The 288358-nt window shown below is 42.2% G+C and overlaps 1 protein-coding gene and 5 long non-coding RNA genes across 26 annotated transcripts; 2 read left to right on the plus strand and 4 right to left on the minus strand.

Moving 5' to 3' along the window:
* The first annotated feature begins 2602 nt into the window (after positions 1-2602).
* Positions 2603-69772, plus strand: SNX10 (sorting nexin 10). Of its 10 annotated transcripts, none has more exons than XM_086396349.1 (8): positions 2603-2858; positions 8971-9122; positions 39709-39755; positions 55102-55188; positions 58613-58713; positions 59277-59375; positions 67264-67473; positions 67927-69772. In XM_086396349.1, the coding sequence occupies exons 3-8, from the start codon at positions 39732-39734 to the stop codon at positions 68006-68008; spliced, it is 603 nt and encodes a 200-aa protein (XP_086252475.1). In that variant the 5' UTR covers positions 2603-2858; positions 8971-9122; positions 39709-39731; the 3' UTR covers positions 68009-69772. The 10 variants fall into 10 exon arrangements, with proteins under 10 accessions (XP_086252475.1, XP_086252476.1, XP_086252474.1 ...); XM_086396350.1 differs by having other exon boundaries at positions 2603-2812; XM_086396348.1 differs by lacking the exon at positions 8971-9122 and having other exon boundaries at positions 2603-2934.
* Positions 64785-67421, minus strand: LOC147374104 (uncharacterized). Its single transcript, XR_015162452.1, has 2 exons — positions 67071-67421; positions 64785-65068 (listed from the first exon to the last, which is right to left on the minus strand). It is a non-coding gene; the product is annotated as an uncharacterized LOC147374104 (long non-coding RNA).
* Positions 69773-70885: 1113 nt separating the features above from the next.
* Positions 70886-71661, minus strand: LOC147374105 (uncharacterized). The gene is made up of 2 exons (XR_015162448.1): positions 71530-71661; positions 70886-71308 (listed from the first exon to the last, which is right to left on the minus strand). It is a non-coding gene; the product is annotated as an uncharacterized LOC147374105 (long non-coding RNA).
* Positions 71662-87948: 16287 nt separating this feature from the next.
* Positions 87949-100806, minus strand: LOC147374106 (uncharacterized). The gene is made up of 2 exons (XR_015162450.1): positions 100544-100806; positions 87949-89674 (listed from the first exon to the last, which is right to left on the minus strand). It is a non-coding gene; the product is annotated as an uncharacterized LOC147374106 (long non-coding RNA).
* A 39-nt stretch (positions 100807-100845) lies between these two features.
* LOC147374107 (uncharacterized) lies at positions 100846-236142 on the plus strand. 12 transcript variants are annotated; one of them, XR_015162438.1, is made up of 8 exons: positions 100846-100979; positions 101509-101624; positions 110514-110592; positions 120839-120891; positions 122539-122617; positions 133808-133915; positions 145370-145672; positions 148753-149408. It is a non-coding gene; the product is annotated as an uncharacterized LOC147374107 (long non-coding RNA). The 12 variants fall into 12 exon arrangements; XR_015162439.1 differs by lacking the exons at positions 145370-145672; positions 148753-149408 and adding an exon at positions 235951-236142; XR_015162436.1 differs by lacking the exon at positions 145370-145672.
* Positions 147874-149164, minus strand: LOC147374108 (uncharacterized). Its single transcript, XR_015162449.1, has 2 exons — positions 148740-149164; positions 147874-148124 (listed from the first exon to the last, which is right to left on the minus strand). It is a non-coding gene; the product is annotated as an uncharacterized LOC147374108 (long non-coding RNA).
* Positions 236143-288358: the final 52216 nt, after the last annotated feature.

Below are 288358 nucleotides of genomic sequence, written 5' to 3' on the forward strand. Positions count from 1 at the left end.
TTCTCTGAGTTTCCTGAGAGGCTGTTCCCAGGTTATAATCCTTAATTTGGCACTAATAAAATTTTCCATTTCTTTCTTAGATTGACTGATTAATTTCCCATCAAAATAGTCAAGAGAAATTATTTTTATTCACATCAATCCGTATGTCTTCATATTATTGCAAAAAGATGATGTAAAATGAGAAATCAAAATCCAAATTATTTGTTTAAATTTTTTTGCTCACATCTCATTATTAGTTGTTTGATGAATGATAAGACCATCTTTTTGCAGAATGAATATGTACCATAACAGTGTTTCTCAAGAAGGCAGGACAATTCATGTAAATTTTGGATAGTATAGAATAACTGTATTGTATCAGTTAATTATAACTGCTGAAGATCAAGTCCAGGCAAATTCTATTTTTACTGTCTGTGCATTTTGCAATTTTCCCAGGAGACAGATGGACTCTATGTTCTTATTGATTCTTGAGTTAGAGGTAGGGAATACAGTTGGCTTTCCTTAATATGTCTAACTAAGGGTATTTGGAGATGAAAGAAATTAGAGAAAAGAATCATGTTGTAATAACAGTTATAATAATAAAAATTTATTGAGCACTTACAATGTTCTAGCATAGTTCAGGAGCTTTACCTGAAATGTTTCACTTAACCCCCACAACAACCCTATGAGGCTGGTGCTATTATTATCATCTCTCTTTTTTTTCAGATGGTAAAACGAGGCCCAGAGAGTGTCATTATCCCAGTATCACATAGTGAGAGGTGATAAAGTTGGGGTTTGAATCAGTTAACTTGACCCTAGAAGCCAGAGTTGAGGTAGGATTGGGACTGGCAAGAGGATTTCTTCTTAATAGCAATTTTTTGGTGATTTTATTAGCATCCTAGGATTTCTTAAGAACCAGAGAGTCCAGTCTTTTACCTGATAGTATAACAAAAAGTCACAGTCTAAAAATGTGGTGGTCACTTAGCACAGTCCCCTGGATTTAGGTTGTACATTACAATTCTTAAACTAGAAACACCACCTAGTAGCTACCCTGATAGAGTGGATTAAAATCCATTATTGCTTTATTCTATTCTGAATTTTTTTCATATTCTTCCTTTCTGTGGAAGTCAGATATCTAAATGACTTCTATATACTCTCCAAAGGTTTTTTATTTTATTTTTTAATGCTCTGCCCACATTGTAAAATCGTGCTCTTGTTGATAATATACTTAGAAAGATTTTAATTTTGCAGAATCTCTTAGGATCTTAGACACATACTGCATTTTGTTTTCTAGTCAATGCTTTGTGCAGCATAGGGAAAAGAATTTGAAAAAGACAATTTAACTTGATTCTCAGAAGAGATCATATTTACATTTACTTGTGTGTTATAGCTGGGTTGCAATTTTAGGAAATTAAATACAAGTGATCCAAGATTCAGCAATGAATTATTAGGATCCCAGATGTTAAGACACAACATTGTAGATTTAGAAGTTTTCTTAAGTTAAGCCAATTTGAGTGTGGAATATAGACTTGGATATTTTCAGGTAAGCCTGGAATGGCCTGAATGATCAATGGAGTTGGCTGTGTCTAGTGGGAAAATTCGTGTTTAAATTATGAAATGTTAGACTCCTATTAAAGAGAGAGAATAGGCCCAGAAAGGAGTCACTTACGGTGAGCACTTACACTGTGTACTAATTTGCTTCAGTCACGTCTGACTCTTTGGGACCCAATGGACTGTAGCCTGCCAGGCTCCTCTGCTCATGGGATTCTCCAGGCAAGAATACTGGAGTGGGTTGCCAGGCCCTCCTCCAGGGGACCTTTCCAACCCAGGGATCTAACCTGCTCTTTTATGTCTTCTGGATTGGCAGGTGGGTTCTTTACCATTATGGCCATCTGCTGAGACATCACAAAATGGGAACTTAATATCAACCTGTCAGCAGTGTGACTATCTCCCTGATAGACCCCTGTCTTCTCCTAGAAAAAAGAGATCTTGCCATGACCAATCCGATTTTTGCTAGGATAATTTCCTTGTCTCCCCGCCTTATGTCTGTAAGAGCCTTTTATTTTGTACAGCTCCTTAGCGCTTCTTCCTATCTGCTGAATTGGATGCTGACTAATCATGAATCATTGAATAAAACCAGTAAAATCTTTAGCATTTACTCAGTGGATTTTTTAAAACACTGCCTTTATTATTCTGTCATGGAGTCACCCATTAGCGGTCTAAGTGATTATTGCGGCTTTCCACGTGAACAAGTGGGTCAGATGCAACCCAAGATGCCACTTGGAAAACGGTTTACTGATTCAGCCACCTTGACAGACCTCATTTCTTTCCCCCCAGGATGGCTTGTGAAAAAATTCAAACATACAGAAAAGTTGAAAGAATTTTTCAGTAAACACCCATATGCCCACCACCTAGGTTCTACCATTGACACTGTACCATTATCTATCCATCACTCTTCCCATTCAACCATCCTCTCCGTAAGTAACTAAGGGGGCGGGACGGGGTTAGCAAGCTCCTGGTGGCTTTTAAGTGGCGCCCCCCAGCGGCCGCACAGCTCTCCCCAGCCCCGGGGGCCGAGGGCAGCTTCCAGGTCCGCAGCAGGGGCGGGGCAGGCCCCCGCGGGGCCGTACCTGGGTTGGGCGGTGCGGTGGCCACGATAGCGGGCGCGGAGCGCGGAGCGCGGGCGCGGGGCCGCTACGTGCACGGGGAGCGCGGGGCTGCGCTCGTGTGCGCTCCTCGGCGCTCGCCACCGCCGCCGCGCCTTTGAGTCAGCAAACTCCGCCACCCGCTGGCCCGCTGGCCCTGCTCTGCCCGGCTCTGCCTGGAGGTGCCGCCCGTAAGTGACAGGCGATCTGCCGGGAAGGCCTCCCTCGCGCCGCCGGGTGAGGACCGCTACCAGGGACTAGCCGGCCGCCCTTTCCTTCGCCGGAGGCTTGGGGCCCTTTCCTCTGCGCCCAGGTGCCTCTCCCTGCGGGCTGGGAAGATGCTTGGGTCTCCTGGGGTTGGAGCCGGGCGTTGCCTCCATTCCTGCCGGGGAAGAGGAATCGGTCGGCTGGTTTGCCAGGGGAGGGCACGGATCGGATCGATCCGGCTAAAAAGACACCCCAGGGAGAAGGTGGGGCAGAGGTGGAATCCCGGACTCCGGCGGAGGGGGGGCGGGGCGCGGGAAATGTGCTGAGACACCTTACACCAGGCCGGGTTTGGGTGGGTATTTTTAATCCACGAAAGGGTAGCTTTGAGTTTAGAAATTGGGAGGGGTAGGCAGGGGGTTTTCTTGGGATTGTGGGATTGAGGGAAAAGGCCCGAGAGAAAATCCACGTTTGACTGATTACTAGGTCTGGTACCACGGGAAAGCAACAGCCTGTTTTTCAGTTCTGATGTATCATACTTCGGTAAGATGGTCCGCGGGGGATTGAGGGGAATGGTCAGGGGGACGTAGAACCACAAGTCCTGCTTGCCAGTAAGGGCTTCTATTTCTGCAGGACACGTTTATGTATCAGAATAATGGGTTTAGAAATTTAGAGCAGGCAGGAGGCTTTCATGTGATCTCCTTCAAACCTCTCATTTTAAGGCTGGGAAACTAAGGCCCCAGGGAGCAGAGTCATCCAGCCAGTGAGAGCAGAAACAGGCCTAGATTGTGATGGGCTTCTGACTCCCTCAGTCCGCAGCCTTCTCCACACCTCTAGGGGCGTAGGGGTGGGGGTAAGCTGGGAATGCATAAAGTCCCTCTTCGCCCCTGGGAGTGGGCTGGGTGGCAGGGATGAGTGCAGCCACAGCGGGGAACTGGCTACTCCGTCTAATGGACCAAACTCCAAGGATGCACTTGAATGAGATGCTTCCGCTGTTTCTACCATCCCTTCCAATGATCAGTGATGCCTAGTGCTAAGCACCGTACCCCCCTTTTTAAAGGCATGGTAGATTTAAGATTGACTAATGGGACTGTTTTGAAAAAAGACAAAAAATACCATATACCCAGAAGTAAATATATAGAAGATGTGAAGAAAGGTGATTAGCACTGACCTGTATTTCAGTGGACCACCCTGTTTCTCCTGCTGGTCTATTTCATTCTCATTTCTGAGGTGACTATTTCACTAGGGAGGAAACTGGTGTTGGAGGAGTGGGGTGTGGCTCTCAGGTGACACTGCCCTTCACCAGGGGTCTCTTGACTGACTGACTGTCTGCTTCTCCTCCTGCAACAGTGGGCTGTGGTAGGAACTTCCTCTTATTTTACTTCCTCCAGGGAAGGCCTCCTGGAGCTTGGTATTGGAAACAGACATAAACACCTTCATTACTTCCCGCATAAAACTTTGATGTTTAAAGACTAATGTTGTGTTCTACTATGGCATTTCTATGTGATTTTGGAGCACTCTTAATATTACTTTTCTCAGCCTTAGGGTCTCTACTTGCTTTTTAGAGAACTCTGTTTGTTTGTTCAGCTATTATAGGAAATGGCTTCTTTTTCCTCTTTTGATGTGACGGCTGTGGTTTAACAACCACTTGCCAGGGGTTTGAAATCGATGAGACCATGGTCCAGCCTTTTCAGTCTTCCATTTCTAAGAGTAGCAAATGAGGGCTTTTGGCCAGTCATGACTGACCTCCCTGGAGAATAAATACCCTGCATTTTGGATAAAAGACTCTTATCACCAACAGTCTTTTTTTTTTTTTTTTTTCTCTCTCTCTCTCTCACTTAAAATTAGTAGGTATGAATCAGCTTTTCTGTTCTCTAAGCCCTGTTCTAATTAAGGGGTTGTGTGTAATAGTGGTTACAACTTCTGGTTTCAGATTCATTGGAGTTGAAATCTGGGGATAATCATTTACTAACTGAGGTACTGTTAGCAGAACACTTAACTTTCTGATTTATCCTTTCTTCAGAACTAAAAAAGGTACTGATAATCCTTGCCTCCCAGAATTGTTCATAACAATAGCTGACATTTACTGAGCACTGATGATGTGCTAGGGATTGTGAAAAGAGTTTTTAACATGGCAGGCTCATTAATCCTTAAAACAAACCTCTGAAGCAGATTCTGTTTACATCTGAGGGAAAATGAGTTATCAAGATATCTATGGCTTCCCTAAACTCTTCAGCTCAAGAGCTTAACCTCCCAGCAAATGTGTCCCGGATTTCTATAACGTGGAATTGTTATTTAGGGCTTAGTGTCTGCAAGGCTTGATTTCAAGTACCATATGTATATTAACAGTCCTTGAGATATGTATTGTTTTTATTCTGCCCTAGTTTTTTTTTTTTTTCCCTTCCCTTCTCCCCTTTTCAATAACAGAAGAAGAAACAGGCACAAAACCTAAGTCAATTAATAAATGATGGAGCCGAGATTTGAACGAGGCAGCCTGGCTCTGGAATGGGTACTGTCCCTCAGGCACTCCTCTGTGAATGTAGGTAAAGGGCTTAGCCAGACCTCAATCAAGGGCAGCCCTTAATTGGCATTTCCATTTATTTTACCCTAAGAAACCTCTTCCCTTTCTCAGTCTCTGAGGAGAAGAAGATGCTTTTAGTTCTGGAAATGATTCAACTTTGCTTAAGGTTTTGTGATTCTACATACATTTCTGTTGTCTTCTGTGTTATTTTTTAGAAGTTTGTGGTAGGTCTCAGTGATCTTGACCCTGGGAATACAGAGATAGGCTTTAGGGAGTCTGTGAACTCCCTGAAAACATATGATTTCATACTCTTGTACAAGAGTATATTATTCTAGAGGTGAGAATCCACAGCTTACTTTAGATTCTCTTTTTTGAAAATACTTTTTCATTTATTTATTCTCTTTTTGTCTGCATGGGATTCGGGATCCTAGTTCCCTGACCGGGGATCTAACCTGTGCCCCCTACAGTGGAAGTGCAGAGTCTTAACCACCGGGCCACCAGGGAGGTCCTTCCTTTAGATTCTTAAAGGGTCATTCATGGTAGAAAGAAAATTTGGTGATGACTATTCTGTTCCTATAATCTAATTTTACAAATAGCTTAATCTGAGCTATGAAGCTACTTAGAAATAGAAACGGGACTATAAAACTCAGGTTTCCTAACTTCCAGTCTCATACTCTTTCCATCACACCCCAATATTTCCCTTTGGAACGAGTGGTGCCAGGTGAATGAATTACAAAAAGCCAAAGACTCCCAGCTTTCCCACCCTCTTCCCCAGTGTGGGAGAGGCCAACAAAGTTTCTTGGAAGCACTATTAAAATACATCATCTTTTGGCATGTCATCTTGTTAGCTGAACCACTCTGCAGTGATTTAAGATGGGAATCTACAACACTGTGTGATAAGAGCCAGGAGGATAAAACTTGTTTTGAGAGAAAGCAAGGAAGGAGTCAGAACATATATTGGTTAAGGCACAAGGATGCTGTTCAGGCCTATTGGTCGAATTGTAGTGTTGGAAAGTTATTGCTAAGGGATTTGTAAATTCAAGTGAAATTCCACGAAGTCTGAGATTTCCATGTAGGGTGTGAATCACTGGGAAGTCAGGCCAAAGCTTGATGCTCCAGTGACTAAATAAGACTAATAGGTCATGAACCTGCTGTTAGTTTAGGCCAGCACTTTAAAGTCACTTAATTTTTACAAATTGATAGAAGTTTTCCTGGGAAAATATCAATGCATTATACTAATAGGCAATATATTTTGAAATGTATCGCTCAACTGGACGTCAAAATACGTTACTTCAGACCAGAAATAGCAAGTCCAGACCTAGTTCCCTTGTCAAGATAGAAATTCATCATGTGATTAAATTTACGGTAGTAAAGTTTATCGGGACTGTTATCGGTCCAATTAGGAAAAAATGAGATCCAGTTAGGAAAAAAATGAGATCCAAGCTTCACACCATTCACAAAAGTAAATGCCACTTAGACTAAAGATTGAATGTCAAAACCAAAATTATAGATATTAAAATATATATACACATATGTGAGATTTAAAAAAAAATTTGTTTGCACTGGGTTTTCATTGCAGCACATTGGATCTTCTAATTGTGACACATGGGAATCATTAGTTGTTCATTGGGAACTCTTAGTTGTGGCATGTGGGCTCTAGTCCCCTGACCAGGGATCGAACCCAGGGCTCCTGCTTTGGGAGCTCAGAGTCTTATCCACTGGACCACCAGAGAAGTCCAAGACCATTTCTCCATACCGATGGGGAAGTCTTTCACTGATTGAGAAATCTACCCCACCACGTGCTCTGCTGATTCAGAAGAGTTTACTAGATGAGTTGAGCAGTTACCTTGTGGGCCTCCTGATCTTCCATCATCTCCCGGGTCCTTCTCTTGGTCTCTCAGCCCTGCCCCTCACCCTCCTCCCTTACCCATGAGCTGCAGGGTCTTTTCTCTTTATCTTTATGACTATGGATGCTCTCCAGTTCATCTCAGACTTACAGACCCTAACAGTTCAAAGTGCAGAACAGAACAAGGGGCATTATATGTAGGGAACCACAACTCCTTAGAAATTATGAACACAAGACACAGGGAGGAGGTTTCTATTACTGATCGTTATCCTCCCCTGCCTCACTGACACATCAGCCCTGTTTATTGGAGAGTGGCATTTGGGACCACTGAGGAGGAGGCAGGTGTTCCCACAGCCCTAGATTCTAGATTCTAGTGTCTCAAAGCAGGGGATGTGGAGCCTTTTTGTCAGCTCTCTCTGGGTGATCAGACCCTGAGAATTGGGACTGCTTCTGCCCAGGTACACCTGAAAATTCCTACGCTGGGAGATCAGCTTCACCTTTTATGGGGGAGTGCAGACCTGATGCTGGCTTTTTGTAACTAGCACTTTTCCCTGATGGTTGGGAAACCTTGAAAAAAATGTGACCTCTGTTTGAGGTGAGACCTTTGCCAGACTGGATCTGTGGACAGATATGAGTCAGATGCTTTGGATTGCAGTCAGTGCTTTGGGCAGCTAGTGTAAGGAATATTGTGTTTGGCATTTTACCCACTATTAACAGTTATTAACACATAATAACTTTATGTGTTATCTCGTTCTTCTTGGGTCAAGGCCAATGCCAAGAAACTGTGGGTAAGTTTGTGCCACAGGGAAAGGCCAAGGTGTGCACTTCTTGTGTGGGCTGTTTCAGAGCATATAGACTTAAAATGTTCTGCTTCTGTAAATATTCCTGTCCCATCTGACAAATCAGATACTTGGAGGGGATATTTTTAAAAAGGCACAGTTGCTTTGTGATAATCAGGAAGAGACCTCAGCATTTTCTCCCTTAGGAGTCTTGGAAAACTCTAGAAAGTAATGATCAGTGACAGTAGCTGAGCTCCACATGTACTCATGTGATCTTTACAGCTGATCCATGAAACAGGCCATTATCCCCATTTTGCAGATGATGAAACTGAGGCACAGAGATGTGAAACAATCTCCCTGGGCAAGGGGCAGAATAAGGATTGGGAGTCAGGCTGTTTGGCATTCACGTTGTCCTTCCTACTCTTGTTAGGCAGTCATGCGTGCTAAGTTGCTTCAGTCATGTCCAATACTTTGTGTGACGATATGGACTGCAGCCCACCAGGCTCCTCTGTCCATGGGATTTCCCAGGCAAGAATACTGGAGTGGGTTGCCATTTCCTTCTCCAAGGGGTCTTCCCAACCCAGGGATCAAACCCAGGTCTCTTAGGTCTATCTGCATTGGCAGGTGGGTTCTTTACCACTGGTGCCACCTGGAAAACCTTGTTAGGGGAAACTGTTTGCTTAAAAGTGAAATCTCCCTCTTGCTGTCCCTCAGATAACTTGCCAGTTCTTCCTATCTGGACTGATGTCACTCTGGGCAGAGTTGAAAGTGACTAGTATATCGCAACCCCTGGTGCTGCTGTTTTCCTTTGTAAATAAACTTGCCTCCCCAGCAAGAGTTCTTTCGACAGAGTGGGAAGGCTATTTCCGGTGTGTTGCAATGATTTTCCTTTTTGAAAGACAATTTATCACTTTAAAAGAGGAACATGTAGTGCTTACTTTTGTTTCCAGTTTGCATACCTCTGCCCTTTTCTTATCTGAGCCCCAAACTGTTCTTCAGGTGCCTGAAGGCTGTTCTGTGTGGATGTCCACCATCATCCTGGCTTGTTCCCAGCTGAACTCATCTTTGTTCTCTCTCACCTCTAAAAACAGACCTCCTTTCCAGCTTCCCCATTCTGCCTGTGACCCCAGTCTTCTTCCAGTCTGCTGCTGGTGAGTCACTCTTGACGCCCTTCTTCCATCATGCTGTCTCCAAGTTATTCTTGTTATATACATCTTTTTTTTTTTTTTTATATACGTCTTTTAAAAAAAAAAATTATTTCACTGTGCTGTGTCTTTGTTGCAGCATGCAGAATCTTTAGTTCGGCATATGGAATCTAGTTCCCTGACTATGGATCGAATCTGGGCCCCCTGCTTTGGGAGCTCAGAGTCTTAGCCACTGGGCCACCAGGGAAGTCCCCATACATCTTTTTTAATAAACCTGATGTTTTTTGCGGGGGTTGGGGGGGGCGGGGCTGTGCAGCTTGTAGAGTGTTATTTCCCTGACTGGGAATTGAACTGGGACCCCCTAAAGTGGAAGCATGGAGTCCTAACTACTGAACTGCCAGGGAAGTCCTAATAGATTTGATTTTTAAGAGCAGTTTTAGGTTCACAGCAAAACTGATGGAAAGTACAGAGAGATCCTATGTATAACCTGCCTCCCCTCTCCTGTTATCAGCCTTGGCATCAGAGTGGTATGTATGTCATTATAGTCAATGAACCTGTATTGACACACTGTCACCCAAAGTCTGTACTTTCCATTGAGGTTCACTTAATTCCTAGTGTTGTACACTCCAGGTTTTGACAAATATATGATGTGTCCACCATTGTAGACACAAAATGTATCACACAAAACACCAAGACACCATTGTATCACAAAAAATGATTTCACCCCTCCCCACCAAATCCTCAGGGTTCTGCTTCTTGTTATTTTCAAATGTGTTTGGCCATCTCCCGCCCACCTTGAGTCCATGATCTCTTCTGTTGGTTGATGCATTCCAGCAGCTCTCTGATGAAGCTCACAGCCTATCAGTCCATCCTCCACCCCATCCCCAGATGAATCATCACCATCATGGCAGGCTTCTGAGTACTACATCCCTGCCTTCTGGGAGAAGTCAGCATTCCTCCTCTCATCATTCAAGACTTCCCCATCCTAGGATGCCCATTAGAGCTCTTCCCAGCTTACCTCCTCATGACATTCTGTCAACGCAGGCCCTCCACTGCTGGGGGGCTGAACACTTAGGTCTACTGAAAGTGATGCTGTTCCTTCTATTTTTTTTTGGCCACACATCACAGTTGGCAGGATTGTAGTTCCCCGACCAGGGATTGAACCTGTGCTCCCTGCAGTGGAAGCATGGAGTCCTAACTACTGGACCACCAGGGAATTCCCCAGTGGTGCTACTTCTTAATCAGCCCAGGCTGGTCCTGTTTTCCCTGCCTGATGCAAGCATCAAGGCCTCGTCAGGTCCTACTTTTCTTCATGAGGCTTCTCCCTTTGCACTCTCCTCCTTCCTGTAACCCTGTTACCAGTGCTATTTCTTCTGGCACATAGAGTGAAGTTTGCATTACAAGTAGGCTGTTTCATGTCTGTATCTGGAGATCTTTACATCTTGGAACTCAGGGCGTGTGCCTTAACCATTAAAAATAGCCCTTGTCAGGACCAAACTTAGAACTCTCACATAATGGGCTCTCAGTAATTGCTCATTGAATTGGATTGTTGTTGCCCTCTAGTTATTCTTAGGGGTCCTCCTTTATAGCTAATGACCCTGAAAGAGGTCTTTCAGAGGAAGACACTACATTTGTCTCAATATTACCTCCTTTCTGAGAATGAAAAAATCATTTCTGGAAGTATGGCTGTGAACTTTCCCAGTTCATGTACAGACAGAACTCTGCCTCCAATCTCCACATCCCTGAAACATTTGAGACTTAAATAATTCTGTTTATTGGTTAGTATTCTCCTCTCATTGCTCTCTTTTTAGCATTTATTTCTAAGCATGTGACTTGGATGCTGTGTTAGATGTGTGGGGAGGATGAGGGCTTGCCTGGGTCTGGCTAGCTGGGTTTGGGTCCTGGTTCCATCACTTAGTAGCTCTATGACCTTGCATACTTTTTCCTCATTTGTAAAACTGAGGTAGTGAGACTTGCCTGAGGGGCTCTCTTGAGGGTTAGATGAGATGATTCATGTTGCACTCTTCACACAGTGTCTGGCCCCATCATTAACATTCTGTAATTTTTAGTTGAGTTGCTGTTTTTGATGATGAATGTTATGACTTTAACATCATTCTCCAGTCTCATCCTCCACAGTCCAGTGGAATTAGACCAGAAGGAAAAAAGAGAAAACAATAGAGGAAGGCGCGTGGTCTTCAAGACATGCCACCCTGGACTGTTGCTGGCTAAATTGCTTTCTCTTTTCGCAAAATGATTGAGTAACCATGAGCAGAGATGGCCAACAGGAGGGGCCGGGCAAGTTGTCCAATGTCCATCCTCCCAGCCCATGTGGTTGGGGCTACTTAAAAACTTGATGGTGATGCAAAAATGGAGAGAATTAGCTAGGACTAATTCAATCAAGTGTAACTGACCCATTTTTTAATGGGCACTTATTATATGCCAGGAACGTTGCTCCGTTCTAGGGTTATAAAGTGTGAATGACATGAACAAGGTCCTTGCCCTCGTGGGATTTTTGAGAGGACAGACAATAAACAAGGAAGTAAATTAATAGATACAAATCATACAGACTGAGACATTCGAAGGAGAAAATAAAAGGATGGAGTGTTACTGGGGGGAATTTGCTTTAGTGGGTGGTCAGGAAAGGCTCCTGAAGAGGTGGCATTTAAACCAATACCTGCAGTGTTGGAAGGAGCCCTCTTGGTGGGTTGGGGAGGGAAGGGGGTGCTGGGGATGTCAGAGGAAGCAAAAGGCACAAAGGACCTGAGGGGGGAATTTCAGAACTGACCTGATTAGGGCAACTGGACACTATGGCAGAAGAGTCCAGGTAGGTGGGAGAACCAAGGCCGTGCGGTATACAGGAATTGTGCAGATACAGACTCTGGGCTCTGGTCAGTGGTTTTCCACCATCTGTACACTTGAGGGGACAAGTGATATGCTCCTGGGGGGACTCCCTTGGGGGGTGGGTGATGAGAAGGCTGGGATATAAGTCATTTGAAAAGAGCCCTCCATAGCTTAAATATAACTCACCACAAAATGAGAAGCGCTACTCTTGATGATCCACTCAGAAGCCTTGGGATCTGGGGACATTTGCATCTCTTAATTTTCATTAAATGTTGCAGGGTTATATAGGCACACTGTAGGAACACGGAATCCTGCCTGTTGTTGAGAACACTGGCACAGGCATTTGAAGATGAGTCACTGTTGAATTGGATCACTGTGTGGCCTATTTAAATAATACTGTGTGGTTTTTTTTTTTTTTTTTTAATCCTTGGCATGGCATTCAAGGCCTTTTTAAGAAATATATTTTATTTTTTGGCTGTGCGGGGTCCTCTTTGTTTTGTGTGGGCTTTCTCTAGTTGTGGCGAGCTGGGGCTCCTCTTTGTCGCAGTACACAGGCTTTAGGTGTGTGGGCTTCAGTACTTGCAGCACCTGGGCTCGGTAGTTGTAGCTCACGGGGTCCAGAGCACAGGCTCCATAGTTGTGGCTCATGAGCTTGGTTGCTCCTTGGCATGTCGAACCTGTATCCCTTGAGTTGGCAGACAGATTCTTACCCACTGTGCTGCTGGGGAAGTCCAGTACTGTCTTTTCAATAGAAAAGTTATTCACTTTCTTTTGAAGTTATTTAGAAATGCCTTTGGCGATGTCCTTTAAGATTTTAATGAGTATAAATGTCCTTTTGTGAAGAGAGGCAGTGGAGGGGAGAGGAGAGAAGAGCTTCCGGAGTCCTCAGTGTGAGTCTGGACCGTACTGTGTGGACGTGGATGGGAGATGAACCTCTCTAGGTGTTGGCTTGGGAAGCTGTCTTCTATAAAATAAGACAGATAAGTCTTGCACTGCCTGTCTCACTGACTGTCATGGGACAGTGCTTTATAAACAGCAGAGTATCAGAAAATAAAAGTTACTTTATAAAGTTAAAATTTGTTTGCATATGGTATGGTCAGAAACACATTATAGCCAGGATGTAAATCCATGACCATAGAAAAGAACTTTTCACTGCTCATAGGTGACTGATCTCTAGAATAATCCAAAGGAGAATATTTTTATAACTTTTCAGTAGGAATGGGCTTTCTAAGTGTGCTGCAAAACTTAGAAGCCATAAGGAAAAAATTGATACAATTCATTACTTAAAAACAGCATAGCAGAACCCCTGTAAGCAAAACTAAAGACAGATTACAAAATGGAAAAATATATGTGTTTCATGTTATACGTTTCGGGTTAATTTCCCTAATACATAAATAATTACAAATTAATAAGGAAAAGAACAGAACGGTGTAGGAAAATGTCAAAGGATATGAACAAAAAGTCCATATAAAGTAATTTAATGACTCCTAAACACATGAAGAATGCTTGAGCTCACACATAATTTTAAAAATACCAATTGAAGTGCATTGAAACATGTTACACTTCACCTACCTGGGGTTGGCAAAAGTAAAAAATTCTGATAACCATCCATGTTAGGGAGGATGTGGGAAAACAGAACTCATACGTACACACTTTGTGAATGTGTATTAGTCCCCTGCAGAGGGCATCTGCCAGAACCTGTCAGAGTTAATCATTCACATCGCCTTGCTTGATTCAGTCCACTTAGAGAAATTTATCCTTCAGACAAAGTCACACAAACTTGCTGAGCACCGTTTCTAACAGCTAAAGAGTATCCGTCAGTGTGGGGGGTGGTGAACTGAATTGTGCTCTGGCTGCACAGTGGAATAAGTACCCAAAAAGAGAACCAGGATGCTCTGTGGACAGCTGTGGAGTAGTCTGTGCTGTGAAGAGTGAGGCATGGGAAGGACTGTAAGTGATGTTAGCATTTACAGAAAAGGGAGTAGGGGGTAGGAAATAAATAGGAATATATCCTGCTTGCAGATGCATAAAATGTCCCTGGAAGGATACCAAAAAATGACTAAGAGGCAGAAAAGAGAGAAAGAGAATGTTTATTCTTGACCTTTTGGCATTATTTACATTTTGAAACAAGTGTTAAGCTTTAAAAAATGATAAAAGTAAAATACAGAGCAAAAAATAGAAAATAGTGATTGAGGTAGGGATTGATGAGCTGAATGCAGTAAAGTCCTTAGCAGTGTGTTTGCTCCCCAGATTATCAGACATCTTTATGTGTCCACCATATAGTATCACTATCTCTGTTTGGGGGTCCTCCTTCAAAGAATTCTTGGTGGATTTGGGAGGTACAGAACTAATGTCCACCTCAATCGGAGGCCATGGAAGGGCCATATAATCCAGCCTTTGGGGATTGGTGCAGCTCCTGAAGTTCAGTGTGGGCCATTGTGTTCGAGGTTTATGTACAAAGAGTGTGGTAGGTAGAATAACAGCTTCCACATTGGTCTACATTCTAACCCTTGGAGCCAGTGAACATTTTTCCTTGCATGCCAAAAGGGAGTTTGCAGGTATAATTAAGTTAAGGGCCTTGATCAATGAGGAGATTATCCTGGGTCATCCAAGTGAGCCTGATACAGTCACGTGGGTCCTTAAAAGCAGAGAACCTTTCCCTGCGGTGTTCAGAGGGAGAATGACTGCAGAAGAAGGGTCAGAGAGATGATATGTTGTGGGCTTTGAAGATGGAGGAAGGTGCCGTGAGCCAAGCCTTGGGAACTGGGAGAAGGGCAGGAAACAGATCCTCCCCTAAAGCTTCCAGGAGGAACACAGCCTGAGCCCTTGATTTTAACCTGAAGATATCTGTGTTGGACGTCTGACCTACAAAACTAAGGTCATAAATTTGTGTGGTTTTAAGCCACTAAGTCGATGGCAGTTTGTTTCAGTAGCAACAGGAAACTAATACAAAGATGATGTAGAAATACCCCAAGGCCTTAGTCAGGGCTTTTTAGTCTAAGAGGGGAGAGAAGACAAGAACCTAGCCAGTCCTCACTCCAGCCCATGTAGGTGGTCTGGAGATTTGCCAGGGGCTCTGCAGAGACCAGGGGAGACCTGGGGAGGAGGTGGCAGTTGTAGCTGTGTTGTAAAAGGCACTGCAGCTCCCTCCTTGGGAGCAGGGACTTGGCTGCTGCCTATGGGGCCTTGAGACAGTCACATCATCTCTGTGTGCCTCAGTTTTCTAATCTGTAAAGTGGGGATACTAACAATGCCTCCTGAAGGGGCTCTCGTGCTGAGGAAAGAAGTGGATGTGTATAAAGTGCTTGGAGTAGTTCCTGGCCTTTCCAAGGGCTGTGGGACTGTTTGCAGGTGATGTTTTGTCCTGATGAGGGGAGAGTAAGGCGGGGCCAGGCAGAGAGAGGTGGGGGAGCATCTGGGGACAGCAGGCCTCTTGCTGGGGAGACGAGGAGGGGGCTCTCACCTCAGTGGTGGGTGCACTAGTGAGGAGGGAGCAGAAAATGAGGTGTTGAGGAGGTGAAGCCGGAAGACAGTGGCCTTGGAAGCTGGGCTGAGGCGGCCACCTAGTGCTTCAGGGTTTCAGTAGGTAGGATGACAGTGGGTGCAGTTAGGGCGCTGGTCAAGTTTCTTTAAGAGGGGAGGCAGGCTTCGTTTCTGAGCCCTGACTTCAGAATCTTCTTCCCCCTCTCCCTCGTCGTCTCTGTCTCCTTACCCTGAGCAGCCTGACTTCTAACCTTGATGATCACACCTCATCCCCAACTCTAACCACTGGGAAACCCTGGAGGTATATCTGGATCAGGGGGCATTACCTAGTACCTGGGCTGGTGGTGGTGGTTAGGCACTCAGTCATGGTCAACTCTTGCAGCCCCATGGACTGGAGCCTGTCTGTGGGATTTCCCAGGCAAGAATACTGGAGTGGGTAGCCATTCCCTTCTCCAGGGCATCTTCCTGAACCAGGGATTGAATTCACATCTTGTGCACTACATACAGATTCTTTACCACTGAGCCACTGGGGAAGCCCTGGTACCTGGTACTAAATCCCAGGACTCAGTGTCTGGAGAGAGAACACTCTGGTGCCTAGAGTGGCTCTCCTGGGTCCCTGCAGAGAGAGGAGCAGAAGCTCCAACTGTGTGGCTTTGGCAGGTCCCCAGGGGCTGATGGCCCTGCCCTGTTGTCTTTCAGAAGCCGACTCCCTTCCGGCCTTGGCCATTTGGGGGCTGTGGCCTCGCAGTATGTAGAATGGCTTCTTGAGCAGAAGAGTCACAGGCTATCTTGTGGAGACAGATAGCAAACAGGAAATAAAAGCATATGTGATTTTGACTCACAGGTACACTCACAGGTAATGTCGGTGACAGGGCTGAGTTGTGATTTGAAATGGCGGTCTTTGGTTGACCAGGACCGAGGGCTCCCTGTGAAGCAGCAGCCTGGGCTGTGGTCTCCTTGGTCCTGGGTGGTGGTGAATGGGCAGCTGAGAGCCCTGTCTTTTCCTTTCCCTCAGCTGTTTCCCCATCGGGAGCACACGATGCACATGGTTTCTGCCTGAGTCATGTGTGTACTATGTGTGAAGTGCCTGGAATGGGTTGCCTAGTACTTGACAACTAGGAGACGGTCTATAAGGGTTCTCTTCCTCCGCCAGGGCTGATGGTGAGCCTGATGCCCAGGTGTGCTCCCTGGATGTGGGACTGCTTCCCAGGCAGAGGGGCTCAGCTTTGCAGCAAATAGCAGAGACTTTGGGCACTGTTGACTTCTTATTAGAGTCACCAGGAGGAGTAAGTGGAGATGTTGCTGTTGTTCAGCTGCTCAGTTGTGTCCGACTCTTTGAGACCCCCATAGACTATACAGTCCATGGAATTCTTCAGGTCAGAATACTGGAATGGATAGCCATTTCCTTCTCCAGGGAATCTTCCCAACCCAGGGATCAAACCCAGGTCTCCCACATTGCAGGCGGATTCTTTACCAGCTGAGCTACCAGGGAAGCCTAAGAATACTGAGGTGGGTAGCCTATCCCTTCTCCAGGGGACCTTCCCGACCCAGGATTCAACCTGGGGTCTCCTGCACTGGCGGGTGGTTTCTTTACCAGCTGAGCTCCCAGGGAAGCCCCATTCATCTAAGAGGTACGTGATCTTGTTAGATCCTGTAAATGAATTCTTTCCTCCCCAAGGCTATAGTGTCACTCACCTGAGGCACTTTTCTTGGTTGGGAGGTTGCTTAACTGGACTTTTCAAGATTGCTTGGCCTGTCTGGTGGGACCCGCTACATCTCTAAATCTCTGAAAAAAATGTGGAGAGGAATTACATGCTTACTGAAAAGGGGCAGATAGTTTAGGCCTTATGTGAATTTAGGCTCTGCCAAACCAATGTGGCTAAGTTCGTAGTTTTCCTTTTTTTCCTGAACATTCACATAGCAAAACTCCATCTCCTGCTTTTCTCCACTTTTTCTCACCTCTTAAAGTTTGTTGTTCACTCATGGCAAAAAAAATAAAAACATTGTGAAATCAAGCCTATCGTTAAGTGATAATCAAAATCCTGAAACCCTGAGAACCTCACTATTTGACAAGTAACAAATATAATTTTCTTTTTTTTTTTTAAATCTTTTTAGACTAAAATAGCTTGCCTGTGAATATTTTCCTTTCTCATAAAGAACTTAATGTTTCTACTGGTTTAGTATTTTTACATTGGGAGTGAGTGTAATCTGGGATGGTGCTGTATGACTTGCTTAAAGATACGATATTCTGAAACACTTGGGCTTTTCCTTGTGACAGTGACTTGTGGAGAAGTACAGAGATTTGGTAACTTTGTGTGTGTATGTGTGTATATATAGTTTCCTTTATTTCAGTTGTTTTCAGTTTCACAATTGAGTGTTAAGAACCTAACCTGTGAATGACGTGATTCTGCTTAAAGTATTTTAAGAAAAAAAATATTCAAGGAGGGGATTGGCAAGCTAATTAAACTAGCAGGAAAAATAAAACAGAAGCTGTATGTAGTAAAAAAATCAACCAGAAGAATCAGAAAAGCAGTTTATTATTAATAATGTATTAACCGGGTTGATGAAGAGTCCGTACCTCACACTGCCCTCCTTCAGCTGTGAGGATGCTGCCGTGTCCATCTCACCTCTGCGAGGCTTTGTACCTGAGATCCTCTTCAGTTCTGAAGAAGACCTTGGTCTCAAGTGTTACGATGCCCGTACGTCAATGAACACTGGACTGCCTGTGCTTCCTTAGTGCGGTGCCCGAGTAGCTGAGTGATTTCTGAGCACTGTTTTCTCCCATTTATTTGTTCAGTCAGTATAAATGTATGTAGAGAACCCGTTAAGCGCCTGGTCCCTTAAGGCAGAGATCTCCCTTTAGGCCAGAGATCCTAAATAAAAAACAGTGCGAGCTGTGTTGTCCCTGAGCCTACAGTTTGGTGGGGAGATAGACATTAACTCAATGCCTAAATAAATAAGGGTAAGAATCTCGCTGAGATCAGAACCATAGAGGAAGAGCTTGGTGCAGGGGAAGTATAACGAGGGGGATTTGACTCTGCTGGAGGGAGTTAGGGGAAGCTCCCCAGAGTTAGTAAGACGGGAACAGAGATCTGAAAAGGGAGTAGCAGTCATCTAGTGACAGATGGGTTTGAATTCCAGCATTGTCCCTGAGCAAGTGGGTGACCTTGTGGTGGTTACTTTGAGCAAGTTACTTCCTCTTTCTAAGGCTTAGCATCTTCATCTGTGAATTGGACGGTTGTGAGAATTAAATGAGACAGTGCACAGAATATACTCAGCATGCTGCCAGCATGCAGTTGACACTCATAATGATAGCTGTTTTATTTCTCTCTGTGCTTTCTGTTCATTTTCCTGGAAACTTTGAAAAGACACTTAAATCTTTCCTTGTTCTGGTTAGCAGGAGCTACTAAATACCTCCAGAATAGTTAACTTGGAAAAATGGAAGCTAAGGGAGATTTAATGATGGTTTTCAAATAGGCCAAGTGTCCTCAGCTTTGAAGATATGGGAAAGGCTTCTTATAGAGTCATTGGTGTGAAGTCACATTCAGGATGGGGCTACTTTGGAAACCGTTGAATATACTAGGATTTTAAGGTACATGAATTATTAGATCACATCTCTTTCATTTCTCGTGACAGTCAACCATGAATAGCTAGGCTAATGTATGTTTTCTGTTCTGATACTGTATTCTATTTGTCCGGTAATTTTTGCCATGGTGTTTGAGGTTATTTATGGGTATTTCTTATAGCTAAATGTGCAAGGGTCTGTCGAGAGAGGCAAGTCTTACTTTTTCTCTGATCTTTGGAGACCCACATGTATGTACATGTATCCAATCTAGCTTTTTACTCAAGTAATGCAATTTTTTGAACTTTCCATTGTTTTTACAAATATTTTGGAAAAAAAAAAAAAGGTACCAAGGATTTAGCCAGTGATCAAATTTAATTTTTATTGCACATTTTCTCAGTGCTTAAATTACTTAAATAGTTCTCCCAGTACCCTTATAAAATAGGCACTATTAAGAATGCTTTCCCCCTCTTCTATAAGAACATGTAGGCTCAAAGAGGTTGGGTAACTTGTCCAAGGTCACACAGGCATCAGTGGCATAGTTGGGATTTGAACCCAGATATGAGTGGCTCCAAACCTGAACTCTAAACACTTTGTTGCTGCCTTTCAAGCTAAATTTTTGGAGATGATCTAACTACTGTGTCAGCAAGGTAGGTGTGTATCAGACGATTTATTATACATTATATAGTTCTGAGGAAGACTTATGAAAAATGTTAATGGCCTCTGAAGAGCATTGAGGAAGCTTGCTGAATTTAGATGTATTCAGTGAATCAGAAGTGGATATTGTAGTAATGTCTTTCTCGGTTATTTTCATGATAGTTGTAAACTTTGCTTTTGCAGTACAGGCTTTAAGGAGCATTAGTGTATAGCAACCAAAAATTAAATATGCTTATGAGTGGTAGGACTTTATACTTCAAATAACATTTTCGTTTTCCCCTCATTCTTACCTCAGTTCCTTTGTTAATAACTTTACAATAATTAGATCAATTATTGTTTGCTGCCTTAAATCTATTGGAGAACTACTTCACATTCATTTGGAAGCAAAGGGAGGATGCATTATAAATAAAAAATATAGGGAATTCCCCAGCAGTCCAGTGATTAGGACACTGAGTTTACACTACCAAGGGCCTGGATTCAATTTCTGGTCAAGGAACTAAGATCCCACAAACTGCATGATGTGGGCGCCCCCCCCAAAAAAATTCAGAGATGGGTGTAGACTCTGTGGGTGGAGTCAGAAAGGCGTATCAAGGAGACATTCGGCCAAAAAGCTGCTGGCTGTCAGCGCCTGATACTGCCGCAGACTGGGCAGAGCTCACTTCTGAACCGATTTGGTCTGCATTTCTTATTTTGTTCTCTGCTAGTGCAAATCCTGCTTCAAAAAGTATGCGTTGTTCTTGATCAGAACTAAATAAAAATACAACCTGATGTGTCAGCTAAGGGAGGGAGAAATATCCAGCAGCTGGTGGAGAAGGGGAGCAAGCCCGAGCGGTCCCTTCCCCAGCTTTGCTTTCCGTCCTAGTGACTGGTTTTTCCTGACTGAGCAAGAGGAATAACGATGACTGCGGTGGGGGGCTCTTGTTTATTTTATATATGCTTTATGTCCTTACGGATTTATTTGATCTAGTTTCAAATCACAAAGGCAATATATTAAAAAAAAAAAGTTGTTAACAGTCCAGGAGCGTATAAAGTAAAAAATAAGAAAAATGGGTCCTTCTCCCCTGCCCCATATGCATGTGTATATATACATGAATACACTGTGGCGTGTATCCTTCTGGAATCCTTTTCTATGCATCCCCGTGCATATCAGTGTGCGTATACACATTTATGTCCATACTTAAACAGTGGAATCACCCTGCCTGCTGTTCTGCAGTTTCCCCTTTGTCGTTTCCCCTTAGTGTGTCATGGACACGCCCCCTCCCCTCAGTACTTCCAGGTTACCCTGTGTTTTGAACGACAAAATTTTTACGAATGGGGTTCACTTTGTTTAATCGCTCCCTTAGGAATGGGCATTCGGGTGGTCTCAACTTTTTTACCAATACACATGGCCATAGTGAGCAGACTCAGATGTGTGGCTTTGCGCCTGGGTGCTGGTCCTTCTTGAGGATCCCTTCCCAGATGTAGGGATGCCAGGTCGAAGGGTGTGTGAGCTCCAGGCTTTGGAGCCAGTAATCCTGTGTTCTGGTCCAGGTGGAGTGTGAGCTCTGGCCTGACTCAGATAGAATCCCGTCTTGGTTTCCACCAAGGCGGGCAAAGCAGCGGCACCCGGAGCCCCCGAGCTTGGACAGAGCTAGTTAATGAGCATGATGCTTCTCCCTGCTGTTTCACCCTTTCCAAACTTTATGCTGCTAACAGTTTTCAAATCTTGACTTCTGCCTTACTCCAGGATGCCCAGTCTGCCCCGAGAACAAGGCCAGTCATGGTTTTCTTTCCCACTCACCAGCTGCCTGCATTTGTTTTCCTTCTTAGTGTTTTGTTAACCTTTGGACTTCTAAAAATTGCTGACAAGATCACAAGATTAGCCTTCTTTGATTCCCACTGGCTTAGTTTAATTTGGTCAGTTCTGTGACGCCTTGTCTCAAGCTCTTTCCTGGCCAGACTACCTTGGTCATGAATTCACCACAGCCTATAAATGCATGGCTGCTGCACTGACAGCTTCCCGCGATTTTGGTCACATACCGGGAAGCAGCGAAGAAGGCTGGCTGACCACTGGGCATCCTTGTGACTTCATTGTCCTCACTTCTCTGGGTCAACAACGATTTCTGTTAAGGGGCTAGACAAGTCACTTAAATTTTTCACTAAAAATTTTCCAGGTAGTTTTTATATTGTTTGTTTGTTGTTTAGTCGCTTGTTGTTTAGTTAGTTTGTTGTGTCTGATGCTTTGCAACTCTTTTTACTGTAGCCCGCCAGGCTCCTCTGTCCATGGGATTTCCCAGGTAAGAATACTAGAATGGGTTGCCATTTCTTTCTCCAGGGGATTTTCCTGACCCAGGGATTGAACCCCCGTCTCCTGCATTGCAGGTGGGTTCTTTACCACTGGGCCACCAGGGAAGCCTGGTTTGAATATTAGGGAGGGGTTATTTTTCTGGCTGCATTTCGCATGCCAGTCTCCCTCAACTCCATCTCCCATCTCCTGCCCACCCTTCTCCCTACCATGATAGATGTCACTCACTGATTGAATGATTGATTGATTGATCCTGCCCTTTTACCGTAGAGCCAGGGGCCCCCGGTGCTGCAGAATTAGAGCCAGTACAGCTGTGGGCTTAGTAAAACCTCCAAGGGCCACAGTTGAGAAGGAGTACAGGGAATGCAGAGATGAATGATACCCAGTTCTGTGGAGTTCTTGGGTTTCTAAAATGATAGAAGAAAGTTAAGGCCTAGCACAGGATTGCCAACCTTTTGCTTTTTACATAAAGGGCACAAAAACCTCCTCAAAACATATAAGATACAGTTACTGTTTTCTTACAAAAGAGAGGCTTATTTTGATACCCCAGAAGTAGAAAAGACATAATCTAAAAATAAAGCAGAGTACTTTACATAGGTAGATTTTAGCTTTCTAGAAATTCAGTGCACTGTTTTCTTTTTCCCATTTTACTGTGGACCATTAAAAACTTGGTCATGGACCTAAATGCCATTTAGAGACCCCTGTTATTTATTTCAGACTGCTAGAGTCTGAAATTTTCTTTTTTTATGTTTTGGTGGAAAGTACTACAAAGCAAAAATTTAATTCCTTTAATCCAGGTAATATTGTATATTGGTGTTGATGTGTTCTAGGATGAACATTTTATTTCATTAATTTCATTATTTTTGCATGATAGTACTGGTTGATCATTTTGCAGAATAACACAAAGGGGTTAATCAGTTCAGTTCAGTTGCTCAGTCGTGTCCGACTCTTTGCCGCCCCATGAATCGCAGCACTCCAGGCCTCTCTGTCCATCACCAACTCCCAGAGTTCACTCAGACTCATGTCCATCGAGTCGGTGATGCCATCCAGCCATCTCATCCTCTGTCGTCCCCTTCTCCTCCTGCCCCCAATCCCTCCCAGTATTAGGGTCTTTTCCAATGAGTCAACTCTTCACATGAGGTGGCCAAAGTATTGGAGTCTCAGCCTCAGCATCAGTCCTTCCAATGAACACCTAGCACTGGTCTCCTTTAGGATGGACTGGTTGGATCTCCTTGCAGTCCAAGGGACTCTCAAGAGTCTTCTCCAACACCACAGTTCAAAAGCATCAATTCTTCAGCGCTCAGCTTTCTTCACAATCCAACTCTCACATCCATACATGACCACTGGAAAAACCATAGCCTTGAGTTGAGGACCTTTGTTGGCAAAGTAATATCTCTGCTTTTGAATATGCTATCTAGGTTGGTCATAACTTTCCTTCCAAGGAATAAGCGTCTTTTAATTTCATAGCTGCAATCACCATCTGCAGTGATTTTGGAGCCCAAAAAATAAAGTCTGACACTGTTTCCACTGTTTCTCCATCTATTTGCCATGAAGTGATGGGACCAGATGCCATGATCTTAGTTTTCTGAATGTTGAGCTTTAAGCCAACTTTTTCACTCTCCTCTTTCACTTTCATCAAGAGGCTTTTTAGTTCCTCTTCACTTTCTGTCATAAGGGTGGTGTCATCTGCATATCTGAGGTTATTGATATTTCTCCCGGCAATCTTGATTCCAGCTTTTGCTTCTTCCAGCCCAGCGTTTCTCATGATGTACTCTGCATAGAAGTTGAATAAGCAGGGTGACAATATACAGCCTTGATGTACTCCTTTTCCTATTTGGAACCAGTCTGTTGTTCCATGTCCAGTTCTAACTGTTGCTTCCTGACCTACATATAGGTTTCTCAAGAGGCCAGTCAGGTGGTCTAGTATTCCCATCTCTTTCAGAATTTTCGTACTTTGCAAATTGAATAGGTACCTGTTCTCATGGTGACTCCCTGTCTACTGTCATTCATTCTTTCTAGTTATATGCTATTCATCTGCTATTATGGGCTGGCTCTGGGGTGTAGCAGTGAACTAGCCAGAGTCTCTGCCCTCTTGGAGCCCACATCACAGGGACAGATACACCTATAAACAAATAACATAGATTCAGGTTGTGTTGAGTGCCATAAGGAAAATAAAGTAGTGTAAAGAAAGTAGTGTAAAGTAGTGTAAGAAAGTAGCGTAAGAAAGTAGTGTAAAGTAGTGTAAGAAAGTAGTGTAAAGAAAATAAAGTAGTGAAAAGAGAATGACTTTGGGAGGAAACTTTTAGTTAAGGTGTTGCAGCAAAGATGACTCTGGTGACATTTGAGCTGAGGACATAATCAGAAAAGATCTAGAGAAAAATGTTCTAGAAAGAGGGACTAGTAGGTATAGAAGTCCTGGGATGGAATGAAGTTGGTACATATAAGAGATGGAGAGAAGGGCAGAGAGTAAAGGAGAGAGTAGAAGCAGGTAAAGTAGGAATGTAGGCTGGGATCAGACCACGGGGTCTGTAAGTCGGTGGGGAGAGGGGAGGCTTGTAAGTCATGGTCAGAGATTTGGAGTTTATTCTCACTGCAGTGGCCAGTGTGGATGGACTTGAGGCAGAAGAGGCATTTGATCTAAATTTTGTATTGAGAGGTTCGTTCTGCATGTGTGGAGCATGGGTTGTGTGGGCACAAATGGAAAAGTCACACAGGCATGCTGGAATTGAATCTGGCAGCCCTTAATCAGGGGCGAATGAAGAAATTGCTTGGTCTAGAGGGAAATAGGGGACTCCCCTGTTCATAAAAATGGAGTTAGTGAAATTCCTCCTAATTACTATTTTTTTTTGACTCTTCCTCACTTAGGCTGAAATTTCTCTTGAGATTTATACATTGGTCTTCTAAGTACCCCACAAATTCATTTCCTTTAAAGCTATCTTGCAGCCACCTAAATGTTCAACAGTAGAAGAAAGGTAACATTTACTCAGTGGAATGCTTGACTTACTATCTAGGAGCATGCTGCTGCTTCTGCTAAGTCTCTTCAGTCGTGTCCAACTCTGTGCGACCCCATGGACGGCAGCCCACCAGGCTCCCCCATCCCTGGGATTCTCCAGGCAAGAACATTGGAGTGGGTTGCCATTTCCTTCTCCAATGCATGAAAGTGAAAAGTGAAAGTGAAGTTGCTCAGTCGTGTCCGACCCTCAGCAACCCCATGGACTGCAGCCTACCAGGCTCCTCCGTCCATGGGATTTTCCATGCAAGAGTACTGGAGTGGGGTGCCATTGCCTTCTCCGATCTAGGAACATAGAATGATATTTTTGTTGTAATGAAAATTGAAGAAAAGATGTAGGTTTGTGAAAACACTTGATTTTGATGATTAAAAAAGTGCCCGTAAGAAAAAGTCAGCAAAGAAATATACCAAAACTGTGATGATTCTTTCGAACAGTGGATTATGCTAGGGTGACCAGAAATAACTTACCATTTAAACCACAACGCTTTTGAGCACTCTTAAAATGTGTGTGTATGTGTGTGTGTGCTATTAATAATTAGAGTGACCCATATAAGCCAGTACTGATTTGACTAACCCAGGCCATATGGTCATCCTAAGTATGGATGGTAATTTTACTTCTCTGTTTTTCAAATTTCCTGAATTATACCACTTTAAATTTAATTTGAACTAAAAAATGAAAAATAGTTCTTTTGCTTTAGAATATTTACTTTCAGAGGTCAGAGAGCATTTCTTTGGTCTCTCTTACTTAGTCTGTCCTCCTGACCATGGGGAAGGACCATCTTGGTCTCTTTCAAGCTGGGAGGCTTTGATGCTGTGATCATTTTTCCCCCTGAGATTTTCAGAAAAGAAGGAACTATAATAGCACTTGCAGATTCCAAGATGACCTTTTCCTGTGATTGATGGATTATGACCCCAGTAGGCTCAAAAATGACCCAAGGACTTGTTTGGATTATTTGGCAGACCTGGTCTTCTTTTTTTTTTTTTTTTAATTTCCCCAAACAGTTTTCAAATTAGAAGTTAGTTTGGGGGATCTGCCTTTTAGTTTTTTCTACTAAAGTGTTCCTAATAGAAATTTGTATTTGACTGATTTGTGTATAACCTCATAGTAGTGAGGTGTAAGGGCTTCCCTGGTAGCTCAGCTGGTAAAGAATGTGTCTGCAATGCAGGAGACCCCGGTTCAATTCCTAGGTCAAGAAGATCCCCTGGAGGAGGGTATGGCAACTCACTCTGGTATTCTTGCCTGGAGAATCCCATGGACAGAGGAGCCTGGTGGGCTACAGTCCATGGGGTCGCAAATAATTGGACACAACTGAGTGACTAAGCACAGCACAGCACAATGTGGTAAAGGATGACAATGTATTGGACACTTACAGTACCAGGAAAAAAAATCAGAGAGGGATTTTTTTAAATAGGGTAATCTTTTCAAACTAAATATATATTAGAATCAGTGCCACAGCTTCCCTGGTGGCTCAGTGGTAAAGAATCTGCCTGCTAATGTAGGAAACATGGGTTTGATTCCTGATCCAGGAAGATTCCACATGCCATGGAACAGCTAAGCCTGTGCCCCACAGCTCTTGAGACTGTGCTCTAGAGCCTGGGAACTGCAGCTACTGAAGCCTGCATGCCCTGGAGCCCGTACTCCACAACAAGAAAAGCCACCACAGTGAGAAGCCCACACAGTTCAACTAGAGAGTAGCCCCTACTCTCTGCAACTAGAGAAAAGCCCATGCAGCAGTGAAGACTCAGCACAGCCAGAAATAAATAAATAAAATTATTTTAAATAATTAAAAAGAATCAATGCCAAGGGATCATGGCACTGATATGTATCTCCATGGAATATGGGGGAGGTTGTACTGTCTAGTTAACGGTAAAACCTTGAACGAATCAGTTATTCCTTTGCCTTTTCCACGTTCAGATACAAGAAAACAAAATACCTTGGTTAAGAAAATGGTGAATGTGCTCCTCCAACTGTTCACTATCTTGTGGAGGAGGGAAGAACTTGATCAGACAAGACAGGCCAACGCCCTGGACCAGGTGATAGGAAGCCGCCTGTCTGGTCCCACCTTTCCCTGGAGTCCCACTTTCTACCACCTCTTGATCCCAGCCACAGTGAGCCACTTCCTGTTCCTCAAAGTGATTTGTAACTTCTTGCTTCCCTGGGTAATCAGACCATTCCTCTCACCAGGAACCCGCCTCTGGCATCTCACCTCCATCATTAGGGCAACATGGACGTGGCAGCAAGACCCCCTGGGCTCAAATCTCAATTCTTTGGCTTAGTAGCTGTATGACCTTTGACAAATTACTTGCTACCTTCTTGGTACTTAGTTTTCTTAAGTCTAAAATGGCGCTAATATTCACATCTACCTCATAGAATTTTTTATGAGGATACATGTAAAGTGCTTAGTACAGTAACTGTTGGCAGAAGGACTCTCTGGGTGTTGATTATTATCATTATCTTTTGAAGTCTGGCCCTTCCTTTAAGCCTATGCCCATTAACCAACATGGGATTTAGGGACGCAGACCTAGGTTTGAGTCTGAGCCCTGCCCCTGTGTGTTGGATGGCCTTGGGTGATTATCTTTCAGTAACTTCTTTGAATGTCGATTTCCCCATCTGGAGCACAGTATGTCACATGGTTTCTGGGTGAGTCATGTGTGAAGCATGTACGAAGTGCCCGGTTTCATCCTTGACACCTGGAAGACAATCTATATTTTCCATCCCTCCCCCGCTATAGCACTATGTCACCTGATACCTTGTACCTGCTTGGTTGCATTTCTTCCACTAGATTATATCTTTTTAAGTTTTGTTTGTTTCTACACAGCATTAATTGATTCTTTTATTTGATTTCCTCACTCATCTGTTCACTCAGTCATTTTCTTTATTTATGCATTCTCTTTCATTTGTTCAAAAATCATTTATAAGCACTTGCTAAGGGTGACCGGCCCGGGAATCTACCATTGTTCCAGCTCGAGTCCAGGAGAGAAGTGTCGAGAGCCTGAATCAGGCTGGAGACATTGGAGGCTGCGAGCAGGGAATGGGCTTAGGTGGCATTTAGAGAGAGAGGATGGTCAGGGCTTGTTGACCAGCTGGATTTGTAAAGTAAGGGAAAGGAAGCAATCAAAGATGGTCTCTGGGATTCTTGCTTGAGTCAGTGTGTGGATACTGACACCATTAACTAAGCTGGATGGCATAGGAGGAGGGAGAACCGGCTGTATTCTGGGGGCGGGCAGGAAGAGGTGGCATGCGACAGCCAGCCTGGATGGGACGCGGTCAGTTTGAGGTGCCTGAAAGATGTCTGGATGGGGGTGTGCACAAGGAGGCTCTGACTGTGGCCTCCTTTGGGTGTGAGATGGGGGTGGTGGCTGAGACAGAGAACGAGTGTGGGGCAGCAGAGATGAGGCCGTGGTAACCCTTTGGGAATTGCGCTGATTAAAGCGGAAGGTGAGTGTGAGTCTGTGGCTTCTGCTGGGAAACCAAGCGTAGTGCCTCACCACGAAAATTGCTCAGATGCCTCACCAAGCACAGGCCATTCGCCATCTGCAAGTTAAGACCAGCCTCTGGTGTCAGTGTGGAGGTGGGGAGAAGAACACCCTCTTCCCCACCAGGACCTCACTCATCACCTGCTGGGCCTGAGCTACCATGAGTTTCTATCTTCTGCCCCTGCAGCATGTCTTACAGAACCCTTCTCTTTAAAAAAAAAAAACAAAACACCTTTATTTATTTTTTAAAATGCATTTATTTATTTTGGCTATATTCTGCAGCATGTGGGATCTTAATTCCTTGATTAGGGATTGAATATGTGCACCCTGCATTGGGAGCGCAGACCACCAAGAAGTCTTGAACCTTTCTTGAATAGATAGATGCTGTGGTCCTTTTCTCCTAGCAGCCGTGGGTCAATGCTTGCTCTCTTGTCCAGTTGGATATGCACAACGGAGGAAGCACACCAACAACCACTTCCTCTCATACCCCCTTCTGCTGCTGCTCTGTGCCTGGGCCACCTCCACCTGTGGGCTGTACCACGTCAGTAGCCTCCCAACAGACCTCCCTGCTTCTGCTCTGGCCCCTGATAGTCTGTAAGTCAGATTATGTCTCTCACCTGCTAGAAATGCCCGCAGGGTATCCAGATTCTTCACTAAGGTCCACAGGGCGCCTGCCTTCCTTTCTGAGCCCGTTTCTGTCTTCCACCAACTCCATCCCCATGGCTTCCTTGGCTCCAGGTAAGCCAGGCTTGTTCTGCCTTGGGACTTCGGCACAAGACGATTGCTGCTCCTGGAGTGTTTAAAAATTGAAGTACAGTTGATGTACAATATTATATGTTAAAAGTATACAATGTAGATTCACAATTTTTAAAAGTTATGCTCCATTTATAGTTATTATAAAACATTGATTATATTGCCTATGTTGTACAATATGTCCTTGTGGCTTATTTATTTTGTACCTAATAGTTTGTACCTCTGAATCCTCTACTCCTGTCCTGACCTTCTCCCTTTCCTCTCTCTAGTGGTAACCATTAATTTGTTCTCTATATCTTTGATTCTGTTTCTTTTTTGTTATTTTCACCATGCTGTGCTAAGTCACTTCAGTTGACTCTGACTCTGCGACTCTGTGGACCGTAGCCCGCCAGGCTCCTCTGTCCGTGGGATTCACTAGGCAAGAATACTGGAGTGAGTTGCCATTTCCTTCTCCAGGGGATCTTCCTGACCCACGGGTTGAACCCATGTCTTATGTCTTCTGCGTTGGCAGGCAGGTTCTTTGCCGCTAGCGCCACCTGGGAAGTCTGTTATATTCACTGGTTTTGTATTTTTTAGATTCTGTGTATAAGTGATATCATACAGTATTTGTCTTTCTCTGTCTAGCTTATTTCACTAACATAATATCCTCTGAATCCATCCATGTTTTGCAAATGGCAAACTTTCATTCTTTTTTATGGATGAGCTGTCCATTTATTGGATAACTCTCCTTCTTCTCCCACTCTGATGTAAGTGAACCCAGGACGTGGTCATTGTCCCATCTCTGATGACTACTGCAGTACCGGGTCTTTCCTAGATTGATGGACTAGCCAGGCCTTCCCCTCTACACTGGGGTGAGAGGAACCTGAGCTTGCTTATTGGGGAAGGAGAAGGGACTAGTGAAAAGAAAGAAGCTGGAGTTATTAAGGACATGGGATAATTGAGGGACTGACGTATTGAACAAGGTAGGGAAGATAAGATCATGAAGACAGGGAAGAGTTTTATGTTTTGTTTTTTTTTTTTGAGACTAAGGGAAGTGGGTGAATTTATGGGTAGATTTCAAGGTAGCAGAAGACCAAGATGAAGAGTATAAACCTGATGGTCTTACTGTTTGATGAAGTGGGAGGTACAGTTATCAGATGACAGAGAAGTAGACCAGGAGGAGGAGGAGGCTGCTGGATGAGATATAATGATCTGAAGCTGCTGGATGAGTGGAGGGACTCCTGAACCCTGGAGGATCCCACCTAGGCTGGAACTCAGAACCTGGAGATGAAGCCTGTCACAGAAATGACTGGATTTTTCTTCTATAGTGAACAGGACAAGAGAGAAGTGGAGGAGACAGAGGCTATGCTGATCCGTGTTTGGGGGACTGGCAGATAAAAGGGGCTGTGTGTCAATGGAACAGGAAAATAAGGATGCCGGAGGGGAGAAAACTTGAATGGTAAGAAAGTGAAGTCCAGAGCAGGAATAAGAGGGTAGGATCAAAACTTCTGGTGGCTTTCCATTCAAGTGGAAGAGCAAATTGTATGACAATGAGAAAGTGAGAAAAGGAAGGGTTGGCTGTGGTGATCAGAGAGACTTTTGGTGTTCTATTTCAAAGAACAGTTCCTGGTTGGGATGTGGCCACATGATTGACAAATTATTGATAAACAAAGGATTAGGTTACAGGAATGAAGAGGAACAGGCTAATAAGGTGAGACCAGGGCCCGTTAGGTCATACTTTGAATGAGGTCCTCCTTGGAGGCATCAGGAAACAGTGGCAGGGAACACACAGAGGAGGCCTCTAAAAATGTAGAAATGAGAAGCAGGAGTCTAGGGAGAAGGAAATGATGCTGGGAGGTGAGGAGAAGGGAGTTGGATCCCATGCCTAGGTTCTGGGTGCTTCTTGGCAGTTATTGTCTGGAGATGACAATGACCAGGGAAGTTTCGTTTCTCCTCATCTTGAGAAATGGGAGTGCTGAGGAAATGAGCAGCCTCAACCTGGGAGGGTTACAGGGAAGAGAGTGGAGAATCCAGGACTAAGCTAAGCTAAAGCTGCTGAGATAATGCAAGTGTGAGACATTTGCTGGCTTGAGACTGAGGGTTCCTGGGGCATGGTGGAAGACAGGGTTAGAGGAAGAGATGACAAAGGTGGGAGGGGGTCAGAACCAGGTAGGGATGGGGAAACCACAAGGGCTGGGAGAGATGATGCCTGGAGGGTCTTTCTCTTGGCAGATGTGGTTCGCAGGATGATTGACACTAGGGGTATGAATGAAGGGTTTTAGATAGTACTCTGCTTTTTTTTAATGGCTTTACTGTGATATCTGCATACTGTACAAGTTCCCAATTAAAATATACAATTCAGTGGTTTTAGTGTCTTCATAGATAGGTGCAGCCATCACTACAGTCAATTTTAGAATATTTTCATTACCTCATTTCATTGTCCTTTAGCTATCACCCTCTGTAACTCCAATCTCCCTTCTTTCACCCACTGTCCCCCGCCCCAAGCCTTAAGCAACCCCAAATCTCTTTTCTGTCTTTATAAAGTTCTCTATTCTGGATTTTCATGTGAAAGGAAGTTGCATAATATGTGGACTTTTGTGCCTGGCTTCTTTTCACTTACCATGATGTTTCCAAGGTTTATCTCTGTTGTAGCTTGTGTCAGTATTTCATTCTTTTTTATTGTCAGATAGTATTCCATTGTATAGATACACCACACTTTGTTTACCCGTTTGCCCATTACTGGACATTTGGGTTGTTTACCCTTCTTCGCTATTATGAATAATGCTGATATTTATATACCAGTTTCTCTGTGGACATTTGTGTCATTTTCTTAAGTATATACCTAAAATGCAATTGCTGGGTCAAATGGTAACTCTGTTTAATTGTGTGAGAAAATACGAGTGTTTTCCTAAGGAGCTGTACCACTTTATATTTCCACCAGCAATATATGACAGTTCCAATTTCTCCACATTCTTGCCAACATTTGTTATTATCTGACTTTTTTATTCTAGCCAGCCTAATGGAAATGAAGTGGTATCTCACTGTGGTTTTGATTTCCTTTCCCCAGTGATTAATGACATATAGCATCTTTTCATGTATTTGTTGTCCATTTGTATCTCTTCCTTGGAGGAATATCTATTCAGGATCCTTTGCCCATTTTTGAAGTAAGTCTTTTTAGTTTTTTTTTTACAGTTTTGTTGAGGTTGACAAATTTTTAAAATGTACAATATGGTGATATATGTATACATTGTGAAAGGACTTCCCCATTGAGTTAATTAACACACCCATCATCTCACTTATTTACCTTTTATTTTTTGGTGAGAACATATAAATTCTATTCTCTTAGAAAATTTCATTTATACAATGCCTGTTTTACTTTAGATCCTTAAGTCTTTTTATTACTGAGTTGTAAGAGTTCTTTATATATTCTGAATACAAGTTCCTTATCAGATAAATGATGTGCAGATATTTTTTCATTCTGTGCTTTGACTTTCACTTTCTTGATGGTATCCTTTGAAGCACAAAACTTTAATTTTCATGAAGTCTGTTTTTTTCTTTTGTTGCTCATACTTTTGGTATTATATCTAAGAATCCTTTGCTAAATCTGAGGCCATGAATATTTACCTGTTTTTTGTCCCAAGAGTTCATAGTTTTTGCTCTTGACATTTAGGTCTCTGGTCCATTTTGAGTTAGCTTTTATATATAGTATAATGTAGGGGTCCAACTCGGAGAAGGCAATGGCACCCCACTCCAGTACTCTTGCCTGGAAAATCTCATGGATGGAGGACCCTGGTGGGCTGCAGTCCATGGGGTCGCTAAGAGTTGGACACAACTGAGCGACTTCACTTTCACTTTTCACTTTCATGCATTGGAGAAGGAAATGGCAACCCACTCCAGTGTTCTTGCCTGGAGAATCCCAGGGACGGGGGAACCTGGTGGGCTGCCGTCTATGGGGTCACACAGAGTCAGACACGACTGAAGCGACTTAGCAGCAGCAGCAGGGGTCCAACTTGATTCTTGGCTAGCCTCTTGTTCCAGGAGTATTTATGAAAAAGGCTGTTTTTTCCCCATTGAATGATTTTGGCACCCTTGATGTAATCAGTTGATCATAGAGGTATGGGTTTATTTCTGGACTCTCAGCTCTATTCCCTAGATCTATTTGTTTATCCTTGTGCCAGTCCCACACTGTCTTGAGTACTATTACTTTGTAACAAGTTTTGAAATCAGGAAATAAGAGTCCTCCTACTTTTTTCTTCTTTTTCAGGGTTGTTTTGGCTGTTCTGGGTTCCTTGCAACTAGATAGGAATTTTAGAATTGCTTTGTCAGTTTTTAACCAAGAATTCATCTGGGATTCTGATATAGATTGTACTGAATTTGTCAAATAGTTTGGGGGAGAGTTGACATATTAATAATACAAAGTTTTCCAATCCATGAACATGGGATGTTTTTCCATTTATTTAGATCTTTAATTTCTTTGAATAGTGTGTTGAGTTTTCAGACTGTGTTTTGCACTTTTGATGCATTTAATCCTAGGCATTTTATTCTTTTTTAAAAAAACGTATTTATTTATTTATTTGCCTGTGCTAGGTCTTAGTTGCAGCACAAAGGATCCCAGGTCCTCTGCGTTGGGGAGTGCAGAGTCTTAGCCACTGGACTACCAGATATTTTTTCTTTTGATGCTCCCCATCAGGTAGTATTTTGATGGGAAGTCCTCATATCAAGTGAAGGGGTAGAGTGAGTGGAGAGTTGAAAAAATGCCTCTCCAATTGTTGACAGGAGAAAAGAGCAGGGCATTTTCTGTGGTTCTTCAGGAGGCTGTGTGCTTAGGTCTTTCGTGGTCTTGTGGCAGGGCGCTGAGGGATACATCAGCCTGGAAAGAACTCCATATAACCAAGAGCGCGTGGTTTTGTGCTGTGGGGGATGGGAATGAGTAGGTGAAGACTGATTGCTCTTGGTTACTAGAAATGCAATCCAATTGGACTAACTCACATTAAATATTTAAATCACTAATATCCCTCCCCCAACTTCTGAGATTTATCAGCTTTTTCTACAAGGGGAAAATGAATAGCCCAGATGAATCACTAATTAGGAGAAACTTAGTAGCATTAAAGAGGAAGGAGACTGTTCGGGAAGTGTGAAAAATATTTTCAGATTTGATCTCGAAAGTTAGGGTTGTTTTGAGGAGAGAGGATGTCACAGCACAAGTTTAGAAGTCCAGTCTTACCTACTTGTCTGCTCTAGTGGTCACCTCCTCTCTCCTTCATCTGCTTTTTACGACTTTCCCCCTTGAACTCTGTTTATCCTGATTGTATTTTGCTATCCCCCAGTGACTCTCCTTAGCATGTGTATGAAGGGAAGGAGAGGTCATGCACATGCTTGTGTTTGGAACATCCGTAAGTCGAAGGTAGCACTTACCCTAAAGGTCTGCAAAATAGTTGTGAGGCTAAAATGTTTTATGTATATATATTTTTTCTTGTTTCTGGATTTCAGACCATAAATTTGGCCTAGCGTCATACTTATGACCATAAATGGAACCCATTGTAGAGATTATGTCTTAGAGATTAGCAATTTAGTATTTCATTATTTTATGTATTACGAACCAGTAATTTTTTTAGACTGCTCATTCTCTTTAGACTCATTAGAAAAGACTCTGATGCTGGGAAAGATTGAGGGCAGAAGGAGAAGAGGGTGACAGAGGATGAGATGGTTGGATGGCATCACCAATTCAATGGGCATGAGTTTGAGTAAGCTCTGGGAGATGGTTAAGGACAGGGAAGCCTAGCGTGGTGCAGTTCATGGGGTTTCAAAGAGTTGGACATGACTTAGCGACTGAACGACAGCAACCGTCTTTAATATATTTGTGAGTATTTGCATGATAAATGCTGGGAAAATTTAATCGTAATTTTGTCTTTCCAGACAAAAAAAATGATAATTTTTGTCTTTAACTGAATTTCATATTTCATCTTATTTTTCCATTTGAGTTTTGCCTTTATAAAGCTCTAAGATCAGACTGAGCAAGAGCAATGTGCGTCTGGTTTACGGATGGTTCTGCACACCTTGCTGGCCCTCCTCAAAAGTGCATGGACGCCCCACTTCTGTCCATTCTCATGTTTTGGTGCAGCTCTTTTTTCTTTTTTGTTGAGCTCTTTTGGTTGCATGAATTGGTATCTCCCTCAAGCTCGAGCAAGAGGTTGTTTATAGTAAGGATGCTGTGCGTGGGAACCGGAGACCCTGGGCACTTAAGCCCCTGGGGAAGTAAGACCTCTGAGTTATGGTGCCGGCGCAGGCAGCCATGTGCACATCAGCAGCTGAAGTTGGCTTCTGCAACCCAGCTTTTCTGGTGACCAGTTTCTTTAATATCTCAAGAGATCTTTTATCTACATCATGACTTCTGTTTAAGTATAAGCTCTGGTCTGCAGAACTCCAGTTAAAGCACTGTTATCTCTCCATTTTCTCACCATCATTTCCTAGCTTCAGGACCCAGAGAGCTGCCAAGTCTTGGTGTTTCCTACTCCAGATGCTGAGAGGAAGCTGATGCCAGCCCTCTCTGCTTTCCACTCCAGGCCATGCCTCTGGCACCTGGCTAACCTAGGGATGGGCTTCTCCGGGGTCCGATGCCCATCCCTGATGCTGTTTTCTGTGTCTGAGGAGGGCCCCCCAGGTGATAGAAAACAGGGTACCTGTAGAGCCGCCCCCTACAGCAAGACCTTGGCCAAGAACTTCCCCCAGAGGAAGGGAGAACTGTGCCCTCCACCCTGCAGTCCCCACCACAGACCTGCAAAGGACATAGTTTCAACGAGAGTTGCTCTGGGAAAAACTGGCACTAAATTAAACCTTGAATTTTAAATAATCCCACTGATGGTATATCCTTAAATAGATGAAAATAAGAAGTTAGTGATTTTTTAAAAAAAATTTGAATAGAAAGCTTGTTGAACGTTGTAGGAGGAAATGAAACAAACACAGAAAGTGAAATTAACTGAGCTGCCCCACCCCAAAGGGGGAATAATAAAAGTCATTGAATACATTGTTTTATTTTCTTTTTAAAAGTATATAATGTCCTTTTATCCCCCCACTTTATTGATGTGAATTGTGTTATGAAGGTAGCATCTCTTCCTACATTTGAATCTGCTATTTATTTAACATGAAGTAAAAACTTCTATAGTTTGTGTTTGAGTCATCATTTCTTCTGTAGAATAACAAAAATGCAACCAAGTATTGATAGATTTTACAGATCTAATTTGCATGTTGAACGATTCATGAATCTGTCAGCATTCCATCTAGTAAGCAGAGAGAAGCTCCAGAGGCCTGCAGAGAGGGAGAGGTTTTCAAAGCAAGACAAAGAAGCCATAAACAAACAAAAGGATTATTTCTAGTTTAGGTAACCTCCCTGGGGGGACAGAAGGGGATTACCTCATCTTCCTTTGGGGGATCAAAAGAGTGACCTCATTGGGCTGACTAGAAAATTCCACACTGATTAGGATTGCAGTCTTGGGAAAGGTTGTAATGGCAGTGCATGCTGAGTCTCTTCAGTCGTGTCAGACTCTTTTCAACGCCATGGACTGTACCCCACCAGGCTCCTTTGTCCATGGGATTCTCCAGGCAAGAATACTGGAGTGAGTTGCCATTTACTCCTTCAGGGGATCTTCCCGACCCAGGGATCAAACCTGAGTCTTCTGTGTCTCCTGCATTGGCAGGCGGGTTTTTTACCACTAGCACCACCTGGGCAGCCTTGTAATGGCAGACTAGTTAGGAATTAAGTCTTGGTTTGAGCACAAGTAACTCCATGTTGGGCCTGTCATCTCTTTTTTTTAACACTTCTGATAAAATTATAGAATTTTTAAATGTTTGCATTAGCTACAAATTTAGAATCATTCTACAACTGCTCAGCAAGTTAGTTTTTAGAAATTTAAATCAAAATTCTGTAAGTAAAATAGCAATTAAAGATGTACTCTTGTACAAGAAAATAACAAAAGATGTTAACCTAAAACCAGAAATTAATCTTTTGATTTAGTATTACAAGTTTGTTTAATTCATAAAAAGGATTTATCTAGGATTCTTTCAAATAAAAATACATGCATTAAAAAAAGAATTATGGTGTTTATTTTTAAATGACTATTACTTCATAAAGTGTAAAATTATGGAAAAATTCAAACAATATGGAAGTGTATCAGTGGACAATAAAGCTCTTTGCCCCCTAACCCCACCCCTATCCCACTATCCAGGTTTAAAATATTAAAGCTTGACCATGTGTTCTCTGTGATGTTTTGGAGCAGGTTTAAACTTCTTACTACTACTACTACTACAAAGTCGCTTCAGTTGTGTCCGACTCTGTGTGACCCCATAGACGGCAGCCCACCAGGCTCCACCGTCCCTGGGATTCTCCAGGCAAGAACACTGGAGTGGGTTGCCATTTCCTTCTCCAATGCATGAAAGTGAAAAGTGAAAATGAAGTTGCTCAGTCATGTCCGACTCTTAGCGACCCCATGGACTGCAGCCTACAAGGCTCCTCTGTCCATGGGATTTTCCAGGCAAGAGTACTGGAGTGGGTTGCCATTGCCTTCCTATTTTTACAGTTTGACTTGGTCTTTAGCATCTCAGGGTAGCCAGTGCCCCATGGGAATTGCAGAGTCCCTCTGCCTTGGCTGGGAGAGGTTGGAAAACTCAAGCCCTTTGGAGAGAATTAAATTAAGACCCAAACCATTTGTCTACATCACACAGTTATGAAGGCAGTCTTGGGCAATGAGAAGACAAGGGTTGGGAAGTGGACTTGCCGTCTCTCCCTTCCTTTGTGACCTGGGGCAACTTAATCCCTCCTTCTGTTTTCTTAACCTGTGAAGTGTGTGCTTAGTCACTCATCCAAGTGCAACTCTGTGTGACCCCATGGACTGTAGCCCACCAGACTCCTCTGTCCATGGAATTCTCCAGGCAAGAATTTTGAAGTGGATTGCGATTTACCTCTCCAGGGGAATCTTCCCAACCCAGGTCTCCTTCATTGCAGGCAGATTCTTTACTGTCTGAGCCACCAGGGAAGCCCTGTAAAGTAAGGACATTTAAATCTCTTTCACAGGATGGTTGTGAAGTTTACACAAGGAAACACAGAATGCTTTGCTGGAGAAATTCAGCCAGTTGGGGATACAGAGAATATACAAAGGTTGTGATGCAAGTGAGGTTAATGCCAGCAGGGAATCGCGTAACTCACTGAGTAATGGGGGCCAAGAGCTGGGGCAAGAGCTGATAAGTGATTTCTGGGCAGCATCGTGGAAGAGGAGTGGGACTTGGCAGGAGGATCTGGAAGGGGTCAAGAACCCACCCAATCATTGTTTCAGCCAAATCCCCAGATGGATGCAACCCATGGCCTACTTCTCCAGTGATGCAGAGATTCCTTCAATAACCAGGACTCTTTGAGCTGCTCCTCCTTCCACCCTCTGCCCCTTTGCTCATCCCAGTCCCTCTGCCTAAAATGCCTTTTTCCTGTTGCCTTCTGGGCTAAATCATGCCACTGTTTAGGCCTCAGCTTAAGTACTTTCTCAGTAACACTTTCCCAGGTGACTTTCGCGCACCTCCCTATTTAGGTTTGCTCACCTCCTGCAGGACCTCTTTCCTCTGCCTGCTTTGGGTTCTCTCCTCCCCAACACCACTTGGGACTGGAGGCCAGAGCTGGTGTTCTTGCTTCCTCGTATTCCCTAGGGTTCCAGGGACGTTGTTAGAGATTCAGGAAATACTTGTGGATGATAATCACCTGGAAAAATGAGGTCAGATGTACTTTGTCCAAATAAAGGCAGATTCTGACCTTGCAGTCATAGCCACCTTTCCATGGTCAGGTGCATGTCTGTAGTCAGGGGATTTAATATTTTTTGGGGGTGCGGGAAGGGGCAGGGAGTAGGTGTTCACTCCAATGAGCTGTTGTAATAAATGAGGGTTTGAGGAACAATAGACAATCCTAGGGACATGCAGGGTCTGGAATCAGCCGATAGGCTGCCTGCATCGACTGTGGGTCGGAGTCAAGGTTCCAACCTTTGTCCTTCTTGAGGCCACACCATCTCTTATCTGAATTCTGGAGTAGTTTAGATGTCAAAGGAATGGGCTGGTGATAGTGATACTGGGTTGATAGTGAAACCATCAGGGCCGCTCTCAGTGGTGGATCTCTGGGTATCTTTTCATCCTCTCCGTCTCAGTGCTAACCAGCATGCCCTGCTGTGCCTCATGGCCCCTCTGCTCCCTGACATCTCCAGCGCCTTCTGATTTTCCCAAGATTTCGACTCTGGCCTGACTCTGCCTGATCTTCAGTTCGAAGGCCTGTCGTCATCCAGCTGCCTTGGTCTTGCCATGTCCCAAACGCCCAATCGTTTGGGTGGACCGAATGAAGGTGGACCGATCTTCATTCTGGTGTAGTCTGCAGGGGCTGGGGTCTGGGAGGAGCACAGGTACACTTTTCAGCGACCCAGAGGGCAGGTGCTCAGTGAGAGTTTGGGCGGGAGGCCCTGAGGGGCCTATCTACTTCTGTATGGAGGTTCCAAATCACCAAGTGTTGTATCTTATTTTTCAGATTGATCGTGTTCTGTGTTGAAGATGTTTCCAGAACAGCAGAAAGAGGTATGTCTTAAGAAATCAGAAAATAAAGACTTCATGTGCTTTGACTCACTGCAGGTTGGATCTTCGTTCTCTAACCATAAATCTGTAGAGGAAAGTCAAGATACCATAGGGCATCATAGAAGGGGGCTAATGAGAACAAAGCATTTGTCTTCCTGCATCCACACCCCCTCTCCCCAGCATCGCTGCAGCCATCTTGGCCCTTATTCTTTGGTTCCAGTGGCTGCACTTTCTCTCTGCTCACTCCCATCCACTGTTTCTGAAAGTATCGTTGTCCATGACTCAGAATTCTCCCAGGCTCTGCTCCCTGCTTTGCTTTGAACAGTCTCCCTTTGGCCTACTGTCTCGGGTTTTCTGCTCTGTTACTTAATTCTGAATTCCCCCACCTTTGGTAACAACCCGGGGTGACTGTCTGCCACTAGTTTCAGTTTTGTCCTGCTTGTTGCCTCTTAGATCTCTGGGATTGGTTTCACATAATCTGGGGAAGGCTGTCCCTTCCCCATCCCAGCCTGGCCTCCCAGGCTTCCGACCCCAGCTTCCTGAGTTGCTCTCTGGCTGAGAGATGGGTAGGATGACCAGCACACCAGCCCTGGGTTGAGTGGTCTCCTTCGGAAGAACCTGTTTGTCTGCCCTGCTGATTGTAGTACACATGTCATTACTAGGTGAGCTGAATGAAACTCAGTAGTTTCATTGGCCCTTTCCAGGTTCAATCACATGTGTACACACAACAGTTCCGTGTATACACACATGGTCGCAGACACAGTCAAACATGGCTGCATGGTCCTTATAGTTTGCTTTGCCCAAATGTAAAACCCTAAACAATCCATTTCAGAGAATCCTTCCAGAAAACTTCTTTGCTAGATCTCTCCTTCTTTCTTTCAGCCCCGTGTTTGAGTTTAGGGTCTCTTCAGTAGTCCAGCCCACTTCCACACTTGTAGTCCAGGCTGCCCCCTACCCCATTTTCAAAGTGTTTTTGTTTTTTAGCTTTTAAAAATTGGTATAACATGTGTAAATTGCAGTAAATGCATAAAATGCCCTTATCTTACGTATGCAGCTCAGTAGGCTTTCACTTATGTGTACAGCTGTGTAACCACCACTCAGATCAAGGTATGGATGCTTCCAGAACCCCAGAAGGTACCTTGTATCCCTTTCCAGTCAGTCTCCCTAACATCCTCACAGAGTGAGCTCCACACAATACCATGACCAGGGATGTTTTTTCCTTGTCCTCGTATTAAACAGTACTGGGACCAAGCTGCTTGCCTCAGGAAACACCTTCTCTGTAAAGCTGGCCAAACTGCAAGTCCTCACACTGCCATCACTTCCAGTAGTGATTTCAAGTTCAGGGGTTCCCCAGACCAGCTTCAGTTTTGATTATTCCACAAGAAAAACTCACAGAATTCACTGAGAGCAGTTACATTTGTGGTTATAGTTTATTACAGAGCAAGGATGCCAGTTAGGATCAGCTGAAGGGAGAGGTGCAGAGGGTCAGCCTGGGGAAGGGTCCAAATGCAGAGCTGCTGGGTGTGACAGTAGCTCTGCTCTGTATGGTAATGCCTAAGAGAAGCTCCCCGGAGCCTTTGGTGTCCAGAGATTTCTCTGAGGCTCATCCTGCCTGCTGGAGAAGACTCTCGAGAGTCCCTTGGACTGCAAGGAGATCAAACCAGGATATTCAGATATTGATCTCAATCCTAAAGGAGAGCAACCCTGAATATTCCTTGGAAGGACTGATGCTGAAGCTCCAATACTTTGGCCACCTGATTCGAAGAGCCAACTCATTGGAAAAGACCCTGATGCTGGGAAAGATTGAAGGCAGGAGAAGAAGAGGGCGGCAGAGGCTGAGATGGTTGGATAGTATCACTGACTTAATGGACATGAACTTGCACAAACTCTGGGAGATAGTGGAGGACAGGAAGGGCTGGTGTGCTACAGCCCATGGGGTCCCAGAGTCAGACACGACTTAGCGACTGAACAACAACAACACATCCTGCCTGCATGGCCAATCTTTAGTGTCCACTCCTCCTGGGATCAGGTCTTTAGTCTCCAGTTCCTCCAGAGGTCATAGCTCATACAGTGTGACCTTAAGCCTCCAACATATTCACATTGTTAGACTGTCCTGTGGTCAAAGCCCAGGCAAACAAAGATACTCTTGTCAGTCAGGACATTCTGGGGGCCTAGAGATCACCTCCCAGTATTCAGAGGCAGAGGCCAGACCTCCCTTCAGGTAAGCTGAATGCTTCATTACACACCTGTATTGGCCTGAGCTCTGGGCAGGCTATGCCAAGGGAGCAGGGCTGTGCTGACAGCCAGCATTATTCCAAAGGCACATTTTAAAAATTGTTTTCTTGGGGGGAAAAGCTACCCATGAAAGCAACAGAGACTTTTTTTCCAGTTAGAAGAAGCGTTTCTTTTTCTTTTTGACTTGGCTGGTTTGATGTTAATTTTTAGTTCATTTCAGTTCATAAAAACTAGACACAAATTTTAACCGACTACATAAAGAAAGCATTTTATTGACCTTGTGAAAGTCCTTTATTATAAATAATTATGAAATATTATGACATTTATAACCTTAATGTTATTATAACATTAATGTTTCTCTGGTGGCTCAGTCAGTAAAGAGACCACTTGTAATGCAGGAGATGTGGGTTCAATCCCTGGGTCGGGAAGATTCCCTGGAGAAGGAAATGCAACCCACTTCAGTATTCTTGCCTGGAGAATCCCATGGACGGAGAAGCCTGGTGAGCTACAGTCCATGGGGTTACAAAGGGTTGGACATGACTGAGCACATAGCACACACAGAGTGTTAATGCAGCTGCATAACGTTAGAGAATTTTAAACTGGAAAGTCCTGCAACTGAAAAGGAAAATACCCATAAGGAGAAAGAGGTATAATGCCTAGAAATTTACTTTGGCCTCTGTTAGCAAGAAACCAGCACAGCAAAGCGAGATTCTCAATGTGCCATAGCACATTCATGTTCATCACATATCAGTTCATTTTCCGCATGTGGTCAGAGTGACTTCCTGGCTTCTAACACGTTGCTCTTAGAACAAAGTACAAATTCCTCAATGTGGTTTCTAAGGCCCCAGATGATCTTACCCTGGTTCTTTCCCCAGGCTCGTCTCCCACGCTTCCTCCACCCAGCGCCCATCTCACTCCTTATTTCAGGGACTTTGTTCTTGCCTGGAGAATCCCAGGGACAGCAGAGCCTGGTGGGCTGCCGTCTATGGGGTCACACAGAGTTGGACACGACTGAAGCGACTTAGCAGCAGCAGCAGCCCTGGGCTCCTACGCTTTCACAGATGTTTTTCCCACTGATTTCACACCTCTTTGGCTGGCTGACTCCTCCTTATTTTTCAGGCCTCAGGCTTATAAGTCAAGAAGAGGCTTTCCTCAAGCCTCAATTATCAAGGTATTTTTATCTCAGCACCTACCCAGCAGCACCCTGGAGTCAGTGCCAGTTAGCAGTGGAGGAGGTTTTGGTGGAGACTTTAAATATTCTAGTGGCTGGTGGCTGTTTAGTGGAAAAGAATTCAATTCCCCCACAACTGGGTGTGTAAGGGCTGAATGCAGTATCCCTAATTATTCTAGAATCTGGACCCAGGGGGCAGTGTGTGTATAAGCACTTGGCACTCAGTGCCCACAGGAGACGTTGCTAATTAATCATGAGGTTGGCACATGAATTGAGACCTAGTTACCATTCTTGTTCAAGATGCACACTGGGAAACTCCCTGGCAGTCCAGTGGTTTGAATTCCATGCTTTCACTGCTAGGGCCTGGGTTCAATCCCTGGTTGGGGAACCAAGATCCCACAAGCCATGCAGTGTGGCAAAAAAAAGAAAGTTTAAGATGCAGATGGCCCCGGGCTGACATCTTGGTTCCACCTAACTGGTAGTGCCAGCCTAGAAGTTTGGTAAATTTTTCTTTTAAAGATGGGGGGGTAGTGGGGAGTCAATTGCACTCTCTCGTTAAAATAGCTTTATTACTGCAATAAATCTAGAGAGAGGAGAGCAGGGAGGGAGAGGCTCCCTTGTTAGTTAAACATGTTCCATTTGCACATTGGTTTGAATTCCCACGAGAGCAGTATCCGTGCTGATGGATCTTCCCCATAAAAAGGCCTTGGCACTGGGCCATTGTAAAATTAAAATGAATTCAGATTCATTCATGCATGCAGCTTTAATTTACAATTAAAATATTATGGTTACATATTTTAATAAGAATAATTAGATGGACCCAACTGAATCAACTCTTCTGTTTAATGAGACAGAACCCAGAACCCTTATGAAAAGGCAGGTGGCTGTGACAGGAAACACGTTTCAGACAGTGTTTTTTGTGGAGTCAGGCATTTTTGTTCTCTGTATATTTTAATGTCCAGAATGAACAGTTTGAGTTTTCTACATTACTAAGGCCCTTTGGCTCCAGCTACATGGAGCTCATTTTATGTGATATGTATATAAGCAGTTTACAGTCTTTCATGGAGTCTGACATTCTAGCCCCTCCAAGAAACTGGGTTTGTTCCTCTGCTCAGGGCTTTCTTGGTTTAAGTGAGACAGTGTGTGTGACATGTGTGTGTGACGTGACAGGAAGGGTGTGCTGAGACCTGTTTTGTGTGTGTGTGTGTGTGTGTATGTGTGTGTCTCCCCAGCTCTCCTGAATCATGATCTCTGAGTTCAACTTCTAGAGATTGATGCCTTTTGGATAAGAGTTTTTATTCCTTCAAAATGTACATTATTGGATATAAGGTCAGTTACCATTTATTAGGGCTTCACTGGTGGCTCAGATGGTAAAGAATCTGCCTGCAGTGCAGGTTCGTTCCCTAGTTGAGAAGATCCCCTGGAGAAGGGAATGGCTACCACTCCAGTATTCTTGCCTGGAGAATTCCATGGACAGAGGAGCCTCGGGCTACAGTGCGTGCCATCACAAAGAGTCGGACACAGCTGAGCGACTAACACATTGCACTTCACTTCACCATTCATTGACACTTGAGTGACAATAAATCCATTAGCTCTGTGGCAGGAGGTACGCTGAGCAGAGCAGAGCAGAACCAAAGTGGGTCTGGGAAAGTCCCAGGCCCTGTGAGGACCCAGCCACTCAGGCCCCTGCAGGGAGAGTTAGGAGGGAGGTGCTGCTATTTTGGATGCGTTGGCTCTGAGCTTGACACTTGGATGTCCAAGATACACTTAGACTGATGGTAACATTTTGGGCTTGCTCTAGGAAAGCATTTTTTAATGTTGATTTCTGATTGGAAACTGACTAAGCTGGAATCCACGAATAATATTAAGGAATATCCATAAGCAAGACCTCTACCTGGTGTCCTGTGATGCTGGGGACTTTTGAAGGGAAGCGACAAGACAAGACATGACCCTTTCCCAATTGCCAGAAATCAATTTGTTTTCCCTTCCTCCTTTCCTCCTTACATATGTGATATGGTATAATAATCGGGGAAACTGGGTATATAGTTTCCACATATCCCATATAGGATATATGGGAATTCTCTGTTATCTTTGAACAGTTTTCCTGTATGTTTAAAACTGTACTAAAGTAAACAATTCATTTTAAAACAAATAACATTGAATTTTATGTGCTCACACATGAAGATTTCTAAAAGATTGTACAATGAATAAACCAAGGTATGAAGCAGTATTTACAGTGTGCTTCCATTTGCATTAAAAATTATATATTTCATGTATATATATATACAGGTGGCTTCCCGGGTGGCTCTGGTAGTAAAAAACCTGCCTGCCAGTGCAGGAGATGTAAGAGACTCAGATTCAATTCTGGGTTGGGAAGATCCCTTGGAGAAGGAAATGGCAACCCACTCCAGTATTCTTGCCTGGAGAATTCTATAGACACAGCAGCCTGGAGCTCTACAGTCCATGGGGTTGCAAAGAGTTGGACACAAGTGAGCACATCCATATATAGACACTGCTGCTGCTGCTGCTGCTGCTAAGTCGCTTTAGTCGTGTCCGACTCTGTGTGACCCCATAGACGGCAGCCCACCAGGCTCCCCCGTCCCTGGGATTCTCCAGGCAAGAACACTGGAGTGGGTTTCCATTTCCTTCTCCAAAGCATGAAAGTGAAAAGTGAAAGTGAAATCGCTCAGTCGTGTCCGACTCTTAGTGACCCCATGGACTTCAGCCTACCAGGGTCCTCATCCATGGGATTTTCCAGGCAAGAGTACTGGAGTGGGGTGCCATTGCCTTCTCCGATATATAGACATATATATGCTATTTATGTATATAATATTATATATATGTGCACATATATATATGCTATATCCATATATATGCCAGTTATATATATATATATATATAATATTAAAAATAGATAAAAGTCCTAGATAGGTAGACAAGAAACTAGGAGTACAAATGGAGGGGGACTTCATTTTCATGGTGTTATCTGAATTTGCGATTGTATCTTCTCTCTCTAGTAACATAATATTTTATTTTTATAATAATGAAAAAAACTTATTTTCCAAAGGTAGATAAGTATTAGGATGTCATTGTGTTAGTGGTGTTAGTACCGGCTGAACTCATGGGTAGCTCTTCTAGATCCACATTTCTGACTTATTTTCACTTTCAGGCGCCATATGTGTCTCTTCGTAGAGCACTCCTCTTGAGATGAGTTCCATCCCTTTTTCTCTTCCTCTCTTGCTTCTCTTCTTTTACTGGTTTTAACTTTTCATTATAAAATTTAAACATATACAAAGTAGAAAAATATAATGAACCCTTATATGCTTAAGGGTTCAACAATTAACACATTATTAATTCAAGACCAAGCCCCACCCCTACCCATTTCCTTCTGCTACCACTCGGTGAATGATCTGAAATGAATTTTAGGCATAGTGTAATTTCATCTGTAAATATTTCAGTATGCATTTCTAACAACTGACCCTTCTTAGAAACACACCACATTATCACACCTTAAATAACTAACATTAACTCCTTTATACCATCAAATATTCAGTGTTCAAGTCTCCCTGATGATGTTGAAAAAAATTTTGTATATTTGGTTATCCTAATTCTGATGCAGATAAGGAATACACATGGCATTTGGTTAATGTATTGCTTAAAACCTCTTATTCTGCCCTTTTTCCCCCTTGTGCAATTTATTTGTTGAAGAAACTGCATCTTTTGACCTGTAGACATTTTCATATTCTGGATTTTGCTGATCTTTCGCGTTCTTGTGCTGTAGTTTAACACAGGTTGGCAATTATTTCTTGTTGTAAAAGGTGAGTCTTTTTCCACTCACTTTTCCTAATGTATTATGAGATGCAGAAAGGTAACTGTACTTAATTCTGGACGCTGCTCATGTAGAGAAACTTGTAACATCACAAATTATTATAATTCATGCAAAAGGCAAAGCTCACCCACAGTTATTTATTCTGAAGTAATAAAAGCTTTCTTAAAAGTCATCATTCAAAACTGCCAGAGCGTGGCATTTAAACCTACTTCAAGCTATAAAGTGACAAGTAACATCCCTTGTAGTATGTCTTTTAGGTTATTTATTATAATTGTTATCAGGAAATAAAGGAAGGTTACTTGGTACATTTCTTCTGCCTTTCAAGCATGTTATTTGTAAAAGAATGTAGTTTGTGTGAAACGGGCTAAATTTTAGTTTTGAGATTATTATGTGGGAGTCCCAGCTAGAACCCTGGTGAATAAGGTGTTGGGTTAAATTCTGTTCTCTGCTGGCACTGAGCCAGGGCTCAACAGATTTTAACTGAATGAATGAGTCTTCCAGTTCAAATACATGAACATATAAAATAGTATATACTTTGGAATAGGAAAAAAATGTTCTGAGAAAGGGAGTACGAAATGAAACAAGTTTTCATTTTTGTGATAGAAAATTCTCATCAAGGCTATAAAAAACTGAAACTCACTAGCACCTAACACCTTCTGCTTTGGGTCTTAGCTTTTGTCTGTATTCATCTTTTTGTAATCCGAATAAATGTTTTTTCAGTTAACACAGTTATGTTTACTGTACTATAAAGATTAAAGCTAGACTGCAGTGAAGATTTAAAAAGTATACCTGTCAAGATGGCTAAAATAAAAAAATAGCGATAATACCTTTAGAAACTGTGATAGGTATGTAGTGACATATCATCGTGGTATTAATTTTCATTTCCCTAATGGCTTCCTGGGTAGCTCAAATGATAAAGATTCTGCCTGCAATGCGGGAGACCTGGGTTTGATCCCTGGGTCGGGAAGATCCCCTGGAGAAGGGCATGGCAGCCCACTCCAAAATTCTTGCCTGGAGAATTCCATGGACAGAGGAGCCTGGTGGGCTACAGTCCATGGGGTCGCAAAGGGCTGGACACAACCGAGCGACTGACACACATGCACAATGGCTAATGACGCTGCACGTCTTTTCATGTGCTTCCTCACTGTCTGGGTGTCCTCCTTAGTGAAATGTCTCTTCATGTGCTTCTTCACTGGCTGTGTGTCCTCCTTAGTGAAATGTCTCTTCATGTGTTTTGCCCATTTTCTAGTTGAATTCTTTGTTTTTTTTTTTTTTTAATGTTGGGTTTTGAGAATTCTTTATATATTCTAACTACAAGTCCTTTGAGGAACTAGTGATTTGCAGATATGTTCTTCCAGTCTGTAATTTGTCTTTGCAGCCTCTTTGCAGGAGGTAACAGAGCAAAGCCTTTTAATTTTGGTGAGGTGAATTTAGCTCTCTTTCCTTTTTTTTTTTTTTAAACATTTTAAAGGATTTATTTATTGTATTTTATTTTTTTGTCTGAAGTGTGTGACATGCAAGATCTTAGTTCCCTGACCAGGGATCAAACCTGTGCCCTCCTTCATTGGGAGTGTTGAATCTTAACCACTGGGCCACCAGGGAAGTCCTTAGCTCTCTTACCTTGTATGAATTATACTCTTGGTGTCAAATCTAAGAGCTTTTTGTCTAACTTTAGGTTGCAAAAATTTTCTCCTATATTTCTTTTCTAAAAGTTTTATTGTTCATTCAGTCACTAACTCATGTCCCACTCTTTGTGACCCCATCAACTACAGCATGCCAGGCTTCTCTGTCCATCACTCTCTCCCTGAGTTTGCTCAAGCTCATGTCCATTAAGTCAGTGATGCCATCCAACCATCTCATTCTCTGTTGCCCCCTTCTCCTCTTGCCCTCAATCTTTCCCAGCATCAGGGTCTTTTCCAGTGAGTCAGCTCTTCGCATCAGGTGGCCAAAGTATTGGAGTTTCAGCTTCAGCATCAGTTCAGTTCAGTTCAGTTGCTCAGTCATGTCTGATTCTTTGCGACCCCATGGACTGCAGGCTTCCCTGTCCATCACCAACTCCCAGAGCTTGCTCAAACTCATGTCCATTGAGTCGGTGTTGCCAGCCAATCCATAAATATATACAAAGAAGTATATACTTCTTCATTTTTTTTCAACAGCATCTTATAATTTTCAGCATACAGAACCTATACATCCTTTGTTTTTGAATCTTCTAGGAAATCAATTGGTTAATTAATTTTCAAGCATTTCATGAACACTTACTAATGGGTGCCAGTACTTTGCTTGGTGCTAGAAATATGAAAATAAAATATAAGGCCTTTGAGAGGCTGCTGCTGCTGCTGCTGCTGCTGCTGCTAAGTCGCTTCAGTCGTATCTGACTCTGTGCGACCCCATAGATGGCAGCCCACCAGGCTCCGCCATCCCTGGGATTCTCCAGGTAAGAACACTGGAGTGGGCTGCCATTTCCTTCTCCAATGCATGAAAGTGAAAAGTGAACGTGAAGTCGCTCAGTCGTGTCTGACTCTTAGTGACCCCACGGACTGCAGCCTACCAGACTCCTCCGTCCATGGGATTTTCCAGGCAAGAGTACTGGCTAGTGGGACAGAATTTCAGGAGAGCATGCTGGTTGGACTGATGCTGTAGCTAATAGCAAAGAAAATAATTTTTTTCTACTCCAGAATAATGGACTTATGTGAAATTGAAAATACAGTGAAATTGGAGATTTATTATTTATTGCTTAAGAACCACCAGAGAGAATGTGTTTAAGGCACAGGCTTTGGAGCAAGGCAGACCAGAGTTTGAAACCTGGCTGAGCCTATTGGCCATTTGACTTTGAGCCAGTTGTTCAAGCTTTAGAAGCCAATTTTTTTTTTTTTTTGTCTGTAAAATGGGATAATAATATTACTGACCTCTTAGGATTGTTGTAAAGATTAAAGGAAAACGTGTGTAAAACACCACAGTGCATGACCCATATGCATGCTTTGTTCAGTACAATGATTTTTACTGTTGATTTCATCTCATATAAGGACTAAGGGAAAAAAAACAAGGTAGATGGATACATGGATAAAGGTTGAACGTGAAATGGGGCTGGGAGAGGGAAGGGGGTACACTGAAACCAAGGTGTGATTATTATAAGACAACATAGGAATTAGATTTTCAAAGAGTGCAGCAGTCTTTCTTCAGAAGCCTGTTTTCACATGGAGAACAGTAGGGATCAGTAAGCTTAAATTTTTAATTCTACTCTGCCTGACTTCTTCCTTCATACTAGAAATAATCATTAGGCCCAAGAAGTCATTAAAGTGTTTAATAAGGTTATTAAATTGACTAACTGCTGCTGCAGAAGCAATTTTCATAGGAAATCCATATGATTCTATGTATGGAACTTGGAGCTGTCCTTTGTGGCTGACAGGCTGTCAACATTCCCTTGAAGGATGGTGGGCAGGATCATGAGGGATGCATCTAATTAAGGGATTATAGGTGAGCCTTGGCTTCCTGGGTGTGCTGTTCATAGCTGGAAGTATCGAGAAACTTCACTAATTCCTACTAATTGTGGAGTGGGGGAGGGGAGGCCCATCTGAATTATGGAATATTTTAAAATAAATGTACTTTTATTACTTTCAAGTACGTATTTTAACTCCAACTAGGCAAACAAATTGTCATCTGGTAGAAGTCTTAGGGGACTCCGGTTATTGGAGCTCTCAGGATGATTTTCAATTATTTCTATGTAAATAGGTGCTTCTGGAGTTGTTTAGGGTGCTCAAAAAACAGTTGATTCTCATAGATCTTAAACATTGCTCTTGTAGCCATGTGCTGTTAATTGGCACGCCCTTAGAGGAAGGGGTTTGTTAAATTAAGATAAACTTTAGACCAGCTGCTAAATAACTTATCATTAATTCATGGAGTCCAAGAACTCAAGTGGATGAGGTTTTTATTTCAGTTGAAGTTTGATCTCATCTTTATTTTCCCACCTGAAGACAATTCATTGATTCCTACAGGCATTCATTTATTCATTAAGTGATATTAATGGACTGCTTTGGATGTGCCAGGCACTCAAGTTATACTGCAAAGCCTAAGCTACCCTAAAGGAGCTTAGCATCTAGTGAAGGAGGGCTGCAGGTAAGTACAGTGCAACAAAGCACCGAGAAAAAGGATTCCCAAGGTCTGCCGGGAGGCAGTAGGGGCTTGAAGAGTTCAAATTAATCAGACTGGAGAAATCTGAGGATTTCCAGAGGAATTCCAGAAGGATTTCTAGAGACTGCGTTACGTTTTGAAAATGGATTTGAGTTAGCAAAAAATAAAAGAACCAGATGATGACAATAAAGGAAAAAGCAGAAAGCGGGATGAGGACAGCAGTCCAGGCAAGAGAACAGCGTGTTCAGAGGCGCGCAGGCGTGAAATGGCCTGTTATGTGACCCAAGCTTTGCCTTTGGAGATAAGTAGAGTGAGAATCATGAAAGGCTGTATTGTGCTAGCTACAGAGTTTGAACTTGATCTTGAAGGTCATGGGACAGGTTTTGTAGGATTTTCAGCAGGAAAATGACATCATCAGATGTGTGCTTTGGAACTGTTCTTGTTTTAGTATGGGGGATGAATTGGATACAGGCCCAGAGATCAATTAGTAGCACTTGCATTAACATTGGGCATGCTATCTGTCCTTGGGTCAGAGCACTCACAGAGGGAATAGAGTGGTGGGTGTATCAAAGGAGGGTGAAACTGCAGGACTTGGTCAGTGAGTCAAAGACAGAAGTCTGGGGACTCTGGATTTTTGGCTGGGGTTGCTGGGGATGAGATGAGGAGGAGGATGTGGGAAGGGTGTGGACTCTGTGCGCTAGTGGGATTTTCAAGTGAACCTTCTAGGCAGGAGGCTGGATATATGGGGAGATGCCTGAATGGAGATGGAGAGAGAATCATCAGTTCGTGCTGAGTGCTTGAAACCATATGTTTGGATGAGGTCACCCTGGAATGGTAACAGGATGTGAAGAACAGCAGCTTGGGATGGCTCTCAGGGCCACAGAGACGTGGAAGGGAATGAGAAGGAAGGAAGCTTACCATTTAGCACTTCAACCAAGTTAAAGATTTTCAGGACTGAGAAAGTATTTGGAGACTTAGCATCATAGTTAATTTTGAGTGTACATTTAAAGTGCATTGCTGTGTTCTTAGGAGATTTTTTTTTTCCCAGCATAGTTTTAGAATCTGTTTTCAACATATCCTTCCCTGCATAAAGATTAGATGTAATGAGTATTAATAAAGGTAGAATCTGAGAATTCTAACCCATTAAGATGAGGAAACTAGGTTCCTTACTGTAATTTGTCATTATGATATTCATTCCTTCTACAAATATTATGAGGGGCCTGCTCCGAGCGAGTCCTGTGAAATCTTTAGGTCTCTCTGCCTTTTACTGAAAAATTACAGTATTAAAGTATTTGCTACTAGGTTCTTAAATTAATAAATTTGTACTTTAAAAAGATAATTGGGTTAGCTTTTCTGAATTGCTTATTACCAAGGTCTATGGGCGGAGAAGGCAGTGCACCCCACTCCAGTACCCTTGCCTGGCAAATCTCATGGATGGAGGAGCCTGGTAGGCTGCAGTCCATGGGGTCTCTAGGAGTCGGACATGACAGAAGCGACTTAGCAGCAGCAGCAGCAGCAAGGTCTATGGGAAGACTTTCATGCTTTGGGTTTATAAGCACTTTCCTTTCTATATAATATTTGATTTCATGTAGCACAATAAAAATTTTCCTGATGCTTTCACAGGTATTTTATAATTTGATCCTCTTAATGAACAGCTGAGATAGGTTGGATAGGCATCATTCCTATTTTCCTGATGTAGAAACAGAGGCTCAGTGAATAAGCACATAATTTAGGAAGTAAGTGAACAAGAACTTACCCCTGGTATTGTGACCATAATTTCAGTGTTCTTTCCATGAAAAGGGACCTATTACTCAAAGTTTAGATGTTAGTAGTTGGGCAATAGCAAACAGATAGAGGGGAAAAGTCCTGATTTTTTTGAGAAATATTTGTCGTTACTACCATCTTCAATTAATAATATGTTGAGTGGTCAAGGAGTCTGTGATGCTGTAGTAACTGTGTATTCTATAATTTTAGTTCAGAAACCCTTTTTTGAATGACAGGTTTGTAGAAAATTGACAAAAGCATTTGTTTGTCTTTTCGTTTTTGTTTAACCTGGGTAAAGGCTCACTATTTCAGTAATGGGTGCATGTCTTCTGCTGTTAATATGGAACACTGAACTGTTGGAAATATTAAATTTCCCCTGTGGGATTTTCAAGAACTTCTGCTTCTCCAGTGGAAAAGTGGAGCTGCCAGCACCCTGTGAGGGCGTGTGGCTTACATGTGACTGGGTGACTAGGAGCCTCTTCCCTTAGTCCGGCTGAACGGGGGCAGGATAACCTTGTTAGCCCTTGTCAACATTCTGTCTTGCCCTGAGTGTGTGGGGACACTTTAGGGGGTTAGATGTGGTCTACCCTGGACTCTGGTCTTCTCTCCTATTCTTAACCTATTTGTCTCTCTCTTTATTGATTCACTGATGATTGATTCATTCCTTCTAAGAACTATGGGTGTGTAAAAAGCACTGCGGGAAAATGAGTTATGTACACACACTCGGTTAGGAGATGGAGGTGAAGTGTGTCCTGAGGGCACGGTGCCTGGGTTCTGTTTCATTTCTGCCCCTGGGCAGGATCTGCTTTACACTGAACCAGCCACACTTTATGTAAGAGGGGCTCTTATCAACAAATGTTTTTATAATCCTTCTTATAATTAAGAATGTGTGTTTAAGAAATAATGGCCAAAATGTTTAGAACATTGCTGTATTGTTGCCTTGTTTTTATTGTCTGTCTTCTAAATGACTTTAAAAATACATAATGAAAAGATTTCAAAATAAGTCTTTTTGGAGCATTAATTCATCACCTCTGTATGCATATTGAGGACAAGCAGTAGGGTAGAAATCTCCAATGCAAGAACAAAGTATTACTTTAGAAGGTGAGACTTATAGGTAGCAAAAGCTATTTAAGGGAATGTGGACTGCCTTTCTCCTTTTCTGTTAATTTTCTGTCTTGCAAACTCTGATTTTATTATCTGCATAACAGAATGGAGGTTCTTTGTCCAGAAAACTCCATAATATTTCTTCTCCTTCTGCTTTGGAGGATTGACAGCCTGCTTCTCAGATGTGCCAAAGCAAAGCAGTAGAAATGCCTACAATTTCAGTCCTGAAGTCTTTTTTTTTTTCTTCAAAACAAAAGGTTAAAATATTTAAAGTGAAATTCAGTTAGCAAATTTATAATCACCAAATGAATAAATGATAATTTCAAAGATTATCATGCCAAACATAACAATTTTTTGTTGTACATGTTTTCATATTTTAAAATTAAGCTGATGTAGTGAAGAGCACTTTTAAAAAAAGTATTTTAAATTTTACCCTGTGTTTCTTGTTCTTATTATCTTTAAAAAGGAATAAAATTATCTACTCTGTATTTTTTAACTTCTCTTTTACCTATAACATGAGGTTGTTATGAAGAAGTAGTTTACCACATGGGAAAGTATATTTTAAAAATAGAAACATATGTCAAAAGCACCCATCTTTCTATTCATATTACTAAGTCAGTATTGCTTATTCTCAGGGCATCGGGGTGCACAGAAGTCATTTCCAACTCTCCTTGCTTGCTTTTCACATGACCTTTGTCACTCTTTCTTATTAGTGTTCTAGCAAGTAACTTATCAGGCAGGGCCTGTAGTTTTAATGCAGAGAAATGAAGGAAGTATGAAATGACATTTTTTAAAACTTGATAAAAATGTGAACCTATTTTTCATGATTAAAAATTGAAAATCAGTTTCAGAATACTCTGTTCTTATTGTCTTCATATAACCTGTAAAACCAAATCACGCCCAGCTCTGTTTTGTGTTATTGTAGAAATTCCATTTGTGGCAATAGTGTTTTTTGGACTTCCTGTGGTGCTTGATTCATTAACTTCTTGTTTTTTTAAAGGACTATAACCACATCGGTTAAAGCTCCTTTCAGTTTTGTTCTAGTACAGTCATTTCTCTCAGCCCTTCCGAGCCCTACTTGCAATTCTGAAACATATTTCTTTGTGATGCCCTTACAGGAATTTGTAAGTGTCTGGGTTCGAGATCCTAGGATTCAGAAGGAGGACTTCTGGCACTCTTATATCGACTATGAGATATGTATTCATGTAAGTATGCCATCAATAGTACATAGAAATCATAGTAATTTTTAGGTAGCATACATTTGATGGGTACTACGATATAAGTGAAATTTATAAAAATGTTTCTAATTCAAAGAACTGAATTTGAATGATTGCAACTAACGCTTGTCTCTTAAATGAAGTAATATGATGGTTCCTAAAGTTGAAAAATGGACTTATTTGAATTCCTCGTTGTACCTTTGTTAATATTAATATTTTAATGTTTATTGCCTTCATGTTGAAGATGTGAAACATCTAAAATTCACAAAGAGTTTTTATAGCTCATTAATGGTATTTCTTTATGATCTGTTATGGCATGTTTCTGCAGACTATATTACCTGATAAATCTTAAGTTCTGAGAGGATGTAGAGTTCTCTGGAAAAGAGATGTACAGTGTTTTATATGTAGAACAGAAAAGTGGGAAATGAATATGTGCAATTATTTTTGCCTTGGTCTCAATTCTGAGTAATTAAGAGAAGTAATTAACTAGAAATGACTTATTTTATTTGGAAACAATACTGTAGCATAATCTTTTGAGGAGTATTGTGTGTTGTGTGGCCTCCTATAATTATCTTGAATAAGGGTCAGCTATCTTTTTCTGTAAAGGGCCAGGTAGTAAAAATCTCTGGCTTTGTGGGCCGTACAGACTCTCAGAATCACTGAAAGCAGCCATAAACAATACATAAATGAATGAGTGTAATTGTGTTCCAATAAAAATTTATTTGTGAAGACAAGTGGCGTCTGGATTTGGCCCACAGGTGTATATGGTTTATTGGCCCTTGACCATGAAGATAGTCACTTCTTTTGTCTGATTTAGTCCAGACTTCTCTTGAGAGCATAGCAATGGGCTCAGATTTTATCTGTGACTGTGTAGTATTATACAAGTGAGATAAAATTTAGCCACTCTTTACTCTTCCCACTGTTAATAGCTAAATTATTATATTGGGCACCTCAATGCCACTAAACTTCTCTTTTTTCTCCTTTCTTCCCTTTTTCTTTCAAACTTCCTCAACTTAGAAAATAAAGTAAAAACTCAGAATACTTTTTTTTTGATGATGGTGTTGAAGGTGTTTATCAGGGTATGCCTGTTTTGATTTCGTTTTGGTTTTACTCATAAGGTCACACTAGATATTCATTCTGTGTGGAAAATTATAACACGAATATATAAGACTGAGCATTTGAAAATGAAATGAAATTCTTTAGTTGCCTTCTGACTTCCTCTAAAAAATTTGTGGGTCAAATTTTGACATATTTATTGACACACTTTATAGTAGGTATGAAATGTAATTATCCTCAGGGAGTTAATGAAAGTATAGATCCTTCTTTTCTACATAAATAGCTTGATGTGAGTTCAGAAATGTCCGTTAAAAAATATTTCCATCCAGAAGTAATGGGTTCCACAAGTACTATTTGGTGGTGCTCAGCATTTTTCTGTGGTGGTAGTGGTTGGCGTTTCTCTGAGATGCTAATAAATTGACAGTAAATACATGTTCTTGGCTTGGTAGATAGCAGAAACCAGCAACTAGATTTAGAGGAACTTAATAAATCAGTGATCTCAGTGTAGCCTGATCCTGAAGAGGCTTCCACCTGTTGTACGATTAGGAATGGGTGGGGATCCTGGATAGTTCTAGTTGGCCTCGCTTAGACACTGCACCCACAGACCCATAGAGCTTTGCGGGTAGAGAAGCTGGTGTTTAACCCATTTAAATTAGCCTCAAGGGAAATAATACCAGACAACTCTGAAGTCGTAGCATTTACCTGGAATTTTAAACTAATAGATGGTCGAGGTGAGTAGCCCTTCATGTATTCTCTCCTGAGCTTGTCCTGCAAATGAAGGTCTTATTGATAGACCCTTGTCTGGTGTGGGCACCACATGGATCTCCAGTTATTCTATCCACAGTGGTTCTAAGCAGAGAAATGAAGGGAGCTGACCTGGACTCCGTCTATGCGCGAGGCTCAGGAGGCTCTGCAGTGACCTGGTCCTCTCTGGTGAGAGAACACTGACAGGGCGCCCACCCAGGCCTTGCTGGGGCACAAACTCTGATGTAAACGGCCTGCCAACTGAGCCCCCAAGAGTCACATTAGAGGGAGGCCCTGGTGTGCTTTGAAATCCACACACGCAATGTTATTATTGTGCCACAAACTCTTATCTAGCGCATTTTGCTGCCAGATTGTCCACAATGAGATTTAGGCCAATAACTACTTTTTGGACAAATTTCTTAACCTCTCTGCACCCTGAGATTCTTTGAATTTTATAAAGTTCAGGAATATGTGCTATACATCTCATGGGGACAGTTAGGAACTAATGCCTGCTATGACTGACACTTCCCAGAGAAAACAGCCTTTGGGTGCATATTAAGCAGGTTGATGACGGTTTTTGAAATAATACCAATCTCTGGGGCAAAAAAAAATTCTCATTTGGCAGTATAAAGATTATGAAATAGAATGTTGAAATTAATAGGCAGAATAGAGATCTTCTTACAAAACCAATAGACATAAGCCAGTCTCTTGTTTTTCACAAAGGAGAAACGGCCTTGGATAAAACCCATAGGAGAAGCATCGAGATTTTGCTTCAGGTAGGGACTCTGAGGGTGGCTTTTCCTAAATCTGCCTTAAGGTAACAGAAAGTACCAGTTACACCTAGTAACTAATGATAATATTAAGAGATAACATTTGCCATTGCATATTGTCAATCCTGACAATGGCCCTGGGAAACAGGGATGTGCTATTTCATCCCCATTTTCCCATCCGAGGAACTGGAGTTCAAGTCACTTGCCTTGTAGCAGAGCCAGTACTGGACTTTGGGTTCTCCACACACATACTTGTCCTGTGCACCACACGCCTCTTTCACTCAATCACACTCTCTTGCACACCTAGTAGAGAAGGGGAATGCTGATCTCTTGTTTAAAGGTGATTTCAGGATCCCAGGTGATTTGTGTGGTCTGTGGCGATGGCCGTATCAAGGACTTGGCCTTCTGCAATGTCATGTTGAGGACCATGAGAAGGTGTCTCTAATCCCCAAAGACTTCTCCGTGGGTGGATGGATGGGGTAAATGCAGTGGATGACCCTGAGCTTTTACTCATCATTTATGCTTCAGGATTTTGTCTAATGTTTACGATTTGTCTCTGAAAGGAGTGCTATAGATGAGCGGGAAGCTACGTCAGGACTCAGGGAAAGGCAGGTTCATGCCTTGCCCCAGGACGTCACTGCTCATTAATGTCACCCCAGCTGTCTTCATAGATGCTATGTTGGTGGGTTATATGCAAGATTTGAGTCTGGCATAAATGCAAATCTATTTTTGATTTTTAAAATCCTACTTTAAGTGAATATTGGGGCATGTAGAGTGTTAAGGATACAAGAAAAGCACATTTTCCTCAAGTGAGGCTTATGTTTTTTGTTTTCTTTAAACAGACCAATAGCATGTGTTTTACAATGAAAACATCCTGTGTGAGAAGAAGGTACAGAGAATTTGTGTGGCTGAGGCAGAGACTCCAAAGTAATGCATTACTGGTGTAAGTGATTTAAAGAGTATATTGAGAAGACTTTATTATTATAGTCAATATTTAAAAATTTGACCTACCACTGTATATAAAATAAGCAACAATGAATAGCACAGGAAACTATATTCAATATCTTGTAATAACTTATGGGTAACAATCTGAAAAACAATGGAAAACACCTGAAATTAATTTAATATTGTAAACAATATACATCAATTAAAAAATTGACATGTATTGATATATATGAAGGCTTTTGTAGGCTTTCTTCTCAATTGCAATATATAGCTTTATTTTTTTGACTGTTGCCTCTGAATTCAAAATTTACCACTTGAATTATACTAATTTATATGAGTATTGATCATGAAAGTCCTCAAAAATGTTTAAAAATATTTTTTCTTTAAGTTAACTGATTTTTTCATACCCTTATTGTATAATGTAACTATAAAATATGTGTATAATTATATAATAGTTGTGTGATAATTATCATGCATGATTTGCTTTCATTTTGAGGGATTTCTGTAACTAAATTGCCTTGATTTGATGATTAAAAAAAATTTTTTTTTCTTTCTCATAAGACAACTGCCAGAACTTCCATCTAAAAACCTATTTTTCAACATGAACAATCGCCAGCATGTAGATCAGCGCCGTCAGGGTTTGGAGGATTTCCTCAGAAAGTAAGTGTGCAGAACCTCTGGTGGCCAGATGGGAGATGCGAGCACAGCACTCTGTAAGAATTGAGGGTCCTGTGATCAAGCCGGAGAGAATGTTCCTGTTTCTAAAATGCTGATAATCTGCTTTGGAGGGATGCTCAGTAATTCATTTCCTATATTGTTAGCCATTCAGTCGTGTCTGACTCTTTGCGATCCCATGGACTTTAGCCCACCAGTCTTCTCTGTCCAAGGGATTCTCCAGGCAAGAATACTGAAGTGGATTGCCATTCTCTTCTCCAGGGTATCTTCTCAACCTACGGATTGAACCTGGGTCTCCTGCATTGTAGGCAGATTGTAGGCAGAGTCTGAACCACCAGGGAAGCTAGTTTAACCCCTGCCTCCATCCTTACATGTCTTTCTTTTCTCTGTGTCTCAGATTTACTTTCCTTTCTCTCAAAAGAACATCAATCATTGGATTTAGAGCCCACCCTAAATCCAGGATCATCTGTCTTGAGATCCTTAATTTAATTACACCTGCTAAAATGTTATTTCCAAAGGTCATGATCATAGGTTACTGGGATTTAAGAAGAACATCTCTCTCAAGGAGACACAATTCAGTCCTCTACAGTAACTTTCAGGTATTGGCCAATAGAAGCCAATACTAATCCTCCTCAGAACTATAAATCCATTTGTGCTGCGCTGTGCTCAGTCATTTCCTATATTAGAGCACCATCTTGTGGCTCACCTCACACAGTGCATATTCAGGACCAAACCTTCCAGAAAGAAAACAATGAACTAATTGAATCAGATAATAAATATATACTCCCTTAAGCTATAAAGCAGAGCCAAATTGCTTGGGAGTTTAGCTGACAAGAGTAAAATTTGCCAGGAAACAAATGTTCCTTATTAAAAGCACTTCTTAGAAACTCTGTATTTACAACGTTTAGGATCGACATACCAACATTAGCTCTACAGTGGGCTGCTAACAGTGTTCTGAGCTCCTCTAAGTGAATAACTTGTTGCTACTCTTTGGAGGGAATGTTTATAAGGGAGTATTTATTGGTGTTTGAATAGTCTTAGTGGGTTATTAGGGCTTCCCAGGTGGCGCTAGTGATAAAGAACCTGCCTTCCAATGCAGGAGATGTAAGAGACATGGGTTTAATTCCTGTGTCAGGAAGATCTGCTGGACAAGGGAATGGCTACCCACTCCAGTATTCTTGCCTGGAGAAGCCCATGGACAGAAAAGCCTGGCAGGTACAATCCATGGCGCTGTAAAGAGTTGGACACAACTGATTGTCTTAGCACACATGGACACAGAGGGTTATTAACTCTGGAACACTTGGTTATGGTTGGTGCTGCAGTGAAAGTGACTTGAATTCACACTGCTATGATTCCTCTTTTTTTAATTTCTACTCTGTAATACTGGAATATTCATCCCATGGGACAACACACTAATCTGCACACAGACTCTGAGGCCAGACTGCCTGGGTTCAAATCCTGCTTCTGCTACTTTAGCTGGGAATTTAGGCAAGCCTTTTACCTCCTCCGCGCTTGTGTTTGCCCACCTGTAAAATGGGGTAATAATAGTATCTACTTCATAAGGCTGTCAAGAGGATTAAATCAGTTAATGAATGTAAAGCACTCACAACAGACTGAAGTATAATGTGTGATAGCCAAGTATCAGCCACTATTTTAATGCACTTAGACATGAAATAGCTTTGAGCTAATTTTTCTATCTTCCTATTTATAGATAAGGGAATAAGCTGAGTCCTATGACTACTAGTTAGTGCAGGGCCCAGTCTCCTGAACTCTTTTTCTACTAGCTTCAGGATCTGAAACCATCTTGAATGTTCTACTCGGCACCTTCGAGCTAGCCTGAAATAATATACTGCCCTCTGGCTCTCTCTCTCTCTATGGCTCACTCATCAAAGGCTTGGGTATTAAGTATCCACATGAATATTAATATTTATTTCTATTAGATTGGTATCATGCTTTTCCTTTGAAGGGGTCATAGAGACATACAGAAACAGCCAAGGTTATAAATTGAGGGAGGGCTGGAAAAGAAAAAGGTGGAGGCGGGAAATGGAGGAATAAAAATGTCAAGAGAACAGAAGAATCTAACTAAGCCAAGTCCTCAGAAATCCTCACAGTGGTGTTCTGTGGCGTTTCCTAGGCATGACAGAACAAAGACCTGCTCAAGTTTTTCCTGCCCTTTCCTTTTGGGAATAGCTCCAATTTTAATTGTCTATATGAGACCCAGGTGGCTGATGGCCTCTCCCTAAAGACCTGATCCCCACAGACAAGTTTGCAGAGTGGCCTGTCACTCCAGATGCTGCTGGGGGAAACTGCAGACCGGCCATCACCAGTGAGTCCCGGACAGGGCTAGTCATATCCTGCCGTCTCCGTAAGCATTTGGGGAGCTGCGTGTTTTCTGTAGAGAAGTGTCCTTATTTGAGATCAAAGGACACCATGTGTCTCTCTGCTTATGTTGCTTGTTAAGCTCAAGGACTGTGTTTTTTTGACCAGGAATTACTTCATTGTTTTGAACGTGACCTTTCCTTGCACAATTGGGCAACCAAATTCCTGCCAGTGTGAGAGTCAGCAGGCTGTTGAGGGGCTGTGCGTAGCTACTCTAGGTTACTCTTGCATGCTGTGTTTGGCAGTTTGCTGGTTGAATTTCACGCAGAGGTCATAATGGAAAGTGTCTTGGGTCAGGAGCTGGAGGGATTGGGTTCCAGGTCTCCTGTGAATCTTGGCTCCTGGTTGTTTTCTGGCTCTGAAACCTCAGAAAAGTCATTCATTCCTGTGAGCCTTGGTTTGCTGGAAAGTGCGATAATGTCATACACGCACCACCGGCCTCACGGGTAGTTGTGTCATTCAGAGGAAGGTTGGGAAAGGACTCAGTGAGCCAATATATGAAGTGACTGCTTTTGACCAGGCTGGGTACTGAGGATATAGGACTGCATAAGACAGACACATATCCTTGTCCTCTTGAAGCTTCCATTCTAGCGGGGAGGCAACTGCATACTTATCAGGGATGTCTTGATTCATTAAAGTTGAATCTTGATGTCATCCAGAAGTCAAATCATGGAGCAGACACCATTGTGATGTTATTTGTCCCGTTATGGTCTGTGAACATTAGTCTCCAAGAGATGAATTTCACATAAAAAGTGAAAGCTGGTGCTTCTATGTAGTCTGTTCCTGAAGGAAACAAGGAGTCTAATACCACACTTTGGGTTTAGTCCTCACTTAAAGGCCTTGAATGCTGTGGCCCCTGCTGTCCTCCCCACCGTCTTTTCTGTGCCCCTCAAATCTGATACATAGTCCTGTTCTTTGTCCAGTGTGTGTAGAAATAGCAACCTTGCATGTCTCTGCCTCTCGTGGACCCCTCTGTCCCCCCGGCCTAAGCCCACTTTGGGAAACTGGATGCAACGTGCAACTCAGCCATCTGTGTCCTGACCCCACCTTGAGGTCCCCTGAGGCTCTGTTGGTTACCTGTTAAGTGAGGCTACTATCGGTAGCCTGTTCCTTGTTTGTAGGGCACTTTGGGAATTTAAGAAGAAAACACCACAATATTAAAGTACGAAATATGCCTGTGTATTGTAGATTTTTAGCATGTATTTTTAATTATTGTTGGCTGCACCACACAGCATGCAGGATCCTAGTTCCCTGACCAGGGATTGAACCTGCACTCCCTGCAGTGGACGCACAGAGTCCCAACCACTGGACCACCAGGGAATTCTCTTTTTAGCGTGTATTTTTAAGACTTGGTTTTTAAACTGGTGATGATGAAGGGGAATGAAATTAGGGGGCTCCCCAATAAATGCCCCAAATAAACATGCTGCTTTTTGAATTCTTAAAAAACTTGGTTTTTATATAAATTTTGAAGTTAAAGAGTGTTGTATATGTTCAACTTCTTTGAAACCAAAATACTGCTGTTTCTGTGCATAGGTGTGTATCTATAATATAAATATGTATTTTTTCCATTTTAAGGTCATCTGTGAAGTTAATACATATTTGATAGCAAAGTACATAGCCAGGCAGTCTTCATAGAGAAATTAGAAAGTTGTTCCTTTGCTGAGGTACCAAAGAAGAGGAATTTATACCATTTTATTGGCTACATTTAGCTTTTTACATGTTTTATCTCAATACCTATGACAATATTAGGAGTCAAGTTTCATCTCAGTTTTATAGATAAGGAAATTATAAGAAAGGTGGAGGCACTATATTAATCCCAGGAACTGGCAGCTTTATAATTAGAACTCTTAAATGCTAGCTAAAGTTGGTATGATTGTGAAATTTTTCAAATATATTCATTTTTCCTCAGTCTTGGGTATAATCTCCCTTTGGGATTTCCTCCCTGGCTAATTTTAAATTGTAAGTCACTTTTACTAATAGTTATGAACAAAGAAGTTATAGACTAAATTATAAGTTCTGTTGGTAAGTCTCCAGCTATGAAACTGGCATTCCTACTATTTTTTTGCACTTTGCTATCACAAGTGGGTGCCAGCTTTCACTGAATTCATCCCATTAATATAACTACATGTACCTTACAAGGTAGACTTTCATATTACAGTAATGTATGTCTTAAAAATTTAATGAATTTATATAAAAATTTCTTATGAAAGGATATCATGGAAACACTACAGCTAGTGTTACACACACACACACACACACACACACACACACACACACACACACACACAATTTTTATAAGTCTTTATGTTCAATAGAGGGCACCACAGCACAGATCATGAATGTCTTCAATGAAGATTTGTAGGTTTTATTTTTTTCTCATGGTAAGAGGTAAACAGGCTGAATTAATTTTTTTTTTCTACATCAAACTGCTAACCTTCCAGCCGCTATACATATATATCATTATGTTGGGTTCTGTAGACTCAGGGCATCCTTAGTTAGGGTTACATGGTTTGCATAGCTATATATATTCTCAGCTGAAGCAATATAGAATACACCTAATAAACTCATGTTGAGGAAAACCAGATTTTCAAATGTGTTTAATTCAAGGAAAAACAGGTTTTGCTTTGTTTAAAGTTATTATGGAGAAAGGAATAACTTTTGACTCATGTTATAAATACCTTGTGCTTAAAATTCCTTTAAAATTCTAGAGGCTATTTTTTGTTCCTTTTATGAGGGCTTGAAAATTATATACATTTATTTTTATGGAGACTTATAAAGGTGACATTTTACTGACTGTTTTACAAAGTACTCTTTATTTTAAGTTTGAAGTTGATGTCAAGTTTGAAGTTGATTTTCTGCTATTAAATTTGTTTGGGGAAAATGTGGTGCAAGTATGACTAGGGTAAAAATAGGATTTAATATTATGATGGCAGTCACAATACTCTGATATATAGTAAATCAGATATTACTTAAAATGAACTAATTATGTTTACTGAACCAGATGGGAAAACACTGTGAAAATTTTGTATTTTTAATTTTGGAATGAAACACTTGACTGAAAATAAAAATCATAAATACAATAAAAAAATTATTTTTGCTTATTTAAAACTTATTAATGGAGTACAGTGGCATAAATTTAGCTAACCAGACAGAGGAAATTCACAAAACCTAAACTGGGCAGATGTTTTTGCACTCAAGAGCCTGTACGGGTCTTCAGATGTTCCCAGCCACATCCTTCTCCCCTTTCAGAATTTTGAACTAGGTGTGCCAAGCTCCCTCTGGCTGTTCACTTGTGTGTCCTCCAGATGGCAGTATGAAGCAGAAAAGACAAGACCGGGAAATAATGAGTCTAATGTACAGTAAAATTGGAAATTGAATTATAGTTCAAGAAAAAAGACAGTAGCCTCGAGGTCCTGATCAACCTGGACTCTGATCACTTTTGTTTGCTGTACCCATGTGTTAGGTTACTAGCAAGTTAATAACAGTGTGTGACCAGTTCAAGGCTCAATAGAATTGCTTTAGACATGAAATAAAGCTAAAATGAATTTGTGTCCAATAGCATTGGCATTAGTGCTCATTACTTTTGTGGTGTAATGCCTCGAAGCATCCAAAATCAATTTTAAAGATTACCCATTATTTTATAAAGAAAATAAAACACATTTCCAACAGAAACAAAGCAGTAAGTATAATCCCATGAACAGTTACTTGTAACATCGTGGGCAGGAAACCACTGAAAAAGGGACACAGGAAACACTCAGTTCAAACTTCACAGCGAAGGCAAGTTAATATTAATGGGTCGTTGCTATATAAATCTTCTCTTGATTTGAAGCATTTAAAACAAGAGTGGTAAACATTTATAAATGTAGAAAATAAATCTCAAAGAGTAGTAAAAAGGATTTACTACTTTACTCCTTGTACTTGGTAAATTAATCTTTATCATGTGATATGGTCATTTACTGAGGGAATTCAGGGCAGAGGACATGGAAGAGTGGAAGTATTTAGCTATTTGGCTTGAGGCTTTGCCTTTTAAAAACGCACAAAGGTTTTACTTTTCATTTTAGTAGGTCAGTAAAGAAAGTTTTCTCAAAAACCATTTGTAAACCTATCTGAAGCAAAGAGGACAGCCCGATTTTGGTTTTGATATTGTGTATTTTTAGATGCTTGCCTTCCTTAAGAAATAACTGTCTTATTTGAAAGAGAAGGAAATATTCCAGTGACCTTGGTTTTTAAGTAAATTGATATGAATGATCAAAAGAGATTTACTTTTCTAATTAACTTGTTTTCTGCATCTAAAAATGCAGAATATAAGGTAAGTTTTGTTGGTCTGAAATACTCTATTTCTCATAGATCTCCACATGGAAAATCCTGTTGAACAGAATTATACTTGCGTTTCAGTGTTTCAATTTTGTCCCCAGCATCCGGTCTTAGAGTCTTGTGTTACATCATTATTGAACTATTGAGTGAGTGAGTGAAGTCGCTCAGTCGTGTCCGACTATTTGCGACCCCACGGACTGTAGCCTACCAGGCTCCTCAGTCCAAGGGGTTTTCCAGGCAAGAATACTAGAGTGGGTTGCCATTATTGAACTATTAACAGAGACTAAATTATCATATGTCAAAATCGTTGCTAAAAAGAGAAAACCAATTTTTATTTAAACATAAGGGTGTTCTTTGATATGCATTTCAGAAAAGACACATTAACTGATAAAACGAATTTGAGGATGTGTACCTTTGGCTACAGGGCACTTTTTCATTCTCCATGATGTACTAGCTGAAATCTGTATTCCCTTTGTAAATTTTGATCTTGGAATGTGGGAAGGCTAGTATGTACTTGTTACTGACTTATCATACTTTAATTACATATATGGTAAAACTGGCTGGGAGCAATTTTATTTAGTGACTCATTTTAAAATATGCTGAAGATTCTGGAGAAATTTCAGGTCAACCTTAAGTATTCAAAAAATGCTCCCTCTCAATTGAGCCCTTGTGAACCTGTATATAAGCATCTTTGTAAAGTTTGAAAATGTAAGACATGCTGAGAAATGTACTAACTTTTTAATATAGTTTTTAATAGTTGTTGAAAGTTTTGATGTTTCATGACAGCCTAACCAATAAAGATCACAGAACTGACATGCTGGTAGGCAGTAAATTTTTTAAAGGCAGAATAAATTTCTCTGACTATCTAAGCAAAATATTTCCATAATTAATCCACATGGTCATAACAGATGGTTAAATTGAAGAAATGTCCTTGAAGTTATTCTTTTAACAGATGTTCTTAACTATTAGCTTCATGTTTTTACTCACCTAAATTTCCAAATAATCGAATAAAAGTTAACATATGCTTTCATCCTTTTAATAGGGAGAGTCTGTAATTGATGCCAAGTTTGCCATAGTAGAGAAATCACTTCAGTGGCACATTTCTGATGTTTTTCTCTCTCCCGTCCTATAATTGTCCCTCCCTGTGCACTGATCATGTCTTCTTTTTTCTTTTACATAGGGTTCTACAGAATGCACTTCTGCTTTCAGATAGCAGCCTTCACCTCTTCCTGCAAAGTCATCTAAATTCAGAAGACATCGAGGCATGTGTATCTGGGCAGACTAAGTACTCTGTAGAAGAAGCAATTCACAAGTTTGCCTTGATGAACAGACGTTTCCCTGAAGAAGAGGAAGGAAAAAAAGAAAACGATATAGATTATGATTCAGAAAGGTATTTCCTTGCATTTTGATTTAACATATATGTATTTATATAACACATCGTACACATATGCGTGTGTATAGACATATATACACTCCACTTTTTGTTGATGTAATACTAAGATAATGAAAAAATTAATTGACTGAGATTTTATTGAGCTGTGACAGCTCATCATAGTAGTCTTCACACACACCTCCACACTGAATTAATGAATGCAGTAGAAATTCAATTATCTGCATTCTGATTATGTGACTTTCATTTAGTCAGACTTGAATTATTCGCGTTTAAATTATCTAGCTAAAAAAATATCCAACTGCACTCCAAATGGCTAATTAAAAGTCCAAATTTCCTGTCTCTCTTTGTGACTGGAGATAATTAAAGTTCTCCTCTGTTACTCAGGCTTTGAGTGTGTTGTGAAAACCAATTTCCTCTTTTTATTATTTTCCCCCCTCTCTTCTTTTCTAGTTCATCCTCTGGGTTTGGACATAGTAGTGATGACAGCAGTTCGCATGGATGTAAAATGAGCACAGCTCCGCAGGAATCCTGAAAAATAATTCTAATGTTACCATTTTAGGAATAGCAAATTGTGTCCAGTCATAGAGAATAAAGCTTGCAAATAATATATTCTTACCTAAAGCTCACTGTCATATTAAGTATTTGAATTCGTAAAGATGTTGTGTTGTTTATTAGTGGTATTTTTATGTTGTCTGATTTTGGCTAAGCTTCTGTGAAAAGCTAAAAGCCTGTGAATGCAGCACTCTCCTTGATCAGCGCACGCTATTGGTAAAATGAGATCCTGCCCTCAGATGAAATGATTTATATGTTTAAACAAAATCTAGTTGGCTTTATTGCATTTTAAAAGATAGGTAAATAGGTAGCACTTCAAATCCAGATGGAGCATTTCTTCTTGTATTACTGGGGCAGTGTTAGCATAAACACAGCAGGTATGTGTATGACTTACGGCACAGACCAGAATGCCTCTCTCAGACAGGCAGCTGGAATTTTGTGGGTACCTCCTCTGCACTGGAAAAACACTGAGCTTTGGAATGGTTGATTGAAATATTTTAAGAGTGTTTAACCTTTCCATTATTCTATTTCACACTTAGATGGAAAACGTATCTTATGAATAGAGACATGTTAAAATAATGTTTACATCTTTAAAAATAAAAAGCCCAGAAATAGCGCTAGTCATTTTGCTTATATTTGCAATATATAGAGGGCTTCCCTGGTGGCTTAGCAGTAAGAATCTGCAATATATAGATTCAGAAATACATTTTCATTGTTCAAAATCAGCTTTAACACATGGTTTCTGGGAACAAACCATTTGTTTTCATTATCTGTGTGTAATTAGAATTACAGGTTCATGATTTATTTTCTGACTTAATGTGCAATTTCTTAGCACTAGATAACTTTCAGTATCTGTGACGGTTGCTTGTTACTTTAAGTTAAAAGTAGGATCTTATAAAAATTAATAAAATTTGCCAGTAAATATTCCCATAATATAGAAAAGGATATGAACTTGCTAATTTCAGAATTAATTATTCATTTTTAAAAAGTCCTTTCTTTTAAGGCATCTGCCTAAGGATTGGTATAATTTAACAAAATGTCTCTTTTTATAGTGGTCAAAGATAAAATATCTTAGATAAACTACATTGAACTTCAAGTTTCAGATAAGACAGCATTTTCTTGAGATAACTGTTCATATTTCTTCCTTGTTGAATGGTATGAAATATCTCTGAAATTAACAAGAAGATATCTTTATATAAGGGGGATAACTTGTTGCTTTAATTAAATGTTACCTCACCCTCATTTTAACTAGGAGTTTATTAAAAGTTACTGTATTATTTTTAAAAGTCTTTGAAATGCTTGTAACTGAGACTCAACAGAAAAAATTAAATTTAAAATATGAATGATTTCCTTAATTTTGCCTTTTTGTTTTCTGTTTGGTCTAAAATGTTATTGAACTTTTTGTAAATATTTTGATTTAATGTATCTTGGATCTTACTACTTTATCATCTAAGACTCATTATTTTAATACTGGAGGAAAAAAGATTTAGCAGTTTCTTTTTATTTTGCTGACATGTGAAGTTTGCCATTCAGTCATTTCAGTGTGGTCACCAGCTCCTTGGCAATATGTATTTGTATTCATGTTCTGTTTTACAGTAGTTTTGAAAAGCATATATCGTGCCACCAATTGTAATTCTTAGATGATGAAACTATAGCCGTCAAAATTGATATTAAGTAATGCGTAATACTGTGGTATGTAAACTTCATGAGATCATCATTTTCACATTAAACATGAAAAAAATAACTTGTTTGTTGCTTATTTTATACAATATATTTCTTCTGACTTAGATCTAAATTCAGTATATTTCTGAATCATCAGTAATTTTTAATGGATAATTTTGTTAAAATTTGATTTCATATTCACTGTAGTTGTATAAGGCATAGCCTTGGTTTGGTTGTTTTGATATCTAAGTACTGGCTTCCTAAAACTGATTTCCCAGCAGCTGAGAGATTTAAATGAACTTCAGCCCCTAGTGGCTTTCTTGCTTTGTTCAAGTCTCTTATTTTTCTCTGGCATATTTTTATAAAACTTTCTTTAGAGAAAGAAAACAATTACTTAACATAACTAAACAAAATAGATGTTTATTTAAAACTATTTAAAATGTAACAAATTTAAAGAATTCTTATCCTGGATGCTTTATGATTTATATACAGCAAATCTATATTTCTCTGGCTAATTCTGAAAGGGTATGCTATTCACCTATTAAGCTAATTTATGTGTTCTGTTTCAGAACTGATTTTATGTATAATTCGAAAGTTTCAACAATGAAAGTCAACAACCTGTTACTTAGGGCTTCTTTTAAAGTCTCACTTGGAAGAAAGTGATTAAAGACATTGAGTTAAAATTTCAAGTTTTAAAAATTACTAAGGAAAAACAGAAATGCTACTCTTGAGTTATGTACCTTAAGATATTAAATATCTTGCAGGAGCTTTTTAACTCTAGTTCACATTTTACTAAATAATTAAATACAAACAAGTGATATGCAATAACCTTACTATAGTAAGATTAAAAAAAATTCTTTTATGGCTCTTAAGAATTTACACAAATTCATTTCTCTTAGCCACAATTACCATTATATCCCAACATTAAATTGAATGCTGTTTTGAACTCAAAACGTTTTTTGGTGCCTTGAGGATTCATCATTATTGAGCAGCTGTGGTACAGATAAGGTTTTCAATATTTCAGCCATAAAGGAAGACCCTTTTCCATGAAAGGCTTCTAAAATTTTAAGACAAAAATAGCAAAAGCTTATTCTATTTCTAAGTAAGTTTTCTTCTTAATAATTTAAGTCACTTTGTGAATACAATGCAGCATCTTTTCAACAGAGGGACAATTTATTTCAATACTATTTTCTGCTTTTGTTTGGAATATAGACCTTTATTATATATATAACATGTATATACACATTTTCAAATACAAAAAGCTGTCTGAAATTAGTTATTGTAATTAGACATTCAAAGCATAGGTACAATTTTCCTTTGCACATAAAGGTCATATGAAATTAATACATTTTAGTAGAATGGAATTCAAAAATTTTAGGATGTACATAAGCAACAATTTCTTTAAATTTGAAATATTTACAAAGGATTCTGGCTTTCTTCTTTGCCATATGCAGCTCACAAACGAGTCACCATTGTTCCTTTAAGTCAAACACAATTGCTCTTCTCTCTTGATGGAAACTTTTCTAGATCATTGTTAGGAACAGTGCACTGGACGCGAATTTATTTTAGCTGTGCAAACTGGTAGTTGACCCCTTTTCTCCAAAATTCCAAAGATTTCCTTTCAAAATAATAGGAAACGAGGAAAAAAAATTAAGCTACAATTTTTCTGCGGAATTTAAACTCTAAAGACACTACGCAGATGGTTTATGCTAAACAGGAAAATACCCTTTCTCCCCCGACGAGAAGTGTAGATGCATCCAAAACCCCACACCGCTTGTCTTTGCTGCTAGAGGCACAGCACGGGCATAAGTTGTGGTTGTGTTTTTGCTTGTTTCTTACCTCCGGGCCTTCTTTATAGCTCTGCCCCCCACCCCACCGGCGGCGGCGCTCCCGCTGCGGCACCCAGGCCGCCTGTTGGCTGCGGCGCCCGGCCGGCTCGCGCACACTCCCCGCGCCGCTGCCCGCACACGCGCGCTCCCGCTGCCTCCCACCCGGGCCGCTCCGCCGGCCGCGGCGACTGGGTGGCAGGTAGCGAGCCAGCCGGCCTCAGTCCGGTAACCCATGGCAACCGTCCTGGTAACCCATAGCAACTGCTAGGCGGAAAGAAAGAAAAAAAAAAAACCAACCCGGGTGGAGGGGGGCGGCGGGTGGTGAGTGGGAACAACAACCGCAAAGAGACAGGATTTACAGCTCCGACCTGCAGTGCCCCCTCCCCTGCCCACCTGCCTCGAACGTGGGCACCGCGAGGCCCCCTTCCTAACTTTAGAATGACAGCTTGGCGGCTTGAAAAAAAAAAAAAAATAATGCAGAAGGGCTTGAGGTGACGGGTTTGGTGCGGGAGGGAGGTTTGAATATCGATGACCCCCGGGGACTGCAGTTTCAGTCGTTTCCGGGGCCCTGCTGGTTTGGGAGCGGGCGTGGAGCCGGCTGCCGCTAGTCGCTCGGGTGGGTTTCGGGCTTAGCTGGGTCAGGGCGGCCGGGCCGGAGCTGGGGAGGCGGCGGCGGCAGTTCTCACTCTAGGGCTGGACCCGTCTTTGTTCTGCAGAAGCTCGCGCGGCGCGGCGCCCTCGACCCCGCCGCTGGGCCCAAGAGAGGGCGAAGACGCGCTGCCGGCTAGGGTGTGGTTGCGGCCTGTAGGGGCCCGGGAGCGCTCCGGGGTCGCGATGGAGCTGGGGCGAAGCCCACGCGTTCCAAATGTTTTATCTGCGCCCGCACCGCACACGTTGGTTGTCCCCTCTCCCCTGTAGTCTCCCCAGAGCCCTAAATAAACCCTGCGGTGGAGGCGCCTTCGCGTTAATGTGCCCCCTCCCTTGTGGGTAGGGAAGGGACAGGTGCGCTTGGTTGCGGGACTGGGTCGCCCAGGAAGCGCGTGCTTCTGGGTCCTGAAACAGCCCTGGGTCAACGTTTGATGTGTGCCTGTGTGTGGAGGGAGTGTGGAAGGAATGTATAGGGAAAGACAAGTTCCTCACCCCACTAGGGCCGGGAGCCCAGAGGCCGAGCTTCCTTTACCCAAGAAAAAAGGGCGCGGCCGCTGGCAGACCCGGTGCAAGGCTGCAGGAGGACAGAAGGGGGCGCTGCCAGGCCAGCGTGATGGCCCGGCGATCCGTGGGAGAACGCGCCGCTTGGGGTCTGGCTAGCCTCTGCGTGGTGGTGTGGTGGTGGGGCTTCCAAGTGGAAAGAACCCACGCCCTACCCAGGTTTCCGTCGGTACTTCGGAGCGTCATCTGTTCATTTACTTATTCTCAGAACAGCCAGTTGTCAAAAGGATGACGCAGGAAATACAACCGGCACTGGTTCCATTGGATACAGAGTAACTTGGTGCATAAAGAGTCCACTCCACCAGAAGTGTAGTGCAGTGAAGAGAGATGGCACTCGGAATTTGGAACTTGGACCCCTTATAGTTCTAGGTCTAAATCTAACCAGTTGTAATTCCAGGTGCATTTTGATGTTTTAATAAGGATTAAAGTCTGGATAATTTTTTAAGTCTTTTGAGATCTTAATCCTCAATTATTCGCCCTCTGTAGGTGTGTGCCAGTTACAAATAGCAAAACCATCAGCCACATTCAACACAAAGACCTGAATAAGTATAACTCACATCTATACAATATATAGTCCTGAAAAGGTGATTAGATCAAGTGTTTTATATATCTAATACTTGCACTGGTAAACAAAAAGGAAACTGGCTAAAGAATCCTATTTTAATCTTTTCATAAAAGAATCTTCTGAATACATGTTTCTGTTGCCATCGATCTTAGGGAAATTTGGTATATTTTTCATAAACGTGCATGTTCTGGGCTCTGCTGCCTACCGGGCACCAGGTAAAAAGACTGTAAACTATCACACCTGTGTAAACTGTAAACGATCACTTGCTTGCCCTGGGATCCATTCAGTACAACCCCAGCCCTCTGCGTAGTGGTGTACTGGGAGCCCTGTGCTGTAATTTAATTTTTTTTTTTTTTAACAAAAGCAATTACAGAAAAGTGCAAATTTAACGGGTGACATTTAACATTTTGCCATGGCAGGCAGCCTCCACTTAAATGGGGCCTTTCTGCAGAACAACAGGAGCCAAAAGGCCTGTGTCATGGAGTAATGTAAGACACAATCTGGGCTGCAAACGCACAATGAATCGGGAAGGATTTATGTAATTAATTGACCAGTCTTAACCTGTTATCGTGATGTAAGGAATTTGGAACTCATTAATTTGGGCTCTGACAGATTTCATATTAGAGCTGGCAAATATGGATTGAGCCTCTTATTCTTGTAGCAGCTGGAATTTCCATGACAGTGAGGATTAGTGAAGAAGACCTATTGCTGGAGTCAAACTGCCTCTTTGTAATCAGTAGCCCTGTTCTGCATTAAAAGGAAAATGAAAAAAAGAAAAAAAAAAGGAAAAAGCATATTACCTGGCTGAAGGAACGAAAGGGGCTGATTCTCACCCTGCTGGTATGGGTGTTGAGCTCAAGCATCTGCAGTTGAATAAAAACATTAATTTTAGTCATAAAGTTAGGTGGTTTCTCAAGCACCTTGAGAGAATAAGAAGATAGAATGGTCTCAGGGTCAGGTTTACTATTGTCAAAGGTAAAAGGGATTAAAAGATGGAGCCTTTGAATTTCCTCTACGTGCACACAAATGTATGAAGAAGCACATAGACGTCTTAGAGGCAAATGGCAAGTTTTGAATAAGGTATCCACAAATAAGAGATTCGGAGCCTTGAAAGAGAAACTGGCTTTCTCAGGAGCCATTGACTCTCTCCTAGTCAGAGCCTCTTTGTGGATCTCAGGAAACCCAGAATTCATATAATGAGCCATTCGTCGATAGTCTAATTTGTGTCCTTTTCACAGTATATGATGGTTAATGAGTCACCCATTTGGAAATGTCTAGTTTCTTCTTTGAGATTTTAAGAAAGCCCAGTAAAAATCTAACTTTCATTTTCACCCTCCTTGACAATCAGAAAAATGCTCGGTTAGGAAAAAAAAGGTTCCAAGATTAAACTAAATGCTTTTTCTTTTTCTTCTTTTCACAATCGGTTTCCCCTATTGCTGTGCAATGTGATAAGGTTAATGTAACAACTGCCATAAGGATCATTAATACAGGAAGATAAGCAAAGTTGCACGTTTAAAACATTTTCAGGGTATCGTTTGGCTCCTTCTGCTGATAAAGGGGACTTTGGTAACAAATGCAGAATACAGGCACTGAATATTTAACTTTTTAGACAGAAAGCCCAATTGACCTTTTCTAGTATGTTATTATTCATAAATACTCTTCGAAGTTGAGTACTGACTGCTCTAGAAATATGTTTTTAAATTTGTACGTTACTTTAAAGAATTTCCAGTCAAACAACTTTAATTTTAATATAAGAAATAGTGCTATAATGTGAATCTTTGCGAAAACAAAAAGATTTCCAATCTCCTCTCCCACTTTTTTTTTTTTCGCTGTCTTGATTCCAACCAGATTCCAAAGTATTTTTTTTTTTTTTTTTAGTTAGTGATAATGGAATTTGATCTAGTAATGAAGTACTTGGTACAAAGATTTGTTTTGTGATTATCTTGTTAAGAAGTGATTTCTTCAGCTTTGGTTCCATTTAAGTGCATGCATGAAGATAAACACTGGAAATTTGCATCAATATATTAATGTTATCCTTCACATTGAGAGCAAAAAAAGAGCTAGTAGTTGTTATTAGTATTATTATTTCAGTGGGAAGTCTGTGAAGATAAACAATTGATATCAGCAAGACTTGGATAACTAGTATAAACCATGACAAGGGCGATTAATAGTGTGTATAAACACACTTCAAATTTGTATACACTATCTCAGCTCTCACCTAGGGATTTCTTTGTATTTTTTTTAGAAGAGTAATTTGTAAGTTGACAATTACAAGGTTATCAGCTCTTGTGCTGTGTGTACTGTTTATATATTGGAGGTATGGAATGGACACTTTGAAGTGTGATTTACCCAAGAGAGTGTTGACAGGAGGGAAGTCTGTTGAATTGGGTTCTGACTCTGCCATTAACACATACCCAAAGGCAGCTCCCACCCTCTGTAGACTGCAGTATTCTCACCAGTACAATAAAAAGACTAAATATAGAATGTCTTTAAAGGTGTTAATAAATGTTATTTTAAAAAAAGAAAGAAAGAAAGAAAGAAAGGGAAAAAAGGAGGTAGGGTGGAAGTTTTCATGGCCTATTATTTTTGCAGGACTTCCCAGTGCCTTTCATATGTTGATATACTGTGTGTGTGTGTGTAGGGGGATACTGTTTTACAAAACTGTATCCAAAAAAACAATAAAAATTTCATGATCTTTTGAGTCTATAATACTTTGGATATTTTCCCCAGAATGATTAAGGGACACTTGTGTTCATCCTTGGGTTGCCCAGGTAGCTCAGTGGTAAGAATCTGCCTGCCAATGTAGAGAGATGCAGGAGATGAGGGTTCCATCCTTGGGTTGGGAACATCCCCTGGAGGAGGAAATGGCAACTCATTTCAATATTCTTGCCTGAAGAATCCCATGGATAGAGGAGCCTGGGCAGCTACAGTCCATAGGGTTGCAAAGAGTCAGGCATGACTGAGCAACTGAGCACGCACATGTTCATCCTAAGTGTTCTTGAGGATATGGTGTGAGAGATGGGTGCATGCATGCTCAGTCACTAAGTCATGTCTGACTCTTTGTGACACTATGGACTGTAGCTCCCTAGGCTCCTCAGCCCATGGGATTTCCAGGCAATAATACTTGGATGGGTTGCCATTTCCTTCTCCAAGATATCTTCCCACCCCAGGGCTTGAATCCACGTCCCCTTTACCACTGAGCCACCAGGGAAGTCAATGTGGATATCAGTAAATGAGAAGGATTCCCTTTCAGTGACTAGGTTCTGTAAAGAGGTAGGGAGTATGGTGCTAAGTTTAAATCTTAGGTTCACTGCCTAAAGATGAGTGGCTTGGGGTAGGTCCCTCAACCTTTTGGAATTTGTTTCTTTATATACAACATGAAGATAATAATACACTCTGAGGGCAAGTTGTGAGGTGCTGATGAAATCAGAGCGAGTTTCCTCTTCTTGGAAGGCTCTTTGACTTTCCTTATTCATGCCTTCAGAGCAGTCTCTCAGAGTTATCTGAGATGTTGCCTCTCTGGCCGCAGTCCTCATTTTGCCCCAAATAAAACTTAACTCACAGCTCTCAAGTTGTGCATCTTTTTTTAGTCGACAGTTATAGCGACCACGAAGGGATCCAGAATGCACTTCCTTTCTTCGATTGGACTCCACCAGGAACCAGAACTTTGGTACCAGCAGCAGCCCCTTGTGCCCGTCCGCTTCCTTGGGGAGTGCAGACGAATTTGGGGGCGGTGGCCGCGTGGGCGCAGGACGGCCTAGAGGAGCTATTCCACATTCAAGGTCAGGAGGGGCGGCGGTGAGGAGATACCCCTCGTCCAAGGTAAGGAGCAACAGCTGCGCTTTGCTGGAGCAGCTGTGAGGAGATACCCGAAGTCCAAGGTAAGAGAAACCCAAGTAAGACAGTAGGTGTTGCAAGAGGGCATCAGAAGGCAGACACACTGAAACCATACTCACAGAAAACTAGTCAATCTAATCACACTAGGACCACAGCCTTGTCTAACTCAATGAAACTAAGCCATCCCGTGGGGCCACCCAAGATGGGCGGGTCATGGTGGAGAGGTCTGACAGAATGTGGTCCACTGGAGAAGGGAATGGCAAACCACTTCAGTATTCTTGCCTTGAGAACCCCACGAACAGTATGCAAAATGATAGGATACTGAAAGAGGAACTCCTCAGGTCAGTAGGTGCCCAATATGCTACTGGAGATCAGTGGAGAAATAACTTTAGAAAGAATGAAGGGATGGAGCCAAAGCAAAAACAATACCCAGTTGTGAATGTGACTGGTGATAGAAGCAAGGTTCAATGCTGTAAAGGCCAATATTGCATAGGAACCTGGAATGTCAGGTCCATGAATCAAGGCAAATTGGAAGTGGTCAAACAAGAGATGGCAAGAGTGAATGTTGACATTCTAGGAGTCAACGAACTGAAATGGACTGGAATGGATGAATTTAACTCAGATAACCATTACATCTACTACTGAGGGCAGGAATCCCTTAAAAGAAATGGAGTAACCATCATGGTCAACAAAAGAGTCCGAAATGCAGTACTTGGATGCAATCTCAAAAATGACAGAATGATCTCTGTTCGTTTCTAAGGCAAACCATTCAATATCACAGTAATCCAAGTCTATGCCCTAACCAGTAATGCTGAAGAAGCTGAAGTTGAAAGGTTCTATGAAGACCTACAAGATCTTTTAGAACTAACAACCAAAAAAGATGTCCTTTTCATTTTCAGATCAGATCAGATCAGATCAGTCACTCAGTCGTGTCCAACTCTTGTGACCCCATGAATCACAGCACGCCAGGCCTCCCTGTCCATCACCAACTCCCGGAGTTCACCCAGACTCACGTCCATCGAGTCAGTGATGCCATCCAGCCATCTCATCCTCTGTCGTCCCCTTCTCCTGCCCCCAATCCTTCCCAGCATCAGAGTCTTTTCCAATGAGTCAACTCTTCGCGAGAGGTGGCCAAAGTACTGGAGTTTCAGCTTTAGTATCATTCCTTCCAAAGAAATCCCAGGGCTGATCTCCTTCAGCATGGACTGGTTGGATCTCCTTGCAGTCCAAGGGACTCTCAAGAGTCTTCTCCAACACCACAGTTCAAAGCATCAATTCTTTGGCGCTCAGCCTTCTTCACAGTCCAACTCTCACATCCATACATGACCACAGGAAAAACCATAGCCTTGACTAGACGAACCTTTGTTGGCAAAGTAATGTCTCTGCTTTTTAATATGCTATCTAGGTTGGCCATAACTTTCCTTCCAAGGAGTAAGCATCTTTTCATTTCATGGCTGCAGTCACCATTTGCAGTGATTTTGGAGCCCCCAAAAACAAAGTCTGACACTGTTTCCACTGTTTCCCTATTTCCCATGAAGTGATGGGACCAGATGCCATGATCTTCGTTTTCTGAATGTAGAGCTTTAAGCCAACTTTTTCACTCTCCACTTTCACTTTCATCAAGAGGCTTTTGAGTTCCTCTTCACTTTCTGCCATAAGGGTGGTGTCTTCTGCATATCTGAGGTTATTGATATTTCTCCCAGAAATCTTGATTCCAGCTTGTGCTTCCTCCTGTCCAGTGTTTCTCATGATGCATTCTGCATAGAAGTTAAATAAACAGGGTGACAATATACAGCCTTGACGAACTCCTTTTCCTATTTGGAACCAGTCTGTTGTTCCATGTCCAGTTCTAACTGTTGCTTCCTGACATGCATGTAGGTTTCTCAAGAGGCAGTTCAGGTGGTCTGGTATTCCCATCTCTTTCAGAATTTTCCACAGTTTATTGTGATCCACACAGTCAAAGGCTTTGGCATAGTCAATAAAGCAGAAATAGATGTTTTTCTGGAACTCTCTTGTTTTTCTATGATCCAGCGAATGTTGGCAATTTGATCTCTGGTTCCTCTGCCTTTTCTAAAACCAGCTTGAACATCAGGAAGTTCATGGTTCACATATTACTGAAGCCTGGCTTGGAGAATTTTGAGCATTACTTTACTAGCATGTGAGATAAGTGCAATTGTGCGGTAGTTTGAGCATTCTTTGACATTGCCTTTCTTAGGGATTGGAATGAAAACTGACCTTTTCCAGTCCCGTGGCCACTGCTGAGGTTTCCAAATTTGCTGGCATATTGAGTGCAGGACTTTCACAGCATCATCTTTCAGGATTTGGAATAGCTCCACTGGAATTCCATCACCCCCACTAGCTTTGTTCGTAGTGATGCTTTCTAAGGCCCACTTGACTTCACATTCCAGGATGTCTGGCTCTAGGTGAGTGATCACACCATCGTGATTATCTGGGTCGTGAAGATCTTTTTTGTACAGTTCTTCTGTGTATTCTTGCCATCTCTTCTTAATATCTTCTGCTTCTGTTAGGTCCATACCATTTTTGTCCTTTATCGAGCTCATTTTTGCATGAAATGTTCCTTTGGTAGCTCTGATTTTCTTGAAGAGGTCTCTAGTCTTTCCCATTCTGTTGTTTTCCTCTATTTCTTTGCATTGATTGCTGAAGAAGGCTTTCTTATCTCTTCTTGCTATTCTTTGGAACTCTGCATTCAAATGGGTATATCTTTCCTTTTCTCCTTTGCTTTTTGCTTCTCTTCTTTTCATACCTATTTGTAAGGCCTCCCCAGACAGCCATTTTGCTTTTTTTGCGTTTCTTTTCCATGGGGATGGTCTTGATCCCTGTCTTCCTGTACAATGTCACGAACCTCATTCCATAGTTCATCAGGCACTCTATCTATCAGATCTAGGCCCTTAAATCTATTTCTCACTTCCACTGTAGAATCATAAAGAATTTGATTTAGGTCATACCTGAATGGTCTAGTGGTTTTCCCTACTTTCTTCAATTTAAGTCTGAATTTGGCAATAAAGAGTTCATGGTCTGAGCCACAGTCAGCTCCCGATCTTGTTTTTGCTGACTGTATAGAGCTTCTCCATCTTTGGCTGCAAAGAATATAATCAATCTGATTTCGGTGTTGACCATCTGGTGATGTCCATGTATAGAGTCTTCTCTTGTGTTGTTGGAAGAGGGTGTTTGTTATGACCAGTGCATTTTCTTGGCAAAACTCTATTAGTCTTTGGTCTGCTTCATTCTGTATTCCAAGGCCAAATTTGCCTGTTACTCCAGGTGTTTCTTGACTTCCTACTTTTGCATTCCAGTCCCCTATAATGAAAAGGACATCTTTTTTGGGTGTTAGTTCTAAAAGGTCTTGTAGGTCTTCATAGAACCTTTCAACTTCAGCTTCTTCAGCGTTACTGGTTAGGGCATAGACTTGGATTACTGTGATATTGAATGGTTTGCCTTGGAAACGAACAGAGATCATTCTGTCATTTTTGAGATTGCATCCAAGTACTGCATTTCAGACTCTTTTGTTGACCATGATGGCCACTCCATTTCTTCTGAGGGATTCCTGCCCACAGTAATAAATATAATGGTCATCTGAGTTAAATTCACCCATTCCAGTCCATTTCAGTTCGCTGATTCCTAGAATGTCAACATTCACTCTTGCCATCTCTTGTTTGACCATTTCGAATTTGCCTTGATTCATGGACCTGATGTTCCAGATTCCTATGCAATATTGCTCTTTACAGCATCGGACCTTGCTTCTATCACCAGTCACATCCACAGCTGGGTATTGTTTTTGCTTTGGCTCCATCCCTGGGGACTGGAATGCAAAAGTAGGAAGTCAAGAAACACCTGGAGTAACAGGCAAATTTGGCCTTGGAATACAGAATGAAGCAGGGCAAAGACTAATAGAGTTTTGCCAAGAAAATGCACTGGTCATAACAAACACCCTCTTCCAACAACACAAGAGAAGACTTTACACATGGACATCAGCAGATGGTCAACACCAAAATCAGATTGATTATATTCTTTGCAGCCAAAGATGAAGAAGCTCTATACAGTCAGCAAAAACAAGATCGGGAGCTGACTGTGGCTCAGATCATGAACTCCTTATTGCCAAATTCAGACTTAAATAGAAGAAAGTAGGGAAAACCACTAGACCATTCAGGTATGACCTAAATCAAATTCCTTATGATTCTACAGTGGAAGTGAGAAATAGATTTAAGGGCCTAGATCTGATAGACAGAGTGCCTGATGAACTATGGAATGAGGTTCGTGACATTGTACAGTAGGCAGGGATCAAGACCGTCCCCATGGAAAAGAAATGCAAAAAAGCAAAATGGCTGTCTGGGGAGGCCTTACAAATAGCTGTGAAGAGAAGAGAAGTGAAAAACAAAGGAGAAAAGGAGAGATATAAGCATCTGAATGCAGAGTTCCAAAAAATAGCAAAAAGAGATAAGAAAGCCTTCTTCAGTGATCAATGCAAAGAAATAGAGGAAAACAACAGAATGGGAAAGACTAGAGATTTTCTTTTTTCTCTTCAAGAGAGAGAGTTTTTCTCTTCAAGAAAATTAGAGATACCAAGGGAACATTTCATGCAAAGATGGGCTCCATAAAGGACAGAAATGGTATGGACCTAACAGAAGCAGAAGATATTAAGAAGAGATGGCAAGAATACACAGAAGAACTGTACAAAAAAGATCTTCACGACCCAGATAATCACGATGGTGTGATCACTCACCTAGAGCCAGACATCCTGGAATGTGAAGTCAAGTGGGCCTTAGAAAGCATCACTACGAACAAAGCTAGTGGGGGTGATGGAATTCCAGTGGAGCTATTCCAAATCCTGAAAGATGATGCTGTGAAAGTCCTGCACTCAATATGCCAGCAAATTTGGAAAACTCAGCAGTGGCCACGGGACTGGAAAAGGTCAGTTTTCATTCCAATCCCAAAGAAAGGCAATGCCAAAGAATGCTCAAACTACCGCACAATTGCACTCATCTCACATGCTAGTAAAGTAATGCTCAAAATTCTCCAAGCCAGGCTTCAGTAATATGTGAACCATGAACTTCCAGATGTTCAAGCTGGTTTTAGAAAAGGCAGAGGAACCAGAGATCAAATTGCCAACATTCGCTGGATCATGGAAAAAACAAGAGAGTTCCAGAAAAACATCTATTTCTGCTTTATTGACTATGCCAAAGCCTTTGACTGTGTGGATCACAATAAACTGTGGAAAATTCTGAAAGAGATGGGAATACCAGACCACCTGACCTGCCTCTTGAGAAACCTATATGCATGTCAGGAAGCAACAGTTAGAACTGGACATGGAACAACAGACTGGTTCCAAATCGGAAAAGGAGTACGTCAAGGCTGTACATTGTCACCCTGCTTATTTAACTTCTATGCAGAATGCATCATGAGAAACACTGGACAGGAGGAAGCACAAGCTGGAATCAAGATTTCTGGGAGAAATATCAATAACCTCAGATATGCAGAAGACACCACCCTTATGGCAGAAAGTGAAGAGGAACTCAAAAGCCTCTTGATGAAAGTGAAAGTGGAGAGTGAAAAAGTTGGCTTAAAGCTCTACATTCAGAAAACGAAGATCATGGCATCTGGTCCCATCACTTCATGGGAAATAGATGGGGAAACAGCGGAAACAGTGTCAGACTTTATTTTTGGGGGCTCCAAAATCACTGCAGATGATGACTGCAGCCATGAAATGAAAAGACGCTTTCTCCTTGGAAGAAAAATTATGACCAAGCTAGATAGCATATTCAAAAGCAGAGATATTACTTTGCCAGCAAAGGTCCGTCTAGTCAAGGCTATGGTTTTTCCAATGGTCATGTGTGGATGTGAGAGTTGGACTGTGAAGAAAGCTGAGCGTCGAAGAATTGATGCTTTTGAACTGTGGTGTTGGAGAAGACTCTTGAGAGTCCCTTGGACTGCAAGGAGATCCAACCAGTCCATTCTGAAGGAGATCAGCCCTGGGATTTCTTTGGAAGGAATGATGTTTAAGCTGAAACTCCAGTACTTTGGCCACCTCATGCAAAGAGTTGACTCATTGGAAAAGACTCTGATGCTGGGAGGGATTGGGGGCAGGAGGAGAAGGGGACGACAGAGGATGAGATGGCTGGATGGCATCATGGACTTGATGGACATGAGTCTGAGTGAACTCCGGGAGTTGGTGATGGACAGGGAGGCCTGGCATGCTGCGATTCATGGAGTCACAAAGAGTTGGACATGACCGAGCGACTGAACTGAACTGAACTCACTCATGCCTTCTTGCCTGGTTCATGTCACCTAGTTGTTCAGGACTCTAATGAAATGTCTCCTGGTGCAGATGCCCACTGTGGCCACATCCCCTGCAGGGCGGGAACGCTTTTGCTGTTTCCACTCAGGACCTACTTCACATTGGCACTGCCTTCCTGGCAGCACCCACACCCCTGTGCTGCACGGTTGGTCACCCATCTTCCCTTCAGGCAGAAGCCCCTGGAGGATGAAGAATGCATTTTATCTCTGGCCCGCTGTAGCCTCCCAGCACCGGCCGCAGTTTAATACAGAGAGAGTTCCAGAGTCAGAGATGAGTTACACTCCTATGTAGGCAAAAGGTATACAGACCCTTCTTAAAGCCCCTTTCCTGTGGTAGAACTAGCAAAAGTAGCAGTAGATCAACTTCAGGAATGGTGGTAGGTGATTCAGAGAGATCTGCCTCCTGGAACTGGAAAGCGTTGGTTGTCCGGAGGGTGTAGAAGAAGCTGCTGTTACAGTGCCTCATGTCCCTTTTCTCTGTGGCAGAAGAGACATGGTAATGTAGTTGTCCATTCATGAGGTCTACATGGCAGTCAATCAAAGCTTTTCTTCAGATTCCTCTTTTCAGTTATCAAAGAAACCATTCAATTAAATATTTTGGTGAAATATTTCTTTTGGTTAATTTGTTTCTGAGACACTGAGCCTAGCTCAGTTTGTACATAATAGAGTAATTGATATTCAATAAATAGTGGATGATTAAGTTGGAATATTTGACTTGATGGACAGACTAGTATTTTTTCCAAATGTAGTCTGCTATGTCATATAATCCCATTTAAAGCTGAAGCCCAGGCTGACTTTTAAAAAGCAATTGAAAAATAATTTAAATCCTTACTGAATTCTCTTTTAAAAATACCAAAGGATTCTGATACTCACCTCCAAAACTTTCTTAAAAGCCTCAGTCCTCTTCTCTGTCTGTCTCTAGATAGATATACATAGATAGATATAGATATTTACATCTCACAAATCTTGTCACCTTTTTTTGAACTTGTGAAACTTTAGTCTCTTTCCAAACTTCCAGATCCCACCCCATAATGGCTCTTGTCTTTTCCTTGTTCTCTAACCTTATTTACTCTTCTTAATGTAAACCTAATTCTCTCGATTCCTGCCCACACTTAGTTCAACCTGGGCAGCCGTAGCTCAGGAACTAGTCTGGCAAAGACAGAATTCTCCTGAAGGATGTGGACAGGAGGACTGGGAGAGGAGTGTGGGGTGTGAACAGTCCCGGGGGGCCGAGGGTGGAAACAGTCGGCTATACTTAGAGCTGATTATCTTTTCCCTGTGAGCAAAAGTGAGTAGAGTGAAACCTGCAGTCTAACCCTGAAAAGAGAACTTGTCCAAACTCCTCCTTTTGTTTAGTTTCAACGAATAACAAACATTAGCTTGCATCCTGTTTTTGCTTCTCTCTTTGTTGGTTTACCTAAGTTCATCCTCTGACCTTCATGGGACCTCCTCTAAAAGTCATTCTGTGAAAATCTGCTTTATTTCTAAGGAGCTTTGGAGAAAGAGTCTGTGACCTTCTTTGGCAGTTCATCACAAGAATTAACAACTCCTTTTAGAAAATTATTTTAACCCACGCACATCATGCTATACATGTTAAGCCCAATCTATGGCCAGGGTCTGTGTGGAAAAGGCTGGTGTGAGGCCACAGGGAAGGACAGAAACTTCTGGACTGAGGAGCATTTACCTTGTACACACACTGAAATTCAAAAGTCCTGAAAGCACCGTGTTGGATTGTGCTGGACTGGGGAGGTGAGAGACAAACACTGGTAAGTCAGATGCAGCTACACAGTGGTTTAGAATGTGTGTGTGCACGCATGTTCAGTGTGTCCGACTCTTTGTGACCCCATGGACGGTAGCCTGCCAGGCTCTTCTGTCCATGGGATTTTCCAGGCAAGAATACTGGTTTAGAATACAAACATATTTTGTGTAAAGAAAATTAAATTTTTTCTTAACCTTTTATTATCTGATTGAGATGTTCTCAACATTACTACTTCATCCTAAGTTTTGCTGTAGATATGTATCAGATCAGATCAGATCACTCGCTCAGTCATGTCCGACTCTTTGCGACCCCATGAATTGCAGCATGCCAGGCCTCCCTATCCATCACCAACTCCCAGAGTTCACTGAGACTCATGTCCAGCGAGTCGGTGATGCCATCCAGCCATCTCATCCTCTGTCTTCCCCTTCTCCTCTTGCCCCCGATCCCTCCCAGCATCAGAGTCTTTTCCAATGAGTCAACTCTTTGCATGAGGTGGCCAAAGTACTGGAGTTTCAGCTTAAACATCATTCCTTCCAAAGAAATCCCAGGGCTGATCTTCAGAATGGACTGGTTGGATCTCCTTGCAGTCCAAGGGACTCTCAAGAGTCTTCTCCAACATCACAGTTCAAAAGCATCAATTCTTTGACTCTCAGCCTTCTTCACAGTCCAACTCTCACATCCATACATGACCACTGGAAAAACCATAGCCTTAACTAGATGGACCTTTGTTAGCAAAGTAATGTCTCTGCTTTTGAATATGCTATCTAGGTTGGTCATAACTTTCCTTCCAAGGAGTAAACGTCTTTTAATTTCATGGCTGCAGTCACCATCTACAGTGATTTTGGAGCCCCCCAAAATAAAGTCTGACACTGTTTCCACTGTTTCCCCATCTATTTCCCATGAAGTGGTGGGACCGGATGCCATGATCTTCGTTTTCTGAATGTTGAGCTTTAAGCCAACTTTTTCACTCTCCTCTTTCACTTTCATCAAGAGGCTTTGAGTTCCTCTTCACTTTCTGCCGTAAGGGTGGTGTCTTCTGCATATCTGAGGTTATTGATATTTCTCCCAGAAATCTTGATTCCAGCTTGTGTTCCTTCCACCCCAGCGTTTCTCATGATGTACTCTGCATATAAGTTAAATAAGCAGGGTGACAATATACAGCCCTGACGTACTCCTTTTCCGATTTGGAACCAGTCTGTTGTTCCATGTCCAGTTCTAACTGTTGCTTCCTGACCTGCATACAAATTTCTCAAGAGGCAGATCAGGTGGTCTGGTATTCCCATCTCTTTCAGAATTTTCCACAGTTTATTGTGATCCACACAGTCAAAGGCTTTGGCATAGTCAATAAAGCAGAAATAGATGTTTTTCTGGAACTCTCTTGCCCTTCCCATGATCCAGTGGATGTTGGCAATTTGATCTCTGGTTCCTCTGCCTTTTCTAAAACCAGCTTGAACATCAGGAAGTTCATGGTTCACATATTGCTGAAGCCTGGCTTGGAGAATTTTGAGCATAACTTTACTAGCGTGTGAGATGAGTGCAATTGTGCGGTAGTTTGAGCATTCTTTGGCATTGCCTTTCTTTGGGATTGGAATGAAAACTGACCTTTTCCAGTCCCGTGGCCACTGCTGAGGTTTCCAAATTTGCTGGCATATTGAGTGCAGGACTTTCACAGCGTCATCTTTCAGGATTTGAAATAGCTCAACTGGAATTCCATCACCTCTGCTAGCTTTGTTCATAGTGATGCTTTCTAAGGCCCACTTGACTTCACATTCCAGGATGTCTGGCTCTAGGTGAGTGATCACACCATCGTGATTATCTGGGTCGTGAAGATCTTTTTTGTACAGTTCTTCTGTGTATTCTTGCCATCTCTTCTTAATATCTTCTGCTTCTGTTAGGTCCATACCATTTCTGTCCTTTATGGAGCCCATCTTTGCATGAAATGTTCCCTTGGTATCTCTAATTTTCTTGAAGAGAAAAACTCTCTCTCTTGAAGAGAAAAAAGAAAATCTCTAGTCTTTCCCATTCTGTTGTTTTCCTCTATTTCTTTGCATTGATCACTGAGGAAGGCTTTCTTATCTCTTTTTGCTATTCTTTGGAACTCTGCATTCAGATGCTTATATCTTTCCTTTTCTCCTTTGCTTTTTGTTTCTCTTATTTCACAGCTATTTGTAAGGTCTCCCCAGACAGCCATTTTGCTTTTTTGCACTTCTTTTCCATGGGGATGGTCTTGATCCCTGCCTACTGTACAATGTCATGAACCTCATTCCATAGTTCATCAGGCACTCTATCAGATCTAGTCCCTTAAATCTATTTCTCATTTCCACTGTATAATCATAAGGAATTTGATTTAGGTCATACCTGAATGGTCTAGTGGTTTTCCTTACTTTATTCAGTTTAAGTCTGAATTTGGCAATAAGGAGTTCATGATCTGAGCCACAGTCAGCTCTTGGTCTTGTTTTTTGCTGACTATATAGAGCTTCTCCATCTTTGGCTGCAAAGAATATAATCAGTCTGATTTCGGTGTTGACCATCTGGTGATGTCCATGTGTAGAGTCTTCTCTTGTGACAGTGTTAGAAGGTATTTAACAGTGTTTGAGATTTTATGTATATCCATGAAATAAAAGGAACAAGACACCACAGAACTTAAAAAACCTGAAATGGTCTTTTAGTTTAAAAGACCAGTTTGGAAAATCCAATGGACGGAGGAGTATGGTAGGCCACAGTCCATGGGATCGCAAAGAGTCGGATACAGCTGAGCGACTTTATTTTCACTTTGTTTAAACTAGTTTAATGAAACAGTAATGTCAAAAATACATTTATTGAGCATATCCTATATTCTAAGGATTGTCCTGAGTCCTTCAGGAGATACAATGATAACAGATACATAGTTCTCAGGCTGTCCATCCGAGAGCAGATACACATGAAAACATCTAACCATAATACCAGACAGAATGAATCAGGGGCCGTAGCTGAAGGACAGCTATTAGACGTAGTAAACATCTATTGTTTCACCTACAAAACTGTCCCTTCTCTTCTCACAAGTCTCTTGATTTTCTTCAGGCCCACCCCTTTAGCTCTCTGTTCACAGTGGAGCTGGTTCAACCTCCATGTCCAGGTTTCTTTACTTGTAAATTGGGTATAATGCTGACCTTACCTTGAAACATAATTTTGAGGATGAATGGAATCAGTATATGTGAAAGGGATTTGCAGTGAGGAGAGTATACATATAAGAATGAAGTCATGAAATTTTCTATTACCAACAGTTTGAGAATAATTGATTTCAAGGCGAAACAAAATACATGATGATTTTTGCTGTCATTTTCAAACACCATGTGTATTCATTTGACAGTGAACACTTTGTATTTATGAATTTGGGGGCATTTTCTTCATCGTGTCTCTTTTTGGTTTCCCATACCCCTTCTTGCCCAGGAAGCTTATGCACACACACAACATTAAGCCTGGAGGCAACCCTTCAGTCTTCTGACAATTGGGCTGGACAGTCACTTGCAACAGATCCCTTCTCCCACCCCCTCCCAGGGCATCTTTGTTTTTCTGCTCTCTGTGGCCAGGAGGTTGCATATCTCATGTCTTTCTAGAAAATCATTGATTATATTTATGCATTAGCCTTTTATGTAATAGTTTTTGAGTTAGATTTAGTCTCAGTGGCTGAAAGTTCAGTGTTTCCTGAATATTCCCCTCAAATCCACAACCATGTTTGGCAGTGAAGAGACTGAGGAATGAATAGGCTTGGTTATAGATAGGGAGATGCTGGCAGAAATTTGCAAGCATTTGCATATATACAATTGTCTGTCTGCTGTTTGCTTTCATGCTTGCTCTCCTCCTCTGCCCCCTGTTCTCTCTGTGCAGTGAATTACTAATACAAATACAGATAATGAAATTTCTGATCCCAGCCTGCAAAAGCGGACGCACAGTTTGGAAGGTATCTGGGGAAAATGGATAGGTTCTCTTGATCTCGTTGCTTTATCCAGACAAGGAAATGAAGGGGAGAAAGTAATTACAGGGACTTGTCTTTGAAGGTAGAATGAGTGGCACTGACAGCATTTCTTTTCAGAGAATCTTGTAGAGATGCTATTTTCTTGTTAATACCAATAGGTATTTCCCTTGAAATAGAGTTCACTTATTAAAATGTGTGTTCAGCAGATGGGACGCTGTCCACAGGAAGCAGAAGAAGTTCTGTCCTTGTGGCTTCAGAACAGAGCAGGTCTAGGGGTAGATGAAATGTGCCCCCAGGATGGAGGCATTTGCCAGGAAAGCCATGATAGTGCAAATCCTAAAGGCAGGAGGAAAGCAAATTTGATCTTTTGGTAAATCACTGCTCCTGCACACTCAGGAATCACTAGTTCCTTAAAGCAAGAGCCTGACTGTCCTGAGCAGTTGGAGTTGGTAGCTTAGTGACCCGATTAGGTGGCAGTAATATCAAGAAATGTCCGGAGTATTACCAGTTAGAAAGTTCTGTGGAGAAAAAGGTGAAAAGCAATTTTAATTGGGAACTTTTCAGGTAACAGTTTTCTTACACCTATCCATGCAGTGAACCAAAAGTTAATATTCTGATAAGTAAGCAACAAAATTAAGCCTCACATTTTCTTAAACAAACAATGAATAAACAATGCAATTTTAATTGTCAGTGTACTGTATGAGTTATGGCATAATGTGATCAACTTTGGTTCCACAAATGCATGTCAACGCTTTATTTCTTTTTTGATAATCTTTGATTTTACCTATTGTTGACCTTTTACCATATGTTATGTGGTAAATGCCAATTCTGTTTGTCTAAACAGGTTTCTAAACAATGCAAGTTTGTGCTGACAGCTTGTGTGAAAAGAACAAATATTTGCTTTATATTTCGTGTAAATACGTGCATGCTGTCAAACAAGACGGGCTTAAAGAGGCTTAGATTTTGTCTTTCATGGTTCACGAAGGGACAGCTAATCTATATCAGAAATAATTTTAGATGTTGAACTGCAGCATGGAAAATATAGATCTCCCACTGGTTGAAATGACATTAGTAGAAAAAAAATTCAGCTGAAAAAGGTTATGAAATGTTTATTTTGTCATATAACTTAAAATATGTTGGGATAGAATAAAAAAAGAGAGAAATGGTTTAGAAGAGTTTTCTCAAAGCTATTACTCTATTGGAAATAGTTTAGTGGTATTACACTATTTTAGACATACAGGAAATTATTTAACTTTACATTAGAACAGGGTTAAGTAAAAAAGTAATAGCATTATTTCAGATAAAGTAGATTGATTCCTTGAAATTACTTGTATTAAAGAAGTCATGGGGCAATAGTTAGGCTCTTGGCTTTCTTTCAGTTCTTGCGTGGCATAGCCTTTGTAGTCCGTAATGAGGTGGGAAGAGTTACACTGTTTTAGCTGCAGTTTTCTAGTGGAGAATGAGTGAAAGGAAATTTCTCTTAAAACAAAAACACTGTTTATCCTAGTGGTGCTATGGAGGTTTAACTGGTATATGAAATTTGTTTGCAGATATAATGGGTATCAATCTGAATATGAAATATTCATTACGTACCATATTGCTTTTGTTTAGATTCATGCTTTCTGCCATCTTAGGTGGGATTGCGGACTGATTTTCCCCTTTGATTCATCTCCTCTCTGACGATGGCCACCGTGCAATATTACTGGGATATGTCAGTCACAAGCTACCTTCTTGGTATGACTGTTGTCCTCACTTTCCTTTATACAATGAAGAATGAACTGTTCGGGCACTGCCATCTGCCTTAAACAACACACTTCATAACACAGAAGGAGAATTTTAATAAGACCTCCAAGGGGTCTGCTGCCATTTTTAAAGGGAAGGTTTCCTACAAAGGAAGTGCATGGAAACTCCCAAGAGAAAGCTGTTGAAAACACCCCTGGGGAGAGGACCCAGTGTCATCCCGTTTTATTGTCTACCTGTCACCACAGTCCTCGTGTGATTCTGACAGGCTGCTCTTTTCTCTTGTAGCCAGTGCTGCTTAATGTCATTTTCTTGGTTGAACATCTTTATTTCTGACTTGTTACAAACCATTAACTAGTTTCTAGGTTTCAATGTCCTGGCTACTTTTGACTAGTAAATCAGTTAGCATAACAAGATTTCCCTTTATCTTCTTGCTATGGAAAATCTCTACATGAAATGATCAATGTTCCAATTTTTATATATGAATCCTAGCAGATAGGAAGTGTCTGTCATCGGATGCAAGCTTCTTCTCTGAAAACATATTCTAGTTCACATAATAGAACCTGACACACTAGGTAACCATCACACTGTTTGTAGAAGGCTTCAAACAGTTTAGGTGAAAAGCAGGAAATTTTATAAGTTTATGGTTTCAAATAAATATAACCTTGCTTTTAATTAGATTTCGTAGATGAAATGTTTTCACACATATAATTTTTTGAATACATTTTGAGAAGCATTCAGTGGTTTAACAGTTGTCAATCTCCATAAACATCCTTAGTTATGGGTAGCATTGCTTAAATGAAGACTGGCTGCTTTGGACATTGATGTTAAAAATAATATATACAGACATGTGACTTGATGACATATTGCTAAAACATTGGAAACAATATTGACTTTACTCTGCTTTTGCAGAAAGCTACTCACATATGAAATTAATGTAGCTAAAACATAATCTTTTCCCAAAATTACTCCATACTCTTAAAGTTGTAAAAGTATGTTTTTAAAAAAAATACACTTACATATTATAAGCGAATCTATTAATGAAATGTTATAATATTTAAATCCTAAATAGTAATACTTATTGATTCTTACCTAATTGATGGGTTAAGGAGATTTAAAAGATTAGTTACTGACCTAACAATTTCACTTCTGGAACTCTGTCTTAGCGAAATAGTTAAGCAAGTACATAGTATATATGTTCAGTGTATGTGGCATTGTTTTTCAATTGTGAAAAATCTGAAGCTTAACAATCTATTAATAAGGGGATGGATAAATGAGCCATGGTATTCTATAAAATGGAACACTATGTTGTTGTTTAAAAAATGAACTACAGCTGGTGAGATGTTGCTATATAACACAGGGAGCCCAGGCTGGTGCTCTGTGATGACCAAGAGGAGTGGGATCTGGGGAGGGCAGGGAGGCTCAAGAGGGAGGGGATATATGTATAATTATAGCTGATTTGCATTATTGTTCAGCAGAAACCAATACAACATTGTAAAGCAATTTTCCTCCAATTAAAAAACAAATGAGAAAAAAAGTGGAAAAAAAAAAAGAACTACAAACATATGTGCTGATCTGGGAAATGTATTCGATATGTTGTGTGAAAAAAACAAATTGCAGCACTGTGTGTAGAGTGTGATACCATTTTTGAGGGTAGGGGGGACTCTCTCTCCCCACCCCCACCATCTTTGTGTGAGCACAGAACACAGTCTGGAAGGATCCACTCAGACAACCTCTGAGTGTGAAGGAATGTGGGAAATAAGAAGACCCGAGCTTCTGCTTACTATACCTCCATATTTCTTGAGTGGAGACTCTCTAATGTTTATAGACACCATGAGTTCACTTGGCAAGCTGATTAAATAATTTAATAAGAAAATTTCATGGCATGGAAAGGATAGGATGAAAAGACATAAATATAGCTACTAGAGATTTGTAACAAAGAAGCGTGGCTTCTTTCCATTAAGTTAGCTCTGGCACTTAGAACGTTTGTGTCTCTCTACATATTTTAACAACAAGACCTCAAAATCTGGGTGCACATGCTGTCAGCCCCCAGTATATGTCATTCCAGGCAGTGGCAGTGGTCCTCAGTTGGTTTCTTGATGCTGTATTTCAAGTCAGCTCATAAATTATTAATAGTACATGTGTAGGTCAGAGACACACTAACCCTGACAATCATTCCATAATATTCTCTCTTTAGCTTTAGAAGAGAAGAGAAGAGAGTAATCAATATGCAACATCAGAGGTACGTTTCACATAGATATGGTATATGCACTTAGAAAAAAAGAGTTAGATCTTTACAAAAACCTGTCAGCCTGGCATTAATCTTCTATTATGAATAATGTGGCTATCCATGAATCTTTAACATTTTTTAAATGATGAAATTGTATGGTATGCTCTACCAAAGCAAATTTGATAATATGTGAGAAAAGATTGATCAATGAAGATGTTGATATACACGAATAAAAAATTTTAAACCTAGCTCATTAAAAGCAGAAAAAGTAACAGCCACACATTTTAATCTCAGGGTAAAATTTCAGCCCCAATAAATGTAGTTCTTACCATTATCCACAATGCCTAGAAATTATTCTTTAAACAAGTTATATAATTATTGTTTGGTTAAACCCATCAACTCATAAGACAAGCAGCTCTGGTAATATGCTACTAAGAACCAAGATGGTGCTGGTTCCTAGTTTATAATAAAAACTATATTTGAAAATTCCCAACAAACACAAAGATTAATGTTCCACATATAAGATGCAACAGTGCTTGAGAAAGATTATGAATACAATGACTTGTTAGAAATACTGCTGTATTTATTTTTTCCATGAAGTAATTCTGGAATAATTTGGCCCAGGTTTAATTTTTAGAGAAGGTTAGAAATGTAGACCAAGAACTTTGCTTATGAAATTTGCCTAATGAAGACATTTTAATCAGTGCTTGTTGAACTGAAGATAAAAATATAGTTTGTTTCTACAGATTTGAGGAGAATTAATATGTATCTGATTGTTAATATTTGATTCTTGTTTAATTATTTATGATATCAAGGAATGAATCTGTCAAGTAAATAATGAAATGCATACATGCAGCATATGTAATTAGGTTAGGTGCATAAATCCTAAGTGTTCACTTTATAGTTGTCAGTGTAAAATTTATTAATAATGAGAAATGTTAAGTGAAGAAAATTCTTAGCACAGTCTACCTCATTAGTGTGGATTATAGCAGTTGTTGGTCAAAGAGGAAGAAGAGGAGGAAGAGAAGGTGGAGGAAGAGGGGAATGAAGAGGCTTCATTTTCTTAGTTGTGCTTTAGTTAAAAAAATATTAGAGAGTTAGAGTACATTTTCCTTCCTCCTGTTTTTAAGTGTATGAATTGAACAGATGAGTTGTGGATTTAAATAAATGAAGCAAATGGAATAATTTCATATTGAAAAAATACAGACCCTGGGATTTCTAAATCCAGATAATTATTTAAGGGGGAAAATTCAACTAGCATTTGAGAACAAAAAACCTACTTATATGATTGAGCTGTCAGATTCTAATCTTAAAATTTGGCTCTAAATTCAGTGTGATGGCAAGGAGATGGCAAGAAATACACTATCAATTGCATTCTTCCTTTCCCCCTTCTCCTCACTAACTAAAAAACAAGCATGGAAGAGAGAAGCACCTTATCAAGCACGTTCCTCGTACCCTGGTTTTTCCTGGGCTGCTAGGACATGTAACAAAACAGGGGTCTGAGGAGATCTTAGGTATCTGTGAGTGGGGCTTGACGGTATACATAGTGCTAGGTGGGCTCTCTGGGTATGATGGGCTGGAGGTTACAGGATAAGCTCTCTGCCCCTGAGGATAGAATGGAAACCCTGCCCCCTGCAGGAACATGACTGAGTGGGCACCACCAACTCCACATTAAAGAATCTGACTTGATAACCTGGTTAAACTTAGCTCTGTCCTTAATGTTAAGGGGGCTTCCCTTGTAGCTCAGTCGGTAAAGAATCTGCCTGCAGTGCAGGAGACCCAGGTTCGATCCCTGGGTTGGGAAGATCCCCTGGAGAAGGAAATGGCAACCCACTCCAGTATCCTTGCTTGGAAAATCTCATGGACAGAGGAGCCTGATGGGCTGCAGTCCATGGGGTCGCAAAGAGTCAGCACGACTGAGCGACTAACACTAACTAACTAACTAATGTTAATCATTAATAGTATTATGTGGTGTAAAGACCAGTCAACCAGAAAACAAGATAATGAGATCTCACACTACCACTAATTAGCCTGGAAACTTCCAGAAAATTCTTTAAGTTCTTTCTTCACTTATCAAATGAGAGAGCTGATTCTGGGGCTGATTTCGGCTTTAATGGTCTATGATTCACAAAGATGATGTTGAAATACATTCAATTTTGTTCCAGTGCTGCCATGAGTTTCTTGGGCAAAAAAAAAGGGAGAGAGGTAGCATTAATATATGAACATTCATCATCTGACTGGGTATTGTTATAGCGGCAGTTATACATTTATAAGAAGATGGAAGATATAGTCACAAAAGGAATACCATATATTATTTTAGTAAATGATATGAATCTAACTATAGTAACCACTTAAGAACTTTTTTTTTTTTTTTCTGCCTCAGGTATATAAAGTTACAAGAGAACTAGAAGGTCCATTTACGATAACATGACATTACAAAACAAAGACTGTATGTTGCAATTTTCCTACCAGCCCTGTAAAAGAGGGGAATGATTACTTAATTATTATGTCTTCAAAAGCTTCTGTGATTTACTGATTTTCAAAAGGGTAATATTCCCATGGTTAGTAATTGCATTAACAAATTATTTGCTAAATCAAAAAAATTACTTGCTATCCTCCTGATCTTAATTCTTAGATATCTGCAAGCTAAAGATTTTGGGGCAAAAATTACTTCCTTCATTTAAGCATTATTATTGAAAGGAAAACTTAAGATGTGGAGTCCATTATGTAGCTAGTTTTTAGGAAAAAAACAAAGGAAAAGAGTAAAAATGATTTTACCACCCTCTAAGAAAATTGCCGGTTGAGTTTAGCCAACTTACTATTGACTAAATCAATATACACAATTTTTGTGTGTATATTTTCCAAATATACAAAATGTATACCATATTTTGTGGAAAGGACCAATATAAGAATAATTTGGGGGCTTCCCAGGTGGCTCAGTGGTAAAGAATCTGCAGGAAGATGCAGGAGATGTGAGTTAAATCCCTGGGTCGGGAAGATCCCTGGAGAAGGAAATGGCAACTCACTCCAGTACTCTTGCCTGGGAAATCCTGTGGACAGAGGAGCCTGGTGCACTACAGTTCATGGGGTTGCAAAGAGTCAGGCACAATTGAGCATAGACACACATACATATTCACAAGAATAATTTAAATATGAGGATATTTGATTTTCAAATCATATACCATAATAAATTGCAGAGAAATACTTTTAAATACCTACCTAATAATCTTCCCTTCTTCCCTGGGAATCACTCCTTTCTCCCCAGCCCAGATTCTTCAGGAAAATAGACTTTTTTTTTTAAAGCCAGTAAGCTTTGTGATAGTTTGTATGCAGGAATAGATGACTGAGATACTGACTAAAATTCAGCTTTTGTTTTGATATTGCCTGTCTTAATTCTTGCCTTTCCCGTACTCCCTCCTCACCAATATAACTCAAAGGTAAATCCTGATTTGTTATCAGTGATGATTATCTCATCTCCTTTGCTAGTGAAATTGTGCAGAGAGGCATGTGGTCCTGTTCTGGCCAAATAGGAAGAAAGATCTTCTGAGGGGTCTGCTGGTATAACTGACTCATTCGTAAGAAGAAATTTAAAGGAAGACTACTGCAAGGAGATCCAACCAGTCCATTCTGAAGATTAGCCCTGGGTGTTCTTTGGAAGGAATAATGCTAAAGCTGAAACTCTAGTACTTTGGCCACCTCATGTGAAGAGCTGACTCATTGGAAAAGACTCTGATGCTGGGAGAGATTGGGGGCAGGAGGAGAAGGGGACAACAGAAGATGAGATGGCTGGATAGCATCACCAACTCGATGGACTCTGGGAGTTGGTGATGGACAGGGAGGCCTGGGGTGCTGCGATTCATGGGGTCGCAAAGAGTCGGACATGACTGAGCGACTGAACTGAACTGAATTGAGTCTCATTTTGGAGGCTGGACTTTACATATCTTCAAGTGATGCCTGGAACTATGGCAGCCATTTTGGAACCCTGAGAAGAACTACCTAAGGACAATGTCAGTAAGCTGAAGATGGAGTGGTGGAAAGATGAGAACAATCTGGGTCCTTGACAATATTAAACATGAATTAATTAACCTCAGCACCTGCTATCTTGAGCCTTCCTACAGGAAATACTACATTTTGTTTGCTGTTTAAGCTAGTAGAGACAGGTTTTTTATTACCTGCATCAAAGTTTTTCTAACACAAACAAGGTGAAAGAAGCTTTAGTCCCTTTATGAGAACAGCTCATCCTTAAACTGGGAATGAGCTTTATTATACAGTCTGCTATAATATTTACAACCCACTTGTTTGCATAATAATGTTTATGTCCTTTGCTACTTGGACATGGGAATTATTTCTAGAATACTGGGTATCAATAAACACAAAACATGTTAAATTTACTGAAAACAAATACTAGACAACTGAGTATTTTGTGTCGTTAAATGTGAGGAAAGGGAAAGGCTTCTTGCAAAAAAGTGGTATTTAATCTGGACTTGGAAAAGTTGGAGATGAGGTTCAAGGGCATTCTAGAGAATGTGGGCACCCAACCTACTGAAGTACTATGTCGTGGGAGAAGAAATGCACTAGAATGACTTAGGGGTATCTCAGCAGTGGCCACAGGACTGGAAAAGGTCAGTTTTCATTCCAATCCCAAAGAAAGGCAATGCCAAAGAACTCTCAAACTACCACACAATTGCACTCATCTCACACACTAGTAAAGTAATGCTCAAAATTCTCCAAGCCAGGCTTCAGCTGTTGCGATTCATGGGGTCACAAACAGTTGGACATGACTGAGCAACTGAACTGAACTGAATGGTAGATAGATAAGGCTGGAGCTGGTTAGGTGTGGACTGTGAATTGTCTTGAATGTCTTGTTAAGGAGTTTGGGCTTCCTTTACTTGGTGGTGGGAAACATTAGAGGGTATTTGAGCTGGTCACCACTTATTGATTCTGGATGAATTATTAAAGTTTACAGTATATATTATAGCATATATATAGTATACTATACTATATTTTACATATTTTAATAGAAAGTGTGCATGACTTTAATGAAACAATCAAAGAAAATTTCCACTCTAATTTGATTCTGTATTTTAAAGCAATTGCCAAGGGAACCAAGCAAGTGACTGGTTAAGTAGCCATTGTTTTCCAAAATGCTTAAAACCAGATGCAAGTGCCCCAGAGAGACTACTTGAAGGCTGCTGCTGCTGCTGCTGCTAAGTCGCTTCAGTTGTGTCAGACTCTGTGCAACCCCATAGACGGCAGCTCATCAGGCTCCCCTGTCCCTGGGATTCTCCAGGCAAGAACACTGGAGTGGGTTGCCATTTCCTTCTCCAATGCACGAAAGTGATAAGTGAAAGTGAAATCACTCAGTCGTGTCCGACTCTTTGTGACCCCATGGACTGCAGCCTTTCAGGCTCCTTGGTCCATGGGATTTTCCAGGCAAGAGTACTGGTGTGGGGTGCCATCGCCTTCTCCGACTTGAAGGCTAGAAAACAACATTTTAAAGGCAGTCAAGCTCAGACACCTGGATGTGTGCTTGCAGCACAGTTAGATGGAGGGTCTGATGCCCTGGGAGGGAAGGGATGACTTGCCTTTGTAGGCAAAGAGAAGTCCTGATAGAAAAGGGAGCTGGGGAAAAGCTGTTGAGAGCCTTGAGACTGAATGAGGTTGGATGTGCGTGCCCAGGAGGAGAAGTTGGGATTGTGAGGTTCCATTTGAAGAGCCCAGGAGCAGAAGTTCTTGCGTCATTTTACAGATAAAGAAACAGAAACAGAGTGGGGAATAGACACAGCCAAATTTCTCGAATTTTCATTTGTTAACTTCTTTATATTATCTCTTGTTCCAAAAAGGAATTAACCTTAAATAAAATCCTGAATAAACATGAAGCACAAGGCAATGGCAACCCACTCCAGTACTCTTGCCTGGAAAATCCCATGGGCAGAGGAGCCTGGTAGGCTGTAGTCCACGGGGTCTCGAAGAGTCGGACACAACTGAGCAACTTCACTCTCACTTTTCACTTTCATGCATTGGAGAAGGAAATGGCAACCCACTCCAGTGTTCTTGCCTGGACAATCCCAGGGACAGGGGAGCCTGGTGGGCTGCCGTCTGTGGGGTCGCACAGAGTCGGACAAGACTGAAGCGATTTAGCAGCAGCAGCATGATTTCACTGTTGATAGAGAAAGGACTAGGACGCCACTTTCCTAAACTTCAGCCCTGGCATTAATTGCGCTAAATCTTGCAAATCTGTCTCTGTTGAGCGTAGCTCTGTTGCTGGTTACCAGGTGGTGCGTGCGTGCTAAATCTCTTCAGTCGTGTCCGACTCTGTGCGACCCTATGGGCTGTCTCCCCCCGCCCCCCGCCCCCCCCAACCCCCACCCAGGCTCCTCTGTTCATGGGATTCTCCAGGCAAGAATACTGGAGTGGGTTGCCATGTCCTCCTCCAGGGAATCTTCCCAACCTAGGGATCCAACCCGCATCTCTTCTGTCTCTTACATTGGCAGGCTGGTTCTTTGCCACTAGCGCCACCAGGTGGTAGACACCCTGAAACTATACACAGCGCTCAGATATCCCGCAGGGAAGCATTTCTCAGACCCGCCCCTACCCCGCAGACGTTCCCCCAACTTCCGCGTAGGCCAGGACGGGTCATGTGCTTTTTTCTGAGCCAAGCCCTGGACAAAAGAAGGGACTGATCTGATTGATTTATACTGTTTAAAGTTTTCCCTTGAGCCACAAGGGAGGAATGGCCTCGGGGGCTGGGGGAGATAGGGAAGAAGGAAGGGGGCATGGTATAGCAACGTGAGCTGAAAGAGAGGCCGAGAAAACTGCAGAATGGTTGAGAGCACAGGCTCTGGAGGGAGGGAGGCTTTCTTTCTCACCCATGATCCACCGCTTCCTAGCTGGCTTACCCTGGGCTCCTTGCAAGGCTTGGCTAAGCCCTGGTTTCCAGGAGAGCAATAGGGTTGTTGTGGCAAAAATAAAATAATCTCGGTAAAGCAGTCGGCATAATGTTTTGTGCATAATAAGCCTCCAGTAGATGTTTACTATTATTGTTATTGCTGTTACTGGTGTTATTAATAAAAACGACCTCAGGAAGTTCGCAAGGAGTCCACACGCAATAACCGCAGCTGTCCAAGGCAGGAGGTGACTTCTTGCCAGGGAGTGAGCCCTCCCCTCCTTCTCTATGCAAAGGAAAGAGAGAGGCTCTGGAAACACTGCTTTCCCTTCTGCGCAAGACTTGCGTCCATTCCCATGTGGACTGCTCAGCTGGGCCAGGAATTTGGGAGGGGGATCTGCACGGTGACTGAGCAACGCCTTGGTGGCAGGAGGACCCGAAAGGTTGGGAATAGGGCGTCGCAAACCCTCTCTCCTGCTTGCTAAGTGGGCAAAGATGGGCGCTGGGGATGCTTTCGTCCAACTTACTCACCTCGGGCGTGGTGGTTGGAAACCAATGAGGTCCAGCCTCCTCTTACCAGGGTTCAAGCTTAGGAATCCCATGCACAGGGTAGTCTTTTTTTCTGGCATTTTCACACGTTAATTCAACGACAGTTAAGAAGCAGGGCATTTTCTTAACATTCACGAGCAAATCAAAGTAGATTAGCAATTCCCGGCCCCTGCCACCGCGTTCCGTTCCTAGACCCACCGGCCGGCAGGGTTCCGGCGGAGCTGCGCGAGGCCGGGGGCAGAAGGGGGAGGTGGCTCCGGCGCGGGGAGGGGGCGGCGCCGCGCGGGGCCTGGGGCAGGGGGGGAGGTGGGTCGGGCGCGGGGCGCTGGGCCCCGCCCGCAGCCGGCGGCCGAGCGGAGGCAGGCAGCGAGACGGGCGCGCCATTTGCATTCGCCCGCAGTCATTTTTATCCGCGGAGGTAATGAAGTTGTCAGCGGCGCCCGGAGTGTGGCAGAGCCTGATATTCAAATAGGCCTGCCGGGCGCCGGGCGCCGGCTGCCCCCCGCTTCCCACGTCCCGCGAGTCCCCGGATGAGCGCGGCGCTCGCTGTCCCCCTGATAGCCGCCGGCTTTGTCTGCCGCCCGCACCCTTACCAGCGCCCTGGCTCTTCTCCTCTCTTCCCTACCCCGCATCTTTGTCTCTGTCTCCCTCTCCTCGCATCTTTGCCTTTTGTGTCCGACTCAGCCTCAGACCCCAACCACGCCGCTGGGGCCGACTCCCCGTGACCCACAAGCCCTGCTGATCCGCAAGTGTTGGGGGCGGTGTAGTATAGCAGGGAGGCTGCCATCCTCGCATTGGGCGCTGTCCCCGCTCCCCTTCCGCGCACCCAGCAGCCCCTCGCTCTCTTCATCTCCACCTCTAAGAAAGAGGACCGGACCTTGACAGTATCACTTTGGCCTAAAGTCGCTCTGTCCCGTTTCTGAAAGCTTATTTGTGGTCCTTTTTAGGATTTCAAAGCCTCAGACAGATTCACCAGTAGAAGCGGCTGAGAAAAGGCGGCTCGGCAGGTTCAGCGCTGCCGGGAGAGGAGGCGCAGTCTAGACAGACCCCTGCTTTGAGACAGGTAGTCGACGGGGCGCAGTGAACATTTAAGCTCTTGGGATGGGTGCTTTTTCCTAGGCCTGTGTAGCTGTGCGGTCCCTGGGGCAGCCGCTGGACACGTGGGGCTGTTGAGCACTTGAAGTGTGGCTGGTCCAAATGAAGATGTGCTGTAAGTGTGAAATACAGACTAGATTGTGAAGCCAAAAAATAAATAAAATAAAATAAACTGTCTCAATCATTTAAAATATTGATGGGACATTGAAATGATAATGTTTTGGATATATTGGGTGAAATAAGATATATTGTTAAAATCTATTAAGGCTGTTTCTTTTTACCTTTTAAAAATGTGACCACAAAGAACATTTAAAATGACACATGTGGATCACGTTATATTTCTATTGGGCAGGTACTAGTCTAGAGGCTTAAGACCCAAGGTGCTTTCCTCTAACCCTCTCCCCTTACACTGCAGGTGCTTTGGAACAAGACAAGGGAGAGAGAGAATGTTCTTAGTTCTTAAGCATCAAATACCCAGGCAGATAATTAGGAAGTAGTCAGTGTTATACTGAAAACCTTGACAGCACTGAGTAGAAGCAGTGGCTTCGATTGCATAAACTGGTTGTTCCTATCCCTTTGTTCACTGTAAGGAGAGACCCATGCTCCCACCACAGTCATGCCACAGTCCCCTGGACTAACCATCTGTGTGTGAAGTTGGGCCTCTAGGAGTGTTTAGTGCCTTTTAGGAGTTATTTGTTGCACACTAAACTTGCTGACATGCCGTTTAGAGGAGTGAATGCTGTGTATGTCCTGTAACAACTATTTCAGAAGTATTTTTGGTGTACATGGTTCCTTAGCATGCACAGGGCTCCTGAAGTATGCATTGACACGATGTGCTGCCAATGATGTGGACCTGGGGGAGTCCCTGAGTGTGCATTGACTGCACACACGGCCACAGCTCTTACAGGGCTTTTATGGCACAGCTTGCCAATGATCCGTGCATTAAAGACTCCCAGAATACACGTTGACACGATAGACTGGAGCTGTTTGGGTCTACCGAGTTGATGATCCGGAGATAATTGTGGTGTCTTATGCACTTTCATTGAGATTGGAGTGCTCATGGTTCTAATGGCAGAACCAGAACTGCCCCAGTTAAGCCCTGCTGTGACTCCCTGAGCCCATGGATCTTTGACCTCCTGCATCATGACACCGTGGTGTTGCTAACGCTGATGTTTTAACTGATGCAATTGAGTTAGCATTTTTTCCCCGCCAAAGTACCTTTTGTAATTCAAAACCTAGATTGGAGGTCTATGTACTGATGGCTTCATCTGGTTAATCATAAGCTAAAAACCTTGGGAAGGTCATATTTACAACAGAAAAAGTGGTTTGGAGAGAATAAGTTTGGGAAATGCGTATGAGTTTGAGAGAGTTAGTACAGAATCTATAACCTTAGTCTTGAGAAAACCAAGTTGGTTAAACTGAAATTGATGAAACAAGGAGATGATAAGAAGGTGGAAGACACTTTTAGACATCATAGAATATATTCAATAGGAAAATAATTCAAACATTACAGAAGTGTATGAAATAAGTAACTCTCCTATTCCTTTCTTTTCTACCATCAACCATTACAATGTTACTATTTTTGTATATTTTAGTAATTTTTATACATATAAAAATACGTGTATCAATTCTTTGTTTACACAAGTGGGATAACACCAAACCTTACTCTCCAATGCCCTGTATTTTAAACTAATAATATATTGAACATCTCTCCTCAGGGCATTTAGATCTGTTGCATCCTTTGTAATGATTACATGGATATGGATCCAGGATATGGATTTAATTTTAAAATTTATGCTATTTCAACCATCCTACTACAGTGAATATATATTTGCAGATTTGTGCAAATCTGTTCACAGGGTAAATTTTCAACAGTGGAAATGCTGGGACTAAGAGGTGTACATTTAAAATGTTGATGCATATCACCAAGTTGATAACCAGATTGATTGTCCTGCTTTATACTCCAACTAGCAATATGTGTGTGCCTATTTCCCCACTCCAGGCCAATGTATAGCTTTTTCATGGGGACACTTGTGTGTGGGTGAATTTTTCCACTATGTTCTCTGCACAGCTTTATGGTAAGAGTCCAGCACTGGAGGCTGTGATAAATGCAATGAAATGAAGGAAGTTAGACTACAAAGTAGGAAGTCTCGTTAATCAAGATAAAAAACGATGGCTCCACAAAACACCCTGAGATCGGTTGAATTTTGGTAATAGCTTGTCAACACGGGAGAATTGGAATTAGATCACATTAATTCATCATTCAGCAGATATTTGTTAAGTTATAAATGAATTCTCCATTGGATTGTAAGCCCTTTGAGAGGAAAACCTTTGTCTTTTTCATCTCTGTGGCTTGAATGGAATTATGGAATGGGGCTTGACCTAACGTTTTTTCTTTTAATTGTCATTGTTGATTTGATTGTTTTAATATGTCCAGTTATTTTTCACCATATACCTGGCTCTGCCTGAAGCTGGATTTTCAAGATGGCTGACAGTCATTGTTCCTAAGCTCACAGTGGGAGAGACAGGGGGATGGAAACCAGTCTGAAAATTCCATAATATGGGCAAAGTGAACATAAGCAACTAACTGTGATGGAGTAAACAGTTTCCCTGAAGTCTGATATTTGAGCTGGAAGATGGTTTGGGAATGGTTTCCAGCCTGACAAAGAAGGACTTCCAGACAGAGGAAGTCACAATAAAGGGATGGAATTTTGGAGGAATGCTGGTGTGACGGGCTCACGGGGAATGTGTTGGAAGGATGGGGACTTGAAGGGGAGGCACCACCTACTTAAAAGGAGGCATTGAGTTCCCATGCTGGAACATTAAGGGAGTGACATATAAGGAAGGAGTGGGCTTCTCTTTCAGGCTGTCTCTCTGATTGTTGTGGGGTATTTGAAAGTTCTGAGAATCCTGGAGCTTTTAAGTGCCTCATTTGTAAGATGGAACATACAGCCTAGATAATTTCTAATATTTTTATCACCTCTGAAATTCAATGGCCTTTGAGCTATAGGACTTGAACTTGCCTGCAAGGACTTTTATTTTCTGTTTTGTGTGTCAAGGAGCACTGTGTGATATCTTGGGGTATTCCTTTAAGATGGTAGTAAATGCTGGCTATAATTTGCTGGAACTAACTACCATGGACACTTACCATAATTCCAAAGTCTGCATACATGTTTTACCCCCATTCCAACAAAGCGATGCTAATGAGAATGAAGAAAAAAAACCAAAACAATGCCAGGCAACAAAAAAAAGATTTGCAAAAGTGTAAATCTTTTGATAATTTGCTCTTCATAAGCAACTAAACCCTATCTTCACTGAAAGTTGAATAGACACGACTTGAGTGGTTTTCCTGAGAAATATTGCAGAGTTGGATGTCAGGTGTCCTGTTTCTTGGGATACATATGCTGAATGAATTTCACTGGGTTTGATAAGCATGCCATCCACGGCCTTGTCTGGGGCAGAGGGAAGCGTTTTGATTGAGACCATGTCTAAGGACAGAGAGAACCCTGTGGCCTATTGATTAGAGACCTTCCTTCAAGCTGACAACTTGAGAATTATTACCCAGCCCATCTTGTCCCAAAGCATGAGAGACTTGCTTAAAGTCTGTGCTGACTTCCTGATGAACTTTATGTAATTCCCCCAATTTTTAGGCTCAGGGTTTTCCAAGTTGTATTGGAGGCTATCTAGAAGCAAAATAAACACAAGCAGACTGCTTGGGACCAAACAAAACACATGTCATGATAACAACTCTTATGACTAATGAGTCATCTAAGATATGGGAAGTTGGTGAAATTATTGAATTATTGAAGAAGGATGCTTTGCCATTCCTATTGGTCACAGCTCAGAGTCTTGAATTACACTAATGCAAATGGGAGATCCGAGGGGATTTGCTGAAACCTCACAGAATGAAGCCATCTACCCCACACGTTGATACTGGGGATTTCCAAAATAGCTTTCTATGAGATCATCTTGTATGTGAAATCCATGGTAATGACTTCCAAAGAAGACCCCTGACAGATCCCAGCTTGATATTATTTTGGGAGGGGGCCTGGAGCAAAGTCTGGACACTGAGAGAAAATTTTTAATTTTCTCAGAAATCAAGCAGCAGCACAAGGTTGTTGAGAGATGAAGAGAGATTTTATTACTGCCTGGGTGAGCAGGTGCCAATCCCAAATCATTATCCGGACTTTCAGTTCAGTTCAGTTCAGTCACTCAGTCATGTCCAACTCTTTGTGACCCCATGGACTGCAGCATACCAGGTCTCCCTGTCCATCACCAACTCCTGGAGTTTACTGAAACTCATGTCCATTGATGGAGATCGGTGATGCCATCCAACCATCTCATCCTCTGTCATCCCCTTCTTCTCCTGCCTTCAATTTTTCCCAGCATCAGGGTCTTTTCAAATGAGTCAGCTCTTCAAATCAGGTGGCCAAAGTATTGGAGTTTCAGCTTCAACATTAGTCCTTCCAATTAATATTCAGGACTGATCTCCTTTAGGATGGACTGGTTGGATCTCCTTGCTGTCCAAGGGACTCTCAAGAGTCGTTTTCAACACCACAGTTCAAAAGCATCAATTCTTTGGCGCTAGAGTTTTCTTTATAGTCCAACTCTCACATCCATACATGACTACTGGAAAAACCATAGCTTTGACTAGATGGACCTTTGTTGGTAAGGTAATGTCTCTGCTTTTTAATATGTTGTCTAGGTTGGTCATAACTTTCCTTCCAAGGAGAAAGCATCTTTTAATTTCATGGCTGCAGTCACCATCTGTAGTGATTTTGGAGCCCCCCCCAAAAATAAAGTCAGCCACTGTTTCCACTGTTTCCCCATCTATTTCCCATGAAGTGATGGGACCAGATGCCATGATCTTAGTTTTCTGAATGTTGAACTTTAAGCCAACTTTTTCACTCTCCACTTTCACTTTCATCAAGAGGCCTTTTAGTTCCTCTTCGCTTTCTGCCATAAGAGTGGTGTCATCTGCATATCTGAGGTTATTGATATTTCTCCCAGCAATCTTGATTCCAGCTTGTGCTTCCTCCAGCCCAGTGTTTCTCATGATGTACTCTACATAGAAGTTAAATAAGCAGGGTGACAATATACAGGCTTGACATACTTCTCTCCCGATTTAGAACCAGTCTGTTGTTCCATGTCCAGTTCTAACTGTTGCTTCTTGACCTGCATACAGATTTCTCAAGAGGCAGGTGAGGTGGTCTGGTATTCCCATCTCTTTAAGAATTTTCCACAGTTTTTGTTGTGATCCACACAGTCAAAGGCTTTGGCGTATCAGAACTTTGGAGACAAGCAGTTCTTGTTCAGACAGCAGTCTTTTATCAGTCCACTCTCAGGGACTTCTCTGGCGGTCCAGTGGTTAAGAATCTGCCTTATTGTGTAGGGGACGTGGCTTCAATCCCTGGTAGGGGAACTAAGATCCCACATTCCATGGAATTACCATGTTGGCACATCACAACTAGAGAGTCCATGTGATGCAGCTAGAGTTCCTGCATGACACAGTGAAGATCCTGCGAGCTGCAACTAGGACCCAAACACAGGCAAACAAGCTAATTAATTAACTTAAAAAGTCTTCAAGTGATCCACTCCCAGATTGAAGGAGAGTAAATTTTATTTTGGAAGAATGGTCATTGTGAGTGTGTCCCTCAACCAGTATGATGTAGAGCAGCTGGTAGAGCGGTGTCATATGTATCAGCGGGTGGCAGGACGCCTGAGTATTTCTACACCAGTGAAGACTAGGAGATCAGAAAGCACCCATCTAGGGGCCATGAGCACCAGAGGAAAATAATGCTAGTTGTTAGTGCCCCATTGGTAGACATTACTCCAAAATTTTTCATGGCCATTTACCAAGATTATTGAGACTTCCTTCATAGGAGTTGTAGAGTTGATTTTCCTGAAGCTATGTTGTGATTATGGAGTTTGGCTCCTTTTGGGGGAAGCATGGGGACGAAAAAAATTATATAACTCAGAATTAGTTTCCAAAATTCTTATATGCTTGTGATCTAGCAAAGTAATCAAATTTTATCTTGGTACTCAGTAAGAATCAATCAAATAATGATTGAAGAACAGAGGAATGAACTGTTGGATAAACAATAAAGAGTTAACAATTGTTTTTATCTAGTACCATAATACCTGTGTATGAGGAGAGAAATGACTGCAAGCTTAATTTAAACATGTGGGTTATAGGACCTAACTACTGTCCCTAAAAGTTGAAAGAAGAGAAAAGACAATTAGGAAAAAACGATCAATTTCTAAGGCCTTCAAGTCCTTTTGAAAAACCCAATTATAGGAAGATCTCACAAAGTAGATTTCATTTAAGTCTAGACATGCCATCAATTGACTTAAAGTGTTAAGTTTCTAATCTAACAAGGTGCATGACTTTCGGTTGTGTCTGACTCTTTGCAACCCCATGAACTGTAACCCGCCAGGCTCCTCTGTCCATGGGATTTTCCAGGCAAGAATATAGAACCGGGGTGCCCTTTTCTCCACCAGGGGATTTTCTCAACCCAGGGACCCAGCTTGCATCTCTTCTGCCTCTTACATTAGCAGGCGAGTTCTTTACCACTAGCACAACCTGGGAAGCCTCAGTCAAACAAGATAGCTTTGAATATATCACACATACCTGGTGAACTGTACTAGTGTCTCAATACTTAAAGCCTGTGAAGATCCTGATATTGAAGTGAAAACCGGAGAGGAAAACAGGAGCCAATAGAGACTTAGAAAGTTCATTTCCAAGTTTATGAAAAAATCAGATCATCAGGATGAAGCAGGAAAGTTCCGATAAAGAAGCAGAAGTGTTTGTTTGTTTGTTTGTTTTTAAGAAAACATATGTGACATCTCCAGCAAATGAAATTCAGATTGCGTGCAGAAGATTGAATTCCTGTAGGAGTCATTTAACTGGGGAAGACAGACCTCCCATTACTTCACATCACAGAGCTGCAGAGAATTTTTTCCTGGCCTAAAATGTAAGCCATCTTGAGAATAAACCTAGATAGTAAATTTCTTCTGGCACCAAGATTCTAATGTCAGGTCTTAAGAGGCCACCAAAGCTACAAGACAGAAAGCAGTTCTTCAGTGGGCAATGTAGCTGCTTGAAGAAGCACTAGATATTTCTGCATCTCCTGGTAATGTGGAGATAGTCTCAGTGTACTTTTTTGCAGGATAAAATGTTCTGTGATTGTATATGCTGCTGTAGTTTTCATAGTGAGGTTAGCAGATGTGACACATCAAAATGCTTGTTAAACTTTAAAAGCAAAGTCCTCTAACCCTGATATCAGTAATAAAACTATCCCGAGTGATTCTTCAGGGCATTCAGCTTTGAGACCCTCTGTGGTTAGGGTTGCAATGGTATGATCTAAAGTTCACTGGTTACTCAAGTTTTTGGTTCCTTTAAATATTGGAAGCTATATGCTGGAGGAAATAGGCATGGTTAAGCAAATACTTCTTTTAAAAATAAAAATAGCTTTATTATTTTCTTCAATGCACGATACTGGATGCTTGCTGGTGCACTGGGACGACCCAGAGGGATGGTATGGGGAGGGAGGAGGGAGGTGGGTTCAGGATGGGGAACACATGTATACCTGTGGCAGCTTCATTTTGATATATGGCAAAACCAATACAATATTGTAAAGTTAAATAAAATAAAATTAAAAGTAAAAAAAAAAAAAGAAAAATGGTGTATCCTAATTGTAAAAATATCAAGCAATGTGGAAAATATAAGGAAATTAGTATTTATTTTTAAATTAAAGACATTTTTTATTGCTGCACAGCTCAGTATGTGGGATTTTAATTCCCCAACCAGGGATCAAACCTGCATTGAAAGCACAGTGTCTTAACCACTGGACCACAGGGAAGTTCCAGAAAAGAGTATTTTATATACTTTTTAGATAAGTGATATTAACTCTAAAAACTGTATTTGTTGCAAATAGTTTTGTTATTTGCCTTTTTGTAAATTATAGAGATTTTACATTTTTTTTTTACAAAATAAAATTTATCAGGTTTTCTCCTTTTCATTTCTGGCCTCTGACTCATGATAAGAAAGACTGCCATTTTCCCCAGATAATAAGAATCTTCTTTTTCCCTCTATGGCTTTATAGTATTAATTTTTACATTTAAATTGTTGATCCCTCTGGAATTCAACTCAGTATAAAGAGGCTAGGATCCAGCTCTGTTTTTTTTTTTTTCCAAATGGCTAGCTAGTTTTTTGAGATTATTTCTTGAATAATTGATTTTATTACCACTGATAGAAAATGCCACTTTTATTATGTACTAAATGCCCATATACTTTCTGGGCTCTATCATGGTCATTTCATTTGATCACTCTGCATCTTTGTGCCAGGACCATACTTTTTAATGTCTCAATATTCATTTCTAGAATTTCCCTGGCTATTCTTGAATGTTTATTCTTCCAGATGAACTTTACAATTATTTTTCAAAGTTTCAAGAAAGATCCTGTTGGGATTTTCATTAAAATCACATTTAATTTATAAATTAATTGGGGGTGGGGGGAGAATTGGCTTCTTCACAATTCTGAGTCTTAGAAGAGAATGAATGAGACATGATTTCCCAATTGTTCAAGCCTTTGTTTGCATGTCCCTCTGTGTGTATGTGTGTGTGTGTGTATCTCAAACAGATTTTGCCTGTTTCCTGTAAAGTTTATTTCTGGATACTTTACAGGGTTTTGTTGGTTTTATGATTAACCATATGGTTCTTAGATATTTGCTTGAACAAGCTACCCTCTGGCATAGGATATAAGCTTGGAGCTAGATTGCTGTTTTAGGGGGTCAGTGTGCAATAGAAGCCTATGTTTTGGAGACTGACCTGTATGGATCTTTGTTTTATCTTCTAGATTGCCATGACACTTTGGAAAGAGTCTCTTCTCTGAGCTTCTTTTCCTCATCTATAAAACAGAAACCTTGCAGGAATTGGTAAGCATCAGTGATAATACTTGAAACACCTAATGTAGGGCTTAGCACCTACTGGGTCCTCAGATATGGGAGCTGTTTGAGGGTCAGGCTAAGGAGTTCATTTCAAAATTCCTCACAAGGTTGAGATTCCTTGAATCTTTCAAAAACATATTTGTACTCCCCCCCCAGATGTTTAAAAAGTGCTCTGAATAAAAGCACTGTTTTAATAGCCTTCCTCCCCAGTCTCCTTCTTCTCATGATAGAAATATTTGCTGTGAATAAGAGACCTCATCCAGTGACTGGTTCTGAACACCATCACTGCTGAAAGGTTTAGTTCCAGCTACATCACAATGGGAGGCCTGGCTCTTTCGTCTTACACTGTTAATTAATGGTTGCTTGGGGAGTTTGGGGATGGGCTTCAGTGTGTTAATGGCTTAGAAAAATACATCTGAGGTACAAAGACCATTTGGAGTACCCAGTTAAGAATGATTTGCCACATATAGGAGAGCCTAAAGAAAGCTTTCACGAACATGGGCATTCAGCTCAACCGATAGTTAGCCCCACATTCTTAATGGCATAATCACCAACATAGCCAGTTCAGCATAATGGCCTTTTAATACTTAAACAATTACTTTGGATAATAAAATAACACTTTTAATTTGCTTGACACCAGATTCGACCTATGTGGATATCATCTGGTGGTGAGGTGAGGGAAAAGAGAGTCTGTTGGGTTCTAAATCCATTATAAAGTGATAACACATGATGTGCATAATTGTGCTTCAGGCCTGAGATGCTCTCGATGGTTTAGTGGGAAAATAAAACAGTGAACAGAATATGCTGTTTGCTTGAAATTTAACAAATACTCTTAATTTATATATCGATTTAGACATGTTTCCTTAGGAAGAAATAGCTAAGCCTTGAAGGTGATGTGCTTTGATTAAATCTGTTCATTTGGAACACCTGCTGGGGAAGGTGCTATGGAAGATACAATCAGCAAATTTTTGTTGAGTAAAAAAATAATGCTGTGTCCTGGGAGGAAAATGTAAATGAATTTGTTGCTCCACTCTACTAATATCTTTCTATCTGTCTTTTGGATATCGTAAACTGTTTGTAATCTGTTTTTAACTTTCATCAGTGTTTTCAAATTCTTTTCGGAAGTAGGTGAGTTTTAAATCCTAAATAATTCAAAAGCCTCCACATATGTGCCTCCTAAGTGAGTGAACCAGGCAGCCAACTGTATTTTTGGCCTCATGGTTTGTTGGTGTCAGCCAGCGCCCTTATTCTTTTCATTTGGAAGAAGAGCTGGGACAAGCTTGTGAGGCATGGGCCATGTGATATCAGGGGTTCCAGCCAACCTCATCTGTTACCTGATTGCAACTTACCTACTGCATTAATTCTTTTCAGCTAACTATCAGATCAGATCAGTCGCTCAGTCGTGTCTGACTCTTTGTGAATCGATCTCCCATTAAAAGGCAAATGCTTCCTGGGAAATATTAGGAGTTATCAGTCATTTATACCTTAGTTGAGTATGAATTTGTAACAGCTTTCTGTTTTGTTTTCTTGGCCCTGCCTTGTTGCTGTGCGATCTCAGTTCCCCTACCAGTTCCCCGGGCTACAGCAGTGAAAGCCCAGAATTTTAACCACTAGGTGACCAGGGAACTCCCCTATAACAACTTTCTTAAAATTAGGAGATATGAATATGTATGCTAATGAAAAAAGTGATACTAGTCAGTAGCTAAAATATTTACCAAATTACAATTAAGGACAGGATATTTTACACACTCCTTTCTTGATAGCAGATTTGGATGTGTTGGAGATGGGATCACATTAGGTAGGTAATTTTGAATGTTAATCTTGTTTTCTATCTAATATTAGATCTACCCCTCCAATGACTGTGTGCTTTTCCAATGAATGGCTTTATCAGAATTATTTTTCTGTTCCACTGTTCAACAAATACATGTTGCTGCTGCTGCTGCTGCTGCTGTGTTGCTTCAGTCGTGTCCGACTCTGTGTGACCCCATAGACGGCAGCCCACCAGGCTCCCCCGTCCCTGGGATTCTCCAGGCAAGAACACTGGAGTGGGTTGCCATTTCCTTCTCCAATGCATGAAAGGGAAAAGTGAAAGTGAAGTTGCTCAGTCGTGTCCGACTCTTAGCGACCCCATGGACTGCAGCCCACCAGGCTCCTCCATCCATGGGATTTTCTAGGCAAGAGTACTGGAGTGGGGTGCCATCGCCTTCTCCAAAATACATCTTAGCAGTTTATAATAATGAAGGATGCTTTTAGGTCTGTGAACTACCTTTTTATAAATGTCTTTGCTTCTTTCCCCCCCTTTTTCATTTGGATCTTTAAATGTTGGACTTTCCTTCTCTAAGATGTTCCTGTACATATAAACACTCATCGTTGTCAACTGACCCTCTTGCCTTTTCAGGATTAGGGGCTGCCTGTTAAGTGTCCTGGGTCAGTGCTGGGCAAAGCATGGTCTGTGGACCAGTGCCTGTCTTGAACTATTTGCTGCTGGTCCACAATGAGACAGTATGGAGATTGACAGGAAATGTTCAGAATGAAAACCTTCATAGTGATTTGACATTGCCACACCATCCAAGTAGTCAGAGGATGGTCTTATAGGACATAGAGCAGGTTGGGTTATAAGTCATATGTGGTGGAACTGTTCTATATAGACATGGTAGAACTCTCTATCAGCCCATGGCAGATTGGACAAAACAAAGCAATCAAGCAACCTAGTCTTTCACTTTGGGTAAGCTATCCTAAGTCGGAGTGGAGGATGTAAGCACACAGGGCCTTGAAGTTCTATAAATCCTCAACACAGGGAGTATGGACCAGTAGTTAAAAGACAGACTGGGTTCACATCTCATCTCTGCCCCTTATTTTCTGAGATGTTTGATAAATGATGAAAATGCTTTGTGCCCTGGTTTCCTCATCTGTAAAAACAAAATTATTGGTAGAATTTACTTCATAATATGATCCTACAGAGAAAGGACTTAGCACACTGCCTGGCATGTATCAGATGCTCAATAAATGAAAGCCTCCATCATTTTGTCATTAAATAGCATCCCGGACAGAAATTTATGGAAGGATTCCTTTACGCATAATTATAGCAAAACAGGCAGCTCTCAAGTGAAACAGCACCCATCCTCTGACTGCCCTCTTTTTGTCAGCTTATCTGTGATCACCGAGCTCTTTGTGTTTATCATCTACAGAGGGTGGTGCCACATCCCTTGCAGGGCAGTCTGGATCAGAGCTGACAGGCCAGGAAATCACAGACCCTTCAGGGAGCTCGTCTCTATTCCTTCCTGCACTGTCACCAACTCATCAAAAACTCTGAATGTTTATCTCACAGTTGCCAGACATCCATGTTTGGGATTGTTCTGAATTTTACTGCCTTGTCCTGTTTACAGTCCTTACGGGGCACACAATAGCCCTGTGTTGGTACCAGGTAGAGATATGTCTCCATGATGTGTCCATCTGTTTGGACACCAGGATCTGGTTGATCTCTAGTTCTTGAACCACTGGACATCCTTCAGCCTTGATGTAGCAGGAGGGCTGAAAAAGTGTCAGAGTTGGTGTTGAAGATCTGGATTCTTATCCTGGCTCTTCCACATATGATCTCTGAGCCCCAACACCTTCTTCTGTAAAATGGGGCCATAGCACCAAGCTTACCATGCAGCCATAGTGACTGAATGGAATAGCCTTTGATTAAGTGTCCTGATGCACAATAAATGCAACTTTCCTCTCATCCTTCCAGGATTGGATACCTTTTCTCTTCTCACTTTGGGCTGTGATGAGCATATAAGGCATTTCACAAAGTGAATTCCTCATTAGAATGTATGTTCATAAGGGCAGGGATTTATCTGTTTTATTTATTGCTCATGCCCAAGTTCTAGAACAATGCCTAGGGATAGTGAATGCTCAATTAATATGTGTTGAACAAATTAATTAAAGTGAATTATACAGTCACATTTCCTGCTATCTCTTTTAGGATGCTTTCAGCTCTGGGCAACAGAAAGTGTTCACTAAACTGGTGAGGATATCTGTTATTTCCTACAACTAGAGGTTTATAAGGAGAGAAGTTCTGTGGCTGGTTAATTTAATTGCTCACTAACACGTGCCTGGCCCAGGTCCTTCTCATTTTTCTGCTCTATCATTTTCACCCTAGCTTATCTCATGGTCATAAATGGCTGCCACGGTGCCAGACATCACATCTAGACAAAGTAACATCCAATAGAAATGGGGAGAGCCTCTCTGATCCTTGTATAAGTTTGCATTCAGAAACTCAGAAACCCTCCAGCTGACTTTTGCTGAAAACCCTTCAGCTGACATTTGCTCACTGACACACACTAGCACACAGGGCTCAGTTAGGATTTGTCCTGAGTTATCTCGGGGCTTCCCTGGTGGCTCAGTGAAAGAACCCACCTGCCAATGCAGGAGTTTGCTGCCTGGTCAGGGAAGATCCCCTGGAGAAGGAAGTGGCAACCCACTCAGTATTCATGCGTGGAACACCACATGGACAGAGGAGCCTGGCAGGCTACCATCCGTGGGGTTGCAAAGAGTCGGATACGACTGAAGCCACTGAACAACAACAACAACAACAACAGAATATGTGGGAGGGGTAGGTAACTGAACAGATTCTTGCCTTTCCCAAAAAAGGAAGACCAGCGGGCAGTCAGCTGTGTTGGATTTACCTCCTCCTTGGAGTCTTAGGAAAAAAAGAATGATTAAGCAAAAATTAATCAAACAAGTGCATGACCAACTAAGTGTTTAATGTCATATGCAAATTAAGGGTTGGCACTAAGAATTGAAGAGAGAATTGCATGTTGAGAGTTGGAGGAGTGTAGCCCACCCAGCTGCCTGATTCAAATACAGATATATTCAGGATTGCCAAGTGGCTGTGACAAAGGGGGTGCTCAATGTAAGATGAAGTAGAGCAAGATACATTTCACAGTGTTGCAATGTCTCACAGACTATGTTAGACATGCAGACCTGCTGTAACTGTGGCAGTATGTCCTCACTAATGCATCCTCCATTAATTCAAAGTGTGCACTAGCTCAGGCTAGTATTTACTCTGGTATTTTCATGGGAGAAATGGTTCACAAAGAAATCAAATAGTCCAAGTAATATACTCCTTGGAATGTGTTAACAAATTATTTTTAGGGGACTTCCTTGGGGGTCTAATGGTTAAGACTTTGCCTTCCAATACAAAGTTTTGATACCTAGTTGGAAAGCTAAGATCCCACATGCCTCACAGCCAAAAAACCAGAACATAAGCAATAAAAGCAATATTGTAACAAATTCAATAAAGACTTTAAAAATGGTCCACATCAAAAGAAAAAAAATCTTAAAAAATTATTTTTAGTACTTTGGCATATAAAACCTCATATACAAATAGTATTTATTTGCTTATTTAAGCAGGTCCTTGGAACATTCCAATCCCAAAGAATGGCAATGCTAAAGAATGCTCAAACTACCGCACAATTGTACTCATCTCACACGCTAGCAAAGTAATGCTCAAAATTCTCCAAGCCAGGCTTCAGCAATATGTGAACCGTGACCTTCCAGATGTTCAAGCTGGTTTTAGAAAAGGCAGAGGAACCAGAGATCAAATTGCCAACATTCGCTGGATCATGGAAAAAGCAAGAGTGTTCCAGAAAAACATCTATTTCTGCTTTATTGGCTATGCCAAAGCCCTTGACTGTGTGGATCACAATAAACTGTGGAAAATTCTGAAAGAGATGGGAATACCAGACCACCTGACCTGCCTCTTGAGAAACCTGTATGCAGGTCAGGAAGCAACAGTTAGAACTGGACATGGAACAACAGACTGGTTCCAGATGGGGAAAGGAGTTCGTCAAGGCTGTATATTGTCACCCTGCTTATTTAACTTATATGCAGAGTACACCATGAGAAACGTTGGGCTGGAGGAAGCACAAGCTGGAATCAAGATTGCTGGGAGGAATATCAGTAACCTCAGATATGCAGATGACACCACCCTTATGGCAGAAAGTGAAGAAGAACTGAAGAGCCTCTTGATGAAAGTGAAAGAGGAGAGTGAAAAAGTTGGCTTAAAACTGAACATTCAGAAAACGAAGATCATGGTGTCTGGTTCCATCACTTCATGGGAAATAGATGGGGAAGCAGTGGAAACAGTGTCAGACTTTATTTTTTGGGGGGGCTCCAAAATCCCTGCAGATGGTGACCACAGCCATGAAATTAAAAGATGCTTCCTCCTTGGAAGGAAAGTTATGACCAACCTAGACAGCATATTCAAAAGCAGAGATATTACTTTGCCAATGAAGGTCCATCTAGTCAAGGCTATGGTTTTTCCAGTGGTCATGTATGGATGTGAGAGTTGGACTCTGAAGAAAGCTCTAGAGCCGAAGAATTGATGCTTTTGAACTGTGGTGTTGGAGAAGCCTCTTGAGAGTCCCTTGGACTGCAAGGAGATCCAACCAGTCCATCCTAAAGGAGACCAGTTCTGAGTGTTCATTGGTAGGACTGATGCTAAAGCTGAAACTCCAATACTTTGGCTACCTGATTTGAAGAGCTGACTCATTTGAAGAGACCCTGATGCTGGGAAAGATTGAAGGCAGAAGGAGAAGGGGACGACAGAGGATGAGATGGTTGGATGGCATCACCAACTCAATGGATGTGAGTTTGGGTAAACTTCAGGAGTTGGTGATGGACAGCGAGGCCTGGAGTGCTGCAGTCCTTGGGGTTGTGAAGAGTCAGACATGACTGAGCAACTGAACTGGAACCTAGACGTGAATCATTTAATGGCTTGTGGTTAAGAGCACTATATGCATTTGGAATTAATCAAACCAATACATTCTAAAATATTCTGTAATGCAAATTCCCTTAATTCGGCTATTGCCCTCCCTGCAGTTAGGTTGGATTATTGGGGTTTTCTTGGGTCCTCCGCCCTCAAGTATTTACTGGTAATCAGATCACAAGAAGTCAGCTCTTGCTTCTGGTGCTGCTACTGTGGAGTTGCTGAGGATCAGTTGTGGACCCACATTCGGTGGAAGCTGGAGAGGGCTACAAGTCAAGTGTAGAAAGCCAGATTGCCTGTGTTCAAATCCTAGTTTGGTGACTTGTTATCTGTGGGATTTTGGATGATTATACTGTCTCTCCATGCCTCAGTTTCCCCTGTTGTAAAGAGGGAAAAATGATAGTCCTTATCCTATAATGTTGTTGTAATGTAGATTTGAGTTAGCATATATAAAGCTTTATAATGGTGCCTGGCTTTCAGTAGGAATGAAAATGTTTGGAATTTATTGTGTGTGTGCTCAGTTGCTCAGTCGTGTCTGACTCTTTGAGATCCAGTGAATTGTAACCCAACAGGCTCCTCTGTCTGTGGGGTTTTTTTCAGGCATGAATACTGGAGTGGGTTGCTGTTTCCTTCTGCAGGCTTGCTTCCCAACTCAGGGATTGAATCCACGTCTCCTGCGTCTCCTGCATAGGGAGACAGATTCTTTACCACTGAGCTACCTGGGAAGCCCTTGCTATTTATTTTCACATATCAAATATATTAATTCAATAAGCATGGGGTGAATAATATTATTACGATGTAAAGGACAATGTTGGATGAATTACAAGACATTTTCTTTCACAGACCTTGAGATGCAACTTCTCAGTGCATGGGCAAATTTTGTCCAGCATATTATAATACGGGTAAATGTTTCTATGAGTTGAAACAAATTTTGATAAAATTACTCAATTCCCTCCCCACCACCTACAAGCAATCTGCAGTGATTTTATGCCAGTGTATACTGATGGGCATTCACACTTGCCTCCCACTGAGGCAAGTCTACTGAGTTAAACACAGTAGACATTGAATATACACTTACAGCACTGAACTAATGAAAATTTTGTTTAGGTTTGAACCTAGTTGACTTACTTTTATTATCTGTTTAGAAGTCATAATTTCTTTGTTATGAGAGCAAGTAAAAAATGCATTGAATAGAAACCTGTTTGAACATTTTAAGGTAAAATTCCTCTGCTTAAATTGTCTTAAAGGGGTTAGGATGTGTCTGAATTTGCTAATGAATCAAGTCATCCTCTCAATTTGAGTTCTTGGATCTGGTATTTCAACATCCCGTTAAGGCTGTTGATCTAATGTGGGTTTGTGAGTCACAGGTTGAATGATCTCCATATAGTTCTGATCGGCTTGACACTTACAGGTAGTGGAAAGATGCTTTATCTTGTGTATTCAAGCTGGTAAAGGGAAAGAATTTGACTTCTGGTCAGTTCCTGGAATTCTTTCTACCCATCCATGCAGCAGGGAATTGTCTCATCTTAAGTTCGGGCTTAGTCTGCAATAGGAAGTTAGTCACATACAACACTATTTGTGGTGTTCCAACACTGAAATATCTGGGAAAAGCCAGGAGCTCAGAGTCTTAGGAAGACATTGGGCTAGAAGCTCATTTCCAGCTCAACACGGCCCTCGCCCTCTGGCTATCTATGAATCAACCCTTTTATTGGTCCTTTCCAGGGTGAATTTGAAACCAGGATGGCCTCAGAATCCTCCCTCCCAAGTTATAGCTGCCTCCAGGTTCTGATCTTATCTTGCTGTCTGCTGTAGGCCTTCTGTTGTAGATGCTTTCCTATGGCGCTTATCACAAAGTTAGTTGTCCTTTGTGTTTCTTTTCCTGAATGTTTGCAGGAATGAGTCACATATCTCTTGTAATATATGAGCAGCTTGGAGGAAAATGCTGTTATTTTAAGAGCCAGCCAGGAATTCCTTTTAGGGAGGAGACTGTCTGCCACCTTAATAGAAGTATTTGGCTATGAAGATAAGGTCCCCAGGAGATAGTCTGAACAGTCTGGAGCTAGGCTAAGAGATAGCAAATTGCTCTGTGGAATAAGTTTACAGGAATTTGGGAATGGGGGCAAGCAAAGGAGAAAGAAGAGAAGAGACAGATGAAGTAAGGCAGAACGTGAGGTGGCGGCAAATGATGGGACCTGATGAGAGACTTTTAAGGAAACAAAGTCTCCTCCACATAGATACTTTACTGGAGTGGTGTTTTGGCCCAAATTAAGTAAAAGGGACTACCTTCAAAATCTTGGTTGGTATGGGCAGCTATAAAAGATGAGAGACAGTGAGATCAAGAACTCACCCCAAAGAAGTCACTGGGGAGAGAGAAGTGACTATGAGAACACAAACTCTTGGGAATTCTCAGAAATCTAGGGAAGAATATTGAACTTGCCACAAGATTAGGGTTGGAGACTTGGGTAAGTTTTTATTTCAGTCTCAAAGGAGATTAATAGTAGGCTTCCCTGGTGGCTCAGATGGTAAAGACTCTCCTGCAATGCAGGATCCCTGGGTCGGGAAGATCCCCTGGAGAAGGAAATGGCAACCCACTCCAGTAATCTTGCCTGGAGAATTCCATAAACAGAGGAGCCTGGCAGGCTATAGTCCATGGGGTTGCAAAGAGTCAGGCATGACTGAGCAACTATCACTCACACTCAAAGGAGGGAAGGACCTCAGCTGACAGTCTTGTTACATCCATCTGTACCAGGGATAAAAAGTGTTTTAGAGGTAAAGAATTTTTTGGAATACTGCTACAGAGATGAATAAACCTTAAAGTAAATGATATGACTTATGTGTCTCATAAAAAGAAAAGCTTATCAGTAGCATTTTTAAAAGTTATTTTAAAGGATTTGTTTATTCTAATGGATAGAGATTGTCTTTGGATAATATAAATATTCCAATGATTTAATGGAGTTATCTGAAGCCATGTAGACATTAATTAGAGTTCTATAATTAGAATTATAGAAGCTTCCTACTGCAAAATAGAAGGCAATATGTTAATGTTTCAGGTCTACTGTGCTGTTAGAACACAGTACCTGATGCATTTTCATATACCATGGCTCTAATAATTCTTTCTAAATAACCACTGTGATAGATATTTAATAGTTCTTTAATTAATGTTGGAGTAAAACCCATTTATATCTGTGCTTATCCCAGGCTTCCTTCTCTCACAAGTGAACAGTCTGTCTGCTTCCTGTGTGCAGAGCCACCCAAACTGATGATGACACAGAATCCAATCAGAAAAGCAGCATAAAGATGAAAGGTCTTACCAATGAGAAGTGAACTTGCTAAAGTACACCTTTCAATGAATTTGGACAAAACTGAAAAATGTTGTTGATATCAGATCCTTAGGCTGATTACTGAAGCGTTCGATTTTTTCAGTATGTCAATTCATCACTGTCCACCTGGTTATATTTAACACTTTCTCCTGTTTTCCAGCATGTCTGCTGAGATAGGCAATCGCTGTCACATGATATCTGCCTCTCAGGAAGGTCAGTAGACCATTTGGGAGGCCGCGGTTTCTGTCCCCCTTCTGCCTCCGTTCTTTCTCACGTAGTGCTGACAGCAGATGGAGCCTCACTGTCTTGCAGGATCTAAAATATTAATAAGATCAGGGCTTTTATCCTTCACACAGTTGAGCCTTTCCGTTTAGAGGCTCTGCAAAATGTCGAATCTGCTAATTTATAACACTGGCCCTCCAGGAAGACCTGCTACCACTTACAGGTACCCAAACATTATTTCGAACCAGTGTCCTTCCTTTTCACTTCTTGGAAATGCTGGTTCACATTTGAAATCACTCACATCTTTCAGAGACACTTGGATGAGTTTAATTCCATTTTGAGATGAGAGGTCTTGGGGTGCGTTTTAATAAATACTTGATGGGAATACTAGCCATGGGGTTGTGTTCATTTACAAAATTAGAGATGGCATCTCTGAGGCAAGCTTGACTTTGTGGAAGAAGCGATGTTTATAAATGCATTCAGTGTTTTCATGCCTGGTGTTCCCTCTACTTTTTAGAACACTGTAGTTATCTATGGTTTCATTTTTAGAAGCAGTGATTAAATTGCAGAGCACTGCTGTGTGATACAAGTTTAACCATTGTCTATTCAATAGACTTTTCTTTTTTTCACTGAAAGTAAAATTTACTTTTCTGCAAAAAATATGCATATCCTATGGTGTGCAATTTAGATCGTTTTAAAGGACAGTAAAGACATTAGTTTAGATATCCCATCCCAGTTGGACAATGAGCATCAATTTGGTTAATTAAGAATCTCAGGCTCTGCAAATTTATGGTACAATTACAATTTACTTCATATGGAAGAGGGTCTTTACCCCATGCCACCATTAGCAAAATGTCCACTTTTATTATTTGCTGACTATTTCAAAAGCAGATGAATTTTAGAGGAAGAGTTAACATTTCTTTTCTTCTTTTTTTTTTTTTTTTGCATTGAAATTTCTCACTGAATGTCAGTTGTTTGTCAGCAGAACGCAACTATGAAGACTTTTGACTTAAATCTTTTTCCTCTTTTTTCTTTCTTTTTTTTTCCTTAAAGAAAAAGCCAATTCATCAGGTAGGAAAGGACTGCCTTTTGCAGTCTCAGGTCCTGCCAGAGACAAATGACCGTAAAAATTTAAAATCAATCATTAACAGATTAGCTGTTGGTCCAAAGTAAATAGCAATCAGCTTATTAGGCATCAGGCAGAGTGAGATAAAGGGGAAGAGTTATTGAAAATGAGGATGTTGTCTGGGGCTCTGCTGTAGGGTTGCACGCAAGGAGGCTGTCTCTTTGTGACTATAATTACAAATGGAAAACAAGGTAGCCAGCTGAACAAGTTGAGCCCCTGGTTGTGTTGAACATAGTACTGCAGTTTTCTCGTCTGTGTCATGGCTTTGTTCCCCTTGGTTAGCATGGGACTTGGGTGCAGTCCCAGTTGTTCTCTTTGCCTTCTAAGCAAGATCTGTCAGCTGCTGTTTAGTTGACTCTGCAAAGCAGCCCAGAAATTATGCCGGAGGCACCTTCGTTTCAGGAACTGGACCTTTTTTACCCCTTTGCACACTTAGTTCAAATCTCATTACTGGTTAAATAGAGATTTGAAAGTGAAGGGGTGGTTCATTAGCTGCTTCCCTCTAATTCCAGGTGTGATCTGCTGTTCAGCACGTGCCACAGCAGTTGTTGCAACAAGATCTACCAATGGACGCTGAAATCAGCACTGAAGGTTTGAAGAGAAACAGATATTTGTACAACTTCAAAGTAGCTTTCTCAATATATTTATTAACTGTAAAGGAGAAATAGTAACTTTACAGTGGTGAAACCCATCAGATACACTCTTAACCAAGTGATCAAGGTTAAGGTTACTATCACTAGTAATAAGACAGCTCCTCCCCTGCCCGGCCCCCCGTGCTACACTGAGAAGGAAACACCATCACCGTATTCTTACTAAAAATGCATAACCTCACTCCAGTGATGAAAAAACATCAGACAAACAAACCCATTCTGAAAAATAACTGCCCAGTAATCTTTAAGAGTGTCAAGGACATGAATGCCAAGGAAGACTAAAGAACTATCATGAATTTGAAGGGACTAAGGAGACAAAGGATTGTGGGAGTCTTTGTTGGATTCTGGAACAGAGAAAGGCCATTAGGAGAAAAACTGGTGAAATCCAAATAAATGATAGCATTAGAGGAAGCTGTGAGAAGGGATTATAGGAATCATTTATACTATTTTTGCAGCTTTTTGTAAGTCTAAAGTTATTCCAAAGTAACAAATTATATTTAAAGAAAAGGAAGGATGCACTGAAAGGAAAAATAATTGCTTGAGTTCCAGAAACTTCCACTGCAGAGCACAACTTGTAGTCTGGGCCAGTTTTAGCTTTTGTTCATAGTTGTGCTTTATTTTGGCCAAAGCTGGAGTAAATCATTGCTTTCAATGACAGAAAAGTAAAATAACATTCTTCAGGTAGGGCCCTTCTTTACACTTCTTCTCATGAATAATACAGTAAGATTATGGTGTTATCAACAGGTACAGTTACCAAGGGAGGCAGGGACAATCCCAGTGTGTGGAATGCTGGATTCTGCAATTTGTGTGCCTTGGGTTACCAGTTTGTGTGAATTATATTATGTCACTTATTCTCCTGGATCTGCAGGCTGACTGGATTGGCTCTGCTTCGTCCTGCGAATCTGGGTCTGGCCTGACTTGGACCAAGGGGCTAACTGGGACAGTGTTTTCTCCAGATGATGGCAGGAGTACAAGGAGGCAAGCCCCACCGCACAAGCACATTTTAAGCTCCAGCCTGTGTCTCCTTTTGGATAAAGATGTTTACTTGGCCCACCCAAAGTTGAGGGGTAGGGAAGCACACTCTTCCCATGGAGGTTGGGGGGATAAAGTGCATATTTCTGATGAAAAATCTAATCAATCATAAGGACCTTAAGTAACTAGTCAGATTGTAATATCTTTGAGGTCTGAGCCCATGCCTGGTACTGCGTGTATATCCTCCCTGACAAGAAATATGAATTTAAGCACACAGTAGGAAATAAAAAGATAAGTTTCAAAATTTAAATCAGAAAATAAGTCCTTTGTGCTTTTCCTAAATTAAACAACAAACAAAAGCTTAGAAAGAAAATAAAAAAGAGCAGGAAGAACTCACATCAATGTGGATTATAAAATTTTTTTTTTTTTAAGAATGAGTAGCTTTAAATTAGAAAGAAAATTAGTATTTTGTTGAGGAAAAAGGCATTATTCACAAAGAAAAAGTTATTCTAGATTTATTTTTGGCAGATGATGAATTAACAGTAACTGTTCCAAACTCTTATCTAAATGTAGTAATAGCTGCTATTTCCCCAGTATTTTATAGATGAGTGAAGGCACACATGATTTGTCTTCTTCCATTTTATGGAAGGATAAGAAAGCGAGGGTTAGAGCATGTGTATGCTTTGCCCAGCGTCACCAGCTGCTAAATGACAGAGCAAGCATAAGTTGTCTTCTGGCTTCAAGTCCAGGGTTCTTCTTACCACCTGCATTACAAATTTCTACCTGTTGAGAACGAATCCTTTCCTTCACTTCCTGGGGCTTTTGTAAAAGATCTATCACTCTGAAGATGAATTGAACTATCAGGTAAACATTTAAGGAAAGGAGAAGAACCAAGTTGGAATGTAAGTGAATTCTGGTGTTGGTGGCTGCCTGGCATTATAACTGATGATATAATTATTTCCTGGGACGTGGAGCACCAATCACGGAGTAGATGTAATAGACAGAAGTTCTTAGGTATTTACAAGTATGGATAAAGTGACTGCCCTTCATTAATAAAGGCAGGTGCTGGAGTCTGCATGCCACTGTTAGTTGGGATGGTATTCGGGTAGTAAGCTTCTAGACCAGTCAACATTTAGGTTCCCCGTTAACCCCTGTGACCTGCCTTTTCAGCCTGTGCGCCTCCAGCTCTAAGATCCAGTTCAAAAGGCGCCTCTTTCAGGAAGTGACCCTGTTCTCCTGGTGGGAAGCGGGCACCCCTGTTTCTAAACCCCCAAGCACTTTCTTTGCCTATACTTCCCTTAGCAATCATTGTGTAGTCATGCACCGCCTTTATAAGGTTAATTGTTTGTTTCTCCTTTATGATTGCAAAATCTTACAAGAAAGTTGATCAGATCCTAACATAGATCTCAGCACATGGCGATTCTCCCTGTAAACAGGGCTTGGGAAGATGACCAGATGAACAGAAGGTCTAGTCTTTCCTAGCCTGCTAGTTGGAGAGGCTTTTGATACATCTTTGAATCCACCACAGCTCTGTACTTAGTGCCCTACATACAGCAGATGCTTGCTATGTTTTTGTTGAAAGGAAAACATTTGTGTAAATGAACAAAGGAAAAAATAATAGATGAATAAATAAGTGATTGAGTAAATGTCTGGATACTGAGGTGGAAGATCAAGAGGAACACACGTCAAGTCAAATATCAGAGTTCCTTAAAAAAGATGAATAATATTTGAAACAAATGTGTGATGCTCTAGATGTCAGAAGAAATCTCTTGAAATTTCTGATCTTATTCAAAGTATAGGAACAAGAAATGTGAATGCCACTTTCCCCCCAGTGATGGTAATGCTAAGTGCAGTACACCAATATTCCACAGCCTGGGCTGTTTTTAGAGTAAAACATACTGAAATCTTCTAGCACCATAATATTTGTGTTATTTAAATATGGCATTTAAAAATGAGTTTTGCACATGGTGTTAAGACTTCATCCAGGCTCATGCCCCTTCCCTGCTGGACGCCTTTCTAGGGCAGCCTATTGTTGTACTTCCCACTCCCTGGGTTGATAGTGAGGTTGGCATCTGCTCTCTGGGTCATTTTTACCCTCCAGAGCCAGGCACAGTGCCTGATTCCTGATTGAAGCTGGGAGACAAAGCACCTGAGGGTTGACCCTGGTTCTCTCTCAGGTAGAACAGGGGGGTTGTGGGCTGTTGTGCAGTTGTTGAGTTGTGTCCAGCTCTTTGCGACTCCAAATGCTAATATCTTGGAATTTATTCCACCTCATGTATTTTGTAATATTTTAATGCAAAAATTCATATTATCGTTGCAGTCACTACTCTTCTCTTACAATATGGAAAATAATTTCACCCAGATTATGCTTTTTCCTCTGTCCAAAAACTTCCCTATGCTAGTAAGTAAGACCATCCAATGGAAGAGGAAAATTAACCAAATTGAGGGTTATACTTATTAAGTACTTGAAAAGGTCCTGTAATCGTATCTTAAGACTCACTAATGTAGAAATAGGATTTTAAAGACACTGGGTGTTGCGCAGTTTCCCGTGGATACTTCCTGATTTCAGTAGTTGCACCAAATGTGGAAATGATATCACCCTGGGAATCCTGTTCCTTCTCTTGTGAAAGACTTCCCCCCAGTGGTCAGCACACCTGCATTTCTTCTACAGTGTGCCGGTATTAAAGCAGCTTTGTCCAGTACAACTCTCTAAGATGATGGAAGTGTTCTGTGTCTGCTCTGACCACTAGGGTGGCCACTGGCCATGTGTGGCCGCTGTGTTCTTGAGATGAGGAACTGAATTTTAAATCTTATTTAAAATTAATTAATGTGTGCGTAGCCATATGTGCCTAGTACCTACAGCATAGGACAGGTCAGATTGAGAGCCGCGTGGCCTCTGTCACCCTTGGCCTGAGAAACAGCCAGAGAGAAGGGGTCAGCTTCTACCTGTCATATCAGGCAGCCTGGGGAATCCTCGAGCTTTGAAGGCTACTTCCCTCCACTGCTTGAGGCTGCCCCACCAGCTCAGAGGACTGGGTAAGAGCAAGAGGGAAGAGCCAGGGTTTGATCTACCTGTTTATGCATTTAGTCTCTTTAGTCCAACTTTTTATTTAAAGACTATTGGGCTGACCAGGTGGTGCTAGTGGTAAATAACCTGCCTGCCTATGCAGGAGACTTGCGAGATGTGAGCTAGAACCCTGGGTCGGGAGGATCCGCTGAAGGAGGGCATGTCAACTCACTCCAGTATTCTTGCCTGGGAAATCCCGTGGAAGAGGAACCTGGTAAGCTATAGTCCTTAGAGTCGCAAAAGAGTCGGACACGACTGAGGCAACTTTGCATGCGTGCACGCTGAGTGTCAGTAACAAGCTGAGATCATAACAGCCCCATCTATGCTGTTTTTAAAGTTATTGTTTACAGCTTCTTTAATTCTCCATGAAGGTGATGAGTCTGCAGAGCGTCTTTTTTGAAGGAACTATTATTAAGCAGAGAGTCCCTGTAAATGACTGTTATCCAAATGACATCCTTTCCACCACACAGCCCTTACCCACTACTGCTCACACACACAGTTTTCTTGGGAGACCCCCTCCCTCCCTTTTTGGTGAGTTGCCACCACTTTGTTCTACGGGGTCGAGACATGCTCACTCTCTTACTGTAACTAGTGCCATTGCTGCCTGAACTTTACTGATATTCTGAAGCAGAACAACTGCTTACTCCTCTCCTAAAGGTTCCTGCTAATGAGGCCCACACAGGTGGCAAGGTGTTGGCATGAAGAAATAAGCCCACTAAATAAAAATTCTGTGAAGTGGTGAAGCTGGGAGAAAAGGCATACGTTTTCTTGATGAGGGTAGGGGTGCCTTGGAGCCTCTCATAGAAGCTTTATTCTGATGCATGAAGCTAGAAATTAGGGTGAAAAACAAGGAGAATTTGCTTTAGAGCAGCTGGTTTACCTTGTGCTGCTTCCAGGCCCCTTAGCAGAATGCCAACCATTTCCCCGGAAGCACAGCGGCATCATTTCATTGTCCTTCTGCTCGGGGAGAACAACCAACAGCCCTCCTGCCCTCAACTTCAGATGCCACACACATCCCAGCTTTAACTTGCTAGCAGCCCGGGCACCATAACATCCAGGAAGACCACATTGCAGTCATCACTCTTTAGGGGCAGGGGGTGGTGGTAATTACCAGCACATGATTATTTTATTCTGTCTGAATTATTTACAATGGAAGGAAGCAGTTGAGGGGAGGGAAAGTTAGGGAGTGTGTTCAATCCCACTTGCATTGATTCCACCCAGAGCAAGAAGAGCAAACCTATTAAGAAGAAAAATTGCTTCCTTTCCTTCCTTTCTTTCGTCTCCCATTCCCGAGTCTTAGAAACAAATACGTGATGCAAAGAGGAGCCCTGGGTGGCTGCGGGGAGGGGCCCATGGTGGGGGTTGGTAGCTCTCGTCCGTGACTTGTGCCCTTACTGCAGGTGTGCCACTGGCCCCAGCTTCCAGCGTTCCCTCCTCTCTCCCCAGCTCTGAGCTTGCACGTGGTGCCTAGCAAACACCGCAGATGGATTTAAATCCCACTTAGAAGACGTTCAGTTATGGAACTTGTAATCAGGAGAGTTGGGCTTTAATCCCAAAGGTGCCGTTCCCCTCATTGTTTTTTAAATTTAAGATTTATAACTCTCCTACCTCCAAAAGAACTTGCAGATGGTTTATAGAGGTAGTGTCTGAAGGCACCTTTGGGGATCAACAGAACAGAAGCCCCCTGAAGGAAGCAGAGTGACTGGCACAGTTAGGTGGTAGGAGTGTGGTGGTTTGTGCCTCCATTTCCTCTTTACCAACCGGGGAAAGCAAACCCAACTCTGCCTGTGAGGCGATGGGCAGAGCAGTGTTTGTAAGATGAGGTGTCCATGTCATTTTAGGATAATATTGCATTCTTCTATTAAGAAAATAAAAATGTCAATAGAGGCAGAGTACCTTCCTAACCAGACCCTACTGCACATCCCTACCCTGGTTCTCTGAAAGATTGTGGGCAAGAATAGAAGCAGGTGACAGAGGATGAGATGGTTGGATGGCATCACTGACTCAATGGACATGAGCTTGAGCAAACTCAGGGAGATAGTCAAGGACAGGGAAGCCTGGCATGCTACAGTTCTTGGGGTTGCACAAGGAATTGGACTTGACTTAGAGATTGAACAACAACAGAAAAACACCTGCAGCAGAGTTCCCCAGTGCACTGAAGAGGAGAAACTGGGGCTGGCTTAAATTTGTGCTGCCGTGAGTCTGTGGGGCTTCCCAGGTGGCACTAGTGGTAAAGGACTTGCCTGCCAACGCAAGGGATGTAAGAGACTCTGGTTCGATCCCTGGATTGGGAAGATCTCCTGGAGAAGGAAATGGCAATGGATTACAGTATTCTTGCCTAGAAAATCCCATCAACAGAGGAGCCTGGGGGGTTGCAGTCCATAGGGTCACAAAGAGTCAGACACGACTGGAGCAACTTAGCACACGCACACAAGTGTGTGTGGAGCCCCACAGGAGGGAAACAGGGCGGGGCACTAGCAAGGTGGTGGTTTTATTTTTTCTTCGTGGAAGAGCTTTTGAATAAAATGTTAAAATACTTACAAATTTTATAACCTATGTGAGTTATAAAACTTTGCAATAAAATGTCTACATACCTTTTACCCAAATTAAGATACATTATTACTACCATGGAGACTCCAAGAGCAACCCTTTTGCTATCAAAGGTAAACCACTATCATGATTTCATGCATATCATTCTCCTGCTCTTTAAAGACAAATTTTCCAATGTTTGAACCCTCTGTAAATGGAATCATACAGATATATTCTTCTATGACTAACTTTTTTCACTCAATATTATATTTGTGAGATTTGTTCAAGTTAATACATGTAGCATAATTTATTCATACTCACAACTGTTTGTTATTCTGTTATAGGAATACTCTAGGCTTATTTATCCATCCTCTTGTTGATGGCCATCTGAATGTCTCCTTTTTTTTTGTTATTACAAACCATGTGGCTGTGAATATTCTAATCCAATCTAGTCTCTTGGTGCACAGATCTAAGAATTTCCTCATTGTATATGCCTGAGAGTAGCTTTGCTGGCTCATAGAGAATGAGCATCTTCAGCTGTATTAGATCATGTCAAGATCTTGGTGGTTGTCCAAGCTATACTCCCAACAATAATGTTTAAGAAGGAATCCAAGAATTCGAATCAGCTATGAGCTGATTTAGCTACTCTCAAGTATCTGGAGTTAAGAGAAAGGGAGACTGCATAGCTAAAAGGAATCCACAGATGATGGTGATGATGATGACATGACGAGGACAACAAACCCAAATATAGTGCTTACTATGTGCCAGGCACTGTTCTGAACACTTCAAACACATGGACTCGTTCCATCTTTATGATTACTCTGAGAGGTATATATGGTTATCCTCACCTGTAGGTAAAGAATCTGAGGCAGAGAGAGGTGAGTAACTTGCCCACATCATTATGGTTGGTAAATGTGGGACCTGGAATTTGAGATGTTGCTCTGAACCCCATGCCTCATTTCAACTGTTAACCTGTGCTGCTGCTAAGTCACATCAGTCGTGTCTGACTCTGTGCGACCCCACAGATGGCAGCCCACCAGGCTCCCTCATCCCTGGGATTCTCCAGGCAAGAACACTGGAGTGGGTTGCCATTTCCTTCTCCAATGCATGAAAGTGGAAAGTGAAAGTGAAGTCGCTCAGTCGTGTCTGACTCTTAGCGACCCCATGGACTGCAGCCTACCAGGCTCCTCCATCCATGGGATTTTCCAAGCAAGAGTACTGGAGTGGGGTGCCATTGCCTTCTCCGGTTAACCTGTGAGTTCATGCTAAATGAGACAATAAGAAGGGCAAGCTCATGATTGGTTGGCTACCCTGCCATTGGTAAAGGGTGGGACTTACCTTTCCAACCATACTATCACACACCCCCTTTCACAGTTAAGAAGCAAGAGAAAAACATTTCCCCCCACTTGGGTAGCATGGAATTTGTATGATTTCTGGCCAAATATGTAATAAAAAATGTGAGAAGGAGTTCTTAAGCTAAAACACCCCAAACCTTGACCTAACACAGCCTCCTTGAAGTTGATTCTGTGGTTATTGGCATTTGACTAGACAAGAAGAGAAATAACTGTTCCTCCCGGCCCATCCTCGGGGACCTTAATGCTGGGTACCATAATTTGTGTGGCAAAGCAATGGCGGGGGATATTGACTATTTCAAAGACTGATCAAAATGGCTAAAATATGACATAATCATACTGTCACGAGGCATTGCTAATTTTTGTCATGAAAACATCAGCAGAAATGAAGAACCATACATAAATTCATACCTCAAAATCAATAAAGCTGTATTTTTTTGGTCCAAATTATTCAGGTTAGTCTTTTACATGGTATCTTCAATCCTCAACTTTCTACTGCCCTTTGTCTGTACACAGACATTTGTACAGGGTAGAAAAGTGGTGTTACTAAAGTGTAATCCATGGTATCTTTCTTTATGATGTCTTTAATAGTAAACACATTTTTCAAAGATGATTAATTGCAATGTTCTCAAGACAGTAATTTCTTCTTTTGTTTATTTGTTTAAAATAGGGATGTTCACGTGAAAACCCAATGCAAGGTCCAAATCATTAAGCCCTTCCTAAGTTAGAGTAGGTATATTTCACATTGAAATATGTCATTTTAATGGCGAAAGGAAATTTTGAAATATGTCATTTTAATGTCAAAAGGAAAAAAAAAAAGAATGTCTTCAAAGATTTGGCCTATAGAGTAAATTTCAAAATGGGAAACAACACTAGTCCTGTAATGAGATGTAAATCACAACACTGACATTTATCTTCTCTTGGTGAGTTCAATTCCCTGTAGCAGCATAGAGAGGAAAAGAAAATATTGGAACTGAGAGTAATAAAATGAATACAACAGGCTCCCCGTGTATGAATGACACTTTCTTCACATAATGAGAGTAACTGGCAGGCATCTCTAGGACACATTCCCCTTCTCTGAAAATATTCCAGGCTTTCTGACTCTTCTCAGTTTACTATCTTGAATCTCACTGGTGGGAGGATCACTAGGCTATGGGACAAACCCCTTAATAAAGCAGATGTCTTGAGTGTGAAGAAGCGGTGGGCTATTCGTATGTGAATGCGAATTGAATTGATCAGATGGTCTTCCTTTTGGCAGCCAGCTGAGAGGTTCTACATGCAGGTGTTCCATGTTCTAAATCTGGGGACCGACATGATTGGGAGGAGGGAAACGAGGCATGAGTGAGGCACAGAGGTGAGGGGTTTAGGCAACCATGAAGATGCAGAGCACGTACATTGTCGAAAGTGGGTGAAGAAAGTAAGCTGGAAAGACACACTCAGTTTACTTAAAAAGTGTGCCTGCATCTAGTACATACTCGATTCTAGCTACTGTTGTTATTCCTCTTGGCATTAAATCAGTTTTGGTGAGCTAAGATGTTAGGCTACAACTAAAGTTTTGTTTTTATGGGAAAATGTGTTCAGAATGTAGTGGATTGAATGACTGGCTCTAGTGCTTCACCCTCTTGTTTTAGCCTCTTGTAGGCAGAGTGCACTTTCCTACTCCTTGACTTCGGGCTTACCTATAAAACTTGTTTTCTCCAGTCATGTAGGCAAAAGTATGCCAGATCTAACCCTAGGACTTAAGAGGCTTTGTCTTTTCCTGCTTACCTCCTTGTGCCTTTCTGCACTTCTGGTCTCTGTGAGATGAACTTTCTGTAGATAACTGCTTACCCTTTAGCTGACCTGCAACTTGAAGCATAATCAATGTAATTTAGCTGACCTCCAGCTGGCCTGTAGATATGTGAGAACAAATGATAATTTTTTTAGGTCAGTGAGTTCTGAGATGGTTTGTTACACATGTTTTTGGCAGTAGCTAACTTATATGGACAGAGAAGGCAATGGCACCCCATTTTTCAGTTTTCCAGTACTCTTACCTGGAAAACCCCATGGATGGAGGAGCCTGGTAGGCTGCAGTTCATGGGGTCGCTAAGTCGGACACGACTGAAGCAACTTAGCAGCAGCAGCAGCAGCAACTTATACAGAGGTTTTTTTTTTGTTTGTTTGTTTTTTTAAGAGCCATCTTAAAGTGAATTCTTGAAATATAACTCATTAGGAAAATTGGGGTTTTTCTGCATTGCAGTAAGATCATTGTTCTCCTTTAAATGATAATTTTATCTGTTTTTATATAGTTGTAGCCCAGTGACAGAACAAGAGCACAATTTCTTACCTGATGAGACAAAGATTAACTGAGAGTATGCCTTGCTTCTGCTACTGCTGCTAAGTCACTTCAGTCGTGTCCGACTCTATGCGACCCCATAGATGGCAGCCCACCAGGCTTCCCCATCCCTGGGATTCTCCAGGCAAGAATACCAGAGTGGGTTGTCATTTCCTTCTCCAATGCATGAAAGTGAAAAGTGAAAGTGAAAAGTGAAAGTGAAGTCGCTTAGTCGTGTCCGACTCTAGCGACCCCATGGACTGCAGCCTACCAGGCTCCTCCGTCCATGGGATTTTCTAGGCAAAAGTATTGGAGTGGGGTGCCATTGCCTTCTCCGATGCCTTGCTTCTACAAATAACCAATAATAGCCACTGTATATAGCAGTGGTTTTCAAACAACTCTGGTATTCTAGGGCCTCCAAGAGTTTTCATAAAGGCTGCCTGGGTGAGGGATTTCCTCCTCTCCCTCCTTTACCTAGCTTCAGCTGTGGTAGAGCTCATTTTCTTTGATTTGCATACTGGGCTTCTTTGTAAGATTTTATCTAATTAAAAGGCTCAGATAAGTTTGAACATCTCCAGTGAATGCTTTACTTTTCTGGAAACTCAAGGCTTTTCACACCTGTCCGTGCTGTTTCCTCCACCTCGACTGCTCTAGATTCTCTTTCTTTCTCTCTTTTTTCTAAGCTTCTCTGTAGAGAGCTCCTATTCATTCCTCAGTACTCATGGTGATTGAAAAATATATCCATGAGTTCTTTGATAGTTTTCTGTTCCAAAGATGGGGTCTGGTCGCTATCTCTTTAGGTGTGAACTGTACTTGATAATGTTTAAGGAAGAGAATATGTAGAAAGTAATGATGCCCAAGATTAGGACCTGTCTTTCTGTCTCCATCTTTTCTCAGCTCACTCATTCTTGGGAAATTCACCTGATATTTCATGAGCACACTCAAGCAGCCCCACTGGAGAAGCCCACCGAGAGGAACTAAGTGAGGCTGCCTCCCAATAGCCACGTGAGTGATCCTGATTGCAACCTCATGAGAAACCGTGAGCTAACTCAAATTCTCGACGCACAGAAACTGAGTGAAAAGAAACCAGTTTTAAGCTGCTATGTTTTGGGGTCTTTGTTATGCAGCTACCTATAACTAGTAACAATATGCAACTGAAAAGATTCTTTTTTTTGATACTCTCCTGAAATGCCGGAGTGTTAACAATTTTCTTCTTTTTCATAGCCTTTAATATATATCTTGTTTGCAGAAGTTATTCCATTGCACTGCTTATTTACATATCTGTCTCCTGCATTATGCTGTGAGATATTTGTATTCTCAGATGCCCAGCACAATTCTTGGCATCTTATATATTGAATAAAGAACTGAAAAATAGCCACAGCCCAAATTTGAAAAAAAAAAAAAAAAAAAAAGCACTCAAAGAATAGGACAAAAGATAAAAGAAGTCATCTTTATGTCTAATACAGAAATCCTCAGTTTTGACCAGAGATGGTAAATAAGCAGAAAAATCCTCAGATGGAGTCAATAGTGTATTTTCATAACTTGTGAGCATATAAAGCAGTTCTCTGTGCTCTTGTTTAGCGAATGATACGTGTTCCTGCTCAGATGGTGTGTCTAGAATCATGGGGTCTGTTAAAAGCCAGGATCAGTGTTTTGACTAGGTTTATAGGTGAATAAGTTAGAAATCTATCACCGCCCAAAACAAGCCTTGAATTTATGGCTTTGACCAAGTGTAACTTGAAAATGTAATTTACCAAACTACAGAGGGTGTTTATTTTCAATAGCTAGAGTTACATAGCCACATTGAAAATGGCAGAGGTGGTATCTGGTTAATTCCATGTGGGACCAGTGACTTGGAATTCTAGCCTTCTGGGTATGTCAGACTGCGCAGGCCCTGCATAGAACAATTAGATATTTAAAATTGAAATTTAGTGATGATGATGATTTGTATTTTTATTTTAGTGATTATCTAAACATTGGTAAAAGAATATTCTGGATCATTGGAGGGTCAGTCTAATAACTTAGGCATGCCATATATTAATTTCAGGTCCTGCTTTTATGACTGTGGCTCAAGGGGCTTGTTAGGTGACAGGGTTTAACTGCAAGTGGACTATTTCTCAGACTGAGGTCTATGCGCTTACAGTTTCAAGGATCCACAAGTTCTTACATTTGGAAAACAGTGATAGAGACAATAAATGCTTCCTCTGAGGCGAGATTATTGATTTTTCATCTGTGTAGTCAAGGGAAGGTTTTATGAGGCATTGGCATCTGAGTTGGCCCTCAAGGACAGGCTCCGTATGCTTTCTCTTAACAAATGACATCAAGTATCCATTTAAACTCTCTGCTTGAGCAAATACCCTACTTCCAGGGGCCATTCATTACTTGCTGGTTATTCTTTGAGAGCTACTGTGCGTTAGTTATGTTTAATTATAGTGTGGTCCAGGGTGAATATGGACTGGAAGCACTGGAAGGAGACACAGAGAAAGGGAGAAGGTGGAGCTTGAACAGGGAGCAGAATGGTTCATGTTGACAGAAATGCAGGGCAAATGCAGGCCACTCTCTAGGGCACAGTGCTGGCTCAAGCCTGTTGTAAAGGTCAAGGCTTAAGAGTGTGTACTTTTTCTGTGGCTAGGCAAGGTTGTTTTTTATACGTTGATGGGGATGACTCTGATAATATTGAAACTAATACAAGTTCGTGGTTGTATTGTTCAATAACCATCTCAGCATCCTTTTTAAGATTTATTTTATTATTATTTTTTAGAAGCCTTGCTCACTGGTGAAATTTTTGGGCATGTGGAGGATTTTCAATTTATGTGTCATCTCTGATCATTGTAGAAGACACAGAAGACATGTTTTGAGTGTGTTGCCTTACTGAAGTGGTGGACTTGGTCTGTCATATTTAAATTGCATAACCATGCCTGCTCTTATGCCCACTCTGGCTGGTTAAATCCACCTGGGCACCTGACTGTGGGAGAGCCAATCTATTGTCTGGGCTGAGCTCATCAGGCTCTGTCTTATGTGGATTTGAAATTCAGACATTGAGAAGCTGAATTAGTAAGATGAGGATGGCGCCAGACTGAAAGGTTGTGCCAGGTTAAGTGACGTTGAAAGCAGGGGAAGCTTGCCAAAAGAGAGAGATAAAGAAGAAAAACATAGTTATTGTTACCATCTTTCTAAACCATATATATGCGTTAGTATACTGTATTGGTGTTTTTCTTTCTGGCTTACTTCTATACTAATGCATATATATGGAATTTAGAAAGATGCTAACGATAACCCTGTATGCAAGACAGCAAAAAAGACACAAATGTATAGAACAGTCTTTTGGACTTTGTGGGAGAGGGAGAGGGTGGGATGATTTGGGAGAATGACATTGAAACATGTGTAATATCATATAAGAAATAAATCACCAGTCCAGGTTTGATGCAGGATACAGGAAGCTTGGGGCTGGTGCACTGGGATGACCCAGAGCGATGGTACAGGGAGGGAGGTGGGAGGGGGGTTCAGGATGGGGAACACGTGTACACCTGTGGCGGATTCATGTTGATGTATCGCAAAACCAATACAATATTGTAAAGTAATTAGCCACCAGTTAAAATAAATAAATTGAAAAAAAAAAGAAACAAGGAAAAAAAAAAGAAGAAGAAAAACATGGTAGAGATGAAATGTATGTAGAGAGAATAAACCTGGATTCTGGTTTTCCAATTCCAGTTTTTATTTTACTTGGCTTGCAGGTAGTGTGTTTCCTGTTTATGCTGTTAACCCTTTTCAAGATTGTTGTGTCTTTACAATAAAATCCTCTGTGCTTAAGCTAATTGGAGTGGGTTACACTTTCATCCACACAGAACCTTTCTAAAATAATGCTGGATTTTCAAATGAAGTCTTTGGTTTTTAAGAGATGGTGAGGCTGAAGGGAATATTGTCAGCTCGCCAGTTTAGGTGCTAAGCCAGCTTCCACCCATGAAGGTGGTGAAAGACATGGATGGCTTCGGTTTATTAGTGGAAACTCTGGGTAGCAAATTGACAAGTGCAACTTGACCACTGCTTGGTGAGCTTCCACCTCTTGATGTGGCCAAGGATGGACCAAAGACCTCAGCAGTCACTATGGTCTACACTGACCAGAGACAAGAACATTTTGACAAAAATCTGAGACAAGTTACCATGGTGACATACGTTTATTTTTTACACTTAATTTTCCATTCTTGTAACAAAATCTCACAGCTGAAGAAGAGTCATTGTCATTCTTTCAAGTGTCTGATGAAATCTAAAGATCTCTTCATACTAACTGCAGGATTTAATCAGGAGTGGGTAATATGACTGCATGTATTGTAATGAATTTCAAATACTGCAACCTGCAGCGGTTGTCAGTAACTGAATTCCTGGGGTATGCAACTTGTAATTGAAAATCTTTACAGTTTAGTTCCACTGTCATTTTTCTAATTCTATTCAAAGAATGTCTATCAAAAGTTATGCTTTAGTAGAAATGTATATTATGGGAAATTATTAATTCCAACATGTAGGTAATTTGGAAAGCTTGATATTTTTCAGGGTTGTTGAAACTGTAGGAAGAATTTTTATCCTGATAACTTCATGAGGTTGCAATGAGAAGTATTAACATTATTTTATGCAATTTCCTTCAAGATGCTGAGAATCTTTTTTAGGCACACATGCAGCTGGAAAAATTAGGGACTAAACCAACAGGGGATGGAGACCCTGGGAATCTTCTTTGCACTTTTTCCTGGAAGAACCTTTGCTCTTCTGCTCTTCATCTCTCCATTTGTGGGAATTCTGTTCTTCAAGTACAGAGATTAATGGCAGCATGACGAAGTTTTGCTTATCCTTTCTCATGCTAGATTTGTTTGATCATGGAAATCTTACAAGAAACAACCAAACTGCACCACAAAATGATATTGATATTATGGGATTGCATCAATAGCATTGGCTGTTTCATTTCCATTCACTTATCAGCCATATTTACTTCTCAGATATTTCCTTAACCGGAATTGACTGTACTATAATTGCCTATTTCTTTGGTCCATTGGCTGTTAACCTTGAAGTGACTGGGGTAGAGCTGGCGAGGCCTTTCCTGTCAGGCCTGACCTCTCACTATGCTGGAGAGAGCGCTGCCATGACAACGGCGACAGATGTCAGCTAAGCAATGTGCACCCTAGAAAGACTCCTGTATTGAGAAAATCGATCTTGTAATGGTGCCATGGAGCACATTCGCTGAACTGCCAAGTGTTCTAGGCTTAATCATTTATTTCATCTAGCAGAGAGAAGAAAACATAAAAGAAATGAAATGAATTTGACCTCTGTCTTTTGAGTGACTTTAGTGCTACACTGAATTCTAGCAAGTGCCTCTTATGAATTTTAAAAAATTACATTAGGAATAACATTTTGAAGTGAAATGAGTCTTGTAATGCCAACCCTCCAGAAACATGTTATTTCAAATGTCAGATACATAATAGTCATTTGCTATTTTCTGTGTATGTCCAGGGGTTAGCTCTGTCTTGGCTATGTTTCAGGCAAATTATTATAAGGGAACCAGGAATGAAACAGACCAGAGCATGCTGCTTTGATTTTCTCCATTTTTCTCAGCATAAAGCAACTTCCTTTGTGCTGATTATCACGGGGTTTAGTGAGTAGATAAACAGTGTCTCATATTGACAGCTTCGAACCCCTCTCAATTTTAGAGTCTTCCAATAGCTTGTTCCTGGTTCTGTCTCCAGGGTGGAGTTTGTCTCCCTGACAGTTAATTCTGGGACAGCCTTCCATTGCCTTGACAGGCTTGTCATTCACGGCGTGACACCTCTCATTCATCTGAGTTTGGCCTGCTGGATATGCAAATGATCAGAGGACTGAAAACCATAATCCCTCAGCCATGATAGCCAGTATGTCACTGTCACTCTTCTTGGAAGAACCCCCTGTTAGTAGCCAGGGAGTGGTGCAGAACTAAACCAGGGGAGGTGGAATGCACTCATGACCTTTTTTTGGCCCAAGTCTGAACTAGATTTTTTAAAAAGCAAGCATCCAAACCAAGACAAACTCCCCAAAGCCTAAAGATTGTAGACAAATCTCTCTGATAACCTTGCCCATATAAATAAATAGCACTGAAAGTGATTATAGTGAAAAGGATCTCTTAAGATTTTCAATGTGATATGTCTGTCTCTTGTGCTGAGGGATATTTTATTGCATTTTTGCCCTCAAGTGGAGCTGACGGGAGCCAAGCTTGTAATTTAAATCAATAAGAACCCTTTACCATGGCCATAAAATACTTGGCTAAACCTTTGAAGTGGCCACAGTTGAATGCACAGTGAACACAGTATAAATGTTCCTTAAGATGTATTGTATGAGACCACTACTAAAACAGCATTCAAAGGAGCCGGCCTTAAGCATCCTCTGTGACTGATGGGAGAGGGTCCTGCCTGCTTTTGATCGTTTATATGCACTGTTCTCATTGCCACACCAAGTCACTCCAAACATGTCCTCTTAATTGGCACATCACCCCAGCCACAACCTTCTGCTTTCTCTTCAGACCTTTGCACTATCTTGTTGAGGAGGGTGGTTCTGGGATCTGAGTCCCCTTCTAAACCAATAATCCACTTCTGATATGCTGTTGTGTTGATTGCTTCTGTTCCTTTCCACTAAAGCTGGGAAAATAGAACAAAGGCCGGTTGTTCATACCCATCCAGAGAGTGCTGCACGGGTGGTTCGACAAAGCTGCCTGAGCTCTGTGCTTTGTAGAAAACTGAAGGCCCAGGATGCAGCTTGCCTGTTAGTTTCTCTTGGAGTGGATTGATTTTGGAGTAGAGTTCTTCAGGATGGACTTGAAAAGCTGGTGTTCACCTCTGTGCTTCCCTGTCTGCCTCACACCTGCTCTCAGCCTGGCCCTTCTGCTGGCTCCTTCTTGCTACCTTTGTCTCACCATTGTGTGGATGGAATAGATGGATGGATAGATGCTTCCTCACTCTTGTCCTCTTCTGTGTCTCTGTCTATGTCTGTCTTCATACTTTGTCCCTCTCTGTCACTCAGATTCTAAAATCCTCTCTGATTCTATAGTAGCGGTAAACATAATTCTAAGTTTGGAACTTGGCCATGAGGCCATAGAGTCACTCATCCGGTTGGATGGTAGTGATGTGGTTATGCCAAAGTCACAGGCTCAAACCCAGGAGGCAGCCATTCACTTCCAGAGCCAGCGATTGAATATTTTTCTGGGTCATTGCCTCATCAGTTCAGTTCAGTTCAGTTGCTCAGTCATGTCTGACTCTTTGCAATCCCTTGAATCGCAGCACGCCAGGCCTCCCTGACCATTACCAACTCCCAGAGTTCACTCAAACTCACATCCATCGAGTCAGTGATGCCATCCAGTCATCTCATCCACTGTCATCCCCTTCTCCTCCTGCCCCCAATCCCTCCCAGCATCAGGGTCTTTTCCAATGAGTCAACTCTTCGCATGAGGTGGTCAAAGTACTGGAGTTTCAGCTTTAGCATCATTCCTTCCAAAGAAATCCCAGGGCTGATCTCCTTCAGAATGGACTGATTGGATCTCCTTGCAGTCCAAGGGACTCTCAAGAGTTTTCTCCAATACCACAGTTCAAAAGCATCAATTCTTTGGCGCTCAGCTTTCTTCACAGTCCAACTCTCACATCCATACATGACCACCGAAAAAACCATAGCCTTGCCTCATAGAAGCCACTTATTCTTGGTGATAAGCCAAAAATAGGGTCCAGAGTCAGGGGCCACTTGCCATGTTACCTGATAGAATACAGCCTTCTTGACAGTTACCTGAATCTCAGGACCATGTGTCCCAGCAGTTAAAGGACAGATCCACATTTTGTGGTCTTTCTTCTTCTGGTAGGTGCTTTGTGAAGGGCCCATCTGGGTCTCTGGCTCTGTCCCCCTCCGTGGCCATGTGTTATGTGTGTTTGCTGCCAGCAATTTGGCTAGACATTTTGCTGTGTAAGCTCAGCAAACACAACATGGTTAGGTGGCTCTTGACATTTTAGCTGATGTTTATAAGATTTCTTTTGCTCTTACGTGACAGCAGAGTAAGTAGGGCCTCTAAAATTAAAAAAAAAAAATTACAAAAGGGAAAGACGCATATGGAGTAGAGAAAATCTTACTGGCAAAGGACAATAACCTTCAAGTTGGGTGCTGAGTGGAATGAGGGTTCATTACACTATTCTATTTTCCTTCATGCTTTAAAACATTCCATATTATAGTTAGAAGGAGTTAGCATGCCACCTCAGATGCATGGCCACCATACTTAATGAAATTTGATCTCTTAGATCCTTGACCTAAGTCTGTTAGTCTGTCCTTTTACCCACATGTAATAATCACCTTTCTCTTATGAAGCCATTTGAATCTATATCCATTTACCAGCTTTGTGGCCTCAACTTCAACATTTGATATGGGAATATTTGCCTATCTGTTCTTTCAATTTAGACTGTAAGTTCCTTAATATCAGGATTATTTCTTACCTTTCTGTGTTTCCTACCTAGATTCTCACAGTGTGAGGCCCGGAGGAGACTGTTCCACCTTGTGGTAACACAGAAACCTCAGAATATCAGCGATTGAACACAAGGGTCATTTCTTTGTTCATGTAAAGTCTGTTGCTGGCTGGGCAGCCCTTTTTCATCTTGTAGCTATGCTCTCAGGAGCAGGTGGCCTTCAGGGAGACTCTAGCAGGGGAAGGAGATGGAAGTGGCCAACTGGCTCTTGATTGCCTCAGCCTGGAACTGACCCACAGAACTCCCCCCACAGCCCATAGGCTGGAACTGGTCACATGGCCTCCTAACAGCAAGGGAGGCTGGGAAATGGAAGAGAGCTCATATTTGGGGAGCATGCATTGTCCCTGTCACAGACGCTAAACGGTGTTTGTTGAATCTGCCTCTTATCCCATAAGCATATTGCCTCATGATTGTCACCATGAGAGAATGTCCAGGGAAGAATAGTTATTTGTAAAGAATTAGAAATGGCAATCAGATTATTTTCTTTCCATTTTTTTTTTTTTTTTGCTCTACTACTGAATTAGTTCCTACATGGCTGATCCCTTTCTTCAGTTAATGGCAAGGCCCCAGTTGGCTGACTGACCGCTCTTGAAGGAGTTTGGCTCCATAGCCATGGCAGCTGGAATCCAAGGCACAGGGAATCATCTCTTCTCTGTGTCTGAGGATATTAGAGCTCTGTCCTGTCAAGGGACCCATTCTGGGTGCTGCAAGCTGAAGATGCTCACAGAGTAGAGTGGGACCCAGGCAGTTGACATAGTAATAACAGAAAGGATAGCAGTGGTACATCTGGCCATTGCAAGAAAAGAAGGGCACAACTCTACATTATAGTGGGAAGTTTCTGCCTCACACAAGGTTAAAAATGTGTTATCTAAGGAAAGGAAACCATTAACTAAACAGAGAAAATGTAGACTTCAGCCAGGCACAGATTCCTCTGTGTATGCTATGCCACTGTCTTCACTCAAGTTTAGTAATTGAGGAGGTGCTTATAGGCACTTGCGTGTAGGTAAATGTCTGTACAACTGGGTGTTACAGACCTCTGTACCTGCCCTGTTCTGCCTCCTTCCCACCTGCTTCCTCTCTGACTTTTTGCTCTAGGCTCACTATGGGGACCACTGTGAAAATGGCATTTCTTAGAGTGCAGAATGTGCCAATTGAAACTGATATGAATGAGAAAAACAAGCTCCATATGCCTCACTAGCCATTGTTTTTTGGGTGTAAATCTAATTCGCTCATTTCCCCCCCAATAGCTTGTATAAGCCCTGTGTGCAAGGGAGATGGGAAAGAGCAAAAGGTAGTGACCCAATTAAGTAGCTGTCTGCTTTGGTCCTAGGGATGTGAAGAGCAGAAGTCCCTCAGCCTAGTTCAGGCAAGGAGGAATTTTATGGAGGAGGTTCACCTAGGGTGACAAAGGAAAAAGGTCTCAGGGCCAGCGTGGGCAAGAATGAATCTGGGGCAGGAGCAAGTTGCTGTACCAGCTCAGAGAATCCCCATCTTTCTCTAGAACCACAGTGTCTTTCTTTCTTTCTTTAAAAATTTGAATTTTTAATTGAAGCATGGTTGATTTACAATGTTGTGTTAGTTTCTGGTGTTCACAGTGTCTTTCATTGCATCTCTGCTTCTCTCTGTGCCTTTGCTCCATTTTCTCTGCATCTACTGATGGGCTTTTCCTGATACCTCTTGGAATTTTTCTCTCATGGTGTCAGATTACATGTGGCTTTGGCTCAACATGGCCCTGGCTGGGCCTCAGTCTCCCTTTTAACTTCTGGCCACTCTCATGGAATTCCTTAATTTAACTCCCAAGAGAGACATTCTGGTTGGTCCAGTTCTTTTTCCTCCACTACATCTTAGGTTCTGTGCCATGGGTCATTGGGAAGCATTTAGGTTGGCATCTGGTCCAGCCTGCCAGGTGGGTTGAGGGTGAGGGGTGCCTATCTTCTTGTATAAAACATTATCTCCTGGGTGACCAGAGCTGTGTTTGGGGCAGGTTCCTTGGAGAAAAGGCTGCAGCCTTACTGAAGCTGAGATGAAGGAACTTGGCTATGCAGCATCACCTTAGACATACTGATCTGAGAGTCTCCTAGAAACAACAGACAGCCACTGAAGGGCATTAAATGGAGGGCGATCTGACTCTTTTTGCCTCTTTAACAGGTCCTTGTGGCTCTGTCCTGGACAGAGCTGGAGGGGCACGTGGATACGAAAGGGGAAACCAGTTAGGAGGGTTGGTGAGAGACAATAGGGTGGCTGTTGAGACAGCAAGAACTGGGTGGGTTACTCTATTTGATAGTGAATGGTAGCCATCGCCTGTCCCTCTCCCCTGGACACCTAGGTCCAGTCACAGTGATCCCTTTTTAGTTTCTCAAACTCACCCAGCTCATTTTCTCCTTACAGCCTGTGCAGCTGTTGTGCCCTTTGCTGTAACACTCTCCCCTCCCTCCTGCTTAGCCTACTTTTTCTTCAGTCTCAATTCCAAGGTCACTCCCTTCAAAAGCCTTCTCAGATGCCCCTCCACTCACAAAACAGATGAGATTCCTGGTTTGCAATTATAGTCATCCCACAGTATCCATGGGGATTGGTTCCAGGACAGCCTTGGGTACCAAAATCTTAGGATGCACCTTATCTCAGATGGTAAAGTGTCTGCTTGAAATACGGGAGACTCAAGTTGGATCCCTGGGTCGGGAAGATCCCCTGGAGAAGGAAATGGCAACCCACTCCAGTACTCTTGCCTGTCCCATGGATGGAGGAGGCTGGTAGGCTACAGTCCGTGGGGTCACAAAGAGTTGGTCATGACTGAGCGACTGCACTGCACTATATAAAATGATGAAGTACTTGCATATAACCTATGCACATCCTCCTGTATACTTTATGTCATCTCTAGATTACTTGTAATACCCAGTACAGTGTAAATGCTATGTAAGTAGTAGCTGGCATGTGCTGAATTCCCGTTTTGCTTTTTGAAATCTTCTGGAATTTTTCCTTTTTTTTTTTTTAATCCAAGGTTGGTTTAATCTGTGGATGCAGATCCCTCAGATAGAGAGGGCAGACTGTAGTGATTTAATGTCTCTTTCTCCCATTATAATGAAAGTCTCCTATGTTCAAAGATCGTGCTTGTCTTAACCACATTTTAAAAAGTCCCCTGCACCAATATCCTGCCTGTTACATAGTGGGGCCTTTGTAGATATTTTTTGAATGAAGTATGCTGACAGTTTCTCACACCATATTGTTCAAACCTTCCTACAGTTTTGCAACCCCATTTTACAGCTGAGTAAACTGAGTCTCAGAGATCACAAAGCAGGGAAGTGGCAGACCCAGGATTTGAAGTTAAGTCTGTTTTAACACCAGAGCCCTCACTCATCCTATCACAGCAGGAATGAGGTGAGGTTATTTGATTCAAACAACCTGATTCAGAATAGGCCAGAGTCAGAACACTATGAATTCGTTTTGTTTCACTTGTTCCAGCCTACTGAGATCAATTTAATTCACTTAGTATTTATGGGGTGCCACAAACTCAATTCACTATGCTAAATAGGAGGGCAAGAAGGGACAAGCTGGGCTTCAGGGAAATGCCTGTAGCAAGCTGAACACGGCAGGCCTCAGGAGGAGAAGAAGCTGGGTGCCTCCCAGAGGAGCAGCCTGGCCAAAGGCCCAGGTCATTGAATTATTAGGAGGGGTTTGGGGGTCACAAGGACCTGCTTTCCCTGACCCTTGCTGAGATGGGTAGAACAGTTAGCTGGCTGCTTCACGGAAAGGACTTGGCTTTGGGGTCACCCTCTGCTTCTTTCCAACTATTGGGCAACTATTCACACTCTCCAAAACCACGTGTTTGCATCTGTAAAATGAAGATAATGATTGCAGGGCTCTGCTGGAGATTTTATGAGAAAATGCATGGAAAGCACTGAGTTTATTGCCTGGCATATGGTATTCACTAATATTTGTGACCTTCCTTTACCAGCGACCACTGGGCAAGCATCCTGTCTGCTTCTACCAATAGATCAACCCTGGAAGCAGGTCACAAAGAAACATTTCTCTGTGGGGAAGTCAGAAAGTTAGCGACCAAGAATATTGGAAACAGTGACGCAAAGAGATTCCCACTTTCAATTTTTCCCTTTTTGTACTGTTGAAGTGAAATTTGTATAGCATACCACTTCACAGTACGAAGTTCAGTGGAATTTAGTACATTCATCATGTTGTGCAGCTACCACTTCTATGAAGTTCTAAAGTATTTTCATCAGTTCTAAAGGAAACCCTGTACCTGGTAAGCAGTTACTTCCCCATTCCCTCCCTCCTTCAGCCCCTGGAAACCATCAGTTTGTATCTATCTCTGTGAATTAGCCTGTTTTGGATATTTCATGTAAATATAATCATATGATATGTGACCTTTTGCGTCTGGCTTCTTTCACTCAGCGTGTTTTTGGGGTTCGTCCATGTTGTAGCATGCATCAAAATTTCATTTTTTAAATGACTAACCAATGTGCCATTGTATATAATATCACATTTTTTTTCTTTACTCATCCATTGGGTTTCTGCCTTTTGGCTCTTGTGAGTAATGCTGCTGTAAATGTTCCTGAATGAGTATTTGTTTGAGTACCAATTTTCAATTCTTTTTTGGTATATATACCTAGGAGTGGAATTGCTGAATCATGTGGTAATTTTATATTTAATTTTTTTGAGAAACCATATCAAACTGTTTTCCAAAGCAGTTACAGCATTTTACATTCCCACCAGAAATGGACAAGAGTTTCAATTTCTCCAGAGCCCCTCCAATACTTGTTTTCAGCTTTTTTGGAATATGGATACCCTAGTGGGTGTGAAGTGGTGTCTCCCTGTGATTTCCATTGGCATTTCCCCCCACCCCATCCCACATCTTTATTTTCTAAACGCAGAGGAGCCATTTGGTCTTCCTGGCTTCTTTGACTCCTCAGATCTTCCCTGATGGCTAAGAAGTTAGAGGCTTCCATGGGGAGAGAGGTCTGCTGGTACACTTCTAGTTGGATTTTAAATCAGTGCAAACTCTGTGGAAGGCCATTTGGCAACATTCCTCATTGAAATTACAGATGCGCACCCCCTGTGACCCAGCAGTTCCAAGGCTAGGAATCTGTCTTATGGATATACTCCCATGTGACCAAAATGATGTATGTATAGTGTTATTCACTGCAACATTATTTATAATATTTTAATAGCAACAGATGGGAAACAAACTGAATGCCCCCCCACCCCCACCCCAGGGAACCAGTTAAGCAAATTTTGACACAGCCAGACAATGGGATACTGTACAGCTGTAAAAAAAAGAGGGAGGCCCTTCTTCGTGTGCTGATACAGAAGGAATTCCAAGACATTGTCAAGGTAAAACAAATCAAGATGTAGAACAGTATATACATAGGCTGCCTGTCCATGTAAAAATGAGAAAAAAAGAATATGTATGTGTGTGTATTAGTGTATTTTCTTGAATATTGAAGTAACGCTTTGGGGAAGAGGAAATTGGTGTCAGGACAAAGGTGGGAAGGACCACGTTTGCGGTCTACTTTCTTGCGTCAGACCCTGTAAATGTATTTCCTGTTCAAAAAATTAAGTAAATCAAAATGAAGACCATTCATAAGTATTTGAAGGTATCATTAATTTGGCTCTGATTTTCTGGTCATTTAGGTAGGATAGGGACTCTAATGTAGATTTTCCACGAAGAGTAATGCCAGGGATGGAGTTGCAGGAGAAATAATTTAAGTTCTCACCCTTCCCTTTCCCAGTGCAGTCCTGGCTGGAGCCTCAGCTTTGCTGACTTGACCACAATTTGAACTTGAGTCAGCCTGCTGGAGGCCAACCCCAGTCACCTCCCACAGGCCCTCCTCCCTCTGGGTTCCAGGAGGTCTATCCTCAGGGGGGCTCAGACTGAAAGTGATGGGACCGAGTGAGCCGAGGAGCAGACGTGGCCCTGGGCTCAGGATGGATCCTGGGTTCAAGGCAAATCTCTAAACCTGAGCTCAATGCCACTTCCCTATAGTGCAGCAGACAGACCATCCAGGAACAAGCTCTGCCGCTTTCTTGCTAAGTGACTTTGGGCAAATCACCACATGTTTCTGAGCCTCTGTTTTCTCCTCTCTAAATGGGGCTAATAATTGCAAGACTGTTGTGTGTAGAAGATGAAGGCTGTCAAAAGGGCTTTCCTAATGTAAGCCTGATAAATGCTGCAAGTGCGGGTGCGCGCTCATGCGCATGCGCACGCGCACGGGCATGCTCAGTCATGTCCAACTCGTTGCAACCCTGTGGAATATAGCCTACCAGGCTCCTCTGTCCTTGGGATTTTCCAGGCAAGAATACTGGAGTGGGTTTCTATTTCCTATTCCAGGGGATCTTCCCAACTCAGAAATTGAAGCTGAGTTGTATCTCCTGCGTTGGCATGTGGATTCTTTACCACTGTGCCACCTGGGAAGCCCAAGAAGCCCGAGAATGTGAAGGGTCATCTTTTTTTTTAAGAATAATTTTATTTATCTACTTATGGCTGTGCTGGGTCTTCGTGGCTGCGCAGGCTCTCTCTAGTTGTGGCAAGCAGGGGCTACTCTCTAGTTGCAGTGTGGCAGGCTTCTCATTGCATGGCTTCTCTTGTTGAGAGCGTGGGCTCTAGGGCACACCAGCTTCAGTACTTGCTGCACATGGGCTCAGTAGTTATGGCTCCCGGGCTCTAGAGCACAGACTCAGTAGCTGTGGCACATGGGCTGCAAAGGGTCATTTTGAAGGTCACCATGAAAAGTCCATATCGACTAAACATCTCTTACGTGCCCAGATGCTTGAGAGCAGAAGAGATGACAAATGGGAGTGACTCCTTCTCTAGCCTTTAAAGGTGTTCAGGGCTTACAGGGTGGTGAGAGAGCTAGACGTGAAGACAGTTTATTACAACAGTACTGAACATGTAGACCAGAAGAGAATGCACTGTGTGAGGGGCAGAGAGGAGGAGGGCATTAACTCTAGCTGGGACCTCAGCAAAGGTTTCAGAGACCAGACTACAGCAGGGTTGATTCTGGAAAGGAAAGTAGGAGGTTGCTAGGCCCACAGGGAAGATTCAAGGTGGAGGAAACCTTCAGTGGAAAGGCGAGAGGGGAGAAAGAATAGAGTATCTTTGGGCAACTCCAAGCAACTGTCTGCTCAGACTTAGGGAAAGGGTATGGAAGCTGAAGCTGAAAAGGGCTGGGCAGGACACGTATTGGAGGCCTTTTTATGGTCACAGTCAGATAATACAATAAGAAATAAAAGAGAAACAGAGAAACATGGAGCAGCAGGAGATTGTTTTAAAGGTCCCTTCACCCAGACGTAAGACATAAAAGAACCTAAACCTTTTTGCTCCAGGTACCAGATGAATCCAGCTCCCAGTCACAAAGTCTGCCAGTCAGGCTTTGTGTCTTCCTGGTTGAGATCCAAGACATCATGGAGATCCAGAGACAAGCCATCCTCACCACGAAGTCCCCTGCCCCACAGCATCTGTGAGCAAAGAAGTTGTTATAGCCCACAATGAAGTCACTCAGCATTTGGCAATCCCTCTCTCAGAGCTCTTTCCAGATTTTTTGTTTCTGTGCCCATTTCTTAGCAAGTCTGTGGTTCCTTGAGGATGGAGGCCATGTGTGACTCATCTTTATAGAATGGACCTAGCTCTGTGTCCAGCTCATAGGTTGAGCTCAGTTGGTGCTTGTTGATGGATGAATCGAAGCCTGGGAGGCAGAAGTGGGGCATGTTCTCTGTCAAAGACGGGAGAGAAGGTTTTCTGAAAAGAGTGATAAGAGATGTGAGTGGTACCCTCTGCTTCCTTTCCTCCTGTTTTTTATTCATTCTCTCCCTCTCACATTGCTCCTGTTAAACTCATTGTTTTGGGTGCCTCCTTAGTTTTCTGGAAATACCTACTACGCTGGATTTTGTGCATTTGGGGCATGGCTACCCAAATAATACCCGTGTACCAGAACAGTTACTTGGGCTATTGTGGTTGATATTAATAAATCAAAGATCTCTAATGCGGGTTTCTATTTTACATTTCTTTGTTGCATATATTAGGAAATATTATATAATTTAGTGTTCCAACACAAGGTTGTTTTCTATGGTCCACAGACTATTTTTTTTTTTTTTTTTTTCTGTTTGGAATTAGAAACTGATGATACTGTCACTTTTTCCCTCAGGAAAATATTTATGGATTTAGCATTCTTACTTTGAGGGTAATTCTCCAGTGGTTCTGCCTAAATGTTTCTCCTTTAAATTCATCCTGAGGCCGAACTTTAATGTTTGAAATGATTAGTTCACACTGCAACTAATTTAGAATTTGAGTAAACAGAGACAGTTTGTGTGTATATCCTCATAAGAAAGATTTGAAATAACCCTTTATCTCAAAAGCTTCAGAATTTTACTTACAAATGTGAAGAATTTCATCAAAGTTGTCACTATTTTACAAACCAAGGGCTTAAGAAATCAAAGCTTTCTTGAATCATCAGGGCCTACCAACTATTTTGGAGGCTTCGCTGGTGGCTTAGATAGTAAAGAATCTGCCTGCAGTGCGGGAGACATGGGTTTGATCTCTGGGTCTGGAAGATCCCCTGGAGAAGAGCATGGCAATCCATTCCGGTATTCTTGCCTGGAAAATTCCATGGACAGAGGAGCCTGGTGAGCTCTATAGTCTATCAAGTCACGAAGAGTTGGACATGACTGAACAGCTAATACTTTCACTGTACCAACTATTTTTGAAGATTTGATGCTTATGATGCATGAATTCAGTTCAGTTCAGTTCAGTTGCTCAGTCGTATCGGACTCTTTGAGACCCCATGAACCGCAGCACGCCAGGCCTCCCTGTCCATCATCACCTCCTGGAGTCCACCCAAACCCATGTCCATCGAGTTGGTGATGCCATCCAACTATCTCATCTTCTGTTGTCCCCTTCTCCTCCTGCCCTCAATCTTTCCCAGCATCAGGGTCTTTTCAAATGAGTCAGCTCTTCCCATCAGGTGGCCAAAGTATTAGAGTTTCAGTTTTAGCATCAGTCCTTCCAATGAACACCCAGGACTGGTCTCCTTTAGGATGGACTGGTTGGATCTCCTTGCAGTCTGAGGGACTCTCAAGAGTCTTCTCCAACACCACAGTTCAAAAGCATCAAGTCTTCGGCGCTCAGCTTTCTTTATAGTCAAACGCTCATATCCATGCATGACCACTGGAAAAACCATAGCCTTGACTAGACGGACCTTTGTTGGCAAAGTAATGTCTCTGCTTTTTAATATGCTGTCTAGGTTGGCCATAACTTTCCTTCCAAGGAGTAAGCGTCTTTTAATTTCATGGCTGCAGTCACCATCTGCAGTGATTTTGGAGCCCAGAAAAATAAAGTCAGCCACTGTTTCCACTGTTTTCCCATCTATTTCCCATGAAGTGATGTGACCAGATGCCATGATCTTAGTTTTTGGGTGTTGAGCTTTAAGCCAACTTTTTCACTCTCCACTTTCACTTTCATCAAGAGGCTCTTTAGTTCTTCTTCACTTTCTGCCATAAGGGTGGTGTCATCTGCATATCTGAGGTTATTGATATTTCTCCTGCAATCTTGATTCCAGCTTGTGCTTCCTCCAGCCCAGTGTTTCTCATGATGTACTCTGCATATAAGTTAAATAAGCAGGGTGACAATATACAGCCTTGATGTACTCCTTTTCCTATTTGGAACCAGCCTGTTGTTCCATGTCCAGTTCTAACTGTTGCTTCCTGACCTGCATACAGGTTTCTCAAGAGGCAGGTCAGGTGGTCTGGTATTCCCATCTCTTTCAGATGCATGAATAAGTATTAATAATAATATGTTGTTGTTGTATAGTTGCTAAGTTGTGGTTTGACTCTTTTGTGGTCTGTAGCTCACCTGGCTCCTCTGTCCATGGGATTTCCCAGGCAAGAATACTGGAGTGGGTTGCCTTTCCCTCCTCCAGGGGATCTTCCCAACCCAGGGATCAAACCCACATATCCTGTATTGGCAGTCGGGTTCTTTACCACTGAGCTGCCAGGAAAGCCCAAATAGGTAACGTGCTGCTAAGTCACTTCAGTCATGTCCGACTCTGTGCGACCCCATAGACGGCAGCCCACCAGGCTCCTCTGTCCCTGGGATTCTCCAGGCAAGAATACTGGAGTGGGTTGCCATTTCCTTCTCCAATGCATGAAAGTGAAAAGTGAAAGTGAAGTCGCTCAGTCGTGTCCGACTCCTAGCGACCTCATGGACTGCAGCCTACCAGGCTCCTCCGTCAATGGGATTTTCCAGGCAAGAGTACTGGAGTGGGGTGCCATTGCCTTCTCCAAAATAGGTAATATAGACCCATTAAAATTTCAGTTTTTAGTCCATTGATCTCATTTGCTTGTTAAAATCCATTTATAGGAAATCCAGTTCAACCAAGTATCTGCATAAGGTAACATGGACAAAGACTTTGTAAACTGGTGAAAACTATTCCACTTTTAGGAATTATTAATGTCTGCATATAGTTGTAAATATAAGACTGTATTTTTTAAAGATGTAGACAATTATCTACCATTTCTGGTATTTGCCTGCTGTTTCTGTTACAAATAAATCTTTATTATTTTCCATATTAAGATAAACAAAACCAGAGAAGGTATTTTTACTTTTCACACCTTTTTATGTCCTCTGGAGAATCTAGTCTTGCTTCCCAGCTGTCTGCATTTTCAAGTCAAGTAACAACCTTGCAATTCAAGTGTGAAGAATCCCCCCACTGAAGGTAAGAAGTAACTTAGACATAAAACCCAGCACTTATCCACGTCTCCGCATAATGTGCTTCCCAGTCATCTGCCTTCCAGCAAAGTTAGTTTGAAGGCTCTGGATTTTTTTAAAAAAATAAAGTATAGTTGATTTCTGATATTATGTTAATTTCAAGTGTACAGCAAAGTGATTTTGAAATATATTTGTGTGTATCTATATTCTTTTTTTAAAATTCTTTTCCATTATAGTTTATTACAAGATGTTGAATATAGTTTCCTATGCTACACAGTAAGTAATCCTTGTTGTTTATTTTATATGTGGTAGCATGCATTGGTTAATCCCATACTCCTAATTTATCCCTCTTTCCCTTTCCTTTTTGGTAATAGTAAGCTTGTTTTCTGTGTCTGTTGAGTTTGTTGCTGGTTTGTAAATAAGTTTATATTGCTTTTTAGATTCCATATATGAGTGATATCACATGGTATTTGTCTTTTAATTTCTGATTTATTTTACTTAATTTGATGATCTCCAGCTCCATCCATGTTGCTGCAAACAGCATTATTTCATTGTTTTTTATAATGGAGTAATATTCCATTTTTATATATGTCTCATCTTCTTTTGCCTGGAAAATCCCATGGACGGAGGAGCCTGGAAGGCTGCAGTCCATGGGGTCACTGAGGGTCGGACACGACTGAGCGACTTCACTTTCACTTTTCAGTTTCATGCGTTGGAGAAGGAAATGGCAACCCACTCCAGTGTTCTTGCCTGGAGAATCCCAGAGATGGGGGATCCTGGTGGGCTGCCGTCTAAGCGGTTGCACAGAGTCGGACATGACTGAAGCGACTTAGCAGCAGCAGCAGCCGCAGCATCTTCTTTATCCATTCATCTGTTGCTGGACACTTAGGTTGTTGCCATGTCTTGACTACTGTGAACACTGGGATGCGTGTATATTTTCTAGTTGAAGGCCCTGGATTTTTGAGCATTCTTCAGACTGCTGTTCTGTGTGCCTGGTTTCAGTAGGCCCTCTGAAAATCCAAAGATGCATCAGCTATCAGGGGATTAATTTCTCATCTTAAAATTACTCTTCAGACACAAGATTTAAACATTCACCCTAATGACCCTAGAATTCCCTTCCCAGAGTATTTGGTGGTTTACACAGAGGGCTATATTCTCCCTGTGGCAGCCACTAGGGAATCTTTGAAAATCTGTCATTTCCAGTAAACTGCCTTCTCACTGTACTTCCCCATGAGAATGCCTCACCAATACTACCAGTCCTTCAGACCTGCCCTGTTTCCTCCGAATCCCCAGCCCATGTCTCTCCCTTTCACTCTCTGCTCCAGCTCTACTCTCTGGATGGGCATCAGGCACGCCCACCCACTGTCCCTCCAGGGACCTTGAGGTTTGGGTTTCTCTGTCTAGTAGACTTCATTCTTGTTCTTATCACATCATCTTCATGCTCTTCATGAACTTTTATGTTTTGTAATTATTTCTCTTGATTCCCGTTTTCATTCCCACCAGCATGTAAGCTCCTTGGCAGCAAGCGTTACAGGTCCTCTCACTGCCATCCATCTAGGCCTGGCAGGATGCTATGCTCAGAGATTGCCAGTCGTCCACCGAAGTTTGTTCTCCTCCCTAAAGTAACAGGATTGAAGCCGCACATTGCCAGGCACCAGCTATACCACAATACCAGCTTCTTTTGTGACCGGGAGGCCCGATGCCCAAGTTGTCACCTGTGGAGTGAGATAAGAAGTGAAGTGTTTAACTCCTGCCTCATTTGTCTGGAAGCCAAGCCCTAGACTGGTGCTTACCTACCTGAGGGCAGGCACATGGCACTGCCATGACCAGTTTGACTGTGTAGAAAGGGCAATGCTCTGGATGGCAGCAAGTGAATGGAAAGACATGGACTTAAGTCCATGACCACATATGGCAGAGTTTCTCTCAACCTGGACCATCTGCCTTCTAGTGTCACATAAATAACAGAGTAAGCTTGTGCTTCTTTAGGCTTCTATATTTGGTGATCTCTTTGCTATTTGACTTAACTTTCAACCTGAGCACACGGTGTTAAATAAGTGGTTGTTGGATGAGACTCATTAGGGGCTCACTATTTTTTTCTGTTCCGTCATCCCAGCACCAGGAGTCATTCACTGAGCACCTGTCAGGTCTTGGAGAAACACACACAGGAACTGTCTCAGGCTGATTGGGAATCCCCTTCTTTTCCCATCTCAAAGCTCCCTTGTGGCTTTCAGCGTCTCACTATACCACTGATAGTTTTTGCTGTTCCATCCAAAAGAAACCGAACTTGAAAGAACATCACAAAGCATGGGAGTAATGCTTTTTGTGTGAAGCTTCTAGGTCACTGTGTTATAGAAGGTTTTGTGTGAGACAGAAATGTCATCTCACAGCTATGGGAACCCATGACACACATCATAGCAGAGGGTTCCGCCCCTTTGATAGTGTTATACTCATTTCCATGGTTAAGGTCTGTGACACTTCCTGCTCGAAATTTTACTGTTAGACAAGTTTTCATGAAACTCTTGTTCAGATGACGGTAGGTGGTTTTGTTTGGTTATTGATCTTCTGGGAAGCAATGTTAGTTGGGAGTCACGATTTCCTTGAAATATTGTCAGGTATGGCTTTAGTTATGGAGAAAAATAGTTTTCCCTTTCTCAATAAACTTCTATACTTAGGTCCAGTGTATTTTTAAGCTCTACTATATTTGAAGAAAGACATTTCGTAGTCATGCAGTTAATCTCTTGCCTTGTCCCAGAGTTAGCATTGAAAAAGCTATCAGGACTTAGGCTGGTTTTAGGGCTGTGCCTACAGCAAACAGACTCTGAGATGGGGATTTATTGGAGAAATTGATTGGAGAATGTTCTGGAAATGATACCTCGGAGGAGTGAGGGAAGAAGAATGGGGCAGAAAGAGGAGTTAAGTTGTCACAAAGCTGGAATCTAGAGCTAGGAGGGCCCCCAGAGTTGTCGTATATTGAGGCCAGGGGGCTGGGCCTTTGTACCTTCCCCTCCCCCCATTCCACCAGTCAAGAGATGCAGCTGGAAGGGAATGTAACTTTTGGTGAGGTAGCTCCAAGAGCATGCCTAAGGAGGGTCTTGGATGTGAATTATCAAGAAAGCCCAAACTTCTGGCTGTTAGGGGAATGAGTGTCAGGGTCCTGAAGCGGGGCCTAGGCGGCACTGCCTGGCATCCACTGCAGGGCTTCAACATCCAATTAGTACCCAGACAATCCCATGAGGGCACTCACGGCCTTGCCTATCTTGTCCTGTGCTGAGTCTCCTACCCTTAGAACAATGCCTAGTGCCGAGCATATAGCAGCCACTTCATGGATATTTGCTGAATAAATAAATGAAAGAAGTAACAAACAGAATTATGCAAAGGATATACAAATTAGGATACTTTCAGTAAGCTTTGTCATAATTGAGAAACCTTACTTGGCTTTAAACTTCCTAAGCAGAGACTGAAATCTTTACAGATATATTCGAACTATATGAACATCACCAGCCCTACCTGCATTAGGTAGGGCGCTATAAGGTAGACACACAAGTCATTAACAAAATATTAGGAAATTGAATCTAACAAGACATGAGATTGATTCCAAGAATGTAAGATTCTTTAAATGTTTGAAGATTATCATTGTGATTTAATAAATTACAGAACATGAGAGAAAATCATGAGATGGTCACAATGAACAGAGAAAACACTCTCAGTAAACTAGTGCTAGAAGTCGATGAAATCAATGAAAAATGAAATCAATGAAATCAATTAGCCCTTCCTGCATTAGGACAGATTATGGGAAAGTGTTCTGCGTCTACCTGAGTAGTCAGCAAAGTGGCAGGTGAGTTTCTTTCTAGGCAAGAATAAGTCAATGCATTCAGGGAAAACTACTCTTAAAATCAGGATATATGATGTAATGAGGTTTGACAATAAGAGAATATTTAAAATTGGGGCCTCCCTGGAGAATCCAGTAGACATCTTTTCCAGACTCACAAGCTGAGGGTTCTGAGTTATTGGCTATGACTAAATCTGTGATAGTATGAGAATGAGTCATCGAGGCTGGTTCCTGACCAGCCTGGGGTCCGTTGCCATGACGAGGGCCATCATTATACCATGCTTGGTCATCATCATTAGCAGATGCAGCAGCCTGGCCTCCAAAACACCCTTTTGAATTCACAATCTCATTTAATTGTCAAATACAGGAAGGGAGCAAAAATAGTTTTCTTACAGCATTACATTAATAATGTAGACACACAAGTCATTAACAAAATATTAGCAAATTAAATCCAACAAGAAATGAGGTTGATCCCGAGAATGTAAGATTCTTTAAATGTTTGAAAATTATCATTGTGATTTAATAAATTACAGAATATGAGAGAAAATCACGAGATGGTTACAATGAAAAGAGAAAACACTCTTAGTAAACTAGCGCTAGAAGTCAATGATATCAATGAAAAATCTGCAGATAACCTCATATTTAGTGGTGAAACATTAAACCCTTTTCCCATAAGAATGGGAGTAAGAGAAACAGGTGATTGAGAGCGAGAGGTACGAACTTACAGTTACAAAATAAATGAGTCACAGGTATGAAATACAAGGTAAGGATTGATGAAAATATTTTTTCATAGTGGCTAGGGTGACCACACCATTTATCATCATAACTGTGACTGTATGAGTGAAAAGAGGTGCTATTAACAATTACCCTGAGTCAAGAGGCATCAACCAGACCTGTCCTGGGCAAATTGGGACATTTGGTCCCTCAGCCTGTAATAGATACGGAAGAAACAGGCATGTGAGGGGAGTGCATGGATAACAGAGCTCTGTGGGATCTGCTCAAGCCATGCAACCCAGAGGCAAGTGTTCTACGATCTCCTATGATCAGGGCTTCCCTGGTGGCTCAGCAGTAAAGAACCCGCCTGCCAATACAGGAGACGTAGGTTCAATCCCTGGGCTGGGAAGACTCCCTGGAGAAGGAAGTGGTAGCCCACTCTAGTATTCTTGCCTGGGAAATCAGATGGACAGAGGAGCCTGGTGGGCTACAGTCCATGGGGTTGCAAAAGAGTCAGACATGACTTTGCAAATAAAAACAAAAAACAGCAACAACATTAGGAGCGTCAGCTCTTTGTTGACGCTTAGGGTTTTCCCTGCTTTTGCTGCTAATTGTAATCAAGAATAATACAATTATAATAAAGAATAATAGCTACTGTGTCATGGGCACTTACAAGAGGCCAGGCACTCTGAGAAGTGGTTTATGTGACCATTTCATTCAACAACTCTAGGAGAAGGGCACTATTGTTACCTGTATTCTTTAGAGAGGTTAAGTAACTTTCCCAAAGTCACTCAGCTGGGAAGGCTTGGGTCTGGGATTTGAACCTAGACTCCTAACCGTGATGTTTACCAGTCCTTGTTTTTTCCCTTTTGGGGTGCAGGCCTTTTCAAGGATGCAGGAGTCTGGCACATGTCGAGGGGACAGTTAGACAAGCACCAGAGTGGAAATAGGGGGGGCTCTGGCAACATCCTAGCCTCTCAGTTCTGGTCTTATCCTGATTCCACACTGGAGGCACAGAAGCACAGAGTGGATATGGGCTGCTGCCCAGTGCAGGCGTGATCCAGACTTTTGACCTGGGCCAGCAGCAGGCTCTTTGTGTTCACGATTGCACTGTGATTCTGTGTGGACTAATGCCTGCGGCAGACGGGAATCTTGCCCCTCCAGATATCTGCATATCATTCCTAGAACCGCCAGGTCATCACTGGGCCACACAGTCCACACTGAATTCTTTTCATCTCTTTCCATCAGTCAATCTGAGGGCCTCCTTAATTATCTTTATTGCTTTTCTCTGAACTCTTCAATTTGCTGGCATATCGCTTTTCGGGTAGAGAGATACCAGAAGTGTTCAGAGAAATTATAATCTCCTGTGCATGATGTAATGCTTTGGCCTGGGAAGTTGAAAATCATAGCAGTAGTTTTAAGTGCCATTGGTATCATAACCTGCAATCAATTTGGTCATCTTCAATTAAGTTAACTTTTGTTTTTTTTCATTTAAGGTGAGTACATGGCTCAAAGTCAATATAATTTATATCTGGAGTATTTCAAGCTGTGTGTTTCTGTGTGTGTGTGTGTGTGTGTGTATTAAAAGCAAAAACAATAAAGCCAATTCAGAAAGCAAAAATAAGGCATTTCTAAGTCTTTTCTCATTTTCCACTATGTCAGCTACTATGTGCTGGACCCCAGGTGCTGTGTTCAGAAGTATTTGATCCTGGAATACTTTGAATATTTTAAATACTTTGTTCATTAAAAATTACTCTTGTTTTCTCTGACACTCTTTTAATGATCATATTTTGACTTGTTCCTATTTGTAGATTGATAGCTTTTAGTTTCTGGGGACAGTAGCCCATTTGTGTGTCTGTGTGTGTGTGTTTTGTAACATTTATTTATTTGGCTTCACCAGGTCTTTGTTGCAGCATGTGGGATCTTTAGCTGAAACATGGGAGTTCTTAGTTGCAGGATGTGGATACAGCTCCCTGATCAGGGATCAAACCTGGGCCCCCGCTTTGGGAGTGTAGAATCTTAGCCATTGGGGAAGTTTGATAGTGGCCCATTTATGACTCAGGTTATGTTTAACAATCTTTGGCTTGATTATTTTGAAGTTACAGGTACTTTGGCATGGGCTTCCATGGTAGCTCAGATGGTAAAGATTCTGCCTGCAATAAGAGACCCAGGTTTGATCCCTGGTCAGGAAGATCCCCTGGAGAAGGGAATGGCGACCCACTCCAGTATTCTTGCCTGGAGAATCCTGTGAACAAAGGAGCCTGGCAGGCTACAGTCCATCGATTGCAAAGAGTTGGACACAGCTTGGCAACTAAGACACACACATACACACACACACACGTACTTTGGTATGAATAACTACATTGCCCAGAATATCAAAATGCTAACCATGTAATACTCTTTTTCCATAAATAAAAACAGAAGACCCAATTAACTTGAATTAAAAAAAATTTGAATTCAATTTCAGAACGTGATTGCCATCATATTTAAGCTACTTTGATTATTTTTTTTTCGAAGTCTGTCTTTCCTTAGAGTAGCTTTCATTTTTTTTACTTTGTATTATTTGCCCAAAGATGGTTATATGAGTATTACTTCCCAAATGATGAGGTTGTCTCCCAAAAGCAGATTCAGTTTTAAATTTCCAATATTTTAAAGCTTGTTAGAACATGATAAAAACATGAGCAGCACACAGCTACTCATTGAAGGAAGGTACGGCTTACAGAGTCAAATCACACATGACCTGATCTGACAACCCATCTCCTCTTGTCCAGGTAATGATTTTGAAACAGCCTCTCAGGAGGTCAGTGCTGACCCTAGCTCTGTCCACAGGCCTGGCAGCTGAAGCCCCATAGTCTCAGGATGAGATGCAGATCTAGTTGAACTTTTTAGCCTCCACAGATCACTTCCTTTTGGAATTTAGGCCCACCAGTGCCTTCTTAAATAATTTTTGTTCACAGTGTAAGAATTTGTTTTGGTTCAGGAGTCTGTTTACCTGGGTATTAGAGTTGTTCTCATTTCTAGCCTCCCCTATGGGCAGGAGAGAGTTAATACAGAAAATGGAGTTCATTTTGTTTGAATGTGAATGCAGATCACAACCTTACATGTATGACTTTGGTTAAAAACAACCACACAATGCCACCACCAAACACTACCCCACAAACTTCTCTTCAGAGTCTCAACAATATCCTTTCTTGAACCTCCTCTGACTTTGTGTCTTTCTATAATATACAGTATAATTTATAAAAGTGTGAGTAACTGTGGAATTGTTCTCCTAATAGATTCTGAAGATTCCAATTTCCATTCTGCCACAGAAGACTGAAAATCCACTTGTGCTCACTTATCTGTATCTGTACCTCATCCCCATGCTGCATCAAAAATCAGGTTCAGGTGCAGGTTAAGAGCACACATTTACCTCAGGAATATGGGGCTTATTAAATATCTCTCCACAATTAACATCACCATATCAATAAGAATTATCATTAAGTCCTGTCAATCAGGTGCTGAATTTTGCTTCAGGGAAACAAAACAATTTAAATTATAGCAAGTGCTCCCCTTCTTTTTTTTTTTTTAACATGCTTCTCTTTAAATTGGATAATTATGTGGCTTTTCATTAGATTCCTCTAAGCATAATAGATCACGATATTCACCCTTTGACCTTGGTGATGAATGTCTCTGGTGAAAACATGTGACAAGCAGTGTTCTAATGAGAACAAAATACTGAATAACTGGAAATCTTGTATAATAAAAGGAGTGAGCAGGAGGGAAACACAACCACCTTTAAGGTTGCTGCGCAAAATGTATTTGTAATGGGGCAATGATATGGGTTGGGAAGAAAAGAGGCTATTTTTGGTTCTAATCATATGGATGGAAATTCTGATTTTTCTTCTTTGATGTGTAAAAAAAGAGAAAAAAGGAGAAAGAGACATTTCAGGAAAGCCGCACATCAGAAAATACTGGTCTCGACTGAATTGCCAGCGCAGATGGAGTGAATCCACTGGCCTAAGGGGGATTCAGATGACTCGCTGCATCTTGGAACACCTGCAAGTGGTGTCTGAGGGTAGCTCTCTTTTCATTGCTGTCTTTATGGGAGTTCCAAATGTGAGGACAGCTTAAGAAGGAAGTGATTTGGTCTTGGGGAAGCTATAGTCTCATAGGGGCTGTCAGGGAAGGGCAGGAGGGACAGGGAGACCTCTGATTTCTCCTCACCTCCCCTTTTCACTCAACGCTTGGGCAGCCCGCCCCACTGGAGTGGTCGCCCTGCACATCTCTGGAGTCCTCATTCTCTGATGGCTAGAGGGACCTGGGTGTCCTGAAGTTGGCCCTGAGATGTAGCCGTAGGTCAAGAACAAGCTGGTTGCTGTCAGCCTCTCCTTCTTGCTCCCTTCCCCATGCCCTTGCTCACCCAGGGTCCCTGGATGACTAGTTTGGGCACTGACCCAACCACAGCTTTTCTCCCAGTGAAAAGGGATGGGAGGCTTCCTGCCACAGGAGCCCATGACACTTTGATGTGCCCTGGGGTCATGAAAATGGGCAAAGTTTGCTTCTTTTAGATTTCCTAGATCCTTGTCTGTCCATTTGATCTTGGGATATACAGCACAAGAGCAGCCTATTAGAAAGCTATTTATCAAAGGTATGGATTTGCAGTAACTTCTAAAGCCATGGAGTTTGAAGCAGGAATTACTTGTCAAACACACAAGCTAGGTTGTGCTTGTTTAGGGGATGAAGAAAGGAAGACAGGAACCACCACTTATTAAATACCTACTATGGGCCAAGGGCTTTAACAGGCTCTTGATACCTGCTTTCTGGTTTAACTCTCATCAGCTTATTATCCCATTTTATGATTTAGGAATTGGCCCAATCATGTCCTAGAATGATATTGATAGAAGGGCTGGGATTTGGCCATAGGTTGGTCTGACTCCCAAGTCTGTGTTTTCTGCTTTAAAGGTAGCACATAACGTAATGCTACTCTATCTTCCAGAAACTGTGCTTTTATCATAAACTTCTCCCCAACTTACCGTTCCAGATCTCACACTTGGAATTGATTTGGGTTATTATGGACTTAATATTATTACTATTAGTCTAGCTAGTTGTGCAATTTATTTTGTTTCAGAGAAGACATGCAAGAGAAGAAACATCTGCCTCCATAAATTGATTTCTTCCGGTGAGTTCCAGTTTGGGAAAAGGATTTACAGTGAGTGATGTGTGTGCTTATAGAAGATTAAGAAACTGACCAGGCTCGAAACCGTGGTTGCCTTTGTTTATCTGTAGATCTGGTCTGCTTAAGGTAAAAAACTCGCCCTGGGACCTCATCCCTGACCTCCACCAGGTGGATTTGAGAGAAGGAAACCTCAGGGCCAGCAATCCCTCACCTCTTTCCACAAGAATCTGCCAGGAAGAGAAATATCCAAAGTTCATTTTGAGCCCTCAGCCTGGGATTTATGTGTGATTTGTCATGGACATTAGGCAATTTTTGGCATACAGACTGGAAGAAGAACAGAGCGAGGGAAGGCTCTGCCTGCCCATCGAGATTGTCCTCTCTGCAGCAGTCACTGTTGGAGACATCTCTGGTTTGCACTCCCAGATCAGTTGCACAGAAAAGGGATCTAGTAGCTTCTCCCTAGTCACCCCTATTCTGAGAAAACTGGAAAAAATGGGTAATAGTTATAAGTACTTGGGGACTCTAGGGTATGTCCCCAATAAATCTATAAAGAGGGGCTGTCATTCTCTGAGATTTAACCCTAGAAATCATCGAAAGGAGATGAAATAGTTCGCAGGACCACACAACTAACATACAACCTGTTTGACATTTTATTTGAAAATTCTAAGGAATGATTTGACGACAAAGGGGGAAGGTTATTTGGCCATAGAAGCACGATAAATAAAAGGTCTCAGAGGCAAACATTAGCAGGGCCCACCCAGAACTTGTCCAAGGGAGAGGGAGCTGAAATCCATTGACTTAGGTAATTTCTGATGCTCTTGAAGAGGCATCTCTGGTGGAAAGCATAGACATTACCTGTGGGTTATTGACAGACTGCAAGGAGTCAGGTTCCTTTGGCAGGAACGTCCCATCCTATCATAGTGCCACTTAAATATTTGGTTTGCCCTGTCTTGATTCAGCATTCACCAAACAGCCTTCAGTTTGTGTCTCACGATTGCCTTCAGATCGTTCCTTCCTATGAGTACTTGTAAACGGAAAGCAGATGGAATGATGACACCGGGTCATCATTAGAATATTCTGGGTAGTAATTTCTCACTAAAAGTGTGGTTGGCACATTTTGATATTATATACACATGTTGTTTGAGTAAACTCCGGGAATTTGGTGGTGGACAGGGAGGCCTGGTGTGCTGTAGTCTATGGGGTCTCAAAGAGTCGGATACAACTGAGTGACTGAACTGAACTGACACATGTTGTGCTCTGGATGTGTGCCCATGAAGAGTTGGGTTAGTTCTCTCTGTGCTGACAAAGGTGGGGTCATGAACCTTCAAGCTGAAGACCAGACCCTGGACAGTGGGTATACACCAAGCTGATGCGTGCTAAGGAAACTCCTCCAGGGAAAACTGCTGGTGCTTCACCTTGACACAGCTGTATGCCTGAGTTTTTTTTTTTAATGAAGCTTTTAAAAAAAAAATTTTGTTTTTTACCATTTTTCAGTGTACAGTTGAGTGGCATTAAGAATATTCACATTATTTGAGAAAATACAGTTTTCAGCAAATGGTGCTGGGAAAACTAGATAGCCACATGTAAATCAACAAAGGTAGAACACTCTTTCATACCATACACAAAAATAAACTCAAAATGCCTTAAAGATTAGACATGACATCATAAAACTCCTGGAAGAGAACATAGGCAAAACATTCTCTGATGCAAATCATAACAATGTTTTCTTAGGTCAATCTGCTGAAGGAATAGAAATAAAGGCAAAAATAGATGAGGGACTTCCCCGGTAGCTCAATGATAAAGAATCTGTTTGCCAGTGAAGGAGACACCAGTTCAATTCCCGATCCAGGAAGATCTCACATGCCATAGAGCAACTAAGCCCATGCACCACTATTGAGCCTGTGCTCTAGATCTCGGGAGCTGCAGCCACGCAGCCCAGCATGCGCTAGAGCCCATGCTCCACAAGAGAAGCCACTGCAAGAACCCTGTGTGCTGCAACTAGAGGAAAACCTATGCAGCAATGAAGGCCCAGCGTAGCCAAGAATAAATAAATAAAATTATTTTTAAAAAATTAAAGAATGAACAAATGGGGCCTCTTCAAGCTGTTGCACAGCAAAGGAAACCATAAACGAAAAGACAGCCTACAGACTGGGAGAAAATATTTGCAAATGATGCCTTAATTTCTAAAACACAGCTAATACAGCTCAATAAAACAACAAAAACAAACAACCCAAACAAAAAATGGGCAGAACAGACTTATAGACATAGAAAACAAATTTAAGTTTACCAAAGGGGAAAGTGGGGGGGATAAATTAGGAGCTTGGAATTAACATATGCACAGTGCTGTATATAAAATATTAACATATAAATGTTAATGGCCTACTATATAGCACAAGGGACTATATTCAATATCTTATAATAACCTATAATAGAAAAGAACCTGAAAAATAATACATATAATATATATATATGTAACTGAATCACTATTGTACACCAGAAACTAAAACAACATTGTGAATCAACTATACTTCAATAAAATTAAAAAAATTTTATATTCACATTGTTGTGCGGCAGTCACCACCATCCATATTCAGAACTTTTCCATCATCCCAAACTGAAACTCTATACCCATTAGATAATAGTCCCCATTCCTCTTCGTCACAGCACCTGGTAACCACTATTTTACGTTCTGTCTCTATAAATTTGACTATTCTAGTTACTTCATTTAAATGGAATAATACAATATTTGTCTTTCTGTATCTGATGTATTTTTGCTTAGTCTAATGTCTTCAAAGTTTATCCATGTTGTGGCATGTGGCATATATCAGAATTTCATTCCCCTTTTAAGGATGACAATATTCCATCATATGTGTATATCACATTTCATTTATCCATTCATCTATTGGTGGATATTTGGGTTGTTTTTGCCTTTGGTTCTTGTAAATAATGCTGCTGTAAATATGTATGCAAAAATACCTGTGGAAGTCCCTGCTTTTAATTCTTTTGAGAACGAGAGAAAGCATTTTAAATTTCTGTAGCATAGCAGTCACATCTGATCTTTCCATAGTGTAAACTTTAGAGTTTACAGAGCGTGTCAACATGTTTATTTGATCCTTTGAGGTTGCTGAGTAAGGAGGTAGATGGGGCTGTTACTTTCACTTGCTGAAGGTAAAATGAGGCTCAGAGAGGTAAGAGGGGAAGGCTGGACTCAAATGCTTGCCTTCTAATCACAAGCCTAGGGCTCTTTTTACCACAGAGCAATCTCTCTGAGGACAGCACAGTGTCTACCTTATTAACTATTGCACCCCAGGTCCTAAGGCAGGGCTGGTCATTTCAGCAAACATTTGTTGAATGAGTGCTCCTCCCCCTTGCCCCATCAGTCAACAGCATGAGTGCTGAATGGATACTCAAGGGAACACATTTGTTAATGGTCCTTGGTTGAGGACGTGAAAAGGTCTTGAAGGCCACTGTAAAGTCCCGTAGGAAGACTAATTTTCTGACTGACTGAAGGAGACTCACTTCAGAGGTGGGTGAAGACTGCACCCACTCCTTTGATTTCAGCAGGCTCCATACTCCCTATTTCTGTAGCAAGTGCCATATGTGATTACTCCAAGGAGAGCACTGCTCCTTGACCTACTGATTTGCACCAGGAGATAACCTAACTCACTGAGGAATGAGAGTTTGAACAAGCTTTCTCTTGCCCTGTAGTTCCCCAGAGAGAACTGCAGCTTCGTCTTCCTTTGGTCATCTGGCTAGTCATGACTCATAGGAAAAATGCAAGCTCAGGAGTTTAGTTAGTATTGCCTGCATCTGGCTTGGAAGACCATGCAATGAATATTTGTTACGACAGAGGACAAAGGAAAGGACCATTGAAAGTGGGAGAGATGCTATGTCTTCAGAAGTATCTGGAGGCTTCTCCCTCATTCCCAGACTCGTTTACCATCAGAATTACATACTCATTCAATTTGATAAGTTTGTTGTTGAAAATGAACAAGGGGAATTCCCTGGTGGTCCAGTGGTTAGGACTCTGTGCTATCACTGCCAAGGGTGCAGGTTCAATCCCTGGTCAGGGAACTAAGATCACACCAGCCACACAACACAGCCAAAAAAGGAAATTAAATGAAACAAAGTGAAAATTAACGTCAGAAAAACTACTTCCTCAACAAAAGACATACTCAACTCTGCCAAATGGTGGACTCGTTAACAGTTGGTTTGCAAGAGCCTAGCAACACCCACAGTCAGATATATCTTTGCGAGAATTTTACCTGTCAGCCCAGTTGAGGGCAGAGCCTGTTATTACTTGACTCTTGAAGAGGTCCATGACCTACGTCAAAGTGCTGGTTTCAGAGCCATAATCATAGAACTTTAGTTAAGCTATGTATACAAATAGTGATTTACCCAAAGTAATACACATAGCCAGTTAGGGGTTCCTTAGTTTTTCCTTTCCTTTTTTTCTTTTTTCTTTAGAGGCATAAGGGAATGGTGGCAGATTAAAACCAAAAGTCATATGAATACATACATTTATAAAAATTGGGGTTAGGAGATGTGGATGAATAAGCACTAGGGCAGTGGGAACTGGACAAAGTCCTCCCACTGGACACCCCATTTCCCCAACCCACTCCCCAAAAGTATCCTGAAAAGTTCACAGGTATGTTGCTGAATTCACATATCCATGTTTCTTGAATTCCAGGAAATACTGGTATAGACAGTTTGTAATTCATTGCATAATTACTGGAATTCATTGGATAATTACCAACAGTCCATGCTGCTCTCCTCAACTGAGACTTGGCCTGAGTATTCTCCAAGTCTGAACTTTTAGAGATGAACCCAAATCAATAAAGAATTGAGTAATGGAGAGTTACTGTCAGGGAGCATTCCAGTTAAAGGATTAATGCTAACATCCACATGTATCGATATTGGAGCATCACATGTATATTTAAAGTGCTCTACCAGAGTGTAACGCGTGCATTCTGCATTCGCAATATCTTATGCCTAATATTTAAAGTTATTCCCAAAGTAAGTCATTTGGCTCTCTAACAAGGACATTCTTTTATTTTACAACATGCAATATATTTGTAACGACCTGTCATTTTTCTGAATTCAGTTCACCACCCTTGCAGGACGGAGAAGTACTGCCATAAATGTGAGAGGGGTGCCAAGGGCAGCCTGTCCCTCTGTGGGTGCGTGTGAAGGAGGAGGGGGAGGGGAGTGGGGAATGGCCTAAACAGTTTCAGACAGCCATTGCTGGTCTGCATCAGGCATCTCCATCTGGAGGCAATGGTCAAGTGTTGGGTTAGAAATTGCCATCTGGGGGAATTCCATAGTGGTCCAGTGGTTGTTAGGACTCTGTGCTCTCATTGCTGAGGGCCCAGGTTCCATCCTTGGTTGGGGAAAAAAGATCCTGCAAGCTGTGCAAAAAAAAAAAAAAAGAAAGAAAGAAAGAAAAAGAACAGAAACTGTGATTTCAGAGTGGTTCTAGGATCACCTTCTGATTATTAATGAAAGTGAGGTCCAGTTGCTTGCCATTCAAAAGCCAATACTCAACAGGCAAGGTTGGAGTAAAGGAAATTTGCTTTATTTGAGGAGAGGGCAGATTTATGTCCAAAGGCTGACTCTCTCCTGACAACCAGCAGGCAAGAGCTTTCAAAGGAGAGTTTCAGGGGTGTAGAGGCAGAAGGAGGGGGGCTGTGTGCAGAAAAAGCACAGTGAGCTCTGACAGTCATCTTGATTGGTCATGTGGTGGTCTGATCAGTATCATTTTGATTAAATACAGTTAATCTTCAGTTCTAGGGGTTTGTTTGTTCCCATTTCTTTGAGGCAGTTCTCAGAATTGTGGCAGTTATGTCATGGGTACAGTCTGGTCATCATGTAGTTAACTTCTTCCACCTGGCAGGGCTTTCAGTATCTACAAGACAGCTCAGAAGATGTGGCTCAGAATATTATCTATAGCTCTTGAGGAGGAGGAACTAAAGGTCTTTGGCTTTGTCTAATGGCTAAACTATTACTATTTGGTCTTGTCTGTTTTCCTTTGCTTCTGCATTTTTTCACTTCTCTATTCAATTTGTTCTTTGAAGTTTTCCTGCAGACAAAAGGCAGGTGGAGGACAGCGGGGAGAACCATGGAGTTCTGCTTCATTTCATGATGGGGAGAGACAGACAACCAACATTTAGTGGGCAAGTGCTATGGGCTGAGTATTTTCCATTCTCCATTTCATTTAATCCTACAATAACTCCAGAATTTAGCTTTACTTTTCCCACCCTATTTTTAAGAAAACTGAGATCCAGGAGATTAAAAAACTTGGCCAAAATCACACAGTAAGTAGATGGAAGGACTAAAACTTGACATCCCAGCCACTGCTTCCTCAGCTTAATGGAAGGAAATTGTTGGTTATGGTCAGTTACTTTTGTTTTGCCAAGCGGCAGCTGGCATCAGAAAACTCATTTCCCAGACAAGGGAACAGAGGGTGGATATAAACTCACCTTGGTGATCCTGAAAGGTGTGGACATGGAGGAAAGGGGATGGCAGCAACACCCTGTGTTCAAGGTAGGTTTTGTGACATTCATGGGAGTTATATCAAGCCACGGATGTAGAACCGCCAGCAAAGGATAGCTAGAGCAGAGAAAAAATTTTTCCTTGTCCATGGCAAGTGCTCAGAAGAGAGGGTTCAAATAAATATTGTTCACTCGCCAAGTGTTTTTTTTTTTTAATTTTTAATTGAAGGATAATTGTTTTATAATGTTGTGTTGTTTTCTGCCATGTAAACCTGTTAGTTGCTCAGTCGTGTCCAGTTCTTTGCGACCCCATGGAATGTAGCCCACCAGGCTCTTCTGTCCATGGAATTCTCCAAGCAAGAATACTGGAGTGGGTAGCCATTTCCTTCTCCAGGGGATCTTCCCTACCCAGGGATCAAACCCAGGTCTCCTGCATTGCAGGCAAATGCTTTACTGCCTGAGGCACCAGGGAAGCCCATACAACAAGGTGAATCAGCTTAAGTATACATATGTCCACTGCCCAACTGAACCTCCTTCACAGCCCCCTCCCATCCCATTCCTTCACTGAGTATTTCTTGAATGCCTGCTACATATTAGACACTGACATACATCCTGCCCCAAATGGGCTTATATTCTAAGGGAGAGATGCTGAATGAGTGGCAAGTAAAATATGCTTTAACAGATGGTGATAGGCTGAATGGAGAGAAGTTAAACAGAATGGGCTTATGTGGGTTGGCCAAGGAAGGCTTTGCTGATCAAGTGACACTGAGCCAGATCTGAGGGAACTGAAGGAGTAGGCCTTGTGACTGTCTGAGGGGATTCTATTTCAGCCAGAAGGAACTTGGTTTGAGAAACAGCAAGGGGTTGGCATGCTGAGCAGAGCGAGAGAGGGAAGGCAGAGTCAGAGAAGGAACTGGAGCCAGAGAGTGTAAGAATCTTCAGGCCATTGTAAGATTGTTGGATTTTATTCTGGGTGATCTGCAAAGTCATTTGAAGGCTTTGAGCAGAGAAATGACATGATTTGCATCTATTTGAAAAGCGTCATTCTGGCTGATGTGTTGAACTGATATGGGAGAGGCGGGAAAAGCAGCCCAGAGGCTGCTGCAGGTGGTGGTTTGGAGCAGGGAGGTGGTAGTGGAGATAGTAAGTAGTCAGAGTCTGGATTGAGTGTGAAAGCAGAGTCAACTGGATTTGCTGATGGATTCGAAAGTGGTGTCAAGGAGGACCAAGGTTTTGGTCCTGACCAAAGGACATGCACGGAGGAGGATGTGGGAGGAGGAGGTGATGAGTGTGTGTGTCATGCTGGAGTGGGAGATGGACCAGGAACCAGGAATTTGTTTCTGAAAATTCTGAATTTGAGATGCCTGTTAGACACCCAAATAGAGATCTCTGGAATCTGGAATGGGTCCACAATGAAGACATAAATTTGGGGCTTGTTAGCAAATAGATGGTGTTTACAACTATGAGATTGGATGAGACCAAAGTGATATAGTTTAGACAGAGAACAGGTCCAAAGACTGGGCACTGAGGCACTATAATTTTTAGAGGTTGAAAAAAATGGGAAGAAACCAGCCAGAGACTAAGGAGGAGAAGTGTTCTGGAAACCAAGTGAAGAAAGTTGCTGAGAGCTCAAATAAGATGAGAATGACCCTTGCATTTAACAGCATAGAGGTCAGGGGTGAGGAGAGCGGTATGGTGACAGGGTGGGGCCAAGCCTGATTGAATCGGGTGCATGAGAGGATGCCTGCTATAGGCCATGCAGGGTGCAGATGCAGACAGCTTAGCTCGTTAGAGGAATCATCTTGCAAAGGGGAGCAGAGAAATGGGACAGGACCTGAAACGTGAGGGCAAGAAACAGTTTTTGTTTGTTTTTTCTTTAAGAAGAGAGAAATTGTTGCAGTGTGTATGCTGATGGGAGTTGGGGAGAAGAGGAGGAGTGACCTTGAGTAAGGGAGGGGGCTGGTTTGGCACACAGGTGGAGGGACGCCCTCCATTGGAGCAGGAAGGTCCATTCAAAGAAATGAGAGCGACCAGAGCTTGGCGGGGGGCAGGCAGGCATGCTAGTGGGTTAGAGGTGGGAGGAGTAAGAATAGGATTCAGGGTCAGCAGCTGAGAGCAGGGTGCTGGCAGAAGTGCTGAATGTTTGAGAAGAGACAATAAAGTGCACAGTTGTCACTCAGCAACTAAGGGAGTAAAGGGACCAGGGCGATGGAGTTGGATTGCAGGGAAACACCAAAGGTCCATTTGAAGTTGGTGGCTGTGAATATAAAGTGAGTGAAATTCATCAAATTTAAGGTAAATCAAAATTTAACAACACAAAGCGAATTTAGCATAGAGTGATTTAAAGTCTTAAATCCCATGATTCCTCTTTTCTGAAACCTACAAGTGTTCCCTTTGAATCCAGCATTAGATCCAGACTCCACGCTTGGTTCTCCCTGTGCGGCTCTCTCTGCCCACCCAAGCTCACTCTCTGCTAGTTCCCAACTCAGAGCCGGCCTTCTGCCTGGTCAGACTCTTGTTCACTCTGAGTGCCTTGAGTCTGTAAGTTTTGTTCATGCAGTTCCCGCTGCCTTTCCTATACCTCAGCTGCACATCCTCTGGGAGCTCTGACAGCCCTGGCTCTCCTTTCTTTGCATTTTCATTAGGTTCTGGCTTCAGCATTCACTGATTGCTTTCTGATTATTTTACCCTGGAGAGCTTTGTTTTCTGCATAGATTAAATGTGCTCGAGGTCAAGAGCAACTCTTCTCCTAGCACTGGGTATCTAGAAATATTTGATAACATGATCAAGGTTTAAGAAAGAAGACAAGGCTGGTTGTCGAGCCCCAGGCAGGGCCCCTGAGTTCCATCAGGTGGACACAGTAACATTCAGCTCCAGAACCCTATAGTACACCTTCATAAATGCTGATTGGCAATTGTTTAAAAAGGCACCCACGACACAATGGCGTATCGTTCTCTTTGGCTTCCCTCTTTCACAGCTCTTCAAGTACCTGCCTGTGGATTTAAGTGGAATTAGAGGAACTGTGGGAAGATCTCCTACAGAAGAGAATGGCAACCTACACCAGTATTCTTGCCTGGAGAATTTTGTGGACAGAGGAGCCCAGCGGGCCACAGTCCAGAGGGTCTCGAAGAGTCAGACACTACTGAAGCCACTTAGCACGCATGTAGAGGAGCTACAGGGGAGGCAGGGGGTGTTTGTGTTTCCTCCCTGACAGTCATCAGTGAACCAGATTGCAGCTTCTGAAGCTTGCAGAGAGGTGACCTGTATGAAGGCCTCTCCATCTCCCAGGGCAGAGAGCATCCAGTGGAGCACTGTGCAGTTATTAGAGGGATAATGGGATTCATTGCAGCAAGGACTGTTTGGCTGGGGCAGAGCTTATTTTAATTCTCAATGTTAATAAACTTGTGGCTATTGCTTTTTTCACACCAATGTGCCTCACACCTCATTTCGTCTGCCCATTAGGCAATTACCAACAGCGCCCCTATTCCCAGCATCTCTTAAACCTGGAGCAATTATGCTTACTTGGTGAATGATGATGAAACTTGGAGGAGGCAAGTGCACTGGCATAGAACTTTCCTCCCAACTTCATCAGGTGTGCAGCGGGCATATGCCTTCAGTGAAAAACAGGGCTGTGGTTACAACCTTCATAATCACAGAGAGGTGGGGACCATCCCCTCCTGGAACCCCAGTGTAGCTCCACTAGTGCACCACCTGGGCCAGCCCCTGCTGACCTCAGACCCCCCGCGCTGGGCAGTGAAAACAGCCCACCCAGCTTGGGAAATGAGCATCTAATGCTCTTCATTCATCTTGAAATAGGAAGTTTTTGATAGGGCTTAAGGGTGTATTAATGCATCAAGAGTAATGATCCCTTTATTTACAAAGTTGCTTAATTCCTCCCTTTTGGCTCTGAGTGGATTTTTCCTTTACCAGGTTACTCAATGGCACCCCACTCCAGTACTCTTGCCTGGAAAATCCCATGGACAGAGGGGCCTGGTAGGCTGCAGTCCATGGGGTCGCTAGGAGTCGGATACGACTGAGCGACTTCACTTTCACTTTTCACTTTCATGCATTGGAGAAGGAAATGGCAACCCACTCCAGTGTTCTTGCCTGGAGAATCCCAGGGACGGAGCCTGGTGGGCTGCTGTCTACGGGGTCGCATAGAGTCGGATACGACTGAAGTGACTTAGCAGCAGCAGCTGTAATTTTCACAGCAGCTTAAACAACCCTTTTTTACCCCCTGCCTGGTCCTTCCAGTGATACCTAGATGAAGCCAGCCTGACTTCTGACTCCATTTGTAAAATCTTCTTGGGTGTGAAGAGGGTTTCATAAGAGGGGACAGTGACAGCATGTGGACTGGGATGGGGAGACATGACGTAGGTCTGTCTCACCCGGAGAGAAGTGCCCTTGCCCTCCGGCAGCTTTGTGGCATCCCCGTCCCCCCTCCCCAACAGTCTTCCTTTGAGCTGGTTACATCCCCGTGTGGTCCCACTTGCCTCCAATGTCCCCAAGCCCTGGCTTCCCACAGGACAAATTTCAGGGATCTTCAATGAAGACAAGGCCGTGCATAGAAGTCCTGTCAGAACAGGACTCTGTTTGTGATGGCAGCAGTGACATCACTTTAGTGAGTTGCAGCTCATTACCTTTTTAAAGAAATGAAAAAGAATAAAATAGAACAGAAAATATCAGACTGGTAAGTATTGTTTCACTAAGGTTTGGGTTTGCTTTGTTCATTCAAGAAATGGTTATTAAATGGCTATTCCTCAGCAGGCAGAGTTCAGTTCAGTTCAGTTCAGTCACTCAGTTGTGTCCGACTCTTTGCGACCCCATGAATTGCAGCACGCCAGGCCTCCCTGTCCATCACCAACTCGCAGGCAGAGTTGGTGGATCTGAAATCTAGGAGCTGGTTTTAGTTCTGTGTTTTTATCTGTGTCTACTTGCAGCTCTCTGTGTGTACTGGATCGCAATATAAAATGTATCTCTTACCATATATTGGTGTAGAAAATCTTGGTGAATCCCTGATGAAGTTCCCAGCATCCATGCATCCCTGAACTACTTCTGGCTCCAGCATTCTCCCCTAGCCAATCCGAGCCTTGGATCCAGAATGCAGTGCTCTTGGTTGCCAAGTGCTTGCCTGGCAGGATTCAATGTGTGCTTTTAAACTCTTTTCCTGCTCTACTCCCTGGAAGGAGGAGCTGGCATTTTGAAGTACATGGCTCAGAGAGACGGTGTCAGTGACTTAGGTAGCAGAGATTCAGGCACCACTCAGACAGAGACTTAGGCACCAGCAAACAATGCTGGGCTTAAACACTTTCAATCAGAAAAGTCTCTGGGTAAAACACTTTCACAGAAGACTCACAAGAGCCCAGAGTCAGTGAGGTCCCTGTGGGGTAAGCTGGCCAGAATTTCTAAAAGCAACACTTTGTGAAGACTGTTTTCACCCTTGGATAGTTTCAGAGGGTCTATGTGGAATTTGCTACAACCACAGATAGAAAAGCTATTAATTTAAAGAAACTTTTATTTTTCTGATTGCAAAAATTCTGAATCTGTAGTTGATTGTGTGTATGTTGGTGGGGGCTTTGCAAAAGAGCATCTCCATGCTACTAAGCTGCATTTTCAGCAACGTGTCCCAAATTATCTTAGGAATTTCTGCCATTCCAAGTGGGCTTGCCATCAGGACTGAGTCTATCATGATAGTTGGAGCTTGCATCTGAGATAACACTGGGGCAAGATAGGGTGTGAGGATGGGATGTGAGACCTGGCCTTACATTCAATGAGGGCGTCAACCTAGACTTTTGATGAGGCTATGGGTAGAATCACAGATGGTTTTTACAAAACTTTCTTTCCTATTATAGGAGAAAACTACTGATATAGCTTTATAAATTAATATCTTAACACAAATCATGTCTGTATTATGGACAGCACTGTGATATTACATTGTATTTTTTGATGTTGTCAACTTGAACTCTGAATATCTACAGATTTTTTGTGACTTTGGTTTTGTAATAGTTTGGAACCTCTGAGGTGTTGGTTTAGTCAGTTTGAGAAGATTGATCGAGGGCATGCCTGAATGTTGATCCTATGGGGATGCTAAGTGGAGGCTGTTCTGGAAAAGTCATTTCATGCCACCCTCTTCATTAGCTAAGGAGAGGTAACTGCTACTGCTAAGTCACTTCAGTCGTGTCCAACTCTGCGCAACCCCATAGACAGCAGCCCACCAGGCTCCACCATCCCCAGGATTCTCCAGGCAAGAACACTGGAGTGGGTAAGGAGAAGTAAAAGTAGACTCTAATCCTGTTTAAGAGCACTTTGGACACTTCCAGGGCAATGCTGTTACAGATGTTGGGCATTGTGTCCCCAAATGGCATTTCCACATAATATATGACAATGACCCAGGAAGAATGAAGCAGGGAGGGGGTCTCAGGTCAAATGCCTACTCAGCATTGCAGCTCCGCAAAGTTCAGGAATTCTCTTCCCTTTTAGTTTATTTTTTTTTAAAGGGGTCTTCTCTTGCTTTCCCTGCCCCAGTAGCAAAACTCTTGTATTCAGAAAACTTGGAAGACCAAAAATACAAAGAGCCAAAGGAAAATAATCACCTATAATCCTTCCTGTTTCTCAGGCAATGCGGCTGTTATGGCAGCGCAGTCCATGTCCTTCCAGGTGGTTTTCTTTACCATTATAGAGACACGTAGAGTGTAAGGGGACACTTACACTGGGACTTCAATCCCTAAAGAAACATTAGGCAGAGTACTTCCGCCTTTCCCTCTGCTGCTTTGCTTACTCCCCTATATTCACGGGGAGATGAATTATTGGGATGGGGGAGAGATTAGGGAAATTATTTAAGCATTCCCCTTCCACTCTGAGATTCAAGGATTTCATATCAACTTATCCTCAACATCTCTAATGGCTTTTAGCCGGGCAGCTCCATTGGTTGGTGAGCATTGAGAAATATGTGGGGAAAGTTCTTGGTTGTCACCCTGTCTGGGGAATAGTATGGTGTCTAATGGGCAGGGCTTGGATGCTCACCACCTGTGGCCTGGGATTGAGAAGCTCTTCCCAGGGATAAGTTTACAGGGCTGCCCCTTCCTTGCAGGAAGGACTTAGTTCTGAGTGGGTCAGGAGAATTCCCAGAGGGAAAGAGTAGAAAGCCCACTTTGCCTTAGCTCTAAGCTGCATTTTCCCAATCAGAACTCTTTGTAACAAAACTGGTATTTTGTTCTTTGACTCTTTAGTCCATTTCTCAATTGGTTTCTAACTCTGAGAGAAAGAGAGAAGTGTGATTGATTGTCAAACTCCAACATAGACTTTTACAAAATATAGCACCATTGACACTATACATGTTGTTTTGTGCTTTGCTTTTTCCCCATAGAAATAGATTAAAACATTTTTTCATGACAATAAATATTTTGTCTGCGGCATGATTTTTAATGGCTGTATCACATTCCAACACAGAGATATGCCATACTTTACCTAATCAATTATCTTCTTTTAGACATTTAGGCTGTTTCCATGTATGAATATGAATAGTACTACAGTGAATGCCTGGAGACTTTATATCTTAGCACACACTTCTGATTCTTTTGATAAAAATCTTAGAATTGGAATTAAGATATAGGCATAACATTTTTTAGACGTTTTGTTTTTTAAAACAGCTTTATTAAGATGCAACTGGCACAGAGTAAACTGTATATACTTAAAGTGTTTGTTTTGAAAAGTTTGACATATATGTACACACCCATGGAACCATCATCACAATTCATGGTAGTGACTGTATCCATCACCTCGGAAGCTTCTGTACCCTTTGTAAGCCCTCCCTCATGCCCTCCTCACCTTTTCCCCAGGAAACCACTGATCTGATCTTTATCACTATGGCTTAGATTTTCTAGTTTTATATAAATAGAATTATACCGTATGTATACTTTGTGTTCAGCAGACTTACTTTGAGATTCATCTATGCCATTGAGTGTACCAGCAGTTCATTCTTTCTTATTGCTGAGTAGTATCCCATCCTATGGATAGAGCATGATTTATTTACCCATTCACCTGTGGTTGGATATTTGGGTTGTTTCCAGTTTGCTGCCACAGGCATACCCTGGAGATACTGCAGTTCGGTTCCAGATCACTGCAATAAAGTGAATATCGGGATAAAGCAAGTCAAAGAAATTTTGTTTCTCAGTGCATATAAAAATTATGTTTATACTTTTCCAGAGTCTAAATGTGCAATAATATTACTGTCTTAAAATATAGCACTTAAAATACTGTCTTAAGAAAACAATGTGCATATCTTAATTAAAAAATACCTTATCATTGGGTCTTCCCTGATGGTTTTGTGGTCAGTTCTGCACTCTCAATGCAGGGGACACGGTCCCTGGTCAGGGAACTAAGATCCTGCATGATAAAAAAACAAAAAACAACAAAACAACAAAACTCCCAAACTTTATTGCTAAAAAGTGCTATCATCTGGGACTTCAGCAAATCATGAATCTTTTTATAATAGTAACATCAGAGATCACTATGCATGCTAAGTTGCTTCAGTTGTGTCTAACTCTTTGTGACTCTATGGACTGTAGCCTGCCAAGCTCCTCTGTCCATGCGATTTTCCAAGCAAGAATCCTGGAGTGGGTTGCTATGCCCTCCTCCAAGTGATCTTCCCAGCCCAGGGACTGAACCCGTTTTTCTTACATCTCCTGCCTTGGCAGGTGGGTTCTTTACCACTAGCACCACCTGGAAGTCACAGATCACTATAACAAATACAATAACAAAGAAAAAGTTTGAAATATTGTAAGAATTACCAAAATGTGAGACAGGGAGACACGGTCAGCAAATGCTGCTGGGAAAGTGGCGCTGATAGACTTGTTTGATGCAGCGTTTTCACAAGCCTTCAGTTTGTAAAAGATGTAAATCTGCATAGTGCAATAAAGCAAAGCACAATAAAATGGGCTTTGCCTATATTACAAATAAAAATATGGGGAGCATTTGTGCTCAAGACTATGCAGACCTCAGGTCTCGTTTCTCTTAGGTAAATGCCTAGAAGTGCATTGGCTGGGCCATACGGCGGGAGTATGTTTAACTTTTTTAAAAGATTGCTAAATTGTTTGATAAAGTAGTAGTACCCTATTAAGCCTTTTTTGATATTTAGTTTAAAATAATGCAAATGAATTTGAATTAGGTTTTTTTATCTTTTTTCAGCAAGATTTTCAAGTACATATTTCATTTGTTGATCTATCATGGATACAGTCATTTTCCCATTACTCTGTTTCTTGCCTTTCCTATTCTAACATTTTTCTCAGTTACATCATAGGCATGTGGGCCATTTTGAGGCCTCCAAGAAACAGAATCTAAAATGCATATGATATTTTTTCAGTATTTTGAAAACAAAACTCAGTAAACAGTGATAGTAATCAGATTCTGTTAAAATACTACTGAGTTGATGAGCACCAAAATTATTTTTTTTATGATATTATACATGTTTTAATGCCATTCTCCCAAATCATTCCCCACCCCTTCTCCCATAGAGTCCAAAAGACTGTTCTATACATCTGTGTCTCTTTTGCTGTCTCACATACAGGGTTGTCGTTACCATCTTTCTAAATTCCATATATATGCGTTAGTATACTGTATTGGTGTTTTTCTTTCTAGCTTACTTCACTCTATATAATAGGCTCCAGTTTCATCCACCTCATTAAAGCTGATTCAAATGTATTCTTTTTAATGGCTGAGTAATACTCCATTGTGTATATGTACCACAGCTTTCTTATCCAGTCATCTGCTGAGGGACATCTAGGTTGCTTCCATGTCCTGGCTATTATAAACAGTGCTGTGATGAACATTGGGGTACACGTGTCTCTTTCCCTTCTGGTTTCTTCGGTGTGAATGCCCAGCAGTGGGATTGCTGGGTCATATATGGCAGTTCTATTTAAGAGGGTTCCCTTTTCTCCACATCCTCTCCAGCATTTATTGCTTGTAGACTATTGGATCTCAGCCATTCTGACTGGCGTGAAACGGTACCTCCTTGTGGTTTTGATTTACATTTCTCTGATAATGAGTGATGTTGAGCATTTTTCATGTGTTTGTTAGCCATCTGTATGTCTTCTTTGGAGAAATGTCTATTTAGTTCTTTGGCCCATTTTTTGATTGGGTCGTTTATTTTTCTGGAATTGAGCTGCAGGAGTTGCTTGTATATTTTTGAGATTAGTTGTTTGTCAGTTGCTTCATTTGCTATTGTTTTCTCCCATTCTGAAGGCTGTCTTTTCACCTTGCTTATAGTTTCAATTGCCCTAAGAATAGAAACATAAGATCATGGGACAGTGAAGCTAGAAAGAAATTGGTTTTGTGATTGTCTTTTTTTTTTTTTTTTGCTTTACTGAAGATGAAACAGTGATCCAGAAAGAGTAAGTAACTTTTCCAAGGTCTTCAGCTCACAGGCTAGTTTCTTCACTCTTTTATAAAACCCTGCCATTTGGGAGGAACGCCACTGGTCATGGTGCAACTTCTCAGCATGGCCTTGTGTTGTGACCGCCAAGGGCACAGTGTTCAAAATAGGCCTCAATGTGCATGTGATATGTAACTTTGGCATGAAACATCTTTTGAAATTGGGGGGATTTTGCAGGAGATGGCATAAAGAGTATCCAAAGGGAAATAAGAGTGTAATCTACAGGAGGTCATCTCTGACCACGCATAGTATCAACAGCAGTTCAACAGCAGGTAAAATAAAAATGTGCACTCATCAGTGATGCATGGAGGAGATCCACCTGGTTTCGAAACTAAGTGATGCACCCAAAGATTAAGGCTACAGAGCAGTTCATTAAAAATGAAGAAAGCAGCATGCCTATTACCCAGCCCCTTCAGCTTACTGTTCCAGCACCCACCTCTTATTATCATATTCATAAGCATTGTCCCTCATCAGTCTTCCCGAGTAAAGTTAACAAGTATATGCATTCACTCTCTTAAAATTATTTTGCTTAGCCTAAGAAGCTGTCACGGTGTTGAGAAGGCTGCCACTTTAACCAGATTTCATCTTTGTGTGTCACCGCTCATGTCAAAGTAAAAATGCACTCAGACATAAGAGTTGTCCTGCTTTCATCAAGAGCGCCAGCCTGCCTGAACCTCGTTCCACTTGGTTAAGCCTGTTATTTAAATTGTTAAAATTGAGACATCGGCAGTAAATTTCAGAGAAGATATAACAATTATTAGATACAAGCTGGGCTCTTGTACTTGAGAACATACCATGCCCTCCATCCACCAGCAGAATTAGCCACAAATAATTTACAATGGTTGCTTTAAGAAGTGTGCCCTATAGTACTTGGATGGCTTTAAATCACAGCCCGCCCCCACCTGGATCATATTTCCAACTTTAAGATAGATTTGGTACCAGTCAGCAGAGTGGCGGAGCACTCCCGGGGACTGCCTTTTAATGCCTATAACTCTTGAAGGGCTGAGTGAGGATTCCCGAAGCTGCCTTCTGGCTATGAGTTTTGTGTTTAGGTGACTTTATATACCAGGCAGGGGAGCCACAATCCAGAACAATTGCCCTTTGAGGGTGAGGAGAAGGAAAAGCTGGGAGGCTCTCTGAATGACCTTGTACTATTCAGTCATCCCACTGAAATCCTAGAGGAGCACTTGACTTTGTGGTGACTGTGCCCCATGCCACCCTCTGCTTGTACTGAGACAAAGGCTAAAGGGAAGAGACAAGTATGAATGAAGCATGGAAACTTTGAACGGATCATCAGAGTCCCTCTGATCCATATTAGCCAACCTCTCTTTCAGTAAAGGGAGCCCAATAAGTACCTGCTTATTTAGCAGTTGACTCATTAGACTTTGGGGTCCATACAAATTCCAGGGTTGGCTATTATTGTTGTCTAATGCAAATGACTTTCAAGCCAAATCTCCCCTAATCCACACCTGTGAAAAAAATTCCTTGGACCCAAATGTTGGACTTGACATTTAGTTACATTGTTTCATAATATTGGTTTTGATCCTTTATTTATATTAATGGAATATTTTAAAATTCTGCTTCTGACATTTAATGCATCATATTTGTGTAATTTTTAAAGTTGTATATCTTTCTTCAAAATCATAGAGGAAAAGAGAAATTTTAGAGCTGAAAGAAGGCTTGGACATCATCAGTCTAATCTCTCGTTTTAAAAACCAATAAAACAAGAACTAAAGAGGTTAAACAACGGTCTCAAAGTCATATGTCCGAGTGGCATTAAACCATGGTACTTTTTGAGTAATCTTCCCAGCTGGTGCGGTTGTAAAGAAGCTGCTTGCCAATGCAGGAGACACAAGAGATGTGGGTTCCATCCTTGGGTCAAGAAGATCCCCTGGAGTAGGAAATGTCAACCTGCTCCAGTATTCTTGCCTGGAGAATCTCATGGACAGAGGAGCCTGGCAGGCTACAGTCCACGATGTCACAAGGAGTCTGACGCGACTGAGTGACTGAGCATACACGCACGTACTCTTTAAGTATATGTTGTCTTGTTATTTGAAAATTTACCCTACTGTAAAACAAGTACACATTTCCTCACCTTATCCATAAGACCACTCTAGGAAGGTTTGTAAACATACCTTTTAAGAGTCAGAATCTGGTCTTGATATTTCCACATTATTTCACTATTCTTAGGCATCACCTCACATCCTTTTGCCTGAAATATCTCCCAGCCCTTGGCCACTTGTTTTCCCCAGGTTGCCACAGTGACTGTCTCTTTTTTAAAAAAAGATTGAAGAATTTCTCTTTTGGCTGTGCTGGGTCTTCATTGCTGCGTGGCGGCTCTCTCTAGCGACAGCGAGCGGGGGCTACTCTTTTGTTGTGGAGCACGGACTCTTAGGAGCAGGGGCTTCAGTAGTTGGGCCATATGGCTCAGTAATTGCAGTGCATGGGTGTATTTGTTCTGTGGTATGTTGGGTCTTCCTAGACCAGGGATCCAACCCTTGTCTGCTGCATTGCCAGGCAGACTCTCAATCACTAGACCACCAGGCAAGCCCCACAGTGAACATCTTTTATGGATATAGCCAGCAGTGCCTGCCTCATGCCTGTCCATGAGCTGTCTTGTTGACACTGAAGCATGATACTATTTGGAATCCCATTCTGCATCTTTGCAGCTTGGTAATACAGGGGTGTTCATCAGGGCATTCAAGAGAAACAACCAAAGGTATATGGGTATATGTGTGTGATAAACAAATTGGCTCATCTGATAATGGAGGCTGGCAAATCCAAAATCTCTGGCTTGGGCTGACCCAAGACAGGCTCAAGACCCAGGAGAGCTGACAGTGCTGTTCCAGTCTGAAGGCCAGCAGGCTGTTACTGATTTAGATGTTAGTTGCAGTCAAGAACACCCTCCAAGTTGGGGATTCTCTGGAGGTTCAGTGGTTAGGAGTCAGTGCTCTCACTGCCAAGGGCTGGGGTTCAATCTCTTGTCGGGCAACTAAGATCCCACAAACTACATGCCCCCCCTTCAAAAAGAGAAACAAAAATGCCCTCCAAGTTGATACATAAAATTACTCTTCACAAGGGGTTAATACTCTGTGAAACAAATCTCTGATGATTGAGGTATGGGAGTCAGTGGATATTCTTCCTGCCCTTCCCTGCCCCAGCATGCATTCATTCACATGGCCTCCCTGGAAAGCATCTGCGCCACTGAGCAGTCGTGCATGTACTTCAGTGTGGAGCCTGGTTTGATGTCTCATCCCCTTTCTCTCACTTTTGCCTTCCCAGTATTGCACCTCCTAGCAAAGTCTCACCACATAAGTTTTGCCTCAGACTTCATTTTTTCAGAAGCCTATATCTTCTTATCAACTAGCAAACCCCTCTCTAAACTGATTACAGCCACACGCCGATTGTATGAAACATACTATCTAACTTTGTATCTTGTGCAATTTTAAGAAACTCTTACTTACTGCAATGCTTCAGTTGATTCTTTTTGACCAGTTAAAAACCTGTTGTAGATTACATACAAGTGTCGATGTCAAGAACTATTATTACTTATCCCTTATGCATAGAATCTGAACTGTAACTTCATCAGCTTAACTCACACAGCCCAAATCAATCCTCTATGTCTAAACAAAGCAATTTAACTTCTTGGTAATTTACCAGTTACAGAGCACTTATTTATAGGAGAATTCATAAGTGCGGGACATGGTGAAAGGTATGAAGAATAAAAGATATGATTTCTGCTCTCAAATTACAGTCTACCAAGCATTTTTGCTTTTCGTTCTCTCCAAACTGATATTATACTTACCTGATAGACATGTGAAATCTTTTTATAAATGTTTTTTGACCAAGATGTTTCAAAATTCAAATGATTCGGTTGGAGCCATTGAAAATCCTGGTGATGATGAGCCAGGAGGCACAAAACAGGCTCAGATATTGGAGAGAAAAAGATGTAGTAGTTGGTGCCAGTGAAAGCTCACTGATGGGTTGAAGCAGCCTTTCCCTCTTGTTGTTTACTGACATTTTGAGGAGTCTTGAAGGGAGTAGATCTGCAGATGATATAAAACCAGCAAGCAGTCCATAAACAATGCTGGCTCTGAAATATATAGAATAACTATTTTTTAATAGTAGATTTATAATCTGAATTAAAACTTGTTTAAGCCAATGTTATGATTCAATTGCATTCTCCAAAGCACAGGTAGGTGAAGGAGAGGGTGGAACAAATTGAGAGAGTAGCATTAACATATATACACTACCATGTGTAAAATAGATAGCTAGTGGGAAGCTACTGTCTAGCCACGGGGAGCTTAGCTTGGTGCTCTGTGATGACCTAGATGGGTGGGATTGGGGGTAGGTGGGTGGTAGGGATGAGAGGGATGGGATATATGTATATTTATAGCTGATTCACATCCTTGTATAGCAGAAAGTCACACAACATTGTAAAGCAATTATCCTAAAAATTTTTTAAGAGGGGGAAAAAGATGGAGGAGACATCTGATGGTTAAAATTAGACTTTGGAGCTTTCTCGTATCTGGCTTCGATCTGGCTACCAGAGAGAAGCAGATACTACAAGTTAATAGCATAATTGGTAGTTGTAAGAAGTCTTTGTCTTCTTATTAACCTACTTCAGTTTTAGATACATAAATTAGCCATTTTGTACTTTTTTACCCTATTCCTATGTCTGTCCTAAAAATAATAATTAAAAGATGCAGACAGACTATCTTGAAATAAAGGACTAGAAAACCTTTATGAACAATGTATTTCCTGTATGATAGAGGTACTACTATGAAAAATTATTATAAGATCTAAAATCTTCAAAAACATCCCCTAGTTCCATTATGCCTTTCTATAATTGGTCTTGACCTTTATTCAGGCAAAACTCTCACTGATTTTCAGTTGATTGAGCTGATTTGAGTTGAATCGGGTCAGCTACAAATCGCCCTCTCTACTCTACATTCTGATCGTGTGATGCATTGTGTCATAATGTGGCAATGATATGTATTGGCAATCTCATACCACTGATTAATTGCTGGGAAAGTAATTTCTTTATAATTGTACTAGAATGCTTTTTGTGTCTGACATCATAGGGACTCAGGCATACTGGCTCAGAACAGCACCCAAGAACTGTCTCAAGACTCCCATCCCACCTGAAAATGACCCCAAGTCTTTGAAAATAAGAGTAGCCATTCACATCTCGAGTGCTGACTCATGCCAGGCATGTGTGAAAATTCGCATGCACTGCCTCCTCTGCTGTCATCTTCCCCAGAATCCCATTAGGTGGGTGCCCTAAGCAGGTATTACTGTCCCATGTGAGATGGGACACCCTTGCATTTTGCGTTTCCTTGCTCTTCTGCGAGGAGAGCAGCTTTGTCTGAATTAGTTGTTACTCTAGCTCTAGCATCCAGGACAGTGACCATCACTTCACAGATGCTCAGCCACTATTTGTTGAGTGATCACAGAGCCAGGTTAGCTGAGCAAGCCTGCAGATTTGATACCCAGTGTATATGAAGGCTGGGCAGGGTCTCCCCGCAGAAGAGGGCAGAGTGCTTAGGAGGTCGTGCATGGGGCTCACTACAGGATGGAGATGCATGGAGCATGCTTACTTTCTCTGTATCTGCTTCCTGTCTTGCTGTCTTATTTTTCCTCCAGGCTTAGTCCCAATTCACCCCACACCCTGCAAGCACTTTCTTGCCTTAGAGCAGAAATATTCTACTTTCCCTTGAGCCATGGGATATGTTGGAACCGACTTTGGGTATCTCATGACTGATGGGCACCAGTATTGGTTTGCAGAATAACAACGAACACTGGACAGTCCAGGAAATCCAAGGAGAAAGCTAACCAAAGGGACATCAGCACCTTGAAGGCTGGAAGTCCACTGACCACATACCTTGAAAAGGTGACATGGCTCATTACCTAGCAGCTTTCTTGGTGAGAAGTGACTGGACCCTAGTGCTTCAGTGTGATGTGGGGCTTGGGACAATTGGTTGGTCCTAACCAAATATGAACAGAGAAGGCAATGGCACCCCACTGCAGTACTCTTGCCTGGAAGACCCCATGGACAGAGGAGCCTGGTAGGCTGCAGTCCATGAGGTCGCTAAGAGTCGGACACGACTTTGCGACTTCACTTTCACTTTTCACTTTCATGCATTGGAGAAGGAAATGGCAACCCACTCCAGTGTTCTTGCCTGGAGAATCCCAGGGATGGTGGAGCCTGGTGGGCTGCCGTCTATGGGGTCGCACAGAGTCGGACATGACTGAAGCGACTTAGCAGCAGCAACCAAATATGAAAGCAGATACAAGACCAAATGCCTTTGTACCACAATATGGGGGAGGGAGACTGAAAAGAACACTTGCTCCTCCTTCAGGGTCTGCCTGCTCTGTGTTCCTGCAGGCGTATGGCAGAGCTCTGGCATCTCAGGAGAGCCCAGTAAGCACATCACAATCATCCGCCAAGTTCAAAACGCATCCTCACAGCCTTTCAGAGTGCTTGACATCCTTTCAAGTTAGCTGCTACAAAGGCAAATGCAAACAGAGTGTGTTTCGAGGGCGTTCTGTCAGTCAGCCCTCAATCTGTATGTTCTTCAAGGCACTCCTTCTCCTGCCTGATTTATTTCATATTAAAAGGGCTGTCAATCTGTGTCACAATAACAGGTTGAGAAAAAGTGAGTGATGTTTGCGGAGTGGGTTTTCTGTTGTTGTTTGTTATTGTTAAAAAATAATGGTCTCCCTCTCTCTGGCCACACTCCTGACTCACCGACTCACCCTCCACAGCTCCCTCAGTCCTGACTTGCAGGTATCTGCACATCCGAGGTATGAACTGCATGTACTAGATGCATTTACATTAGAAACGTATTTTGTGAGGCTGTGGCAGACCCTTTTTTATTATCCATCAAATATATCTCTTTTTACCATCTGATGGCTTGGCAACAGGCCCATTCTTTCAAAAAAATAAATGTGCCTGCAATGTGGCAGAATAGTCAGCATTGAAGAGGCTTTGCCTGGTTAATGAAAGTTGCATTCTTTGGGCTTCATTAGGACAGAACACTAAGGATGTAAAAGGTAGTTCTGGGTGGGAGTGCTTTATGGGACCAGCTGCATTATTGTTGCATGTTAGGATATCGATTATTGCCTTCTCCTGTCACTTAGGCCAGCATTTCTTACTTTAATCTGCTGTTTCGGTCTATAAATAGAATTGCTCCATCATCCTGTACTATTAATTTCTCACCAGTCTTGAAGGTGCCTGAACCAATCAAAGCCATCTTCACTGGCCATGTGAAAAACTACTCCCAGATTACAAAGTAACCAGAAGTCAGATTATCTCCAGGCACAGGGTCTGTTTTGAGCATGTGTGGGAGTGACTGGGGAAACTTGTCGAAAAGCAAAGTCCTGGGTCCCAACCTCATAAATGTGGAAAGTGTGAGACAGGACCCAGGAATCTACATTTTCAGTAATCACTCAGATGATGCCTGGAAAAGGCTGGGGGGCAGAGTGTGCTCGAGGCGGGGTGGGGGGGTGATGCAGGGTTGGCAAGGAGCTGGCAGGAGGCCCTGGACTCTGTCCCAGACATCTGTTTGTGATGCAGCTGACCTTGACTCTACTCCTTCCCTGTGGCCCTCCCCCAGGCTTCACCCCCTCTTTGCAGGCTGCCCCTGAGCTCCACCTCCCCCCAAAGGTTTTCTGAGGGCTCCACCTCTTCTGGGTCTACCTTTAGTATTTTAGAGAAGTATTTTAGAGTAGAACATGGAGAAGGAAATGGCAATCTACTCCAGTATTCTTGCCTGGGAAATCCCATGGATGAAGGAGCCTGGTGGGCTACAGTTCATGGGGTTGCGAGTGTCGGATATGACTGAGTGACTAAACAATGACAAAGAGAAGAACATGGCCACTTAGAAGAAAGACCCAAATAAAAAGTGATGTTAATGCTGCTCTCTCTTTTCAAAACAGTTAGGCACATAATACAATTTTGTAGTGAAAAGGTGAGATGGAGAGGAGAGGAAGAAGAAAAACATTCTAGAATAAAATATAGGCCAAACTGCTGCTCAGGAACAAAGCCCTCCAGAGGCCCTAGGAAAATGCTGCCTTCAAGGAAGCAGCAGACCCTTTTCCTTGAGGATGGGTCACTGGGAGACATCCTGGGCCATCAAGGGAGGGCCAGGTGTATGCAGATGCTGCCGGGAAAGGGACACAGCACCATAAACCTACTTTTGCTCTCAGCTAATGCTTGCTGAAAGGCGGTACCTGGAGGACGGTGCAGACCTAGGAGGACCACTAGGACTTGGGAAGAAAACTCATGGAAAACCAATAGTAAAATAAATATATTAAAACCCAAAATAGTAAATGCTCAAATTCTTCAATTCCTAATTATTTTAGTATTTTACTATTATCTGTGCTCTTGAGTTTTTTTTACACCAGTTGGATCTCTTTGGCAGAAAGCTATACTGTGGTGGGTTACGCTGTGTCTTATCCCAGTTCTGCATTCAGTGACATCATCTTGGCAGCTTGGAAATGGCCAGGGGAAGTGTATTTACACCATGGGAATCAGCAAATGCTGTGAAATCGCACTTGGTTTATTGTTTCGTGGGCTACCCGGACTTAAGAGAGTGTTGGGGAAAATGTTAATAATTATACGTACAAGTGTGTTGTGCCTATAGCTGTTATACTGTGATAGCACAAAACTTTGTATTTGAAAATCATTATCTGATTCAGCAAAGAAGTCACTCATACCACTGACGAACGAATATAGTTCTGACATATGTCTTCATTTTCCACTTCTGTCCTACTCATTAATGTAAATGAAAATATCCACCTCTATTCATGTCGGAACTACACTTCATTCATCACTCGCAATGTAGGATGGTGATGGACACAAGAGTTCATGAAAAATTGGCAAAGCCTCTTGAGTATGTAGAATTATAATAGTTTTACTCATTTTATCTTTATTTGTAAATTACTTGCTATGGATCCTTCAAATCAGTAGAATTTCTAATAAACCCAGGCACACATATACAGGCAGCCTCCTCCCACACCCCTTCCCCCTATGCTGACGTTAAACAATTACTAGCACGTCACTGTCTTAATCACGTTTATAAATATAAACATGGCTTCTTCCTTAGGAACCCCAAGGAGGGAGCAAACTTATTCAGAGGAAATCTTATCTCATCTACTGGATTACATGTTTCTTGAGTCAAGAGCCCATCTCTGATTCAGTCTTTTATCTGCTGTTTTACTTAATGCAGAAATTATATTCAGCAAGTGTTCTTAAATACTACATAAATAGTATACAATTTTCCCTTGGTATCCACGGGGGATTGGTTCCAGGACCCCCCCTGGGGCACTAAAATCTGAAGATGCTCAAGTCTCTTAAATAAAATGGTATAGAGCAGTGGTATAGTTGGCCCCCCATATCCGTGGGTACAGAGGACCACCTACATCTCAACACAAGCATGCCAACTAGGGATGAACTGTATCACATGTCCTTGGTAGGAGTGAAATACAGGAAGACCAGAATGGAGCAAAGAAATGTAGACTTGTGGTCCATGACAATTTGGGACTAGCAATTAAGATGAGCCTGCTGTTTATTTGCAAGAAGCTCCCTGATAATTTACACTTGGGATGTTGGGATGGTCGCTGGGCTTGACTATCTGTCAACTGTCTTCTCTGCTTCTGGAGCAGTCCTTGAAAACCAGTTTGTTTTTGGTGTTTTTGTTCCCATCATGCTGGCCTATGGGGAAGAGTGCAGCTGGAATGAGGAAGGAGGTGGGAGAAAGAAAGAACAAGAAGGGGAGGGTAAGGGTATGTTAGTTATACTAGTTATATCGGTGTTATGTGATGCTCTTGCTAGGTGCCAGGGATTGCACTGCATATTCAATATTTTAAAACAATGTTTTAGGGTCTTCCATGGTGGTCCGGTGGCTAAGATTCTGTGCTCCTAATGTAGAGGGCCTGGGTTCGATCCCTGGTCAGAGAACTGGATCCTATGTGCCACAACTAAGAGTTCTCATGCTGCCACTAAGACCCAGTGTAGCCAAATAAATAAATACTGAAAACAAAAAGCAGTGTTTCACATAAACCTCATGACCAGCCTCATGAAATCATATTGCCACTCCATTTTACTTTTAAGAGAATGGAGGCTTCAGTTCAGTTCAGTCACTCAGTCATGTCCAACTCTTTGTGACCCCATGAATCGCAGCAGGCCAGGTCTCCTTGTCCATCATCAACTCCTGGAGTTCACTCAAACTCATGTCCATTGAGTCGGTGATGCCGTCCAGCCATCTCATCCTCTGTCATCCCCTTCTCCTCCTGCCCTCAATCTTTCCCAGAATCAGGGTCTTTTCAAATGAGTCAGCTCTTCTCATCAGGTGGCTAAAGTATTGGAGTTTCAGCTTCAACATCAGTCCTTCCAATGAACACTCAGGACTGATCTCCTTTAGGATGGACTGATTGGATCTCCTTGCAGTCCAAGGGACTCTCAAGAGTCTTCTCCAACACAACAGTTCAAAAGCATCAATTCTTTGGTGCTCAGCTTTCTTTATAATCCAACTCTCACATCCATACATGACCACTGGAAAAACCATAGCCTTGACTAGATGGACCTTTGTTGACAGAGTAATATGCTGTCTAGGTTGGTCATAACTTTCCTTCCAAGAAGTAAGCATCTCTTAATTTCACGGCTGAAATCACCATCTGCAGTGATTTTGGAGCCCAGAAAAATAAAGTCAGCCACTGTTTCTACTGTTTCCCCATCTATTTCCCATGAAGTGATGGGACCGGATGCCATGATCTTCGTTTTCTGAATGTTGAGCTTTAAGCCAACTTTTTCCCTCTCCTCTTTCACTTTCATCAAGAGGCTCTTTAGTTCTTCTTTACTTTCTGCCATAAGGGTGGTGTCATCTGCATATCTGAGGTTATTGATATTTCTCCCGGCAGTCTTGATTCCAGCTTGTGCTTCCTCCAGCCCAGCATTTCTCATGATGTACTTTGCTTATAAGTTAAATAAGCAGGGTGACAATATACAGCCTTGACGGACTCCTTTTCTGATTTGGAACCAGCCTGTTGTTCCATGTCCAGTTCTAACTGTTGCTTCCTGACCTGTGTACAGATTTCTCAAGAGGCAGGTCAGGTGGTCTGGTATTCCCATCTCTTTCAGAGTTTTCCAGTTTTTTGTGATCCCCACAGTCAAAGCCTTTGGCATACTCAATAAAGCAGAAATAGATGTTTTTCTGAAACTCTCTTGCTTTTTCGATGATCCAGAGGATGTTGGCAATTTGATCTCTGGTTCCTCTGCCTTTTCTAAAACCAGCTTGAGCATCTGAAGTTCACGGTTCACGTATTGCTGAAGCCTGGCTTGGAGAACAGTATGAACTGAGGCTTAGAGGGGTGAAATAACCTAATCAAAGGTAGCAGATGCCACCCTGGCCCTGATGGAATGAGGTCTGGCATTAACACAGGGCTTTCTTTTCTCATGCCTCCTGGTATCCTGGCTGTGGGGATAATACTGGGGATACATTTTGGTGTTTATGAATCTGCCCTAAGAGGATAGATGGGCCTTTTTGGTTTTGGTAGTGTCATGAGTCTCTGGGTGCATTGGGAACTTCTCTGAAGTGAGAGAGGTTGCTACAAGGCTCTGCTGCTCTGCCGATGACGGAACAGCTCCTGGGCTGGGAATTTTCCTTGTCTTTCATGGAGGTCGAGGCCTGGTCCCTGGAGGAGGAGGGGCTCATGAGGAAGTCTGTTGCGTGCCAAGTTTGACCTTAAAACACACTCCTCAAGTGGCTTATTCCACTGTTTAACAATCTTTACTTCCAAGAATTTCTAATTTACATCTACCCTGAATTTCTCACTAAATTTTAGTGCATTTCCCATGTCAAGGGTGCCCTGTTATCAGAGAACTCACATAGCCAGTAGTCCATGGGGATTTTGTGGAACCTGGGTTCTGAGAAGTTCTCACGTGTGTGAGCATAGCAATGTTGAGTTCTCAGAGGACTCTTCAAGCCTCTTGGCACCAGAGTTTTCACTCAAGCCTGGATGGGAAGGACTGGTATGTGAGCGGACTGCCCTGTGGATGGATGGTCACTTTAACCACATGGGTCTAATTGCAACGTACTTCCTAATTCTGCACCGATTCCTGTGATGTTTGCTGCAACAGCATGCCTCACAATGAACTCATTTGGCATTAATGTGAATGTAATATGCTGTTCCATAGGAGTTCCACTGTAATTGAGCATTCATTAATGTCCACTTATTGTAAAGTGTTACAGAAAACACTTTATCGCCCACAAATTGCCAAAGGGATTTCCCCCTGTGGGTGTATATATGTTGTGTGTACCATTTAATGAGGTCCTTGTGAACTTGGGAATCCTAGTAAATATAAACTTCATATAAAGTCCCAGGTCATAAATCAAGCAAGTATTGCCAATGACCTTACCATCTAAAGGTCAGATGTGCTGGGTCCTCTCAAAGGGCTTTGATCTTTTGTGGGGTCCAAGGACATCCAAACACTTTGTTGCAGCGGCATCATGTCAAGGGTCCCTTCAGTGTGTGTGTTTCCTGTTCTCTACTGGGAGCTCCCAAATTCCCTCAATTGACCATTTGTTACGTTTCTATCCCTATGGCTCCTCACAGAGGCAGCCACAGTCACCTCTCCTGTTCAGGGCAATTTTCCTTTATGACATTTCTGAATACTAAGTGAACCAGAGCTATTTGAACCCATCCCACTTAGAAGCTAAACTCCTGTTGCAATAGTTTCAACTAGATTTAAGATCAAAGGCAGAGGTAAAAGTCAGTGTAGCAATGCAAAGCATTAATCTCTGATGTCAGTTGTGTTCACTGTTGCTTTTTTAAAAAACATTTCAATAGCTTGACATATTATTCATTTATATGCAATAGGAAGGATTTACTTTGCTTCACGCCACAGATTGACCAATGCATCATGGAAAGACTCTCTCTCTTTTTTTTAACAAAGGTCATCTCTGTCCTAAAAATAATTCCACAAAATAAATGCAACACGCCACACCCCTCAGTATTTTTTTCTCCTTTTGATACCATTTTCTCTGTGATGTAACTGAGTGATTTTGCAGCAGAAAGCTTCCAAAATTAAACCTGAACTTTCCAAATAGCTTCCTAATAACCGTTGCCCAAATCAATGGGGCTCCATGAATATTTTGACACAGTTTAAATGGGTTTGTATCCTCACCACTGAGATCTGGTGATTTAGCCTGTCAGGCTGCAAATGTGGAAATATCACCTCTCACTGAGCAAAGTCCAATATCTCATTAGAAATGAAAATAGAAGAGAAGGGAAGCACAAATGCTGTCAGTGGTGGTGAGGAAAGAAATTAAACCTCCGGAGGCCTGTATATCTTATACAAAAGATTATGCACTGCCAGGCTATATAAATCATGCCAGGGCTCTGGGGCTGCAATGGACTAGAAAATAAAAAACCATAAAAGTGTCATATTGAAATACAGTCACTGAGAATTCTTTTATGATGAGTCTAAATTCGCCTGACATTCTCGCAAATTCAGGGGCCTGCTTGGGTTGTTTATACCCGGCCTTTCTCTGTCAGTCACGAAGTCCCAGTTTCCACAGCAAATTATTCTAAACAGGGCTTATTATCAAGGCATAAAAAAGTTAAAACACAGATGGCTGGAGAGTTCCTGTTTAATTTAAATGCCCTGTGGCCCACATCAATGTGAGTCTGTCTTGTCCTAGATTTACTATCAATAAATTGGCTGCACTTATTAGATGGCAGAGCCCTAAGATGTTGGTAGGGAGTATTTCAAATAGAATTAACATGAAGAGATGCAGAGCCATATCCTATCATCTGTGAAATATGGAGAAGGACAAGCCATACATAAACAGGTATGACCACTCGTACGCGCATCCACATGGGCCGGCGTGCCAGCACCAGGAGGGAGAGGAATTATACCTGTTACAGGATTTAATTACAGACACAGGCTTAATTACCAGTGGCATTTTCTGCCTGGGTTAAAAAAAAAATTTTTTTTAAACAAATGATCAGCATAATACAAGCAAATGGTGATCCAGATTTTCGGAGCAAATAAAGGAGATTTGGGCCCAGAGAACCAAATAGGGTATATAGGAGCATTTTATGTGGAATGACACACTGCCAGTTTGTGAAAATACGGGCCGGCTCTCTCCTCGGCTGATTTATCTTTCAGCCTCGCTTGTACAGCAGCCAGTCAGCTGGCAGCGTTTGCTGGGTTTTTATTGTGCTCAAGGCTTGGCAGTGAGTGACTGGGAAGGTTGAAAAGATGCAGAGAGACCTCTGTCCTGGAGGCGAACTGTTGGGGCCCAGGGGATCTGAGCTGGGTACGGAGATGAATGGGATGCTGGACATCAATGTCAAAAGTTGTCCCTCCCTTTTCTGTGAAAGGTGCAGGTTGGCCATGGGAGAATCCAGGCTTCTTAACCACCGAGTTGGGCTGGAGCCAGACAGACCTGGGTTCAAATTTCGACTTTGCTTTCTCCTGGTTGTGTGTGAGTCCGTGGCTACTTCTTTGCTTTTTCTGATCTTTGATTTCTCTACGTAAAAAGAGAATAATCTGATCTGCCTCCGAAGGCACTTTTGAGGAAAAAAAATGGAGAAATAAACGCAGGGACCTAGCATGGTGCGAGGCACACTGAAAACTGTCAGTAGCTGCGTGCTGAGTTAGCCTGACGCTTGTCACTCTGACCCTGCATTACGGAGACCTTCCTTGACCAGTAAACATTCAGTAAGAATGAGGGGCTGCAGTCCCTTGTGCCTTCAGAGCAGCACTGCTTAGTCTCCTAGTGGACACTGAGAATGGCCCATCCGCCGAGGCCCCAGATCGAACACCTCCCTCTCCTCCCCTGCACACACAAGGATCATGTCCTTTTGGAAGTGCCACCACGTCTAGACATCTGGGAGAGACCACACTGAGAGGCGGTGGCTAACTCAAGTCACGCGGCCCGACCTGCGGCCATGACTAACGGTTACTAGGTACCTCCTCTTGGACCCTCCTAGGAGGTAGGTCCCATTTTGAGAAATCCCAGTTTAAATGGGCCTCAGGGCAATGAACTTCAGTCAGCCAGACTGAAGATGCCAAGGGTTCCACGCTGCTATGGGTACCAGCGTCCAGCGTGAACCATCTCCTCCTCATCCACTGACACCGGGCACTACAAAAAGGCCAGAAGAACATGGTGCACTGGTTCTCAAGGCCAGCGGGGATTCCAACTCCATGAAGGAAAGCAAAGACCGTCACGATGCCAGCCGCCAGGGACAGAAGACCAAACACTGCTGCCCACTGCATCATGGTATCAGATGCCAAGGAAAACACTCAAAAGTGCAGCTGTGAGTGAAACAGCACTTTCACTCAGACAGAAAGAGAATAGGGAGCAAAATCTGCTCCAGTGGCGTGGGTGGGTCCTCGGGGCTGTCAAGGCCAGCAGGTGCCCTGGCAGCGATGCAGGGGAACTGGCCCACGCTCACCCAGCAGTCAGAGCACTCTGACCCCATTCCTGTGGAGTCTGAAATACTGAGACTGAAGGCATTCAGTACAGGCTTAAGCAGAACAAAGAAACACTTACTGAGTCTGAAACAGGAAAAGAGAATCCCACATAAGGTGGCAAGCCCAGCGCAAACTGTGTGGCTCTTTCTCTCTCAGTAAGGCAGTGTCCTGGGCCCAAGGTCTCTTCTCATGTGATGAGCAGGGGTGGAAGACTGTGGGCACAAGACTGCTCTTCCCCTCAAAATGATGTTAGGCCCCTCCTTCCCTAAGTCAGATGCATTCAACAAGATGATGTGGAAGAAGAAATGCTTCAGGTTCCACCATGTTTCCCCAAAGTGAATGAAGTCAAGGTCATCGGTTGGGTTGTGATGGTGCTGTATTGCTCACCTGTGGGGTCTGACTTTCAGAGAAGAAGGCAGGCCAAGAGGAAATCTAAGGCCCAGGAGACTCCTTTCTACACTGGCTTCTCGGGATTTGTGATCGAAGTTCCAGCTCCACTTAAACTCTTCCCTGGACCTAAGGAAGGCAAGCAATTCAGCAAATGCTCAGCTAACTGTTTGCAGCCAAAGACTCCTGAGACGTCTCTTACAAAGTTCATCTCAGTTCATGCTTCCGAAAGTACTTGCCTCTCTGGAAAGTCAGCGTCCCTCAGGATTTGTTACTTGGCTTTGGTCAAATAACTTTGAAATTGAACGCTCTATCTCAAGATGGATAACCCCATTAGGCATCAAGACCACATTTGTTTCCCGTGCAGCACATTTTCAGTGGAGGAGGGATGCATGCAGAAGTTGGAAGGGAATATCAAGGTCTCTGTGGGTGTTTTCCCCACCCCCACCACTACACGTACACACATTCTGTGCTTCCTGGCTCTTGCCTTCTCTTTCAGCACCAGGCCTCTGGTTCACAGCCAGAGGAACTGCCTGGAAATCAGACCCTGTGGCTTCTCCATGTTGTCACCACGTGGGAGGCACTGGGAGCAAGGCACTCGTGGGTTTACTCTTGCGTGGATCCTCTGACCAGATCCTCCTGCAGAACTGAGGTATCAATACCCGCCTCCCTCCTCCTGCCAGGAGCTCCCCCTGCTGGTGACTTACAGCTGAATCCCTGTATCCAAAGACTGGCCCGTGTTGGGGGATGGGGGCCCAACCCTCTTGCCCCAGTGGGGCCAGCTCTGAAGGGCCGTCCCAGGTCCCCTGGGGCTGGCCCAGGTCTCTGCTGTGACTGCAGCACAGTACAAGCTCCCCTCTGCCAGCCCCGCTCCCCTCATGCACCCACAGGTGTTGTTCCCTCTCTCCAACAAACCTCCTCCCCACAGTCTCCTAAGTTCTGCTTCCCCAGCCATCTGATCTGTGACAACTCTCCTAAAGTGCCCTGGGAGGAGGATTCCAGGTGAGCAGCAAGGGAAGGAAGAATTCTGGAATGAGAGAGGGAGAAAAGGCAAGCACCATCATCTTCAGTGATATAAACTCAATATTCAGACCTTATACCAACTTTGCCTCCCTCTTTTCTAGGTGAATGGAGGGAGACTATACCGAGGGGGTGGGATTACAGTAAGATGTATGCTAATGAGATGATTGATCCATGTTTCTTTTCCTAGAATGCCATCACAGTTTGAAAAGACTATGTCTGTCACATTCTAAAGCTTTTAATACATCTAAGGCAAATTTCCATGTTTTGGGGAAGTCTAAGTCAGCAGGGAAGCATGTGGACTGGTTTATGAGTAGGTGGTTAATAGATCACCCAATGTATGTGATTTAAATTAAATGGCACAATTTTCTTGCATTATTTCTAAATTCTGATAGACTTCTGATATTTGAGTTTTGAAAAATGAATCATCTGTTATTAACATGCAAAATAGTCATTTATAAGATGAATAATTATCACCTATTAGTTCTCAGCTAGCTTGGAGCAAGGCAAGTACTAAGAAAGGGATTGGGATGTGGGTGTGTGGGTTCCAGAGGCCCCGTAAGATGAAATAAGAGGGAACAAAGAGGAGCTGTTTGCCTTATACTCTATGGTAATATGAGTTAAAACAAGTGTTTCCCAAAATGTGAAACCAAAAGGGATGGAACCTGGTGGAATCAAGAGATCTTAGGTGGTATAAGAGAAAAATATTAATGATTTTCATTATTATGAGTTATAGTTACCTTTTATTTTTGACAAGTGTTTCTCATCTTCTTTTTATAGGTAGTGTTATAAATTTTAAAGTAAATTTATTTATTTATTTAAAATGTATCAATTTGAATAAAATATTTACTGATACAAGTGGCCTACAGATATTATAGAAAAAATCACAATGATCATTTGTGACTATTAGTTTAGATATTATAGAAAAAATCACAATGATCATTTGTGACTATAAGTTTAGATATAAAGTTCGGTTCAAGGTACTAAAGAGAATTAGAGGGAAAAAAAAAGATTATCTAGCACATTCTGACAACTCAGTAAATATTAAATAAAATAACAAATGACACCATGTAGAATTCATGTAGATTGTTCAGACTGTTTACATTTTTTTCTGCAAACTGCTTACATTTTTGTTGTTGCTTTTGATATGTTCTTAACTAAACTAGTACCACCCCCCCATCCTCATGTTGCATACTGTATAAAATAATTCATTCTAGAACTTTCAGTCTCTAGCACACTTTCACAGTCTATAAGATTTTGTAACATATCATGCCCATGATATTATTGCTCATTAATTACACACCCAACACATATCAGGTATCATTAAAGCCCATTCATTAAACATAAAACTAGAGGATTTAAAGGGAATTTGGGAAAAAGAAAAAAATACCTCCTACTCTGGAAGGTTTCCAGGCTAAATAGAGAAACTTGAGACAAGTAGTGGTTTTCAAACTTTTTCAGCCAGAGAACATTCTGTTCAAATAAATCTTATGCACAAACCCAAAGTCACAGGGGAAAGGTACACAGAGCTGCTTAGTGGGTGAGGGTGCTGGGGTCATGACAGTCCTCCTGTGATGCACGGTTCCCCTCCCCTGTCTTCTGGACAGCCCCCCCCAACCCCAACCCCAACCCCAACCCGAGGCTTGGGGGATGTGGTCCTCCATTTGAAAACTTCTCTTTCTGTCTGCACCTGTCATTTTGTGTCAAGGGGTTTCTATTTTATGATATGGTGCAGTAATGGTATATTCTCTCTGAGACTACTACAGATGTGTCTTGTCCAAAATTTAAAAAAAAATGGATTTAAGGGATAAACAAACAAAAAATCTCCTAGATCATAAACTCCATGCAGGGCTTCAAGCTTCTGGCTTGTTTCTCATGGTGTAGCCCCAATATCTAGCAGGACTCCCCATATACATCAGATGATCAGATGAAAGAAGGAGCAGAAGAGGAAAGTCAGGCTATGATGCAGTCTGAGAAATGGGATTAATGGGTCAGAGGGTGTTCACACTCTAAAAACTTTCAGTGAATGAGTTATTATAGAGAGCAGCTGGGAACAGTTGGGCAGGTTGCAGTAATCTGTATGCAGTGAGCCCTGAAGGTGATTATGCTTGGGAGAAGATAGTGGTTATGAAATAGAAAAGCAAATATGAATCTACAACTATCAGAAAAGAAACAATACTGGTAGTGGGTGGAGTTTGAGAACCAGAAAGACTTGGGCCAAAAATGATTTTTGTTTCCATCATTAAGATGCTGTGCGAGGGATTTGAAACATCACAAAGCTGATCAGAAACTTAGTTCCTGAGATAAGCTGAGAGTTGCCTTAAAAGACAATTCAGCCTCCTTAGTATAGTCCATGGGGTTGCAAAGAGTCGGACAGAGCTGAACGACTTTCATTCACTCACTCATAGCTGCTTTGGGTGTGCCTTGTCAGGCAGATGAGAGTAAGAAGGCCAGGGCACTCAGCATTTGCCCTAGTGAGTTCCCCAATCTAAGCTGATGACTGCCTCTGTCATTTGGGTTGGGATGTGTGTGTGTGTGTGTGTGTGTGTGCGCGCACTCAGTCCTGTCCGACTCTTTGTGACCCCATGGACTGTAGCCCACTGGGCTCCTCTGTCCATGGAATTTTCCAGGCAAGAATACTGGAGTGGGTTGCCGTTTCCTACTCCCGTAGGGGTTGGGGTGAGGATGGATAAATGAATGTTCTCAGGTCATTGTACAAATTCTCTCCCCATTTCTCTGCTGCTGCACCCCTCCAAGCCATTCTGCAAGTCCTAGGTGGTTTCCACTCCTCCCCAAAATTTTCCCAGACAACCCAGCCCTAAGAAGACTCATCCAGCCCCTCGTCACTTCTAGTCTTCTTGGCCTGTGATATTATTTTACACCTATCCCTGTCTGTGTGCTTCATGTGGATACATGCATGGGTTGTTTCCCTGACTGGATGAAAATGATGCTGAAGGCAGAGTCTGTATATTTCTGTTATTCCATTAACACCTTTCCCCAGATGGGGACAGGCACTGAGGCCATGCTAGTTAATTGAATGTCATGGATAACCTGAACAGGAGCATGCTCCGTCTCCAGTTCACTGCTGATCCATACTAGTTTTGGGGGATTATCCAGCCCATGAAGGCCCACAGACTGGATCATGAGCCAAGTTTCCCAGAAGACTGAAGGGGAATTTTGATTTATTGGTCTTGGAGCCTCAAGGCAGGAAAGGCCCAGGAGGGATGATATCTCCTTGTAGAACATTCCCATCAAAGGTGTCACGTGGTTACGTATACTGATACAACTTGTTCCACTTGGAGATATACCTAAAAGCTCTGCTGGCACAGTCCCAGAAGGATATTTTTGGCTAATCTGCCCTTGAGGGACTTGTTCACACATATAGTGAAATGTGCGCATTGGAGGACGTAAAGACTTGGCTTTGCTGGATGAAAAAAACCCTGGTAAATGAAATGATAGGGTGTTAAGGATGACGTTCTTCTCTACCTGAGAAACACAATTTGAAAGTTGACTTCCATGGATCACCCTTCCCAACTGATTCTTGTGAAAGATGGAGCTAAGGGGGTGGGGTGAGGGAAGGGAGCATCTCTCTTGGCAGAACCTGAGGTCATTCAACCAGAAACAGGCATGGCAGCCTTTCCTGGGTCTCTAGAATCCAATGGCAGCTCCAAGAAGCCACTGCCAGGGTTGTGGGTGGGACAATCCAATGTACTTTTCACCCTTCCTTGCTTCATGTGTTCTAATTCCTGCTCCTGTCCCCAAAGGGTGATGGGAACAGAAAAGCTGTATAAAGTTGTAAGGAAGAGCTCTGTATTTGAACATGTGAGAAGGGATCCAGATTTAACTTCCTGTTATACCAGGTGACTTCCCTGGTGGCTCAGATGGTAAACAGTCTGCCTGAAATGCAGAAGTCCCAGGTTCTATCTCTGAGTTGGGACGATCCCCTGGAGAAGGGAATGGTTACCCACTCCAGTATTCTTGCCTGGAGAATTCCATGGACAGAGGAGCCTGGTGGGCTATAGTTCAAGGGGTGGCAAAGAATCGGACACAACCGAGCAACTAACAAACACACTTTACACCAGGTGGCAGGATTTTGAATAATTTGTTCAACATCTCTTAGACTCAATGTCTCCATCTGAAAAACGAGGTTGGTATTTACCTTGTAAGCTTCTTGTGACAATGAAAAGAAATAATAGTCATAAAGCTCTTAGCACAATAACTGACATGTAGGAAGTATTCATTAATTAAGTACATGTACTCAGCAAATATTTATTAAGCACTTAGGCACCCAGCATTTTCCTAGGCACCTGGGTCACATCAGAGAATGGTAGGTCTTATTATGGGATCCTAGTGGAATGGACTGCATCTTCACTGGGAGCTGGCTCTCTGTAATAACCGCCCCCCCCCCCCCCCGCCCCCGCACCACAGTTGAATCTAATGCCTGAGTCCCTTCTCCTTTCATGGGGTTGGGGGTAGAGTGCATCTCCCGCCCTTGCTTCCAACTCGGGTCAGTTCCAACTGACCACTCTCTGGAACCTGCTCTGGGGTTCCTCCTCTCTATGTTCTGGGTCTCAGTAGTACTGCCAGAAAACTGGGTTTAGATAAGGATGGAATCTTAGTCATATTTCACCTGCACATAGTTTCCAGATCTTTTCCTTGTCATTCACTCTCTCCCCACATGCCCGCCACACCTGGTTGGTGGATTCCTCCCACCATTATTATTTTAACACAAAAAGACTCATATGAAAATTAGGGTGGCACATCCATTAACATGGGCTGTTCTTTGGAACAACAACCACAAAAAGGCATGGACAAATTAACTATATTTTGAGCCATAGGTTGACCACATCCCAGCGGGAGATGTTTTGCTTGTAGGAGATTAAGAGGTACAGTTTCCGTGTCAATCACAGGTAGGAAACCAGCCAATCCAGTGCTGATCTCAGTTCCTTTCTGTTTGGGGACATCTGAGCAGCCTTACCATTCTTACTGATTGAGGTAGGAAAGTCTATTCCTAACACAGGCCAGCTTGTGTTCAAAGGAGAAGGGCATGTTTAGGTTTTCCCGACTGCTCCTGGGGTTTGGTTTCAAAGACTGCCAATTGTGCAGCCTCTCACAGGATTTACAACAGCAGAGATTTGGAGCAGTCCACACTGAAAGAACAACGGCTGGGGCCTGTGAGAGCCTGGGGGCCTCTTATTGGTTGAAAGAGAATTTGCATCTTGACCCATTACCCACAGGAAGGGCTGAGGTCTTCAGACAATGTAATTTTCTTGAGCACATCACAGCACTAGATAGCTTTGGGACAGACTGAGAACACCAAACCAAAGGCAGCAAGAGTGGGAAGAAAACTTCTCAACCAGGATACCCCAGTTCACTACTAACAGCCATTAGAGGTTTCTCTGGGGGTGCTGTTTCACCCAGACCCTGGAACATCTTCCCAAACCTGCCTGCCACTATTTGGGGGTCCAGGTCTCATGCCACCGCTGGCTTGTGGTTTTCCTCTGCACCTCCAGTCTCCCTGGTTTTCTCAGGACACAGGGTCCTTCCCCGATTCTGCCCACCAAAGTAGCTGGTGCTGCACTTGGAAGACCTCAGCTTTAACTGAGCAGACCTCCCACACCACGCATCTGAAGGCTGCACAAGGAATGGGGACACCAAAGGCTTTATCTCTTGTAGCAAAAAGCACAAATCTAAGAACAGGACCACTGGGGCTGGATTACCCTTGAGACTTAATGACCAGAACTAAAATCCCAAGTATCCATCAGGGACTTTCATCACCTCACCTGACAGTTGCATGCCTCTCAGTTCACAGAAGCTGCCGAAGTGAAACTGACGGCTGTTCACTCACGTCTCATTGGACGCTGGGTGCCCAGCTCACTTGCTCCACTTGGCTGCCTCCTGCCTGCCTCTCTGCTCAAACCCTGTCTTGATTTGGCAGCACTACAAGACAGAATAAAAACATACACTTCTACCCAAATTCCTGTCTCCTCTCATTTGCACAGGAGATTAGATGATTTCTTTTCCTTGTCTTAGGTGCCTGGGGTTCTCACTGCCCAATTCCATCTTCCTCTACATTAGCTACAAGAAAAAAGAGAGTTACTGAGTAAACAAGATGTCACACCTTTTTCATATGGTTTTCTTAATGGATAATCATCCTCATTTAGCAGATAAGGAGAGTTATCATTATAACATCTGTCCATCATCTACATCCATCCACCCATCTCTTTACCCCCAAGATGGTCATTGTCTAGTATGAGCCAAGCAAAGTGCTACTTACCGCAGACTCTGAACCCAGTGCTCTTTCTCCTGCACCACAGACATCTCAGGAATATACCCCTTGTTTATGAAGAAGCCTGATTCATTCAACAGATATTTTTGGAGCACCTCCAATGTGCTGGCACGTTTTCAATCTAATACTGGAAAAGCAAAAAAAAAAAGAAAAACAAAACCCCAAAGACAAATCCATTCCTTCATGGAGCTTACGTTCTAAGTTCCATCTGTCTGTCTGGAGACAGACAATAAAAATAAGAAAAAATATAGCATGTTAGTGACACGGTGGAGGGGCACTTAACAAATGTCACGTACATAAATAATTTCCATGAAATTAATCACATGCTGACAGAGACAACACATTTTGGTTCACAGTAAAATTGTTCCTTGGTATTAGCTATTTCCTTTCCTCAACATTTCAGGAGCTGCTAAAACCACTCTCCTGTTTCTTCTTACTTGGGCTCGTTGTGTCCTGAGATGTGCCTGCTGTTGTGAGATTTTCCTCACAATGAATATAGAACTTGTGCTTGGTTCCTCCAGCCATAGCAAAGGAGCTAAGAGAGAAATAACTTCTGTGCATTTCTCCAGTTGCATTTAAGTTATGCCTCTTCTTCATTTTTTAAAAGAAAGATACGCTATAAAGCCTTATTGATTTAGCTCAGCAGTTTGAGATTTATGATGCTTTAGATAGGCTTGGGCTTGAGATTGCCTTGAGGAGAGGTGAATGTAAGTAAATTAAGAATAAAAATAAGATTGCTAAACATTGCACTACTTAAGGGAATAAGTGGCTTTTTTATTATTTTGAATAAGCTATTTTAAACACATCGGAAAACAAAATCAGACTTGCTCATTATAAATAGTTCTTAACCTATTCCTAAAAGCAGCAGCCAATGATATGCTTGCTACCTCCATTTAGACTCATAACATTGTGCTTCAAGCCCATTTGGATTTGAGAGTAATAAAATGGTTTTTATTAAACAAATACTCTAGAATTCTCACTTCACTAAATTGAGACCCACCTTTTACCCAAATTTAGCTAGATTTTAATGGATATCACACATCTCCAACCTGGATTTTCCTGTAGCCTATTTCAAAAGATGGATTTGTTCAGTCTTATCAGTAAAGTACTCAATCATGCTTCCCTTGTATCAGGCACCTCAAGGGCAGGAGATAACGCAAATGTGCTTGATTTTTAATAGGTAGAAATATGTCTATGTGAGCTTGACTGTTACCTAATATAGTCAGATATCTGAAAGGAATGTGAAAAATTAAGGTAATCATTGGTGCTTCCAAATAGCTTGGTGGATGTATATTTGCAAAACATAGATTATGCTGTCATGTCGGATTTGGGACACTTTGGGAGGTTGGGAGAGAGATGGAATAGGTGGTGGCCAATGTCAGACTGGTTGGATATGCAGGTGGGTGATGTAGCTGGTCCATAGCGGTGGTTGGGTCAGTGAATCTATATGCAAATAGGAACACATAATTTCATTCCTGACACACTAATTCCAAGGTTGATACTCCAGATCTATATCATCTTTCCTTTTTATCACTTTAGGAAATAGAGAAATATATCCCCCCAAAATCACCCTATATCCCACCAACCAGAGATAGCTACTGTTAATGATTATGGCATATTTCTTATGTCTCTTTATTTCTCCCTAATGCAAACACATTTTTTAAAACAAACATTGGGATTATCTTGTTCATATAATTTTATATGCTTCTGTTTTCATTATTACAATTAGGGCATTTTTTCATGTTAATAAATACTTACAGAAAACATAAATATCTAATGGCTATATCATAATTTATTCAACCTTTCCCTTGATGTAGAATGTTTAAATTGTTTTAATTTATTCTTGCTTATATATAATAAACATTCCTGAATATGTACACATGTAAAGCACTCTGACAAATTACTCCTGGTTATTTTCCTTATCTTCAGAGAGGCTTATGGAGAGATAAGTATTCCCAAGATGGTGAGAGATTGAATGGTTTATTTGTGGCAAGAATTTTTGGGGTGCCATGCCGCTTAGCATGTGGGATCTTAGTTCCCCAACCAGGGCTGGAACCCGTGCCCCCTGAGTCTTAACCAGTGGAGTCTTAACCAGGGAAGTCCCTGTAGCGAGAATGTTTTGGAGTCACGTTGATACAATCACATTTAATCAATTAATTAGTTCCTCAGGAATTTGTTGAAGTCATAGTATGTGTTAATAAATACTGCAGGAGATTGCACAAAGAGTTTGAGGGCTGCTCCGTCTAGTTGCAAAGACATACTTAGACAACATTCAGGAAACCTTTGCTAATAACTGCTAATAGATGGAACTTCCTATATGTTGTTCTAGGTATTGTATGTATATTTACTTAGTTCCCACAACAGTTACTATTGTCATGAACCCCATCTTATAGTGAGAAAATCAAAACACAGAGAGGTTAAGTAATTTTTCCCCAAGATCACACAGCTAGTAAGCAGTGGAAGTGTGATTTGAAGCCAAGCAATTAAGCTCCAGAGTTCTTCACAGCCCACACATATCTCAAATATGCAAACATAGAGAAAGTATTATAGAAGGGTTATATCTTAATACTTTCTATAATGCGTCTATAATAATTTCTCTCTACACTGGCATATTTGAGATATGTGTGGGTTGTGAAGAAAGCATTTTCTAGAGGTGACTCTTTTCTTTTGCACTGGTTTTGTAAACTCTATAACAAAACCCTTTAGGGTTCTATAGTCAAGGTCATTCTGAGGCCACTTTCTATAATACTTTGAATGTTAATGAGAATCACTAGATGAACAAATTGTCTCTTCTGATTTGGGTAAGTGAATTATTTGAAGGTAGAAGAACCATCATTCCACTTGTCTTGTCTGAAGGAACTTTTATGGGGAAATGCTGGGGAAATAATATTATTTCAGATTGAACCCAATAGAAGATTTGATTTGTAATAAAGAACTAATTTAATGGATACTTTGTTCATATTCCTAGTATTAAAAATGTTTGTCAAATGGACGAATAAGTAATACTTTAGACTGCAAGGCTTACAGATGAAATAATGCCATGACCCAGACTCAGTGGTGGGCTGGTGCTCACTCCTAGTGGCTCATACCTCTTTCCAACTTCATGGTCAGTGACTTGGTGTTGGTAGCTTGAAATCAGTCATAGCAGGAATATTTACAAAGCTCAGTAGATGCTACCAATTAGGGCTTTTTTTGTTATCTTGGAGAGCTAGTTGTTACACATTTACCAGCATACTACTCCCTAGGCTTGTTAGGGAGTTCATAAGTGGGAAGAGTTTCTGAGACTTCAGGGGAAGAAAGAAGGAAGTGCAATGAGAATTCAAACCCTTTTCTCTTCTTCGGTCTTGAATGTTTATGTCTGTTGCTTTCTTTTATTGGTTATTTCAGAGTTGGGGGATACTCTGTTAAGATAGTTGAGATGTTTAGGTAGTAGAGGGCGACTGAAGTTCAAGACTAAAGGCAGACTGGGGCATGTTAGTTTCAGCTGAGCTCACCTCTCCTTTTCAGCCCTACAGCATTAATGGTTCCCATAATTTAAGCAGGGAAATGTTGGTGGACACCCACGTAGGAAGTCCTCGTGGAGTATCATTTGCCTGTGGAGACAAGGAAATAAAGGTGTCCAAGTAGGAAGAAAATCTTCCACATCATCTGGTCCAATCCCCTCATTTCCCAGGTGAGGAAAATGGGCTCCTAAGAGTGGATGTGTTTCCCCAGATCATGGGTCTAGCTTACAGTGAGGACCTGGATCAGACTATCTGGTGTGACTATCAACTCTCTACTTCCTTGTTATATTTGACATTGGACTGGTTACTTAATCTTTGTGTGTTTTCTCAGCTATAAAATGAGGATTTTGTGAGGAGTAAATAATACATGTGAAAAGCTTACATGTAGTAAGAGCTCAATAAATATTAATAATATGGAGTATTTAGTAATAATACTGTTTTCTTTCAAAGGGAAAGTTCAGAAAAGAAAGATTTATTAATATACTAAAACCCAGCATACTACTAATTAATAATATATTAATTCAATCTATTAATTTATTGAAAACCAGCACACAAATTAATAAAACATTAACATTTTGAAATTGCAAATGTACGATTTCTCCCCAAAATCAAACTGTACAAGTATTTTAGTGAATGATTCACCAACAGTGTTAGTTACTACTCTCCTTTTTTTTTTTGAACTTCAAAGGATTTCTAGCTGAATAAGGGACCAAGTAAACTCCAGACATCTTTAGACTGGCATGTGTTCCCTTAGGCCTTTTCTTGCGCTGAGTCGCTTCAGTCATGTCCGACTCTGTGCAACCTACGGACTGTAGCCCTCCAGGCTCCTCTGTCCGTGGGATTCTCTGGGCAAGAACATGTATACCTGTGGCGGATTCATTTTGATATTTGGCAAAACTAATACAATTATGTAAAGTTTAAAAAAAAAAAAAAGAAGAATACTGGAGTGTGTTGCCATTTCCTCCTCCAGGGGATCTTCCTACACAGGGATTCAACCTGTGTTTCTTGCTTCTCCTGCATTGGCAGGTGGGTTCTTTTACCACTAGCGCCACCTGGGAAACTTTTTTTCCAAGAATGTTTAAAGAAACTCCTCCCGTACCAGGTAGGGGTTAGGCCACATGCTCCTTTACGTTGCCAGTGACTATATCTGGGTTGCATCTTCTACAGGTCTCTACCACCAACAAGTGGTAAAGATCAGAAAGAGAAGGCCCTGGGGCACACCTGGTTTGTCCAGGATCAGAGAAGAGCTGAATCCAGGGTTTATCAAGGCCAGGGGCTGGACAGAGGCCTGGGGCTGGCCCCTCCTCACCTAGCCCTCTCTCTACCCATTTGCTCAGTCGTGTCTGACTCTTTGTGACTCCTTGGACTGTAACCCACCACCTTCCTCTGTCCATGGGATTTCCCAGGCAAGAAAACTAGAGTGGTAGCCATTCCCTTCTCCACGGAATATTCCTGATCCAGGGATCAAACCTAGGTCTCCTGCATTGAAGGCAGATTTTTTACTGTCTGAGTCACCAGAGAAGCCCCTACTCAACCATGCTGCTGCTGCTGCTAAGTCACTTCAGTCGTGTCTGACTCTGTGCGACCCCAGAGACGGCAGCCCACCAGGCTCCCCTGTCCCTGGGATTCTCTAGGCAAGAACACTGGAGTGGGTTGCCATTTCCTTCTCCAATGCATGAAAGTGAAAAGTGAAAGTGAAGTCCTTCAGTCGTGTCCGACTCTTAGCGACCCCATGGACTGCAGCCTACCAGGCTCCTCCGTCCATGGGATTTTCCAGGCAAGAGTACTGGAGTGGGGTGCCATTGCCTTCTCCGTACTCAACCATAGATAATGCTTATAATTTGTTAGTCACCTGGGAGGGTGAGCAGCGTACAGGTTATAGGGGCTGGTCCTGGAAACTGACTCTGGATTCCCTTTCCTAGCTCTGCCACCTACTCACTCCATTTCCATAGGGAAAATGCATAACATCTGTGAGCCTCTATTTCTCATCTGTAAAATGAGAACCATAGTCCCTGCTTCATAGGAATGGTGAGAAAATCAACTCAGGCAATACGCAAAAAGCATCCTAGCACATTTTATTTTTTTGCTTTTATTTCTTAAAATTTAATTGTGGTAAGATGTACATAACATAAAATCTACCATTTTAGCCATTTAAAATACACAATTCAGTCACACTAAGAACGTTCACATTATCATCAGGCAACCATCACCCATCCATTTCCAGAACTTTATCGTCATCCCAAACTGAATCTCTGTACCCAGTAAATAATAACTCTCTACCATCTCCTCCCCCTCTGCCTCTGATAACTTCTATTTTCTGTCTCTATTAATTTGACTAAGTACTACATATAAGTGGAATAATACAATAGTTATCTTTTTGTGTTTGGCCTATTTTTCATAGCATAGTATCTTCAAGGTTTATCCACGTGATAGTATGTGTCAGAATTTCATTCCTTTTTAAGGCTAAATAATATTACATTGAATTTTCATACCATATTTTGTTTACCCATTCATCTGTCGATATTTGGTTGTTTTCATATTTAGGCTATTGTGAATAATGCTGATATGAACATCGGTGTACACATGATCTATTTGAGTCCCTGCTTTTATTTTTAGGGTGTGCACCTTGAAGTGGAATTGCTGGATCATGAGGTAAATCTATGTTAATTTTTTAAGGAACAATCATAGTGATTTTCACAGCAGCTGCACAATTTTACATTCCCATAAACTGTACACAAGAGTTTTGATTTTTGTATATCCTCACCAGTATTCATTATTTTCTTTCTTTCTCTTTAAGAAATAATGGCTATTTATTGTGGGTATGAAGTGCCCATTCTATGGGTTGACTTTTCACTCTTTTGACAGTGTCCTTTGATTTACAAAAGTTTTAAATTTTAATTAGTCTAATGTATCTATTTTTTCTTTTGTTGCCTGTGCTTTTAGAATCATATCCAATAAATCATTGCCAAATCCAATGTCGTAAAGCTTCCCCCTATCTTTTCTTCCAAGAGTTTTATAGTTTTAGCTCTTATGTTTAGGTCTTTAACCTATTTTGAGATAGTTTTTGTACATGGTGTACTGTAAGCATCCAACTTCATTGTTTTGCGTGTGGATATCCAGTTTCTCCAACACTGTTTGTTGAAAGTGGAAGTCGCTCAGTCGTGTCCCACTCTTTGCAACCCCATGGAATTCTCCAGGCCAGAATACTGAAGTGGGTAGCCATTTTCTTCGCCAGGGCATCTTCCCAATCCAGGGATGGAACAGAGGTCTCCAGGACTGCAAGCGGATTCTTTACTAGCTGGGACAAAGACTGTGCTTTTTCCCTTGAACAGTATTGGCACCTTGTTGAAAATCATTTGACTACATATGAGAGGGTCTATTTCTGTGCTCTTTATTTTATTCCATTGATCTATATGTTAGTCTTTATGCCAGTACCACACTATGTTGATTGCTATAGCTTTGTAATAAGTTTTGAAATCAGGAGGTGGTAAGTCTTTTAACTTTGTTTTAACTATTTGGGGGTTATTTGAGGCCCCTGGAGATTTCTTATGTATTTTAGGATGCGTATTTTTTTATTTCTGCAGAAAAAAATGTTGTTGGGATTTGGATAGGAGTTGTGTGAATCTGTTAGATCACTGTGGGTAGAACTGGCTTCCTAATCATGTTAAGTCTTTCAGTCCATGAACACGAGATGTCCTTCCATTTGTTTATGCCTCCTTTTATTGCTTTGGCAGTATTTTGTTTTGCAGTTTTCAGTGTAGAGGTCATTTGCCTCCTTGTAGTTTATTCCTACTTAGTTTATCATTAACACTACAATAGTGCTTAATTTGTGCCTAGCACTATACCACGGAGAAGGCAATGGCACCCCACTCTCTTGCCTGGAAAATCCCACGGACGGAGGAGCCTGGTAGGCTGCAGTCCATGGGGTCGCTAAGAGTCGGACACAACTGAGCAACTTCCCTTTCACTTTTCACTTCATGCATTGGAGAAGGAAATGGCAACCCACTCCAGTGTTCTTGCCTGGAGAATCCCAGGGACGGCGGAGCCTGGTGGGCTGCTGTCTATGGGGTTGCGCAGAGTCAGACACTGAAGCGACTTAGCAGCAGCAGCAGCAGCAGCACTATACCATAGAAACCAAGGGAATCTTTCTAAAACGGAAATGTTATGTCATTCTCTTGCTTAGAACTCTTGAGCATAGTCTATAATGTGCTTTGAGATCTGGTTTTGGCTTGCTTTCTAGCTTTATCTCTTATTACACTCACCACCAAAAAAACTCCCAAAGCAATAGACAAAACTCTAGCAAGGCCACTAGTCCTTTTTCTAGAATATCCCACTGTTTCCAAAGTCTGGAATACTTCCCCCCAGCCCCCGCCCCACCCATTCAGTGCTGCTATGTCTTCTGAATGTCCACCCTGACTTGCTAACTCTTCCTATAAACTCTTTGAAGGCAGGAACCACAACTTACTCATCTTTGCATCTCAAGCATTCAGGATGCTGTCTAGAACTGAGTAAGAACAGGATGGAATTGAATTGACTTTTTTCCCCTGAACCTTGAGAAGAAATAATGTGAGAAGCAGGAAGAGGAGGAGCACAGGGATGCTGACTTTAAACAATTAAAATGTTACTGTATAAAACAGGGAATTCTGTGCTCCTTACAAAGGAATAGAGACCAAGGTAATAGGTATATGTCCAAGGAGATAAATTTGAAATCCATATAAAGGATATTTTTAGCAATTACATCTGCCTAACAATAGAATGGATTATCTTGAAAAGTAGTGAGTGTCTCCTACTGGAAATGTTCAAAAGTAGGACCTCCATGTCCATTTCTCAGTGATTGATAAAGTGCTTGATGCACATGGGCTCTGGAAACATCCAGTCTTTAAAGTTTCATCATTCTAGATGCAACATAAACAGAACTATTTTATAGTGGTTCAGTATTTGCCCTCTAAAAACTTACCTCATCAACTTATTTTTTGGTGAACAATAACTTAAAGAAATGCCTTTGAGGGCCAGAGTCTGGGTGGTGGTGCGTGGGCATTCTGGGGACAAATCTGAGATTCATAAATCTGTGAAGGCTTCAGGAGATGGTGTCAAGGACACTCGGGATGGGCAGGTGGCCTTCCAGGGCTATGGCAGACCCAAGTCAGAGAATAGTGGGCAAGGGCCCCGCTTCAAGGAGTTCCTGCAGGGGACTGTTCTGAGTGTGATGGTGTAAATGGGCTGAGTGGATTGTCATGGAAATCTGGCTGCAAGCAAATGGCAGACCACTATGGCTCTAGGGTGACTTGACATTAGGTAGCATTAGGACTCCAGATTATAGAATAGTTGGCAAAAATAAGCCAAGACCCCACTCTCAGGCAACTGACATGGATTGGGGTGAGGGGGTGGTGGTGGAGCAGGCAGGCACCGCACTGTGGCAGAGTTCTGATTGCTGGTGCTGGGGAGTAAGAGGAGGGCTTGTTTACCAACATCTTTAATAATTACCAGATTTGTTTAAAGATCAGAGCAGGAAATTGACTTGGATGCTGAAACACCAATCTACTGGTATGGACCCCTTCCTTTTGCTCACCTTCAGTGGGAATGGGGTTCATTTCTCTACTGGGCTGGTTTGAGCTCCTTCTACCTGAGGCTGTCTGCACCTATGGAGAGGGGAAAAATGTGGAGACATAAACAGCAGACTGGTTCCAAATCAGAAAAGGAGTACGTCAAGGCTGTATATTGTCACCCTGCTTATTTAACTCATATGCAGAGTACATCATGAGAAACGCTGGGCTGGAAGAAGCACAAGCTGGAATCAAGATTGCCAGGAGAAATATCAATAACCTCAGATATGCAGATGACACCACCATTATGGCAGAAAGTGAAGGGGAACTAAAAAGCCTCTTGATGAAAGTGAAAGAGGAGAGTGAAAAAGTTGGCTTCAAGCTCAACATTCAGAAAACGAAGATCATGGCATCTCGTCCCTTCACTTCATGGGAAATAGATGGGGAAACAGTGGAAACAGTGTCAGACTTTAGTTTTTGGGGCTCCAAAATCACTGCAGATGGTGATTGCAGCCATGCAATTAAAAGATGCCTAAAATTAAAAGATGATTACTCCTTGGAAGAAAAGTTATGACCAACCTATTTAGCATATTCAAAAGCAGAGACATTACTTTGCCAACAAAGGTCCATCTACTCAAGGCTATGGTTTTTCCAGTAGTCATGTATGGATGTGAGAGTTGGACTGTGAAGAAAGCTGAGTGCCGAATAATTGATGCTTTTGAACTGTGGTGTTGGAGAACTCTTGAGAGTCCCTTGGACTGCAAGGAGATCCAACCAGTCCATTCTAGAGGAGATCAGCCCTGGGTGTTCCTTGGAAGGAATGATGCTAAAGCTGAAACTCCAGTACTTTGGCCACCTCATTCGAAGAGTTGACTCATTGGAAAAGACTCTGATGCTGGGAGGGATTAGGGACAGGAGAAGAAGGGGACGACAGAGGATGAGATGGCTGGATAGCATCACCAACTCGATGGACGTGAGTTTGAGTGAACTCCGGGAGTTGGTGATGGACAGGGAGGCCTGGCGTGCTGCAGTTCATGGGGCCGCAGAGAGTCGGACATGACTGAGCGACTGAACTGAACAGAACTGAACCGAGTGAAGAGTTACATCTTCAGTTTAGAGGTTAATTTCATAGGTCATTGAGTTAATGGAGCCTCAGTTTGAGAAAGAGTTCCCTCTACTGGCTGATCTAAGCCAGAGCCTATTGTCTCAGGATACTTGTTCATTGTTGATGTATTTAAGATAAGGAGGTTACACTACTGAGTACAAGAAAATCATTGCTAGGTTTTATTACATTTTTTTCTGATTTGGGTAGAGGTTCTTGGAGCCTTCTTCCCCCTCACCCACCCACCAGTGAACTTTGTTGAGGTATACTTTACCTGAAATAAAATACATACATACTTGTGTAACTACCACCATTACCCAATCAAGATTTTGAACATTTGTACACCTCTAAAAAGTTCTACTTTGCATTTTTGCAGTCAGTCCCCAATCCTGATCCCCCATGTCTCCAGGAAACCACAAATCTGCTTTCTCTTGGCATAGATTGTATTGCTTGTTTAGAATGTTAAATAAATAAATCACTTAGTATGTACTCTTGTGTCTAAATTCTATCACTCATGATAATGTTTTTGAAATTCATTCATGTTGTATGTGTCAGTGGTTTTAACCTTTCTATTGCAGAGTAGTATTTCAGTATATGAATATATCAAAAATTTTTTATCCATTTTCTTGTTAAAGGACATTTGGATTGTTTCCAGTTTGAAACTATTTTGAATAAAGTGCCATAAACATTGGTATACAACTCTTTTTTGTGGACATGTTTTCATTTCTCTTGAGTAAATGCCTGGAAATAGACTTGGTAGGTTATATGATCAGTGTGTGTTTGATTTTATAAGAAATTGCCAAGCTGCTTTCTATAGTGGTTGTATATCCTACCATTAGTGAATGAGAGTTCTAGTTTCTTCACATCCTTGTCAACATATAATGTTGTCAACCTTTTAAATTTTAGCCATTTCAGTGGATGTATTGAATATCTGAAAATCACTGTTAGGTTTTATTTTAGTTTTGTTGTTCTGATGGTAAAAATTTCTGAAGACGTTTTTTAAATTAAACTTGTAATTTTGAAATAATTGTAGATTCACAACACAACTGTAGAGTCTCAGTAATGTTAATACAACAGAACCTATGGTTCCTTGACCCATTTTCTTGAAAAACTATAGCACAATATCACAACTACTAGAGTCTTTTCAAAATACAGAAGTCTCAAAGTTTAATAAGAAATAAACAGATACTAGGCACCATCTGGTCGTGCCCTGCGCCCAGTGATATAGGCAGAGTCATGGAGCAGGGAAGCTGTTGTAACCATAAATGCTGAGGAATACACTGAGTATTGCATTTCAGGGACTGGAAGAACTGCTAATCTGTTAATATTGGCAGTGCTAACCCTTAAGGTTTCCAATCTGAAAATGCAATATGTGAAATTTCAAATTAGACAGCTCTGGTGAGAAAGCAAGACTCTGAGTGAAAGGCAAGGAGATAGTCATGAGGTGACACAAGAGGTTCTGACTTAGAGCTCCTCCAGTAGGACGTCCACTAAATGTGTCTTTTTTTCTCACGTAGACGTGTTCATCTTTTGACTTCAGGACTAATCGTGGGTGGTCATTCTATTCAGGGATAATGAAATAGCGCTGAACTTCAGATAGCCCCCAACCTCATTTGAGCTCATGTTTTCAAAATATTTGGCTATATCCCCAAATAAGTAGGAAAATGAATTGATTTGGGTTTTAGCTTTTCATGCTTCCCCTCCCCACATCTAGTGGAAGGATTGATAAGCAGTGAAATGGCTAAGGTGCAGGGAGTCTGAGTGGGGAGATAGAGAAAGACCCAGATAATCATTAGACTGGATAATTAGACCCAACAGACTCTAGAGTTGATGGTACTAAGAGGAAGCAAATCCTTGAGATAAAGGTTATAAGATACTCCTATGGAGAAGTAAAGACAGGGAAGGTTGAAGAACTAAATCTACTGTAATTATAAATGTAATTTTTTTAAAAAGCAACAAGAAAGGAAAAGATGCAAATTTGCTTGAAGAATGAATGTAGTGAATTACTCCCTATAACTTCCTTCCGAAGATGACCGTTCCAGCACAGTCCCCACACTACTGGGACAGGACAATCACTCTTCTGGAGGTCATTTTTTATATGATGGCAAACTTAGGGTTGCTTGTAAGTTCTTTCAACATTCTTTTCTCCAGCTCAAAACACCTGCAGCATTCCTTCTCCTCTTTCTTTGATCGTGTCTCTGGAGTGTCTCTTACTTTCCAATGTGAAATTCTGTCCCCCTATGCCCTTGGTCCCTCCTGCCTGCCCTGGAATCTTACTCCTTCAGGCACACAAGCCTGGTTTCTTCCAGCTCTGCTTTCCTGAGACCTGCTCAAATCTCCCCAGTGTCTGCTCGCCCCTTACCTTATGGACCTACACCTCTTCCCCTCATTATTAAACATTTCTAAAACAGCAGCTTACATTCTTCAGTTACTTTCCTCATCACCGACCTGTCTCCTTGACCTTGGGCAAACTTCTGGTTACCCCTGACCAACAGTTTTCTAAGGGTTGTCAGCATCCTCCTGAACTCCAGGGCCCATGGTCTTTTCTCCTGTGTCATTTTCATCATCCCAGTCTCATTGAACACTGTGGACATATCCCTGCTGCCTGTCACCGGGTGCTTCCTGGGATCTTCAGCTGCTCCCTCTTGGACATTTTGGCCACTTCCTCTGCCCTACAGGTTTAGGTCTCGGCTGAAGCCTTCTTCTGGGCATTTTCCTCGTCTTTTCCTGTGATCTTTCCGCAGTAATCTCATCTGCTCCCTCCTCTTTAACTAAAGCCTCTAAGCTTTAGTTACCTTTGCACTTTGCACTATATCTTTGTACTTCACCGGTTATACCTTTCTAAGGGCACTTTATATAGCTGTCTAGATTGTAGGGTCATGTCAGGCTGAGATTATGCTTTTGATTCACCTTTGTGTCCCCTGGCATAAGGTCTTGAATATAATAGAGGCTCAGATGCCATTTGTTGAATGGTGTTATCTTGCCCATTGGATGTCAAGAGCTCTTATCTTGATGGCTTGTTGACACTGTGGTGAGGAGAGGCCAATTAAACCTGTAATCTCCTCATTCCTAGATAGGTTCCTGGTCTAGGACATGTGGTAGTCCTCCCTGCACTGGTTCTCATAAATGACAGGGAAACCTTCAGGAGAGAAGTCCCGGGAGTAATTGAGTCATGACTGGCATCCCCTGCACGGTTCTGACAAGCGGGCACGGCAGCGTCTGTCTCTTCCAAGCGGCCTCTCATTTCTCGGAGGTGACTTACATTGCTTTACGGAGGCTGGCACGCTGATTCAGGAGACCCTACTGGGAGCTGCACCTGAGCCTTGTGCCTGACTGCAGCAGACAGCTGCCTAGTTAAGGCGAATTTTACAGTTAAATGTGTGTTCTGCTTGGGAATTGGAAACTACCATGGAAGGACAAATGCAAATAAGATTCCAGTTCAGGGCAGAAGCTTTTTGAGAGACAGCCCTTCCAGAAAACTCTGAGTCTCTGGAGTTTGTCTTCAACTGTTGTTTTGGGGAAACTTATGGGCCATTTTCCAAAGGGCGTTTGGAGAGGACAGAGGCAGCCTTGGTGCAATCTGAAGAATGTGGGCTTCGGGGCAGTACTGTTGCATTATTCTAATAAGAAGGAGAGTAAATGCTGGTCCCACCACCAAGGCGTTGGATAACCCGGGGCAAATTATTTTGAATTTCTGAGCCTCAGTATTCTTATCTAGAAGCTATAAATAATAATACTTACCTTGTTAGGATTTTTTTTTTTAAAGCTTATCCCAGCATTTGGCATATAAAACTTAAAAAAAATTTAATAAAAAAATAAAAGTTTAATTTAAAATAAAAGATAAAATGTTTATTCCAACACTTGGCATATAAAATTTCAAACAATGCTAACATTTTCCTAATTGTTTTTACTTAATAATTGTGAGACTTTGAGCAAGTCCCTTAACCTCATGGTATCCTTCACCTCTTGAGCTGGTTGTGAGGATTAAGTGATAAAAGATAGATGTTTGGCACAGGGTGGGCACTTGGTAGGTGATGGCTATTATGAACAAGATTGTTCTAACAAGCTAGATGTCAGCAAGCCTTTTTCATTTACCCTAAGACAGTGGGTACTTGCTGATTAAGACTCCCTGGGGGAACAAGTTTCCCCCAAAAAGAGCAAGAGAAGGGAAATTAAGTGTCAGGATTAAGGGAAAACGTTTTTAAGTCAGATGGATTGGGCTCCGCGGCTAATGACTTGTCCTCCCTTAAACTCGGTTTCATTCTCTGAAATATGGGGCTTGTAATAAAATAATTGCATTTATGTAGAGTTGGGTGAGGTTAGGTAGCCTGATGCATGTAGGGTGCTAAGTAGGGGACTCCCACTCATTGTTAATCTCTACAAAATATGACTGTAATTGAGAATGTGAAGATTTGAGGGGAAGGGCTGAAGAGAGAGGAAGTGGTGGCAGGGAGTATAACCAGAGAGGATGGAGAGAGAAGCTGGTTAACAGCACCTAAAGGAGATCCCAACTTGGAAGGACAAACCTGTATGTGAGCTGAGACTGCCTTTTATTCTCTTTATGTCCCCTGCATGTGTTTCCTATGGAGCCAAGTGTAATGTCTTATACATGAAAAGTATACAGCAGATATTTATGGAATGAGAGGCCCACCAGTGAGAATTTAGCTAATTAGAATTTATCCCAGTGAGTGTATATGTGTCTGACCATTGTTTCAGGGTTCTGGAATTCAAGAGTGTGGGGGCACAAATGCCCTTCTTAAAACTCTTTGTCAGGGAGACACTGGAATGGTGGCCATTTTTTTCCCATCTGTTACTGTGGACCGGAGGATCTGATTAAGCCTCAAGGTAATGGCTTAATCCTTCCCCAAAGAGAACCCAGGAGTGGGTCTGCTGTGAGAGTATCGGTCAACATCATCAAGAGTTTATATGCAGGGTTTCCCCATGGCCCAGCAGGTACAATCCAAAGGAGAAATGAAGTGCAGGAAAAAAAGGGGCCATGTGCTGGTGAGGTCGCTGCCTCACAGACAAGCAGTCTGAAAGGGGACCTTGTGAACCCAGGATGGAGGAGTCCTGTATCTGTTCACTGGCCAAATTGCAACGGAAAGGAAGGCTGTTTGTTTTCCTCCCAGAACAGGAATTCTCAGAAAGCCAATTCTCCCTCATTGACAATGCATACTAAGTGATTGAAAGGCCATTAAACCCATTAATGGGATGCTCTTTAAATAAAATAAGTCCCTAAAAGGGATCTTAGACTTGGCAAAGTCAGTAGAGCTGACAGTGTGCTGGGCCAGCCGAGGGACCATAAATACAACAGAACAAATACTGGGGGTGGGGGAGAGGCATACAGAGGATAGGGAATCGGGAACCATGAATAGCTTGCATAAAGGACAAATGTTGCCAGATGAGCTTAATGGCTTTTATTTTATTTTTGACAGGATTTACAAAACGAATAGATGAGGGGAAGTTTGCATCTTGATTTCAGTTAAACATTTGGCACTGCCTCCCACCAAATTTCATGCACAAAATTAATTCAAATTGTTTTGGATGGGAGTGTGGTCACATGGGTTGAAAATTGGCTGGCGCTCTGTGAACAGCAGGGGGAGGAGGGCGGCCCCCTGTGGCCAGCTTGGTGCTGAGGCCTCATTCTAATTCCTGTCAGGAACTGGGGCTCCTCTTCTCCAACTCTCCCCTTAAAAATAATAATAATTGACAACATCAACTAACACGTATTGTTCACAAATGATGGTCTAGATACTTTATCTTATTGAAAGCCTTTGTTCTTCCAGCCCCTGATGTTTCTCTCTTTACTCTCCATATTCCCTTTTAAGCAGTTCATCAGCTGTGTTGATCCTCTCAGGGGACAGATGTGATTAGAGCGTAGAGGATGTGAAGTAGAGAGAAAGTGTTTGGGAAAAACAAGAAGACGGAGGAGCTTCCCACCTCTACCAACACATCAATTCTCCTGAGAGCTGATGTGTGTGAGAGGGGAGGCCTTTGGGTCCGAGTGCTGCCGGGGGCCCCACATCTAATTTCCTAGGCAGAGCTGCTGCCTGGGTCTCCCACACCCTCTGAGAGGGAGTCTCTGGGGATAGCTACAGTTGCTGCCAGCACCGGCCTGGCTCAGAAGAGGAGAGCAGCCAGGTCCACTACTGAGCGACTTCACTTTGACTTTTCACTTTCATGCATTGGAGAAGGAAATGGCAACCCATTCCAGTATTCTTGCCTGGAGAATCCCAGGGACGGGGGAGCCTGATGGGCTGCTGTCTGTGGGGTCGCACAGAGTCGGACACGACTGAAGTGACTTAGCAGCCAGGTCCAAATGGACTTATTTGGCCAAGAATGTAGACCTCTCCACAGGGACCTCCAGTGACTGTGAACAGTGAGTCAGCTGCCTGCTGTGTCTTCCCTCCTGGGGAAGTGAGGACTCACAATCAGAAAAGGAGTTGAATTATAGAAGAAGTTGTATATCTGGAGGCAATAGCTCTGTAAGTCCTCATAGAACTGCTATTAAATAAGGAAACTAAGGCATAGAGAGGTAGAGGAGCCAGATAGAAACCCAGGCAGGAGCCGCCCCCCACCCCCGACACTGAGAGTTTGCTGTCACTAAAGGATGGTGAGAACCTCCTGGTTTTAGTCCAGGTTGCTGTTTCATGAAGAGGATGAACCACTTGGAGACTGTGGTGAGTGTGAATAAATTTGGGGAAATAAATAGCTGCGCTGTATTGCTGTAGCAATATCCACGATATTATATAATGGGCTACCAAAAATTCATTCACTCGCTCACTCATTCTTTTGTTTATTCAATGAATGTGTGTATTGGGAACCTATTGTGTATCACACATTGGGTAAACAAGCCTGAGTCTCTGAGTCAGGCCCAGTCTCTGCTTTCCCAGGGCCGGTTCCTGTTGAAGGAACACACACACACAAACACACACATGTACACACACACATGCTGTTCTCATTTTTCAAATGTCCTGAACATTCTCCCTGATTTAATCCATCTTCAATAGCATTGAATAACTTTTTTTGAAATTTACTGGATTCAAAGCTTAATATTTGATTTTTTAAAAAACCAATGAACTTGATCAACATGTATTTGGTCAGTTGTGTTTTGACAAAGATATTAAAGCAGTTCAATTGGGAAAGGTAGCTTTTTCAATAAACGATGCTGAAACAAATGGAAATTTATATGGAAAAAACCAATCTTGACCTTTATCTCATATTATACATAAGTGTTAATTGAAATGGCTCGGAGACCTCCTTGTAAAAGCTGGAATTATAAAATATAGAAGAAAAGAAAAGAGAATATTTGTATAATTTTCCTTTAGGTAATGTTGTCTTAAGACATTAAAAGCAATAATCATAAAAAGTTAAATTTGACTTGATTAAATAAGACATTTTGACTCTTTGAAAAATACCATAAAGGATTAAATAAATAAGCCAGATATATATTCACAAAACATACATCTCACCAAAAAAAAAACCAAAACCCTTTGGATCAATATGTAAAGATTTCTTACAGTTTGATAATAATAAAAACAACCCAGTTTTTAAAATGGGCAAAAATAGGTACAGGAATTTACATAATTTACACTAAAATTTGTAAATTTATTTGTAAATTTACATAAAATTTACACAAATATGTATAGAAATTTACACAATTTCACAAAAGAAAATATATAAATGGCACAAAAGAACAAGAAAAGCTGTTCAACATCTTTGGTCATGTAGAAAACTGAAATCAAAACCACAATGGGATATTATTGTATACTGATGAAAATAGCTAAAATTGAAAAAAGACTGACAATACCAAGTGTTAGTAAGTACGTGGAGCAACTAGAACTCTCATACACTGTTGTGGGAATGTAAAATGGTATAACTGCTTTGAAAAACAGTTTGGTAATTTCTTATAAAGTTAATTATACCATTACTATAAGTAATATACTCAAAATTCCATTCCTAGGTAATTTACCAAGAGAAATAAAATCATGTATCCCTACAAAAATTCGTTCATGAGTGTCCATAGTAGCTTTATCCATAATAGTTAAAAACTAGAAAAATCCAAATGGCCATCAACTGTTGGGAGGATAAGGAAATTATAGTGTATCCATACAATGGAATACTACTCAGCAATAACAGGAAAAGAACTAAGCATGAAACAGCATGGATGAATCTCAGATGCATTATACTGAGAGAAAGGAGCCAGGAACCAAAGACTACATAGTGTGTGATTTCTTTTCTACCAAGTCATGGAAAAAGCAAAACTAATCTATAGTGACAGAGAGCAGAGTGGCAGTTTCTTAGGGCCAGGGTGGGGGATATCTGCTGGTTTCCATCCAGGTTCCTGCTTGATTCTTGGGTGACAGTCCCTTTTTTGAAATCACCTCACTCAGGCTGATGAACTCTGTGAGTTTTGCCCAGAGAATGTCCAGGCAGTCATACTGTGGTGAACCCTGTTTCTCTCTTCCCATTTGTGACCCTGAACCCAGTTCCCTTAAGTGCTCCAAGACCTTCTCACATCTACCTGAGCTTTCCTATCTGCACGATCTCACTTCCCCCACTGCTCCCTGAGAGTCTCCCACCATCTTGCTGATACAGGTCTCATTGTTTTCTTTAGCACATCTAAAATTAACTTTTTTCTGGGGGAGTTTCTTACATTTTGATTAATGCTAGGGCTTTTTCCATTCCATATATCATGAGAAGCACTTGGTTTAGATATGCCACATATTCAAGGAGTAAGTTGTTTTGCTCAATATGCCTCCATATTATTGTTCATATTCTCTCCTATTCCTTCAAAGAAATGACTCTGTGATGCTCCCTCAGATAAATCAGAGCCCAGACTTTGATTTCATGGACTTCAGTATTAATTGAGCACACATTATGTGCCAAGCATTGTGCATGGTTTGGTGGGAAAGACAGATGTGAGGGGAGGACTCCATGAGTTTAGTGCCCCAGAAACAGGGAGCAGAGGAGAGAGGTATATGCTGGAGGAGATATGATCCAGAAATTGATACCAATGTTCAGTCTCAAAGGAGATGATGGTGATCACAGGTGCAAGTCATGGGATGACAGAAAGTGGATGGATGGTGGTGGAAGAGGATGGAACATTCCAGGCAGGGTGGAGGGAATATTTGATTGGTTTCATTTATGAAGCCCTTTCTCTCTCTCAGCATTTCCACTATATTGCATTGGGTGTTTCACTTAATGGATCTGGTCTCCTCTGCTCTATTTTAAGTGTCTTAGAAACAAAGATGCTGCCATTTCCTTGGGATTCCGTGAAATTCCTAGAAGGAACGGGCACTATTAAGAAGAACAGATGCTGGGTAGGTGTTGCAGGAGTGAGTGAAAGGTCTGCAGGGCAGGCTCGTTTAAATGTAATGGAAGGTTTTGTCCTCTGGTGTAAAGATAACTCCACTTGTGCCCTGAAACGAAGTGTGAACAGATGATCAATAGCTTCTTGCTTTGGCCTGGGTGTGGTAACATCCAGGCCATTAATATGCTGTTGGGTCCTTTCCATGGGCATTTGTTTCTCGAAGCTGCGCTGCAGCATTTCTGAGGTCCTTGGCTTCCTCTCCAATCATTTGCACACCCTCAGGGAGGAAGGGCGCGCTCTCTCTCTGTTTATGAACAAGGTAATGTGTGTCAAATTGTCTTGGCTTAACCAGGCAATCGTGCACCTTTAAAAGGTACTGGGAAATGTTTCTCTGTGGTCAGATTGGCCCATTATGCACATCTGTTCTCTTGACCAAACTCCAGCAATCTGCCCCCGCTTAGCCGCAAACTCCACAACCTGCTCCTGGCCAGCAGCCCAGGCCCTGCAGGAGTGTCAGGACACAGCCAGCCAGCTGGATTTCTGGCTGTCCAGAGGCTCTGGAGGGTGGCAGTCAGAGGAATCAAAGTTCATGGGTCCCCATAGCTTCAGGGCATCCCCAGGAAACCTACAGAGATCTTAGGAGGGACCCAGAGGAAAAGGAGGGGAGAAGGGACGATGATGTGCCTAGAGAGAAAGAATGAGTGTTGCCTTTTTATACAGTTCATGGGGTTCTCATGGTAAATACACTGGAGTGATTTGCCATTTCCTCCCCCAGCAGTCATGTATGGATGTGAGAGCTGGACCATAAAGAAGGCAGAGCACTGAAGAATTGATGCTTTTGAACTGTGGTGCTGGAGAAGACTCTTGAGAGTCCCTTGGACAGCAAGGAGATAAAACCAGTCAGTCTTAAAGGAAATCAACCCTGACTACTCACTGGAAAGACTGATGTTGAAGCTGAAGCTCCAATTTGCTGACCACCTAATGCAAACAGCCAACTCATTGGAAAAGACCCTGATGCTGGGAAAGACTGAGGGCAGAAGAAGAGGGTGACAGAGGATGAGATAATTGGATGGCATCACCGATTCAATGGACATGAACTTGGGCAAACTCAAGGAGATGGTGAGGAACAGAGAAGCCTGGAGTGCTGCAGTCCATGGGGTTGCAAAGGGTAGGACATGACTTGGGGACTGAACAACAAGGTGTATACACTGCTTTGGGGGAGTCTAGATTGGAGAAGACTCTTGAGAGTCCCTTGGATTGCAAGGAGATCCAACCAGTCCATCCTGAAGGAGATTAGTCCTGAGTGTTCATTGGAAGGACTGATGTTGAAGCTGAAACTCCAATACTTTGGCCACCTGATGTGAAGAACTGACTCAATGGAAAATACCCTGATGCTGGGTCTGATTGAAGGCAGGAGGAGAAGGGGACCACAGAGGATGAGATGGTTGGATGGCATCACCGACTCAATGGACATGAGTTTGAGTGAACTCCGGGAGTTGGTGATGGACAGGGAGGCCTGTTGTGCTGCAGTCCATAGGGTTGCAAAGAATTGGACACGACTGAGCAACTGAACTGAACTGAACTGAGTGGAAACTGAAACCAATATCTGTATGGTTTTTCCTTTAAGAAGATGATCTACAAGGAAGTTAATTTGATTAAAAGTCAGACACATTTTTTTACTTTCCCTAAAACTCTGGCTTTCCCCCATATTATGCATGGGTTCTGCCCTTAAGTGAATCCCCGTGAATAACATGCAGCCATGATGGGTGGCAGTGCAGAATTAAGCCTAGTTGCCTTTATGGAGGATTTCATTCCAAAGACATCCAACACCCACCGACTTCTCCCCATCCCTACAACATCCGCCTCTTTCCCAGCCACCCTCACTGCTCCCCTGGATTATCACACCTCCTCTCCTCGTCTCTGCCCTGTCCCACCATGAACTGTTTCTCAACACAGTTGCCAAAATTTACCTCTTAGAACAGGTCAGTTTGGGAATATAGCAAATATTTTATAATAACTATAAATGGAGTATAAATTTTAAAATTGTGAATAATTATATTATACATGGGGCTTCTCTGGTGGCTCAGTGGTAAAGAATCTGCCTGCCAATGCAGGAGACATGGGTTCAATCCCTGGATCAGGAAGATCCCCTGGAGAATGAAATGGCAAACCACTCTAGTCCACTTGCCTGGGAAATCCCATGGACGGAGGAGCCTGGCAGGCTACAGACCATGGGGTCGCAAAAGAGTTGGACATGACTGAGCAACAACAAATATTGTACATTTGTGATTTATACAGTGCTACACATCATCTTGGAGAAGGCAGTGGCACCCCACTCCAGCACTCTTGTCTGGAAAATCCCATGGACAGAGAAGCCTGGTGGGCTGTAGTCCATGGGGCCGCTAAGAGTCAGACACGACTGAGCGACTTCGCTTTCACTTTTCACTTTCATGCCCTGGAGAAGGAAATGGCAACCCACTCCAGTGTTCTCGCCTGGAGAATCCCAGGGACGGGGGAGCCTGGTGGGCTGCCGTCTATGGGGTTGAACAGAGTCGGACTGAAGCGACTTAGCAGCAGCACACATCTATACTTGAGTCAGTCATCCAATAGAGCAGCGTGTGTCATGTCTCTGCCCAAAACTCTCCAATGTCTTCTCATGTGATGCAGAATAACAGTCTAGATCCTCATATTGGCCACCAGGGCCCTCGACCCTCTCCCCTTATTACCTCACTGACCTTCATTCTTCCTCTGCCCATAGCTCACTTTGCTCCAGCCACACTGACTTTCCTCTGGTCCTTTTGTTGGAATGCTCATCCCCTGCTCATCTCTGGGTGTCTCTGGGTGCTCATCCTCTGGGCCTTTGCTCCACTGGCCCAGTGGTCACTCCCTCACCATCTTCCTGTCTTTGCTCAGATGCTGCCTCTTCAGCCAGGCCCTCTCGTCACCCCCATTTGAGATTGCTCTTATGCCTTCCCAGGACTTCTTCCACTTCCTGGGTTTAGTTTTTCCACGGTACTTATCACCCTTTGGCATATTATAGATGCTAATGTTTCATTTTCTATCTCCAATTTGGGTGTAGAGGGTTAAGTGAAACAAGGACTCTTCATTCCAGATTGGGAACATGGGGTGGTGGGGCGGTGGTTCTGGAGAATGTTCCGGTCTTTACCCCACTTGGGAGGAAGCTGTGCTTTCCTGCTGTTTCTGCCACTGTGGTGTGAATGTCCATGTGGACTCATTGCCACATGGGACAGGCACCCTCGTGGGCTGGTAAGTGAGTAAGCAAGTGGCCTGAGGACCAACTACTGCAGGCCCCTTAAGACACTAATTGTAGCAGATTAACTGGCTTTTTTCTCATTAGAAACATGGGGAAGGTGCTTAATGCCCCCACGGGCCTCTTATCTGGTTTATAAAATCTCCCCATCTGTCTCCAGTAACTGATCCCTCCAGCTTCTTAAAAGCTCAGTCAGAACTTTGCCTTAACTAGGAGAGAGCTGGGATGTGGGTAGGTTAAATTCGGGGCATCTCTGCTGTCTTTAGCAGGGTGGTTTCTGGAATTCAGTGGCTTTGACTTTTTTTTTAAACTTAAACAAACTGACTCTGAAGTTAACTTCTGTTCTAATTGATTACTCTCTTAAGCTTGGCAATTACATGTATTTAGAAATTAGGTGGGATTTGATTCTCCAAGAATTGAACAAATTTGCCATTTATGGTGAACAGCAAAACCTCAGAAATGGTTGTGAGGGAAGCAAAGCGAATGTGTTTTGCCTTTTTTAGATGTAGATCCTTGGCTTATTATTCTTGTACCAATTGTAGCTAAATCGGGGCAATTGGCTTGTTTATTTTAGATAATTTATAGCCATTTTACCTTGTTTTCCTGTTGCCTTAGAGAGGGATGAGAAAGCCATCATTTACAGAATTCTTGCTATGTTCTAGGCTTTTTTGTGTGTATTTGTTCATTTTGTTTTTATGACTTTTCTGGAGGAAAGCATTTTAGTCACTATTTTACAGATGGGAAACCAGGGTAAAAAGAGTTCTTGTTCAAGCTTACAGTTAATGGAGGAGCTTGGATTTGAACTCAGGGTGGCTGGCCATGAAGCCTTGCACACTCCTTCCTAGTCCTCCCAATTTGTACCAAACTGAACAAAGAAAGAGACTGGAGCAATGGCGATCAAACACAGCATTTGGACTGCATAAGTGTGTCAGCATTCCATTGTGTTAGGGCCACACCCCGCTACTGCCACCCCCAGAAAGGAAAGAGTCACCTGTAATGAATTTGATTATCATTCCAAATTCACCACGTTGTCCCATGAAAGGATTATACATCCATATCCTTTACCACATGACACTGGCAATGCTTCCTGGTGAGTAGACAGAATATACACTCTGGTCACTGAGTTTAGGCGTGGAGATCCAACCAGTCCATCCTAAAGAAGATCAGTCCTGGGTGTTCATTGGAAGGACTGATGTTGAAGCTGAAACTCCAATACTTTGGCCATCTCATGCAAAGGGTTGACTCATTGGAAAAGACCCTGATGCTGGGAGGGACTGGGGGCAGGAGGAGAAGGGGACGACAGAGGATGAGATGGCTGGATGGAATCACTGACTCGATGGACGTGAGTTTGTGTGAACTCCGGGAGTTGGTGATGGACAGGGAGGCCTGGCGTGCCTCCCTGGGTTGCAAAGAGTCGGACATGACCGAGCGCCTGGACTGAACTGATGCTTGGACTATGGAATGTTAGTGGATTCAGTACAGATAGAGTCTTTAAATGTGCTTGGGTGTTTTTGCTTGTCTTCTTATGCTCCTGCCATCTACTGTGAGACTTGAATGAAATGCTCATGTATGAAAATACACAAATGCTCCTTTGAAGTCCAGTACAAAGAGGTGAATATATCAACCTAGAAGCACTATGATCCAAAATTATCTCAGTCATCCTTTTTTGGTAGAAGTTTTATTCAAATATAATTCAGTACCATATAATCCATCCATTTAAAGCATATAATTCAAAGGTTCTTCATATATTCACAGATTTGTGCATTAGCACAATCAATTTTAGAACATTTTCATCAGCCCCTAAAAGAAGTCTTTAGCAGATACCTCAATGCCCAATTCCCAACCCCCTTTTCCATCCCTAGGCAGCAACCACTAATCTATTTCCTGTCACTGTGGATTTGTCTGTTCTGGACTTTTCATAAAAATGGAATCAAACATTATGTGATCTTTTGTGACTGGCTTCTTTCACTTTTCATAATGTTTTCAAAGTTCATCCATGTTGTAGCATTGCTTCATTACTTTTTATTGACAAACAATATTTTGTTGTGTCAGTTCAGTTCAGCTCAGTTCAGTCGCTCAGTTGAATCAGACTCTTTGCGACCCCATGAATCGCAGCACCCCAGGCCTCTCTGTCCATCACCATCTCCCGGAGTTCACTTAGACTCACGTCCATCGAGTCAGTGATGCCATCCAGCCATCTCATGCTCCGTCGTCCCCTTCTCCTCCTGCCCCCAATCCCTCCCAGCATCAGAGTCTTTTCCAATGAGTCAACTCTTTGCATGAGGTGGCCAAAGTACTGGAGTTTCAGCTTTAGCATCATTCCTTCCAAGGAACACCCAGGGCTGATCTCCTTTAGAATGGACTGGTTGGATCTCTTTGCAGTCCAAGGGACTCTCAAGAGTCTTCTCCAATGCCACAGTTCAAAAGCATCAATTCTTTGGTGCTCAGCTTTCTTCACAGTCTAACTCTCACATCCATGACCACTGGAAAAACCATAGCCTTGACTAGACGGACCTTTGTTGGCAAAGTAATGTCTCTGCTTTTCAATATGCTATCTAGGTTGGTCATAACTTTTCTTGCAAGGAGTAAGCGTCTTTTAATTTCATGGCTGCAATCACCATCTGCAGTGATTTTGGAGCCCCCAAAAACAAAGTCTGACACTGTTTCCATTGTTTCCCCATCTATTTCCCATGAAGTGATGGGACCAGATGCCATGATCTTAGTTTTCTGAATGTTGAGCTTTAAGCCAACTTTTTCACTCTCCTTGTGGATACACCATATTTTAGTTATCTATTCATCAGTTGAGTTCTGAAGAAATTTATGCTTTTGAACCTTGGTGTTGGAGAAGACTCTTGAGAATCCCTTGGACTGCAAGGAGATCAAACCAGTCAATCTTAAAGGAAATCAGTCCTGACTATTCATTGGAAGGACTGATGTTGAAGCTTAAGCTCCAATACTTTGGCCACCTGATGTGAAGAACTGACTCATTGGAAAAGACCCTGATGCTGGGAAAGATTGAAGGCAGGAGGAGAAGGGAACAACAGAGGATGAGATGGTTGGATGGCATCACGGACATGAGTGGACATGAGTTTGAGCAAGCTCCAGGAGTTGGTGATGGACAGGGAAACTGGGCTGCAGTCCATGGGGTTGCAAAGATTCAGACGTGACTGAGCAACTTAGCTGATGAACTCAGTGGTACTTTTGAGTACCCACAGAAATACAAAGAAGGAATAAGCGTGGTGCAATATATTAATGACTTTATGGGAGAAAAGGTTTTAGTGGGATGTACTGGCTATGTACACACAAAAGTTCTACCCACACAACAGTTCCATTTCTCATATAAAGAAGTTGGTGTATGATGTGGTATAACAGTCTCTGAGACTTGCTAGCATGTAATAGCGTCCCTGTGTGCAATCAACTTGCAGTCGTAAATGCAATGACGTTTCTATAGAACTGAGGCCAGACTCTAGACAACTTAATTCACTAAGGCAAGTACCAACCTCAGTATGAGTTACCAAGTGGGCCACAGTCTGTGGCATTTATTTATTTATTTTAAATTCTATATAACTCATGGACAATGAAAGTTTTTTTCCTTGAAACCCAGGTAATTAAGTCATTGTTTTCATGTAGTCCAATGTGTATGGTGGTGGTATCAAAATTCTGAGTGTTACTTCCACCTTCAGCCTGAATTCTTGGACATCTTTATTTACTGAACCACATGTTTACTGATGCCTAAGTTGAAACATATTTGTCTATATCACTCATGTTACGCCAAAGAGCTTTGTCATGTTGATTACAATGAGCATAGTGCAGTGACTAAGGAGTCCTGGAGTCCCATCTGACTACAAATGTGACATGTCAGACTACAGCAAATTTTTCTGAAGTAGTGACTGCGACCCTAAAGATGGAGTGTCACTATCTCAGGAGTTTGCACTTTGAAAGCAGAGCAGTATTTTGTTCCATTGTTTTGATTTATTTCATTTTTAATATTTAATTTAGATCAAAAGTCAATTATTAGTAAAGAAGGGGAAGAGGATTTAATCTTATCAAAAGTGTTCACGAACTTGCAATTAGTAGATAAATAAGTCTTGGAGATCTAATCCACAGCATAGTGATTATAGACAACAATACTGTGTTATAAACTTCAAAGTTGCCAAGAGACTAGATCTTAATTGTTCTTATCACACAAAAAAGAAATAATAATTATGTGATATAATGGTGGTGTTGGCTAATACTACACTGGTAGTCACACTGCAATACAGAAATGAATCAACTCAGTGTTGTTGTACACCTTAAACTTAATGTTATATGACAATTATATCTCAATTAAACAAAGAAAGTCTTGAATGACAAAAAAAAAAAAGTGCTCAGGGGAACATGGATTCAGAAAGTTTAAAAAGTACTACATAATAACAAACATGTTGTGTGAGTAGTAAACCGGGGTGCCTCCAGGACCAGACAGGAAAAACCAGTCAGATGTATTGGGAGGGACACCCTCCCAATGGAGATGGGCCACATTCTCTTATTATAAGTTAATAATTAGACATGAATAGTCTAAAAGTGGGTAAAATATACTTGGTATGAAATACAGTCCTAAATAACCCTTTAATGAAAGAGAAAATTGAAAAGTAAATGATGACATATCTAATCAATAAGGGAAAGTAGAGCACTGCCTATGGATCTATGGACAGACTGAAAGCTGTGCTCAGAGGGAAAAGTATAGCCAGTGCTTTTATCAGGGGTTAAGAAAGCTTTTCTGTAAAGGGCTGGGGCTAGGTGGGCTTGGTGGGCCATATGGTCTCTGTTACAGAGTTGTTTTTTTTTTTTTCTGATAATGCTTTAATAATGTAAAGATAATTCTTAGCTGCCAAGTTGTACAATAACAAACTGTGGGTCCAATTTGGCTCACGTGCAATAGGTTGCTGACCCCTGCTTTTATTATTAAGGAGGATTCCTCCCCCCTAAAACTTCAGTACTAATCTTAAGAGGTAAAAATGACAACAGCGACAAATGAAACTATGAAGAGAAATTAATAAAGGCAAAAGTTGAAATAAATGGCATAGGAAACAAAAGGGAAATAATAGAAAGAATTGACAAATCCAAAAGCTGGATGTCAAGACCAATAAAATAGAAAAAACTCTTGGAAGTTTGACTAAGAAAAAATGGGAGCAGCAAAAATGTACAAGATTAGCAATGAAAAAGGGAGGTATAACTACATCTGCAGGAATCTCTTTTTTAAATCAAAGAGAATACTGCATGCAACAAACGGCAATAAATTTGGAAATCTAAAATAAACAATTTCCTAGCACACACTATCCAGGTTTCCCACTGGTGGCTCAGTGGTGAAGAATTCACCTGCCAGTACAGGAGATGTGGATTTTATCTCTGGGTCAGGAAGATTCCCTGGAGAAGGAAATGGCAACCCACTCCAATACTCTTGCCTGGGAAATCTCATAGACAGAGGAGCCTGGTAGGCTATAGTCAATGGAGTCGCAAAAGAGTCGGACACGATTTAGTGACTCAAAAACAACAAAGCACAGACTATCAAAATTCATCCAAGAAGAAATGAAAACTTGAGTAGACCAAATGCCATAAAAGAAAGATGATTAAAGGTTTATCATTGAAAAATACACCAGAGTCAGGTGGGTTCATAGATTTGCATACTCTTTGATAAACAATTCTACTAGTTTAAAAGAAAATCATCCTGGCAATAGAAAAAGATGGAAAATTCTGTAAATTCCTCTCCTTCAAAAGTAGGGAGCTAAAAGTTCTAGAACAGGAGGAGCACCTAAATTTTATATGGAATGCAAACTCAAATCAATCGGTATTGTCTGCTTGGAGACTCTCTGCAAGAGATTGTGAGACACAGTTGAGATCCAGTGGAGAAAACTTGGGATTTGATTTGCCATTTGACTAAGTCTGGAATATAAAGTCAAATGGATCTTATGAGATATTTTCCACTGATATAACTAGGACTACTCTATGATGTCTAATGGGTTTCTGATCAATTTATTTGAGAAAACTTACATATTCAGTAAAATTTATATTCCTCTAATGACTATTCAGCAGACATATGAAAATCATCATCCAGATTAAACTTGCAGACCCCAAATCCAACTGCACGAATCCTCACTGCTCTGGATGTAGCAAATATGTCAGAAGAAACCTATAAGCTCATGGGATACTTCCCAGTTGGAGGACCATCATGGGAAGACCATCTTCCAGTCTTTGGTGATTTGTAGTTGAAAGGAAATCTTCCCATTCCGTTGACTGAAAGCAACCTCAGGGCTCTCTTTTCCTAATTCACCAAGTGCAAAAGTAAATAAAGATACCTCTTCCACTCACAAGGTGCAGCTTCTTCTAGGGGCTGCGGTGGCCAACCGGGCCTGGGCTTCCACAGTCTATCGTAGCGCCCCCTGCAGGTAGACGAGGAAAAAAGGGCCAGACTCAGTAGAGAGGAAGACAGGAACTGCCAGGGCAGTGAGTACATCTTCATCACTGTAAAACAGGAAATTGTAGTTTTACTCTCTTTGTTTTTATGATGAATTAAGATAAAATGGAAAAGAAGAGAGAGAGAAATGATTGCTTAGGAAACAGCCTCAAACCTAGCACGTGTTTATTTAAGCATCTCTGTGCAAACATAACCCTGGGTGTCGGTTAAATCAGCAGGCATGTCAGTTGGCACTTCTGGTTACAGACCATTTTACGGTCATACATCATTCATAGCTGTAAAAGCTATTTGCCCTCTGTCACCCAGCCAATCAGGATCCAGCCAAGAGAAAGCAGAACAGGAGCCTGGCAGTTTTCTCCGGGCTTCTCTGAATTTCCACAACCTGGTTTAGCAGAATGTCACAGAAAATTAACTCTCCTTGGTTATTAAGAACCCCTTCTCTTCTCCCTCCCCACTAAAGAGCAATATATGATTTCAGGCTACTATTTACCCCATCACAAGCACACCTTGTGACGTACAGGGCAAGTGTACACTGGGCATTGCACACAAATCCAGTGAAATCCCTGCTGTTCTGAACCACTCAAATGAAGGGACAGGGATGGGGCGCTGCTTGCCTGTGCCTCAGCGATTCACTCCTAATGCTCATTTTGAGTAGATTTGGAATTGCTGTCAGTGTCTAAACCACCCAGCGACTAACCTTGATCTGCCCTTGCTTCACTCTCAGGAGTTCACAGGTTCTCACTCTTAGCCACCTCACTGCTATTTTGTTATTGACGCTGAGGAGCCTGCTGAGGCCTGATGATGACCTCAAGTCTTGCAAACCATGCAATTTTGGGTTCTTTCCAAATGCTTTTGCATGGTATCAGATGGTATTTCGCCTGAAATACCTCCCCAAATCTAGGGTCTTCCCTTTATATTTATTATTGCTTAATAGTGCTCAGCAGTAAAGAATCCACCTGCCAATGCAGGAGACACGGGTTCAATCCTTGGGTCAAGAAGATCCCCTGGAGAAGGAAATGGCAACCCACTCCAGTATTCTTGCCTGAGAATTACATGGACAGAGGAGCCTGGAGGGCTACAGTCCATAGGGTCACAAAAGAGTCAGACATGACTTAATGACTAAACAAAGACAACTCTTAGCACACACCTTCATTTATGAATAAGGCTCACTGCTGTTGTCATAACCCTAGTGGGCGCTAGAACAGCCCCATCTGGTCACCCCACTCCATCCCTGCTTGGGCATTTCAAGTGTCTTTGGCCTCTCCAGTCATAACAGGCTAGGATCAATTTTCCAGTGGCAGCTTGGAAATAATAGTGTGAAATGTATATTAATACAGAAATATATTGTGAAACTGTCCTTAAACAAACAAATGAGCCACTTTAAAATATTACTGCTATAAATGACCATGACACTAGCACAGCACATATAATAAAAAATAACTGCTGAAGAGAAGCTGCTGAATTACTATAGTAATAAACCAGATGTGATTATTATCATTTAACACGGTCATTGAATACCATGAATCCCTGAAGCCATTAAAATATTTATGATTAAACATTTGCTATTCCTTATAACAGAACATATAGTTGGGTACTAAAAAACTGTTAAAGTATTATTTCAGCTAATATATGCCAGTTCTATAATAGAGGTCAACTGACATTGCCTGAATCCTTTAAAAGAGGGATGAACAGCTGCCTCTCCATAGCGGGACATATTTCAGGATGTTTATGCTAGTATTATATACTCTCCTGGTACTGGGGAGGGTGTATCAACTACACACTACTAAGGTAAAAATATGTTCCTATTCTGTGTGTTCATGAACAGATGTGGGCCTTGGGGCTGTTCTGGTCATTCTTCTAGAAAAAAAGTGCATGTAGCAGATGCTTTCAAAGGCCTGCTCATATTGCCTTTTCCCTTGGTACTTGTCTTGAGCATCCTTCAGCAAGCCTGTCTCTACCATAAGGGCTTTATCCCACCAGCAGGAGCCTGAAGTCCTGGGGCATTAAAGCTCCTAGAAGCAGCCCTCAGTAGTTGTGGATGGAAGTTGGAGAGAAAATCAGTTTAGTTCAGTTCAGTCACTCAGTCATGTCCAACTTTTTGCGACCCCATGGACAGCAGCACACCAGGCCTCCCTGTCCATCACCAGCTCCTGGAGTTTACTCAAACTCATGTCCATTGAGTCCGTAATGCCATCCAACCATCTCATCCTCTGTCGTCCCCTTCTCCTCCTGCCCTCAATCTTTCCCAGCATCAGGGTCTTTTCCAATGAGTCAGTTCTTCACATCAGGTGGCCAAAGTGTTGGAGTTTCAGCTTCAACATCAGTCCTTCCAATGAATATTCAGGACTGATCTCCTTTAGGATGGACTGGTTGGATCTCCTTGCAGTCCAAGGAATTTTAAAGAGTCTTCTCCAATACCAGATAGATTTCAAAAGAGAGGTATGTCCATAAAATTTGGCCAAGATATTTATTTACTCTTGAACTGTGGTGTTGGAGAGTAAATATCTTGGCCAAATTTTACAGACATACCTCTCTTTTGAAATCTATCCCTTGGCCATGGTCTTGATACCCTTATCTCTTCCCTGATAATTGTTTTCTCTTCAAACTTGAAGTTCAGTTAAATATTAGGTGGGATTTGTTGTACTGAACAAAAGTATTACTACAGACAAATTTAATTAGAGACACCTCTACACTGTAAGCTCAGTCTTCCAGGATCTTTGCTTCTCATCTCTCTCCCTGTTTCTCGGCAGTTTAAATTCCATCAGCAGATGAAGGTTGTTGCCAGGAAGGGAGCTCATCCATCCACAGAGCATCCTCCTGAAAGCTCAGGAGTGTCGGGCTCTGTGCAGGAAAGAAGAGATGAATGAGAATTCTTCAGCACTACGGCTTGGAACTTACCTAGATATTTTAATGATTCATGCTACCAGAATTGACTGCTTTTTAAAAATGAATACCAACAGTAATCACCTTTCCCTATATCTTTAGAGGCAAACATTTGACAAGAAATAAGATCCCTGAGTTGTTGAACCCTGCTATGGGACAATGTGTTGAAAAATAAAGAAGCAGGAATTTTAGAGAGAGACCTAGATTTGAGTCCCAGATCTGTTGCTGACCTGGTATATATGTATAAAGCAAGCATTATATAACTCTTTCAAGCCTCCTAACTTGTCAGAGGCTCAATTTTCTTATATGCGAGGTGACCATTTCAATTGTATAAATTGATATAATATATATATATATACACACACACCATATTAGTGATATGCATTTAATAAATATGAATTTATTAGATGATGAATGAAAGGTGAGTTTACCCACACTATCATGGTGACAGTTTAATTCTTGGCGTATCACCTATTGGGAACCCATTTGGCTCCCAGCAAATCTCTCTCTAGTTTCCCATTGTATGAATTTGGCAGTGTCCTACATCTCTGTCACGTGGGTTCACTAGTTTCCCTTATACTACTAAGTTATAGTTGTAGGTCCATCCTGTTCTTGCTGTGGTTTCGTATTTGTAGGTTTAATAATCTGGACTGTGGTCTGATGTATGTGCAGGAAAACTCACAAAGCCTCACAGTGGAATAAAAAACATTTTCAAAGACTCCTCCTGGCTCAGTCAACCCTAATGAGCTATTAGGTCATTAGAGACTCTTTGCCATCAATTAATCATTAGATCAGAAACCATTCATTGATAACAGTGGGGGAATTCATCTTAAAGGGATAGTACCACCAGCATGCAAAGGAGCCTTTGCTGGTATCTCTGAAAATCTGAAAAGTAGATCCATGTGGTCTTCTCAACTTGTCAGTTACTCCAAAATTTGACATGAGGGCTCATCCAGTATAGCAGTTTAAATTTTCAGGTTACCTTGCCTTCGGAAGAATTTCCAATGAAAGGAGAATCAAGGGGTTGTTATAGTTTATATGTAGACATATAGCTCAGGTTGGAGAAGGAAATGGCAACTCACTCCAGTGTTCTTGCCTAGAGAGTTCCATGGATTGGAGAAGCCTGGCAGGCTACAGACCGTGGGGTCCAAGACAGAGTCAGACACGACACTGTGACTAAACACCACCATAGCCCAGGTGGGGTAAAACAGACTAAAATGTCCTTGTTCACATGATGTATAAGTATCACTGCCTTGCCCGTGGTTTCTGTGGCTTTCTAGGGGCTTGTGTTCTTGGTGGGGGGGTCTCTTCCTTCAATACGTTGTTAACTGCTGACCCCTGGATCTTGCTTGGATCCCAAGGCTGCTCCATCTTCTCTGCCCTCTGGTCACCAGTACACCCTCAATTTCCTTGAGAGCTTCCATAACTACTCATATAATACAATATAAAGAGACATATGGGGAAAAAAGAGAGAGAGAGAGACCTGTGGTGACTGTGTATTTGTGTGCTTACATGTAGCACGTATTACTTAGCAATTCATCTTGGCAGACTACTAACTGCTAACTAAAAATTGAATATTGGACATCATTTTTGGTAATATTGCCTCTATCATAACCACATAAAGGTAATCTCTTTGCACCTTTCCTCCTAAACATCAACTGCCTTGCCCCTACCCCTCAAAATACCCATCCCCTCTCTCTGCTTCTTAGGCTGCTCCCAGCACACAAAATTACTAAGCAGAGCATTTCACTAATGTTACTCCTATGTTACTAAGCAGAACAATTGTCTTGGACCCCATCTAAAGGCACCAAAATGACCATCAAGTATTTGCAAAAATGAAGACAGTTCTCTCTCCTAAGATAAGTTTATCTGCAGATATTTGTGACATTGATGTAAGTAATCAAAGATCATGCTCATTAATGCTTGATTATTATTTTTTTTATTATTTTCAGGAATTGTGTTGGAGAGCTTCATTACCTACCACTGCACCCACCAAGACACTGTACTTCATGGAATGAACCATGGTCTTCGAAGGGCAATTTTGTTGGATGGTAGGTGAAGTCAAAGTTTGTGGGAATTTCATTTCTGAAGTTATCATGAGCAAATACAATACAATTCCCAGTGGATAAATACTCATTTAAAAATGCTTCCTGGCTCTCTTTAAATGAAAGTAAATGTTATTACCTTTCATAAACTGATAAGAATGCTTTGGGGGAGAATTATTCTGCTGAAAATGTCTAAGGCTCAATGAGGAGAATGAGTCCTCTTTATCAGTGGGTAGAACCAAGCTGTAAGATCCTTTCTGCCCTACAGAAGCTGATGTTTGATAAAGACTCAATTGCTAGTGGCTTTTACCTGAGTTCAGTTCAGTTCAGTTCAGTTCAGTCGCTCAGTCGTGTCCGACTCTTTGCGACCCCATGAATCACAGCACGCCAGGCCTCCCTGTCCATCATCATCTCCCGGAGTTTACCCAGACTCCCATCCATTGAGTCAGTGAAGCCATCCAGCCATCTCATCCTCTGTCGTCCCCTTCTCCTCCCGCCCCCAATCCCTCCCAGCATCAGAGTCTTTTCCAATGAGTCAACTCTTCGCATGAGGTGGCCAAAGTACTGGAGTTTCAGCTTTAGCATCATTCCTTCCAAAGAAATCCCAGGGCTGATCTCCTTCAGAATGGACTGGTTGGATCTCCTTGCAGTCCAAGGGACTCTCAAGAGTCTTCTCCAACACCACAGTTCAAAAGCATCAATTCTTCAGTGCTCAGCCTTCTTCACAGTCCAACTCTCACATCCATACATGACCACTGGAAATACAGTAGCCTTGACTAGACGGACCTTTGTTGGCAAAGTAATGTCTCTGCTTTTGAATATGCTATCTAGTTTGGTCATAACCTTCCTTCCAAGGAGTAAGTGTCTTTTAATTTCATGGCTGCAATCACCATCTGTAGTGATTTTGGAGCCCAGAAAAATAAAGTCTGACACTGTTTCCACTGTTTTCCCATCTATTTCCCATGAAGTGATGGGACCAGACGCCATGATCTTCGTTTTCTGAATGTTGAGCTTTAAGCCCACTTTTTCACTCTCCACTTTCACTTTCATCAAGAGGCTTTTGAGTTCCTCTTCACTTTCTGCCATAAGGGTGGTGTCATCTGCATATCTGAGGTTATTGATATTTCTCCTGGCAATCTTGATTCCAGCTTGTGTTTCTTCCAGTCTAGCATTTCTCATGATGTACTCTGCATATAAGTTTACTTGAGAGAGCCTATTAATTTTATTTCACTATCTCCAAATTTACTTTAATGTTCTACAGATGACATTACTATTTAGTTCTTTATATTAAAAAAGAAGAACTATCTGGCTCTCAAATGTTAATTTCTTCGGTAATCCTGGGGTGGTACTTAGCAATAATGGCAATAATCACTTTCCAATTTTTTTAATTAATTAATTTATTTATTTTACTTTACAATACTGTATTGGTTTTGCCATACATTGACTTGAATCTGCCATGAGTGTACATGTGTTCCCCATCCTGAACCCCTCGCCCACCTCCCTCCCTATCCCATCCCTCTGCGTCGTCCCAGTGCACCAGCCCCGAGCACCCTGTATCATACATCAAACCTGGACTGGCGATTCGTTTCGCATATATTTTACATGTTTCAATGCCATTCTCCCAAATCATCCCACCCTCACCCTCTCCCACAGAGTCCAAAAGACCGTTCAATACATCTGTGTCTCTTTTGCTGTCTCGCATACAGGGTTATCGTTACCATCTTTCTAAATCCCATATATATGTGTTAGTATACTGTATTGGTGTTTTTCTTTCTAGCTTACTTCACTCTGTATAATAGGCTCCAGTTTCATCCACCTCATTAGAACTGATTCAAATGCATTCTTTTTAAGGCTGAGTAATACTCCATTGTGTATATGTACCACAGCTTTCTTATCCATTCGTCTGCTGATGGACATCTAGGTTGCTTCCATGTCCTGGCTATTATAAACACTGCTGCGATGAACATTGGGGTACACATGTCTCTTTCAATTCTGGTTTCCTCAGTGTGTATGCCCAGTAGTGGGATTGCTGGGTCATATGGCAGTTCTAGTTCCAGTTTTTTAAGGAATCTCCACACTGTTCTCCATAGTGGTTGTACTAGATTGCATTTGCACCAACAGTGTAAGAGGGTTCCCTTTTCTCCACAGCCTCTCCAGCATTTATTGCTTGTAGACTTTTGGATAGCAGCCATTCTGACTGGCATGAAATGGTACCTCATTGTGGTTTTGATTTGCATTTCTCTGATATTGAGTGATGTTGAGCATCTTTTCATGTGTTTGTCAGCCATCTGTATATCTTCTTTGGAGAAAAGTCTGTTTAGTTCTTTGGCCCACTTTTTGGTTGGGTCTTTTATTTTTCTGGAATTGAGCTGCAGGAGTTGCTTGTATATTTTTGAGATTAATTCTTTGTCCGTTGCTTCGTTTGCTATTATTTTCCCCCATTCTGAAGGCTGTCTTTTCACCTTGCTTATAGTTTCCTTTCTTGTGCAGAAGCTTTTAATTTTAAGTAGGTCCCATTTGTTTATTTTTGCGTTTATTTCCAATATTCTGGGAGTGGGTCATAGAGGATCCTGCTGTGGTTTGTGTCGGAGAGTGTTTTGCCTATGTTTTCCTCTAGGAGTTAAATAGTTTCCGGTCTTATGTTTAGATCTTTAATCCATTTCCAATTTTTTTTTTTTTTTTCAACACAGATTTCACTTCGTGTTGGGAGCAATGCAGGGAACCATTGTACCTTAACTCATTTATTCTCGTAGCGCCCCCACAAGGCAGGTATTATGCATGCATGCTAAGTCACTTCAGTCGTGACCAACCCTTTGTGACCTTGTGGACTGTAGACCACCAGGCTTCTCTGTCCATGGGATTCTCCAGGCAAGAATACTGGAGTGGGTTGCCATTTCTTCCTCCAGGAGATCTTCCCAACCCAGGGATCGAACTTGAGTCTCCTGCAGCTCCTGTGTTGCAGGCTGATTCTTTACCTCTGAGATAGATCACTTTTTCCCAGAAGGCGTTCCTGGAATCCCTTGTTATTCTGCCTGACACATTTCATGGTAAATGTTTACCCATCTGTTGGCCTCACTAGATCAGTGCAGTCAGGAACCATGCCTGTTTGTTACCTGTTATCCACTGTACCTAACTTAGCACCTGGCATAGGGTAGGTCCCTAACAAGTTTTTGTTGACTGACTGGCTAGATCAGTGAATCAGTGTGGAGAGGAATAACTCACTCAAGCCCACTGGGTAAGAAGTGGAACCGAGACACAAACCCATGGCTCTAAACTCTCAAGTCCAAGCTCTTAAATGTCATATAGAAGTTTCCTCCATCCCATGCCTAGTGCCCAAACAAAAACAGTATGTCACTTTGAGCAATAACATGGTAATTAAAGCTCCATGCCAGAGCATTCTTTATCACTGGGGAAAGGTTAAGTTCCTTCAGGGCTCTGTCCAAAGAGCTGTGTACTTGGCATGGTGTGAAGTGTTGAAGGAAAAAAGAGATAGAACCTGTCCTCAAGAAGATAGCAGTGTCATGCACTGGGGTGTTGCCACCCTGAGGGCTGTAAAGAGCACCCCCCTACCCCTGATGTCCCCAGAAGCACCCCAGGCCAGGCCTCCTCCTGACTGTGGTCAAAGCTCTGAAGAAATCCATTTACTACTCCAAAGTCTGGCCTTGAGAAAATCTTAATGTTCCATATACAAAAGGGTGGAGTGGGGTGAGGTGATGCAGAATTGAGGGTGGTGGGGGGTGTGCAGAAACTCTTTTCTTAAATGAAAAGCCAAAATAAAATAAATAAATGAAAACATAAATCACAGTGTCTTCTCTGGGCTCCTGGCTGGAGGAAAACAAATTAGAAAGGGCTTGAATGAAAGGAGTATTGAAGAAGCTTGACTTGAATTAAGTGGTTATATATTTTAAAAGCACTTTGTTGGGTCCTGTAAAAATAGCAAATAAAAAGGTAGTAATATCCCTTGGCTCTTGGAGGCAAACACCAGTAATAAAGTAGGTTTGGGTCGGGGGAGGATTTAAGAGAATAAACTTCAGGAGAAGGGAAAAGAAAAGCATTGGGCTTAGAAACACTTTCATTTCTCCCTTAATAATTAATGATGAGGTGCTCTGTTTTCAAATAGACATCATGTGTCTTTCTAACACTGTTCACTTGCCTCTTAAAATGGCCCCAAATAAAATTTAAGGACATAAGTTGAAATTTTTTTCTTTTGACAGGCAACCTAAAAGAGTGATTTCAGAGCTATCAAATATACATGAGTCCCTTTTACAATCCCTTTATACATAGCCTGAGAAAAATTTCACAATGAAAATTGTCACAAGCATCTACCCCAGTTGTCAACAGCCAATTTGCAACTCCTTTTTGATCAGTTGTATTGTTATCAATTCAAAGATAAACCTTAACTGTAGAACTTAAATATTTTTACAAACATAAAGGCTTGAGCAATGAGTCTTACAAAAATGGCTGTGGAAGAAAATAACATGAGAAAAGTTACCAGGAAAGAGCTCAATGAACTTTCTCCTTGTTAAGAAATGTTTAAATCCTTTTGTTTGTAAATGGCAGGTGGGTTGTACAATTCCAATGTAATTTCAGAAAGCCATCTTCTGAATGTAATAAACATGTCTGCAATAATAGGATTCAGAAAATAGCAAAATGCATTCCAGACGCCCTTTGAATGTGCATACAGAACAGAGAATTTAGCTATAATTGGCTATAATACAGTTATGGACAGCAAATGACACGCTGTGGGTTTGGGTGATGGTGCAGCTCTGATTAGGGATGGCGCATTTCAGCTGAATATCAGAAATAAAATAGTCAGTGTACGGTGACACAGCACATTTTCTGCCTCCTTCCCTCCCTTCCCTCCTTCTCTTATTCTCCCATTCCTTCCTTCCCTGCCTTCTTCCCTTCCTCCCTTTTTACTTCCTCATTTTATTCCCTTCCATTTAACTGAAGTATCATAACTTCAACTAGAAAACTTACTGTTACTCGACTTATCAACTGTCAGCCAAAACTCCATTGTTTTCAGAGACTAACAGTTGTATGGAAAGGGGGGAAGTAAGAGCCCATGGAGAATTGACTTTTGGAGAACTAGATGTAATTTGAATCAAGAATTATAATAGGAAATAAACCATTACAATAAACAAGGAAACATGTACACAATTACTTTCATGGTGTAATTTTATTCACTCTAGTTGAGAAAATAAAGAGGTAATACTGACCGTAGCACCTGGGTATTTAATGCAAACTGTAAAATCTATTATATTAAACAAAGTCAAAAGCGATGTGAAAGATCTTGAATCTATTCAAGGCATGCACCTCATTACAGACTTAGCAAATTAAAACACAAATAGGATTAGAAAAGAATAATGTAACAATCTCCCACTACGGTCCCTAGAGCATTAAGTCATAAATTGGGTTTGCATTAAATTGTGCCTGCAGTATTGAATTCAGGGAAAGAGCTGTGGGCTGGAGATAAACCATGCTGGGCTGCTCACCAACTTTGGCAAAGCTATGTGTTTTCTGAGACATGTAGTAAATTTGTTAGAATATAGCAGGTCCTCAAAAAAAAATGAGCACTTCATATCTTAATTAAAAAAATGTCAGTGTCACGCCATATGTGGTCTGCAGAGATATAAATGCAGACAAAAACCCACATGTGAAATGCAACTGCGGTATCCACGGGTTTATATAGAAGGCCATTTCAGTAAATGCATTGCTTAATACAGACAAAACGTTTCTTTTTTCTTTGAAAACTCTCAACACAGAGTTTTTGATGCATTTGTTTTGTTTTTATTTATTTGTTTGATTTTGCAAAATAAGAAAGAAAAGGAGAAAGCAAATCATCCTTTTTTAGAGAACACATGGGCTTTTAGATCATTCCGAGGAGTGTTTCTTTCATCCTATATGAAGATGAGACTTTAACTATTCTGGCTCTTCCATAGAAAATTACATATGACTTCATTTTTAAAGGCAAGTACGTGTACTTAAATCAGTTTTTCAAGTGATTCACATTGAAAAACCACTGTCCATATTGCTTCCATTCCTGCTTACTCTAGTTTGTTTCCTAACTCCTGGGACAGGGAGGATAAATCGGGGAAAGAGAAAATGCTTCTATTTGTTGGAGAAGGAAATGATAACCCACTCCAGTACTCTTGCCTAGACAATCCCACGGATGGAGGAGGCTGGCGGGCTACAGTCCATGGGGTCGCAAAGAGTTGGACATGACTGAGCTACTTCACTTTCTTTCTTTCTAATTATTTGTATGGTGCCCTTATGTTAATTCTAGCAGACTCTTTGCAAATGGACAGGTAAAGGCAGAAAGCAGGCTGGTGGTCCTGTTTCCTCAGGGCTCTGTTTTCTCTGACTTCCTAAGGCTGTTAAGAGAATTAACAAAAACCGAGTAAAATGTACAAAAATGTTAGCCTTCCTGTTCCCACTTCATCACTGAGTATAAGTTCCAGAAGCAACCTATGCAGGGCCACCGGCCTTCACTGGTTCCCCCAGTGGAAGGGTGACCTTCTGGCTCTACGATGTGTGCAGGAACTTCTCAGTTCTGTGGTGAAATTGATCCAGACCTCCCTGAGCAGGGAAGTCCACGGCCTCTTCCTCGCCAGTCACTCTTTCTCCTTCCTCCCTGCTGGTTCCCATCCTCTCCCTCCCAGCCCTCGCAGCTGTCCCTGCCTCCCAGCAAAGGGTTTCTACAACCCACTCAGTAGCAGTCTGTTTAAACCAGCATTGTCTATTTTTAAGAGCTATTTTGAAAGTCTAAACGGCTCCCATTTTGGCTTTAGTAAGACAAATATGGGCTAAAACACGCAATGCCCCTTAAGTATGATGGATACCCCGGACCCACTCGAGTTTCCCAGGGCCACAGTCTGGCTTTTCCTGGTGGCAATTTTTTGCCATGTTATTTATGTGGTTGTTTTACTTCTAATTATGGCTTATGATGGCTGTTAGGGCTGAGCAGTAAGAGAGCAAACTGCATTGTGCTGCTATTTAACTCCAGCCTATAAAATGGGTGATAAAGCCAAGGGCTTAAAACCAAAACAAAACCCTCCAAAAATGTAACTTTCTGTGACAAGCTCACATTTGTGACTGCCGTTCTGAGGCTGGAAACTTTCACTAAAGAAGTGCTTGGAGGCAGGTGACTCCTGAGGCCTGGGAACCTCAAATTTCAGCTCCGGTTTCATTCTTAAGTCATCCTTTATTGTAGACAAAACAACCCTGGACCTCGGATGTAATTAACACATGCCAGGTTTAATCAAGACCAGGGTACTTGGTGTTTGGAAACTAATGAAAGCAAATAGATGTTACTTAACACCGTACATAATGAAAGGTCTTTTGTGGTCCTCAATTTTGATTACTATTTTTTGATGCTAAGAAGAATGCCACTTGGTGTGTGTATAAACAAAGAAGATAAATGGCTGGGACGAGAATGAGTTGTCCGTAATCTGATTAAAGCAATAGAGCTGGCTCCTAGGAGAACCGCATTGGGGTTTAATGATTGGGTTGTTGTTCTTAATATGTCTCATGTTCACTCTTAAAGAAATCAAGAAAAATGTTAAGAGGTTACTGATATTTCATTCTGGCGTTGGGCTGTCAGAGCTTCTGACAGGAAAAGAGCATTCCGTGACTGGAACCCAATGTCCAGCCGTGTACGTTAATTTGCCCAAATGCTATTAGGAGGCATTTAAAGCTGAAATCTGCCCCTTTCACCCACTCTGCCGGCAGAGCCATCACAGACAAGGCAAGAGCAGACTAGTATTTGTTGAAGTTGCGATGTGTGCAAACATCTGAGAAATGCTACTCATCTTCTGTTTTGTTAGTTCCTTTTCCTTCTTGACAAAACGCTTCTGATTTCTGGAAGATGTCTGCTAGTGTTTGGATAATAAATACATTATTTAAAAACTCAGGAATACTCTAGCCTGTTGGGATATTAGGGGGAAAACTCACATGCATTCTTGAGCTCTGCAGGGGCTCATGATGGTTGAATGTAATATTTGCTTTTCCGCTTCTGCCTTTTGGTGAGTTCTGTGGTCCTGTGAGTGAGTGAGTGCACACATGTGTGTATGTGTGTACGTTCACGCACACCATTACTCATAAGTGAGCGGTCCTGCAAATGTAAGTCGGTGTAACAACTTGAACAACAGAGAGAGAGCTGACTTTGTGCATTGTGTGTTACCCCCAGAATACAATCAATATAAATTCTCAGGTAGCTGATAGATTTCAGGATGACCTCAGTGATGCTCGACTCTGGACATGACTTGGTGACTGAACAACAACAATAACAACAGTGACGGTCAGCCAGTGAGATCTTGGCTGCCCTTAGAACTCCACACTGAGTACTTGGACTCCAGATGGACAGGAATTGGATTATTCTGCTTATTTTAAACCAGTAATCCGAATGACTTCGAGTCCTCTAGTATCATTTCATCAAATACATATTTGAGCACCCACTGTGCTACTGTCCCATTTTACAGATGAGAAAACTGAGGTTCAGAGACTTTAAGTAACTTCCGAGTGGTTAGTCTATAGCTTAGTTTCAATTCTGAACAAAATCTGAGTCTCAAGTTCACCTTCTTTCTACCACCCTATCAATAGACCAATAGTTAAACCTCCATGTTTCAAGAAGTAGTAAATGTCTCTATCTGGTCTCTCTTCTTGATAAGGCCTATGAATCTGACAGAAACTGGTGACTGGCCCTCTCCCATGTGGGGGCTGGGGCTTGGCTTGCTGGCTCCAAACACCTGGGCAGGTGGGGTGTGATTTCCAGGTACTTCTCACTTCTCTGGTGTGTCGGCCTCTTCTTTCCTTCACAGACAGCCATTGACTTCAGTCACTTCCCAACAGACTGAGGTTGAATTCCACAGGGACCCAGGAAGGACATGAGTTGGAAATGACCTGAGAGAAAGCCAGTCCTTTTCATGTCTTTCCCAAGCCTCCTTCTTCTCCTACCAGCCCATTCTAGAGCCACGTGGTCGTGCACTGGCACCCCCACTCAAGAGTAGGGAGAGGAAATGAAGAATGATGAGAAGCAAAACCATGGCTGTGCTATTTATTATGCCTCTGACTTTAAAAAAATGCTGGAGAAGGAGATTGGAACTAAACTGTCATTTCTCTTAGAAAATGCTGGCAGTCATTTTAGTGGCAGTTTTTGGGCATCTGAATGTATTAGCTAAAGACTATCTGGCAGGGTCAGGGTGGGCAAGCCACTTCACCTCTCTGGGCCTCAGTTTCCTCTTCTGCACCAGACGTACATGTGACTTCCTGGGCAAGCAGCGAGGTGTAGGGCAGGTCTGCTTCTCTGGAGTCAGCTGATGCTCTGAATCTTAGCTCTGTCACTCAGTCCTGGCATAAGTTGTGCGACCCAAGGTCAGTTATTCAACTTCTCCGAAGCTCAGTTTCTACCTCTGTGAAATGGGGAAAAGAGTCCCCCTCAAAGTGTCATTAAAGCATGCATGCTCCGTCGTGTCTGACTCTTCACAACCCTATGAACTGTAGCCTGCCAGGATCCTCTGTCCATGGAATTTTCCAGGCAAAAATATTGGAGTGAGTTGCCATTTCCTACTCTAGTGGATCTTCCTGACCCAGGGATGGAACCCATGTCTCTTGTGTCTCCTGCACTGGCAGGCGGATTCTTTACCACTAGCGCCACCTGAGACGCTCAAAGGGTCATTAAGAGGTTTAGTATGGTTAATACATGCACAGCTTCTGGAGAAGGCATTTCCCCAGGACTGGAAGGAAGAACGGTGAGTAGGATTATTTGAAGGCTAGTGAGGGAGAATAACTAGTCTCTGAAGATGTACCGGCTAGGAGGGGCTGGGATGGGACATGGGGCTCTAGGTGACCCTTCCCAAGGGAGGAGAAAATGAAGTAACTGTTAGTAGCAGGGCAGAAAACAGCGTACCTGGATGCCAAGCTTCATCAGGAATGTTGCCTTAGGTGGAAAAAAAAAACAAATCTCGAAACAGTCTTGCCTCCCTGCCTACTGCTTTTCATTTCTTAACTCCTTATTTTTAATGAAGACAGGAAGGTTTACAATTTTGACAGTTCCATTTATGTCTACCATTTTCATCTAAAACAGTACAATGAACAACAATTATTCCACCTGGGTTTTAACTGCAGTTGGATAAATGTCAGTATTAAATAAACATGTTCTGTGTACTCTGTGTTGTCTCTTCTGTTCCCTAATTGTCCATCTGTCTGTACTTTTCTTTATCACCAGTCATCAAACTAGGCCTCTCTCCTTTCTCATTCTCATCCTTCATCTTCATAGTGGGTCACAGGAAAATACAGAATAGGGACACAGCTGAGCCGTAGGTGCTGAACCATGCGCATGAAGCAGCCCAGAGAGCAAATCTTTCCCAGAAGAGTGCAAGGAGGATCCCAGTGAAGGAGAGGGATGCCTTCCATTCCTGGGCTCACTGTCCAATGCCTCCAGGCCACTGGTGGGCGCCCTAGGCGGACAAGCTGACCTGTCTGTATCCGTGCCCAGCGGAGACTAGAGGATCATGCACCTGAGCAAGAGAAATGAGATGACTCCCGGCCCCCATTCTCTCAGGGTTCCTCCTTAGGCGTCACTCACCCAGCGGAGCAGGGACTAAATGACATCAACAAAGCAACAGGAGCTTTCTTTGCATAATCATAGTCAAATATTTATATTTGTTTAAAATTTGCTTCTATTGGATTTTTTTTGTAATTCATATCTATTTCTAACATAAATCTGAATCTCTTTTATAAGTAAACATGGTTAAAAAAAGAAAAAAAGAACAAAAAAGGAAGAAAGTAGAACTGAAATTACTGAAAAGGAGCAGAGGCACTAGATGTTCCCAGTCATCTGAGATGAGATCATCAGAACCGCTGGGCAGGGCTCTGAGCTAAGGTAAAAGAAAATCTGGGATGGCAGATTTCATTTCATCTGACAAAATAAAGTGAGGGGGTGGGTTGTGGCGCATCTTTTTTTTTTGCTGAGTCACTGATTCCTGGAACAACTCAAGGAGGAATTTATTACCTGGTTTCTTGTATAAGTGAATGTTGGATGATCAGTTGCACAGAGCCTACAAATAGAACCTTATGTAAAGACAAAAAAAAGTGACATGATCACTGCCCCTTTCTGAAAGGATGACAGAGCCAGATCCAATATTTGTCACTACATTTTATTTTATTTTAATTAATTTATTTATTTTAATTGGAGGCTAATTACTTTACAATATTGTGGTGGTTTTTGCCATATATTGACATGAATCAGCCATGGGTGTACACATGTCCCCCATCCTGAACCCCACCTCCCACCTCCCTCCTCATCCCATCCCTCTGGGTTGTCCCAGTGCACCGGTTTGAGTGCCCTGTTTCATGCATCAGACTTGGACTGGTCATCTATTTCACATATGGTAATATACATGTTTCAGTGCTATTCTCTCAAATCACCCCACCCTCGCCTTGTCCCACAGAGTCCAAAAGTCTGTTCTTTATATCTGTGTCTCTTTTGCTGTCTCACATATAGGGTCATCTTTATCATCTTTCTAAATTTTATATATATATATATATATGCGTTAACATACTGCATTAGTGTTTTTCTTTCCGACTTACTTCACTCTGTTTAATAAGCTCCAGTTTCATCCACCTCATTAGAACTGATTGAAATGTATTCTTTTTAATGGCTGAGTAATACTCCATTGTGTATATGTACCACAGCTTTCTTATCCATTCATCTGCTGATGGACATCTAGGTTGGTTTCATGTCCTGGCTATTGTAAACAGTGCTACGATGAACATTGGGGTACATGTGTCTCTTTCAATTCTGGTTTCCTTGGTGTGTATGCCCAGCAGTGAGATTGCTGGGTCATATGGCAGTTCTATTTCCAGTTTTTTAAGGAATCTCCATGCTGTTCTCCACAGTGGCTGTACTAGTTTGCATTCCCACCAACAGTGTAAAAGGGTTCCCTTTTCTCCACACCCTGTCTAGCATTTATTGCTTGTAGATTTTTGGATAGCAGCCATTCTGACCAGCATGAGATGGTACCTCATTGTGGTTTTGATTTGCATTTCCCTGATAATGAGTGATGTTGAGCATTTTTTCATGTTTGTTAGCCATCTGTATGTCTTCTTTGGAGAAAAGTCTGTTTAGTCCTTTGGCCCACTTTTTGGTTGGGTCTTTTATTTTTCTGGAATTGAGCTGCAGGAGTTGCTTGTATATTTTTGAGATTAATTGTCAGCTGTTTCATTTGTTATTATTTTCTCCAACTCTTAAGGCTGTCTTTTCACCTTGCCTATAGTTTCCTTTGTTGTGCAAAAGCTTTTAAGTTTAATTAGGTCCCATTTGTTTATTTTTGCTTTTATTTCCATTACTCTGGGAGGTGGGTCATAGAGGATCCTGCTATGATTTATGTCAGAGAGTGTTTTGCCTATGTTTCCTCTAGGAGTTTTATAGTTTCTCATCTTACATTTAGATCTTTAATCCCTTTTGAGTTTATTTTTGTGTATGGTATTAGAAAGTATTCTAGTTTCATTCTTTTACAGGAGGTTGACCAGTTTTCCAAGCACCATTTGTTAAAGGGATTATCTTTTCTCTGTTGTATATTCTTGCCTCCTTGGTCAAAGATAAGGTGTCCATAGGTGCGTGGATTTATCTCTGGGCTTTCTATTTTGTTCCATTGATCTATATTTCTGTCTTTGTGCCAGTACCATACTGTCTTGATGACTGTAGCTTTGTAGTATAGTCTGAAGTCAGGCAGGTTGATTCCTCCAGGTCCATTGGTCACTACATTTTAGATTGGACTCAACACTATCCTTTAAAAAATAATCACTCTTAAAATAAATTTTTCTTATATCAAAAGTGATATGAGTGTATTGTAGGGAACTTGTCAAAAACAGAAAATGATGACTCCTCAACTTAGGTAACCACTATTAACATTTCCATCTTTTCTATCTATGCATAGATACACATGTCTACTTTACAAAGATAAATAATCACACATAATGTTTTGTGAAACTTTTTTTCATTTAATCATATACCATAAATACTTCCCACTCCATAAATCTCTCTACAACATCACTTTAATGCTTGCAATATTGTATTGGTATCAATACTATAGAATACATCAAGAAGATAGTATTGCAATATATTTGGCCAATTCCCTCTGTGCTAAATATTTGAATATCTAACATTTCACCTTTATAAATAATTCCTTAGTGCCCATCTGGGGCTAACTGTTCTCCAGGGATCCTCTGTGACTAACTGTGTTTCAGTGAGGGACAGCCAGTTTATTCAAGGTCACTGTGCTTTAGAGGTCAATGAATTACTTGCCCGATGACTTGAGGGCACAGTCTGCAGGTACCTTTTGTACTTTTCTAGGCAGGAAGGAGGAAACAGTGATGGGAACCCACAGTCTTGATTAGAGAGTATTTCCTGGGATGCTTCATGAAGGGAATAGAATTCTTTGTTTTTGTCCCTATGACCTGTAGTCTCAGGAAAGAATGGAGACAGAGAAGACAGAAGGGGGATCACTGCAGAAGCAGACAGTATGGGATTCATATTGGCCACGGATTAGATCCCTAATGTTCCCTGATGGGGGGGGGGTCCAATTTCTCTAGATGTGCTGCTCTACCTGAGGGTTTGCTTATGGCAGGAGCATGGTGGCCCCAGGTAGAGGTGGAATGCATTTGGATAGTCTTGCTTGTATGTAGTAAGTTTGTTACTCTGAAAAAGGACACAGTGGGGGAAGGAGAGGGTAGGATGATATGAGAGAATAACACTGAAACATATACATTACCATATGTAAAATAGATATCCAGTGGGAGTTTGATGTATGATGCAGGGAACCCAAAGTCAGTGCTCTATGACAACCCAGGGAGGTGGGATGGGGAGGGAGGTAAGGGGGGGTGTTCAAGAAGGAGGGGACAAATGTATATCTAATGCTAATTCATGTTGATTTATGGCAAAAACCACCACAATATTGTAAAGTAATTATTCTCTAATTTAAAAAAAAATAATAATAATAAAGGGGGGGAAAGGTGCATAGCATTTAGAAGTGGTTCTCCCTCTCCACAGTTTAGAAGATTCGAAGGTGGTTTGTGATCTAAGCACCAAGACTGAAATTGCCTCCAAAGAGCCATACACATATCCCACTTCCCATCCCTTCAGGTTTGCCCTAAGCATGATAATCCCTAGTGGACCTGAGATAGAAGAGAATTTATATGTTTGAACACTGATAAGGAAGATTTTTTTCTGGATAATGGGATATAGTAGCAAAGTGAAAGTCGCTCAGAGGTGTCTGACTCTGCGACCCTGTGGACTGTAGTCCATGGAATTCTCCAGGCCAGAATACTGGAGTGGGTAGCCTTTCTCTTCTCCAGGGGATCTTCCCAACCCAGGGATCAAAGCCAGGTCTCCCACACTGCAGGCAGATTCTTTACCAGCTGAGCTATAATGGAACCCCAAGCATACTGTAGTGGGTAATCTATCCCTTCTCCAGCGGATCTTCCTGACCCAGGAATCGAACCAGGATCTCCTTCCTGCATTGCTGGCAGATCCACACAGCTACACTATGTCCCCGAGCATGTTTATGTGTTCACACACATCCAATAACTTCACACTAAGTACATGTGAGTAGGCTTAATCATTACAAATCTGAATTTATTGTAATCATATTCCCAGCACTGTTTTTTTTTCCCTAAGTGTTTTTTACTTTCTAGATTGTACTTCAACCCCGAAGGACATACTTTTGAGAAAATACTGTTAAAGACATTTTTGGAGCAACTTTTATTATTCATTAGTGTGTTTCAAAGTGAACTTGAACAGAAATGCTTTTTGCTAAAGTAAAAATACATCTGTTCTATGATCTAATTGTACAATTGTTAGGATTTTTATCTATCAGTTCAAAGGGAGACTTGATTTCAGTGAATTTGTTTTTAATAAAACTGTGTTATCTATGATAAATATATTTCACTTTGTTCAAATGGATTTGATTGGGGAAACATATTGAGCAGAAGTACTGGTAGAGCTTAATTTCATTGCTTTGAGAAAACGTATTGAATGCTGGTTTGAATTAAATTCTATTTGTTTTAATAAAAGTGTATTGGCCTGAGTGTACATATATTTGTTTTAGTGGCAGTGCATTGGATCCAATAAAACTATATTGGCTTCACTGCTTATGTCTCCTTTTCAGTGAAAATGGATTGAATGGGAAAATGGAATAGGCATGAAGCAGCCAGCCCCAAGGTCTCTGCTTGGCAAGAGTATCCAAATAACTGGGAGGGAGTGGGTTTCCATAGACTTTATATCAAAATACACTTTTAAATTTAAATACCTTTTACCATCAAGGACTCAAATGTGAGACTGAATTGCCACCATAAAGAGTACAATTTTCTGAAGCAGCCCTTTCCATGGACAAGTTATGGGGCTGTCCAGGACACCAGAGGAAGAAATTTTACGAAAGCCAAGAGCAGGTTTGTCAACATCCTTTAAGCTTTATGTGGGCCTCATTGGTTCCACTAAGAGGCTGTCTACTAGGCATCCCTAAGACCCTTTAAGGAGCAGAAAACAGGTCGTGAATGCTCCCTAAGGATGGTGCTGGCCCATCAACACTGAAACAGGTCTGACTTTGAACTGATTAAAAAGGGGAAGAATTGGAATAAATGTTACCCTGAGACACACATTAGAATTGCCAGACTTCTCATGGCCCCTCAGAGAGGAGTCAGCTCTGCAGAGTGAGTTGACGCCAGCCCTGCTGTCAGAGACTGGTGGCCTGTGCAAAGTGCCCTGACCACACTATGTAGGTGTGCGTGGGTCCCAGGCACCCAAGTCCACAGATACCCTTCTGCACAGGTGCCCTGACCCAAACAAAGACGGAAGTTAAAATAATGAGGATTAATAATAATATCAGCGGTCATTCTTATGTGACTTTCTACTTAGAAACTACGTGCTCTGAATTGTTTTTTTCCCCCATAAGATGAACCTGACCTTACTCTTCTTCCCAGTTTCATTTAGCCTTTATGAGAAGTAAATGCAAATACTACTTTCACTAACACCTTTGCTCCAACAAAATGTGTTAACAAGCTCTATATTTCAACCTTCCCATGATTAGCTGCTAATTCCCAATTAATATCATTACCAAGGAACTCTAAACTTTTGGGGTATAGTTGCTCATTTTTTGAATGCCTGAATTCTTACAAGATCCTACAAGGTTAAGAGAGCAAAATTGATTCACAGATTTTTTTCCCCTGAAATATTCTCAATTATATACTGGAAGTCAAGAATAAAATGGATTTTGTGATTTTAAAAATTTGCTGTGCTGTTCTTGGAGACAGCAAGTGGTTTACTTGGTCAGAATGTGGTATTGATCCACCACATTATCGAAACTTAATGTGGGGCTGAGTGTACCAGTTTCAAAAAGGAAATAGCAAAGTGTAACTTAATTCACTGTCCTAACAAGGGAGTTTTCAAATGGTAATGCTAGGATATTTTTGTATCAAAAACATATACAGAAACTTAAAGTATTTTGGTAAGGCTTATTGTTGGATTTTGAGGATGGCTGTGAAGAGAGACCGAATTTATCTGGGAATGGGAAAATCTCATATGTAGATCTGAAGGGTCTCCCTGACTACGGGCTTAAAAAAAAAAAAAAAAAAAAGCACATCTACTGGGGTGGGGGGAACCAATCAGAAATAGACATTCTCTTGGCAAGACCAATGAGAAAAAGACAGCCTTCAGGCTTCTGCAAGACCAGTGAGAAAACATACCCTCTGAAATTATCTGGGCGATGGTTTTAGGAAACCCCAGAAGGTGAGTAGGATAGCAAGACAAAGAAAAGAGGCAGTTAACCAAGGGTTTGCTATTAAGCAAGTGACCATTGAGGTCAACTGCAGATTGATCCAATGTGGCGATCGGGGAGGTGGCATGGAACCTGTGTCTTAGAGTTGTCCCACTCAAGGGAAGCTGTGGTGTTTATATACTAGCACCAGTGCATATACCAACTCCCATTCTCACCGATTGAGATACTTCTGGGGAGCCTCAATCCTCTGGTGTATGCAGCCTGCCAGCTGACCACAGAGCAGGCTCTGACCACCAGAAAAAGCTTAGGGCAAGGAACACAGTTGGAAGCAGTCGGGTTGAGGGTAAGGATGAGACACTGACAAGAACTGCTCTCCCTATGAAGCTCATTTTACAGATGAGTAAACTGAGACATGGAGAGTAAGTAGTATTCCCCATGACACAGCTACTAAGCCGGACAGGCAGAATGCAAATCCAACCAGTTTCACTTGAAAGCCAGTGACTTAACCACTTAGCTATACTGTCTTGGCCATGCTGTCCAGGTGAAGAGGCTGCCATGCCTTCCAAGACTTGCAAATCATATCTTGTGGAGGCTGACATTGCATTGGGGTGGGGACTGAGTGTGGCAGGGAGAAGGGCATTGGAAGGGCTATAGTGTCTGAGCTTCTGCTTGTAGCAGTGGCCAGAGAGTGATCTATCAAAGGGTAAACTGAACCTTAGTATCTGCGTATCTGTTTACTAGATGTCAAGCTCAACTTGTCCTGTGGTTCAGTTTAGTTCAGTCACTCAGTTGTGTCGGACTCTTTGCGATCCCATGGACTGCAGCAAGCCAGGCTTCTCTGACTATCACCAACTCCCGGAGTTTACTCAAACTCATGTCTAATGAGTCAGTGATGCTATCCAACCATCTTGTCCTCTGTCATCCCCTTCTCCTCCTGCCTTCTATCTTTCCCAGCATCAGGGTCTTTTCCAATGAGTCAGTTCTTCGCATCAGGTAGCCAAAGTATCGGAGCTTCAACTTCAGCATCAGTCCTTCCAATGAATATTCAGGACTGATTTCCTTTAGGATGGACTGGTTGGATCTCTTTGCAGTCCAAGGGACTCTCAAGAGTCTTCTCCAACACCACAGTTCAAAAGCATCAATTCTTCAGTGCTCAGCTTTCTTTATATCTTTGAAAATAACCATATCTTTGTAAATAACCATATGACATAATTTGCAGTGAGCACAGGGGTCCTAGCTAGCTCAAGATTCTACCAGCCCCTTCCCCGGTTGTCCCCCCCTTTCAAATTCATCCTTTTGCAGTCAGCTTTTCCATTTCAGCTGCACTTGCATTCTGCTAGCTGCTTTGCAAAGTAAGTTATGATGACTTTGTGCTATAAAATAAAACAGCAATCCTCACAGCTGTTTTGACTCCATTTAATGAAATGGTGGTGACATCTGAATGTCACTATTGCACAGAGGCGGATGGGTTGTTGTGGTTGCTCAGAGCGGAAAGATCAGTATTATTCCCTAAGCTAGTAGCTCATGTGACAGTTCTGTGGTTATCATTGTTCTTTGTCAGCCCGTGGCTGCTGCTATGTCCCTCTTACTAGGGTGAGGCTTCAGGTGTAGCAACAGACCTCTAGCTATTTTTCATTACCTATAAATACAAATGGACAGCCAGGGTAGAGTGGATGCAGGCAGTATTGTGAAGATGAGTAAGATTTGTCAGTGGACAGAAGCACTCAACTAACAATTCCTGCCACTCAAGAATTCAAAAAGCATACCATCTCAGGACAGCCAATAGTGTAAGTGTCATCCCTTCAGAAAGTGCCAGAAAAATCCTTGGTTTCTCCTTCCTCACCACAGATAAAGAGGAGAGAGTGGTGTTGGAAGATATCAGACAGTAAACATGGAGGCGAGTCAAGAAGCTGGTCTCCTCAATCAATTATGCTAGAGTATTATCAAATCAATGAATTCACAGTGTGAGTGCTCGCGGCAGATGGACGAACACTTGTCGGCTATCGGGAGCCACGGGAGAGTCAGGTTTATTTTCAAAGCTTGTTTGTCTCATTTCTCCTGCCTGGTGCTGGAAGGCAGAGCATGCATCTGCGATTTTTCAAATGTAAAAGATCTACAATGATTTTCCAGCCTGTGAGATCGGACTCTGCGAGCTAAAATCTCTACGACTTTGGGCTTTTTTCTGCTCAGAATGAGGACAAAGGGGTGCAGGTTTAGCAACAGGTCTCTTCATGCCTGCAGGTCTCAGCAGTAGCAGAATGAGGTTGTTTCATTCCATGAACTGGCCTCTAGGATGGCCATGATGGTGGGACGGCCATGATGGTGGGGGATTTGCACTACTGTGACTTCAGGGGTGGGCTGTCAGGACACTTCTGCAGAAGGTGTATCCCGAGTCAGGATGAGGGTTACACCTCCTCCTCTGGCACATGAGGGTGTTATCAGTGGTCATTGGGCAGTGCTGTTACCCATTCCAACCACCAAGGGTTCTGGGATTCTTAGCTGGTAGAGAACCTGAACTTTCATCCCAGCTGATCAAGGTAGAAAGGGGTGCCATCAGCTTCACAAAAAGGTTGCTTTTTGTGGGAGGAATCATCTTTCCCAATTTGTGCACTGGGACAAGTGGAAGTCTGTTCATGTTCTTGAAGTCAAACAAGGAGTTTATGAACTTTTGGGGTCTGGATTAATAGTTCCCAACCTAATGCATGACCAGGAAGCCTCCTTAGACAAATTCTAACTACTTTAGGGCAGAGTGAGTCATAGTCTCCAGGGCTGGTGGAAGGGAGTCAGAATCTCTGGCCCTGTGCCTCAGTGCGTTCTTTCATTCCTTCATCCGTGCACTTAGTCATCAAACCTTAAAGAGGCCAGAGATTCTCAACCCTGGTCCACCTCTGACCAGTTAAATCAGAGTTTCTGGGTGATCTTATCATGCGAGGTTGACTTCTCATGCAAGCCTGACTGTGTCAGGCTTGGAGGATATCGTAATGGTGATGAAATGGGTCAAGGGCCATGAAAGATGTAAACCCAGATGTCTGTAAATGGGGACAGAGAGAAGCAACCTCAAACGCAGGTAGAGCACGGAGATGAAGAAGTCCTTGGGGACTTTTGGAGGAGATGACACACAGCTGCTTTCAAAGAAGCAAGAATTGTGCGTCATCCAGTCAAAGAAAGGAGCAGACAGAGAGACTCTCCCAGGAGCTTGCTGTGATCAATGTCTAAGATACAAGTGAGAGGAGAGGGAGGGCAGGTGGGAGGAGAGGTGAATGGAGCTCTGCGGTGAGTGCACCACACTGGGAAAGTCAGCCCACGTTTTACAAGAAAACCCATCGAAGGGACTGATCTGATCAGATTGCAGTTTCAGAAAGGGGCCACTGCAGCTGAATGAAAAAATAAATAGGAGGGGGCTATAAATAATTAGAGATCGAGCAAACCAAAACCATTAAAATTTGCCACCTTTTCCAATTAGTGTTTACATATGAATCTTGAAGAAAAAGATGGAAAGTGAAGTGTTCTTGAAAAAAATAATTACCATAAAACTTCAACTGGATTGTTTTAGGGAAGGACTGTTTAAAAATGGAAGAATTGAATTTGAAATGGAAAAAGTAAAGGTTTGCTCCAAATACATATCTTTGGAGATATATATACTATTGCTTGATTCTCTGAACCAATCACTTCTTATGGGCTTTTCTGGGTGGTGACATTTGCTGAGTCCTGCTGTGCCCCACCTTCCAGCTGAAAGGATAGTATTTTGTCAGGTTAAGAACGCAGCTTCTAAGTCAGAGAGTTGGATTTAAATCCCAGATCTGGCCCCAATTAGTTGGGTGACCTTGAGAAATTTACTTAGCCTCTCTGTACCCCAGATTATGCATCTGTAAAGTAGGATGAAAATAGCATCTCCTTCCAGGGGTTACACGATGACTAGAGCCTGCCAGGCTTCTCTGTCCCTGGGATTCTCCAGGCAAGAATACTGCAGTGGGTTGCCATGCCCTCCTCCGGGGGATCTTCCTGACCCAGGAATTGAACCCAGGTCTCTTACATCTCCTGCATTGGTAGGCGAGTTCTTTATCACTAGTGCCCCCTGGGAAGCCCATACATGTAAATACCCATGAATCCATGTAAAGAGCCTGGCACATTGAAAGCACTCAAAAATGACAGAAGGAACCAAAGGGCAAAAGACTAAAAACAAATGACTCAGAAAGGAAATGTGATGATCCGCTAAGTGACCCCTAGTTCTATTTTATTCTGCTCTGGCAACCTTTGGTTTTTAACAAAAAGGGAAAGACACTCATTGCCATTGTGTGGGTCAGTTTTTCCAGCCAGTCATTATAACCTCTGTGCAGAAGCACTGCATTAACCTGACGATTTCTGTTCCGAGCTCCTGAACCAAAACTCAGCCCACAAAATGACCATGTCTGTTCCTGCTACCCTCTTGCTCTGGTACAGGCAGAGGAAAATTTGGCTCCTTCACTTAGGATATCTACAGTAACCCATCAGCTGCTGAGCTGAAGAATGTGTTCCGTGCTCCCCTTTCCCCTTTAATGTGCCATTAAATCAAATACTCTATTAGCAGAATTAGTTCATTCAGTGTCTGCACTGAAATGTCCTGTGAATTGCGTGATGTCTCTCGCAAATGGCCCTGCACTCTGGGGTCTACTTCAGCAGTTTATATCCTGCGGAGGAGGGCCATGCTGCCCAAGGATCTGCCTGCCTTCCTCTAAGTGAAATATTATGGCTTCCACAAAGGATAATTATTTCCATCATTTGCCATGTGCAAACCTGGTGAATTCAAACACTGTCGCTCCGGCTCTGGCCCAAAGCCTGCTCTCCTCACACCTGTGATCCACGATCAGGTTTGGCCACAGACTTCCCACCCTCTCAGCTTCTCTGCTCGGCATGGGTTCATTCCAGACACTGGTGCCAAAACAGAGGCTTTTGCTGAGAGTTAAAACATGGAGAAATTTTCCTCCTCAAACAATGTGGGCAGGAACACAGAGCATCTTCCCTTTTGTATTCTCAGGCAAGAGCTATGGGTTGAGACTCAGCACCCCTGTTTCCATTCCCTCTTATTTACGCTCGTCACCCAATAAATGTGGAAGCAGGCAGTGACAACTGCTGGGCCTATGTCATCACACTCTCATGCTCTAAAGATTAGCGTGCTCACATATGCAATGCACTGACACTCAGCTTGAGCAAGTTGAGCGTTGGTGTGACTCTTCATGTGTCATGGCTCTGGGCTGCAGCCGTGGGCTCTGCAGCTGCGGGCTCTGCAGCTGCTTCTCCTTTATGCTGAACTGCATTTAGCAAACATGCATTTAATCTGTTAGGCTGTCCTTTCCTATAGGAGAAAGTCAATGAGTTAGGGAAGTATTTGCTCCTGTAACAGATGAGCCTTAGAGTGGTGTGCTGGCAAATATTTTAACCTTTTCCATCCCCACTGGTGGATGGAAAGCCCAGTTTGTAGTAATTGCCAATTTCTAGGGATCTCCCTGGTGGCTCAGCAATGAATAATCCCCCTGCCAATGTTGGAGATGCAGGTTCCATCCCTGGGTGGGGAAGATCCCCTGGAGAAGGAAATGGCAAACCACTCCAGTGTTCTTGCCTGGGAAATCCCATGGACAGAGGAGCCTGGCGGGCTACAGTCCATGGGGTTGCAAACAGTCGGACCCAAGTTAGCAACTAAACAACAATAGTGTAAATTCTGCTGCTGTGACTGATCTCAAGATGCAATGTGACATCATTAAATGAAGAGTTGGAAAGAGGTATTTGTAACACTCTCATTACACAGTGTTTCCACAAAAATAACCTCAAGAACAGAAAAAAATAAATACACTAAAATTCACTGGGATAGGTTTTGAGTATTATTACCTTTTATAAATGTAATTTATAAATTTTAATTGTTAGTTTATAAAACTTAACTCTTAGTAATGACTGTATTTAACAGCTCACTTGCAAAATTCCTCCAAATTTTGTAGTTGGTTTTCACAAGACAGAATAAGCCAGCTCCTGCACATCATTGGGCTTAAGAGTATAAAATGACATTTCTTATTCACAACCCAGTCCAATGTGGACATTAATATTTGCAGCAGCTCACATGATGAGTCAGGAATCCAGGGTCCCTCTGTATTGAATCGCTGTTACCCCTTAGGGACTTCAGAGCCCCTCAACTCCAACCAAGAGGTGGGGGAAGTGCACACAGGATCTCACGTGAGTAGTCTTCATGGACCAGCCTTAGAAATGGTATCTATGATATCTATGGTATCTTTCATGCATGTTCCACTGGCTGAAATTCTGTCACATGGCCACACCTAACTTCAAAAGAGGCTGGGAAAGAAAACCGAGCTATGTGCCCAAGAGGAGAGGACATGGAGCTTGTGGGCAAGCAGCCAGTCTCTGTTGGAGCACTAAGGGTGGCTTCCGCCCTGGCTGCAGCCAGGAAGCAGGTGGACTAAGGGAAAAGAGCAGCTGGCCCTGTTTTCCTGTCCTTATTGAACATGCAGAAGTGTAACCAGCATGGACAGTGAAATGAATTGTTATGAAAGTGGCAATTAATAAATAGAATTATGCCTGTGTACGAACCAGATTGTATGTTATTTACTGTTACTGTGACATGAAAGTGATTCCAGCTGGACTGTGGCAGGTATAGGAGCTGGTTTTTCTAAGTACAGTGGTCCATCTCTCCATCTGTCTCTCTATCCATCCATCCATCCAGTAAACCTTTATTCAGGCCCTGTGTTAACTCTGCATTTACTGAGGTACTTAGTGGTACTTAGAGCCTAGGAAGGAAGAGAGAATCAGATAAACCCAAATTAAGATATGTGTCTAGCTGAGAAGAAAGCAGCCAAAAATCTGGGAAGTGAAAAAGAGTCCTGAGGAGACAACATTTGATGTGAATCTAGATAGCAGCATAGGCAGAATTTTCTAGGCATAGAAGGGGGCAATGCATTCTAGGCAAGAGGAACAGTTTACATCAAGATCCAGAAGAATGAAAGAGCAAAGCTTTTTCCAGAAATGGTCAGAAATTCAGGATGGCAAGAGATGGGGCTGAAAAGATGAGTTTGTGTTAAATTGCAAAGATCTTTATACAGAGTACATAGGAGTTTGGTATTTGTCTGCAAGACCTTGCTTCTCAAAATGGAGCCATGCAACCCCAGAGATGGACTTCCCTGGTGGTTCAGATGGTAAAGAATATGCCTGCAACGTAGGAAATCTGAGTTCAATCCCTAGGTCGGGACGATCCCCTGGTGAAGGGAATGGCAACTCACTTCAGTATTCTTGCCTGGAGAATTCCATGGACAGAGGAGCCTGGTGGGCTAGAGTCCATGGGGTCACACAGAGTCAGACACAACTGAAACAACCTAGCACACACCTTCGGGGATACCCAGTAGTCAGTCAGGAGGCATGCAGAAGTGGACGAAAAGTTTCTTTGTTTGCTCTGTTGATGGTAAGCAATTCAAAATGATTTTTGAGAAGTCTTGGCAAAGGTATCTCCATTTCGGTGGGGTAGTGTCTAGTCCTGGACCAATCCTGTGGTCAGTGGAATGTGACGCTCTAATTGCCTAGGGCTGAGTCATATGCTGTACCCTTGAGCCTGGAGAGGAGAGAGGTGCTATTGGCAGCTCAAGGGCTGACAGAAGAGAAGCAGTGACTCCTCAGAGGAAAATACGGATGTGGGAAAGAAGATAGGTGGGGGCGGGGGGAGGGGCTGTGGTTGCTAGGTGGGCCACCAGCAGCTGACTTATACAGGTGGAAAACAGCAATTGGAGGACTGTCTCTACAACTGCCATTTCCAGTAAAGAGTGAAGTAGGTATGAAAGAGGGAAAAATCATTTTCAATTAGTTTTTAGTCCTTGAAATATTGGGAGGACCAAAAGCATAAAGAGATGACTGCTTTTCTGAGAGAGAACCAGGTGGGAAGCACCACCCACGCAGACTCTGTGGGGCTGCTCATGGGAAAGGACCCCTAGCCAAGCCAAGGTCACCGTCTACAGGCCTGGAGCCCCATCAGAGATGTGTTATTGATGAGGCCTTGTGGCACTGTGGCTGGGAGTGTAAGACTGTGAAATCCGGAGCTGGAGTTGCATTCTCATCCCCTGGGGTCCAGAGGCGGGGAACTTTGCCCCCGGACCGCATTCCCTTCCATGCACTCGGGATGACCTGGGCTCCCAGGTGGGAGCCCACCCCTTCATCTGCAGCCTTTGAAACCTAAGCCCAGGCCCCCCCCTGCTCCCTCTCAGGCTCCTGGCCTGCATGGCTCCTCAGCAAAGCTGGTGGTTTCACTGTGGTCACAGGAATGGTGCCAAGTCATGAACCCACAGGGCCTGAGCCAGGAAGGCCCTGCCCCTAAGCAGATAAGCCAGGCTAGTAAGCAAGCTCCCCACACCTCACGTCCTGCCTAACAAATGGCTCTGGGTAACCACAAAGCCCAGGGCAGACTCTGTGGGGCTACTCGTGGGAAAGGAGCCCCAGCCAAGCCAAGGTCACCATCTACAGGCCTGGATCCCCATCAGAGATGTGTTATTGATGAGGCCTCTGCACTGTGGCTGGGAGTGTAAGACTGTGAAATACACAGAGTTGGAGTTGCATTCTCATCCCCTGTGGTCCAGAGGCGGGGAACTTTGCGCCTGGACCTCATTCCCTCCCATATACACGGGATGGCCTGGGCTGCCCTTCAGCGTGGTTGAGCTTCAACAAGAGGGTACCGTCAGCACCTGGCATGGAGGTGACACAGAACAGGTGCTCAGGAAATTCCAGCAGACTGGAAATGCTAGTCTGCTCAGTGATAAAGTGGGTGCTTGAGAGGAATTGCTGTAGATGCCCAGAGCTTTCTTGAACGCCATCTCATTTCACCCCTACCACCGTGGGAGACGTGTCTCATTGTTATTCTCACCTTACAAGTGAGGAACAGGGGCTCACAGAGGTCAAGCCATTGCCCAGGATTACACAGCTGGAAAGTGGAGAGCTGGACTTGACCCCTGGCAGCTGGGGTCTAAGGAGTCCAAGAGAGAGGGGCTTTTCCATGATGGTGGATGCAGCTGGATGTGATGCCAACAGAGGGCCCTGGGGTCCCAGACTGCCCAACATTCAGACCATTGGCAGCAGCTAAGGACTTCCCTGGTGGCTCAGACAGTAAAGCCACCATTGTCTCCTACAATGCGGGAGACCCAGGTTCAATCCCTGGGTCAGGAAGATCTCCTGGAGAAAGAAACGGCAACCCATTCCAGTATTCTTGCCTGGAAGATCCCATGGACGGAGAAGCCTGGTAGGCTACAGTTTATGGGGTCGCAAAGAGTTGGACATGACTGAGAGACTTCACTTTCACTTTCTCAGCGAGTAGGGAAAGGGAAGTCACTCAGTCGTGTCCGATTCTTCACGACCTCATGGACTACAGCCTACCAGGCTCCTCCATCCATGGGATTTTCCAGGCAAGAGTACTGGAGTGGGGTGCCATTGCCTTCTCCTCTCAGAGAGTAGAACTGACCGCAAATCAAGCCAGCAGCTCCGTGCCACCCCAGCTGAGTGGAGGACAGGAGGTAAACTGAGAGTGTAAACAGTGCAGGGCTCCCATTTAAAATTCACGGCCACCATCTAATCTTAGAGCTTTCATTTTTCAATAGGAAAACGCTACTGTCTGTGCCACCAAACGGACACAAAAACAGGATCAGTGCCATCAGAAAAAGCCCTCCTTAAGTACAATGCTGTAAAAATAGCCAATAGGGAAAACTTCCTTAGTGTTAAATTACCCCACGACCTTCCTTGCCTCTTATTTTAGATCAGAAACTCTCCCGAATTCATAATGGAAAATGCTGCCTGCTGGGCCAGGAGAATTGTAGTGAAGGCATTGATGGCAGGGCCTCTTGTGTATTTGCAGCTGGGATGGGGGCGCCGGGGACTTCGCTGGGAATACCCGATTTGACATAACCCTGGTGTTCAGCAGCCCCTACCCCACATGAGAAAGAACCAAGGAGGCAGCAAAGGATGGCAAACCCACTGTCAAGAACCACACCAGCAGTTTCTTGCCAGTGTAGTGATAAATTGTTACACAGGCTGAACTAACAATTGTAATAATAATAACAGTTAACATTTATGCAGTGTGTGCTATGCTCCAGTAACATATTTAGTTAAGGTCACAATGTCCCTTTATCATGACATTGTCAGTAGTATATCTATAATAGCAGCAATACTAGCTAACATTTATTAAATCATTATTGTGGTTACTTTACCCCCATGATCACATTAATCTTCTAAATTTCAAAACAATGCTTTGATGCTTTTATTATTCCCATTGTACAGATAATAAAACAGCCTAATATAGTTAGGCAGTGGCTGAGCTGGATTATAAACTAAGATATGATTGAATCCAGGACTGGAGGTCTTACCCACGGCAGATACTGCCTCTCAGAGAAACCCAAGAGTGGTGCCCATTCTCTTTTTATTTTTCTTAAGCACTTATCATTCTAGAAGCATGTTTTCCTGTGTGTGTGTGTGTGTGTGTGTGTGTGTGTGTGTGTGTGTAAGAGACAGAGAGGCCTATGTATGTGTTTTCTTTTCTTGAATCAGATTTCAAGCTTCCAACTACTTATTTGCATTATGTGTTGGTGTCAAAGGTGGTCGAATGTCTTCTCCCTACCCCTGGCTTTGTTCCAAAGTAGCTAAACGTGGCAGACATTGCTTCAGTGTTCCTGCGGACCTCACTTTCTCTGCCCCACTACATCCAGAAACTCATCTAAAGCTGGAGCTACCTTGTGAAGCTTCCTTGAACTTGAGCAGGTCAGTGGGGAGAGGTGAAATTCTGGGAAACTTTAGGTGAAGAAAGTGGAAAGGAGGATGGAAAAGATGGGAGAGGACAGACTGAGACTCGGCTTGAGATAAGAGGGCTGAGACATTTCTGTGACTGCACAGACAGTGAGGCTGGGAAGGGCCCATGACTGCTTGTGTACAAGGATGAAAAGGCCGCTCTCTCCTTTGGATACAGGCTTTGCTCTACTGACGGTGACCATGAGTCTGATCATCCAAAATCAGATATTGGGTGTGTGTGTGTGGTGGCGGGGGGCGGGGGGTTATTAATAATTGATAGAACAGAAGGGGTCAACCAGACTGCCTCAGGCAAACAGGATGTGTGTCACTTTCTCTGCTCCCTTACTTGCAAACTGATGTGAGAAGAACACTATATTACGAGTGAGTTTCATTTGGAAATTCTGTCATTCCTGGGCACTTCAGGAAAGCCCTCTTAACTAAAGGTGTGAAGTTGCGGGAGGAGGTGGAGCCAAGAGAAACCCAGCACCAGACAGTGGGTACTTAACTAAGTTGCCATAGAATAAAATTTTGCAGATTTGTTTTCTAGAATCTATGAAGCTTTTGTGACACTTTTCCATTAGAAAAGTGAGGGGTATTTAGTTGCCCTGCTGTTCACAGCGATGTCCTGTCATCCTGGTAAGACACCCTCTCTGTGTCTATCTGTGGACACACACACAGATATATAGATACAATATTTAGTTACATTGAAATTATTTACTTGCCCTCAGAATACTAATTGTAAAAATGTGTTTATATTATTGGGTAATTAGGATTTCCTTGCTGCTAAGTCACTTCAGTCGTGTCCGACTCTGTGCGACCCCAGAGACAGCAGCCCACCAGGCTCCCCCATCCCTGGGATTTTCCAGGCAAGAACATTGGAGTGGGTTGCCATTTCCTTCTCTAAGGGATGAAAGTGAAAAGTGAAAGTGAAGTCACTCAGTCGTGTCCAACTCTTCGCAACCCCGTGGACTGTAGCCTACCAGGCTCCTCCGCCCATTGGATTTTCCAGGCAAAAGTACTGGAGTGGGGTGCCATTGCCTTCTCCTTATTTCTACCTAAAAACCTGAAGTTTCTGTTTCTATATATTTTTAATTCATTTTTAAATTTGAAAATTGATTCATGACTATAATAGCATTATAAAAGATTCAAATGCTACAGAAGGGACATAGGAGAAAATATGAGAAATTCCCTTTTACATGATCCAAACTCCAAAGGCTCTCATTCCCACCTACCCTACTCAATCTCCCTGCAAGATAATGGTTTGGTGTTTATCACTGCCCTTCTTTTTCTATGTATGTGCAATTATCAACTTAATGTGCAAAGAAAATCTAAGAAAAATCTTTTTTGAAAGTGCTTTCTTTCATACACATTTTGTTTTCTAGGAAAACTCTGTTTAATATCACCCTGGTTCACTGAAAAATTGATTCTCTGAACCCTAAACAACTTTTACCTTAAGTTGATTGAACTTGGTTTTTGAATTGCTAATGTCATCTTTGGGGTCCTCTGAAGAATGAAGGAAAGAGCCTGGTCTTTAATATCTGACCTGGGTTTGAATCCCAGTGTGGTCACCATTCAGCTATGACCTTGGAAAATTGGGTAGTGTTCATCCCTTCCCAGGGGTCAAAAACTCTGCAGCCAGCTGCCTGGGCTCAAATCTCCAGCTTTTGAAAAGTCACTTGACCGCTCAGTGCCTTAGTTTCCCCTTCTGTGAATGGGGAATAGGATAGTATCTACCTCTCAGGGTTGTTGTGAGGACTAAGGAAATTAATTTAGTACCTGCCATACACACAGTGAGTGTTCAATAAATATCAGCTGCTTTTTATTATACTCCCTTGCATGCAGAATTCAGTTATGTGAGTCTACCTGCAGGTAATAAATATCCTGCCCAAGGAACACAGATGAATACAATCAAATTATTACAAAGCTAAAAGACAGCACAACCTTAAAAATCCAGCAGAAATTTTCATAACCAGGGTCTGCACAAAATTCTCTTTGGACTCAAAACATAGAACCCTCAGTCTCACCTTCTGTCCCAGCCTCCAGCCCAGCAACTATTCTCTAACCTTCAGAGTCACCCTCACACCTCACTTTTTCCTTCTAGTCCCACTGCCACGATCCCCCCACTACCACCCCGGCAAGGTCAAGGCCACCTGACCTCACACCCCTGTTCTGTACTACTTTTCCATGTATTCTAAGCCCAGCAGTCAGGTTAGGTCTTAAATTGATGCTTGGAAGATGTAACACCCATGAAGGAAACTGCCTTAACTAATTCCCTTGTTGATTATACTGACATTCAAAATTCTTTGCCAAGATTGTCTCCAAACCTTCCCCTCCAACTAGTTTTCTCACTCCTATCTAAACATGTCTTCCATAATCCATAAACCAACACAGTCAAGTTTCCAGTGGGATGTGCGTGAGATGCTGAAGGGAGGACTGGATTTGAGCACCTTTAAAATCCTTTCCAGTCCTGTGGACCATTTTTTTAGGTCTACAAATTCATATATAATAATGGCTTCACACTTTACTATGTACTAAGCATTGTTAATTGCCTTTGTTTTACATTCATTAATTCATTTATTTCTCCTAAATTTAATGAAGGAGGTTGTCCTGTTTAACGGATGAAAAAGCTGAATCTCGGAGAGGATAAGTTGTGGGTCCATGGTTCCATAGCCACGACAGGGAAGACTGGAACACAGACACACTCTTGGGGTCAGGGACAGTGTCTATCAGAGTGCTGCCCCTTCCCAGCTTTTTTTAGCCTGGGTTAAATACTTCCAAGTCTATTCTTCACCCTCTTCCTCAGCCCCACCTTTTCTTTCTAATACATAAACAGATGGGAAAAAAAGTGAGTGATCCCTCCGAAGGGTAGCACACGATAATCACCAGAGGACAAATACCTGGGTCCCATGGACCCTGAAATCAGAACCTCTGCAGATATATATTTTGGGAGGAGTTCTCCAGTAATCCTACTAGACCTGGTTAGAACTCTGCCCAGGGATCAACTCAGTTGAATTGATGATTCCTTATCTGGTCAGTATTACCTGGTTTTGTTGAATCCTTTTATTCACCCTTTTGTTTTGCTGCAATCCTGAAAATAGACTGACCAATCTCTTACTGACAGGAAATTTAAGTGTTTTGACAGCACAGAAGAGGGGTGCATCTGGAGATTTCTGGACCTGGTTATAACCAGACTTGCCTGACCTCAGCAAATTGATTGCTTCCGGTTCCATCACTTCTGTACAGTGACTGACTTCCGGAGCTTAACTCCTCCACAGCCAGGAGGAAGGAGGCAAAGGAAACCCTTTAATTTATAGTAAGCAGAGATCAGTTTTATTTTTTGTGGGTTTTGGGGACTCATTTAAAAAGCCAGACTCACTTGAAACAATCTTGTTTAGTTTTTCCTTAGAAGAAGCTTGTCAGGTATTTATCAAAATCCAGTACTCTTTCCTGGAAAATCCCATGGACGGAGGAGCCTGGTAGGCTACAGTCCATGGGGTCACAAAGAGTTGGACACGACTGAGTGATTTCACTTTCACTTTAGAAAAATACATATTTGTTAACATACTGCATTTCCCAGAAGAGGTAAGTATTTACAAAATTTGCTTTGGGCACTAATGCTATAAGAATATTAAAAAGTCTTTGACTTTACCACTGCATAAATCCTTTGAAAGTGAAAGGCTCCTCTGTCTAAGGAATTCTCCTGGCTGGAATATTGGAGTGGGTTGCCATGCCCTTCTCTAGGGGATCTTCAATTCTCTAGGGGATTGAACCTGCGTCTCCTGAATTACAGGGGGGTTCTTTACCATCTGAGCCACCAGGAATCTTTTATCAAATAAAAAAAAAATTTAGATCACAATAGGTTTGAAAAGCTACAGTAGTAGGAAAATGCCTTTGCTTTAAACAAAAGCTATCTTTCTCAGCAAGAATAGAGTTACCAGGGTGGAAAATCAGGTTAATTTCCATTTCACTAATAATATCTGAAATGAAATAACATTACAGCTCCCCCCTCCAACCTTGGAGCTAGACACCTGGAATATTTATTTATTTCCCCTCCAGATTAAATGAGTGGATGTTACCTTTAAGGTACATACACTTTAATTAACAAATGCAAGGAAAACGATTCTGGCTGCATTTAAATAAGGCACAGGCATATAGACTTTAAGAGATCTGACCTTAAAAATGAAGAAAATATTATTGTAATTACTCCATTTGCTAAAAACAAATGATGTGGCATTTGAATTTAAGACTTCTATCAAAAGCAGCTGAGTGTCTAATCAGTTCACACCTTTCCATTTTAATGGAGTTGGGCTTGAGCCATTGCATTTACAATTATCCAGGCTGACTTCATCCCTTTGAAATGACTTAAAAAGATTAGCATTCATGGATTATTTATTAGCTTCTCCTGACTGTATTTCCAAGAATGGAAACAACATATTGCATCAAAGTCTGGTTTCCAAGTTTAACTCTTTTAATTAACAGCACCACTGTATGTGGTTGCAAAAGGCCTCTCTGAAGTCATAGGGTGTCTTGTCGTGCCTTTTCCTCCACATGCATCTTTCAGAGCAGTCTTTGTTCCTTGCAGGCTCAGAGAGAATGCTAATCCAGGTTCTGGTGGCCTCCTGTAACGCCCTATGAACACCGCGGCTGCAGAAAGCAGGCTGCTTGGAGAGACAGCTGATCTGGCCCGCTGTAGCCATCACTGATAGGGAAGGCCTGTCTCGGGCTCAGCAGAGAACTCGGTGACATGGTGGTACTGGCAGTTTAACCCAAACACGCTTTCTGCCTAGATAACAAAAATGTCACATGTGAGTCCCTGACAGCAACCCCAGAGGAGCTCCAGGTCTGAGGCGGTGCTGGTGCCACACAGCCTATCTGCTGTCTGAAGCCCTTTATCCGCCTGGCTGTGCATCTCCCCTCCATGTGAGAGGAGAGCAGCCTGAGCATTGTGGTCAGACCTCCTCGCAGGCAGGTAAGGGACCGTGAACATTGCAGGGAGGCACTATCGGAAAAGCCAGTCAGTCCCTCAAATTAAAGTTGACAACGGCATTTGAGGCTGGCTTTTCAGGGGAGCACAGATTCTTCCAAGAGAAAACAGAAAGAGAGGAAAATAAACAGCTGTGATGGAGGGCCTGGAAGAAAGTGGTGCTTACACGTGAATCCTGCAAGACCCTCCTCTGGAAAGGCAGGGGAGATGAAAGCAAGAGAAGAGTGACAGTCACTGAAAGTTCTTTGATTCTTTGTGGTGGTTAGACTCATACACACCTGCGTGCAGAGGGCGTGAATGTATTTTCCTAACTTTTTTTTTTAACTTAATGACAAAGCTGGTAGATAATACCTTGTGCTGCACTTTTAGAAAATCTGATACGTCCAAGTTCACAAATGATGACTGACTGCTTGCTTTAGTGTTGGTCACTCAGTGATGTCCAACTCTTTGTGACCCCATGGACTCCTCTGGGGTAGCCCACCAGGCTCCTCTGTCCATGGGATTCTCCAAGCAAGAATACTGGAGTGGGTAGACCTTCTCCTCTCCAGGGGATCTTCCCAACCCAGACCTGGGTCTCTTGTATTGCAGGCAGATTCTTTACCATCTGAACCACCATGAAAGCCCTGTGAAGCTTGTTTTACAGAACCCTTCTGAAAAGTTCCATTGAAACAGTAGGGCCCCCATGATGTCCAGAATATACTTTGATTTATGAAAAATCTGTTTACACAAAGAGGCATCCCTAATACACAAAAGAGGACCTGCCTATAACTCTGCTCCAAGGGACTAGTTTGGAGACATACGACAGAACAGAACCATTTTCATAAAACATGTCTCCTGTCTTGGTATAAAACATCTGAGATCCCTGCTAAAGTAAATTTAAGTCATGAAAATTTGCCTTTATTGAGGTAAAAATTGATTCCTATTATTTAAAATATGGAGCTGAGATGTCATAGTTATAATTATTATAATTCTTCTTCTTATAATTCTTACTAAGTGCAAGGAGCAAAATTTCCTTGATCAAAAAGAAGTTTTGAGAATAAAGCTTGCTGCTCTGTGTCCTGGCTGACTTGATTTGCTGATTTGTTCATTGAGAGTTCAGTGGTCATGTCTTTTATTCGTTCACTCACTCATTTCTTCATTCATTGTCATTCATTTAGCAGGTATCCCTCCAGGGGTTGCTGTGAGTAGACACTGTGTTTTTGGAGATACATAAATGCAGCAAACATGGATCTTTTACCCTCGAAGTGTTTATCATCTAATGAGAAAAAGAAAACAGGTCCATAAAGAGCTATTAACAAGGCAGGATATGGTAAATACAAAAAGAAAAGTGAGAGGAAGTGCTGTGGCATTCCTCTGAGAGGTTTTACTTGAACCAACTCTGGACAGGTAGGGAGCTGGGTGGTGGAAAAGAAAACCTCAAGGATGCCTTGGTAGAGAAGGCCTAGCGATCCTGCTATGAAATAATCTATATTCATGAACGTGGAGCCAGACAGGAGCACTTGTGTGCTTGCTTGTCCTTCTGGGTGAGAAAATGACTCAACACGCCTCCTGGTTTGCTGCTGACTCTCTGTGTCCTCAGGCTCCCCTGGTGGCTCAGATGGTAAAGAATCTGCCTGCAATGTAGGAGACTCAAGTTGGATCCCTGGGTCAGGAAGATTTTCTGGAGAAGGGAATGGCTACCCACTCCAAAATTCTTGCTTGGAGAATTCCATGGACAGAGGAGCCTGATGGGCTACAGTCCATGGGATTACAAAGAGTTGGCCATGACTAAGTGACTATCACTCTGTGTCCTCAGACAAGACACCTGTGGGCCTGGGGCTATTTTTAGAAGATGTAGTCACTATGATAAGGTAATATCTGGATAGAATTTCAATATATATCATTATACAGAAAAATTACAAATATATGAGAACAAAAAAATTACAAAATATTCCCCGTAATTCTAACACTGTAAACATTGTGGGGATATTTCTCTAGACTTTTTTATTTATATATCTGTCTATGTGTATTTTGTATTGTGGTTAAAAAAAACTGTATAACATTAAATTTACCATCTTAACTGCTTTCAAACGCACGGTTTAGTAGTAAGAAGATTCACTCAGTCATGCCACACATCTTTTGAATGTTTTCATTTTGCAAAACTGAAACGTTATACCCACTGAACACTGATTCCTCTTCCCCATCGCCACCCTCTCTCCCACCTGCTGTACTTCCTGTTTGTATGACTGACTGTGCCAGATACTTCACATGAGGAGAATAGCGCAGCATTTGTCCTTTTGTAACTGGCTTCTTTTGCTTAGCATAATGTCTTCAAGATTCATTCATGTTGTAGCCTGTGACAGGATTTCCTCCCTTTTAAAGGCTGCATAGTATTCTATTGTATTTATATAACACATTTTCTTTGTTCATTTGTCTATCGATGGACATTTGGTTGCTCTCGGCTCCTGGCTATTGTGAATAACGCTGCTATGAAGATGGATGTGTAGATATCTCTTAGAGATCCTGTTCTAAATTCTTTCAGATATATACCTATTAATTGAAGTGGAATTGCTGGATATATAGCAGCTCTATTTTTAATATTTTGGTAGACTATCGTATTGTTTTCTGTAGTGGCTGTATCATTTTGCATTCCCACCAGCAATGCTCAAGTATTCCAACTCCACATCCTTGCCAACACATATTTTCTGTTCCTTTGACAGTGGCCATCCTAAAGGGTATGAAATGATATTTCACAGTGGTTTTGATATGCATTTCTCTAACCTAGAATGAATCCTACAGAGGAAGAAGAAATACCTCTCCAGGAAGAGCCGGGCGAATGAGCCAAAATTTGGCATTGAGTCCTAGTCACAGTTTTGAAGTAGGCTCATAACTCAACAGACCTCATCATCACCTCATTTCTCTCAGCCATAAAATTGACCGTAATACCACCCTACCTCTGCTTTCCGTGTTACTACTAAGGAGCTTTGAGCTAATCTTTGAGGATCACAAAGCTAATAACTTTGTTCCAAAGAGCCAGTCTTATATAAACACAAGGTACTATGGACAACTTGTCAAGATCTCCACAGAGCAAAGCAGGACTCTGAAGTCACCTCACAGTATACATTATTAGTGGCTCACTCTAAATCCTTCGGTGACATATATCTTCAAATATAATCCACACTGAACCAAGCACTTATCACTTCATCTGAACCATGAGTTCCACCATATGTCTCTGTTTTGTCCCCCTTCAAAGACTAGAAACAAATTCTGAGTTTTGAGTTTCAACCGTTTCATTCTTATGGTTGCTAAGACAATAACAGATTAAATAGGATGAGCCAAGCGGCCATACTTCTTGTAAACTTATCCCTGGAGATAAATGTACGATGTTGTTTCAGAGGCTGTGGTGGTGTCTGCAATGTAACTAAGGTTGACAGAATGCCTGCATGTGGGTGGCTGTCTCCTTTCCAGCTGTGACCAACTGAATTATATCACCTGTCCCATTTGATGTATTAGGATATGCCCAAGCTCAAGATGCATGTTGCTGCAATAGGGAAATTAATGTCCACCACTGGAGGCAATTAATAATGATTAGGAGCAAAACAGCGGGGTTAAATCTGTGCATTTAACAGAGTGTTCATACACTTTTATACTATATTTCAGTCTAGTTGCTCAAAAGAGAAAAAAAAATACCCTTCAGGGGGACTAGAACAATCTTATCTTAATTAACGAGTAAACTTAGATGAAATGTCAAAGTTGCTTCAATGAGACATGTTTATTCATTATTTATTTAATTGTCCCTTCCCAGGGCTAGAGAAAAACACTGCACGAAGAGCAGTAGTATCCTAAGGAGAGAAGTGTTCAGATTCCACTGAGTTGCTGGCAGAACTCCTAGGCTTTCTGACCTGCCACATTCAACTCATGGATTGGGGTGAAAATTTCTCTCCCTTTTTATTTTACAATCTGTAGTTAATATAATTTAAAAAAATCAACAAATTGGCACACCATATATTATAATGCTTGGTTTAGGGAGACTCCATAAAAATCTGCATGTAAAATACATAGTGGTGGGAAGATAATTTCCCTTTGGCTGCTAACATCTAGATATAAGTTTGAAATTTAAACTGGACAAGGGATTTTGCTCAAAACAAATTTGGAAAGCATTGAAAACCAATAGGTTATGAATCTACAAGACAGAAGAGCCTGAATAGTATTGACGTGTGTAAGCACACACGCACCTCTGACTAGGCATTTGTGTCACCGTGTATTAGTGTGAAGCACGCACAGTACAAACATTCATTGATCAGATGTTTTATTAGGGAATTTCATTAAACACATTAAAACATAATTGCCCACCAGCTGAACTTTATAGCTCTGAGATTATATACTTCAGTGATAATGCAATTCTCATTAATTAAAACCTATGAGATAAAGGTCTTGGAAAACTTCAAAGCCCTATTTTACTGTGATGGAATCTAAAAATAGAAACTCTGAAATGATTCCTTCCTTGTGAACCTGCAATGACTACGGTGACCTTCAAATTCTCTTTGCAACTCGAACTCATGAGATACTCCAAGTCTACCCATGGCATGAGACCTCCTCCCATTTCTCCTTCACTGTGTCCTCAAGAGCAACTCAATCTGCGTCGTCTCAAAGGACACTCAATTAAAATGAAAAATTCAGTCAAGAAACAGTCATTTGGCAAACCTAACCTGGATATCCAGATATTTGGATATAGTTGAAACATTTGATTGAATTTTAATAGCAAACAGAAATACTTGCCTCCATTTTTTATGTGAGTATTTTGCAGCCTGTGATTCAATGTCTACATAGTAGTTAGGTTTCAACAATTCATTCATTTAATAATTCATTTGTTCATTAAATGTCTCTATGTCCTTATCACTGTTATTTATCTAAATCTCACCGCGGCTGAGCATGACTGAGTTAATAGTTCCTATTCAGGAACAGGATAAGCCTGCTGTTTAACAATGTATCACATCACTTTGACTACATTATTTTGATTATTTTTGGAATTTGCTCATTCAACAGGTATTTTTTGAATACTAACTATGTGTGAAGCACTCAGCTTTATGATCAATCACATAGGTATAAAAACCTAAAACACGAGGAGTCTGTTCTCAAATTTACCGACACTGACCAAGTGCTGACTTTGTGCTAGGCTTTTTCCATTCATTCTCACAACTCTGTGTGGTAGGCATTATTCCCATCAATATTAGAGGAAATCAGACCCTGGGGAGATAATTTTGACCTATACAAAGTCACAGCATCCTGACAGCAGTCAGGATTCCAACCTCAGCTTCTGTTTTCAGGGTCCCGAGGTCTTGCCTCCACACAGTGGCCATCTCTTAAGCAGCTGGCCAACCCAAGAGCAGATCAAGTAATTATGTGCAGGCAGCTCCTCTCTCCACTAAAGATCAGCTTTTCAGTTACTATTTCCTGGAAAAATCACAGATTGATTGATTCTGCTCCAATTTTCAGGCAATGCTGATGCTTAAGGTGTAGCTGCCCCACCTAATATCCTAGTGACAGGTAGAAGACAACACTTGACCTTCACTGTGGCCCTGGCCTCTCACTTGGACCCTTGGTTTCACTTCTCAGCTTCCCAGTGGGTTCCTGGCTTGCAATCATGACCTCACTGATGCCAGCATCAGGTTAAGCAACTTCTTTTCAGCTTGGTGAGCTTGAGCTGTTTTGCCCTCTCCCCTGGTTTTGGCACCCCCTGCAGGGTGACAGCCATCGCCCACTAGCTCAGCCCTGGAGATCCCACCTGGTGTGTCAGCCCCACACCTCCTTCCCTACCTTGCCGAGGAGGAAGGAAGTCATGGGTGATCCAAGAAGACAAAACACTGGTTCTTCATCTTGGAATACATTACAATCTTCCAGGGACTTAAAAAAATACAGATACCCGAACCCTTCTCAGTGCCTCCTGAATCTAGAGGAGTGTGTTTTAACCCACTTCCCAGGGAATGCCAGGTACACATGCAAACATCAGAGCCACCAGCGTGATGAGAGGTTGCTATCTGCAAGCACACATCATTTGGCTCTGGAACAGGAAACTTCATCAGACTCAACTTTTTTTTTCTCAAGAGAAGGAAAAAAGGAAATAGCTAATTTGCTAATTATTTCAGAAGATTGTGAATCTTTCAGGGTGTCACCACAGAGCCTTCAATATGGGCAGGGTCATAGAAATGGTAGTCCTTTGCTTTTAGCAATTAGTATAAGAAAATTATATTTCAATTTAGCAGCATTCCTTATTTCTCTACTAATGAAAGAAAGAAAAAAACCTACCCATTAGAGAACTGTTAGGCCAGACCTAAATTTTTAAGCAGCTGTCCAGGAAACTTAGGAAGAAAGATTTTATAAACTCTTATAAAAAGGGTTTAAATAAAAACTTCTGCTCAGACAAAAATGTGTACACAATATATACAGCAGCTTTTTTTGGTAAAAGCTAATAACAACAAAAACTCCAGGCCCACCAACCTTTTAAAACATAAGTTAATGTCATCTTACACAAGCTCTTCTCAAGCATTAAAAAAAAGAAAGATAAAGAGGGAAGGGAAGAAAGAAATACTAAGTAATTTATTGAGGCTGGTTGGGCTTGAAGGGAACCCAGGAATCAAACCAGTGTCTCCTGCATCAGCAGGTGGAGTCTTTACCACTAAGCCACCAGGGAAGCCCATCTAGAATATGGGCTTCACACCTTCCCTTCCCCACTTGCCCTGAGGTAACACTGTGGTGTGTTTGGCAACCCACTCCAGTTGGTGTGGGAAGACTGTGGTGGAAATGGCAACCCACTCCAATATTCTTGCCTGGGAAATCCCATGGACAGAGGAGGCTGGCAGGCTACAGTCCATGGGGTCACAGAAGAGTCGGATTTGACAGTGACTAAGTAACAATAACAATGACAAATAATCTTGATACCAATCTAGATAAAGATCAAGTAGAATTTATGGAATGTGAGGCTGATGGCCGCGACATGTCACCTCACTGATCTCCAGGGTTGATTGGGCTTATGTGGCCAAGGTGGGTGTCCTCTTCCCCAGTCACTGCTCCACGTGTGCTCCTCCTGAAGTGGTTGGTTGAAGAGGATGACCTTCCTCCATAGAGGAGAACCATTCCTTAATAAAGGGCAGCTGTTCTCCCCTGCGAAAACCTCCAAACAAGCTCTCCAGTAGGGTTTATGCCAGAAATGCACCATTGGTTCAATATTAGAGACAAATTGCTACTTTAATTTACCACATTAAGAGATTAAAGAAGGAAAATCACACAATCAACTCGATAGGTATAGAATTCTGTGAAATTCCAGGGCTCTTTATCGTAAGGATCCTGGAAACATTGTTCGCTACAGAAGTGGATAAGAATGCTCATAGGAGCAAAGACTGGAGATGTTCCTAAACCATAGATTGGAAGAACACACTGGGATATATTTGTACCAAGGAATACAGCCCTGAGAGTGAATAAATTGTGGCCACGTGGATGAATCTCACAAACATCACGTTGTACAAAAAAAGCATGATGGGGGCAGATCTAAAAATATATCTTTCATGGATTGGCAGGAAACTCTGGATAAAGCAGAGTTATTAACACAAGACATACCACAGTGTTACCTCAGGGCAGGCAGTGGGGAAGGGAAGGTGTGAGGGTGGCTTCTTTTGAAAACCAAACAAAAGAGGAGAGAAAGGAAGAGCGAATGATGATTTGGGAGCTTTTCCTACTCATTCTGGGTCTCAAATCTGCGGGCTGGCATTATTCCTATGGCTTTTTCAAAAGGCTTTTTTTTTTTTAATCCATTAATACTTTAAGAAGCCTCAGCCTAAAGCAAAACTAGCTCTAACCCACCTAAAACTCATTACTCATTATACTTTCTTTTAGAGTCCATGTAACCTATCTATGGTTAAAGCTACCATTTATTCCCCCATTTCAGTGGGCACTTACTATGTGCCAGGCACTGAACAAAATATATCACAGACACTAACTCGTTTAATTACTCTCATTAACAATGACTCTCATTTCTGAGGTGAGAGAGCTGTCACACAAGTAGGAGGTGACAGAGCCAGAATTGGGATTCACAGCTGTTTGACCACATGCTATAAAATTGCCTTGTGCGAACAGAAAATAGAGCTGCCTCTTTTAGGGACTTGATCTGGGTAAAGCAAATGGCATTTGAAGTACTATCCAATGCTGAGGAATGTGGTTACAGTCCTCATGTAAGGGAAAGGACATGTAATGCAGTAGGAAAACCACACTATCCCAAGCTTTTATTGAATGAAGTACTAGCTTTGAATGGTCCAGATGTGCATCTGATCCATGGAAGGTCATGGAGAGGTGGACGTCTCTGCACTGCTGTGTTTCTTTGTAAAGACCCAAAGGAAGCTAGAGGACTTACACACCCAAGGTGTGCCTTCTTCACAATCTCGTGAATGTGTGTGTGCTCAGTCACTCAGTCTTATCTGATTCTTTGTGACCCTGCGGACTGCAGCTCTACAGGCTCCTCTGTCCACGGGATTTTCCCAGGCAAGAATACTGGCATGGGCTTCCATGCTCTCCTACAGGGGTTCTTCCCAACCCAGGGACTGAACTCATGTCTCTGGCATCTCCTGCATTGGCAGGTGGATTCTTTACCACTGAACTACCTTACAATCCTCACACTAGCCTAAATCAACTATAACTGTCCTCAAGGTTCCAAAGTGACCTCTTATTAAAATGATCTACAATTTTGACTAGTTTCTATTGCTCAGCAGAAATCTAGACCTGTCGGCTGAATTCACGTTTCCTTCCTGAACAGAGGCTGGACTGCTCTGAAGTGGCCCTCTGAGAGAGGAAGGAGCTGGGCTTCTAGACCCAGGTTAATTTGCTTTTGGTCTTATTACTGTAAATCAGGATTACCTTTGCAGGTACACAGCCTAATTCGTTTCAGCCCATTTCCCCAAGCTCATTCCTGAGCAAGCTCTTGGTGAGGCCACCGTGGCTTTGCTTTCAGGACCTGGATGGCTGTCATCTGTTCTGTACCTACTGTGTACGATTTGAGATGTTCCATATACAGCATCTCCCTTAATGGTAGATTATTAATAACCAGCATGAAGAATTTGGGACTCATGGAAGTGAATCACACTGATGAAGTTCACAGCATTAGGAAGGAGCAGGGCTGGGATCTGAGCTCAGACCAGCCAAATCCTCTCCTCTCACTGCACGAGATTCCTTAGGAGAATTGTTTTTCTGATTGGTTGAGACTAACAAGTCAACTGAAAGAACAATACACCAGAATCTGGAGTTTTGGATCTTTCTTCCGCATGCTCTTTCTACAATATGGAAAACAAAGGGTTAATCTCCTTCAAACACAAACCTGTTTTTGACCACGACCTCAAGGTGGTGCTTCTGTCTTTCATTGTTGCTGGTAAAAGGAAAAAAAAAAAAAAAATACTGCTAACAAGTTTAGAGGAAGTTTGTAATCCAGCCTTGGTGTATATTAAAAGCAAACGACTGCTTTAAAACAGTATAACATTTTCATTTGAAAGTTGATGGTGACATGGATTCCTTTCCATATCTTCATAGTATCATCAACTCTATAGCTGGACAAATAAATAGATAGACCTATAATATCACCATTCAAATGATTAAAAAGAAATAACACGATGCCAGATGTTTATTTGGAATAACCCACAGAACACATTGAAAACAATCCCTATTTCTGCAACTGGAAATTGGAATTGATCATTACTGGGCATTAAATGTGCGTATGTTTTTCTGAAGTTCCTAAATCTATTTAATTTCTATGTTGACAGAGATATTAGACAGCTGTTGGAAAATCTGTCTCTCTTTCATGAGCTATGCGCAAGAAATCTTTATGTTAAACCACGAAATGTCAATGAGAGCTCTTCAGTGTACTAATGAGCCTGGGAATGGGATGTATGGGGCTGGAAGCAGTAACTGAACTTACATCCTCACTGTCTTGATTGTCCTGCGTGCACCTCCTAAAGATGTGGCTGTTGAAGGCAATAACTCCGAAGGGCTGCCATGCAAGCCAGCTCTGGAGATTAGAGTCAAAGTGAGTTAGGAGACCAGACATATTCTCTGGAAATGGCTTCACTGTGCATGCACCCTAGGGGAATGTTCCTGGGACGCTCCTGACCCTTTGCCCTTATTACCTATCTCAACTCCACACACCTCCTCCAAACGGGCTTCCATGGGCACCAGGTACAAGAAAAAAGACAGCTAACTTTATTCTTCAAATTTTGAAAGGCAGGCTGGCGAACTTGCTAATTGGCCTCATCCTAGCATCACTGAGCTCCTTTGAAAACATTTCCACAGCCCCAACAAAGAAAAACAAAAACCTCTGTACACATGTGTTCTTTGTAGTACGCTTTATAAAAATGAAACAAAAATTGGATTAAGCCTAGATGTCTCTCTCTCTCTCTCTCTCTCACACACACACACACACACACGTCTAGATGTCTTACACTAAGGAAATGGTAACTTTAGTTCAGTTCAGTCGCTCAGTCATGTCTGACTCTGCGACCCCATGAATCGCAGCACGCCAGGTCTCCATGTCCATCACCAACTCCCGGAGCTCACTCAGATTCACGTCCATTGAGTCAGTGATGCCATCCAGCCATCTCATCCTCTGTCATCCCCTTCTCCTCCTGCCCCCAATCCCTCCCAGCATCAGAGTCTTTTCCAATGAGTCAACCCTTCGCATGAGGTGGCCAAAGTACTGGAGTTTCAGCTTTAGCATCATTCCTTCCAAAGAAATCCCAGGGCTGATCTCCTTCAGAATGGACTGGTTGGATCTCCTTGCAGTCCATGGGACTCTCAAGAGTCTTCTCCAACACCACAGTTCAAAAGCATCAATTCTTCGGTGCTCAGCTTTCTTCACAGTCCAACTCTCACATCCACACATGACCACAGGAAAAACCATAGCCTTAACTAGATGGACCTTTGTTGGCAAAGTAATGTCTCTGCTTTTTAATATGCTGTCTAGGTTGGTCATAACTGTCCTTCCAAGGAGTAAGCGTCTTTTAATTTCATGGCTGCAGTCACCATCTGTAGTGATTTTGGAGCCCAGAAAAATAAAGTCTGACACTGTTTTCACTGTTTCCCCATCTATTTCCCATGAAGTGATGGGACTGGATGCCATGATCTTTGTTTTCTGAATGTTGAGCTTTAAGCCAACTTTTTCACTCTCCACTTTCACTTTCATCAAGAGGCTTTTGAGTTCCTCTTCACTTTCTGCCATAAGGGTGGTGTCATCTGCATATCTGAGGTTATTGATATTTCTCCTGGCAATCTTGATTCCAGCTTGTGCTTCTTCCAGCCCAGCGTTTCTCATGATATACTCTGAATATAAGTTAAATAAGCAGGGTGATTTTGTACAATGGGTTATAGCATGCCCATGAAAAAGGAAGTTTACTAAAATCAGAAGTTCAAAGAAGAAATAGCATTGTATTATTTCCAGGTAGCTTAAACAACAGAAACGTATTCGTTCACCGTTCTGGAGGCTGAAAGCCCCAGATCACGGTGTCAGCAGGTCTGGCTTCTCCTGCGATCTCTCTCCTTGGCTTGCAGGTGGCCACTTTCTCGCTGTGTCCTTTCATGGTCATCCCTTGGCTTATGCTTTTTTCTGTGTGTCTGCTGTTCCTCTCTGTGTGCCAGAATTTCATCTTTTTATAAGAACACCATTTATATTGGATGAGGGCCAACCTTAACGACCTCATGTTAACTTAATCACCTCTTTAAATATCTGATATCTAAATATGATTGTGTGGCTTCTCTTGTGGCTCAACTGGTAAAGAATCCACCCACAATGTAGTAGACCTAGGTTCAATCCCTGGGTTGGGAAGATCCCCTGGAGAAGGGAAAGGCTACCCACTCTAGTATTCTGCTGCTGCTGCTGCTAAGTCACTTCAGTCGTGTCCAACTCTGTGCAACCCCATAGACGGCAGCCCACCAGGCTCCCCCGCCCCTGGGATTCTCCAGGCAAGAACCCAGGAGTGGGTTGCCATTTCCTTCTCCAATGCATGAAAGTGAAAAGTGAAAAGTGAAAGTGAAGTCACTGAGTCGTGTCCGACTCAGCAACCCCAAGGACTGCAGCCTACCAGGCTCCTCCATCCATGGGATTTTCCAGGCAAGAGTACTGGAGTGGGGTGCCATCGCCTTCTCCACTCTAGTATTCTGGCCTAGAGAATTTCATGGATTGTATAGTCCATGATATCATGGATACTATTTGTTGGGAATCCACCACATGAGTTTAGGGTGTGTGGGAATGCCATTCAGCTCATGACATGCATCTTCTTTATTAGTAGGTAATGATGCTGCCCATAAAGAAATTGTTTTACATTTTAATAATTAAAAAACTTTGTTTTCAGGCCATAGACAGACATGCTAAAAAAATAATTTCTTATAAGTTAGAGGATAAATTTCTGTTAGCTCCTTTGTTCATTCCTTAATAAAGAAATAGAATCCCAGTTGGCAAAGGGAAAATGATTGACTAGAATTCAAGGAATTTCAAAATGGCTCACCTAATCCTCTTGTTTTGGGCACTCAATAAAATGCATTCTGCTATCCAAGCAGAGCTTAAATTAAATAGCAAACTTATTGAGATCAAGGCAGTATGAAGAATATCCAGAGATATAAACCCCTTCAAGGAACTTACAATTTGTTTGAGGAGACAAAAGCATAAATATATGGAATATTGATAGCGAAGCTTGACAGTAATCCAAGAAATGCCACAAGGCAGAATGGGATGAATTGTGGAAAGTGGACCCCAGAAAGTTGATGCTGTGAATTCAGAAAAAGGCCAGTCACTGGGGAAAGTGATCCAGGAAGGCTTCCTGGAAGAGGAAGAAGTTATAGTGCTGAGTAACTGGGGAGTGAATTCTCTTAGAAGCATCTCTCAGGGATGCAAGCACCCCTCCTCCCCATCTCCCCCAGTGCTAGAAGAGTCAAGACCTGTCCAGTGAAGCTATGTATCTGAAAGGAGCTGGCACATAGACAGGAACCTGGGAGGGAGGGAGTGGGTAAGTGGGCAAAATCTGCATCGGGGAGTGGGGAGAAAGGAAGTGTCTAGAATAACAGTCGTGACCAGAAAGAGTCTGTATGAATTTGGAGATTCAGAGTGATGAACGTCTTGGGCTGGGTCAGAGGCATCAGTCGCTGCGGCGCTCAGGGCGGCCAGCTGGATGGGAGGCGAGACTGAGCTGAAGTCTCCACTTGTGATGGTGGGAGAGAGACAGGAGGAATCCAAGGATGGATAAAAGACTGGAGCTGGCCGCCGGTGGGGATGAGACCAAGGATCACATTTACAGTCTTCAGTCCCTGAGCTTCAGTGGTAGATAAACAGGTTTCGTTTTGGAGGCCATCGAAAGGGAGAAAATGAGACAGGAAAGTTGGCAGAACTTTATCACTGCTGTTCCACTTAGCAGGTCAAGGTCAAGTACTCTATTCTCTTCAAGGGGGAAGGAGTGGACACCGGGGCCCTGTGGCAAGAAGGACACAGACGGTGAGACCCTGCAGGGAGCCAGCCACCTGGGGTGAGGAGCGAGCCTGCTCTGGCCTCCCACTGCCTGGGTTCAACCCCCTGCCCCACAGTGACTGGCTGTGTGACATTGAGCAACTCAATTGATCTCTCTGTGCCTCAGTTTCCTCATCTGTGAGATGGGATTCACAACCAAACCTCTCTCACAGGGTTGTTCTAAGGATTAACTGAAGCAACGTAAGTCCTGGTGTTTAGGTAATGATTGGCGACAGTGGCAAAACTCCATTTTGGGGTTGAGAATGAGGCACGTGCGATGAATTAGAGCAGGGGCCGTGAGAGCCTGGGGGAGAATTTAAAGGCAGCAAAAGATTCTGTCTCTGAAGAGAAAGCCAGGAGGTGCAGGGATGAGGACAGCTTCGCTGGGCAGAGAGGTGGGCTTTGCCTCAGAAGAAACAGAAGCTTTGCCTGAAGTTCATGGACAAATCCCCTGACCTCATCAATAAAATGGGCCAAACCTCACAGGATTTCTGTGTACAATAAATGTGGGGATGCTAAGTTGCTTCAATCATGTCCAACTCCTTGCGACTGTAGCCCGCTAGGCTCCTCTGTCCATGGGACTCTACAGGCAAGAATACTGGAGTGAGTTACCATTTCCTCCTCCAAGGGATCTTCCCAAACCAGGTACTGAACCTGCGTCTCCTTCAGCTCCTGCATTGCAGGTGGATTCTTTACTGCTGAGCCACCATGTGTGTGAAAATTTTTTGTCTGTGGTGATGTTACAACACATATGTGATGCCGGAGAATTGCTCCGTTAATTAGATTTCCCCTCAACAAATGTCCATTTTCTGTTGTAAAATGCCAGCAATTTGTAGGCACACCCCAAGGTTACTTACTTATTAGATAATACACTGGTAACAGAAATTAATTTAACAGGTACTGTGAAATACCCTGCTTTGTTAATAACAACACCAAAAGATGCAGAGAATGTGGGTGAGTCCATGGGAGACTGTGGTGGTTATAACGGCAGCTATGGCAGGCGAGCCACAAAACTTTCTCCCCATAGGTCTATAATTAGCTTTTGTCACCAAAAGACCACAAACAGAAGCTCTGATACATCACATGGACCAAAAAATAAGAAGGTAAATAGTGGGTAGTTGTTTAATTCCTCAGCTAAGAAAGCAGTGTGTGTGTGCCTAGTCATTCAGTCGTGTCCAACTCTTCACGACCCCATGGACTGCAGCCCACCAGGCTCCGCTGTCCATGGGGATTCTCCAGGCAAGAATACTGGAGTGGGTTGCCATGCCCTCCTCCAGGGGATCTTCCCAACCCAGGGATCGAACCCAAGTCTCCCACATTGCAGGGGCATTCTTTACCAGCAAGAGAGCAGAGCACATGGTAAACAGGCCTGGGCATGTACTGAATGCCGTCTCTGCTTAGGGCAGTTTTCACTAAGTATGGGTGAGCTCAGAGCCTGGTTGTCTGTGCATGGGCTTTGTTGGATGTGACCCAAAGGCTATGATCAGGGGGTCTCCTAATCTACTAACTAATCTACTAACAGGCTAGTAGAAGGATTGACTTTTGGGGGGAAGCATTAAGGTCACAGAGGAGCCTGGAGAAAATGTTCTATTCTCCCATCTTGGGCTGAAGCCAGTCATAATTTCTTTGAGAATAATTTCAGTTTCTAAGAGGGCCTAGTGTAGCCTCCTTTCACATTAAAATAAAAACCCAAGATGAATATTCATTGGAAGAACTGATGCGGAAGCTGAAACTCCAATACTTTGGCTATCTGATGCTAAGAGCCAACCCATTGGAAAAGACCCTGATGATGGGAAAGACTGAGGACAAGAGGAGAAGGGGATGACAGAGGATGAGATGGTTGGATGGGATCACCGACTCAATGGACATGACTTTGAGCAAACTCTGGGAGATAGTGAAGGACAAGGAAGTCTGGCGTGCTGCAGTCCCTGGGGTCACAAAGAGTCGGACATGACTTAGCAACTGAACAATCCAACAGGATGAAAGCAAAAGATTCATCCAGCCAAGGATTGCACAGAGCCTGGAAATCTATAGTTTACGGGAGATCTTCCTGCCTTGCCTCACACAGGTGGTTCTGGGCAGTTCTCTTTCTGCTCGGCTTGTCCTGGGCAGCTTCTCAGTAAAGAATCCTCACGGTGCTGGGATCCTCCTCACTATTAGGATCAGACGACCCCTGACAGATGAGTGCATAAGGAAACCATGGTCTATGTAAACAAAGGAATATTATTCAGCCTTGAAAAGGAAGGACATTCTGGCACGTGCTATAGCATAGATGTACCTTGAAGACATTGTGCTGAGTAAAATAAGCCGGACACAAAAGAATAAATGTTGCATGGCTTCACTTATATGAGATACCCAGAGCAGTCACATTCATAGTGACAGGAAGTAGAATAGAAGTTATAAGGGACTATTGGCGGGGGTAGTAGGGAGTTAGTGTCTAATGGGTAGAATTTCTATTTGGGATGATGGAAAAGTTCTGGAGATGAATAGTGATGATGGCTGTACAACCATGTGAATGTGCTTCATGCTGCTAAATCATACACTTAGAAGTGGTTAAAGTGACCCATTTTGTTTTGCATATTTTACTAAAGTTGTTTAAAATGTTGTTCCAAAACAAACAAGGAAAAATCAGAGAAACCTCTGCATGTCATAAGGAACTTGCTCCAATGAACCCATCACGCAGATATTTTATTGATGTGCTGTTCTGTGATAGTTTCATTTACATCTCCTTTCCAAAATGTGAAATGTGTCACAATTTTTTTTTAAGATGTGAAAAGCTTGGGACAAAGCAAGAATAAACATTTTTGGATGGGATGGGCTTTTGTGTTTGAATATATAAAAGCATTTTCATAGGGGCTGGTGAACTCTTCCAATATTTTAAGCAATTTACAGGTAGTGGTAAATACTTGATTTAAATCCTTCAAAAGTGTCTGGTAATCATTTTGGCTGTTAAAGCATACTATGAGTTCAGACATACAGTTATACTAAAATCTTTCCCACTTGCCTACCTCTCACACAGATTATGGAGGGAATGCGTTCTAGACAATAAAATCTAAGAGGGAAAAATTGCCATCCTGTTTCAGCACTGCCATTAAACCCAACGATGGCGGCCATTGTCGTGTAAAGGGAAAAACAACAAGTTTACAGTTCCTCATTTCCCATGGTAAACAGATTGCTTATTTTAATTTTGAAAATAAAGCGATGGAGGCTATGTAGGTCTGTAAATAAGAGTGTGCATCTCAATTTTCTGCAAATGCTTAAGTGGTTTACATCTGTTTCCTCCCAGTTGTATTTCTCAAACATGAATTTCCATTTTAAAAAGAGTCGTAAAATCACTACTGTTTCTCTATGGATCTATTAGCAATAAAATAGCCTACAGAGGTTTGCACAGCCATGGAAAATGTACAGTGATAATAGGCTGTCCTGCTGTTACATGGCTTATGCAAACTTTACATTTATCACGGCAGAACCATCTATCCGCAGGGTTGAAGCATAGCAAACAACGGAATAAGAAAGACCAAGAGTAGGAAGATGAGACCGAAATCTCTGTGTACACATCATTAATCAGACAAGATGAAGTCTCAAACTTGGAAGCATGTTTCCTCAGAGCCAAGTGAGAAAAGGAGTAGGAGGGGGAGGATGGGGCGGGTTGGTCCGAATCTGCAAAGTACAACTTTCCATAAAATTCACCTCCAATGAACAAAAGTATGTGCTCCTCTCATTGATGAGTTGTGGGTTCCCTTGCAATTTTATATATTTTTTGAAAAACCAAGTCAGGTCATCTGTTGAAAACTTTTAGTCCAACATATGATGCAATTATTCTTTTATTACTCTCAGTCAAAGGACTCAAGATAGACCATTGCTTTCTCACACACCGGTGGGGCCTCCCTAACTCCCCCTACCTGCACTGTCTAGGAAGCATGTTCATCCAGCCCCTAAAATCTTGCAAGGTAAGTGAAGCTGAGTGTTCATATTCCTCTTGCTCCCACTTTGCATCCCAGTGAAATTCTACCACATACAGAGAAGGTGAGGTTTTTCGTCCTTTTTTCTCCCCCTAAATCTAAATTAATTCACTAAAGATCTGGAAAGATGGCCAGGAGCAGGTTTCAAAATAGCCTCCTTCCAAAACAGGATGTACCTGGGAGGTGCACCCAAAGCAGGAGGCCTATGAGCTACCCAGTCTTCTGAGTTGCACTGTTTGCCTGAATTCGAAAAGAATCAATACAATATAGCAAACAAATTTAAATTGCTCGGCATCTCACAGCCTGTTCTATTTGGTCACATTTTTTTCTATATTTTTACTTGTTTAAAAGTGTTTTGTTTTATTAGTTCAATAGAGAAACAGAAGTTTGAGAAATAATTCTTCAGCCTTTAAGAAAGAAGGTGGAAAATGTACCTTTCATTTAAATGGTTTGATGAATGATGATACCCAACACTGGAAGTTCAACTGTTTCAGGAATGGACCAAGCTAGGAATGAGTCCAGGGAAAACAGTGAGGGAAACACAAGATGAGGGATGTGGCTTGTATATCCAAGAGCCCATAGTTCTTGCCACTCAGATACCATGGTTTTTATTCAGGGTGAAGCCTATTCTTTCGAATTAACTCATATCACTCAGTTACCTTGGAAGGGTGCTTTTAGTTACATGTTCCCAGACCATTTCAAACAATTGGGTGGGAAACAATCCAACCCACTTGTGGATCAAGCAACCAGTTACTTAGAGGCAGTCACTTGTTACACTGGTTTGACAGCATGTGCACATCACTTGAGGCTCCCTAGGTGGCGCTAGTGGTAAAGAACCCACAAGCCAATGCAAGAGCCTTGAGACCTGGGTTTGACCTTCGCAACCAAGGAAGGCCCCCTGGAGGAGGGCATGGCAACCCATTCCAGTATTCTTGCCTGGAGAATCCCATAGACAGAGGTGCCTGGCAGGCTACAGTCCATAGGGTCGCAGATTTGGACATGACAGGAAGCAACTTAGCACGTAGCATGCATATCACTTAAGTGTATCATTGTGTGCCTGTGTGTGTATGGAGCAGAGTGGGGAGAGGGAGGTTATTTGCATTCTACATCAAATGTTCTAGCACAGGGAACTATATCAACATCCTGTAATAATAACCTGCAATGGAAAATAATCTAAAAAACAGTTTCTCTATCTATATATAACTGAATCATTTTGCTGTACATCCGAAACTAACACAACACTGTAAATCAACTATATGTCAATTAAACAAAGTAGAACGAATGTTCTCCAGTGAGTTGCCTGGTGATCTCCCAAGAAACAGTGATGTGTTCTCTGACCGCTGGAACTGACCAGAGGCTGCAGAGGCTCTCCAGTCATTTCTCACTGTGTACGATTAGTCACCTTTCCCTGGATGCCTGGATGGCTTACGTCCTCTGTCCCGAGTTCTCTGTGGCAGTACCATGTCTGATACTTAGGCTTAGCAAACTTGTCTGGTGATTGAGTCACCAGAGAGGTCCACCCAGTCTGGTGTGGTGCGCTCAAAGCAAAGATGGATGTGAAGTGTCAGTAAAGTGCTCCCAGCCCTGCATCTACCCCTGGTGCCTTGGAGAAGAACTGGATCCCCAGTGAGCAGCCTTGGCTTCCAGAAGAATCTCGGGACTTCTGGTAGAGAGATGGTTGTGGGTTATGGCTCTTACTCTCTCTTGAGCACTCGTATGCCATATTGGCTTATGCTCTTTCCTAAACACAGTTCATTAGCAAGACTGTAACTTCTCAAGAACTATTTTTAGGTTGAATTTAGACCCACCTTCCATGTCCCCAGTTAGGCTCTTTAGCAGTTCTGGGAGGTGTCCATTTGACCCTGTTTGGTGGTTCCAGGCTGGCTGTGGGTTCGCATTTCTCCTGGATCTCTTTGGTGACCTGTCCTGGAAAATCTGAAAACAATGGTTCAGACTCAGTACAGAGTCTTGTAAATCGCTGACAACTGGACCAAAGCCTAACGATAGCCATAGTAATAGTAGTAATAATTGCTACAAATATCTGGAGCTTTCTATGTGGCAGCTCCCACCAACCAAGGCTCAGACAGGCTCATGAGCTTGTCTGAGGCACATAGTTATAATCGTTGAAGTTGAGATTGAAATCTATGCCTTTAAGCCCCACGCTGTGCGTCCTTTATAACCCAAGCATCTTCACGGCATCTTCTGTTTGCTGAGTGGAAAGAGAACACTTATTTCTCGCCATACGAGTGTGTCTGGTGGAGACCCCATGCCCAGGGCACTCCCGACCTGATCCCTCTTTAGT

Source organism: Bos grunniens, chromosome 4 (assembly GCF_055505025.1).
Source record: "Bos grunniens cultivar Pamir isolate PY7600 chromosome 4, Bosgru_T2T1.0, whole genome shotgun sequence".
Classification (NCBI taxonomy): domain Eukaryota; kingdom Metazoa; phylum Chordata; class Mammalia; order Artiodactyla; family Bovidae; genus Bos; species Bos grunniens.

What these genes read in the sequence shown, in the direction of transcription:
- SNX10 (XM_086396345.1), top strand. Translation starts at nt 51,572, where the DNA reads ATGAATTGGATACAGGCCCAGAGATCAATTAGTAGCACTTGCATTAAC. An exon ending in ACTATGAGATATGTATTCAT is followed by an intron (nt 55,189 to 58,612) that starts GTAAGTATGCCA and finishes TTCTTTAAACAG; the next exon opens with ACCAATAGCATGTGTTTTAC. An exon ending in TTGGAGGATTTCCTCAGAAA is followed by an intron (nt 59,376 to 67,263) that starts GTAAGTGTGCAG and finishes TCTTTTACATAG; the next exon opens with GGTTCTACAGAATGCACTTC.